The sequence below is a fragment of the Alosa sapidissima genome, chromosome 6 (genome assembly GCF_018492685.1).
Source record: "Alosa sapidissima isolate fAloSap1 chromosome 6, fAloSap1.pri, whole genome shotgun sequence".
In the NCBI taxonomy this organism is placed as follows: Eukaryota; Metazoa; Chordata; class Actinopteri; order Clupeiformes; family Clupeidae; genus Alosa; species Alosa sapidissima.
The window spans coordinates 1,082,630-1,342,216 of NC_055962.1; the positions used below are offsets into that span (position 1 = coordinate 1,082,630).

At 40.0% G+C, this 259,587-nt stretch overlaps 1 protein-coding gene across 6 annotated transcripts; it reads right to left on the minus strand.

Annotated features, from left to right (window-relative positions):
• Positions 1 to 6,062: 6,062 nt before the first annotated feature.
• On the minus strand, positions 6,063 to 231,523 carry enah (ENAH actin regulator). 6 transcript variants are annotated; one of them, XM_042094273.1, is made up of 15 exons: positions 231,381 to 231,523; positions 202,222 to 202,344; positions 155,621 to 155,786; positions 135,894 to 136,071; positions 114,305 to 114,377; positions 94,624 to 94,958; positions 81,271 to 81,378; positions 53,364 to 53,701; positions 51,281 to 51,417; positions 50,975 to 51,023; positions 36,374 to 36,422; positions 36,161 to 36,227; positions 11,250 to 11,334; positions 9,077 to 9,134; positions 6,063 to 7,551 (listed from the first exon to the last, which is right to left on the minus strand). In XM_042094273.1, the coding sequence occupies exons 2-15, from the start codon at positions 202,233 to 202,235 to the stop codon at positions 7,514 to 7,516; spliced, it is 1,695 nt and encodes a 564-aa protein (XP_041950207.1). In that variant the 5' UTR covers positions 202,236 to 202,344; positions 231,381 to 231,523; the 3' UTR covers positions 6,063 to 7,513. The 6 variants fall into 6 exon arrangements, with proteins under 6 accessions (XP_041950207.1, XP_041950208.1, XP_041950209.1 ...); XM_042094274.1 differs by lacking the exon at positions 231,381 to 231,523 and adding an exon at positions 231,121 to 231,139; XM_042094275.1 differs by lacking the exon at positions 202,222 to 202,344 and having other exon boundaries at positions 231,381 to 231,515.
• Positions 231,524 to 259,587: the final 28,064 nt, after the last annotated feature.

Genomic DNA, 259,587 nt, shown 5'->3' on the forward strand with positions numbered 1-259,587 from the left:
ATTGTAATTAAAACTTGACCCTTCTGTAGTTGCAAAGTGTACAAAGATACGACAGAGTATTGGGGCCACACATGAAGAAAAAAAATAATAAATTCCATGACTAGATTTAAACTCGACATGTCGACTTTAAAACTTGACATTTCGAGAATAAAGTTGAAATGTCATGTCAACTTTAATTTCAATGTGTCGACTTTAAACTCGTAATACAGTTTAAACAGCCTACAGTTTAAGCTATGTAGCCTACACTAACACACAATATGTGACAATCATGAATAATAGGCCTACTTCAAATAGCCTAGGTGTTATTTTAGATAGATTGCTGCTAAGTCTTGTCTGTTAAAGGGAAACTTGGCAGGATTTCCCCCTCTGCTGGAGAAATTGTGCATTATGCTATTTCAAACTGTGGAAAAAGGTAATGATAAAGCACATGGATTTGTTTACAAGCTAGCAAAACGGTTAGCATAAGTTCGGTAGACAATGTGGATGTTACAAGGTAAGAAACATGATTTAAAACAAGTTTCTTGTTTCTCACTTCTCTTTCCGGGACGGTAGTCTCAATGTTGCAAGGTTGGTTTTCCGCCTGGGGACGCTAGGGGCAGCGGGAAAAGTCACCATTTTCACCAGAACAGGTCATTTAACCATCCAAATGATTTCTAAACGGGTTTATTACGTTGAAATAGTTGCCAAGTTCCCCTTTAACAACTCATTGCTGTCATCGTGAAGTGCGTATCTCACGGTTATGGAAATACCATGCACTATGCCATTTATATATATATATATATACATGCGTGTTCTTGCAGGCCACCATTTGGGGAACCCTGCTGGAGGGCAATTAAGTTGCTTTTTAGTGTAAGCAATGTAATTTCCAGTAAAACAGCAGGACTATGGTGGAATTGCCTTTTCTTTAATGCCAGTGTTAGATTTAGCATTAAATATACAAAAATACACAATATAAAAATATTTATCCTGCTGCTTTTACATTCTCATAAATTATGAGAAATTATTTGGAAATTATGCCCAAAAAACATTCATTTTAACTCATTTACCTTTTCTTTTATTACCCCCTATGGAAGTCACTCTTTGTCCAGCCATGTAACCCCATGTGGATTGGCTATTGCTATGGTTACTAAGTACAAACCTACAACCCAAAATCCCAGGACACTATTTTGTACAGTGTGAATTGCTCAAGTTACCCACTAGCTCATCTTACCTTGCTCTTCCCTACTTGACAGTCCTTCACAAAGTATTTTGAAAGACAGGTTTGGACACATTGTAATCAAAATAACAGTGAGATGTAGCAAATACTTTTGATGGTGTATTGCGATTTTTATTTTATTTATTCAAACAATTCTAGCATGTATTTAAAAAAATGAACACGGCACATTAAGGAACAGGGCAAAAAATAATAATAGGAAAGTGATCAATGCCATCTAAGGAACATTCAACGGAATTTCTTCCGTTTGATTAAAATCGTTCACTTGTTATATAGTATATGATATGATCTACAAATGAACAATTGACCATATTTTAATCACATTATCCAAATAATTCTCACTGCATTGCGAGAGACTCAAATACTTAAATTAAATTCAAACCACTCTGAAATGTTAAGGAAGACCGAAAGTGTGAAATATTTTCAAACAAGCGACTAAAATAAAATAAAAGTAAAATAAACAAAACAATCCGTCTTTTGTCAATGTGACTGTGCATGGAGGAGCTTGGGTAAGGACAAAATGATCATAAACCATTAAAATATTTTTCTGATATTAAATACAACTTCAGAACAAGGCACAAACCATGAAAATCACAGATTCATGTAATGTGTGAACTTACCTTTTTAAAACCCAAAAGGCCCACTTATTTTTCTATTGATAGTGATTCTGGAAAAGGTTGCTCAGATTGGACATGCATTTCTAGCGAAAAATACTGGCACCCTTGCACAAGTTCAAATAACATGCTGTCTAATGTAATTCTGAAATAAACATGTATTTTGGTATCCACAAACATAAATGACCTAAACCACATAAACTGTACCTTAAAAAAAAAAAAGCCTTCAGATAAAAGAACACTCAACAATAGTCAAATATGGAGGACATACCACTGAGATTTTGGTTGGCTTTACTGCGTTTGTTATTGGGTATTGTGGATATATTTAGAGCATTTGGGCTTATGATGCTACTCACGGTGACAGCAAGATGTCGCTCTCTGAAAGGTGATGGGTCTTACAGGATTGTCACACATTATAAAAAGGACCCAGGAATGGTTCAAATAATGACACAGCTATTCTAAAGTAGCCAGCAATGAGAAAAGCTCTAATCATCATTCTGGGAGAACTACAAAAGTGCAAAACCGCCACTGTAGAAATGTCATGTTGGGTAATGTCACATCTGTTAACGTTCAGACAAAACAGAGTTAGCTTGCTACTCCCTCCCTCGCTAGCAAATGCTGAGGTGCTGTTAGTGACAAAAAATGTATTAGAGTAGAAACCGCGTAACAACGCTTAGACCACCTTTAATGGCTGAACCTCTTGATGTTACAGCTAGTGTCAGAATTTGACAATTGAAGTTGTTTGTTCTATGTTTTAAAATTATGTGTTAAGTTCTAAATTTAACTTTTAGCAGTATTTACTGAACATTAACAGTAAAACTGAAATGCATTATTAGTGCATATGAAGTGTTGGTTGCTGTGAAGGTTGCTAGGTAGTCACCATGGTAATGGTATCTGGCATTTTTGAGTTAAATGGAGAGGGAAAGAGAGGGGGCTTTGAAGACCCACATCAATCAGTAGAACTATTAAGCCCTCATCATGATGTCTTAATGGCCCACTGAAAGTCAATGTGGATTTATATGGATGGATAAATATGGTTTGTAGATAGGTGGATGATGGATGGATACATGAATGAATGATAGATGGATAAATGGATGGATGTATAGATCAATAGATGGATGGATGCAGATCAATGGATAGATAAATGGTTGGATGTGGGTACATGGATGGACAATAGATGGAAGGATGAAAATGAAAGGTGCATGTTGTATTAATATTCCCAGTTGAAGAAAGAGAAAGCGAAAAGGGGAGCCTTTGAGGAGCTGCAGTCAGTGGAACACAGCTGTGAGCCAACTTGATTGCCCTATTGTCATAATGGCCAATAGAAACTCTGACTGCATTTACACACACTTTAGTATCCCAATTATGATCGAGATTTTTAAGTATCCTGATTTGGTATTTACGCATATAAACATCATATCCTGATTTCACAGAACACCAGATAAGCCCTTATCCCAGTTTTCAGTAACCCGGTTATGCTAGGTGGAGTACTGGGACAGTATTCCAGTTTCTTTAGAAGTATTACACCTTATCCCGGTTTCTCATGCAAACCTGTGTGACTGCTAATACACGTTACATTTATATACTGTTTTTCTGGACACTCAAAGCGCTTAACAGCGAAGGGGGAACCTCACTTAACCACCACCAATGTATTGTACCCACCTGGGTGATGCACGGTAGCCATAATGCGCCAGAACGCTCACCAGACAACAGCTTGAGAGTAATAGTAATAGAACATTATTTTTGATAACCGGGATACTAGTAGGCTATTCATTATATATACAGGGACATAACATGTGTGTTCATGTAACACCATATCCTGAATAAGCCTCATAACGGGCATGTAAATGCAGTCAGTAGGAACAATTAGTTTTGTTTTTCGTTAATATCTCAAAGTATAAAGTTCTCAAAAATGAAAAATACATTGCTCAAGTGTCCTTTTCAAAACGTATGAAATAAGTTTGAATGAAAATTGTATGTGTAATGGTTCACATTGAAAAATAATGGTTTGAAGAATAATGGTCCATCATCAATTATAAGAAGCCTGGGAAGAACATTACAGTGCATTTATTATATATTGCCAATATTTTTGTCACGGACTGTAGATCTACAGCAGAAACCTTGGTGGAATCCACTGAGGGTATTGGTTATGATTAGCAGTAACACACTGGATTTCTACTCTTAAAGTGCAATCAATGCTGTAAACAGTCTTTGTACAACTTGCTGGCTCTGCAATACAGGGAAATGTTCAAGAACTGACCACTGGTTATATTTATTGAGCACAACATATGAGGAAGTCCATTTCTGTTCATTCAGCTGCGCCAACAGGAAATCTTATCACTGTAGACCCCCTTACAGAAACAAAAACATAGGCCCTTACCCTCAGGAAAGAGAAACTGCCTAATCAAAGGTAACAATTCATGTTACAGGGAGGATGTGCCCCAATTCTAAGTGACAAATTCACATGCAATACTAAATCAGAACAAACTGGTGGAAAACTGGTCATGATTCATGTAAATATTACATGTGCATTTTTACATAAGCATCTGAATGTAAATATGTAATACCTGAATTGTTTAATATCATGTCAAGTGTCATATTCAATAAATGAGAATGTTTGCTGTGTGCGCCATACATTTTGTATTTTTATTACACAAGAGGGACAAAAATATAGCCTAACCTATTTACAGCCAGGTCATTCCATAAAATAAGAACATTTAAATATAGCTGCAAGCAGCAATGTGGGGGTCTAGCAGTACAATAGCAGGAATGGCATTGCCATGGCATGAACAAGCACTCACAGCAACTTTCATGGCAATTGGATGAAGAATGGCTGAGATATCAGCTCATTTATTGTGTTACAGCACCCCTATAGGTCAAATCACACCAATGTCCTTGTGCATCCTCACAATCACCTACCATGTCCCTGTACTAAGTTGGGACTTCATACATCAAAGCGTTGCTGAGATACGAGCTCACTTCCTGTAGTACAGCACCCCTAGAGGCCAAATGAGACCTCTTTCCTTGCATGTCCTCACAATCAACTACCATGTCCCTATATCAAGTTTGGACTTCATACATCAAAGCATTGCTGAGATATGAGCTCACTTCCTGTATTAAGTGCCCCTAGAGGCCAAATGATGCCACTTTCCTAGTGCGTCCTCACAATCAGGTACCAAGTCCCTGTACCAAGTTTGAACTTCATACATCAAAGCGTTGCTGAGATACGAGCTCACTTCCTGTATTGCAGCGCAGGATTCCAAATATACCTCAATTTTCAAATTATATGGTATATGGTTCAAACGTTAAGTGCATGGATGTAATGCCAACTTTGACACATTGGTGGCGCTAGAGCACTTGAGGTGCAGACATGAAACTTGGTCAAATTAATCATGGGACTGTCCCCAATCAATGTGCTAAATTTCACAACTTTTTACCAGACGGTTCTATGAGCTGCCATAGACTCCCATGACAGAAGAAGGTATAATAATAATAATAATCTGCAGCTTCGCTGCTAGACCCCCAAAAATCCAGTATCTCTGTACATACATACAAACACACATACTATATGTGCATCACTGCTGCATTTTAAACACAGAGATCATGCAATTTCTAGCTGGGCACAGATGAAAGTTTTGAAGCTTCTGAATGTAGTTAACATATGTGTGTGCTTTATAGTTAGACTATCTTTACCTTTTAGCTGATGTTTTAGCTAACATTAAATTAAAACACCTTAACAGCAGCGATGATAGGCTACAATGTAATCCTATCAGGGAAGCATCCACATCAAAGTAAACCACTTTTTCCCCGCAACTGACTGTAAACAAGGACAGGTATTAGATACCTAACCCAAAATTCAAGCAACTTTGAGAGTTTTCCCCCCTGATAAAACATATATAGCTAACAAAATATCATAAAATAGGGCCCAGATAAGAAATCCCTATGAATCACTATGGTCTAGGCTTTGTAAATTAAAAGCTAAAACAACCAGTCGAACCACACAGTACATACACTTTTGATAAGCATTTACTTTGTTGTGCTCCATTTGCATCTAACTCCTTTGTTTTAGTTTTAGTTTACTTTTCCCTGGAAAACCTGGATGTTTTGCCTTAAGCTAGTTCAGGCGAAAACGGAACTTCTGCAATCTGAATTTCAGAGATGTGTATTTATGTATCTGAGTACAATATATCAACATTCACTTCAAAGGTAATGTTAAAAATACAAAATGTATGAAATTCACAGCAAATAAATTCAGATTTATTAAATAAGATATATGATTCAAATATGTCAGATGTCTAGCTCCATACTTTTTTATTTGAATAAAACCAGAGATTCAAACCAAGATTCAAATGTATGCTTGCCTGATTTAGGTGCTATATAAAGGTCAAACTAAACAACAAAATATTAAAGATAAATGAATAACCCATGTTGAAAATTAAAAACACTACAAATGGCACAAAATAAAAACATGCAGCCTGCAACTGACTGTTACCTTGTATTACACTGAGGCAGTCCTTAAAAAAAGAGCGATTTTGGATAACAACGATGAAGGTAGATTGTACAGAGCAATTTGTTTTTTGCCATTGTAAAATCATTATGACTAAATGGGTGGGCTTCCTAAAAAAACAATAAACAGGAAACAAATGTTGGTTGATGAAGGCGAATTGGTTCAGACAAAGAGCAAACAAAACAAATAAATGCTACACTTATTGCTTTTAAACTGACAACATTAATTGTATGGCATACATTGCTCCTTTACAGTACAAAATATGACATGCACTAATAAGTCTGACAGAAGTTAAAAAAACATTTTCAGATAAAAAAATTAGCTCTCAAGAGCCCTATCTACAGATGTGGTCTTGTTGATATTGGCGCAACCCATTTCTCTGATTTTGGTTAAAGAGCTACAATTATTTACGGTAGAAAGGCATTGTTCCTTGCACATATTCCATCGGTCATCCACAAACAAAACAAGAAGAGCTACAATGTCAAATTTCATTAAATCAGCTGTTCAGCATCCATAAATATCTTGTAAAGACACAGCAGCATCCTTAAATGATAGAATTAAGCTACCTCATATGACCATGAAGTACTTTCTGACTTACATGACATGAACAATCTTGTGTTTTAGCAATGTCAAAAGTCAAAATGGTATTTCAGGAAGACAAGCTATACAGTCCAGCAGCAGTCGACTAAAACCAATTCATCATGATTGCAAGACTTTTATTAAAACCAAAAACAGACTTGGTCCAACAATCTTCCTTTTATCCCCGGGAGGGACCCTCTTACATGCTCTCATCAAATTCAAGCCATATCCAGGCATTCATGCCTAAGTCATGATGCTTTATGTTTGAATTACAGCATTGAATGACTTTTTAACTGGTATGTTGTTCAGTTAAGATACAGATATTTCCCCGCTGTCTACAAAATTGAGATCCAGTTTCACATGATAAAAATCCCTTATTGTAAAGACCGTGTCTAGTCCTTGCCACAGGCCAAACTGAGGTTTATATGGGCATCTGAGTCAATCCCTCAATCCATTTGCCTACTCCAGCTGTATGCTTCTACTTGCCCTCAAATAATAACTGTTAATATCCAACTGTTTGTTTCACTTCTTTTATAACGTTTAAGTTATACCATATTAGATTTTAAGTATCAGGAAGGTAAAAGTATGCCTCGGGAACTTCTATGAAGAGTTTGACTTGCCAAGCTCCTCTCGGATTGCTGTGAATAGAGAGACAGGGATACATAAATCACAACACAGACACATAGCAATGTAACTTACCTGCTTGATGTGTTATTGATTTTACATTTTCTTTACTTAATATATCAGTTCAATGTAATTATATTAAATAAAATGACAACAATAAAAACAATAATAAAACACCTGATGACTAGACTAGGAAAAACATAATTTTAAAGCCTGTGTTGCAGGTTACCCATTAATCGACAGTGGTGGTTAAAAAAAGCACTCAAGATATGTATATAATTTTTAAAAAATGTCTCAAAATGGTGTTAAATGCCAGTTTTTGTCGTTTTTGATATTAGCGGGGGTTTTTAACGCAATTCGGTGATGACGTAACATTGGGTGCTACATGATCTGTGGTAGTTTTGGGTCGTTTAAGAGGGGTCTAAAGACATTCCTATTCAACATATACTTAGTTGTTTAAGCGCTTAATGTGTTATGGTTTATAAAATGTTGTTTTATTTTAATTGGGCTGTTAATTAATTTGACATTATTGTTTATTATTGATATTCTCCTTAATGTAGTCTTAGCATGTCATTGTTTTTATATTATTGATTGAATTGACATTATTGTTTTATTATTGCCTTTCCCCTTTTTTACATTGCTTTTTATTAGGCTATTGCTTGAATTGATATTATTGTGTACTACAACTACTATCCTTACTATATTTGACCTACATTTTAATCTGTTCCCTGTTCAATTTTAAATATTATTATGTTGCTTTGTATTTATGTGTCGCTTTGGACAAAGGCGTCTGCTAAATCCATAACCATAACCATAACCATGATCTGCACTTCATTCATTTCAATGCATTCCAATGGACATCGCGGTTACACTTTCAACATAAAGTTTGTATATTTACACTTTAAATTTCGTCACAGCATTTATATCACAGTTACTCTATGATCTACCAAAGGTAATAACGTCTGATTTCAATTTATTTCTGAATTTCGGGAGGTCTCGTTTTGGAGGGTATGTTTTACACTCATTCCTATGGGAAACGGTCACGGTTACACTTTCAACATAAAGTTTGTATATTTACACTTCAAATTTCGTTACAGCATTTATATCACAACTACCCTATGGACTTTTTCATACTATATTTCGTTTTGTGATACCCAACAACATCAAATACAATGGATAACAGTTTAAATGTTTATTACCAACAAGCAAATTGTGCAAATTCGTTGAAAAATGAACCCTGCAACACGGCCTTTAAGTCAGAATACAGGCTACGCTATGGAGTAATAATTGTGTCGCTTCAAAATGAATCTGAATATTTTGTATTTGCAATGCTGAATTGACCAATTGTATTGAAAAACAATACAAATTGAATTAATTTGCTCTGATATATAAATTATCCTGTCTGAAAATCCCACTCTCTATGCCCTTCCACATTCAGTTCTCACAATTCAGTTTCAGACCATGAAATTCAATTTCAGTCTATGGAGATGCAACATCTGTTGGCTAAGCTGAGTTTTACTCCATACTACTCACACTTACCATCAATTAACTCATCCTTCAGTCTGGAAAGTTCCTTTCTCATCTCATCCAAAATGTCCTGTATCAAATAAAAATCAAACAATAAGTAAATTAGCAATTGTTAGTTTGGATTTGGTGCCAAATTATGACACTAGGTCATTCTGTTTCATTCAATTCAATCTAATATAAGATTTGGAGGGCTAGACTATGCTGACTATAGAATATATGCGTTTTGACGATGGCTTAGGCCAAAACGCGTCTGTAGACATGGCATTAATCAATAAATAAGTAATGAGAAAAAACTTCACTTTATAACTCGCACCCGGAATTGCTCTCAGATTGGAAGTTGAGAGCGCCTGTTCTCACTACTATAGAATATATGCAACATAAATATGCTATAGAATAAATTGTAACATCACAAACCATCATTATCAAATCGAGTCATCATTTAACATTCAACATCATTAAAAAAAAAAATCAAATTTACAAATTTTTTGAAAATTAGTAAATGTGCTGGATGACATAACTGACTGACTTTTCATCCAGCACATTTACATAACATTTACAAGTAAAGTAAAAGTGAACAAAGGGCAACATTTTTTTTCTTTGAAAGGTTAGATTGGAACATTTTTGTGTAACTATTCTAAATCTTTCCATTTCAACAGTAACCCTTCATCCAGTGTCCACCAAGAAGAGTCTTCTTCACAGTCTGTCTCTAAGACATAAATCAGCTCTTAAATTGAGATTGCTGAAATATATTTCTCCTAAACTTCCTTTAGGAGAAATAAGGGGTATTTTAAGAGTATTTTAAGATTAAGTTGAACTTAAATGGGACCCCCCAGAGAAAAGTAAAATTCGAGGTGGGCCCTCGTATGTTTCCATATTTCTCCATAATTGAGCTCAGTTTAACATGAATAACGGTATTTGGGTATTTTCTTTATTTTTCTTCATTTCAACTCCTGAGGAATAGCCCTCCTGAATTACTGAAGCTAAGCAGGTGTGGGCCTGGTTAGTACTTGGATGGGAGACCTCCTTGGAAAACTAGGTTGCTGCTGGAAGTGGTGTTGGTGGGTGGCCAGTAGGTGGCACTCTTCCCTCTGGCCAAAAAAAATCGATCCCAATGCCCCAGTGCTGTGACGGGGACACTGCACTGTAGGAGATGCCGTCCTTCGGATGAGACGTTAAACCGAGGTCCTGACTCACTGTGGTTATTAAAGAGCCCATGGCACTTACTGTGGCACTTACTGCCATCCTTCGGATGAGACGTTAAACCGAGGTCCTGACTCACTGTGGTTATTAAAGAGCCCATGGCAAAGAGTAGGGGGTTCCCCGGTGTCCTGGCTAAATTCCCAACCTGGCTCATTCAATCTGGCCCCCTAATCATCCCCCACTGTAATTGGTTCATTCACTCCCTCACTCTCCACCTCAAGCTGGTGTGTGGTGAGCGTTCGGGCGTGTAGCAGGTGGGTGCTACACATTGGTGGTGGTTACTAGTGAGGTCCCGAGTCTCAAGGAAAAAAGCGCTATATAAATGTAATGTGTTTGTTTGTTTGTTTGTCCTGTCTCAGCTCAAGTCTAATTCATCTGAAGATCTCATCTCAATCTATCCTTTTGCTCCTTTACTTCTCCTAAGGGGGGTTAGGAAAAACAGGTCAGAGTCCAATAAAAGCTGATTTATTTCTTGTGAGACAAAGAAATATGCTTTTGAGACAATAAATATTCCTCTCCGTTGGGGTATTTCTTAGGAGATGACCTTAAGATATAGGAGACAATAGTAAAAAATACATTGATAATAAATTGAGCTCAACTGTGTCTTGGAAAAACAACAAAAATAGATCTTTTTTCTCTGTGCTTATTAATGGAGAACTACCTGCGCAGAAAGTTTGACAGCGTTTGAATATTAGTTGAAAACTCAAAGCAAATTATTTGAACACACCTTAGAGGTATTATATTGCTCTTAAAAAAATATTTGTTACTTAAAGGAACACGCTAACATTTTGGGAAATTAGCTTATTCCTCCAGTTACATAAAACATACCTATAATATAGAAATACACCCTTCTGGTCTCTGAGCGTGTAGTAACTCAGTTTGAAGCACCCACCGTTAGCATAGCTTAGCATAGTTTATCTCCCAGAAGTGACAAAGTAACTCAAACATTGTTCTGTTTACATGTTGTGATCTTAAGTCATATTACCTGTTTCAATCTGTCGTAGTCAAGCACTTCTGTTAACACTCCATTAGTACTTAAGGATCCTGTGGGTGTGGGTGTAGATTTGGGCCTGAAGAGAGCAAAAGTATGAAATGGTTAAGTTAATGGTAAGGCTATCCCAGGGAATCTTATTATCTGGATTATTATCTGCGTGTCTAGTAGTATAAGCAAAGCAAATTATACAACCATATTTCAATGCTGCAAAGCCTTTTCCACCCCTTCTGTGGGCAACATAATGACTAAACCTTACTTTAAAGCCCAGGCCCACCCAGCTTGGCAGCTGGCCTGTCCACTCACAGATTTTAAGACTAACAGTCTACCTGCGACGAGTCCACTGAGCAAGGACACAAGCAAGGCAACTCTCAGATAAGTTTCACTCTTGTCTCACCTTGTCTTGTTATCTGATAATCCTTCTAATAATGTGCCTTCAACATACAGTGGGCATCGCTTTCAAATGGCTCTTGACCTGTGGTAGAATGCTAGTAGAAGCATAGTTCCAGGGATCTTCATGTCAAAGACGTCACTGACGCCAGTTATTTGTTTGCAAATTAATAATTATAAATATAATTAGGTTTCTAATTTATATTTACACTTCTAACCACCATACATCCATATTTTAAAATGCCCAAGGCAGAAAATACATAAATTAAAAGTCAATTTGCATGTGCACGTAAGTAAAAGTCACACACCTGCAGATAATAAGGTGGTGCGCACTTTTTGACGAGTCAGCTGAGAATATGTAGCCTTTGATTTTCATGGAGGGGGGGGGGTGTCCTTGTTAGTTTACGCAAACCAAGCCAAGAAGGCGGATTCTGATTTTCTGATTTTGATAATATGATCTGCACAAAAGATAAACTTAGGTAAACAACGATGTCAATATTGTTGTCAAAATCTTCCAGATTCAAACTCTTGGACAGGGGACTGGTAACTGCTGTTCAACGGCGCGCTGTCATCTGCCGGCCTTAACGCAATGCGCCACAGAAGTATGTGCAGGTGCCCGTTCACGTGCTACTAAACGTCATTAACCACCTTAGTCCAGACTACTGAAGTTTGGAAACTATCATGGTCAAAACTTACAGTACTATGTAAGTACGACAGTTTTGGGAAACAGTCGTAACTTACATGTTGGTTAGTTGAACGATGCATCCTGTTAGTAAAAAGCTAACCTCCGTAGTTGTACGGGAAACGCACCCCATGTAGGCCATTAGCAATCTGTTTATTTTATTTTATGAAGCCTACACAGTAGATCACATGCCACATTCTCACTTTCAATAGACAGATGCAATAGCCATTGGTTAAGTATTGAGTATAAAGCAATTAAGATAGTAACCTATACAAAAAGTACTTCATACTATCATAAAAATTTGTTAAAACGAATAGCATTTTGCAACTTGACAAAACACTGGATTAAATATCGTAGGCACAGGAGAAAACTTGTACATCCATTGGCCCGTGGGGAGATCACATGCAGTTGCCTCTCCCTTCAGTGCTATGACTCGTTCGCTTGTGAGTATGTTTCGCCAAAAAAACTCTATTGCAGATATCAATGCGTTTTTGTTCATGGGTTTGGCCTCACAGCAGAGGCTTAGACAACTATGACCCACGTTTTGGTTTCGCAATTTGCCCTACTTATTGACTGCAATGTAGTCAATTGACTGCTTGACAGGTTATTTTTATTTTTCTGTACGATAAACAAATACATCTGAGAATACAAATACATCGCAGAATTACGCACTTGGCCAGCCTATAGAACGGGCACATTTTGGAGAGAATCGAGAATGTACGCACGCAAGAATCTTTAGGCTATTTGTGGCTGGTTACCAGCAAACAATGTTTAATGCATTAACTCAATACGTCAAACCTTTTCTAAACAATACAAACAGAAAGGATGCAACAGGCAGCAAATATAGAAGAGTCATTTCCAGTGGAAGAACAAAATGCTGAATGAAGCCCAAAGATATGAAGGCATATCTGGCAAGTTGTTATTTTTTGAAGACATAAATGGTTGGGCTATAGGCCTAGTTTGCAAGAAGGAGACATAAAGCGTGAGCATGCCACACTATTCACAGCTGTGGTAGCGGGGGATAGGAGGAATACTGGTAGCGCAGGATTTATATAAAATTCTTCAACAGAAGGCCTGCCTCGAATGCAGGCTTGCCCAAAGGCCTGTGGTTTGCGCAGCCTACAGTAAGTAGGTCAGTGAGTTAGGAGTCCTCTAGACTTCTTTTAAGCTGTCTCAGAGGTGGAAAGTTGTGTTCGTTGGGGGCAGGGCCGGATTAACGATTCATAGACCCTTGGCAACAAATGTCTGATGGCCCCCCTCACCAAGTAGCCAACGTGAATCGGGCGATCAGTTAATAGGCCTATCTGTGAGGCCAAGCCTCACCAAGTAGCCCGTTTGTTTACAACTAACATTACATTTAATTAAACATTTTGAATATCAGTGTCGGGTGAATTAGGAAATGCCTTATGGCTGAAAGCTGCTTGGGATCCCCCCTGTCAAGCAATAACCATACAAAAAGTTAAAAACAGATGACATGATGCGCGTCACTGACATAATGCGCAAATAATATAGCCTAGATATTCCAATATATTCGAATACATGTGTTTATTTTAGAGGGGATATTCGAACGTCATTTTTGAGCAATTGAGACAGCCCTAGTCCACTGTAGGCTACGCCAATCGTCTATTAAGACCTTCCACCTAACCCCGGTGAGTGGGGGTCGCTATAATGCGTGTCAAATAGCACCATTGAGTAGCCTATGCGAAACAGCCTTGAAATCGTTCCAGTGTTGTGTGCCTTCTGGTTTCTCCACCTACTGGTTTCCTTGCGCATGCATGCGCTGCAGCAGTTGTCAGACATTCACAAACAAGTTGTTTTAGGCGGTTTGAAGTCGCTCTTCATACGCCATGAGCGCTCGGCTACATTACAGCCACTCGGACAAAAGACATGTAAAAAATATATGTTTTGAAAACTAGCATTAAACTGGATTCGATCCCGCAAAAGCAACACACGCGTGACTCTCTCCATCCTTATTCCCTACTCTTTGAGCCAACTAATATGTTACGTAAATCAATTAACTATTGTAGGCTACCATTAATTTAACTAGAAAAGCATTTCCTGAAGGAAATATAGTGCATGAAAATGCAAAAATATGATGTAAAATATCATACAGAGTAAAAACAAACTATATTGGTTGCTAAGTAGATGTGGTTTAATATAGTTGGAATGACTGAACAGTTAAATAGGTTGATAGTTTAAATGGTTAAATTATTTAGGTAGATAGTTGACAATAACTGACAGTTGGAATGGCTCTAATGTTTGCTAGCAGTTATGCTAACTATGTTAACAAAGATAATAATGCTAACCAAGTTACTATGCTAACTAACATGCTAACAATGTTAAAATGCTAACTATGCTTACCTTGTGACTTAGCTAACCTAGGAAATCATTTTTAGTAGTTACGTTAACTATGCTAACTAGCATGCTAACATGCTAACTATGCTAACCATGTTACTTAGCTAACTCAACTAATCATTTTTAGCAGTTTTGCTAAAAATGCTAACAATGTTAGCAATGCTAACTTAGCTAATACTTTTTTTCAGTTTTGCTAATAATGCTAATAATATTAACAATGCTAACATGCTAACTATGCTAACCATGCTAACTAGCTACAGTGGGTAGGAGTCATAGTTGATGACAAGTAACAGTTACAATGGCTGAACACTTAAAAAGTTCAGTAGTTTAAAGGGTTAAATTGTTTAACAGTAAAACATTGTAGTGAGGACTTTTATTTTGAAACAGTTTTTGGCAGAGGAAGCAGTTGAACAGGATGTGTAGTCTTAATAGGGCCAGTTTGTATGCTTAAAGCCTGAGACTGGCAGTTGAACCAGGTGGCCTGACCACCTGCCATAGGATTCTAATTGCTTAACGGCTCTATTGTGATGTCATCAGCCCATGTGGAAATTTTGATTAGTTTTTAATTAATAGTTTAAAAACTATATAAGTTACAAAGATGAAAAATACAAAGCCCACATAGTTTGAATGAAGTTTCTACGTTAAATAGTTGAAGCTGCATTAACTGCGTTAGAAGGAAGAATAAGAACTAGAAAACGCAATTCCAGGGAATTACCAGTGCATGAAAATGCAAAACATATGGTGTGAAATATATTGTTAAAACAGATGATGTGCTAATTGGCGACCAACATGATGAGGTTTAATATAGTTAGAATGACTGAACTAGGTAGATGAGGTTTAATATAGTTGGAATGACTGAACAGTTAAATAGGTGGATAGTTTAAAAGGTTTAATTATTTTCTAGGTAGATGAGGTTTATTGTAGTTGGAATGACTGGACTAGGTAGATGATGTTTAATATAGTTGGAATGACTGAACAGTTAAATAGGTGGATAGTTTAAAAGGTTAAATTATTTTCTAGGTAGATGAGGTTTAATATAGTTGGAATGACTGAACTAGGTAGATGAGGTTTAATATAGTTGGAATAACTGAACAGTTAAATAGGTGGATAGTTTAAAAGGTTAAATTATTTGCGAGGTAGGCCTAGATGATGTTTATTATAGTTGGAATGACTGAACAGTTAAATAGGTGGATAGTTTAAATGGTTAAATTATGTTGTGGACAGAGGAAACAATTGAACAAGATGTGTAGTCTTAAGGCCCGTACACACCAGATACGATACGAAATAACAGTGCGAAAATGCGAAAAATTTGTGTGCGAAATTTTCGCACTCAAAGTGTACACACCAAGTCCGATGCGATTATTTTAATATTTCGCATTCTATTTCGCACTCACGTCACGCAGATTCACACAGCGACTTTCAGTAAGCAGGGAGAACTCATAAAATCATCAAGATTTGAAACAGATTATAGCCTTGATCATTCATGGAACCGTGTAGGCCTATTGGCTTGAGAGGTGCTGGGGAAATTAAAGCTTACGGCCATCCTTCCCATCCCTTGTCTATTCTACTTGTGCTATTGTGATAATTGTGCAGTCCAACACATAAGTTGGTTGGGCTCATTAGTCCACCCATACATCCACCCCACTACACAACACACACGCAATTCTAACGCTAGGCGGGAAGGGACATGATTAACGTTGGCAGTAGTTTAAGGAGGATACGCTTTTATATAATTAAGCATTCTTCCTTGAGAAAAACTCCGAGTCCGGGTAAATAGACGGACGAGAGGTCAGCAGGGAATGACGAGCTGATTTTGTGCTGAGCTCAACTTTGCTCTCATATTGAGCCCAGCCCCGATCTGCAAGCTGCAGCCAGGGGTGCCCGCATAAATGGACTCGAGGTATGCCATTTGGGCGGACTGGTGTAGCCTAACAAGCTGTAGGGTAGGCAAGGCCTCATTTAAAATGTTACATGCCAAAATGCTATACGCCAACACGCTATAAAACGGCCATAGACTATATCATGTAGGCTAGGCCTACATCTCACGAAACCATTTCACACGCAGGCTACATCAAAATGTATCTGCTAAGGAGCGGAGGCACAGAGACAGCCTGTAGAAATGAGCATGGGATAAAATCGCACTGCTGCAACAAGTGGTAAAAATTGATCAGCTTGTATGACAATCCAACAAACAGCAAAAGCTAATAATGATAGCCTATCAGTCATTAGCTTACCTTTATAAGATCCACAGAAAGTTTTTCAGAGTTCCACATTGGGCTACTTCAGAAGCATAAAGCAAAGTTAACGCACCAGGAAATGTGAGGCAAAATTACGATAGTGGTAACCCTGGACATAATGCTGTTGTCAGCAGCATAGCCTATCATGACCTATTCTTAAAACTTCCATTTCCATGAATGCATGTTGTATTTTTTCATTGCAAATTTGTGCAGTGAGAAGCCCTCTGTCTGTAGTGACATTTAATTCTTTTTGGTTGAGTGAAAATGGGACGGTGGTAAGGAGTGGAGAAAGCTGTCTGTAAGGAGTTTGCACTACGTAAGAAGTTCGTCAGGAGTAGGCCTACTCTTGAACACCTGAGAGAGTCTACTGTAACGTAAACTCTCTGTAACTTTGCCATATAGGCCTATTAAGGAGACTAGTCATCGTGAGCACTGAGCAGTAGGATCACCCAATCTATCAGCTTTTTTTTTGCTCGTCGTTCTATTGTGACATCAATGGAACCCTGCAAAATCATTATTTGATTGGTCAACAGCTCTTTTTCGCATGCGAAATTTCGCATGAAATAAGACCGTTGCGAAAATGTTTTTAATCGCAACGAATTTCGTCCTCGGTGTGTACAGACTAATACGAATGCATGTGTTTAATAGGCTGCGTCATTTCGTGCGAATATTTCGTCCGAAAAATCGGACTCGGTGTGTACGGGCCTTTATTAAGAGAATGAGACTGCATGCTTAAAGCCTGAGAAACTGACAGTTGATGCAGGTGGCCGGAACACCTGGCCTAGGATTCTAATTGCTTAAGTGCTCTATTATGATGTCATCAGCCCATGTTAAGTCTATGGGGACATTTTGAATAGTTATAGTGGATGGAATCCACTATCTTGAAATCTCCTGGCTTCTTCTTCTTATTATTATTATTATAACCATTTTTTCTTTTTACCTTTTCAAGAATTAATGCGACTCTAACCGCTTAACGTACAGACATGTTGAAATAACCATTTTGTAGGTCTGGAGTTGGACAACAGAGTAACTTTTTCAGATTTTCTTAAAAGTTTATACTTTTTGAGAAATAGGGGATTAAAAATTGTAAAAAGCTAATTTTTCCCCCATAGACTTGAATGGCTGTGATGTCATAATGGCCTAAAGCCAGCTGCGCTCGTTAAGCTCCCAGAGTAGTTCCCGGGCTAATTAGAACACTGGAACAGGTGTCACCTGTGAATCAAACTGTCTCAGCTTCTAATGCATACAATCTGGTGCTCTCTAAAACTACACATCCTGTTTAAGTGTTTCCCTTGTGTCAATAAAAGTCACAGCCATATCTCATGCTTTGCGCATTATATCTCCAGAACGGTTTGACGCATATGCTTCAAATTTGGTACAAGTGTTTGTATGGACTCAAAGATGAAGTGAGTTGATGTTGGAGGTCAAAGGTCAAGTCAATGAACACTAAGTGCGATATCTAAGAATGCCTTGACATACATGCACAACATTTGGTATGAGTATTTGTATGGATTCAAAGATGAAGTGAATTGATGTTGGAGGTCAAATGTCAAGGTCAAAAACACCTTGAGTGTTATATCTCAAGAACGCCTTGACACACAAGGTCTTTTGGTACGAGGGTTTGTATGAACTCAAAGATTAACGTAACATAGTTTGAATGAAGTTTCTACGTTAAACGGTTGAAGCTGCATTAAATGCGTTAGCGGAAGAATAAGAATAAGAAGCCTAGGAAGAACAGTGCAGTGCATTTTCATGCACTGTAATAAGAAGCCTTGGAAGAACAGTACAGTGCATTTTCATGCACTGTAATAACGTAGGCAACACCCAGGTAACATGTTGTCCTGGCTATCTGAAACAAGGGGTTGCCTCTCATCTACAACAACTGGTTACCTTGGGCTGCTACAGTCGTCAGTGCACTGTGCACAGTAGGCCTATGCTACTCTTTGTGGTTGATCAACTAAAAATAAAAGATGTATTTGGTGATGACGTTATTGTAGGCCTAGTAGACCTAAATTCTGAGAAATTAATGGTACGAGAAACGATCTACATAGCGCACAGTGTTGTGCGGTCTGCCAGAAATTAAGCGGTCACCCACGGTTATGAGTCATAAACAAAATATTTTAATGATATTCGGGTCATTTGCGGGCGGGTCAGTTAAAATTAATTAAATATATATTTTCTACAAATAGGCCTACTTAAAACATCACGAAAAGGCTAGCATCAATACAGTAAAGTCAACAGTAAAGAAGCTGAAGACGCGAGTTAAAATAATAAAGACACCTCTTCAGGAAAAGCGATATAGGCTATGGGAAATATTGGGAAAAGTTCTTACATGTAAATAAGATGACAGTAGTACAAGTTATGGTCTATGTAGGCCTACTTCTTGCGAAGCCATTTAAAAGTATGACAGCCAAAACGGGCAGCCTGCAGGAATAAATGTTATGGCACAGACTACACAGCCATATCTACCGGTATGTATAGGTTCGCGCATGCATAAAAGTTACCTTAGTTCGTTGTGTTTGTGACTTTAAACAGTGGATGTGCTTTAGTAAATGTGCTTTGTGCTTCATTCGGCATTATAAACCAGTTCTTACGCTAACGTTTTGACCAGCAATGTATCTCTCTTGCCTATACCTTGCCTCACCATTTCTGTTTTCGAAAGAAAGATGTATGTCCATAGCCTTCAAATCTTATCCTAGTGTTCTAATCCTTGGTGGTTGCGTGTGTGCTTGCGCTCTTATTCTCATTCTCTCTCCTGCGCAAACATTATGTCCTGCATGCCTACTGCGTGTAGTTCTACTGCATAAAGTTTCGCAAATAAATTAGTTTGTTTTACAGAAATGGCCTACTGTCACACTGCATGCAGGCTATAACCAAAAGCACACATTTTGTTAATAAGCGGGTCGGATATAATTTTGTCCTAATTAATATTCGCGGTCCGAGTTGAGGTCGGGTTGATTAAAATATCGGGCGACCGCGGACCGCTTATGACCAAACATTACAAACAAACATGCAATGTGAACGTCTGGGATTGGGGAGAGCACTAAATGCTCTTCTGAATAAGCACAAAGTCATGCCTTTAAATGAAAAACACTCTAATAATCAAAAAAATAAACGCTAATGAAGTAAACTTGTGACCATCAAAAATCGTTTATCGCCTGTAACTCCGTGATAACAGGATGTAATAGGAAGGCATTTGGCTTAGCAACGGAGGTTAATATGCTCTATATTTTGTCCAAATGATGTCTGTCTATCATCGTTGCACTCGGAGAAAACCAGAATGTTTAATTTGTCCTGCGTTTCTTCTACGGCTGCAAACGGGATTCACTCGCCGTTAACCAAATATTTCTTTATTAGGGCAGGGCAGGCATATTTCTGGCTATTAAATTATTTCTAAACCAGTCTGCTAAAGTCTGTAGTGAAGTCTGTGTAGGGTTTTCCAGCTCCATTTCTTTTTACGAGACACCCTGCTCACTTGAGACCTCTGCCGGTTGTTGCAGCGTCGTTGCAGCGTCGTTGCAGCGTCACTGGAAAAATGCAAATTAAAGTCGCGTGATGCCGCGTGATCCCGTGCGCGGACCGCGAGGGAAGCTGGCCAAGTCGAAGCACTGCCCACTGTATCCCTGTATCAGGTCAGGTTAATAAGCGCACTGATGTTGAAAGGCAACAATCAGCTCAGCAGGCTCTTCCTACTTTTTCTGTGGGGTTGTGGAATTGCCAATCTGCAGTGAATAAAGCGGACTTCATTCCTGCTCTGGCCTCACAGTTATCGCTTCAATTCCTTGTGCTTACAGAGACGTGGATTAGGCCAGAGAATACTGCCACACCTGCAACGTTGTCGACCAATTACGCTTTTTCGCATACCAGTCATTCGTCTGGTAGAGGAGGCGGGACAGGCTTTCTTGTCTCTGATGATTGGAGGTTTACACTGTTGTTGCCTGCTCAGGTCCACAGCTCGTTTGAATATCATGCCATCATGACCTGAGCCATACAAATTATACTTGGTGGTTATTTATCGCCCTCCAGGACAACTTGGGAACTTTGTGAATGAGTTGGATATTCTACTGTTTCCTATTCCAATGGATGCATGCCCATTATTAATCCTTGGCGATTTTAATATTCATTTGGATAACTCGTCTTCAATTGACTTCTTGTCCTTACTCTCCTCATTTAATATCACACATGTCCACAGTCCTCCTACTCACAAGGCTGGTAAAGATCTTGATTTAATTCTGGTACGTAACTGTAATACAGACAACGTTTTGGTTAATCCATTACATGTATTGGATCATCACTTTATCATATTCTCTGTGCGTCTCCTGGATAACCCAGCAGCTCCTCCTCCGACAATTTCGTTCCGGCGTAACCTCAGAAGCCTCTCAAGCGACCATTTTGCAACATTAGTAACATCTGCTTTACCTACTCCTAGCTCATTCTCGGCACTTGTGGTTAATGACGCTACAGAGACTCTCTGCTCTACACTGGCATTTTGTCTGAATGCAGCATGTCCTCTTTCCTCAAGACCTACTCGTTCTAAACCTCGTCATCCATGGCTGACGAACAGTATAGTCTCAGTACGAAAGGAACTTAGAGCTGCTGAGAGGAAATGGCGTAAATCCAGAGATGGAAACGATCTTAGTAACTTTGCTATCATCCTTTTCATCCACTGTTACAACTGCAAAAAAAGGCATTCTATCAAAGCAAGATTGAGAGTGCCACTGACAGTAGAAAACTTTTTTCCACTTTCAAGTCTCTTCTCAATCCTCCACCATCAACTAGTTCACTGTCACAGCAGATGACTTTGCAGCATTTTTCACTGAAAAAGTTGCTAAAATAAGTGCTCAGTTTGATGAACCTATAAGGAGGGCTTTGCCTTGTGTTAGTATAACAGCATCATTGGACTCTTTCTCTCCTCTTGATGAGGAAGCAGTCTCTCAATTGCTTCAGCGAAGTCGTCCAACAACATGCCCATTGGATCCTGTCCCGTCCACTCTTCTACAGTCTATCTCACCCGCTGTTCTACCAGCAGTCACACATGTATTTAATGCTTCACTCAGTTCTGGAATAGTTCCTTATTCTTTTAAACAGGCTAGGGTTACACCTCTGCTAAAGAAAAGTACACTTAATCCAACTGAGGTGAAGAACTACAGATCTGTCTCCCTTCTTCCTTTCTTGTCAAAGGTTTTGGAGAAAGTGGTCTTCAAGCAAGTATGTGACTTTCTTCATCAGAATAATCTACTAGACCCTATGCCAGAGGTCGTCAAATGGCGGACTGCGGTCCGAGTCCGGACCCTGACGTGATCCTATCCGGACCCGGACCATAATAGCTTAATTTAGATTTTCACGTAAGATTTCAAAGCTGCACTAAATGTTTCATTTACTTCACTAAATGAAGTAAACAGCATTTACTTCAGTAGCTTCAGGAACCATCATTTCGCTTGCTGCTACTCAGCCAGTGAAATCTGTGCATTCTGATAGTCGAGTCAGTGAGTAAACTTTCTATGGTGAAGAGACTCACTGACGGGACGAGAAACAATCAGGTGGATATCTAAGTTAGCGATAAGTAAGTTATTTTCAAATAATGGATTGCTCAAAGAGGAGAAAGCTAGACAGCACCAACAGAGCTTTATATAACAATATGGGGGCAATACCACGCAAAACTGTTACGTCCATAACTCCAACTAAATAGGCTACCATGGCATTTGTTGGCGTTATGGATGTGACAGTTTTGCCCTGGACCGACTCTTCTACATATCCTGAGACAGGCGATTTTTAAAAGCGCCAATTTGAAGCACCTCTACTAGACAAAGCATATATTTTGAGCAAGCATAGGGTAGGCTAGGCCTACTCATTCAACAGTGAACTGAGACCTCAGAATATTCTACGATTTAAAAGGGCAATATGATTGATCCACCACAATCTAGTTACATCCATTCACTGCCCAACAACATGATTTTGCTCGGTTTCCAGGATTTCGGGTCATTAAACATTAGGCCTACAACTATGCTCCATCCATCCATCTATCCATCCAAATATATCTATTATCTATCTATCTATCTATCTATCTATCTATACACACACACACATAGCCTATACACGCACATTAAACATTCCGGACCTTTGCTTCAGGAAAATTTCCGTAATTGGACCTCGCTGAAGGTTAATTGAATACGCCTACCCTATGCAGTCTGGTTTCAAGAGTGGTCATTCTACTGAAACTGCTCTTCTATCTGTGACTGAAGCATTGAGAGTAGCTAAGTCCTCTGCACAGTCATCAGTATTAATTCTACTAGATTTATCTGCAGCCTTTGATATTGTTAACCATGACATTCTTCTTTCTAGACTATCTGAACTGGGAATTTCTGGAAATGTCTTGACTGGTTTGAATCTTGCCTTAAAGGGCGTTCTTTCAACGTGTCTTGGCAGGGACAGGTATCTAAGTCTCATGACCTCACCACAGGTGTGCCTCAGGGATCAGTATTAGGACCCTTGCTTTTCTCTATTTACACCACTTCCTTAGGTGAGACCATTCGCTCCCATGGATTTGACTCTCACTGTTATGCAGACAACACTCAACTTTACCTGTCTTTCCCACCTGATGACTCTAGCGTTTCCCACCGGATTTCTGCGTGCCTTAAGGATATTTCAGCCTGGATGAAAGATCGGCACCTTCAGCTTAATCTCTCAAAAACTGAGTTTTTGGTGTTTCCAGCTAAACAGCGATTCCCCAACAGATTAACATCCATCTTGACTCAACTTCACTTCAGCCCAACTAGATCGGCACATAACTTGGGGCGTTGTAATTGATGACCGACTTAACTTCTCTGAGCATGTAGCTTCTATTGCAAAATCATGTCGGTTCATGCTTTACAACATTAGGAAGATCAGACCTTATCTGACACAAGATTCCACACAACTTCTTGTTCAAACCATGGTCATCTCCAAGCTGGACTTTTGTAATTCACTATTAGCTGGCTTACCCGCTTGTGTAATGAGATTATTACAGCTGATTCGAATGCTGGAGCATGCCTGGGCTTCAATGAGCCAAAGAGGACACACGTAACTCATCTCTTAGTTACTCTCCATTGGCTCCCTATAGTAGCCAGAATTAAATTTAAATGTCTCACTTTGGCCTATAGGACACTAACTGGATCTGCTCCTAGTTATTTTAATTCAATAATCAAGGCATACATCCCCAACCGCCCACTGCGATCTTCTGATGAGCGTCTGTTATGTCGACCAGTCATAAACACTAGGTCTAATTCAAGACTCCTTTCCTCAGTGGTTCCATGTTAGTGGAATGAGTTGCCCAGTGCTCTCCGTTCCTGTGGTAGTTTTGGGTCAATTAAGAGGGGTCTAAAGACATTCCTGTTCAACATGCACTTAGTTCTTTAAGCGCTTCTTATGCGTTATGGTTTGTATAATATTGTTTTATTTCCATTAGGCTGTTGATTCATGTGACATAATTGTTTATTATTGATATTCTCCTTAATATAGTCTTACCATGTCATTGTTTTTTTATATTATTGATTGAACATTATTGTTTATTATTGCTTTTTCCCTCATTTTCATTGCTTATTTTATTAGGCTATTGATTGAATTGACATAGTTGTTTATTATTGCTATTCTGGGGCAGCCGTGGCCTGGTTAGCGCTTCGTACTTGTGACCGGAGGGTTGCCGGTTCGAACCCCGACCAGTAGAAAGTGGCTGAAGTGCCCTTGAGCAAGGCACCTAACCCCTCACTGCTCCCCGAGCGCCGCTGTTGCAGGCAGCTCACTGTGCCGGGATTAGTGTGTGCTTCACCTCACTGTGTGTTCACTGTGTGCTGAGTGTCTTTCATTAATTCACGGATTGGGATAAATGCAGAGACCAAATTTCCCTCACGGGATCAAAGGAGTATATATACTTTATACTATACTTCTCCTTATTATAGTTTGACCAACATTCTAACCTGTTCCCTGTTATATTTTACATATTATTTTGTTTTTGTATTCGTGTGTCGCTTTGAATTTGCAAAATTGAATGTTATAATTTTTTATAGAAAATTAGTAGAATCAAGTATAATTCATAAGATTCACAACCTTCACCCTATACTGTATACTCTGCTCCTTGCGCGGGATTGCAGGTATTGCGCATAAGTTATTAAGTATTGCGCATAATAAAAGTCCCGCAACTTTAGCCATCATAATGCGAGAAATTCCCACACATTTTACCGTGCTATCTGATAACGTTAATCTACGGTAATAATGGAGCGGCCTGAATGCGGGACTATTGACTGGACGGACCAACTCTGACTTCAATTGAACCCCATGCAGAGACACACACACGCAGGACCACTTTGCAGGTGCCTCTCTCTCTCTCAGGACCCCCAAGTCAAATTATAGCCTAGGTGCTTCTACATCAACCGCAATTGACAGGAAAGGAAAACAAACGTTTAGTGATAAGGAACCGTCAGGAATTTTGCAAACACAGAAGCATGACAGCCTATAGCGCGAGAGAACATGGATGTGTTCTCTATTTGAGGAACGTTATAATCGATTGCGGACGTGAACAGACAGCTACAGACACGGAGCACATAGTAGGCCTTTCACTATGCGTATTCATTACGTGAAAGATAATTAGTAGCAAAACAGCCAATCACATCGTGTATAGAGTCGGTGGGCGGGCTTAACATAATGATTGATGGCAGAGTTGCAATGGTTCGGCGTGAATTCCCTGCTACTTGAAAACAAAGATGATGGATGTTGCTGTTAGCGAACAGTATGACACGAGTTAAGCTTTTTTTTAAGTTGGCAAAAGTTTGAACTAGCCAACTAGCTCTGCTGGTGGGAAAACGCAGAGTGAATTTGAAAGACAACTGATTATCCCGCCCCTCAGACTGAGCACTGCGAATGGTGAGTCCCCAGACCCTACATCACGCCTACGTCTGGCTCGTCAGGCTAATTGAGAGTATCCTGACTGGCAACATCACAGCATGGTATGGTAACAGCACTGCCCATGATCGCAAAACTCTGCAAAGGGTGGTCAGGTCAGCGCATTACAAGGACTGAGTACCAACTACTCAGGACCTTTACAGCCAGCGCTGCAGGAGAAAGACCAAGCGGATCCTCGCTGACCCCAGTCATCCCAGCCACAGTCTCTTTACCCTCCTACCATCTGGTAGAAGGTACAAGCTTGTTTTATGTTCGAGGATGATGTTATGTTCAACATCAAGGATGCATATGCATCAATACCCCTACCCCCACTGGGCTGTTCTGATCACAATCTTGTCCATTTGACCCTGGATACATACCCTTAGGGCTCTTACAGAGTCAACGCATCGCTACGCTTCGGCCGCCATTATGCGTCGATGCGTAGCAAAATGTGTCATCCCAGTTTTTGATACGTGACGCACCGACGCATGCAATACTATGCGTTGTCGGTGGGGGCGACACTGCAAATATTGTACATTATGTCAAGTATATGTTATATTTACAGAAGAAGGTTTGAATACAATGGCCAGCGAAGAGGAAAAATTATGCAAGCTTATCTTTCTTTTACGGTCTATGGAGCTCCGCATTGTAGGTTACAGTACATGCTATTCATTGTATATAACATGATTGTCACTTGGAGGAGACTTCAGACTTGTTACGTTAGTATAGTTAGTTAACCGCTGCTAACGTGCTAGCATCGTCATGTCAGAAAACCATGGGGCTGTGCACATGTGTTAGTGTACATTTATTCACCATATGTTAATAAAGTTGAAGTGGTTCTGCAATGTAGGCTATGAACAAAGCTAGATATTACTTTTTATACGTGTCTCCATGTCATACTGGAGTCTTTTTGAGAATTCTAAATTAAATCTGATCCGTGGCTCTCCAAAAGAGCCTCTTGGGATGTAACTTTTACAGAAAGCCTGAATATCACTCAGAATGTCAGTCACCAGTGACTGCTACCCCCGTTGCGTGAGCGATGTATTGCATTGAACCTATCGGCCGCGTTGCTTGCGTCCACCGTGTAGACTATGAAAGGGAGCACGTCGCTTGCGTCACTAGCGTTGCTTGCTCGCGTTGACTCTGTAAGAGCCCTTAGTGAATAAACATCCACCGACTAAGAAGTATGTAAGAAAATGCTCTGATGGGGCCAGCATGGCTCTTAAGGACTGTTTTGATAGTACAGCTTGGGAGTTTCTGTATAGTCCTCATGGGGAGGATTTGGATAGCATAACAACTTGTGTCAAAGATTACATACATTTCTGTGTGAATAACACTGTACCTGTTAAAAGGGTACGTTGTTTTCCAAATAATAAACCCTGGGTGACTCCTGAACTGAAAGGACTGCTTCATCAGAAAAAGAGGGTTTTTAGATCTGGGAATAAAGAGGAGTTGAGTCGAGTGCAAAAGGATGTGAAGAGGGAAATAAAAAGGGGGAAGGACACCTACAGGAAGAAATTGGAGCAGCGCCTTCAGAATAACAATGCCAGAGAGGTCTGGAGGGGTTTAAAAATTATCTCAGGCCATGGTAAAGTAGGAGGTAATGGACCTGAATCCGGTGATAGGGAGAGGGCAAACCATTTAAATCTATTTTTTAACCGATTTGATACGGATGCCCCCGTTACCACTCATGACCCCACCCACCAGAGCCCAGGCCAATCTGTGACACCAGCATGTACTACCAGCATGCACCACTCGGAGGTTACCCACCACTCCCCCCCTGTCCATCTTCAACTTCTGTACTCTGCAGCACTTACCAGCCCTTCCCCACTCACTCAGGGAATGCCTCCCCTGCCTGTGGGAGTATCAGTACATCACCCTCTTTCCCTAGCTTCCTCATAACTGAAGAACAGGTGAGGGATGTGTTCAGGAGGACAAAGGTGAGGAAGGCCACAGGTCCTGATGGGATCAGCCCCAGAGTGCTCAGGGACTATGCGGATGAACTCTGTGGGGTCTTTCTGCACATCTTTAACACCAGCCTCAGTCTGGGGAGAGTCCCAATCTTGTGGAAGACTTCCTGTGTGGTTCCTGTCCCAAAGATAGCACAGCCCAGAGAGCCCAATCACTTCAGGCCAGTGGCTTTGACATCACACCTGATGAAGAGCATGGAGAGGATTGTCCTGAATTACCTCCGTTTCCTGGTGGGCAGCGAGCTGGACCCCCTCCAGTTCGCATATCGACCAGGGGTCTGTGTGGAGGATGAAATAGCTTTCCTCCTCCACCGTTCTCTCTCTCACCTGGAGGGTACTGTTAGAGTCATGTTCTTTGACTTTTCCAGTGCATTCAATACAATACAACCGGCACTACTAAGGGGGAGGCTAGAAGGAGCTGGAGGCAACTGTCATCTTGTTGCTTGGATCATCAACTACCTCACCAACAGACCACAGTACATGAGGCTACGTGGCTGTGAGTCAGATGTGGTGGTCTGTAGCACGGGGGTCCCACAAGGCACAGTGCTCTCCCCCTTTTCTCTTTTCCCTGTATACCTCAGACTTTCAACACGACACAGATAGCTGCCATCTCCAGAAATTTTCTGATGCCCTGTACAAGAAGGGCCAAAGTCGTCTCCACTTGCTGAGAAGACTGAGGTCTTTTGGTGTGTGCAGGTCATTATTAGGGCTGTCACTTTACGTTCGAAAATCTATTGCACAATCGATTGGACCAACCAACACAAGTTTCGAAAACTAAAATAGGGAATCGATTTTAACCAGTTCACTGTACAAGGATAAGCCCTAATAACTTGACGAGTTCGATGTGGAAGCACTTTGGGTTTTGGATAGATCAAATTATGGAGAAGGACAAGCGGTAGGCCTATGCAAACTGTGCAGTCGTGAGTTCCTACGAGGACCTGTACCAGCAGATACAGAGACAGTTTCTATCCATTTCGTTGCTCTGATTGGTTAGGTCTATCGAATTGAGTGCCCCCCCTGTATCGGTTGAAACACGCCCCATAATTATGTCACAATGGAGCAGTATCAGACTCATATTCTGACTAGAATTTGAGTATGACAATGTCAGGGTACACTTTCACATGATACGTATGTGATATATGCATGACAAGCACTATGAGCAATTCACAGAAAAATGGGTGTGAATTTTGATGCAAAAGCCTCATCAAATCCAAATGGTGTTGAGAGTTCTGAAAGGAATCCCCTTTCTTAAACAATTATTTTTTAATAAGGATTTTTGTTTAGCATTGAATAAATGTACTTTAAGTAAAAGATGGATTTCCATTCTTCCAGTGTAAGATGAATCTACAGTGGGCAGTGCTTCGACTTGGCCAGCTTCACTCGCGGTCCGCGCGCGGGATCACGCGACTTTAATTTGTATTTTTTCCAGTGACGCTGCAACAACCCAAACAACCGGTAGATGGCTCAAGTGAGCAGGGTGTCTCATAAAAGAAATTGAGCCTGGAAAACCCTACACAGACTTCACTACAGACTTTAGCAGACTGGTTTAGAAATAATTTAATAGCCAGAAATATGCCTGCCCTGCCCTAATAAAGAAATATTTGGTTAACTGCGAGTGAATCCCGTTTGCAGCCGTACAAGAAACGCGGGACAAATTAAACATTCTGGTTTTCTCCGAGTGCAACGATGATAGACAGACATCATTTGGACAAAATATAGAGCATATTAACCTCCGTTGCTCAGCCAAATGCCATCCTGTTACGTCCTGTTATCGCCGATATCATCAGAATATTGCAACAGATTCTGTGTGTTCTGGACTGCAGGTAACTCGTTAAGCCAGTGGTTCTCAAACTTTTATTTCATTCCCCACTTTGATCAAGGGGCATGACTGATGATAGTGGAGATAACGTGTTATCCTGAGGCCTTTGCAAGTCAGCATCTCCGACGGTAGTCTATCCTATTTAAAAGATTTCGATGTCCCAAACGGAGAGCCATACTTTATTGTTTTTAACTATCTCTATGCTACTCACAAAATTGTAGGCATGGGGACATGATGAAGTAGGCTATCCAACTGTCGTGTGTTAAATTATTGTGATTACGAGCCAGTGGTTTTCAAACATTATGCGTGACTCGGACATCTAACTAAATGCAACAGGCTCGTCCTCGCATTCGCAAAATGAGATCCAGTGTTTTGTCAAATTGCAAATACAGTGGGCATCGCTTTCAAATGACCACTTCATTCGCTCATTCGCGCATTACGCGGCGTGAAGCTGCGTGAAGCTTTAGTACCACTTTCAGCCACTGTGCGTCACTCTACCACTGTACATCGCTCTGCCTGCGGTCCCTTCTGAAAAAGCAGGATCTACCATTAAACATAATTGTTGCCGAGAGTAATCCCAGCCTACGAATTCAATAACAAAATAAATCATGCATAATTAAACATTACCTCGATTTAGGCTACTTGGGTATGGCTTAAGGCTTGATTACACGGTGGAAACGAAAATCGAAATCGAAATTTGCTGTCTACATTATTGTCAGTGTTGGGGTTAACGCAACTACGCAAATCAAAACAGTGGTGTGATAATTGAGCCAGTAGAGAAATAACTGTTCAGAATTAATCTGTAGCCTTGGGTAGGCTTCTGCAGAAAACAATGTTGTTGCCGATTTAATACTATCTGGCGACGTTTTTAACAGGCTACGCAATAGAGGCTTAGACAACTATGACCCACGTTTTGGTTTCGTAAATGAATTTGCCCTACTTCTTGACTGCAATGTAGTCAATTGACTGCTTGACAAGTCATTTTTATTTTTCTGTACAATAAACAAATACATCTGCTTTATGCCGCAGAATTACATTCATATTTGGAACTTACATAGTCCAATGCATCGTTCCACTACGTTAGTGTTTCCCAAAACCATAGTAGCAACGAACGTTCGCAACCACTATCGTAAAGTTGTGTAGTTACAACTACACCTCTCAACCTGTGGTAGAATGCTAGAAGCATAGTTCCAGGGATCTTCATGTCAAAGACGTCACTGACACCAGTTATTTGTTTGCAAATTAATAATTATCACTATATTTAGGTTTCTAATTGATATTTACACTTCTAACCACCATACATCCATATTTTAAAATGCCCAAGGCAGAAAATACATAAATTAAAAGTCAATTTCCAGCCATGTGCACATAAGTAAAAGTCACACACTTGCAGATAATAATAAGGTGGTGCGCACTTTTTGACCAGTCAGCTGAGAATATGTCGCCTTTGATTTTCATGGAGGGGGGGGGGGGGGGTCCTTGTTAGTTTACGCAAACCAAGCCCATGATTCTGATTTTGATAATATGATCTGCACAAAAGATAAACTTAGGTAAACAACGATGTCAATATTGTTGTCAACGTCTTAACCCAGATTCGAACTCTTGGACAGGGGACTGGTAACTGCTGTGCAACGGCGGCTGTCATCTGCTGGCCTTAACGCAATGCGCCACAGAAGTATGTGCAGGTGCCCGTTCACGTGCTACTAAACGTCATTAACCACCTTAGTCCAGACTACTGAAGTTTGGAAACTATCATGGTCAAAACTTACAGTACTATGTAAGTACGACAGTTTTGGGAAACAGTCGTAACTTACATGTTGGTTAGTTGAACGATGCAGGTAGTTGTACGGGAAACGCCCCCCAGAAAAGCTTGTAGGCCATTAGCAATTTGTTTATTTTATTTTATGAAGCCTACACAGTATATCACATGCCACATTCTCACTTTCAATAGACAGATGCAATAGCCAGTGGTCAAGTATTGAGCATAAATCAATTAAGATAGTACCCTATACAAAAAGTACTTCATACTATCATAAAAATTCGTTAAAACGAATAGCATTTTGCAACTTGACAAAACACTGGATTAAATATCATAGGCACAGGAGAAAACTTGTACATCCATTGGCCCGTGGGGAGATCACATGCCAGTTGCCTCTCCCTTCAGTATGACTTGTTCGGCTGTGAGCTTGTTTCGCCAAAAAAAAACTATTGCAGATATCAATGCGTCTTTGTTCATGGGTTTGGCCTCACAGCAGAGGCTTAGACAACTATGACCCACGTTTTGCTTTCATAATTTGCACTACTTATTGACTGCAATGTAGTCAATTGACTGCTTGACAGGTTATTTTTATTTTTCTGTACAATACACAAATACATCTGCTTTATGCCGCAGAATTATGCACTTGGATAGCCTATAGAACGGGCACATTTTGGAGAGAACGCACGCAAGAATCTGTAGGCTATTTGTGGCTGGTTACCAGCAAACAATGTTTAATGCATTAACTCAAGACGTCAAACATTTTCTAAACAATACAAACAGAAAGGATGCAGCAGGCAGCAAATGTAGAAGAGTCATTTCCAGTGGAAGAACAAAATGCTGAATGAAGCCCAAATTTATGAAGGCATATCTGGCAAGTTGTTATTATTTGAAGACGTAAATGGTTGGGCTATAGGCCTAGTTTGCAAGAAGGAGACATAAAGCGTGAGCATGCCACACTATCCACAGCTGTGGTAGCGGGGGTAGGAGGATTACTGTTAGCGCAGGATATATATAATAAAATTCTTCAACAGAAGGCCTGCCTCGAATACAGGCTTGTGGTTTGCGCAGCCTACAGTAAGTCAAAAAGTCAAAGTCAAAGTCAAAGTCAAAGTCAGCTTTATTGTCAATTTCTTCACATGTTCCAGACATACAAAGAGATCGAAATTACGTTTCTCACTATCCCACGGTGAAGACAAGACATATTTTACCAATTTAGGTCCACAGATAAACATAACATTCAAGTAAACAAAAAAGTAAGTAAATAAGTAATCAAAGACCAGTAAGTAGGTCTAGTGAGTTAGGAGTCCTCTAGACTTCTTTTCAGCTATCTCAGAGGTGGAAAGTTGCGTTCGTTGGGGGCAGGGCCGGGTTAACAATTCATAGACCCTTGGGAACAAATGTCTGATGGCCCCCCCTGCCCCCCAGCCAACGTGAATCGGGCGGTCAGTTAATAGGCCTATCGTGAAGATTTGTATTGCCATTTAAGGCACGAGCGCATCTGTGAGGCCAAGCCTCACCAAGTAGCCCGTTTGTTTACAACTAACATTACATTTAAATTAAACTGCTTATAGGCTATGCCGAAATAGTTTCAACATTTTGAAAATCAGTGTCAGGTGAATTAGGAAATGCCTTATGGCTGAAAGCTGCTTGAGATCCCCCGTCAAGCAATAACCATACAAAAAGTTAAAAACAGATGACATGATGCGCATCACTGACATAATGCGCAAATAATATAGCCTAGATATTCGAATACATGTGTTTATTTTAGAGGGGATATTTGAACGTCATTTTTGAGCAATTTTGACAGCCCTAGTCCACTGTAGGCTATGCCAATCGTCTATTAACACCTTCCACTAACCCCGGTGAGTGGGGGTCGCTATAATGCGTGTGAAATAGCACCATTGAGTAGCCTATGCAAAATAGCCTTAAAATCGTTCCGGTGTTGTGTGCCTTCTGATTTCTCCACCTACTGGTTTCCTTGCGCGTGCATGCGCTGCAGCAGTTGTCAGACATTCACATACAAGTTGTTTTAGGCGGTTTGAAGTCGCTTTTCATACGCCATGAGCGCTCGGCTACATTACAGCCACTCATGTAAAGACATGTAAAAAATATATGTTTTGAAAACTAGCATTAAACTGGATTCGATCCCGCAAAAGCAACACACGCGTGACTCTCTCCATCCTGATTCCCTACTCTTTGAGCCAACTAATAAGTTACGCGAATCAATTAACTATTGTAGGCTACCATTAATTAATAATGTAGGCAACACCCAGGTAACATGTTGTCCAGGCTATCTGAAACAAGGGGTTGCCCCTCATCTACAACAACTGGTTACGTTGGGCTGCTACAGTCGTCAGTGCACTGTGCACAGTAGGCCTATGCTACTCTTTGTGGTTGATCAACTAAAAATAAAAGATGTATTTGGGGATGACGTTATTGTAGGCCTAGTAGACCTTAATTCTGAGAAATTAAATGGTACGAGAAACGATCTACATAGCGCACCAGACCGCAATGTCTTCAAGGGTTCAATGAAGGGAGTTTGCAAAAATTAGTGTATTTTTCAAGTCAATAAACATTCTTAATTTTCGAATGTCTTTGTCAGGGAACATCTGACTTTTAAAAACCATAGGCCTGGTAGTCGCTCAGACAAGGAGTTATAAGATAAAGGCAATACCATTTGTGTCACCTAATGCAGTTCAGTGAATTAGCAAGATACCATCAGAAGGCAACAATCATAAAGCACAGTGCGTGCGCGCGCGCGCTCTCTCCCCTGCGCATAAAGCTGTCTGCGTGTTGTAGGCTAGATTTGCGTGAGTTCTTTCTATCTGCTTACTTTTGTGAGTTGCGACCACCTAGGCTATGTTATAGACGTTCTATGAGGTACCAGTGTTTAGCTGTGTAACAAAACAATAAGCTTTGTCAGACTACTTTTAAAATGATATTCAGGGCTATATACATTTTAAACATTCGGGGCTGAAGACCCGACAAAGCCTTGCGTTAATTCTTCAGGTGGGAAGTGTCAGGAATTTTCATACGAGAGAAGCTCTCATTGGTGGTTAGTATATGAAGTAGGGAATTGACAGCAACATATCCAATCACATTATGAGAGATGCTGAATTTAACATAAACTGCGATGTTTGATTTTAAATTAATGTAAATTTAGCCAGGACTGTAAGCTGTCACACGTGATGTTTTCAGTGGGTGCCCGAGAGACGGAGCATCCACGGTATCGGCGCCTATGACAAGCGTATCTCGCGGTTGCATCCATTACAAACAAACATGCAATGTGAACGTCTGGGATTGGGAAGAGCACTAAATGCTCTACTGAATAAGCATGAAGTCAAACCTTTAAATGAAAAACACTCTTTAATAATCAAAAAAATAAACCGCTAATGAAGTAAACTTGTGACCATCAAAAATCGTTTATCGCCTGTAACTCCGTGATAACAGGACGTAACAGGAAGGCATTTGGCTGAGCAACGGAGGTTAATATGCTCTATATTTTGTCCAAATGATGTCTGTCTATCATTGTTGCACTCGGAGAAAACCAGAATGTTTCATTTGTCCTGCGTTTCTTCTACGGCTGCAAACGGGATTCACTCGCAGTTAACCAAATATTTCTTTATTAGGGCAGGGCAGGCATATTTCTGGCTATTAAATTATTTCTAAACCAGTCTGCTAAAGTTTGTAGTGAAGTCTGTGTAGGGTTTTCCATGCTCCATTTCTTTTTACGAGACACCCTGCTCACCTGCTCACCGGTTGTTTGGGTTGTTGCAGCATCACACTGGGAAAATTAAAGTCGCGTGATACCGCGTGATACCGCGTGATCCCACGCGCGGACCGCGAGTGAAGCTGGCCAAGTCGAAGCACTGCCCACTGTAGCTATTCGTTTTAACGAATTTTTATGATAGTAGCCTATACAAAAAGCACTTCATACTATCTTAATCTTGGAATATGGGGAGGGAAGTGGCGCGTCTGCAGAAGTCAGCCAAATATGAATATAATTCTGCGGCATAAAGCAGATGTATTTGTTTATTGTACAGAAAAATAAAAATGACATGTCAAGCAGTCAATTGACTATACATTGCAGTCAAGAAGTAGGGCAAATTAACGTGGGTCATAGTTGTCTAGCCTGTTAAAAACGTCGCTAGATAGTATTAAATCGCCAACAATATTGTTTTGCAGAAGCCTATTAGGCTAATTCTGAACAGTTATTTCTCTACTGTCTCAATTATCACACATGACACTGTTTTGATTAGCGTAGTTGCGTTACCCCCAACACTGACAATAACGTAGGCAGATAGACAGCAAATTAAGATATTTTTTCGTTTTGTGGAGTGGCACCGGTAGGCTATCAAAAGCAGATTTCGATTTTCACTACCACCGTGTAGTCAAGCCTTAAGCCATACCCAAGTAGCCTTAATCGAGGTAATGTTTAATTATGCATGATTTATTTTGTTATTGAATTCGTAGGCTGGGATTCCTCTCGGCAACAATTATGTTTAAAGGTAGCCTCCTGCTTTTTCAGAAGGGGCGGCAGTCACGCTACTGACAGAGCGATGTACAGTGGCAGAGCGACGCAGAGTGGCTGAAAGTGGTACTAAAGCTTCACGCAGCTTCACGCCTCGTAATGCGCGACTGAAGTGGCCATTTGAAAGCGATGCCCACTGTAATGAATTAAAAGGTGGATTTCTTATAGCACTATTTACTCATCTTTACTAGTAGTGCCAATAATTGTGGAGGACGCTGTATATTCATAATGAGAGTATGTTATGTTTACCTTCCGATGACTGGTGATTTGCTACCATTCATAGTGTTTGTCCTCTCCCAAGGTTTTCGTGGCATCTCTAAAATGTTAAATAGTGAGATTAATTCATAATTGAGTTACACTACAGAGCTAAAGAAGCACCTACCTGTTTAGCAAAACAGTTACTAAATGTAGCCTTTGTAATGGAAAACCACTATATGGTTCCTCTACTTAAATACCACTTACCTGGAGTGCTACATGCAGGAAGTTTTGGAGTTGCAGTCTCAGGTTCATCCTGTTGCAAACATGAAGAATTTATTCAAAGGCAATGTTTAAGCAATATAACATGAGTGAGAGTGGGGTTGTTAAATGATGTAGCGTAGTGTAGTGTTAAAAAATGTGGTCATCTCAGAAAAAAAAGTAAGTGAGTAATTAATTAATAAAAATAAAATAGGTTGCACACCATGACTGACATACTATACGCCACTGTAAATTTTCACACTATATGATTGCACAATAGAAAAATAATTAGGTTGCGCTGTGACAATCGCATTTACACACCAAGTCTGAACTGCAACTTTGTCCATCAAAGATGTTTTTAGAATAGGTTTGATTTTCTGTGTTATTTTGCATTTGCATCCACAGAGTGTCAGTGAATGACGTTTCCTACTACATTGAGATGTGCAAGTCAGTCAATATGAATTTATTTCAATTGACAGCAGTCTGATCATGGTTTCACAATATCTAAACAGTGTTTCCCCCCCAAAAAAGAGAAACAATTGAAAAAATGACTCCTTAAATGGTGACTTCTGGTGGATTTTGTGAAAGAAATTGACAGATTGAGTTACAAATTATGACATAACCATCAACACAAGCATTTACAAAGCATGATTATTGCAGTACTTGAACAGGATTATTCATGTTTTTCATTTACATTATTAGTATTAGCCACTGTACAACTGTACACTGTAGGCCACTGTACAAACTATTACTATTTAGAATACACAGTGCTGTGCATAAGTTAAGACATTTATATATAATAACATTTATTTTTTTACGATACATGATACATTAAAAAAATAATTGATGTCCTATTTTTTTTTTAATTAAGGCATTAAGACAAAAGACAAAATATGTTTTTTATTCCTCCCTTTAGACAATTTCAGAATGGGTGTCTTAACTTTTGCACAGCACTGTATAAACTATATAGACTTCTCTTTCATGCCATTACACTGTATTGGTGCTGTGCTGAGTCGAATTGAGTGCCTGTCACTTTAATGCCGTGACGGCCCGTAACGCTGGCTTGATTATCACGGTTTTAAGCTAACTTAGTAGCGTTGTTGTGCATGGTGCATAAGGATATGTGGATGAAATGAATTATGTTTCCCATGTCATTTGGTAAAATAAATGGTCAAAAATTCGAAGAAAATCTATCTTGGATTATAGCAGATAAGTGCCTTGTATCATATCTATAAGCTCTACAGGAATTACAAACTATCTCAGATGTAAATGCTTGCGTATCTCATTACTCAAATTCAATTAAACCCACTAATAGGCTAGCTAGACCTTAGTTACACAGCCTAGGTATGTTAGCAACACAGGGCTTGAAAGCATTGCCTGTATCACAAACAAAAACGAAACAATGCATGGAATTTATCTGGGAATAGGCTACTGAAGGTAGGGGTGAGCTATCTCGCTGGCGTGTTTAATTTGGTTCCTTGGTTAACATAAGGTATGCTACGTTTTTTCCCACAAAATTGCGTCTGCTAATAAACTTAAACATAAACACAAACAAGCGTGATCTCCTGTGGAATCCCTGACTGCGCCTTCAACGTTAGCCTACTATTATTTGTTGACATGAAACCTGAACGAACGGCAGCTGTTCCTGAAGTTTACTTGCGTCAATTTTTTTTTTTTAATTAGGCAACCTTTTTTGCAGTGGCGCTTGAATTCCAGGAGCAGCGCTGCGCCACTGATGAATACATTGTAGGGGAAACACTGCTAAAATCTGATCTGATGAACATGATGGTGTTTTTGACTGGAATCTCACTCCTTCATATTTCAGCATACTAATCAGCTTGTACTATTCAACTACATGACGACATTGAGGTATTTTGCTTTCTGGCTAATAATTACAGTGCATGAAAATGCACTGTACTGTTATTCCAAGGAATTTTATTACAGTGCATGAAAATGCACTGTACTGTTCTTCCTAGTCATCATCTTATTGCATTGCATGTAAATGCAATGGACTATTATCACTGTTCTTCTAATCTGTTTTTATAATAACAGATTAGTTTTATACTGGTAGTTAAATACTAGCCTATAATATTAAATTGCAAACAAAGCAGAATTCTGTGTTTTATTATTTTCAGTTTTAGTATAGGTGATGGCTAATCATATTATTTTTAAATATAAAACGTAAACAGCTTAGAAAACTTTGCAGGCAAAGGGTCTGTTGTTGCTGTTGATAATCATATGAGTAAGGATGGATCATTCTGATACTAAGTATCTTGATAACCAACTGCTATAACTTAAACAGCTTGCTAGGTCTGTCAGCCACATTTTTTCCTACAGATTACAATGTACTACAACTGGAAAGTTTGATTCACGTGCCAGGCTACACTTTAATTTATAGACCAGAACAATGCAGAAATGAGTAGGCCAAGTAAACATTGTAGCCTATGTTGACAACACAAACATTATAGCTCAACTTCTGTTGTGTGTTTTAACAAGACTTTAGTCGTATTGTCCATTTCCTAGCAGTAGCCTATTCATGGCTTTCATACGGTCCCTTTCCACAGGAGTATTAATAAAGCACCAATGCATTCATAATCTAGGTGCTTGAATGTCTGTTGAAAGGGACCTGATGAAACCCATCAATAGACGAACTATAGTATACCGTGATAGTGTTTACTTATTGTAGGCTACGTAAGAATCAGGAGTGTAGAATGAAACGAGCCTGGCCTATTTGATACACAAACAAGCTGTGTACAACGTTAAACATTTGTTAAAATAAAAACAGGAGCATATATTTGTTAACTTTAACTAAAATGTGAATGGTAGAAGCTATAACGTTATGACCATCAACAAGTAACGTTAGCTAACGTTATTCATGCCATGAATGAAACCCATGATTGGTTTCATCAGGTCCCTTCACACAGCCGCCCTAGGCTATAATCAAGCACCACGAAGTCTGCATTCATAATCTATTCTAGGGAAAGTGACCTGATGTTGAATAGAACCAGAGCCTAGTATCTGTAGGCCTACTTCTCTGGTTTACGTTAACGTTCTAGTTAAAACGCTCCTGGTAGGTAGGCCTAATGAACAAATGTAACGTTAGTGCATTACGTTTTTGTTAGCTATCGAAACCTACAGCTAATCGGTCACTGTAAAGTTGACGACATATTAACATTGATTAACAGTGGGTTTCCTTACATAATACATATCAACGTAGCAAGGTGCTAACGTCAACTATTTCACTAACGTTAACGTTACCTAATGTTATAACGTTAATTTAGTTATTTGTGACCCATCATTTCATACACGCTTACATTACATAATGTTTGACGACATAAATGACTCAAATACCAAAAACCTGAACACTTACCTTGTCTGTAATTAGAGAAATGTGCCTCTGAAGAAGAGTTTTATGAGCAAATAAAGTGACCAAGGCACAGCAGGCGAAGACGTTCAGAAGATTCACAGCTCCAGGGCCAGCGGTAGCTCACGTTCAACTGTTGATTGCTTTCAGCTGGAGGTCACGTCATAATGCTAAAAGTTGCCGCCACGGCGGTCAATGTTAAGTCAATGGGAATTTATTGCTCTTTTATCGTAAATATCTCAAAAAGTATAAAGTTCACAAATGTGAAAAATACATTGGACAAATCTCCGTTACAAGACCTTTGTAGGAGTGTTTGAATGACGTAAAACGGTTCAGTGGTTTTAGAGCCTTTGAACGTCAAAGTTGGTCGGAAGAAGAATAATAATAAGAAGAAGAACAGCGATAATAGTCCATTGCATTTACATGCAATGCAATAAAAGTCCTCACTACAATATTTCACTGTTAAACAATTTAACCCTTTAAACTACTGAACTTTTTAATTGTTCAGCCATTGTAATTGTTACTTGTCATCAACTATGACTCCTACCCACTGTAGCTAGTTAGCATGGTTAGCATGGCTAACATTGTTAACATTTTTAACAAAACTGCTAAAAATGATTAGCTAAGTTAGCTAAGTAACATGGTTAGCATGCTAACATGTTAGTTAGCATTTTTAGCAAAACTGCTAAAAATGATTAGCTAAGTTAGCATGCTAGCATGCTAATTAGCATAGTTAGCATAACTGCTAAAAATGATTAGCTAAGTTAGCTAAGTAATATGGTTAGCATAGTTATCATGCTAACATGCTAGTTAGCATTTTTAACAAAACTGCTAAAAATGATTAGCTAAGTTAGCTAAGTAACATGGTTAGCATAGTTAGCATGCTAGTTAGCATAACTGCTAAAAATTATTAGCTAGGTTAGCTAACATAATTAGCATGCCTACTAAAAATGATTAGCTAAGTTAGCTAAGTCACATGGTAAGCATACTTAACATGTTAGCATGCTAGTTAGCATAGTTAGCATACCTACTAAAAATGATTAGCTAGGTTAGCTAAGTCACATGGTTAACATGTTAGCATTGCTAACATGCTAGTTAGCATAACTACTAAAAATGAAAACATTAGCTAAGTTAACTAAGTTAAGTAACTTGGTTAACATTATTATCTGCTAGCAAACATTAGAGCCATTCCAACTGTCAGTTATCGTCAATTATCTACCTAAATAATTTAACCATTTAAATTATCCACCTATTTAACCGTTCAATCATTCCAACTATATTAAACCTTATCTACCAAGCAAATCATTTAACTATATAAACTATCCACCTATTTAACTGTTCAGTCAATCCAACTATATTAAACCTCATCTACCTAGCAACCAATATAGTTTGTTTTTACTCTGTATGATCATTACATCATATTTTTTGCATTTTCATGCACTGTATTTCCTTCAGGAAATGCTTTTCTAGTTATTATTATTATAATGGATGGAATCCACTATCTTGAAATCTCCTGGCTTCTTCTTCTTATTATTGCATTGCATGTAAATGCAATGGACTATTATCACTGTTCTTCTTATTGTCCTTCTTGCATGTAAATGCAATGGACTATTATCACTGTTCTTCTTATAACTGAAACTGCTAAACCGTCTGACCTCATTCAAAGACTCCTACAAAGCTCTTGTAACGGACAATCGTTCTATGTATTTTTCATATTTGTGAACTTTATACTTTTTGAGATATTTAAGATAAAAGAGCAAGAAATTCCCATAGAGTTAACATTGACCGCTGTGGCGGCAACTTTTAGCATTATGACGTGACCGGCAGCTGAAAGCAATCACCACAATCTTTCTCCCACTGGAGCTGTGAATATTCTGAACGTTTTGGACGTTTTCGCCTGCCGTGATACTTTACTTGCTCGTAAAACTCTCCTTCAGAGGCACATTTCTCTAATTACAGACAAGGTAAGTGTTTTGGTTTTTGGTATTGAGTCATTCATGTCGTCAAACGTTATGTTTCCTATTAGACATTCTCTGGCTATAACGTTAGCATGTATGACAGTGGGTCACAGAAACCCACAGACAGTGGGTAACGTTAGAAAACGTTAACGTTAATGTTAGTGAAATAGTTAACGTTAGCACCTTATTACATTGATATTTATTATGTAAGGAAACCCACTGTTAATCAACGTTAATGTCGTCGACTTTACAGTGACCGGTTAGCTAGGTTTTGATAGCTAACGACAGTCAAACGTAACGTAACGTTGGCTCCCAGCTAAGCACTAACATTACATTTCATTAGGCAGCAGCGTTTTAACTAGAACGTAAACGTAAACTCTGGTTCTATTTAACATTAGGTCACTTTCCACAGGTGGATAGAATCAAGCACCTAGAATAGATTATGAATGCAGACTGGTGCTTGATTATACTGTGTGAAGAGACCTGATGAAACCCATCATGGTTTCATTCATGGCATGAATACTCATTGTTGATGGTCGTAACGTTATAGGCCTACTGTAGCTTCTACCATTCACATTTTAGTTAAAGCTAACATATGCTCCTGTTTTTATTTACCAAACGTTGTACACCGCTTGTTTGTGTAAATAGACCAGGCTACGTTTTCATTCTACGCTGTTGATTCTTATGTAGCCTTAGTAAACACTATCACGGTATGCGATCATAGTTCGTTTTTGATGGGTTTCATCAGGTCCCTTTCCACAGTTGTATACAATCAAGCACCTAGATAATGAATGCATGGTGCTTGATTAATACTGTGGAGAGGGACCTTATGAAAGCAATGAATAGGCTACTGTTAGGAAATGAACTATATGAAGTATTGTACAGAAGTTGCGCTATAACGTTTGTGTTGTCTACATAGGCTACAATAGTATGTCTGCTTGGCCTACTCATTTCTGCATTGTTCTGGCCTATAAATTAAAGTGTAGCCTGGCACGTGAATCGAGCTTTCCAGTTGTACATTGTAATTTGTAGGAAAAAATGTGTCTGACAGACCTAGCAAGCTGTTTTTATAGCAGTTGGTGCAAGATGATTAGCTATCAACTATCCTTAAACTGAAAACAATAAAACACAGAATTCTGCTTTGTTTGTAATTTAATATTATAGGCTAGTATTTAAATACCAGTAGCTTGATGGTGCAACAATTGTATTGTACTCTACCTTTTTTAATTGTCCTAGAATTGTTGAGAATTGTTTAAAAATCTTAAACTGTTTACCATGGTATTCATTAGGTTAAACATGTGTCAGTCTAATGTAATGTAACTGTACTTAAATAAATAAGCTGTATTGGACAATTGTACAATTGCAGACATTCCTTGTATTGTTTTGGTATAGCTGTTAAACTTGCTTGCTTTTGTCTTTTAGGTTCCAGACCAGACCAGTGGTGATGACCATTGACATTGTGTGTGTGCCTGTCTGTGCACACCTGTCAACCATACATCTCTGACAATGCTACTAACATACATTCTTACAAACATGTGACCACATCTCAACATATCTGTGCACATACCATTTAACCATACTGAGACGTTTCTGAGATCTACACTGAGACATTCTGAGAACTATATTGTTGGAACCTGTGAATCATATTTGTCAACCATCCATACCTTTGAATCATACCTGTGCTGTAACATCTGTGAAACTTAGTTATGCTGTTAGACCTCTGTTTTTATGCTGTGTGAAAATTAAGATTCTAACTAAGTTCTGTCTAAAACTGATCATCCGAAGGGCTGACTCTTTTATTCTTCAGTATATCACCATTACATTTGACCTATTACCCTCTAGCTGTTGCTGCCAGTTCAAAATACTGATAACTGATTAATATATCTGTTTTAGGATAATATGTTTGGCATCATCAAGTTCTGTAAGAATGCAAATTCAGTGGACATCTGTTTTCTCCCATATCATTATTGGTTAACTTTAAAATTGGTTTCAACAACTTTGATTTTTTTGACTTGAAGCTTGCATTGGTTGTTAAGTGTTCATTAGTGTGTTCTGAGTATCATTCTGCTGTTTCTGCAGTACTGTATTAAAACAAAGAATGTTGATCAATATTGAATTAACCATTTATTTGTACTGACTGCTATATACTCTAAGCTAACATCTAACCAAGAACGTGGTTTTCAAGAATGCTGTAAGTCTACAGTGGGTCCCCGTTAAGTTTGGACGGGTTCCTTCAGGAATCACGATCCCCATTTTCTCAGCAGAAATGGCACAAACGGCAGTTGACACAAACAACCACAAGGTGTCACTTTGGAGTTCTGCCACTACTATTTTTGATGCGACTTGACTTACTGCTTCCATGATGCAGTTTCCAAGTCAGTAGAACAATCAGAGAAAGCTGAGCCATTACCAAACATATATGATAATACAATAGCGTGAGTTTATATATCTTATACCCTATTTGTCACGGTTACTTATAGATTTGATAGTGTAACGATAAGAGCATAAGAGACTTTCAGCGGGGGCACGGAAACTTAATTTGATCACGGTAGTTTAAGCTTACACTTGACAAAACATTCTAATATGAAAATGTAGATGCAATTGTTGTAAGATGGTGCAGCTCCTTTAAGAAAGCACCGTGCAAAAAAGTAGACGTGCTGGAGCGAGTCATATTCAAAATGCAAAAAATAACACCGCAGATAAAACCAATTATCCTCATTCATTGCAACCGCAGCATGCCTGCTTGCCGACGTTTAAACAAAATATATCAAAGCACCTTTTGCGTTTGAATGTAACACGAAAAAATGTTTAAACAGCTGGACAAATGATTTAGCTAATTGATTATAGCCTGTACACCAGCAATTGTTGAACATTTGGAAAAAGATCGCTCAGCTGTTGCCACAGTCATAGGCAATGTAGAAACAACATGAGAGCAGTACACACTTCCCCGAATGTGGATGTTACACTGTCATAATCTACCACCAGCCTTTTGGCAAGTTGAAAAATAGATGACTTCTGTGAAATCTCTGCTTTAAAGCAAGACCTAAATGAGAGGAGTTGTGTTGGGAATGTCGGTGCAATGTCCATGCTATAATGGTCTGACAAACGTACTGCCTTTTCAAGCAGTTCATCATCACCGGCGAGTTGAAGGATCATAGGACGTAAAGACTCAAACACATAACAAGTTTCCCGCATGCTTGCACATCTTTGGGAGAGCTGACTGATTATGATGTCCAGAGTTGCATTAAATACCTGCACTTTTAAGTATCTCTCTGCATCGGTTAAGCGTTTATCTTCCGATAGTTCGTCAAAGTGACGCTTCACTCTTCACATTTTCAAATGTACTCTGAACCCCCATTTATTTGCGAGTGTCTGCGCTGTAGCCTTGGCCTGGTCAGAAAGGACCGGTATAGAATTTTCCAGCAATTGCATTGCGGGGGTAGCGACGGAGGTCATAGGCCCTGGTGCGACTGCACTTGCTGCACCTACTAGGCCTAGTTACGCCACTGCGTGGAGCGCTAATGTGTCTACTGTAAATCATTCATGTGTGAAAGTCATTAGGCTGGAAGCGCTAATGTGTCTAAGCTCATTAGTCTACTTTCAATAGGCCTACTGTACAGCCTGAGAGGGGGAACATAACCTATAGCCTAGGCTACTGTAGAGTAGGCCTACAGTAGGCTACTGTAGGCTAAACAATCAGTTGTGAAAGTCTGCACACTTTGGAGTGGGTAAGACTGTCTTTAGTGGCAGGCTAGCACATACCGTTGACTTGCGCTAGCCTAGCACCTGCAAACTCTGCAATTAGAAGGACTGGATGAAACGTGCTGAAAACGGTCTCCACTGATAAATATCACACTTGCTTACTTGGAAATAAGGTCTTATGTCCAAAATCCTGAACCACCCCTTTAACTTTAAAATTACCTGACTTCACCAGTTTTCAGAATTGTTGTGATGGTTCTCCCTCCACAGTACCCACAATAGGTGACAGTGTGTTTTTTTTTAATGTTTTTCAAGAATCAGAATTACGAGTTTTTACTCTTACTTACTTTGTAATGTAATCATATTTGCATTCTGCACACCCATTACTCTTGATGAAATATCTCACAAACTCTTCACTTAACACATAATCCGGTTTTGAAATTGCAACAAATTTCTACTTGTTTTCCAACATTGGCCCGAAGTTATAATGTATTCTAATGTAAACTATTTAGTTAGTTTGGGTGATTGTGTGAATCGTGCAGATCCAAAGTGTTTTTTTAAAGGGGAGGGGGGTGTCTGATCAGGGATGCTTTACTGCAGGCTACCAGAGGAACCAGAGCAGCGTTTCTCATATGGGCCCGCTGGTTAATGCGGTGCTTCTGTCACTCATCTAATAATATTTGGTCATGTAGCAAAGGAGCGGTAGCCAATCGTTCAGATAGCAGCTAAGAAAATATAGGCTAGATGGCAACTTTCTCAGTTTGTGCTATATTACCTCCGCAGTATAGCCACTTCAGCTGGAAGTTTTAACACGCAACTGTGGACTTGATTAGCTTTCGTTCAGCTGACGCTGGCACTGCCATCTGACGCTGGCACTGCCATCTGACTGTGATCATCCAGAACCGTAGGCCTATAATAATAAAATTATTCCGCCTATCAGTAACAAAGTTCAAACTAGTCATAGACAGTAACCGACAAAAAATGTTTTAATGCAACCTAGGGCTAGTATCTAATGCTATGTGGGAATTGCAAGAAAACAAGTAAAAACAATTGCTTACTTTTAATTATTTTTTTATATTGATGTCAATGGGGCATTTTGCCCATGTTCAGGGTGGAAAATAAAAAAGAAAGATTTGCATAAGACAAGTCAAATTGGTGTTTTCAAAAAGAAGAGATCATGGAGAATAAAGAAAAACCTATTTAAAAAATCTTTGTAAATTCCCACAAGGTGTTTGGGTGCTCTGAAAATGATAACCAAAATGATTTTTCAGACTTGTGAGGTCTGCTGTTCAGACCCTGAAGGGATTTATTTTCTGTTCATTGTTTTTTGTGAGAGTGTTTCTACTTATCTCAGTAAGAAAAATAAATCAAGAGCCTATGTTGAGTAAAAATATGTCTTCTGAAGGCTTAAACAGAGCCCAGCCAAAAACTCCACTAAAATTTGTATCAACTTTGAGGGACAGCTATGACCATGCAGGATTATACAGACCAAACGTGACGATTTTGCTACATACTATTCCTATTTATGTACCAGCATGCACAATTTGAGCCTCCTACATGGTTTAGTTCTTGCGCTGTGGGCTTGTGAACTTTGACAAAAAAAAAGAGGCCGAGCAAAATCGACGCCCCCTCCCCCTATAAAACTGGCTGTAGTAAGTATTGATCTTACATAAGAGTAATTTTACAGTGTGTCTCCTGGGTAACATAGGTACACCTGGTAATTTTTTCAGAATTTTTTGAGACCTAAGTGCATGGGCCCTGGTTGAACTGACGTGGAATGACCCGTAGGAAAACTGAATCAAAGACGGTGTTGTCCATCAACAAAACAGCATGGAGCGAAAATGTCATTTAAAGTCCCAGATATTTAAAGGGACAGCAATCACTCAAGACATAGACAAGACATAGGCCTACACCACAACTGAGTGATGAACGTGAAATGCTTTAAATACCCTACAAAACACTGCAATTAAATGACAACTGTGTATAGAACCACGCTAATCTAGCTAATGGTGAATTAAGTATATAGCATTTGAAGCATTCAATAGCCTAATGAAAACTTGATCAGTCAGTTAAATTGTTCACATAAAAGGAACAGCAGGCCTACAGAATATTCCAAATAGGCTAGTTTCCTTTCGCAGTGACAGAGAACTTCTACTGCAACATATGAGTTTAAACCATGTTAAATTCAAAAGCATCTAGCTAGTGACAGGAGGTTTTAGGGGGGAAAGGATAACAAACTCTGTGTAACCTACCTGATTCCACAGTCAATGTACAGTATTTGGCCTATAATTAAGCCTATAATATTTGCCATTTTTGAACTCTGAAAATTAACCAAAATCTATCATGTCCTATCGACAACAGACCCCAGTAACACATCAAATTGCTACATTGCTATATTTTTGAAATATCGATAATAATCAAAGGGGGGAGGGGCTGCCACTGTGAAAAAAAATCTAGCGGAAACACTGTACACAGATATTATATTTCTACTGTCATGTTTCCTAGTAACATTAATGCAAAAACATGAAAAAAAATCATGAGACGCAAGTTTTTTTTTTATATATATATAGGCTGACATACGACATCAAATATTATTACATAGTATTTTCCCAGATATGGGTAGCCCAGACTGTCCTGCATGTATAGATGGCCATTACAATGACCAATATAACTATCTTGTCTTAGATTGACTAGCTGAACAACACAGGTGACTGCAAATTTTCATGGGGTGCTGAAATGTACACTATTTTGACCATTTCTGAACTGTGAAACTCAGCAAATATGCTTTGTGGTTGTGACCTTCATAATAACTATTCCACCTGAGTGTGCATGTGCACCAGATTGATGTATTTAAATGTTAAAATATGCAATATTTTCTTACGGGGGAGCATGCCCCTGGAACCCCCTAGAAGGCTCTGACACTGCAGTGGTCATTTCAAATTGTGCAATTTGCATATGAATAAGGCAACATTCCCGCTACAACCACATGACAACATGATACAAAATGGACACATTTTTCAGACTTTTACATAGACATAAAGGAAACATGCAGTTTATATCCTGTCAGAATAGGAGGGAGAGGACAGAAAAGCATTTAAAAGATGTCAGGAAAAAGAAGACAGCCTTCCCTAGTGAGGTTTGGTGAAGCCAGATAGCAGGTCCTGATTAATACTCCTCAACTGATTCATTGATAATCAATTAGGTGTGTCATGCTTCTCCAAATCATCGAATTGATTTAATTTTCAATTTTAAGGTAACGATTCAATTCGATTTTCAATATTTTTTAATTCTATTCTAATTCTATTACCAAAGAAAGGATCTCGGATTGCCTTTCAGACATAGCTACATGGATGAAGGCACACCACCTCCAGCTGAACCTCTCAAAGACTGAACTGCTGGTCATCCCAGCTAAACCTACCATACACCACGACATCAACATCAAATTTGACTCCCTGTCTGTTTCACCGACCAGGACTGCAAGAAATCTAGGAGTTGTTCTTGACAACCAACTAAACTTCTCAGATCATGTTGCCTCAGTCGCCCGGTCATGCCGTTTCGCACTCTACAACATACGGAAAATCAGGACTTACTTGACTCAAGATGCTACCCAACTTCTGGTTCAGGCAATAGTCATCTCACGACTCGACTACTGCAATGCCCTCCTGACAGGTCTCCCAGCCTGCGCAGTGAAACCACTTAAGATGATCCAGAACGCGGCGGCGCGCCTGGTCTACAACCAACCCAAAAGGGCACATGTTACCCCGCTGCTCATCCAGCTACACTGGCTACCTATGGCGGCCCGCATCAAATTCAAGTCTCTAACGCTTGCCTACAAAGTAGTCTCCGGTTCTGCTCCCACCTACTTGAATGCCCTCATACAGACTTACACTACCTCCAGACCGCTGCGCTCCTCTGACGAACGACGTCTAGCTCTACCACCGGTACGCTCAAGCCAATCCAAACTTTTCTCATCTGTTGTTCCTCGTTGGTGGAACACACTGCCAGTTCCTACAAGGGCAGGGACATCCTTTTCCACTTTCAAAAAACTCCTGAAGACCCAGCTCTTTAGAGAACATCTACTCTCATAGCAACACTTTCAACAAGTCTTACTGATCCTAGCACTCACCAGCCGTTTTAAACTGACAAGTAACTGTTAAAAACAGCACTCACCGACGCACTTATTCTTACTGTACTCTAATGTTTTTTTTTAAACTGTCCTAAAATTGTGAGAATTGTTCTAAAACTTACTGTTTACCATGTTGTTAGTCGCTTTGGTTAAAAAGCGTCAGCCAAATGTAATGTAATGTAATGTAATGTAATTAATGCAATTCTCATGTTGCATGTACTTTTTTTGGCATATTTGCAATTCTGTTTTGGGGGGGGGGGCTTTTATTTTGAAACCTTTTTTTTAAACCGTTCCTACCGTGAGCTAGGTTACTAAACAGAACAGACAACTAGATGTGAACATAGAGAAATTAAATAACACAAAATGATAATTTAACTGTTATAGCGCCACACCGAAGAGACACAAGGTTAGTGTTCATGGAATATTGCACTGTTAGTGTGCATTCTAGGCCTTAAAGTAATTTTTTACTCTAGGCTATATAGTCCGGTGGCGTAGTGAAAATATTGTCACTGAGGTGCTAATTTTTTTTTTTTCTGTAACATGTCATATTAGAAGTATATAATTATTATCAATGAAATATGCTTAAAAACAGCGATTTTCAAGTTCCTGCACAAGATAAAGTGTTCAAATGAATCCCAAAGTTAACATTTTATATATTTATTTATGTTTATGAACTTTTACATAACTAAAGCTTCAATACATGTCAAAGTATTAGCAATATAATCTTTATTGGCCCTGTAATTGATAATTATGAGTTGTTAGAGTTGCAATTGCAGAGGTGAGCAGTCTAGACTTGCTTTGCCACATTTGCAGGTGGAACAATTCCCCTTTACAGCAACATTTGATAAGTTCTCTGCAGGCTGTGGGGACTGCTGGAAGTGTCATACAAACTGGTTCTCAAGACCCTGATTCCTTGGTCCATCCATAGACCATAGAGATGCGTGGATGGGCTATTATTTCAACCGTAACCGCATAGCAAAACTTATCATCCATCCGCCATCCATCCGCACCAACGTTTTTTGACCAATTTTCAAAACCGCACCCGCCCGCCATCCGCTGGTTGTTTTAATGTATTGATGCGTTTGATTGGTTCAACTGCCACCCGCCCGAATTTAATTAAAATATTATATTTCTTCACGTCATCCGCCCGATCCGCGGTTTAACCGCGGAGTCCGCGGCTGTAACCGCGAACCGCGCATCTCTAATAGACCATGAGCGTGAAAGATGGCACATTTTTGTGTGTACCCAAGCTTTGTACATGAGGCACCTGGAGAGTGCAGAAGAGAATTTCTACAAAAAGTGATATTTTTTAATATCACAGGACTCCAGTGCCCAACCCCAAAATGTTACTGGCCCACTGTGAATACTCCTCATTACTGATCACATCTGAAATTGCCAATAGCTGCTGTGGTCCAAACAGCCTCATATTCACTTGCAGAACTGCATCGCTAGATACTTACTGTTCTCTGCTCTGGCTCAGGTGATGATCCCTTTTCCGCAATTCTTCTTCTGTGTCAGAAAAAAAAGATGTACCTTTCAACGAAGACAACATATTTATAACTTGTACTCATGCATGTTCATTACTTCAAGTAAAGAGTTTTTCCACCATCCAAGAAGGCTTAGAAAAGCCTTTCAAATGGTTCCCTTAAATCAGAAAAAAGGTATAGAAATCCTACTGCAACCTCTACTAAGGCAATATAAATGTTCTAGTGTATTAGACTGACACCTTCCAAAAAAATAAACATTAAAAAAAGTACTGGTTTCACCTCCGAGCTAATAGAGCACTCATTTCCTCCATCAGACCTCCTCCCCCAGGAAGTGGTCCATTGCCTCGGGCAGCCTCTGCTTTAACACCACCCGCACCTACTACAGCTCCTCCACCTGCACCTGAGGCCTCATCACTCTGTAAACACAAGCTCATATTACTCCACAAAATTATATAGACACCCTACTGAAACTATGTAAAGCAGAACACCAATCTAATTCTGTAATTTACTTTGTTGGATCCAATATAAGTGCAGAATACAGTATATTGCATACCGCGCAAACACATTTATTTTCAAGTTTGTTTGGAAGTCTCTATGTAGAGATTGATAAAGAAAATGTATATCTAACATAATGTTGAAGCTTATGGTTAGAGTGCAGCAAACATACAAAACAATGCCACAACTTGGAGATGTAGATCAATCATTTAGTTTGTACTTCAGGACTCAAAAATACATGTGTGTTATGTAAGCTTGAATAACTTCAATACTAGGGATGTAACGACACGCTAAACTCACGATTCGACACGATAGGATATGATTCACAATTTTAAGTTCACAATGCACTTTTCTCATGATTTCTTTAGTTAAATCAGTGCAGTCAGTGTTTCCCGCAGGAAATATGTTATAGCCTAGGTACAGTATATAGCCTAGGTGCTGTTAAGCTACATTAGGCTCCAACAGCTCTTTCTACCTTTTTCTGTGTCTTACTGCTTCAGCAATCAGCAGCACTAGTTGTAGCCTGGAAATATTGTAAACAAAGTACGCCTAACCCAATTGGCTGGTTTATCATATTCTACTGCACTGAAAAAAATGAAATCTAACCAAGTGTTATTGATCTTATATTAAGATTAAAAAATCTATTTGGTATTGTTTTTAGTATGAAAAGACTTACCTAGCGCCCTCTCAAAAGATAATTTTGACTTGATTTAAGAAGACTTTAACTTATTTTAAGGAGTCTTATCAAGACAAATTTGCTCAATGCACTGGCAGACAAATTTGCTTGTTTTTAGGACAATTTGCTTAACGCACTGGCAGACAAATTTGCTTGTTTTCAAGATGAGATGTCTTAAAATAAGTAAATTTTAAAAAAAAAATAAGTCAAATGATTTCACAAGAAAGCGCTAGGTAAGTCTCTTTATACTGAAAACAATACCAACTAGTTTTTTTTTTTTATCTTGATATAAGATTAATAACACTTGGTTAGATTTTGTTAGATAAGCAGTTTTTGCAGTGTGCCTATCATGCACGGCAAAAAATCAAATCTAACCAAGTGTTATTAAACTTATATTAAGATCAAACAATCTATTTGGGATTGTTTTTAGTATGAAAAGATTTACCAAGTACTCTTCTCAAAAGATCATTTTGACTTAATTTAGGAAGACTGACTTATTTTAAGGAGTCTTATTAAGAATTTGCTTAACGCACTGGCAGACAAATTTGCTTGTTTTCAGGATGAGACGTCTTAAAAGGAGTCAAACTCTTCTTACATTAAGTCAAATGATTTTATGAGAAAGAACTAGGTAAGACTCTTTATACTGAAAACAGTATTAACTAGATTTTTTGATCTTAATATAAGATTAATAGCACTTGGCTAGATTTGATTAGATTAGCAGTTTTTGCAGTGTGCTAACCGGATTTAATAGCAATTTAGCAATAACAGTCCTTTCCTGGATTAAATGTGCGTGGGACAGAGAGACAGGGGCAAGGGGAGGCTGTAAGGTAGGCTACCTGCTACTGTTATTCTTTGGTAAAGTTGCACATACTGTAGCTTTACAATGAAAGAGCTATGAAATTATTATTTATTTATTTATTTATTTTTGGGACAACGTCCAGCAGGATTATTTTTTTTTTCTCAATTGGTTGTAATTTTCACGCGTGTATCGATTTTTAGCCGATTCACGGTGCATTGTAACACCCTTTAATACTACTTAATTAACAGTTACCACTATCAATTACTTAATACTACTTAATGATGGGCATCATATGGGATTTCATGATATCTAGATGAAATAAAAGACTATTCCAACAACAACTATATCAAAGTAAAGATAGTGGTAGGGGTGGTACTGCATTGTTTCCTCACCCTTGGCACTTTCCGCAGTTTTGCTCCAGCAATGGCAGCCGCCAAGCCAGACAAGGGCCGGTTGTCTTCCAATGTGGGTGAGATTGTGAACAGACCACTAGGCAGGGGTGGGGCTGGAGGTGGGGGAGGAGTGGGGATAGGTCCATGTCCAGAGGCATGTTGAAAAGAACCAGGAGGAGGTGGGGCCAATGGAGTGAGTATAGGAGGGAGGGGAGGAGGGGGAGGAGCAGGGGGGCCTAATTGAGGTGGAGGTCCAGTGGCGGCAGGGATTACATTGGAACCTGGAGGAAGGGGTGGTGGAGGAGGAGGTGTGGGTAGACCAAGACACTGCACTGCATCTACAGAGAGAGGTGAAAATCATCATCATTAGATCAAAATGATAGAAAGCTAGTGCATTCAGTAGCACATTCAGCTGAACTGGTACTCAGTCCCCTTAGTTCTTCAGACACCCTGGTGCTTTACAAACAGTTCAACTAAAATCTCTAACGCTTAGTGTGTTTCTGAGAGTCTCCATTGTTCCCATTTCATCACAAAGTCACGAAATATAAGGGTATTTCAAATTAGTGCTCATCGAAAATTCCATTTCCGTGTTCTACATCTGTAAACCATGTGAAAACCTATTGGGTAAAATAAGCATGGGGAAGCTAGGGGTGTGACGAGATATCGTGCCACGAGATCTGGTGATACAACAAGATCACGATATTTCTCGTCAAGGCAAAAATCTGTCTCATGGAGAATAGGGATGTGACGAGATCTCATGCCAGGAGATGGCGATATACGGCTCTGGTCCACAATATTTCTCGTCAAGGTAGATGTCTGTCTCGTTCGGTATCGTTTAGAAGTATCCAGCTTTAGCCAGCATGACTGATAGACTAAATACAGCAAGACTGATCTGACTGATATGCTGATTCAGGGCTTAAATTTCACTGCGGGATTGCGGGTATTGCGCATAATTTGTTCAAGTCCCACAACTCCATCATAATGCGTCTGATGACGGCGTGGCGTGGAAGTGGGGTGAAGGCGGTGCTATTGACCGGACGGATCAACTACCGAGTTGAATTGAACATGGCCTCATGCAGACGCAGACACACACACACACGGAGAGAGAGAGAGAGAGAACCACTTTGCGCTTACGCAAATAGGCTACTACGCAACCATGGCAAACTTTTACATCTGGAAAGAGCTCCTTGGTAACTATCCTGCTAGCTCAGGTCACGTCAACACTTGATCCCAGAAAGATTGTCTTCAACTTGTTAGTTTGTTGAACATTAATTTTATCTAATAACATAGAAAACATAATTAATTGCATCCACATATCCTTATGCACTATGCACAACTTTTATTCACTAGCGACTAGCCTAAAACCGTCAGGCTGAAGGGAGGCTAATTACTCACGTATTTTCTTAAAGTGACAGGCACTCAATTACACCTACTCATCACCAATGTGCACTCAATTAGACCTACACGACACATTAAAGATATGCCTACAGTAAGTGTTATAGCTTAAATGTCAATATGAAGCATTCAAATTACTAAATATGTTTAGCTACTAGTAATTACTAGTAAAATGCTATACATTATTCACTAAATACACTCTATATAAATTAACAAATATATGAAATAGAAACATAGCCTATCACATAAGCCATCATTTTCAGTGTGTGTATGTGGAGAGAGTCAAGCAGAATCTAGGATGTCCACTGTTGTGAATGATCCCACTACAGTATATATTACTGATGACGTCAGGGTGTTGGGGGCCCCAAAATCAAACACTTTTAAAAAGTATCGAAGAAGAATCGAAATTGCAATCCCCCCCCCCCCCCCCCCCCCCCAAATTGTGTAAATTCCCCCTACATGAATAACCTAAGGGGGGAATTCCCCCCCATTTTGAAAAATGAAATTGAAATTTAAGCCCTGTGATTTAGTCAGGCTCTTGGAAATATTGTGGACCAGAGCCATATCGCCATCTCGTGGCACGAGATTGCGTCAGTTTTTTCTTTGACGAGAAATATTGTGATATGTTTATATCGTGGGATCTCGTCACATCCCAATGGGGAAGCTAATGGATGTTATGTCTTAATTTAATGATTTGTTCATTTAGTTATTATGAGAGCCACATTTCCTACTCAGCTTTCCATGAAAGTAGGCTAGTAATTCTTGGAAACACCTTACCCACCACTACCAGATACAATTGTAGTTATTCAAGGTCTATGCTGGTAACAGCCTAGGTTTATTCATGTTTAGTTTCTCTGTATTTATCTACTTTTTACATGTAGTAATTACCCAATAATATATGATTTACTGATAATATGAGTTGTTTCTTTTCTTTCTTTATATTTCACATGTAGTTTATCTGCATTTACCTTCATAAATGAGATCCCAATTAGGTAATTGCGGAAATTAGTTTGACCAAACTGTAGATACTTTTTTTATTTGTAGCCTACATATATAATTTATTTCTGCATGCTTGAATTTCCCCTTGGGGATCAATAAAGTATATATCTATCGATCTACCTATCTATCTTATTTATGTATCTTTGGTTGTCCATATTCCATTCAGTAGTGTACAGCTGCAGCTCTCATTTGGAACTTCCATGTTGTTACAGTCATTCATGGTTATGGTATTTAGCAGACACTTTTGCCCAAAGCGACATTCAAACAACAACAATACAACGTTAAATTTAACAGTAAACAATTTAAAACGCTGGTAAGACTACATTAAGGAGAATAGCAATAATAAACAACAAAGTCAATTCAATCAATAGCCTAATGAAATTAAACTAGATGTACCGCATAGCGGTACAAAATATGACCGCCGCTCAGTCCTGTACATCCGTTCCGCGAAAAGAAATCACACTTCAATTTGTTTCCATATTTTACTCCATCCCCCACTCTTGAAACTTTTGTGTATGCTTGTTTGGCATGCCTGAGTGTGTGTGTGCGGCTGCACAGAAAGTAGCCTACTGGTGCTGAAAAGGTGAATAGATTGTAGAATAGCCAAAGAAGATGTAGCATTGTTATAAAACCTTTAAAATCTCTAAACAATCACAAGTAGGGCAGTTCATCACAGTTCATCCATTGCAACTGGATTGATGAAAGGTCACTTACACCTGTAGGCTACATTGTATTTGGGAAAAGCAAAAGGTATCAGCATAATGTTATTTATTTATTTATTTATGTATTTATTTATTTATAAACAAAAACATCTCTGTCAGTTCCATGCCGTTTTCAACAGCTATCAAAAACAAAGGTCATTTTTGGATGGATGGATTTTTTGTGAATGTTTCTTCTTCTACATAAGATTTTAGTCATCTTTAGTTCATGTGATACTTTATTGTCAATGCACAAATTAAGTAACAGTAGTCTGAAACGTTATTGTTAATGCACAAATTAAGTAACAGTAGTCTGAAACGAAATGCTGTATTACATCTAACCAGTGGTGCAAATAACTGACATGTCCAAATGGGCCTTGATGAAATGCGTCGCTAGACTGTTCATACACATTTTAACGGGCCAAAGTTGAAGAGCTGTTGTCCGTTATTGTTCGTGCAAATATAGGCCGATTCATGTTCCCTTGCATTGTGTAACTGAGGTCCATGGCTAGTCTGGCTTTCATCAGACCAAGCTCAATCTTTTAAGAAATCAAAAAATAAATAGCGGGCAGATCAGGCTGGGTTCACCCAGCCTAGTCCATAGGCACCCGATATTGTTTAATTTTCCGATTGAGATATCCACGCTCTGGCTATTCTAAATGCAAAAATGCATCAGGGAGTTATGACAAAACTGTAACTAACAAACTAGATCCTAATAGAAAGCTGTTAGCTTCCCTAAGCTACAGGTAGGCTTATAAGGTAGGCCTATTTACAACATAAATTGTCACTAGGCTATGCTGGCGACACAAATAAAATCTCCTTTGGAAACCAATGGCTCACGCCTTACAGTATCAAGCGGACTTAAACTGCCATATCGTGGCGAAAAGTTGTAATAAAATTCACGCAGCTCCATGAGTCAAGGAAAGCGCGAATGAAGTAGCCACTTCTAAATGGGACCCACTACACAGTAGCTTAAGGTGTGTTGCTAAAGCAGCCATAATGAAATGAAGGTGTCATTGTTTGGATACTTCACACACACATGCTTTTTAATTTCACAGACTAAAACTACCAAGCTGGTCATGTGAACATCGTCCTATCCTTATTAGACGTTCTCTGCGGTAAACTAGTCCTTGTAAGAAGCGTCCATTGTTTTTCCAACCTACTTTTAACTTCCAACAAAATTACGTCTCACTGAAACGATGCGCCATCTAGTGGACAAACGACTACTTATCGCCAATACTGGAAATGCAGCCATGATGATGATGAATATTTATTTTGGCTTTCTTTTAATCCTACTGAATTTGTAATTATGTATCGGCCATTCTAATACCGATAGTATGTGGGTGCCTGTGTGTGTGTGTGTGTGCATGTGTATATGTGTGCACCGCCATCTACAGGCCAATGAGTGTACAGTCACTAAATGTACACATAACCTGATTTTTTTTAGACCCCCCCCATGGATTGGCATACCCCCAGAGAATGCCAGGTCAATCATACACATCAAATTTGGTGCAGTTCTGAACACAACTGAAGATAGGGGCGATTAAAGCAGAATAATATTGCATTTTCATTTTTTACCGGGGGGGGGGGGGGGGGGGGGGGTGCAAATCACAAATGAGTGATTATGGGCCAGGTTGATGTGGGCCCTTGAGACCAACATACCATAAAAGATTCTTCATCCTCAGTGCCACGGTTCAGGTAGTTATTTAGGAAAAACTGCTTTTTTTGCGGTTCGGGGGGCCCAGCACGGGGGGGGAGTGGCCCCCGGGGACAAAACAAAATTTTTCCGTAAAAGTCTAGTGGGGCTACATACCCACCAAATTTCATGTGCCCTGGTGGTTCGGTGTCCCGGGTATCGTTGACCAAAAATTCAGGAAGTAGATGACGGGGGAAAAAAAAAACTTTGACAATCCCTATATGACCGCTTCGCTAGCGGTGGTCATAATAAATACTATAATATACAAACCATAATGCATAAGAAACGCCTAATAAACTAAGTGCATGTTGAACAGATATGCCTTTAGACCCCTCTTGAAAGACCCAAAACTATCAGAGGAAAGGAAAGCACTGTGCAACTCAATCCACCAACAAGGAACCACTGAGGAAAAGAGTCTTGAATTTGACCTAGCGTTTATGGCTAGTAAGTCGACACAACAGACGCTCATCAAGACCGCAGTGAGCGGTTGGGGATATATATATTGATCATTGAATTAAGATAGCAGGGAGAAGATCCTGTCAGTGTCCTATAGGCCAAAGTAAGATATTTAAATTTAATTCTGGCCACTATAGGGAGCCAGTGGAGTGTAATAGGAGAGGAGCTACATGGGTCCTCTTTGGCTGATTGAAGACCAGGCGTGCTGCAGCATTCTGAATCAGTTGTAACAATCTTACTACACAACCAGGTAGGCAAGCTAACAGTGAATTACAATAGTCCAGCTTAGAGATAACTATGGCCTGTACAAGAAGTTAGAATATTGTGTCAGATAAGGTCTGATCTTCCTAATGTTGTAAAGGATAAACAGACATGATTTTGCAGTTGAGGCTACATGCTCAGAGAAGTTAAGTCAATCATCAATTAGGACGCCCAGGTTATAAGTATGAACTCTTTTGATCCCGTGAGGGAAATTTGGTCTCTGCATTTATCCCAATCCGTGAATTAGTGAAGCACACTCAGCACCCAGTGAACACACAGTGAGGTGAAGCACACACTAATCCCGACGCAGTGAGCAGTGAGGGGTTAGCTGCCTTGCTCAAAGCAGAGTCCTGCACGGGTCCATTTTTTTAGACCCGCCGCCGCCCGCACCCAAGAAGTTCAGCACCAGATCCGACCCGTCACCTGTGGTGATATTAAAATTAAATCCGCACCCGCCCGGACCCGTTAATATTTTGCCCGTTACCCGACCCGTGCCCGCGATAAATCACACACAAGCTAAAATCATTCAAATGAATGTGCTTTATTTTTTTTCTCGCACAATTGAAGCACATAAAGGGCGACCTTTTTTTTTTTTTTACATTTTGCGTCAGGGATAAACCTTACAACAACGAAACATAGCCCAAACCTTGCTGCATCAGAACATTATTCTACATAAAATGGACCTGTTAATGAAACAAGGAGAACAAGAAAAAAACAACCTGAGCCTGCCACTAGCCAACTTTACCTTGACTTCATCCATTGTAGCCTACTCTCTTGCGCTCCAACTACGAGACGGTTATATTGTTTAATGTTTTCACACATAGATGCATCAAACAAATAATTCACAGTAAGTCGCAGTAGCCTACTGATGTGATGGGTCAAGTGTCGTATCGTTGACTAAAACACATATTTGCAATGTGGTAATGGTAATTTAGATATACAAATATTTCACATATTTTTCAATGATGTTTTATTTCTATAGTTTTGGTTCTCATCGTATCCACCCGCAAGGAGTTCTTTTCCCGGCCGCATACCCGCCCATAAATTTTAGGGACGTCATAATTTACCCGTTTTAGCAACTTTTCTGCGAGTAACCGTTGAGTACCCGTGGATACCCAACCCGTTGCAGGACTCTGGCTCAAAGGCACTTCAGCCGTTCCTACTGGTCGGGGTTTGAACCAGCAACCCTCCGGTTACAAGTCCGAAGCGCTAACCAGTAGGCCACAGCTGTTACGTGCCGATCTAGTTGGGGTCAGTGAAGAGGAGTCAAGCTGGATGTTAATCTGTTTTAGCTGGAAACACCAAAAGCTCAGTTTTTTTTTCATTCATATTAATATAAACATTGCAATGCTGAATCATCGTTAGTTTGGACATAAGCGTCACGTTTGGTCTCCATGAAAATGGGAAAAGGCATGAGATCGACTTCGGTATGGACTTTAGGCTACAGGAAGCAATGGAGGGAAACAGGCAGGGTGACAACCTAGGCTACAAAAACAGGATTTATACTCTTCCTTCACAATTACTGGGTTGAACACGCACAGTGTTGTCATGTAAGGACACTGTTCATGTTGCACAGCACTTGTCACGACATTTTGAGTCTGTTAGGAGGCACAAAGGTACAGTTTAGAACATGCCCCCATAAGCTAGCTTGTAAGCACTTTGGCTGCTTTAGCCACTAGCCGTCTAGCTCGCATCAGATGGCACCAATTTTTATCACATTTTTTCTGACCGACAGTATTGCGTGAACATGGTCAACTGAGTTCCGTGTTAAAATTGGCCAGATTTCTCCTTTAAAAAAATCTATTCTGTATTGTTTTTAGTATGAACAGATCTACCTAGCGCTCTCTCGAAAGATAATTTTGACTCAATTTAAGAACACTTTGACTTATTTTAAGGAGTCTTATCTATCTATAAAGCAAGAAGTGTCTGTGTGTGTGTCCTAATGTCTGTGGCACGCATATCTCGCTGACCGTTTGTCAGACTGAGATTTCGTATGTGGCTCACGCGTGGCACAAAGGTGTGCAATCACGATTTTGAAGATTTTTGAATGCATATTTCAAAATATGCTTATTTACGTAGGACGTTTATCGCTGCACTGCACTGTTCCCAAGGGGATCAGTTTCAGGGGAGCTCCACCCCATGTCAAAGCATCACTTTGATGATAGCATGCGGATTCGAATAGCCCAGGCTACTTTCGACTTGAGACTGACTAAACAAACGACAATTCCGACTGCAAGGTCCCAAATTGAAACGAGCGATAGGCTAATGCCACATAGCTAGACAACAAGTGGCAGACTGAGCGACGTCACTTATGCTAAAGACATGGCTTATGTCATTCTGATCTGTAGAAATGTCACATGCACGTGCCTAAATTTATTACACATTCATTAGAGGCCACATTAATTATAGGCTAATATAATCTTTAGTATTCATTATTGAATGCTTAGCTGGAATAATGTTTCCCTATCATCCTATTTTTAAAGCAGGCATACCTGTGGGCATGTAATTGGGCTACAGGTTTTCTTCAGGAATGGCATGTTTGAACGGGCACTGCACTAGTCAAGACAAATTTACTCAACGCACTAGCAGACAAATTCCTCCTTGTTGTCCAAGTCGTGGACACCTCAACCGACACAGACAAGGAGGTATCGGGCAGGGGCGGTGGGAGGCTTAGTTGGTTGGTTGTCACCTGGGTGCAGAGCTAGAGTTCAGTGGGGTGCAGAGCTAGAGTTCAGTAGGGTGACAGCCGCAGGAAAGAAGTTTCCTCTGGTTCGGGTGCAGAGAGCCTCCCGGAGGGGAGTGGGGTGAACAGTCTGTGGTTAGGGTGAGAACCACAGACTTACGCAAGCATCGTTTGCCCTGAATGGCATCGATGGAGGGCAGTGAGGAACCGATGATGTGTTTCACCACACTCTGCAGTGCTTTTCGGTCATAAGCTGATTAGGAAGTCCAGAATCCAGTTACAGAGAGAGGTATTGATGCCCAGTTCACTGAGTTTGGTGACCAGTTATAACAACTTAATCTCCTAAAATGCAACCCAAACCGACCTGTGTGTTACTACTACATGGCATAAAAGAAAACAGCTCAGCATAGCTTCCACACGGCAAAAAATAAAATCTAACCAAGTGTTATTAATCTTATATTAAGATAAAAAATCTTTATGGTATTGTTTTTAGTATGAAGCGACTAACCTAGCGGTCTCTCGAAAGATAATTTTGACTTAATTTAACCCATAGAACCTAGACTGTTTTGAGGGCATTTTCAATACCTTTAGTTAGAAGCATTTATCCTGGTCATTGTAAGTGCCATACACACATGCTATATATATAGCAGAGTCTAGGCTACCCAATTTCATGTATTAATACTTGCATTGATTTAATTTATTTAATAATAAAAATATAAAAAGGGTATAAAAATTATTATATTTTGACATGTACAGTGGGCATCGCTTTCGAATGACCACTTCAGTCGCGCATTACGAGGCGTGAAGCTGCGTGAAGCTTTAGTACCACTTTCAGCCACTGTACATCGCTCTGCCTGCCGCCCCTACTGAAAAAGCAGGAGACTTGCCGAGAGTAATCCCAGCCTACGAATTCAATAACAAAATAAATCATGCATAATTAAACATTACCTCGATTTAGGCTACTTGGGTATGTCTTAAGGCTTGACTACACGGTGATAATGAAAATCGAAATCGATATTGGCTGTCTACATTATTGTCAGTGTTGGGGGTAACGCAGCTACGCAAATCAAAACAGTGGTGTGATAATTGAGCCAGTAGAGAAATAACTGTTCAGAATTAATCTGTAGCCTTGGGTAGGCTTCTGCAGAAAACAATTTTGTTGCCGATTTAATACTATCTGGCGACGTTTTTAACAGGCTACGCAATAGAGGCTTAGACAACTATGACCCACGTTTTGGTTTCGTAAATTAATTTGCCCTACTTCTTGACTGCAATGTAGTCAATTGACTGCTTGACATGTCATTTTTATTTTTCTGTACAATAAACAAATACATCTGCTTTATGCCGCAGAATTACATTCATATTTGGCTGACTTCTGCAGACGCGCAAATAAACACTGCCAGGCCATCCTTAAAAATATTTTCGTTTGCCGTAACCCGACCGACCCTGTCAATTTAGAACCGACCCAAATATTTATTTTTTTCCCCTTTTAGTCCGACCGACTTGCCGGTTGTAAACTTGTGTTAAGACCGACCAATTTTTTTTTACTCTAAACAACCAATACAAATAAAATACTATTTATTTTAGTAGGCCTAAGTATTGTGAATATAAATTGCCTACATACAAACGTAGGCTCTCTTAAATAAAACCCTGTGGCGTCATCTCTACACCATTGGTTTACGCATGTCACACTATGGCCTATACGCTTCGTTTCATTCACACAAACATCTCGACTCAACGCATTACTTGGCACAAAGCTCTGGAAGAACTGTGCCCAGAACTGTGCCCAGAGTACACAACTGTTTCACCAGCACATTTAAATGACTTGACTAAAACCGTGCATAACTGGAGGTACACCTGTTATCTGAGCAGTCTGTATGTCCTCATTTTGCGAATGCGAGGACGATATGAGTCTGTTGCATAGATGTCCGAGTCACGCATAATGTTTGAAAACCACTGGCTCGTAATCACAATAATTTAACACACGACAGTTGGATACTTCATCATGTTCCCATGCCTACATTTTGGTGAGTAGCATAGAGATTGTTAAAACAATAAAGTATGGCTCTCCGTTTGGGACATCGAAAACTTATATATATATATATATTTTTTGGGCTTTTTGCCTTTATTTGGACAGGACAGTGGAGAATGAGACAGGAAGCAAGTGGGAGAGAGAGAGATGGGGTTGGATCGGGAAATGACCGCAGGTCGGATTCGAACCTGGGTCCCCGTGGGCACTCGGACCCGTATATGGTATGGCCGCTGTAGCCTGCTGCGCCACAGCACCCCGAAAACTTATATTTTTAATAGGGTAGACTACCGTCGGAGATGCTGACTTGCAAAGGCCTCGGGATAACACGTTATCTCCACTATCATCAGTCAATGCCTCCTTGATCAAAGTGGGGAATGAAAGAAATAAGTTTGAGAACCACTGGCTTAACAAGTTACCTGCAGTCCAGAACACACAGAATATTGCAACAGAAAGTTGCCTTTATAATCAACTACTATTTGTTCCAACAGCATTCAAACAAAGCCTTTATAAAAGTGAAAAAAAATATATTCCATAAGAAGTAAAATAAAATACCGTTACTGTAACTGTATCCCAAGCTTCAGCTCCCCACGTCTGTGACAGGCAGACGTGACACCGCTAAATTCTCAGCTTGTTTATACCCCACACTGAACGCGTAAGATCGCTAGACCCATCACTGTGGGGTGCGGTAGCCTAGCCTACTCTCTGGGATTTAAGTCAAGCAATATAACCATACAAATTTTTCAAAATGAGTAATTTCGGCTTTGTCTGAACTGGCCATTGTAGGCTACGTAAAAAATAAGTAGGCATAGTCCCTATATAGCCTAGTAGCCTAATGAAACATACGGATTGATGTAGTATCTTTGTAACATTATTAAATTAATCTGTTACTAATGCCTATGCCTACGTTTGCAAAAGAGAACATTTTAATTTGATTCACAATAATGTTACATTTAATTTACATGTTGACAATGAGTAGCCTAGTTTTGGTTGTTGTTGGTGGCATTATTGCATGTTGGTTATGCCTACAATGCAAAATTGCTTCCTCACGATTGAAAGCTCTGCATAGGATTTCAAAATGCCAAAAAAACGGTTTGTGAATAGGTCTGTGAGTTAGGAGTCCTCTTGACTTTTAAGCTGTCACAGCTGGTGGAAAGGTGTGATTTGTTGGGGGCAGGGCCGGATTAACTGGACACAAATGTCTGATGGCCCCCCCTGCCCCCCAGTCAACGTGAATCGGGTGGTCAGTTAATAGGCTATGTCGAAATAGTTTTCAACATTTTGAATATTAGTGTCGGGTGAATTAGGAAATGTTCTCAAAGTAGCCTTATGGAAGTAAGCTGCTTGGGATCCCCCTGTCAAGCAATATACAGTGGGCAGTGCTTCGACTTGGCCAGCTTCACTCGCGGTCCGCGCGCAGGATCACGCGGTATCACGCGACTTTAATTTGTATTTTTCCAGTGAGACGCTGCAACAACCCAAACAACCGGTAGATGGCTCAAGTGAGCAGGGTGTCTCGTAAAAAGAAATGGAGCCTGGAAAACCCTACACAGACTTCACTACAGACTTTAGCAGACTGGTTTAGAAATAATGTAATAGCCAGAAATATGCCTGCCCTGCCCTAATAAAGAAATATTTGGTTAACTGCGAGTGAATCCCGTTTGCAGCCGTAGAGACGCAGGACAAATTAAACATTCTGGTTTTCTCCGAGTGCAACGATGATAGACAGACATCATTTGGACAAAATATAGAGTATTAACCTCCGTTGCTCAGCCAAACGCCTTCCTGTTACGTCCTGTTATCACGGAGTTACAGGCGATAAACGATTTTTGATGGTCACAAGTTTACTTCATTAGGGACTGTTTTTTTTTTATTTATTTAAGGGGCTACCGGAGGAGTTTTGGGAGCATTAGTCCAAAAAGACGTGACCCTCCCTCGCCAGCAATACATTTTTCTATGACCCTCCAAAGTGATTATGAAAAAATCACTGTCAACTTTTTCAGGGTTTATCGCCTACTATATTTTATCATTTTCACATATTTGGCCATAAGCCGTTTATCATAGGCTATCACGAAACCAAACTACAAAGGCGAACACTTTAACAGGGGGAATTAATTGGGCATGAATCATGCTGAACGCTATTTCGCTACCTTAGAATAATAAGGTTCTATCTGCGTTTTGAGTAGGCTAGGTAACCGGGACGATTGAAACGGGTACGAATGAAACATTCCGGTTTTCTCCGAGTGCAACGATGATAGACAGTCATCATTTGGACAAAACATGGAGCATATTAACCTCCGTTGCTCAGCCAAATGCCTTCCTGTTACGTCCTGGTATCACGGAGTTACAAGCGATAAACGATTTTTGATGGTCACAAGTTTACTTCATTAGCGGTTTATTTTTTGGATTATTAAAGAGTGTTTTTCATTTAAAGGTTTGACTTCGTGCTTATTCAGTAGAGCATTTAGTGCTCTCCCCAATCCCAGACGTTCACATTGCATGTTTGTTTGTAATGGATGCAACCGCGAGATAGGCTATGCGTTTGACAATGAGTTGTTAACAGAACCAAGACATATAGCCTAGCCCAGCAGCAATCTAGGGACTGATCGTTATTTATTGAAGGGGCCACCGGAGGAATTTTGAGTGCTTCAGTTGGAAGTTGCATGACCCTCTCTTGCCTGCTAGAAATTGTTCAATGACCCTCCGACAGAATTGTTAAAAAATACATGACCCTCCCCTGCCAATTGTCTTCCGCCCGCGCCACAGCCACACACTTTGTGATAACGTTCTTAAATCAATCTTTCCCGTGAGCTTGCATGCTACCAGTCCTTCCTTTTCAAATGTGTTGCGCCTGTTTGCACAATTTCACAAATAATCATATGTGATTAATAGTATGACAAATAATCCCTGTGCACGGAGACCAAAACAATGCATGCCAACTTTTTCCGTGTTTATCACGTATTTTAACTTTCCCCGCTGTCTTGCCGTTTTAATGTTTTCCCGTAGAATATCCCATATTTTAATACTCTCATAACAGCCCTGCCATCGGGCCTGTCTCTGTGTTGCCCTGTTGCTACCCCTTGCCCTTCCAACGAAACAGATGTCTTCAAATCATCGTTTTCCTTGCTTGAAGGCGAACTTAGAGTGATGTTAACCTATTTAAGTTTAACGGCGCGATTGTCGTGAGAGCACGATTCATTGGCGCTTGCATGTTCGGCCTTATGTCTACGTGCGCACCTGAGGCTACTCAGCTGCAAGAGAAATAATTTCCCCTGTTTGTATGTTCACTGCAAGTTGGCCTACCATAACTTACCAACTCTGCACTGTAGACTGGCTATTTATATTTTTCTGTGAAATAAGCAAATGTATTTGTTCAACTTTATGAAGCAGAATTATGCATAGGGTACTTGGAACATAATACATTTGACAAAGGACAGATGAATGTTGCTAGTGACAAAATATTAACTTTCAGTGTTTTACGATGTCTTTGTCATGGGGAAGTGTTTTTCTCCATTCATTTATTCTAGGTTACTGTCAGTGACTGCCGTGAGAGAAGCGGGTTCTGTGTTTCGTTCATGTCAGTGACTGACGCGAGAGAAGCGGGGTCTGTGTTGCGTTGCGTTAATTTATTTTCATTGGGCATACCGTGCCGTGCCGTCCACAGCTCTTCAGTTCTGACAAAGCCAAAATTACTCCTTTTGAAACAATGAGTGCAGGAAGCGCGTTTGTATGGTTATATTGCTTGACGGGGGGGGGTGAGGCTTGGCCTCACAGATGCGCTCGTGCCTTAGATGGCAGGAAAAATCTTCACGATAGGCCTATAAACCTGCGGTTTTGAAATCCTATGCAGCTACAGGAGCTTCCAATCGCGAGGAAGCAATTTTGCATTGTAGGCATAACTAACATGCAATAACGCCGCCAACAACAACCAAAACTAGGCTAATCATTGTCAACATGTAAATTAAATGTAACATTATTGTGAATCAAATTAAAATGTTCTCTTTTGCAAACGTAGGCATAGTAACAGAATAATTTAATAATGTTACAAAGATACTACATCAATCCGTATGTTTCATTGGGCTACTAGGCTATTTGTTTTGCCTTGATTCATTTAGGCTAGGCCTTTTTATTCAGGGGCCGTATTCACAAAGAATTTTAAGGCTAAAAGTAGCTCCTAACTGGCGAATTTAGGAGCAACTCCTAAAAATAATGGGCGTGTCACTCCTAACTTTAGGACTAATTCATGAAGCATTTTAGACCTAAAAGTAGCACCTAAGTCTGGAACAGCTTAAGTCGAGAGGACTCCTAACTCACTAAGACCTATTCATAAACAGCTTTTTTGTGGCATTTTACGTTGCGATGTTTTGAAATGCGTAGCCTATGCGCAACAGGAGCTTCCAATCGTGAGGGAACAATTTTGCATTCATAAAAGGGATGCAATAACGCCACCAACAACAACCAAAACTACTCATTGTTAACATGTAAATGAAATGTAACGTTTCATTGTGAATCAAATTAAAATGTTCTCCTCTTTGCAAACGTAGCCTAGGGATATGGTGACAGATTAATTTAATAATGTTGCAAAGGTAGGCTACTGCATCAATCCATAGGCCTATGTTTCATTAGGCTACTAAGCTATTTGTTTTGCCTTACTCTTTATTCATTTAGGCTAGGCCTTTTTATTCAGTTATTAATCATCTTCCATCCTTCGCACTACTTGTGTAGCGCACGCATTCTCCGACCTGTCACCTGTCAGTCATCATCGGAAGAGAGGTGTTTGGAATTCTCGCGTTACAATCGTCAGCCAATCAAGGTGGTCACTTCAGTCAAGCTCGTGCATGAGTAATGACGTCATCCATAGCCACGAAGACTCACTCCTAGTTTAGGAGTTGTCTGAAAGGCTTTGTGAATAACTTTTAAGAGAAAACTCCAATCTAAAATCTTTAAGTGCGATTTAGGAGTAGCCTACTCCTAGTAGTAAGATAAAAGCCTTTGTGAATAGCCTACGGCCCCAGTTATTCATCATCTTCCGTCCTTGTGTAGCGCACGCATTCTGAGACCTGTCACTCATCATCGTAAGGGAGGTGTTTGGAATCATGCCCGCGTTACAATCATCAGCCAATCAAGGTGGTCACGCTTGCCCATTTACCCAAATTAATGGTCGAATATTACTGATGATCATTGTTATTTAAGAACATGCAGTGTGCGTAGGGTACCAAAAACAACTTGCTCGTAAAAAAGCATCATAACGCACATTCTGGCGGGTCTGTTATTTACTGTAGGCTGCGCAAACCACATGCCTTTATTTTGGGCAAGCCTGCATTCATTAATTCATTCAACCTTTATTTATTCTCGGAGGGTCATTGAGGGAAGCCCTCATTTTCAATGAAGCCGAAATTACAGAAGCGAAGCAAAGCGCTCCACAAACAAGACAACATTCGAGGCCTTCTGTTGAAGAATTTTATATAAAGCCTGCGCTGACAGTAATCCTCCTGCCCCTGATAGGCCTACCACAGCTGTGGATAGTGTGGAATGTTCAAGTAATAACACAATCCAATGTGTGTCTCAATTGTCCCCCGCTGACCACCTCACACATTTCTCTAGATTTTGCAATGAACTTACATGACACAATGCCATAAAATATGCCAGTTTTAGGACACAGAATAATGTTTGTAATGATACCAGGTAGGCATTGTTGAAGGTGCATGGTGAAGTGAAATTCTTACTTTGGAAAACAAACATTTGCCGATATCATCGCCGATCATCAGAATATTGCAACAGATTCTGTGTTCTGGACTGTAGGTAACTTGTTAAGCCAGTGGTTCTCAAACTTTTATTTCATTCCCCACTTTGATCAAGGGGCATGACTGATGATAGTGGAGATAACGTGTTATCCCGAGGCTTTTGCAAGTCAGCATCTTCGACGGTAGTCTATTAAAAATATAAGTTTTCGATGTCCCAAACGGAGAGCCATACTTTATTGTTTTTAACGATCTCTATACTACTTATAAAAATGTAGGCATGGGGACATGATGAAGTAGGTTATCCAACTGTCGTGTGTTAAATTATTGTGATTACGAGCCAGTGGTTTTCAAACATTATGCGTGACTCGGACATCTAACTAAATGCAACAGGCTCATATCGTCCTCGCATTCGCAAAATGAGGACCAGTGTTTTGTCAAATTGCAAATAGCTATTCGTTTTAACTAATTTTTTTATGATAGTAGCCTATACAAAAAGCACTTCATACTATCTTAATCTTGGAATATGGGTCAGCCAAATATGAATGTAATTCTGCGGCATAAAGCAGATGTAATTGTTTATTGTACAGAAAAATAAAAATGACATGTCAAGCAGTCAATTGACTACATTGCAGTCAAGAAGTAGGGCAAATTAATTTACGAAACCAAAACGTGGGTCATAAGCCTCTATTGCGTAGCCTGTTAAAAATGTCGCCAGATAGTATTAAATCGGCAACAACATTGTTTTCTGCAGAAGCCTACCCAAGGCTACAGATTAATTCTGAACAGTTATTTCTCTACTGGCTCAATTATCACACCACTGTTTTGATTTGCGTAGTTGCGTTAACCCCAACACTGACAATAATGTAGACAGCAAATTTCGATTCCGATTTTCGTGTAGTCAAGCCTTAAGCCATACCCAAGTAGCCTAAATCGAGGTAATGTTTAATTATGCATGATTTATTTTGTTATTGAATTCGTAGGCTGGGATTACTCTCGGCAATTATGTAAGGGACGGCAGGCAGAGCGATGTACAGTGGCAGAGCGATGCACAGTGGCTGAAAGTGGTACTAAAGCTTCACGCAGCTTCATGCCGCGTAATGCGCGAATGAAGTGGTCATTTGAAAGCGATGCCCACTGTAACCATACAAACGGGCACACTCAAAAGAAGTAAATTCGGCTTTGTCAGAACTGAGCTGTGGACGACACGGCACGGCACGGCACGCCCAATTGAAAATAAATTAACGCAACGCAACACAGACCCCGCTTCTCTCGCGTCAGTCACTGACATGAACGAAACACAGAACCCGCTTCTCTCACGGCAGTCACTAACAGTAGCCTAGAATAAATGCATGGGGAAAAAAACTTCCCCATGACAAAGACATCGTAAAACACTGAAAGTTAATATTTTGTCACTATAACATACATCTGTCCTTGGTCAAATGTGTTATGTTCCAAGTAGCCTAGTGCGTAATTCTGCTTCATAAAGTTGAACAAATACATTTGCTTATTTCACAGAAAAATATAAATAGCCAGTTAGGGGTACAGTGCAGAGTTGGTAAATTATGGTAGGCCAACTTGGAGTGAACATAAAAACAGGGGAAATTCTTTCTCTAGTAGCTGAGTAGCCTCAGGTGCGCACAGACATAAGGCCGAACATGCAAGCGCCAATGAATCGTGCTCTCACGACAATCACGCCGTTAAACTTAAATAGGTTAACATCACTCTAAGTTCGCTTTCGAGCAAGGAAAACGATGATTTGAAGACATCTGTTCCGTTGGAAGGGCAAGGGGTAGCAACAGGGCAACACAGAGACAGGCCCGATGGCAGGGCTGTTATGAGAGTATTAAAATATGGGATATTCTACGGGAAAACATTAAAACGGCAAGACAGCAGGGGGAAGTTAAAATACGTGAGAAACACGCAAAAAGTTGGCATGCATTGTTTCGGTCCCCGTGCACAGGGATTATTTGTCATATTATTAATCACATATGATTATTAGTGAAATTGTGCAAACAGGCGCAACACATTTGAAAAGGAAGGACTGGTAGCATGCAAGCTCACAGGAAAGATTGATTTAAGAAAGTTATCACAGTGTGTGGATGTGGCGCAAAGCAGCGCGGGCGGAAGACAGCGACAATTGGCAGGGGAGGGTCATGTCTTTTTTAACAATTCTGTCGGAGGGTCATTGAACAATTTCTAGCAGGCAAGGGAGGGTCATGCAACTTTTGACTGAAGCACTCAAAATTCCTCCGGTGGCCCCTTCAATAAATAACGAACAGTCCCTAAATTGCTGCTGGGCTGTCTTGGTTCATGTCTGTTAACAACTGGTCAAACGCGTAGCCTACTGTATCTCGCGGTTGCATCCATTACAAACAAACATGCAATGTGAACGTCTGGGATTGGGAAGAGCACTAAATGCTCTACTGAATAAGCACGAAGTCAAACCTTTAAATGAAAAACACTCTTTAATAATCAAAAAAATAAACCGCTAATGAAGTAAACTTGTGACCATCAAAAATCATTTATCGCCTGTAACTCCGTAATAACAGGACGTAATAGGAAGGCATTTGGCTGAGCAACGGAGGTTAATATGCTTTATATTTTGTCCAAATGATGTCTGTCTATCATCGTTGCACTCAAAGAAAACCAGAATGTTTAATTTGTCCTGCGTTTCTTCTACGGCTGCAAACGGGATTCACTCGCAGTTAACCAAATGTTTCTTTATTAGGGCAGGGCAGGCATATTTCTGGCTATTAAATTATTTCTAAACCAGTCTGCTAAAGTCTGTAGTGAAGTCTGTGTAGGGTTTTCCAGGCTCCATTTCTTTTTACGAGACACCCTGCTCACTTGAGCCATCTACCGGTTGTTTGGGTTGTTGCAGCGTCTCACTGGGAAAATACAAATTAAAGTCGCGTGATACCGCGTGATCCCACGCGCGGACCACGAGTGAAGCTGGCCAAATCGAAGCACTGCCCACTGTATCTCACCACTGCAAGCTGGCAGTTCAACTTGCCTTTCATGTGTGTGTAGGGCAGACGGTCCTGAATCTGGCAATATCATTGCAATGGTGGAGGAATTCTCTGGGGCTGAGCAAATGTGAAAAATATGTGGTGTGTGCCATTTTTTATTTACAGTGGGTCCCAGTTAAGTTTGGACGGGTTCCTTCATGAATCACGCACCCCATTTTCTCAGCAGAAATGGCACAAACTGCAGTTGACTTAGATGCGTGTGGAAAAAGTAGACATGCTGTTGAGACTGGAGCAGTCAGATTCAAAATAATGCAAAAAATAAATCCGCAGATAAAACCAATTATCCTCATTCATTGCAACCGCAGCACGTTCCGACGTTCAAACGAAAAAGATATCAAAGCACCTTTTGCGTTTGAATGTAGCACTAATTATTTTTAAAATAGCTGGACAAATTATTTAGCTAATTGATTATAGCCTGCACACCAGCAATTGTTGAACATTTACCTGTACAAGATGCATGTTGCATGTTGTAGGCCTACTGTAGAAATTTCACTTAAATTGCAACCGCAACATGCCTGCTTGCCGACGTTCAAACGACAACGAAAAAGATATCAAAGCAACAAGAGGGTTGAGTCTGAATGACACAGAGTTCAGATTCATACTGCTCCTCATAACCATCTATAAAAAAAGTGTTTTTTCTTTTCTTTTTGAGCACGTCCGAATCCTAGGACATAACGCACTGGACCTTATAATAGGCTCGAGATATAATTCCAAAGGGGGCAGATAGGGGCCTACTGCACTTAAAACTTAAAAAGATTGAACGAAGCTTCCCGAAATTTGAAATTGCGATCAGTGACTGGCATCGGGTGAAGCTTTTCGAAGTTGAACAGGCTATTAAAAACTATTTGCATTGCCATGAACAAAGCAAAGGCAAAAAAGGTGTTTCTTTGTCAAACAAATTGGGATGCAATGTGCGCCTTGAATTGGATGCCATGCAGGAATTTGATAGGATCTCAAAACCGGATTATGAACATGCTTTGCCATAGAGAAACACATGATAGCATTGGATTATACATGTACATGCTTTGCCACAAAGACACACAAAAACGTGGGGTAAGTCAAGCTATATGAAGTTATTATTTTGCTGTCACTTTGTCTGTTTTATAACCCAGAAGGATGTACTTGGTATATAACTATTGATTGGGTGCTGCTGGAGAATTTGGGCCCCATGACATACAATACTCTTAATGCTCCCCCGATTTGAAAAAGAACCTCTTGATGACTTCTGGTGAAATTGTTTTGTGGAAACTAACTGATAAATTGACTTAAAATATATTACATGCATTGATAGCATATTACAATACAGCCTATAAAAACCTACACAGGTTGTTCTATTCAACTCATTTTAAGCAAGTATAGTACCCTCCAGAATTATTGGCACCTTGGGTAAAGTTGACTAAAACAGGTATATAAAATAATCTTTTGATGATTCATTGTACTCTCACATTGAGAACAATGAGGAAATCCACCCTTGAAGGGAAGAAAATGTATTCTGAGAAAAAGGAAAATCTCATAAAGAAATAAATATTCTTAACTGAAACACATTGCTCACAATTATTTACACCCCTAGAAAAATCTTATATACAAAACCTAACAGAAGCATTTTCCTATCTAATTTCAATTTATTTAAGTTAATCAGAGTGTCTGTGATCTTTCAGAAGTAGTTTGACTTTCTTTTTCTAAGGTATAAAGTGAATCCTCTAGTCATTTTTCAACATCAGAAAGACAAGATAATACACTAAATTTAAATAAAAAGAAAGTGTGTTGACATTTATAAGTCAGGGAATGTCTACAGACTAGGAACTTTGTTGAAAATGTCTATATTTACAGTTAAAACAATGATTAAATGGTTCTAATCAACTGAAAATGTGACAGACATGCTTGGACAAAGACCCAAGGTTATTTTGCCCCCATGTACAGTATGGAGGATGGCAAAAAATTCCATAAGAACCACTATTGGAGAGTTACAGACAAGGTGTCATCTTGGGGTCACCAAGTCCCCCCCCAAAAAATTAAAAAGTGACCTCATTGCTAATAGCTTATTTAGAGGGCATGGTAGGTAACAGCCTGTCCAGTCATTTAATTACCAATGTAAATGGCAGGAGTTACTAAATGGTACAGTGATTTTGTCTGTAAGTGTGGTTTATTGTAAGATGAAATGAAAATTGTGCTCTTTGGCTAGAAACACAATAGGTGTGTTTGGCATATATACTGTAAAAGAATGACTATACTGAAAAGAATCTCATACCTACACTGTAATGAAAATTATGGTGGAGGCGCTGTGCTATTGCGGAGCTGTTTTTATTCCCAAAGGCCTTGGGAATCTAATTAAGGTGCATGGTATCCTGAACAACAAGAAAAACATGAATATTTTCAAAGGAAATCTGTCAATCTCTGACAAGACACTAAAAGTTGGTCATGATTGGATCATTCATCAGGTCAATGAACCAAAACAATCGTCCAGATAAAAACAAATATGGTTTACTGAATACAAAATCAAGCTTCACCCATTGCCATCTCAGTCCCCTGAAGAGGGTGACACGGGAATCAATTGTCGCTCTCATCCCGAACCCACGAAAATACTCCCGTCATATCCCGATCACGTGACTGGCCCCGCCAAAAAATCCTGTCCTGCAAAATCCCAAGAGAAAGACTCCCGAATCCCGTCCCACTCCTGTTTCGTTCCCTATATTGTCTTAGGCTAGCCTACACTATACATGCATTACCTGCAGGCCTAGGCGATTTCATTACGTAATTCCTAACGGAGATCTTCTCAGCATTTAATAATAGTTTACAGATGTTTAATAAATGCTTAACAGTGTGTAGTAGAAGAAAACAGAAACTTTTGCATGGTTGTAGGTGTTTTTATCTGGGTCAAGGTAGTGTGGTAACACTCCATAATAAGGTGCCATAATAAATAGCAAACTAGTAATTACCTAACCCTTTGTTAATATGTGTTAATTGTTACCAATATATCTATTTGGCACAAGTTAATAGTTTTTTTCATCATTAATTAAATATTAGTTGTTTGCATAAAATGTTTTAACAAATCTATGAACTAATATTGTATTAATATTTGTTAATAGTTAACTAAATGTGTTTTTGGCACTAATTAACAGTTATTTCTTACATCATTTGAATGTTAAATGTTTATTTACAAACTATATGCTAATATAAAAGTTAATGACATATTATTTATCTTGCTTTTCTGATTAGCTTTGTGGAGAATTTATGGTTTATGGCTTTATGGTCTTGTGGGGTGTAGCTATAAGGCACCCTACTGCCAGTGGTTGGTTGTGTGAGAGTTTGCGCACCTCTTCTTCCACTTCATCCTCATTAGATACCTTTGTAATGTTGAAATGTAGTTTAGTGTTTGTATGTGATTTTCGCCGGAATTAAGCAGCTTTATTTAGATTGGTGTTTTGGAGCCCCCTTTGGAGAAACGGTATACTGCAGCTCTGCTGCGTTTTGTCCTTGTATTTTTGCCATAGCCGATCAGAAGCGGTATGCTTTGCATTGGGTAGGTTGACTGTATAAAGCACTCCCCACTTTGTTTTAATTGTGTAACAGTAAAATGTTGTTTAAGTTGAAAACTTCGATATACCACCTGTATTATATTACTTTACATGTATTGTTAGGATTTGGGTGCAATTCTAGCAACTTAGAGAATGTTTATTAATGTTTTCATTATGACCAAGAGTTCATACACACTGAGTCTAACGTGACTAGCTGTAAACTCCGCTAGCAACTTTCCATGCATTCAGTGTAGTTTAGCTTAGTGTGCATGGAAAGTGCAATTCAGTCTAGCATGAAATTACATTACATTACATTACATTACATTTAGCAGACACTTTTTGACCAAAGTGACTTACATATGTCAGCTATATTACAAGGGATCACATTGTCCCCAGAGCAACTTGGGGTTAAGTGCCTTGCTCAAGGGCACAACGGTGGAAGCCGGGAATTGAACCGACAACTTTCAGGCTACTGAAATGAATGTACATTTAGTTTAGCATTATGTTTATGCATTACCTTCGTATGGTCTACGTCTGTGAGTGTTTAGTGAGTCTCAGAATATTAATAAACTCGTTCTGTGCACCTGAACATTCCATGTCGCATGTCTCCCTTGCTAGTAGGGCTGACATTGATGGTACAGTATAACTAGATGTACTGCAGAGCGGTACAAAATATGACCGCCGCCCAGTCCAGCACATTTTTTCCACAAAAATAAATCACGCTGAAAGGCCTATATGATTCTAACAGTCTCACTAAATTGCATTATCCACACTCAATTCTCACTGGTATCTGCTAGACAACAAGTACCAAAACATGATTAGTTCATAGATTTCACATATAAAATTAATTTTATACAACCCCACCCCCATCTTGCCTGTTCATAATTCTGAGAAATTCTTGAATTGTGTGCATGTGTGCGTGTACACGTTTATGTTTATGTGTGTGGGGGTGTGTGTGTGTGTGTGTATGTGTGTGTGTGTGTGTGCGTGCTTGTGTGTTTGTGCATGTGCATGCATGCGTACATATGTCTACTGTGTGAGTATGTGTCATACGTATGATTACTGTGAATGTATGTGTGTGCGTATCTGTTTATGCACATGGAATGGGTTAACATGACCCCTGGAGGCAAACGTACGGAAAAAATTGGTCATCCTAGGCCCTACGGTTCTCAAGATATTCACAGAAAACTGTGTCTGCCCTACCCTCCTTTCGGGGGGTCCAGTACAGCGGGGGGGGGGGGGGGGGGGGGGGGCTACAGATCAAAACGAAAAACGATGGTTCCATGCTATCCATGTGGGGTTACATGCCCATCAAGTTTCGTTTACCCCGGTCTTTCAGTGTCCCGGGAATCCTTGTTGGTGTACGGTCACTAAATGTACACATAAATTATTTTATTGTAAGGCCCCCCATGAACGAAAGTTCACAAAACTTGGCATGCATTTGGAGGGTGTCATAATGGTCCTACACTTTCAATTTCGTGCAGTTTTGACCATGTCAGCCAGAGATATTGTGATGAAAACACCTAATTTTTTGCTTTTTAATTTTTAACTAGGTGGCACTATACATGAAATAAGTGGTAATGGGATGGGTTGACATGCCCCCCTAAGACCAACATACAAAAAAAAGGTGGACCTCCTAGGCCATTCGGTTCTCAAGATATTCACAGAAAACTGTGTCTGCCCTACCCTCCTTTCGGGGGGTGCAGTCCAGGGGGGGGGGGGGGGGGGGCTACAGATCAAAACGAAAAACAATGGTTCCATGCTATCTATGTGGGGTTACATGCCCACCAAGTTTCGTCTACCCCGGTCTTTCAGTGTCCTGGGAATCGTTGACGGAAATTTGGACATGCAAAAAAAAAAAAAAGAAAAAAAATCTGACTAAACCTATATGACCGCCGCTTCGCTGCACGGCGGTCATAATGATGCATGTAATATAGCCCATTCAACTACTTCTTATTATTTTGCTTGTGCAGATGCCGTTTTATGTACATGTATGCCAGTGCCTGAAGGCATGTTTTGTTTTAACTTTTCCTAAAGGAATAAATGTGATAAGCCAGTTTTGGTCTCAGTCCCTTCACCGTCTGACTAATAGTTATATATTACTAATATATTAATAAAGCTTAACCAACTTTATTATAAGGGTCCCCCATACTGATAGTTATATATTACTAATATATTAATTAAGCTTAACCAACTTTATTATAAGGGGCCCCACGCTTATAGCTATATACTACCAATATATTAATTAAGCTTAACCAACTTCATTGCAAGCGGTTCCGGCGCCGAAAAGAGTGGCAGCGTGTCAAGGTAGCTCTGTGTTTTTTTCTTGAATTTCCTCTTGGGGATCAATAAAGTATCTATGTATCTATCTATCTATTGTAAGGGTCCTATGGGGAGTGGTTCATATTGGGATAGGCAGAAGCACAGTTTAATAACAATTAGTTAAATAATAATAAGTCATTAACTTTTCTATTAACATATAGTTTGTAAATAAACATTTAACATTTAAATGATGTAAGAAATAACTGTTAATTACTGCCAAAAAGACATTTAGTTAACTACTAACACATATTAATACAATATTAGTTAATAGATTTGCTAAAACATTAACATACAGATGTTATGCAAACAACTAATATTTAATTAATGATGAAAAAACTATTAACTTGTGCCAAATAGATATGTTAGTAACAATTAACAAATATTAACAAAGGGTTAAGTAACTGCTAGTTTGCTATTTTTTATGGCACCTTATTATGGAGTGTTACTGGTAGTGTAGAGCAGCGTTTCTCAAACTATGTGCCGCGGACCGGCACCAGTCCGCAACGTGGAGACTGCTGGTCCGCGGAGCCGTGGAGTGAAATTAGGCCCGGTGCTTCGTGTGATAATTTGCTGCGCAATTGATCAAGGAACCGCTAATTTGATGTCATTAAACATAGAGCCGTACAATTAAGTGGTTCATGAGCGTTCATTCAATGCATGCGTGTGCCCGTGTGGGCGACAGAAACTGAAACTACCCGATAACGTTGGTAGCCAAGCTCTGCTTCAACCTGTTAGAAGGCTATTTAATTATTTAACGGCATTTAATAGAACTACGTGGATTCTTGCAAATTCCATAGAAACAGAGCAGAGACAGTACAATTCACTGTCTAGCATTGAGTAGGCCTCTGAGTATAGTCAAATTTGAATATAACGTGGCCAAAAGCTATTTGTAGCCTTATTGGTCTTTCTATTAAAGATCTCCAGACCATACCATACACAAAAGCTGGTATTATGTTTCCTGAATCCTTACATTTAGGCATTCAAATGAAATTTCTTTAAAAAGCATATACATTTTTCTCCATTTGCCTACCAGTGTATGATGCTTACATGAGGGAAACATTCCAAAACAATAGCACCCATATAGTTGCTGTTGTTTTGAGAAGTATTTCTCATGCAAGCATCATGCAACCATGCAAAAGCAATTAACTATTGTAATTATTATATCTTACATAAGTAAAGCAGACCTCTGATGTGCATGTTTTTTACAAACTTTTTGTGAACAATGTAGTACTTTAAACATTGACTGCTTTGAAGTGAAAGTGCATGGATAACAATATCGCAAAATAATAATTGTGATAATGATAATCATCATGAGAATTTGATGGGGGTGGGGTACGTGTAGGTGGGCCCTATGACCCCAAAGTCTGCCTTGACCGGGCCTCAGGTCAAAGAAGATTGAGAAAGGCTGGTGTAGTGGATAAGGAGCTGGACTAGCATGCAGTAGCCTGAAAAGTTGTTAGTTTGATTCCCGGTTTTCACTGTTGTTTCAATTGCCTTTAATTTAATTGACATGTGTACGTCACTTGTCTGCTAAATTAATGAATGTGAATGTAATCTTTACAACTCACTTGAAAATGTGTTGGAAGGCATATAAAGTCCTTACTTTACATAAACTCACAAAATATCATTAACTAACCACTTGTAACTCCTGAGTTAATCATGAGTTATAGTATTAGGAAGTGGTTTATAAAATATGTATCCTCACACTAACTAATCATTAGTGCATGTGTATGTGACAACTGTTAAATAATGGAAATATTACTTTATCAAATATATTATTGCATAATTTATTAAGTATTAACAATAATTTATAAACATATTTTAGATATAGGCTTATTTATTATGAACAAACCATTTATAACTGTGTGTACAAATACTTTATTTATGAGAATTAACATAGGAGCAATGCTTTATAAATGATGAACAGAATAGTTTGCAACTGGTTTATACTGGGAACATTATTTCATTTATAAGTGGTTGTTTCATGATTTAAGTTGAAATCATGTATTTACAAACATATTTTTTGATAGGCTTATTCACTATGAACAAACCATTTATAACTGTGTGAACAAATGCTTTACTGATGATAAATTATGTATGAGCAATAAATTACTAATAATGAACAAACCATTAACTAATAAGTAACAAAGGCTTAATAAATGATGAATTGTATGTAGTTATTATAAAGTGTCACCGAATATTTTTTCCCAAAGAATTTTATAGTGAAAATGTAAGTTTCTGATAGAATGTCCCAACGATCAACCAAAGTTCAACAAACTATTAATTTGTCTGTTTTAATGATGGTTATGAAGTTACTTTTGGACATCAAGTGAACTGGTCCTTCTAAACTAAAATGATGCATATACACAGAAATTACACATGGGGATACCACACAAAACTTGGATCAGGAAGAGTTGACAGTCCTGCCTGAGGGTAGACTGCAACATTCATAAAAGGTGAAGTAGACATGCAATGGCAAAAATGATGCACACAAAGCAAATGACACCAAGGTAAATTATGCACAGCTAACAAAATATTTTTTGCTGAAATGAATGAGGAAAAGGTGAAGTGAGGAAAAATGAATGAGGAAAAGGTGAAGTGCATAACTTACATAATGTTTTAAAGGAGATTTCTCAGACAATAAAATACTTCCTTAGATTATCATATTAAAATGAAAACCCCTATACACAGCAATTTATTGCAATATATAAAGGCATTCAGGACAAACTTTCAGCTTTTGTAAGAATGACTGGGGTTAGCCAGACCTGATTTTAATATCAAGGCACTGTGAGGTTTTCATGAGGCGAGTAATCTCATGCCAAAGAGGTCAGAGACATTCAATATGCAACTAAAAAACAGCAAAACAGCCCCACAAAAACCAAACATAAAACTAAAGTTTGAAACTAATCTGGGATGACCCAATGAGAATATCCCATGGCTTGCCACAGTGAAGCACATAGCTAGGTTTAGCTCTAGCCTCACATAGAACTTAGCACAAAGAGGCAGCAAATGAAAAGTCGACCACTCCCACCACCTTTAGTGGAGTAATGGAGACAGAGACAGACAGAAGAGGCCCTTACCCGGCTGACAGGGAACATCAGCAGGTGGACAGGCCGGCAGGTCTGGAGGAGTGGAGCAGGAGTCTCCAAGCACAGAGTTTACAGAGAGTTCAGCAGAGGCAGGGGAGGCTGCGGAAGGAGAGGGGACAATAGCAGGCAGGGGTGAGGGAGAGGACACATGAGGTGAGGTGGGTATGGGTGGGGATGGATGGCATGGAGAGAAGGGGAGGGGGGGTGGGGGTGGGGGAGTACAGGCCGATGGTGGGGGTTGCGCTAATATTGGTGAGGGTGCATGGAGCTTAGGTGAGGTTGTGTGGAGTTTAGGTGATGCTGGCTGGCCATTGGGTGGTGTAGGTGATGGAGGCTTCTGCATGAGAGAGCCAGGGGCTGGAATGGCAATGACTGGCCGTGGACCTGTGGCTTTTCCTGGTGGACTACTGATCATGACTGGAGGAGATGGGGGAAGGGGACTAAAGTTAGTAGCTGACCAGACAATGGACTTCTGTGCAGCTGGAGGGGCAGGGACAGAAGCTGGGAGAGAGTGTGTGGCTGGGGAAGCAGCCAGGGTTGGCTGTTTTCGGGGAACCGTGGCATAATGTGGCAGGACTGGGTGGAAAGCAGAACCCAGTGAGGTGGCAAACCGGGAGGCAGAATGACGGAGTGGAGGGGTGGGAGGCGTTGAACAGGAAGTCAAGGATGTGGGGGGAGGGTAGCTAGGAGTGGAAGAAGAGACAGGTGAGGAGGAGGAAGTAGTCTTGGAGTAATCAGGTGGTGGAGGAGTGTAGAGGGTGCTTTCAAATGCTGAGCACAGCAGATGACATGACAGGGGGGAATAAGCAGCCACCGTGCAGAGGTAAAGAAACAGACCAGACAGAAAGAGAGAAAAAGAAAGAAGAGAGAAAGGGGCAATGAAGCAAGACAACTAGCACATCAGGCTACATCACCATTTTGTGTTTTTGGATGTCACATAACACTATCATTAGTACTAAAGGTTAGCTTTTGAAACAAACCACAGACGCACTGTAAAAATGCATTGCCCTATAACTTCACTAATTGGTTTGGTCCAGAAAAAAAAATATTGCTCTGGAGTTATGCAACTAACAAAGGCTATACTATGTGCATCCAAAGCTCCCACACAGTGGAAAGAAAGAAAAAACACATTAAATGTTAAAATACCAACATCTCAACCAAGAAAAGGCCCATGCCATAACAATAACTGTCTTCATACATAAAAGATTAATATTAAACTTTGATGAGTTAATGTCATGATAAGGCATTTAGATAAGCACTTGGACACAATCTAGTTGCAGGGTTTATGCTTGAAAGCCGAGGTGCAATCTTGAATAGTTTTCCAATATGAAAGCTGTTAAGTATAATCAGCAATTTCTGACAAAATATGACCGCCGCTCAGTCCTGTACATCCGTTCCGCGAAAATAAATCACACTTCAATTTGTCTCCATCTTTTACTCCATCCCCCACTCTTGAAACTTTTGTGTATGCTTGTTTGGCATGCCTGAGTGTGTGTGTGCGGCTGCACAGAAAGTAGCCTACTGGTGCTGAAAAGGTGAATAGATTGTAGAATTGTAGAAAGAAGATGTAGCATTGTTATAAAACCTTTAAAATCTCTAAACAATCACAAGTAGGGCAGTTCATCACAGTTCATCCATTGCAACTGGATTGATGAAAGGTCACTTATACCTGTAGGCTACATTGTATTTGGGAAAAGCAAAAGGTATCAGCATAATGTTATTTATTTATTTATTTATAAACAAAAACATCTCTGTGAGTTCCATGCCGTTTTCAACAGCTATCAAAAACAAAGGTCATTTTTGGATGGATGGATTTTTTGTGAATGTTTCTTCTTCTACATAAGATTTTAGTCATCTTTAGTTCATGTGATACTTTATAGTCAATGCACAAATTAAGTAACAGTAGTCTGAAACGTTATTGTTAATGCACAAATTAAGTAACAGTAGTCTGAAACGAAATGCTGTTTTACATCTAACCAGTGGTGCAAATAACTGACATGTCCAAATGGGCCTTGATGAAATGCGATTCATGTTCCCTTGCATTGTGTAACTGAGGTCCATGGCTAGTCTGGCATTTACCAGACCAAGCTCAATCTTTTAAGAAATCCAAAAATAAATAGCGTTCACCCAGCCTAGTCCATAGGCACCCGATACAGAAAAATGCAAAATGCAAAAATGCATCAGGGAGTTATGACAAAACTGTAACTAACAAACTAGATCCTAATAGAAAGCTGTTAGCTTCCCTACAGGTAGGCCTATTTACAACATAAATTGTCAATAGGCTATGCTGGCGACACAAATAAAATCTCCTTTGGAAACCAATGGCTTACGACTTACAGTATCAAGCGGACTTAAACTGCCATATCGTGGTGAAAAGTTGTAATAAAATTCACGCAGCTCCATGAGTCAAGGAAAGCGCGAATGAAGTAGCCACTTCTAAATGGGACCCACTACACAGTAGCTTAAGGTGTGTTGCTAAAGCAGCCATAATGAAATGAAGATGTCATTGTTTGGATACTTCACACACACATGCTTTTTAATTTCACAGACTACAACTACCAAGCTGGAATCAAAGCACATCGATTCCCCTCTCACACCCTGCACGCACTTAAAACAAATCAACAGGCGTCTCAGTCTTACGCATGTATAGGCAAAACTGTATCAGACCGGTGTAACGTTGGTAAATCTTCCATTGCACAGAATGATTTTTGTAGCACGTGCAACAAATGACACTCGAAAGATACAATTACAGTGCTGCTATCAATTTGCTTGGTATAACAGCATTTATAGTTTTCTACAAATGCAATCAATCAAATTGGCCTCCATCACTCAACCAACGCTAACGGTAACATTACCTAGGTCCTTATTGATATTATAAGATGAACGTACCTGCAGTAAAAACCAAGCATGTCCGATAAACATCCTCAGATTTGTTTCGGCTTCAAGAAGAAACGGGAACTAGATGTACCGCAGAGCGGTACAAAATATGACCGCCGCCCAGTCCAGCACATTTTTTCCACAAAAATAAATCACGCTGAAAGGCCTATATGATTCTGTCTCACTAAATTGCATTATCCACACTCAATTCTCACTGGTATCTGCTAGACAACAAGTACCAAAACATGATTAGTTCATAGATTTCACATGTAAAATTAATTTTATACAACCCCACCTCCATCTTGCCTGTTCATAATTCTGAGAAATACTTGATTGTTTGTGTTATGTTTATGTTATGTGTGTGGGTGGGTGGGTGTGTGTGTGTGTGTGTGTGTGTGTGTGTGTGTGTGTGTGTGTGTGTGTGTGTGTGTGCCTGCGTATGTGCCTGTACATGCAAGCGTACATATGTCTACTGTGTGAGTATGTCATACGTATGATTACTGTGAATGTATGTGTGTGTGTGTGTATCTGTTTGTGCACATGTGTGCACATGAAATGGGTTAACATGACCCCTGGAGGCAAACATACGGAAAAAAATGGTCATCCTAGGCCCTACAGTTCTCAAGATATTCACAGAGAACTGTGTCTGCCCTACCCTCCTTTCGGGGGGTCCAGTCCAGCGGGGGGGCTACAGATCAAAACGAAAAATGACGGTTCCATGCTATCCATGTGGGGGTACATGCCCACCAAATTTTGTGTACCCCAGTCTTTCAGTGTCCCGGGAATCCTTGTTGGTGTACGTCACTAAATGTACACATAAATTATTTTATTGTAAGGCCCCCCATGAACGAAAGTACACAAAACTTGGCATGCATTCGGAGGGTGTCATAATGATCCTACACTTTTAATTTCTTGCAGTTTTGACCTTGTCAGCCAGAGATATTGTGATGAAAACACCTAAGGTCACAGATACCTTCAATTACAACACCTCATTTTTGCTTTTTAATTTTTAACTAGGTGGCGCTATACATGAAATAAGTGGTAATGGGATGGGTTGACATGCCCCCTTAAGACCAACATACATAAAAAAGGTGGACCTCCTAGGCCCTACGGTTCTCGAGATATTCACAGAAAACTGTCTCCGGCCACCTACAGGCCAGTTGGTGTATAGTAACATAAATTAATTTATTGTGTGGCCCCCCATGAACGGAATTCCACAAAACTTGGCGTGCATACAGAGGGTGTCATAATGATCCTACACTTCCAATTTCGTGCAGTTTTGACTATGTTAGGTCACAGATACCTTCAATTACAACACCTCATTTTTACTTTTTTGTGTTTAACTAGGTGGCGCTATACATGAAATGAGTGGTTATGGAATGGGTTGACATGGCCCCTTGAGATCAACATACAAAAAAAAACGGTCCTCCTAAACCCTACGGTTTTCGAGATATTCACAGAAAACTGTGTCTGCCCTACCCTCCTTTCGGGGGGTCCAGTCCAGCGGGGGGGGCTACAGATCAAAACGAAAAACGATGGTTCCATGCTATCCATGTGGGGTTACATGCTCACCAAGTTTCGTGTACCCCGGTCTTTCAGTGTCCCGGGAATCATTGACGGAAATTTGGGCATGCGAAAAAAAATAAAAAAAATAAATTAAAATCTGACTGCGCGGCGGTCATAATTACATTTTATCGTCCTATCCTATCGTCCTAGACAGGCCCCATAGGCGTCGTCTGAATGCAACACTGTTTGAGAAGTTAGTTGTGCTTAAAGGCATCAACTGAGGAGACACGACTAGCTAATCTCTGTCACTGTCAGCTACTTCTGCCGCGGTGGGCGTGGTTTTCAGAGGCAGAGATCAACAAATCTGTTGAGCAATACCCTAATTCATCTTCTCCCCTTTTCAACATATCAAAAATCTCTTCACAATATAGAGAATTGGGACACTTATCACTTAATGCACACCAACAATGAAATTAATCTGATGAATGGTCGTCAGATGGTGGCGCTAGACCACACTGCCATTTTGTACGTCAATCAATGCATGGTGAATTTATGACTCATTTCCTGTTTACGTGATGAGATATTTCAATTCATCATATCGCCATTTCCGCATATTACAACATATCAAAAAAAAGGTGTTGCTAGGTAAGTCTATTCATACTAAAAACAATCCCAAATATATTGTTTGATCTTAATATAAGATTAATAACACTTGGTTAAATTTTATTTTTTGCAGTGTAGCCTACGTTTCAAATTATGTTTTATGGTAAGGTAACATTCAAGTTAGATCTGCTGCATGAAGGAGAGTGAGAGGACACCCGTATACTTGTATGTTTGATAAATACTGTAGGTCCATCTCATCTCAAGGTTTTAATGCCCAAAGGGAATATAAACTATAATTGAAGAGTTCAGATGCTAAACCCTCTAAATCTGTCTGACCACTTTTCTTTTAAATGAGCATATAAGTCAAGTCAAGTCAAGTCAATTTTATTTTTCAGCGCATTTAACATGCACAGAGTGACACACAAAGCGCTCCACAAACAAGACACATAACAAAAAGACAAAAGATGCCAGACAGAGCGGCGTATGGTCGCCAGCGTTCCCGCGACATCAAGACAAACAAACAAATTTACAAAATAACAATTGATGCACAAGACAAAAGATGCCTGATGGAGCGGTGTAATCGCCAGTGTACCCGAGACACCTAGCCCTAGACATACAAGACAGACAACAAACAAAAATGAACAAGTAATAAAATAAATAAATAAGAAATTAAAATAAAGAAAAGTCTGTGTTAACTTAGTCCAACTCAGTCCAATGGCAATGACATGGCGCACAGCTGCGTCTCCAGACCAACCCGGAGGATCCAACATTAACATGGGCCTTCTGTAAATTATGTTAGTAGGCCTACTTGTAGACTGCAGTCTAGAGATCAATGGAAGCATAGAAGCTAACCGTCTGAAGTTATGGGCGATCCCGCAGATCAGCAACTCGGTGGACCCCCGACAGAGACAGCCTGATGCTCTGAGAGACTGCAGAGCTCCCCAACGTCAACGGTAGTTTTGAACGTTAGCAGCAGGCTAGTCTGCTCAATAGAGACTCCAGGCAAGGCAGATGGCAGCTCGCAGGTCAGCAGCAGCTCGGCGGTCGCGGCAGATCCCTCGCAGAGTAGGCCCAGGTCCAGCTGTCCCGATAAATCTCCTCGACCAGACAGTAAAGTGCAGCACCGCTCACGGATAGATGGATGAAGGATGTCAGTCCAGGGCAAAAGGTAGTTCTAGCCATAGCAAGCTCCCAATGACAACGACATCAGCCGACTTGGAAGCAGTAAAAGGGACTAAGAATAACACGACAACTATCGAAACTAACATAAATAAAGAGAGAATACATTTAACTAGACAAATCAATATAAAAAATGAACATGACATTACATAAAATTACGAACATTACATAAAAACAAACAAAAACATGATGCCAGACGGAGCGGTGTGTCTCGCCAGTGTCCCCGTAACCTAACAACAATATAAATCAATAATATAGCTGCAAGCAGCAATGTGGGGGCCAAGCAAATAAGCAGAAGTTAGGATTGGACTGGACTAGACTAGACTAGACTAGACTAGACTAGACTAAACTAGGCTAGACTAGACTAGACTAGACTAGACTAGACTGGACTGGATTGCATTAGATTGAATTGGACTGGATTAGATTGGATTGGATTGGATTGGATTGAACTGGACTGGACTGGATAGGATTGGACTTGATTGGATTGGACTGGACTGGACTGGACTGTATTGGGATTGGGATTGCAGAGATATGAGCCTACTTCATGTGATTGTTGATTGGATTGAATTTAATTGGACTGGATTGGATTTGATTGGATTGGATTGTACTGGACTGGATTGGATTGGACTGGACTGGACTGGATTGGATTTGATTGGACTGGATTGGGATTGCTGAGATATGAGCCTACTTCATGTGATTGTTGATTGGATTGGATTGGACTGGACTGGACTGGACTGGATTGAATTGGATTGGGATTGGACTGGACTGAATTGGACAGGACTGGATTGGAATGGACTGGATTGGATTGGGATTGCTGAGATATGAGCCTACTTCAAGTGATTGTTGATTGGATTGTATTGAATTAAACTGGATTGGATTGGGATTGCTAAAATATGAGGCTACTTCTTGTGATTGTTGATTGGATTGGTTTGAATTGGAATGAATTGGATTGGGATTGGGTCTTGAGTCCATGTACAAAGTTTGGTTTCAATCCATGAAAGCATTAGTAAGATATGAGCCTAATTCATGTCATAGTTCTCCCTAGTGGTCAAAAGACACCAAATGTATTGTAGCTATTCAGGATGTGTTCATGAGTCCACGTACCAAGTTTGAGGATGATACGAGAAAGTATTGCTAATTATAGCGCCCCTAGTGGTCAAAGTACACCAAATGTATTGTGTGTCCTCAGGATGGGGTCCCAAGTCCATGTACCAAGTTTGGTTTTGGTACGTGAAAGCGTTGCTGAGATAGGAGCTAACTTCCTGTAACTCTTGCGCCCACCTAGTGGTCAAAGGTCACCAAATTGATTGTGTGTCCTCAGGATGGGGTCCCAAGTCCATATACCAAGTTTGGTTTTGATATGTGAAAATGTTGCTGAGATATGAGCCTACTTCCTGTGATTATAGCGCCCCCATAGTGGTCAAAAGTCACAAAATGTATTGAGCCTTCTCCTAATTGGGTCCTGAGCCCATGTACTGAGTTTGGTTTTGATACGTGAAAGCTTGGCGGAGATAACAGTTCACTTCCTGTTTGGAGGCTTCGCCACCAATTTCGATTGGTCGTCACGGCTGACTTGTTTTGAATAAAGGTCCAAAAAGCAATGCATTTGTGAGGCATGGCCTGAAAATCATCTCTACCAAGTTTCGTGAAAATTGGATGAAATTTGTGACCTGTGAAAACTGTGTTTTTGATGAAATCCAATATGGCGGTCCAATCAATTATTTTAATGTCAAAAGTTGATATGTGTCAGCCTTAGGACTTCCCAAAATATTAACAGAGATCACTAATATGTTTTAATTTCAAACACATCAACCCATAGAAGCCAAAACGTAGTTTTGTTAATTATAGCGCCACCTGTAGGTCAAAAGTCATCAAATTTATTGAGCCTCCTCCTAATTGGATCCTGAGCCCATATACTGAGTTTGGTTTTGATATGTGAAAGCCTTGTCGAGATCTTAGTTCACTTTCTGTTTGGCGGTTTCTCCGCCAATTTTGATTGGTCGTGACTGGCGACTAGTCTTGAGTATGGGTGTCAAAGGCAATGCAATTATGAGACATCCAAGTTTCATGAAAATTGGATGAAGTTTGTGACCTATGAAAACTTTTAAATGTTTTTGATGAAATCCAATATGGCGGAGGTCCAATATGGCGGAAAGTAACGTAATAGGAGTCATTAAACTCAGGTCGGTCCAGGGGTTCCAACTATATATCGATGTTCAAAATTGGACATATGGTTCAAAAGTTAAGTGCATGGATGCAACGCCAACTTTGACACATTGGTGGCGCTAGACTGCCTGGGATTCAGACTTGAAAATTGGTGAAATGGAATAAGGGAATGTATGGAATCAATGTGCCAAATTTCACAACTTTTTACTGTACGGTTCTATGGGCTGCCATAGACTTCAATGGCAGCGGAAAGATGTGTAAATATAGCTGCAAGCAGCAATGTGGGGGCCAAGCAGTTGAGCAGGAGTTGTCATGGCAACCCAATGTTGCTACATTATACACACACCCAATTAACGCCCCCGTCCGACACACACACATATACACAGATAAACTTCCTCCACCACACACCCCAATGGCTCCCCACAGACACGCACACCTCAAACATCACCAAATGTATTGTGCGTCCTCAGGTTGTAGTCACGAGTCCACATATCAAGTTTGGTGTCGATACGAGAAAGTGTCGCAAATTATAGCACCCCTAGTGGTCAAAAGTCACCAAATTTATTGTGCATCCTCAGGTTGTAGTCACGATTCCACATACCAAGTTTGGTGTTGATACGAGAAAGTTTTGCAAATTATAGCACCCCTAGTGGTCAAAGGTCGCTAAAATTATTGTATGTCCTCAGGATGTGCTCCCGAGTCAATGAGCCAAGTTTGGTGCCGATACGTAAAAGCATTGAAGAAATATGAGCCCACTTCCTGTGATTATAGCGCCACATAGTGGTCAAAATTTACCACATTTCTTGAGCGTCCTCCTGATTGAGTCCTGAGCCCATATACCTAGTTTGGTTTTGATATGTGAAAGCATTGCTGAGATATCACTTCACTTCCTGTTTGGCGGCTTCATGGTCTGACGATCATCTGCGTCAAGTTTCGTAAAAATCGGAGAAACATTGTGACCTTTGATGCCTTTTAAGTGTTTTTGATGACATCCAATATGGCGGTCGAATCAATTATGTTGACGTCACATGTTGGCATGTGGCGGCCAAAGGACCTCTAAAGGTATTAACAGATATCACTAATATGCTTTAATTCCAAACACATGACCCGTTACAGGCTAAAACGTAATTTTGGTAATTATAGCGCCACCTATAGGTCAAAAGTCACCAAATTTATTGAGCCTCCTCCTAATTGGGTCCTGAGACCCTATACTGAGTTTGGTGTTGATACGCGAAAGCCTTGCTGAGATCACTTCACTTCCTGTTTGGCGGCTTCGCTGCCAAACTTGATTGGTCGTGACGGGCGACGGGTTTTGAATATGGTCTGAAGATCATCTGCGTCAAGTTTCGTGAAAATCGGACAAACTTTGCCAACTTTGATGCCTTTTAGGTGTTTTTGATTAAATCCAATATGGCAGCCTGATCAATTACGTTTACCTCATAAATTCACATCTGCGTTGAGTTCGGTCTCATCCAAGGATTCCAAACATACCTTAATGTTCAAAATGTGGTGTACCGTTCAAACGTTATGTGCATTGATGTAATAAAAAATGTGAAATGTTGGTGGCGCTAGAGCACTCAAAGTGCAGACTTGAAACTTTGATAAATTAAAGATATGACTGAACCGAATCAATGTGCCGAATATCCCAACTTTTTACTGTATGGTTTAATGGCAAATTAGCGTTTTGTTATAATAATAATAATAATAATAATAACAATAATACGTAGAATCACTATGGGTTGCCTCGCAGCTTCGCTGCTTGGCCCCCAATAATAAGAATACGTAGAATCACTATGGGTTGCCTCGCAGCTTCGCTGCTTGGCCCCCAATAATAATAAGAACAAATAGAATCACTATGGGTTGCCTCGCAGCTTCGCTGCTTGGCCCCCAATAAGAATACGTAGAATCACTATGGGTTGCCTCGCAGCTTCGCTGCTTGGCCCCCAATAATAAGAAGAACAAATAGAATCACTATGGGTTGCCTCGCAGCTTCGCTGTTTGGCCACCAATAAGAACAAATAGAATCACTATGGGTTGCCTCGCAGCTTCGCTGCTTGGCCCCCAATAATAATAAGAAAAGGTAGAATCACTAAGGGTTGCCTTGCCGCTTCGCTGCTTGGCCCCCAATAATAGGAATAGGTAGAATCACTAATGGTGCCTCGCAGCTTCGCTGCTTGGCCCCCAATAAGAACACATAGAATCACTATGGGTTGCCTCGCAGCTTCGCTGCTTGGCCCCCAATAAATATAGCTGCAAGCAGCAATGTGGGGGCCAAGCAGTTGAGCAGGAGTTGTCATGGCAACCCAGTGTTGCTACATTATACACACACCCAATTAACCCCCCCGTCCCACACACAGACATGTACACAGATAAACTTCCTCCCCCACACAACCCAATAGCTCCCCACACATAAGCACACCTCAAACATCACCAAATTTATTGTGCGTCCTCAGGTTGTAGTCACAAGTCCACATATCAAGTTTGGTGTCGATACAAGAAATTGTTGATAATTATAGCGCCCCTAGTGGTCAAAGCTCACTAAATACATTGTGCGTCTTCAGGATGTGTTCCCGAGTCCATGTACCAAGTTTGGTGTCGATGCGAGAAAGTTTTGCTAAAGTTTTGCAAATTTTATGACCTTTGATTCCTTTTAAGTGTTTTTGATTAAATCCAATATGGCGGAAGATCCAACGTGGCAGAAATTGACGTCATGGGGTGCGTTGAGTTTGGTCTCATCCAAGGATTCCAAGTATACCTCAATTTGTATGGTTGAAACTTTAAGCGCATAGATGTAATGCAAAATCTGACACATTGGGGCCGCTAGAGCACTTGACATGAAACTTAGTGAAATTAATCATATGACTATACCGAATCAATGTGCCAAATTTCCCAACTTTTTACTGTATGGTTCAATGGCAAATGAGCGTTTCGTTATAATAATAATAAGAACACATAGAATCACTATGGGTTGCCTCACAGCTTCGCTGCTTGGCCCCCAATAATAAGAAAAGGTACAAACACTATGGGTTGCTGCGCAGCTTCGCTGCTTGGCCCCCAATAATAATAAGAAAAGGTAGAATCAATATGGGTTGCCTCGCAGCTTCGCTGTTTGGCCACCAATAAGAACAAATAGAATCACTATGGGTTGCCTCGCAGCTTCGCTGCTTGGCCCCCAATAATAATAAGAAAAGGTAGAATCACTAAGGGTTGCCTTGCCGCTTCGCTGCTTGGCCCCCAATAATAGGAATAGGTAGAATCACTAATGGTGCCTCGCAGCTTCGCTGCTTGGCCCCCAATAAGAACACATAGAATCACTATGGGTTGCCTCGCAGCTTCGCTGCTTGGCCCCCAATAAATATAGCTGCAAGCAGCAATGTGGGGGCCAAGCAGTTGAGCAGGAGTTGTCATGGCAACCCAGTGTTGCTACATTATACACACACCCAATTAACCCCCCCGTCCCACACACAGACATGTACACAGATAAACTTCCTCCCCCACACAACCCAATAGCTCCCCACACATAAGCACACCTCAAACATCACCAAATTTATTGTGCGTCCTCAGGTTGTAGTCACAAGTCCACATATCAAGTTTGGTGTCGATACAAGAAATTGTTGATAATTATAGCGCCCCTAGTGGTCAAAGCTCACTAAATACATTGTGCGTCTTCAGGATGTGTTCCCGAGTCCATGTACCAAGTTTGGTGTCGATGCGAGAAAGTTTTGCTAAAGTTTTGCAAATTTTATGACCTTTGATTCCTTTTAAGTGTTTTTGATTAAATCCAATATGGCGGAAGATCCAACGTGGCAGAAATTGACGTCATGGGGTGCGTTGAGTTTGGTCTCATCCAAGGATTCCAAGTATACCTCAATTTGTATGGTTGAAACTTTAAGCGCATAGATGTAATGCAAAATCTGACACATTGGGGCCGCTAGAGCACTTGACATGAAACTTAGTGAAATTAATCATATGACTATACCGAATCAATGTGCCAAATTTCCCAACTTTTTACTGTATGGTTCAATGGCAAATGAGCGTTTCGTTATAATAATAATAAGAACACATAGAATCACTATGGGTTGCCTCACAGCTTCGCTGCTTGGCCCCCAATAATAAGAAAAGGTACAAACACTATGGGTTGCTGCGCAGCTTCGCTGCTTGGCCCCCAATAATAATAAGAAAAGGTAGAATCAATATGGGTTGCCGCGCAGCTTGGCCCCCAATAAATCGCTATAAACCTTCAGACCAGGAAGAGAGTGGTATTTAGTGGGTTTTAAATTATTTGATTAACTTATACTATGTGTGGAGAGAATCCACTCAACATCTTTCTCTCATTTTTGACGTAGGTGGCATTTAGAGGCTTTTGCATCTAAACCCTTCAAATAGATTCTGCGTTATTTGCTCTCTCTTCTTTTTTTTAGTAAGTGTTGTGAGAGGGGCTATTGAAAAAACATCCAGGGCTATAGCCCCAAATGCCCATACCTAACGACACCACTGCGTGTGTCAATCTTTGTATGAAGTCAGACCTGTGTTTACAGGGCAGAGCAGTCTGGCTAATGTACTGTAATGTAGTAACTATGGAACTCATGCACACAGGTAAGCAGCTCATGCTACAAAGCAACTAACTTTTTCTAGACCTGGCAGCTGCCCATCTGTCCTGGATAACAGGGCTTTGAGTTAAATGTAGCCATCTTGAGCATCACCCACACAATTAAAATGAAAAATGGATGCATGGGAGCAGATGAGGTACCATGGAGTAGCATCATGCTAACTCACATGCATCAAGCTTACAAGTTATAGTTAAACGCTGTAGCCTAAAATACTGTTGCTACAGAGGTTTAGGCAAAAAAGTGAGAACATCAGTAATCACTACATGAAAAATAGGTACTGCAAATAATGCAAAGGGATAAGGGTAAACTTGTAAACTTGTATGACCCATTCATTTGTTGACAGCTGTTCAGTAGTTCTATTGTACTGTGTAGGGTGTAGATCAAGAAACAAATAGAGACTCACCAGCATTAGACATGCGCCTGCCTCTTTCCCAGTCCATGTGTTCTTTGTCCAACTGCTCCTGCTCCCTGTCTTGCTTCTCCCTTTCCATCCTCTCTTGCTCTATCAATTCTTTCTCCAGCCGCTCACGCTCCAGCTGGTCTTGTTCCTGACGCTCTTGCTCTTGCCGTTCCTGGCGCTGACGCTCTGCACGTTCATGTTGTAACTGCTCCCTATCCACCCTGTCCCGCTCTAAACGTTCTCGTTCTTGCCGTTCTTGCTCCAGACGATCTCGCTCCTGCAACTCACGCTCCTGTTCCCGTTCCTGATCCTTCTGGCGCTGAAGGTCTTGCTGCTGCCTGAGGGAATCAGGTGAGAAAAAAAAACACATGGAAAAAAAGAGAATTGTATTTATGGAGGGGAGCATTGCGATGTTCCCTAAATTGGCAGTTGACGATGTGTACAGTAAAACATCGTGATGGACGATGATATCGTCGGGGGGGGGGGGGGGGGGGCTCTAGTAAACACTAATTAATACCATATGTCTGTACAGAAATACATTTTATAATTTTCTACATAAAAAATAAAAAATGTATTATTGATATACGGCCTGATGAAAGTGGACAGCTAAGAGAGACATACTGACCAGACTACCGAAGTTGTGTGGAAGATCTGCTCCAAGAAAATCGTTATGAAAGACGGATAGACAGTCAATCTGAACACTTATGTGCTGGGCCTAGCAAAAAAGCTACTTAAGACTACTATCGTTGTCACTCATTTAAAATCTTCAGTAGTAGGCCTACGCTATGCAGCATCCCACGTTATCAGGCTACCGTCTATGCTGACTATGAGGGCGGCGGGAAGTTAAAGTAAAGGGCTGCGATTGCGCAGTCCAGGCTATAGGGCTAAGTAAAAAAAACTTTTACAGATAACGAATCCCGATTACTCCGCTACTGTCTGGGTCTTTTGCTAAATGCATGAAATTCAAGCCTTACAGTGAAAGACGGATAGGCTACCTTCTGATCCTGTAATTAACGAAAGAAGTGGTTTATTTTAACACAGAGGAGAAGGACGCATTTGGCGCTCGCTGTAGCCTCGCAAAAAAATTTGAGCACTAGAATGTCCTAGTCATAGCCTAACAATAATAATTCAATAGGACTATTTTCTGCTAAAACATTGCTACATATTTTACGTCAAATGTAAGCTATAGGCCTGCGAGACATGTAGGCTACAAAAAGACAATTACACATTCACGTCACAGTCAGGAATTATTTGAATAAGATGGTAGACTAATAAGTCTTTTATTTTATGAGACGGTAGACTACTACGTGATAACTGTTTGGCTGACAGCCTTTAAAGTAGGCTCAATTTCATTTCCAGGGAAAGGCTTTTTTATGTTTTAGCCTGTTACAGCAGGAATTAGTGACTGGCATGTGGGAGCGTGGCATCACGATGGTTGCTTCCCGGACGATGATATTGTCCATCGGCAAAACCCTAATGTAGGTCTTTCGAGTGGTGTCATGTTGCTTGACAACGGTAAACGAAAAGGCTAGATTAGAACTATTTGTGTGGGCAGACGATGAACGAACAAAAAAATAAATAAACGATAGAAAACACAATTCTGTATCTTAAAACTAAATTAGATGGCAATGGAACTGTTATGAAAGCAATATGACATTCGTGGTCATGAGGATGTGAAAGGATATCGCCACTGCTGTAATTGCCTCTGCCACTCTGACAAACACCATCAACTGTGAGAACTTATATAAAGAGATGTGTGCATCTCCTAATAATGTACAGTGAATTGTGAACAGTGAATGAATGCACAGGTGTCACCTGTGAATCCAACTGTCTCAGCTTCTAATGCATACAATCTGGTGCATAGACTGTATATATAGAACTGGACAGTGTGGCTGCATTCTACAGTGTTCTATGGAATTGAAGCCGCCGAGGCGACGCCATCTTGGAAAATTTGGAGCCAATTTGAAGTGCGGCTGCGCAGCAAAAGTTGAAGCATGCGCAGTGAAGAGGAGTCGCGGTCAGGCACGCCCACTCAGTTGCCACTCAGCGAGTTAAACACGCCCCTTGTCAAGTGAAACCCGCCCCCTTCTCCTTTCCACAACGCAGGTCGACTCGGCGCTGAAGGCTAGCTGGCTGGATGAATTTTACGGCTGTGACTGAGTTAGGTAAACAGTACAAACAACAATCGGTTTGTTCTTGTCTGGTAAGTGTTGCGTATCAACTGAAACGTTTTTTTTGTCTATTGGTGTTCTTAAATACGTCTAAGAGAGCTTATTATGTTGATTATAGACTGTGACAATTTAGTATGGTGAATACTAATGAGCTAACAACAGAAATGCGGACAGCGAATTACATGCTAACGTTAGCAGCTACATTAACGTTACCGGGAGGCTAAGTTAGTCATTGAAGTGAAGATTAGCACACAGCTCCCTTAACAGTCGATGCATGATATAATTGGTTTTATTAGTTGTTGCTGTTTTCAAATATCATGTATGCCATCTCAACATGGAGTTACCATTGACTGTACATGGGGATTAATAACACTAGACAGTCAGTACAGTATATGATGTGATAAAGCAACGGTATGATGTGATAAAGCAACGCAAGTTAACGTTAACGTAATGTGAAGCATGGACCTCATCAACCTCGTGTTAATGTAACTACTAGCCATTTTTTCTAACGTTAACGACACCTCTGTTGGAGCTACTTCTGTGATGGTAGGTCGGTAGCATAGACTGTAAAAAATAGATCGGTAGGTCAGTAGTTGTAGACCGCATAAGTGAATGATCGATAAATGAAACGCCTGCATTAAACACTAGCTGCTACGCCAAGAACCAGTCACTTCCCAGGGATATCGGTGAACATTTGAGAAAGACCTTAGTTTGTCATCTAACGTCCATGATAAGTCATACTGATAACGTTATTTTTCAAGCTGACGCAAGTTAATAACATTCACACCGCATATTTAAATGTGTAGTTAACATTGTAGGTAGGCTGTGAAGTTTATTGCACACATATATTTAATTAATTGGTATTACTAGTGGTGTTGAGTGCCTGATTAGATGCTTTGTAATGTTGTAAAATTGTCTGACTAACTTTATTGTAACTTTCCTTTTTGCAGGTAAGATATGGGTGATGACTGAATGTACTGGAGGTGGCGGCAAGGTGGTCTCCATGGTCTACATTAGTCTGCAAGCAAGGGAATGCCTACGTGAAGATGTTTGGCTGGGGTGGTCTGAGGTGGCATGTCCTCCCCCTTTCTCCAAGTACCCTGACATCCATCTCCCTGACATCATCACCCACCGTCACTGGATCAACCTGAAGCCCCTTATACATGGGACATGGCACAGCACCACTACGTTCTGAAAACACATGACTTTCAATAACTTGCATGGCACCAAGAAAGGTCTGCTTCTGCTCTGAACCTTCTGTTAATGTGACATCATTTATACTTGAGGCTGTACACATCCCTTTGTTTCTATTTTCTTTATTGATGTCACCCAAACTTCAACTTTCTGTATGCCCCTGAACTCACACAAAATGTAAATTGCAATGCGCCATTTAACTAGTGGTGTAGTAGAGTTAGTTAGTTGTAGTGGTGGGTATACTGTGAGCAACCCCAAATGTTATTAAATACATATCCTTGCCTATTTTAAATGGGTTTACTGTGTAGTCCTGTGTATCACGTAGACTATACCACGGTCATTTAACTGCCTTGGTATTTAAGTCAGAGGCCATTGCTTAGTATTTAACTGTAGCCTACACAAAGATGTAGATGTTACAAGAATGTTAATATCAGATTAATTATTGGTTGATACTAAATCAATATTGAATGTTTTTTATTTTTGTGTGATCTATCATTCAGAATGCTGCAACATGCCACAATCAGCCAAAGAGGACACATCGTAACTCCTCTCCTAGTTACTCTCCATTGGCTCCCTACAGTAGACAGAATTAAATTTAAATCTCTCACTTTGGCCTATAGGACATTGACTGGATCTGCTCCTTGTTATTTTAATTCAATGATCAAGATATACATCCCCAACCGCCCACTGTGGTCTTCTGATGAACTTCTGTTGTGTCGACCAGTCTTAAACGCTAGGTCAAATTCAAGACTCTTTTCCTCAGTGGTACCATGTTGGTGGAATGAGTTGCCCAGTGCTCTTCGTTCTTGTGATAGTTTTTGGTCTTTTAAGCACTTCTTATACATTATGGTTTGTATGCAGTAGTACTGTTTTATTTTCATTATAGGCTGTTGATTAATTTGACATTGTTTATTATTGATATTCTCCTTAATGTAGTCTTACCATGTTATTGTTATTATATTATTGATTGAATGGGCATTATTATTTATTATTGCTTTCCCCCCTCATTGTTTATTTCATTAGGCTATTGATTGATCCCTGTTTTAAGTATTATATTGTTTTGTATTTGTTAAGGGTAACCATAACCATCATAATGTGGTATTTTATTATGCACTTGAAACAAAGAATAAAAATGTTTCTTTAAACGTAGTACCACTTTATTTAAATCACACACTGAACAGCAAAGTAGCTTCCTGATTATGTGTAAAATGTTTAGAGTATCCTGTCCTGATGTAGTAGGTCCATGTTCTCATATTTTTACAGCTGACATGAAGGCTGCAGTATTACATTTTTGATTTATAATGGAGCACCCTCTCTGGTGAAAGACTAGCAAGCCTGTGGTAGAGGCATACGATTACAGACATATTGAGAGGGCCTATCAATGAGTTGTCACAGTTTTCAATTTAGACGTATTATTTTGAAATGATGTACGTCTACGGGAGGATTTACCCCGCAAAATGCTACGGGAGGATTTCTCATGCAAAATGCTTCTCCAGCAGTGCAATCGCAGGTAACAACGATACCTTAACGCATTTTCAGATACCGCTGTTCTGAGCATACTAAGCAAATTGGCCATTTGTAACTTTGAATCCCTCCTCACGTTAAGCTATGGTCCAATAATGTGTTCACTAAAACACAAGTAACGTTATTTGTCGGGCTGATTCATAAATGGGCATACCGAGGTTGTCGACCTAGCAGGCTAGGTGGCGTTTTTTGCCATTCGCAAAACTAAGCAAGAGTTAACGTTAATGAAACTTTACATCGCCTTCTCCAGTGACAAAGTATATCCAAATGAAGTTGCAACGATGATGGCGGCAATCACTGGTTACGTTAAACCATTTCAAACAAGTAGGACTGTAAATGATGGTGACTATGGCTAACGTCACTTCGGATCAATATAGCAGAGCCCTTTTACTTTACCTATCAACTGGCTAATGCTAGCATGATGTAGCATGCTATGAGCTAATATATTTAGCATCTACGAAAGAACAGAACATATCTTTTTTCACAAAGAATCTGTCACAACTAACAACGATGTCTCTTACCAGCAACTACACAATGTATGACTATCAATATGTATTTAGTCAGACTGTGATAAGATATAGCCTAATGATAATAACAGCAACACTTATTTAGGTTAGATTATGTGTCGAAATCATAGGGTCGAAATCAGGTGTTAAAATAAGTGAGCGATGACGCGGTAGTGTCTGCAGTCAGCTGTCAATCATAGGTGTAAACACGCCCTTTTAGATTTGTTAATATAACATTAAAAAAAATAATTTCAGCGAGAAAAGAAAAATTGTGTGTATTGAAGCATCTTGAAAACTATTTTTTCGAATAAAAAGTTGTTGATACAAAAATAGTTTTAGATGAGAAAAGTGACACGGAAAGTTGGCTACTTGGCCATTGAAATACATGGGGATGGGCGGAGTTACACATTGTACTGCAGCCAGCCACCAGGGGGCTCTGGACTAACGCTCGCATCACTCTTAACAGACGGCACACTGTCCAGTTCTATATATACAGTCTATGATCTGGTGCTCCCTAAAACTCCACATCCCGTAATTAACTTGTGCGCATGTGCAGTAGCCTTCTCCTTGCATCATTGATTCCTACAGGCACTGCTGTCAAGCATCCTCTTGCAGAAAGTTTACATTCTTGGTGTCTGGTTCGTCCAACCAACGACGACGAAACTGATGTTTTCCTACCACAACCAATGTAAGTTACAATTAATTTGTGTTTTTTATTCGAATGGAGTGTGTGAAGTCTGTTTAAAACGACTCGGCTAATCAAGTAAGCAAGCAAGCTGGCGTTAACTTCAAACTTGTAGCTTAGCAACATACTCGTAGATGCTACGTCTAGAGAGGATGTTAAGTTTACCTCTAGCTAGTTTGATAATATTGGTATTACGCCGAGTAAGTTCATAACTTGATTAAGCGATAACCGAGGATTCAGTAGGCAAGTTATATTACGTTAGCTAGACCTCGGGAATGTTTCTAGGTTCACGGTTGTGTGCAGTGGAGGCGGTAGCTAATAACCTGACCCTAGCCAGATAAATTTTGTTCCGCTTAGCTCCGCCTAGCTTCACTCACATCCATCTGGGACCTCTTCCATTGAGAGTGATTTCTGCAACCGATTTTATGGTACAGCCAATCAGGACGCAGGGCGGGAGTTTCATAGATGTGACATAGCGTAGAAGCGACTGTGAGACTGTTATCAGCGTCAAGGGTTGGCTTCGATGTGAGTGGTTGAAGTAGCACATCCAGGGTGCGATTTGTAGGGGGGGATGGTTAGGATTCCCCCCCCCTCTGGTTTTCCTATCCCTACCTCTGCTAAATTATTTTTATCGTCGGGGGGGGACAACATTTATCCCCCTCTGCCCCTCATATTGATTAATGCTACTTCATATAATAAGTAAAGCGCTGCAACGTGAGAACAGTCTAGTAGGCTAGCCTACATAATAATCTGACATCAGAAACGCACTGTCACCGTCAGCACTAATGCTGCTGACACAGTGGCTGCGTGATAACTTAATTTGGCCTTGATCGTGCAGGACATTTCAGAATGTCGAGTGTGTAATCCATCATAAATGGCTAGGTTCAATGGAAAAGTTAGCTGGACAAATGAAAGAAAACAAGAAGGATTCAGTGAAGCATAATAATGTTTTAGAACCTTCAAAATTAGAAAACTGATGCAACTGAAATGGAGGACAACTGCACGTAGAGTAGAACGTAGGCCTATTGTCCGAAGGAACTTACATTAAATGAGGAAATATTTGCTGAATGTCACAAAAAGTGTTACAGAAATTGCTTGGCATCGCTTATTCAATGGCTCTCTACAGAAACACCTGTAGTTTGCGGAGGACGAACGAGAAAGCACTCGTTTGATAAATCAGCCAGTAGTAGACAAATAACTTTTAGAAATAATCTGTACTGCAAAAACGAATGTTGGTGGGTATTTAAACTATCTAGCGGGTGTTTTAACAGCTGCAAGAAATAGAAGCTTCATGGTCTTTATGTTCTGGTTCGTAAATTATTTTCATAAAACTTCAAGTTGCCCTATAACTTTACTCTCCAAACTCTTCACTGCACTGTAGGCAATTAACTGACAGTATGATAGGCTATTTATTTTCTGTAGGCTACAATAAACACATTTTTTTTCTCAACTTTTGCAATATTACGCACTTGGCTACTGAACGCAAATCAGCAGGAGAGAGAATGCACGTAGCCTACGCAGCGTGTAGCGCAATGTGTAGGCTATTTGGTTACCAACTAACACTGTTAGCCAATTCACTAACTTAAGACTTCAGTGCCATCATATACAACGTTTTTTTACACAACAAATACAGAAAGGATGGAGGCAGCAAAAGTAGAGAAGTCATTTCAGATGGGGCAAGAACAAGGTGAATTTGTATGCTTGTCAAAACGTAGTCCTACCCTGCATTAGAGGAGCTGATCATCATACCAAGCACACTCGCTGTTTAAAGTCATACACCACGGTAAACTAAAATGTTACAAAGGTGGCAAAAACAATATAGGGTATTATTAGCCATGACATTACTAGGCTATGAATCGTTCGTTCATTTTTTTTTTTTTGGGTGGGGGGGTTTACAAACTTATTCAAAATCATCCCCCCCTCTGGTTTTTACACAAATCGCACCCTGAGCACGTCAATAGATGACGGACAAGTGGCTTATTCAATCATATGCAAGCATTTTTTGATTAGGCCCAGCCTTCTGAAGCAACACTTCAATGGATTGGTTCCAGATGGATGAGTGGAGCTAGGCGGAGCGAAATTCATCTGGCTAGGGTCAGGTTAGGTAGCTAAGCACTTCACACTGAAATGGGCGGCCAACCGCTTTTCGTAGCGATAGCTGGCCTGACGAGGGAAATGGCAAACAATAACTGACTGAAACTTAGCCTTCGTTTTGAACTACGTTTGTATGAGTGGTAGGTTGTGCCGTAAAATTACTTGATTGTAGGCTTAGCTGTTAGTTTGTTGTTCAGTTGAACATATTTATCTAACAGCTGTCTCCCCCCCCCTTCTATTTCTGTTAGGTGCTGCTTCACTCTGCTACTGGAGGATCAGGCTGACTGCAACTGCTATGGATGGTAGGAAAACACAGTACACGTGAACTTCTAGATGAAGATTGAACACATGCACTTGCTTAAAGGAATTATCCGGAGTAAAATGCACTTTAGATCAATTTACGGATGATTGGGAGTACATACGTTGAGTTGACATCAAAATCATGTCATTCGAATGTGTTTTGAGAAAGTTCGATTTTACCGTTTTTAGTCAAAACTCGTTAGCCTGGAAGTGACCAGGGCAAGTCATTTCGCCGCTACAAAACGCTATTTTTATACCTCTTCTACAGTTCCAAACAACATTACACTTACGTGGTAGTGAGTAGAGGGTCCCTAAAGCCAAACCGAAGTATCCTGAGGTCTTTATGTGGTCGGATAGAGCCATCAAGCCAGTAGTGGAGTAACACGCTCTGGAAATTCACAATTTCGTCACCGTTTTTTTTTTTTTTTAAAAAAACATAGTTCAGTCCATACAACTTAATTTCAATTTCGAAAGAAATACTGGACTATGTTTTTTTTTTTTTTTTATTTAAAAACGGCGACGAAATTGTGAATTTCCAGAGTGTGTTACTCAACACTCGGCAATCGACTGCTACGGACTTTCCCCTAAAAACGCCAGCTGCAGCAGCAACATTTCCGGAAAGGTACTGGCTTGATGAAATTCATTCTGGACTCTCTATCCGACCACATAAAGACCTCAGGATACTTCGGTTTGGCTTTAGGGACCCTCTACTAAACAAGACATATTCTTGTTTAGCCTAAACAAGACATACCTAGGCCTAGCCAAATTTATCCTGGCTGTAGATAAAGCAGGATATGGATTTCACAATATTTTGCCAGATTAGGCTAATAGTGGTTTACTGAGGTTTAATATCAATTGAAATACCACTGAAATCCCGTTGATCTTTAGTTTGGTTGTAATTTCAACATTGTTTCAATATTCATTTTAGTGGAAATACATGTACCATTAAAAACCTGTTGATCTGTAGTCAGAATTTCAACGTTGCTTCAATATTAATGAAGGGTGCAAAAGTGATGTAGAATAAATGTTGCAGCGCGACGTTGATTCAATGATTTTAACGTTGACAAAGTAATGTTGATTTTAACATAGATTCAATGACTATCATCAACACCAACTGAAAGCCCAGTTTTGCAGGTAGTCTTGCATTGCATACAGTGGGCAGTGCTTCGACTTGGCCAACTTCACTCGCGGTCCGCGCGTGGGATCACATGGTATCACACGACTTTAATTTGTATTTTCCCAGTGTGACGCTGCGACAACCCAAACAACCGGTAGATGGCTCAAGTGAGCAGGGTGTCTCGTAAAAAGAAATGGAGCCTGGAAAACCCTACACAGACTTCACTACAAATTTTAGCAGACTGGTTTAGAAATAATTTAATAGCCAGAAATATGCCTGGCTTGCCCTAATAAAGAAATATTTGGTTAACTGCGAAACTCCCGTTTGCAGCCGTAGAAGAAACGCAGGACAAATGAAACATTCTGGTTTTGTCCGAGTGCAACGATGATAAGACAGACATCATTTGGATAAAAATATAGAGCATATTAACCTCCGTTGCTCAGCCAAATGCCTTCCTGTTACGTCCTGTTATCACGGAGTTACAGGCGATAAACGATTTTTGATGGTCACAAGTTTACTTCATTAGCGGTTTGTGGGGAGTGTTTTTCATTTAAAGGTTTGACTTTGTGCTTATTCAGTAGAGCATTTAGTGCTCTTCCCAATCCCAGACGTTCACATTGCATGTTTGTTTGTAATGGATGCAACCGCGAGATACGCTTGTCATAGGCGCCGATACCGTGGATGCTCCGTCTCTCGGGCACCCACTGAAAACATCGAGCACCCACGTGTGACAGCTTACAGTCCCGGCTAAATTTACATTCATTTAAAATCAAACATCGCAGTTTATGTTAAATTCAGCATCTCTCATAATGTGATTGGATATGTTGCTGTCAATTCCCTACTTCATATACTAACCACCAATGAGAGCGTCTCTCGTATGAAAATTCCTGACACTTCCCACCTGAAGAATTAACGCAAGGCTTGGTCAGATCTTCAGCCCCGAATGTTTAAAATGTATATAGCCCTGAATATCATTTTAAAAGTAGTCTGACAAAGCTTATTGTTTTGTGACACAGCTAAACACTGGTACCTCATAGAACGTCTATAACATAGCCTAGGTGGTCGCAACTCACAAAAGTAAGCAGATAGAAAGAACTCACGCAAATCTAGCCTACAACACGCAGACAGCTTTATGCGCAGGGGAGAGAGTGCGCGCGCGCGCACTGTGCTTTATGGTTGTTGCCTTCTGATGGTATCTTGCTAATTCACTGAACTGCATTAGGTGACACAAATGGTATTGCCTTTATCTTATAACTCCTTGTCTGAGCGACTACCAGGCCTATGGTTTTTAAAAGTCAGATGTTCCCTGACAAAGACATTCGAAAATTAAGAATGTTTATTGACTTGAAAAATACACTAATTTTTGCAAACTCCCTTCATTCAACCCTTGAAGACATCGCGGTCTGGTGCGCTATGTAGATCGTTTCTCGTACCATTTAATTTCTCAGAATTTAGGTCTACTAGGCCTACAATAACGTCATCACCAAATACATCTTTTATTTTTAGTTGATCAACCACAAAGAGTAGCATAGGCCTACTGTGCACAGTGCACTGACGACTGTAGCAGCCCAACGTAACCAGTTGTTGTAGATGAGAGGCAACCCCTTGTTTCAGATAGCCTGGACAACATGTTACCTGGGTGTTGCCTACATTATTAATTAATGGTAGCCTACAATAGTTAATTGATTCGCGTAACATATTAGTTGGCTCAAAGAGTAGGGAATCAGGATGGAGAGAGTCACGCGTGTGTTGCTTTTGCGGGATCGAATCCAGTTTAATGCTAGTTTTCAAAACATATATTTTTTACATTTCTTTTGTCCGAGTGGCTGTAATGTAGCCGAGCGCTCATGGCGTATGAAAAGCGACTTCAAACCGCCTAAAACAACTTGTTTGTGAATGTCTGACAACTGCGGCAGCGCATGCAAGGAAACCAGTAGGTGGAGAAACCAGAAGGCACACAACACCGGAACGATTTTAAGGCTATTTCGCATAGGCTACTCAATGGTGCTATTTCACACGCATTATAGCGACCCCCACTCACCGGGGTTAGTGGAAGGTGTTAATAGACGATTGGCGTAGCCTACAGTGGACTAGGGCTGTCAAAATTGCTCAAAAATGACGTTCGAATATCCCCTCTAAAATAAACACATGTATTCGAATATATTGGAATATCTAGGCTATATTATTTGCGCATTATGTCAGTGATGCGCATCATGTCATCTGTTTTTAACTTTTTGTATGGTTATTGCTTGACAGGGGGGATCCCAAGCAGCTTTCAGCCATAAGGCATTTCCTAATTCACCTGACACTGATATTCAAAATGTTTCGGCATAGCCTATAAGCAGTTTAATTAAATGTAATGTTAGTTGTAAACAAACGGGCTACTTGGTGAGGCTTGGCCTCACAGATGCGCTCGTGCCTTAAATGGCAATACAAATCTTCACGATAGGTCTATTAACTGACCGCCCGATTCACGTTGGCTGGGGGGCAGGGGGGGCCATCAGACATTTGTTTCCAAGGGTCTATGAATTGTTAACCCGGCCCTGCCCCCAATGAACGCAACTTTCCACCTCTGAGATAGCTGAAAAGAAGTCTAGAGGACTCCTAACTCACTAGACCTACTTACTGTAGGCTGCGCAAACCACAAGCCTGCATTCGAGGCAGGCCTTCTGTTGAAGAATTTTATTATATATATCCTGCGCTAACAGTAATCCTCCTACCCCCGCTACCACAGCTGTGGATAGTGTGGCATGCTCACGCTTTATGTCTCCTTCTTGCAAACTAGGCATATAGCCCAACCATTTATGTCTTCAAAAAATAACAACTTGCCAGATATGCCTTCATAAATTTGGGCTTCATTCAGCATTTTGTTCTTCCACTGGAAATGACTCTTCTACATTTGCTGCCTGCTGCATCCTTTCTGTTTGTATTGTTTAGAAAATGTTTGACGTCTTGAGTTAATGCATTAAACATTGTTTGCTGGTAACCAGCCACAAATAGCCTACAGATTCTTGCGTGCGTTCTCTCCAAAATGTGCCCGTTCTATAGGCTATCCAAGTGCATAATTCTGCGGCATAAAGCAGATGTATTTGTGTATTGTACAGAAAAATAAAAATAACCTGTCAAGCAGTCAATTGACTACGTTGCAGTCAATAAGTAGTGCAAATTATGAAACCAAAACGTGGGTCATAGTTGTCTAAGCCTCTGCTGTGAGGCCAAACCCATGAACAAAGACGCATTGATATCTGCAATAGTTTTTTTTTTTGGCGAAACAAGCTCACAGCCGAACAAGTCATACTGAAGGGAGAGGCAACTGGCATGTGATCTCCCCACGGGCCAATGAATGTACACGTTTTCTCCTGTGCCTACGATATTTAATCCAGTGTTTTGTCAAATTGCAAAATGCTATTCGTTTTAACGAATTTTTATGATAGTACCCTATACAAAAAGTACTTCATACTATCTTAATTGCTTTATACTCAATACTTGACCAATGGCTATTGCATCTGTCTATTGAAAGTGAGAATGTGGCATGTGATATACTGTGTAGGCTTCATAAAATAAAATAAACAGATTGCTAATGGCCTACAAGCTGATCTGGGGGGCGTTTCCCGTACAACTATGGAGGTTAGCTTTTTACGAACAGGATGCATCGTTCAACTAACCAACATGTAAGTTACGACTGTTTCCCAAAACTGTCGTACTTACATAGTACTGTAAGTTTGGACCATGATAGTTTCCAAACTTCAGTAGTCTGGACTAAGGTGGTTAATGACGTTTAGTAGCACGTGAACGGGCACCTGCACATACTTCTGTGGCACATTGCGTTAAGGCCGGCAGATGACAGCCGCCGTTGCACAGCAGTTACCAGTCCCCTGTCCAAGAGTTCGAATCTGGGTTAAGACGTTGACAACAATATTGACATATTTACCTAAGTTTATCTTTTGTGCAGATCATATTATCAAAATCAGAATCAGCCTTCTTGGCTTGGTTTGCGTAAACTAACAAGGACCCCCCCCCCATGAAAATCAAAGGCTACATATTCTCAGCTGACTCGTCAAAAAGTGCGCACCACCTTATTATTATCTGCAAGTGTCTGACTTTTACTTACGTGCACATGGCTGCAAATTGACTTTTAATTTATGTATTTTCTGCCTTGGGCATTTTAAAATATGGATGTATGGTGGTTAGAAGTGTAAATATCAATTAGAAACCTAAATATATTTATAATTATTAATTTGCAAACAAATAACTGGCGTCAGTGACGTCTTTGACATGAAGATCCCTGGAACTATGCTTCTAGCAATCTACCACAGGTTGAGAGGTGTAGTTGTAATTACACAACTTTGCGATAGTGGTTGCGAACGTTAGTTGCTACTATGGTTTTGGGAAACACTAACGTAGTGGAACAATGCATTGGACTATGTAAGTTCAAAATATGAATGTAATTCTGCGGCATAAAGCAGATGTATTTGTTTATTGTACAGAAAAATAAAAATGACATGTCAAGCAGTCAATTGACTACATTGCAGTCAAGAAGTAGGGCAAATTAATTTACGAAACCAAAACGTGGGTGATAGTTGGCTAAGCCTCTATTGCGTAGCCTGTTAAAAACGTCGCCAGATAGTATTAAATCGGCAACAACATTGTTTTCTGCAGAAGCCTACCCAAGGCTACAGATTAATTCTGAACAGTTATTTCTCTACTGGCTTAATTATCACACCACTGTTTTGATTTGCGTAGTTGCGTTAACCCCAACACTGACAATAATGTAGACAGCAAATTTCGATTTCGATTTTCGTTACCACCGTCAGGGGCGTCGCTAGCTATTGAAAACATTCGGGGGTACAGCCCAGAAGTTAGAGTCCTTTTTGTCCGGGGATTCGGGGGTTTCTCCCCCGAGAGATTTTGAAAATCGGGCTGATGAACATGACATTTTAACCTACTTTGAGAATGAAAAGGAAGGCCAATCGTAATGACTCACGTCACGGCATTCCGAATATTTTGATGTTTAGTGAGGAGAACGTCTCTTCTGCCAAAGTGCACCACATACAACAACCAAAATATGACATTAAAATAGCCTGTAGAATAAACATCGTCATGCACCTCTGTCAAGTGCACAGGTGTGAGCGTTCGTCTCGGGATAAACATTTGGACGTCATCACCTTCAATTAATGGGCTACAGTATGGGTGCCTTGAAAGCAATGCATTTGGGTTGTGTATCACGAACTTTTGCCCAAAGAAAAAGTTCCATTCTGTCAAAATCAAGCCCAGCATGCATTGCTTGGAAGCCCCCTCAAACGAGGTCAGGTTTACCATATTTTCCCTTCACCAATTCAATTACTGGATTGGTGAAGGGAAATAGCTTGATGTTAGGTAAATAGCCAAAGTCCGTCTGTGAAAACCGCTCGCTCCTCATTCATTCAACTCTGCTCAACTTTTGCCGCTTGCTCCGCTCAACTCGCTGCTGAAGGTCACATTCGACCGTTTCTTGGAATTATACCAACGTCAGTGAATGAATAAGTCTGCACTGCTAACCTGTGGTAAAAAAGATGGCGACAGGCCTACGGTCATGGAAAACAATTTTTTGTTGGTGGTGAAGAATGTGATTCCATTCTACAGAACCAAACGTAAGTTAGTGTCTCTTTCTAGTTATTCAAACAAAGTGTCCTTCAAGTTAGTGAGGTGCAGTGGTAGCCTGCTAGCTAGTAACATCAGACCAGCATTGATCAACGTTGTCTTTGAGGGCTGCGTTTCACGAACCTGAGCTGATCGAAATGTCCTCCCGGGTTGCGGGAGATGATGACGCACTGCGAGTTTCCACTTCTTGTCCCTAATCCGCCCTTTTTTTTCTAAAGAAACTTCTAATATCCATTTGTCCTTCTGTACACTTATTTCGCTAAGGCTAGTAGAAGCACGAAACAGCAATGCGTAATAGCGTAGAGCAGAAGGTACTTGAAATTGTAACATTTTGCAACAAATTATTCTAAACCTGCCCAGATCACGTCAGATTTTCTTGCGCTGCTGTTAATGCACACAATGGACACAAAACACAAAAGTCTCTTCTACGGGGCTATTTATTTCATTCACGATTAGAGTTTTTGTTGTTGTTGTTGACGGCCCATAGATCCGGGGCTATCCCCAGAGAATCCGGGGCTATAGCCCCGAATGCCCAGGTCTAACGACGCGCCTGACCACCGTGTAGTCAAGCCTTAATACCCATACCCAAGTAGCCTAAATCGCGGTAATGTTTAATTATGCATGATTTATTTTGTTATTGAATTCGTAGGCTGGGATTACTCTCGGCAACAATTATGTTTAATGGTAGATCCTGCTTTTTCAGAAGGGACCGCAGGCAGAGCGATGTACAGTGGTAGAGCGACGCACAGTGGCTGAAAGTGGTACTAAAGCTTCACGCAGCTTCACGCCGCGTAATGCGCGAATGAAGTGGTCATTTGAAAGCGATGCCCACTGTACAATTAGGCTTTCTCTGAACTACATTTTCCAAAGGCCAGCTTTCGTACTTGCGTCACAACTTCAGAACGGTTTGACGCACATGCTTCAAATTTGGTGTGAACATTTGTATGGACTCAATGATGAAGTCAAATGTCAAGGTCAAACCCACCTTGAGTGTGATATCTCAAGAATGCCTGACACACAAGGTTTTTTGGTACAAGGGTTTGTATGAACTCAAAGATTAAGTGATTCAATGTTTTTTTGTTTTTTTCAGGAATCTCCCCACCAACATTAACCCAGCAGCTTTCCATCCACTATTGTAATTCATCTGGCATTACATTTCTAGTTTGACATTATTGTTTATTATAGATTTATTGATTAATTCTCCTTAATTTAGTCTTACCATGTCTTTGTTTTTTTATATTATTGATTGAATGGACACTATTGTTTATTATTGCTTTTCCCCTCATTTTCATTGCTTATTTTATTAGGCTATTTATTCAAGTCAAGTCAAGTCAGTTTTATTTGTATTGTTAAATGCGCATTTAATGTGCGCATTTAACGTGAGTGCAACCCAAAGCGCTCCACATATAGGCTAAGACATTGTTAGTCTATGTGTCAATGACAAAGACAATAGCGGACGGAGCGGCGTAGTCGCCAGCGTACCCGTGACACCAAGACATAGAACTACATTTAAGAAATAACAAACGCAAAAGATGCCGGACGGAGAGGCGTAGTAGCCTGCTACCCGTGACACCAAGACATACAAGACAGACAACAAACATATTAATAAATAAAAATAAAAAAAAATCCACAACCGATGCATGCAACGCCAACAAAGTTCTTTACACTCACTGGCAGTCTGGAGATAACGTGAACGTTAGGCCTTGTTATAGTCTGGATATCACTGGAAGCATAACAGTCCGAAGTCATGGGCGATCTTGTAGATCAGCAACTCGGTGGACTTTTAACAGCGACCATTTGTTGAATTGAAGTTCAATTGAAGTTGTTTATTGAATTGACATTGTTGTTTATTATTGCTATTCTCCTTATTATAGTTTGACCAACATTCTAATCTGTTCCCTGTTATATTTTAAATAGTATGTTGTTTTTTGTATTTGTGTGTCGCTTTGGACAAAGGCGTCTACAAAGTCCCATAACCATAAAAAAATGTGGAAAAAGTGAAGTGCTGTGAATACTTTCCGTATGCACTGCTTTATGTTTAGTATAAGCATTATTGAATGGTTAGTTGGATTGAGGTTTTTTCCTATTACAAGTTTGTTTACCATCAAATTGGCTTCGTAATGTGAGAGTGAAGTGTCCAGACTCCTGACATGCAGCCGTCCTACCACATGCTCGCTGGACCCTATACCTACGAGCCTACTTCAGTCCATCAGCCCGACCATCGCTCCAGCTATCACACATGTGATCAATGCCTCGCTAACCTCTGGCACATTTCCAACAGCGTTCAAAATGGCCCGGGTAACACCGTTACTTAAGAAAGCTTCTCTCAACCCTGCTCAAGTCGAGAACTACCGCCCTGTCTCACTACTGCCTTTCCTATCCAAAGGCATTGAACGAGCAGTCTCCAAACAGGTCTCTGACTTCCTTTCACAGAACAACCTTCTGGATCCAAATCAGTCTGGGTTCAAAAGCGGCCACTCTACCGAAACGGCTCTGCTGTCTGTAACAGAAGCCTTAAAAGAAGCCAGGGCGACCGCTCGGTCATCAGTACTCATTCTGCTTGACTTATCGGCTGCCTTTGACACGGTTAATCACCATATCCTTCTCTCTATACTCGCTGACATGGGAATCTCCGGTTCTGCTCTCTCCTGGTTTGAATCCTATCTCACAGGACGCTCGTTTAACGTATCATGGCTTGGTCAGCTATCCGCACCTCACCATCTCACCACAGGGGTCCCCCAGGGCTCAGTGCTGGGCCCCCTCCTCTTTGCTATCTACACCACCTCCTTGGGACAGATTATCCGTTCGCACGGCTTCTCATACCACTGCTATGCAGACGACACACAGCTCTATCTGTCCTTTCCACCTGACGACCCCCTGGTTTCAGCACGGATCTCGGATTGCCTTTCAGACATAGCTACATGGATGAAGGCACACCACCTCCAGCTGAACCTCTCAAAGACTGAACTGCTGGTCATCCCAGCTAAACCTACCATACACCACGACATCAACATCAAATTTGACTCCCTGTCTGTTTCACCGACCAGGACTGAACCAGAAGTTGGGTAGCATCTTGAGTCAAGTAAGTCCTGATTTTCCGTATGTTGTAGAGTGCGAAACGGCATGACCGGGCGACTGAGGCAACATGATCTGAGAAGTTTAGTTGGTTGTCAAGAACAACTCCTAGATTTCTTGCAGTCCAGGCAATAGTCATCTCACGACTCGACTACTGCAATGCCCTCCTGACAGGTCTCCCAGCCTGCGCAGTGAAACCACTTCAGATGATCCAGAACGCGGCGGCGCGCCTGGTCTACAACCAACCCAAAAGGGCACATGTTACCCCGCTGCTCATCCAGCTACACTGGCTACCTATGGCGGCCCGCATCAAATTCAAGTCTCTAACGCTTGCCTACAAAGTAGTCTCCGGTTCTGCTCCCACCTACTTGAATGCCCTCATACAGACTTACACTACCTCCAGACCGCTGCGCTCCTCTGACGAACGACGTCTAGCTCTACCACCGGTACGCTCAAGCCAATCCAAACTTTTCTCATCTGTTGTTCCTCGTTGGTGGAACACACTGCCAGTTCCTACAAGGGCAGGGACATCCTTTTCCACTTTCAAAAAACTCCTGAAGACCCAGCTCTTTAGAGAACATCTACTCTCATAGCAACACTTACAAGTCTTACTGATCCTAGCACTCACCAGCCGTTTTAAACTGACAAGTAACTTTTTAAAAACAGCACTCACCGACGCACTTATTCTTACTGTACTCTAATGTTTTTTTAAACTGTCCTAAAATTGTGAGAATTGTTCTAAAACTTACTGTTTACCATGTTGTTAGTCGCTTTGGTTAAAAAGCGTCAGCCAAATGTAATGTAATGTAATGTAATGTAATGGTTATATTAAGGTGAAAATCTTGCATAGTGTACCTTTTAATACAGATCTTATTGAGCATTCATACATACACATTTATTAGTATTAATGGTTTACCTAAACTAAAATGTTACCAAAAAGGGGGGGGGGGGGGGGGGATACACCGCTCTACAGTAATTTGAAAGTCATTGCAGTACCAGTTTTGGCCACAATCTTACATATGGTTACTTTAACATTGAAGTGTTTATGTACTTGTCTAATCTCATGGGAGAAGTGAGTGACATTTTTAAGTCACTTTAACTGCACACACACATTTATTCAACAGTGATTAAAAGGTACATGCATGTAATCAAAGTATCTAAATTCATCACCTTAAAAAATAATTTGAATTGTGAATTGATTAATTAAAAAATGCATAGGCCCTTTTGTGTTGCCGTTTGTCTTTCATTCTTTCCACTTGCATTCATTTAATTTGAACTGTTTACTTCCTATGACTCATATTAAATATTACTGTGTGTGGGTAATTATTTTAATTAGACATATGAACAGCCATATGAAAACCTCTTTTGGGTGATTCACCTTCTCTGCATCTGTAGGTCCTCTGGTGAAGGGCCATTCTGAACCTGAGGGCTTTGTCGAGGCAATGTTGGACCTGTTGAAAACAGAGATATACAGACTCTAAGTACATATTCAAAAATAACACTGTCATAAACACACACACACACACACACACAGTAGACGCTTGGCAACACAATTCTATATTGCTGCATAAAAAGAAGAATATGACCCAACAGATGTCTGATGAAACAAAAGCTTTCATGAGGCAGTTGGATATGTTATGCTGATTTTATCGAGTGTTGTGTTCATATGCTGTGAGAGTCTTTAGTGTCAGCCATTATGGCTGCTGTTTAAGAGAACAGGATCTTCTAGTTATTTCTTGCTGTTTAATGATCTTGGCTGGGAAAGACTAATTGTCAGACTAATAATCTCATAAAAAACAGTGCCCCCCATTGGTTCCATGGCATAGCCACTATAAAAAATTAAAACAAGCATTTAGGCTTTTAATTTGCTTTATTAAATGTGTTCCTGGTTTCACTTGGTCATTCTCCATGTCTTTGGTGGTCAAACAGTTTTTTTGGAGCTGATCAAATTTCTGAGTCTTGTTGCTACTGTTTTGCTGTTTTCCATCCACAAGAAGGCTGTACACTGCAAAAAATAAAATCTAACCAAGTGTTATTAATCTTATATTAAGATCAAAAAATCTATTTGCTATTGTTTTATTATGAAGACCTCGCTGGGCATCGCTTTCAAATGGCCAATTCAGTCGCGCATTACGAGGCGTGAAGCTGCGTGAAGCTTCAGTACCACTTTCAGCCACTGTGCGTCGCTCTGCCACTGTACATCGCTCTGCCTGCCGCCCCTTCTGAAAAAGCTTGATTTACCTCGATTTAGGCTACTTGGGTATGGCTTAAGGCTTGACTACACGGTGGTAACGAAAATCGAAATCGAAATTTGCTGTCTACATTATTGTCAGTGTTGGATTAACACAACTACGCAAATCAAAACAGTGGTGTGATAATTGAGCCAGTAGAGAAATAACTGTTCAGAATTAAACTGTAGCCTTGGGTAGGCTTCTGCGACGTTTTTAACAGGCTACGCTATAGAGGCTTAGACAACTATGACCCACGTTTTGGTTTCGTAAATTAATTTGCCCTACTTCCTGACTGCAATGTAGTCTGTACAACTTTTCTGTACAATAAACAAATACATCTGCTTTATGCCGCAGAATTACATTCATATTTGGAACTTACATAGTCCAATGCATCGTTACACTATGTTAGTGTTTCCCAAAACCATAGTAGCAACGAACGTTCGCAACCACTATTGTAAAGTTGTGTAGTTACAACTACACCTCTCGACCTGTGGTAGAATGCTAGTAGAAGCATAGTTCCAGGGATCTTCATGTCAAAGACGTCACTGGCACCAGTTATTTGTTTGCAAATTAATAATTATAAATATATTTAGGTTTCTAATTGATATTTACACTTCTAACCACCATACATCCATATTTTAAAATGCCCAAGGCAGAAAATACATAAATTAAGTCAATTTGCAGCCATGTGCACATAAGTAAGTCACACACCAAGGTGGTGCGCACTTTTTGACGAGTCAGCTGAGAATATGTAGCCTTTGATTTTCATGGAAGGGGGGGCGGGTCCTTGTTAGTTTACGCAAACCAAGCCAAGAAGGCTGATTCTGATTTTGATAATATGATCTGCACAAAAGATAAACTATAGCATACTCCCATTTTTCCCGGGTTTCTCCTGTATTTCAAGGTCATCTCCCAGCACCCTCCCGTTTTGTTATTTCTCCCGGAAAACCCCCTGTAATTTGCATGGCCATCAAACTTCATTTTAAAATCATTGATCCATTCAGGTTGCCAGATTGTGTATGAAATACACCCTACACATACACGATCACTTAGTTTCAATTTCAAACGTTTTGTCATAGGCTAAAACCTGGCAACCCAAAACCCAAATAAGGAAGCGGGTGCCGACTGCGCAGCCTGAGTCTCGTCATAAGCAAGCGGGCTCTATATTTTGTCCAAATAATGTCTATCATCGTTGCACTTGGAGAAAACCAGAATGTTTCATTTGTCCTGCGTTTCTTCTACGGCTGCAAACGGGATTCACGCGCCGTTAACCAAATATTTCTTTATTAGGGCAGGGCAGGCATATTTCTGGCTATTAAATTATTTCTAAACCAGTCTGCTAAAGTCTGTAGTGAAGTCTGTGTAGGGTTTTCCAGCTCCATTTCTTTTTACGAGACACCCTGCTCACTTGAGACCTCTGCCGGTTGTTGCAGCGTCGTTGCAGCATCACTGGAAAAATACGAATTAAAGTCGCGTGAAGTCGCGTGATTCCACGCGCGGACCGCGAGGGAAGCTGGCCAAGTCGAAGCACTGCTCCCTGTAGCACCAGAGGTGATTCTAGAGTCTGTGGGGGGCTTAAGCAAAAATTCCTAAGGGGCCCTACCGACCAGGGTTCATCACCAATGTTAGGCTGTAAATAATCTGACATGAAAAACCTTGTTATTTTGAAAATATAAATGTAGCCTAAAGAATAAAAAATAAATACATAAATAAATAAAATAGAATAAAATACAGTAAATTACTTTAAAAAACCCAAAACAAAGTATAGAAGTGAAATAGTTTTATTGGAGTCCTATACCCAAAATTGGTAATTCATTTATCTTGATGAACTCTGTTTTATCTCCCCTTTTAATATTGTGAATAGTAAATGTGGGCACTATACAACACGAGGCACTAGGCTACAATAATTGTGGCATTGATGGACAGTTTAGCAAACACTTATTGTGCGCACATCCCACCTTCTGGCAGGTGCAGGACAAAAGAAAACTATACATATATATTAAATAATTGGGAGTCAAAAGCAGTGTTGCAGACATTATATTTTTTCAATTGATGGACAGTTTAACATGGAGCCTGACTTATTCTAATTACTTCTTTGTATAAAGTCTAGCTTATTCTTAAATAGGCTACTTGGTTGACCCATATCCTGACAATGTTACAATGTTTATTGTTTGCCTACAAGGAATATTAGCATGCAGAGTGAGAAGCAAACTACAGGAGTTGGAAAGAAAATTTTGCATTCATCTTACCCGGTTTCACAAACGCAAAGCCATTGTATCTGATGTGCTGTTTGAAAAGAATATCATACCGCACTATAAAAACGCAGCGGCACCTTCAAGTGGACCTATCTGCTCCAAACAGAAGCACAAAAGCGCAATATCGAAGTGCTGGCCGAGGGCTATGCACAGCTAGCAGGATCCAGTGTGTTCTGGTGTTCTTTCTCATATTTGTTTAAGCAGTCTGATTGGTGAATGTAAATCGATATTGTAAAATAAAAGATTAAAAAAAAAATAACTGCCAGAATAATTTGGCTAGGCCAAATAATTTCAGTGGCGGTCAGCTTTGGCCGCCTGTTGCCGACCCATGTCAGAGATTATAACTTAAATTTGAGGTGTTTCAGTGATATTTTAATTCCATGTCGACGGAAGGCAGACAAGCTACTAAGAAGTGTCTGTGTCAGCTTCAGGACAAGAAACGGTGCATCAAAGGATCAAAATATTGGCAGCCAAAGAGAATTGTTCATAACAGAACAAGTGACGGTGTAAAATTAAAAATCTTTGGCGGCACGCGATTTAAAAAATGAACGTGTTATGCTTGGTCCTTTAGCCAAATCACATCGCGTTATGGTTGACAGCCCTAATACAAGTTGTAACTGTCGCTAGCTAGCTCAAGTTTATTGTCATATAGATGTAGCAAACCATGTCCAATCTTTCTGCCAATTAACATTAGCCTACCATAACTTCATTGAGTCAATGCCAAACTCCGATGTTGATCCGTCACTTCGCACCCTAGATTGACGTTCACCATAATAGCCTACAGTAAATATGTGCAGATTCTTTGAACTCTTTTGAACACAGATCCTCTGTTTATAAAGCCATAGCATCAGTGTTCGAATTATACCGTGAGCTTTGGGGGACTACAGCTATTTTGATTGGTGACGTCACTCTCCATTTTACATAGGCTTATACACATGATTTCACACTTGTGGTTCACAGTCAATTTTCCTTCGAAATATATCGGTAGGTCATATGACCGTGGCTGGCTGGCCGACAAATTAAAAGAAACTAATCATACTAGCAAGCCCAATATACCTTACACGTTATGGGAAGGGTTGGATTCGGGTAAACACTGTTTCAAGGTGCGCACCGTGCATAAAATCGCGCGCCACAGTCAAAAAATAGTCCAATGCAAAAATGGAAATGCATAGACCAATAGCACGGAAAATGGCAGCTTAGATTTAAGACCCAGAGTTGTTTACAGATGGGCCACAGAAAGTCTCCCGTTTAATAGCCAAGTTCACCTAGCCTAATACAAGGCCAGCCTTTGGTTCATTTGATTTGTTTTTCTTGGATAGCTAGCCTACCAAACATTAAGCAAATAAAAAAAATGAATGGTTGGAAAACAAATACCTTCACGTTGTTTAGCGTAGGGCATTTCATATAATGTAGCCTAGTGCATTGTGCGCCTGGTGTTATATCACAAAACGTTTGTGCAGCAATACGCTTTTAAGAAAGGCTGATCTCTAATAATGGCAACGAGGAAAGACATTTCAGGTCCAATTGATTATTATATGATCACGTAGCGTTTCAAACAAACTGCAGGTAACGTTGCAATTATGGGTGTATGGGCATTTGCTTAAAAAAGGTTGAGAACCACTAATCTACATGCGAAATTCCCTGAATATTAGTGTAAATTCCCTCATTTATTTAGACATTAAGAATGAAATTGCACAAAATGATAAATAAATCGCCTCATTAAACCTCTCCCGTGTCAGTATATGGAACTCCTCCTATGGCGTGTGATTGTAGGCCTGATTTTTAAGCTAAACAGCAGCGATGGTCGTGGCCGCTGAGAGGAAGGGAGACCTACGGTTAAACCATAGGGATCTTGCTACTCAATGTTTTTCTAAGGTTGGCTATCACTATGTTACAAAGGCAGTGAAATATTAGACAAATGTATGGCCAGTTGGCCACCGCTTGTTAACCCATATGCATATCAGGCTTTTGCAGCATACACTGTGCATTTGTTTTAATTTGTCAGTATTATGTCATAGCAAAGAACACAGTCTCAATCATTTAATCTCTATGGACGAAATTCTCGCTTGTCCCACCGGCAAAAGTGCTGAGACCAGGTCTCGGGGACCCATAGTGGCTTGGGGCTCCAAGCATTGACAAGGTGTGCCTCTGCCTAGCACTTTCTCGAAAGATCATTTTGACTTTCAGAACACTTTGATTTATTTCTAGCATTTTTAACTGGCAGACAAATTTGCTTGTTTTTAGGATGAGACGTCTTACAAGAAATCAAACTCTTCTTAAATTAAGTCAAATGATTTTACAAGAAAGCGCTAGGTAAGTCTCTTTATACTGAAAACAATACCAAACAGATTTTTTGCTCTTGATATAAGGTTAATAAGACTTGGTAAGATTTGATTAGATAAACAGTTTTTGCAGTGTACCATGAGGTTTTAAAATGTTTTAATTCTGTTAAAGGTGCTCTAAGCGATGCCACGTGTTTTTTAGGCTAAAACATTTTATGTCACTTACTGCAAACATCACCTAACTAAACGCTACCTGTCTGTGTCCTGAATACACTGTAAAAAAAAGCAATCTCTGTGGACAGACCAGGCTCCAAAAACGGCAACAAAAACAACCTGGGCAAACATAAAAACATAACAAACTGTTCCAGCAAATCACAGACGAGATGCGCGTTAAAGGAGAATTCCGGTGTGATATTGACCTAAAGTGTGTTGAAACATGATACCGAGTGTGAACGTATGTCTCATAGCTCACCTCGGCTTGTCCCCTGTACTCAGAAATCTGCAGCTAGTTAGCCAATGCTACCAACAGTGTTTCGTTGTCGTGCCTCGGGCATCGGCCTAGCCATGCAAATAAATCACTGTTTTACACCATTTACGAGGCTCAAAGTATCTCCATACTTCATTGGTAGACTTCCGAGGGCCTCGACATTTAAAACGAGACATGAGGAACTTTGAAACTTGTAAAAATAGTTTATTTACAAGACGATTTATAAAGACAGTACCTTAAGGAATTTTAACGTTCGACGCCATCTTGAATTTAGTCGCGATAAGTCGAGCGACAAGTACGAATGAACAGGTATGATAAGGGATCAGATTCCAAAAATAATTCAGTGGAAATGCATGGATTCAGTTGCTTCCAGTAGCAGCAACTGGAATCCATGCATTTCCACGGAATTATTTTTAGGACAAGCTGAGGTGAGCTATGAGACATACGTTCACACTCGGTATCATGTTTCAAGACACTTTAGGTCAAAATCACACCGGAATTATCCTTACATTACATTACATTAGGAGAGTTTCAATTGCACGGGAGGGAGGGGGAGGAAGTAGCGAGTTACAGTAGCTCTCTGTTTTGTTTGAAAGTCAACAGAAGTAGCAGCCGTGGCCTACTGGTTAGCACTTCGGACTTGTAACCAGAGGGTCGCCGGTTCGAACCCTGACCAGTAGGCACGGCTAAAGTGCCCTTGAGCAAGGCACCTTACCCCTCACTGCTCCCTGTTCACTGTGTGCCGAGTGTGTTTCACTAATTCACGGATTGGGATAAATGCAGACCAAATTTCCCTCACGGAATCAAAAGAGTATATATACTTATACTTAGAAGTGACGTTACCCAGCATCGCTTAGAGCGCCTAGCATTTCAATTACCTCTTTTTTGCTATGTTTGCTTTTTAGAACGTCCGCAGTATATGCTGCAGTATAGTATGCTTTGGCCGTAAGTCCACTGCAATTTCTTTGGTTTTCCCTGCATTGATCTAGAGGCAGTTCCATTAAGACAAACCAATACAGTTCTGGGTTAATATTCTCTGTACTCCCTTCCATCCCCAGACCAATGATTGTGGAGTCATCAGATAACTTTTGTAGGTGTAGAGTTGTGCTTTAAATCTGCAGTATAGAGGGTTAGGCAGCCACAACTGCTCCTGTAGGTCTCACACATTGCAGACAACCATGTCAGACTAACCATGTCACATATTTAGAAAAAATGTCCATGTTTAATGTCTGTTCTGTTTACTAGCTCACGGTAGGAATGGTTTAAAAAAAAAAAACAAATCTTTAAAATAAAAGTCCCCCAAAACAAAAAAAGGCACAAAAGTAAACAACATAAGAAATGCACTAATAGTAATATAATTTAAAATAATTGAAAATTGAATCGAATCGTGATACCCCTAGTGCTGTGATGGCACAGTCTTTGTTTACAATTTGGCCAGCTGGATCATGCTGAAGTGAACATCTTTAAATACCTTAACATATTACTAGCTAATGATTATTGTCTGTGGTCTTTTTTCATTGTGTCTATGTCTGTGTTTTTGTTTTGTGATCTTGCCTGGCTGTTGCTTTAATTTGCAAATTCCAAATGTTTTGAAAACGGAAGTTGAGGTTGACCTTTTTTCAGGGCTGCTGGAAATGGTGTTGAATGCATTGGCCTTGAGTAATTCAGTCATGAGATCATCAACAGGTGTTGGATTGCATGTGGCATGGTGTGTCAGTTTCAGACCCCCTACTCCCAGTATTTTGCCACTTACGGCTGTACTGTCTCTAAGCAGGGTTGCTTTTATTAGACAATGTGTTAAAAATAAAGGAGAGGAAAAATTCCTCACTCCACTAAGTCTGCTAGTTACTAGGCATGGGCGGACTGGCCATCTGGCATACCGGGCATTTTCCCGGTGGGCCGACGCACCTTTTGGGCCGATAGAATAGGCTATATATAATTTAATCATTTTGGCCAACGATCGGCCCAAAGGAAGGACAATCAGCGGCCCATTGGCTACATTTCCATATTGACACTCGACTGATCCAATAACAGCTCACATCAGGCCCCACCCCTCGCATTTTGGCTCAGAGCCAGGATTTTGTGAGCGCATCAAAAGTTAATCGAAGTTGCCCACACAAAATTGAGGCGGGTGCCGGTAGTGACAATAGTGCAAAAGTAACACCAATGTAGAAGCTTCAAAAATACAATATTGCAAGTAGGCTAGCATATGTCAGCAACATGTTGAAGTTCGTTGAGTTTGAACGAGGATGCAAGCATACAGAGCAGAGGGACAGTGAGCAGGTGGTGGAGCCTAGTTGAGGCTACATGATAAGAACTCAGTGGTGGAGCAGGTATGCTATGTGTGACATGCCATGCTGACGATGATGATTATGATGACTTATTAATTGCGATAATGTAAATGATATGGTAATGATAACGTAAGGCCGTGCTGTGATTATAATAACAAATAGCGCAACTTCAATGTTCTAAATGAATGATTTGTAATCCCGGGCAGCAAAAAGTGTCAAATCGATGTTAATTGTTGGTTAGATTGATCAGTTTCCGTCAGACGCCCAAAATTTAACATCGATGGCATGAGTGGTGGTTGGTCTCTCAAAGTAGAGCGTCGAAAGGGTTCTATCTTGGAATGGTTATCATGGTAAAGATGGGCTAAAAGACTGTAGACTGATGGAAATGTAGGCTACAAAACATCAAGTCATATTCATGCACAAGCCAACTAATATACAGTAACCTATACGATAGGCTACTGGAAGACATTAAAGATAATTAGTTAATGTAGCTATAATGTTCCAAAATGTACCAGCAATGTAGTATAGCCTACAGGAATAAAATATTTCCAGCAACAGCCCTGTTTATTTTGTGTTGTTTCAGTTGTCCTACAGTGATTAACGTCTAATTTAGCTCTTTACACATAGGCTTCAGTAACTGTTTGGTGCTGCTGTGAGTTGAGCATTGTATAGTTTAAATGTAGCCTATTGAATAATTTGAAATGATACTTTGAATTCAAGCAGAAACTCTTCTTTAATAATTGCTTGTATAGCCTAGGCTACTTGAATATGGAGATTATGTGCTCCATGGCTACCTCTGATCAGTCAGAGTGATAGCCAATGAGGCCTACATCACCTGAGGTAGCAGAGTGTGTCGTAAAAGCCACCTGTATACTACACAATTTTCTTCGCTGGGATATTTAAGATTGTGATGTTCCCGCATCTACATCAACGGAGTCCCAAGGTGCAGTGCAGAACATCCTCAGGGCTGCTAGCAACAACACTTCCAGAGAAGCAGCTGCAATCAGAAATAACTACACCAGCTATTTCTCTTCTCCAGAGGGGAGGGTGTCATGGCAAGACAAAGTCCTGTGAACCGGACACCACTGAGTAATTTGTCTGAATTAAAATTGTATGATCTATTTAACCCATTTGTCTGCTCTTTTATTTTACACACATTACAAATTATTAGATTCAAATCTCTGCCCCAAGCTCCATCAGAACTTCCTGAAACCAAATGCGGGCTTAAGCCTTCTTCAAGTTGAAGAGGCGTTTTAAAGCAGGTACCAGGGACAGAAAAAAGTATTCATCCTCATCTGTTTTTTTATTGATAGCAGCAATTATTGACTCCTGATAATCAGTCAGTGCTGGTGTGGATGTAGCTTGAGACTGCTCTTCATCACTCTTCAAAATATGTAGAAACATAGTTACAATGTCATAAAATATATCATGCCTTTTCCATTCAGATGATGATAGGCTATTACTACTGCTGATATGTAACCTGAATTAAATAAAATGACAGCCCAATGTTTAAATTGACCTCAATCTGAGGAGACATCATTGGCCTTAGAAGAGCCATCACCTCCTCATCACCCACTTCAGGCTCAGATGAGTTTTGTGCACAGAAGCTGGAAGTAGTTTGTCTCTTTCAAATGGGGTTCAAGGAAGCTGAGCACATGTACTTCCACTTTTTTTTAAAACTACTGGCTGACCCGTTCTTCTTAAACATGTCCTGATGCCTCTCCTTAGCATACCTGTCTTTTAAATACTTACACATTTTTGCAGTCCTCCTCTGCACATATTCAAATAAAACACATTATTAGCTAGACTGCTATAATGTTAGCTTCAGCGGTTTGACTCCATAGTGATATTGAGTAAGTTAACTAGTTACACTGTAACAGCACGTTAGCTATTAGCTATCTTAAACTGTGACTGTTTACAAATACAATACACACCCGGTATCCTGAAAGATGTGGCAACATCCCTCCATGCTCTCTTTCAACAATTTGACATGATATCAATTCAGTGTTTGTTCGGATTGGATTGTCCGTGACAGCGAGGACCAGTTTTTCCTCCACCATTGTTGGTTGTTTTTCTGCTTATGTCCCGTACCCTCCTCAATTTTGATTTGTCGTCATCGAGAGAGAAAAGTGACATTGATGAGCCCAACGCTGTTCTGAAAGTTGAACAGATTTCAACTTTCAGTGTTCTGAGTGCTGCAGAAAGGACTCCAAACCATCACTGGCTTTGAAAGAAAGTGTTGAATGATGAATGTGAGTAAAGCCCCAATCCCAATCTTCCCCCACCTTTCTTATGCAGCCCTTGCCACTTGCCACAGCCCTTGCCCCCCCCCCCCAATAAATACACAAATAGGCTGACACCAGACATAATTTCACTGCATTTCTTACTTCCAGTAACTATATGCATGTGACAATTAAACTTCCTTGTTGTGACACCCCCAGAAACCTTCTGTACAACCTCCATTGGTTTGACAGAATACCAAATATGCATTCCACCATACGCCTGGCATGAGTAAGCCGACAGACTTTTTTCTCTGCTGGTAGATGTCGGCCAGGGTAGGGTCTCATGATGTTTCGCTGAAAACATGTGGCAAGGGTCCAAGATGGTCTGCATGAGGTAATGGCATTTCCATCTCCCAGCTGCTTTCCATCAAGGTTTAAGTTGTGCACCCAAACTCTTTTTTTCGCAGGCTCTGGCATGTCAAAAGCTGCTGCAAATTTCCATTTTTTAGACAATATGTAAATATGTATTATGTATGGAAATAATATTGATAGTGTAAACAAGGAACAAATGCGGAAGTGTATGGAACGAATGTGGAAGTGTCTGGGAACTTTGTAACCTTGCAACAAGCACTGAGAACACTGACCGAAGCGCTGAGAAAATGAAGTTGAGGGCGCTGTCAGCTCAGCGCAAAAACATGATTGGTGGACACAGGGCCTTAAACTTTCATGCCAACATGAAGGTGAACTTAGATCGTTTTAATGCAGAGTATTGTCCCACCTTGAAACGCTACATATATCTGCATGTGTAGGCTAACCAGCAAACTGCCTACAAAATGAACGGATTCTGTCTTCAGTTCAACTTGTATTTCATAATCAAATTGTAGCCTTACTTGTAGCCTTTTGGTATCCTGCACATTAACATTATCTAGGTCTACGACGTTGTTCAATATATTCTTACTCCTGTGTAATTTGTACAAAACAGATAGATAGCTGTTACTCAGCACAGCTGTAAATATATCATTTTTTTGTTTGTTTTGTTTTTTCAAATTGCTGGATGGCCCGATACTGATATCGGGGATCAGGCTGATACTGGGCCCATAAGCTCATACTCGTAAAAAAATTCACCAATACCACCCACAGATACCACTTAATTACACCGTTTCCCCTAAATCAAACGAGTATAAATCATAGTAGCTTAGCTGCTGCTTTCAAGAAACTGTCGCTATGCTTTCATGTATCCTACTCGCGACACTTATTTCAGTGTTGCCTTAAAAAAACATAAAACTAGCTAGATTCATGTATCTGCGTTGAACCTACACAGCTAATACACTGGCAGTCTTTCTCAGTGCTGTTGGCATACCACACAGTGATAGTCTACAATTAGCTCTTTGGTTTTGCTAACATTCAGTTGGAGACAGTTTGCCTGACACCAGTCAATCAGCTTTTTCACCTCTTCCAAGAAGGCAGTCTCATTGTTGTCGGAGATGAGGCCCAGGACTACTGTATCATCAGCAAACTTAATGATGGAAGTGGAGCTGTGAGATGACACACAGTCATAGGTGTAGAGAGAGTAGAGCAGTGGGCTCAAGACACAGCCCTGTGGAGCTCCTGTGTTCAGAATTATGGAATTTGATGTGAACCTACACAGCATTCTCACTACCTGGGGTCTGCCAGAAAGAAAGTTCAAAATCCAGTCACAGAGGGAGGTGTTTAGTTCAAGATCTTTGAGCTTAGAGTCCAGCATGTGAGGAACAGTGGTGTTGAAAGCTGAACTATAATCAATAAACAGCAGCCTCGCACAATTCCCTTTTCCACTGTCAATATGCCTAAGGGTGGTATGAAGGACATGAGTCATGAGAGATGGCATCCTCAGTAGATCTATTAGATTGGTAAGCAAATTGCAGTGGGTCACTAGTGTTGGGGATGGATGAGCAGATTATGTTTTTAATAAGTCTCTTAAACACCTTTATCAATAGTGTTATATGCTCCAAGACTTAAGTCAGCACCCAATTCACTTCAACTGTAGGTCATGAGTAACAGGCAGAAGACATTGTGCAAGAAATCACCGCTTTCCTGGCCAATAGATTAAACAATGCAAATCTCCTTCACCAACTCTGCTTAGGGGCAATTCCATGGAAAATTATGTTTTTTGTAACATCCATCACGGCAATAAAATGTGATGGTATGGTATGATGTGAATGATTACATGAAATTTGAGCATTTGCTATTTTTGGCTGAAGGATGTACATGAAAAAAAATGGACAAAAAATGAATTATCATTTACATCATACAAATGCCAAGGGATTTCACTGGCGTTATGGATGTGAAAAAAGTCCATTTTCCGTGGAATTTCCCTTAGGCAGCAATCAGTAGACGGACTCTGCAGCAGCATCTTCTCTCTTTTCCTCTCTCATTGAGTAGCCACTCATTCCACGCACTTAAAGGAGCCACACCAATTTTACAAAGGTCTCTACGTGGGATCATGTTTTGTTGCCCTTTCAGATTTTAGTGAGAGACAGTGCAAAATAGTCTAGTTAATATTTTGTTTAACCCTTTCGTGCCCGTGCAGAAAATTCCATTTTTATTATTTCTTGAGTATAATACATACCATCAATATGATATACATACCATTGTAATCAGAAGGATCAGTTCTATGAAATGAAGTAAAATACATATGGTAATGTTGATATAGTAATGAACAGTCTTTGAAAATCCCCTCCAAATGTATATCCAAAATTTGTCAAAATTTCATTTCATTCACATAAAAATTAATTTTCATCATATTTCTCTACAAGATAGAGAAAAAAAATAGTGTATGACATGTTCAGCAAGTTGTGGGCTTTTTAACAAAAAGACTGAATTGAAATATCCTTCACCTTCATCCTTAATTTTTTTTCTATTTACAAAAGTGTAAATAAATGCAGGAAACGGGATTTAGAATGTTGACAGAATTCACATTCTCTTTCTCACCAACAACATAAAAGTATGACTACTACTACTAAAACTAATAATAAAGTCTGACACAATGGTTTATTTTTATTTGTTCTATACGAATAAACCATTTATTCGGATATAAGCAAATGTTACAGTCAATAAGAATGACAAAAAAAGTCGGGCTGTGGCTAGTAATGCATCCCGGGGCGTGTTCTGCAGCACTATACCTTGTCATTTTTTTAATGACCTCATCGCCCTTATCTCTTCTCATTATTTTGATGCATGCAGCTCATTTTTTGGGATATTTTTACCTCAATTCTTACACATGGCACCTTTAAGAAACAATGTACTACAAAGAAATCGTGCAACACTAAAAGCTAATATTTATATAGGATTGGCCCTAGATGTAGGGAGGCCAGAGTGAATCCTTGCACAGTTTATGTCCATTATCAACACCGTTTGCTTGCAATTATCAATTCTGTTGAGTGATCAAGTAAGCTGCGTGCGTGAAATCTGCTGCAGCGCTATATGAAATGCCAGGTGGAGTCTTTGACTTGACTTCTGAAAATCTAGGCAACCCTTATAAAAACCAATATTTTTACAGAACTCCATTATAAAAACTAATGAAATCTGATAAAGTAGGCTTAAACCATTGAAAGATTCCTGAACCATTATGTTAAACGAAATCCATTTGTCGCTGTTGAGATTAAGCGGCTGCAAACGGGAATAATCACTCGAAGTTAAACAAATATTTCTTTATTAGGGCAGGACAGGCATATTTCATACAAGTTCACATACATACAAGTTCAACTAAATTAAAGAAAACGACCCACAGAAATGTACAACTTTGCACTGCAAAAAGACAGGGCCATTGGCCTAAAACTGAATTGAAAAAAAAAAGCCTAAACAATCTGCTGCAATATCAGCATTGCATTAAACTCATGACAACTTAGGCTACATATTTCTTCTAGGCCTACACTGTTCACCAAAGGCCATCATCTTTGGTCCCAGCTTGATAAAAAAGTAGGCTCTGATTTAGCCTAGTCTACTGTATGACTTCAATGATGTGATCTTAAGTATCGCTCTGTAGCTTACAATATCAATCACACTGCCGCTTGCAACGCTTTTGAATGCAGCCCGCTGCCCTGTTTATCGGCAATGCTACAGCGGACTTAAGCTGTCACCTCGTGGCGATAAGTCGTAATAAATTTCACGCAGCTGTGTGAATCACGGAAAGCCTGAATGAGGTGGCCACCTGGGACCCACTGTCCACTGTACACTGCGTGACTGTCTCCAAAAAACAGACTGGGAAAGGGTTCAGTCTGCCGGGGATAACATCAATGATTACACTGAAATTGTATCCTAATACATTTGCAAATGCATAGATGAAGTTGTACCGCGAGTGACTGTATAAACTTTTCCTAATCAGAAACCATGGGTGAATGGAGAGGTCTCTTTAGCACCCGGACAGCAGCCTATCATTCTGGTAACCCTAGTGAGTACAAAATAGTCAAATCCATTTTATTGGCCAAGATACAGTGCAGAGAAAAAGTGGAGTCATATTACACAGGATCCAACACCAGGGATATGTGGAGTGGGTTAAGGACCATCACTGACTACAAAGGAAAAAGCCACAGAGCAGATGCAAGCTCTGTCTGTCTTGCAGAGGAGCTGAAATCTTTCTATGACCGGTTTGAGACACCCATCAGGTCAGAGGTACTGTTAGAGCAAGACTGCTGCCCTTTTCAGGTATCTGTGACAGAAGTATGCAAATCCTTCAGAAGAGTGAATGCACATAAACCTCCAGGACCTGACAACATCCCGGGGCGTGTTCTTAAGGCCTGTGCTTCTGAACTGGCAGAGGTATTCACAGACGTCTTCAACCTCTCACTGCTACAGTCTGTCGTCCCCACATGCTTTAAGAGGGCGACCATCATCCCAGTCCCTAAGAAACCATCAAGTCTAAATGATTACCGCCCTGTCGCTCTGACCTCTGTTGTGATGAAGTGCTTTGAGAGCTTAGTCAAAGACCACATTACATCCTGTCTGACTACTGCATTAGACCCACTCCAGTTTGCTTAGGTCTAACAGGTCTACAGATGATGCTGTAGCATTGGCCTTGAATACTGCTCTTTCTCACTTGGATCAGAACAGCACGTACGTACAGATGCTCTTTATCAACTTCAGCTCCGCCTTCAACACCATAGTACCATCTAGGCTCATCATGAATGAGACCTGAACATCAGTTCCTCCATGTGCAACTGTGTGAACAAATGCTTTACTGATGATACATTATATATGAACAAGAAATTACTAATGATGAACAAACCATTAACTAATAATTAACAAAAGCTTAATAATGATGAATTGTGTGTAGTTATTATAAAGTGTTACCCATTACCCTGTATTCTACGCCACCTCAGGTCCCCAAGACATTATTTTTGAGGTGGTCCTTCAAATAATGCAGTTTCCTAAGACAATATTGATTGTTTTCTGTGGTTGGATCTACTACATGCAAAGCAGCCAAAGCCTTAAAACACTTACACAACATAAACAATTTGGCCCGTGATCCCTGTAGAGACTTGGTTCTCCAGTAGCAATGGATATTAGGGAGGGAAGTGAACGCCATGTAAATGATCAATCCCAGAAACCTGTGAAACTCTTCTGGGGTCTCTTTGTCCCATGCCTCTGCACTGTTTGCATATGACGGCCTACTGAGCACAAGCTCCCACCTCTTCTTCTGAAATTTGCTGACGACACAACTCTGGTGGGTCTCATCACCGAATGCGACGAGACTCAATACAGGTTGGAGGTCGACCTTCTGACCACGTGGTACAGGGACAACAACCTCCTGCTGAACGTCAGCAAGACCAAGGAGATTGTTGTTGACTTCCGGAGGTGTCACACCCAACACCTGCCACTGACCATCGACGGTGCTGTGGTGGAGAGAGTGAGCAGCACCAAATTCCTGGGGGTGCACATCAGTGAAGACCTCTCCTGGACCACCAACACTGCATCACTGGCGAAGAAAGCTCAGCGCCGCCTGTACTTCCTGCGGAAACTCAGGCGAGCAAGTGCTCCACCAGCCATCATGACCACATTCTACCGAGACACCATTGAGAGCATCCTCTCCAGCTGTATCGCTGTGTGGGGCGGAAGCTGCACTGAATACAACAGGAAAGCCCTGCAGCGCATAGTGAACACAGCTGAAAGGATTATTGGTGCTTCACTCCCCTCCCTGAAGGACATTTACACCTCCCACCTCACCCGCAAGGCGACCACAATTGTGAGTGATGCAAGTCACCCCACTCACAATTTGTTTGATCTACTGCCCTCTGGGAAGAGGTACAGAAGCCTGCGCTCCCGCACCACCAGACTCACCAACAGCTTCATACACCAGGCTGTTAGGATGCTGAACTCTCTCCCCCCTCTCCCCCCTCCACCCTCAGCTACATAACATCCTAGACTTTGGACCCACAATGGCTGCCTTGCACTACTCCACTTGTACACTTGCACACTTTGCAACTTGTTGTTGTTGTCCTGTTGTCCTGAAAACACTTCTGAACACACTTCTGCTGCTCTTACATAACTTGCACCACTATGCCACTTGCATACTTAGGTCAAACAGAACTAACTCAGCCATTTATTGGCCTGACTTTTGCACTATTATATTGACTGTCTACTGTATGCACAATTGCACAATTTTAACCCAAATTTTGCTGCTCTTATTTCTTCATTGTATGTGCCTTCTTATTTTTACTTTTTATATTGTTTACTTGAATGTTTACTTGAATGTTATGTTTGTCTGTGGACCTAATTGGTAAAATATGTCTCGTCTCCACCGTGGGATAGTGGGAAACATAATTTCGATCTCTTTGTATGTCTTGACATGTGAAGAAATTGACAATAAAGCAGACTTTGACTTCCAGTTGGTAAAACCACACAAGCTTGAGACAATAACGTGAGAAAAAAACACATAAAAAGTCTATTTCACACAGTGTTATAGTGGCAGTCTGCACAACCCTACGCACACCACCTAAATCTATACCTTCTTCCTCCATCCCCTCATGGTCTTCAGCATTGTGAGTGTAAGCTCATCAGCAGTCAGCTACCTCTTCCTCTTCAGGCTTGTGAGAAGTTCTGTATAGGTCTCGTCATCCTCCATCTGAAACAACAGCAAAATCATACAAATGTAATACCTTTATTAATTTAAAAAATAAAATCACAAAACTGCAGATGTGTGCGTGTATGCACATACACACACAAGAGATAGCCTATCTCAATATTTAGAAGTATGAAAAGTCATTTTTATTACACATGGGTTTAGCTACCCTAAATCTGATTGCCTGGCTGGCATCAAGATAAAGACAGATTACAGGTCACCTAGTAACTAACTGCTGAAATGCAATAATGACATTTCTGACAGAATATGTGATCACATAATGTTTTCTTTAACTACATATTGAGCGAAGCAGAATAGCTATCGTCTATTTCAAGTCATGCCATCTTAGAAAATATTCAGACAAGAACATCTGATGTTTGTCATTTACACAGAGGTTGGCAAGCTAAAATAGTTCACTACAGACTGCCTAGTGATGTAACAACCAAAGGAAAGGCAATAAGTTAATTACATTTCTGACAGAATCTGTGATTTCACATCTTGTTTTCAATAACTACATATGGAGAGGAGTAAAAATATCGCCCAATTTATTTCATGTCAGAGAACGTAACACAACTTAGAAACGCAGCGCACATAGAATTTATTCAGCTTTGGTATGCTATACATGACTTGGCAATATGCTTACCTAACAAGCATATTGGTACTAGAAAACAAACTGGTAACGCTTTAGAATAACATGTGCTTATTAGGTATTAACAGTGCATACCATATTTTCCAGACTATAAGTCGCACTTTTTTCATAGTTTGGCTGGTCCTGCGACTTATAGTCAGGTGCGACTTATACATGAAAAAAATTATATAATTGAACATGTTTTTAAATGTTAATTTATATTAACTGACATGAACCCTACATGAAACATTACTATCTCTACAGCCTAGAGAGAGCGCTCTCAAATGCACAAGTCCTGTGCACTTTCAGTCAGAGATTAGTGCTTGTGCTATGCTTACAGTATACTTAAATCCTCAAATGGCCGGGATTCTATTTACAGCCGGGCCTCAGATTCGGACAAATTAAAGCCAGTATAATTTTGTTTCAATTTAACTCATAAAAGAGCTCTTCTTAATAATTTATATTGTTGGTTGGTTTAATATTGTTGCCAATGAAAAGTCATCGTCCCACACCATGAGTCTCCAACACGTTGCTCTCAAGCTACCAGCTGCACGCAGCCCCTTTCTGAGCTAGAGGCTGAAGCAATAACCTACATTTAAACACAATTGTTGCTACCAGGCATCAGCCTACGAATTTTATAAAAAAAAGTAAATGCATAATTTAAAAAAATAACAAAATTTAGGCTATCTTAGACCTCTTTGGCTATACGGAATACGGTTTCCCTTGCAGCACAGCACACGTTCCATGAATGAATGAAAGCGGATGCCTTATCTCGCAATAAGCGGATGGAAATCCCGACACTCTTTCATACATGAAACTTAATAGTGAACCATTAAATACCCCACAGATTTCAGTGGTCATCAGTCCCGATATTTAGCAATATAATCAAACAGTCCAAACGTAAATGAAATCTCAAATTGAACATCTTCTGCTTTTGATAGCCTACCGGTATGCCGCTCCAAACGAAAAGTAGGCCTATGTCTCACAATAAAACGCAAGAAATAAAGGCCTATAGCTGATCGCTGTTTTGCTACCAATTATCTTTCATGTAATGAATATGCACAGAAAGTGAAAGTAGGCTTACTATGCGCTCCATGTCTGTAGTCGTCTGTTCCCGTCCGCAATCGATTATAACGTTCCTCAAATGGAGAACACATCCATGTTTTCTCGCGTTATAGGCTGTCATGCTTCTGTGTTTGCAAAATTCCTGACGGTTCCTGATCGCTAAACGTTTGTCGATAGCGTTTGATGCAGAAGGCGCACCTATTATAATTTAACTTATAATTTGACTTCAGCAGTGATAAATCCTGCTGAGAGAGAGAGAGAGAGCAACGAGAGAAAGAGGCAGCCCCAAAGTGGTCCTGCGCGCGCGCGTGTGTGTCTCTGCATGGGGTTCAATTGAAGTTAGAGTTGGTCTGTCCAGTCAATAGTCCTGCATTCAGGCCGCTCCATTATTAGATTAATGTCCGACAGCGCTGTAAAATCTGTGGGAATTTCTCGCATTATGATGGCTAGAGTTGAGGGACTTTTATTTCTAAATATCACCTGTTTGCTGCAGCTTCGGTCTGCACATCCTTTTAAAACCGCATCTTTTTCTCCCTCAAGGATTTAATCTGCTGCCGGCTTGTCTATCCACATCGTCCAAAATGCTTGATTGCATTGCATTCTCCACATCTTTAGCTAAATTTTCATGTACCACATCAGCATTTTTGTTCAGTGAATCTTTTGTAAATTGCTTTGCAATTACGGTCGGGCCTAGGCCTATCGATTGGCTTGCTTCAGTCACGTCTAAAACTGCATCTTTTTCTCTCTTGTGAGCATTTAATCTGCTGCCAGCTTGCAACTCCACATCGCCCAAAATGCTTGATTGCATTGTATTCTCCACATTTTAGATAGATTTTGGTGTACCACATGGCATTTTCTTTCAGTGAATCTTTTACTTTGCAATTACCTTCCTGCCCGCCTTTTGGCTGCCTTCACTCCTTTGTCTTCATTAACATTAATCTTTTTGGCCTCAATAATGGAATGTAGCACAGGAATGTAGCACAGTAAGTAACAAGTCACTCTATGATGCAGGAGCCCGGGGTTCGATTCCTGCTCACTGCGCAATTTTGAAGGTGCATTTCTCACAGCTAAACCAAGCTAGATGGATAGATACAGTATATATAGAGATAGAAAGTTGGGCTTGTGGAACTATAGGCTACATGGTCCTCGCTTTAGATTGGGGGGCTGCAAAATTTACTACAAATAGGTAAGAAAGGTCTTGTAAGCGTATTAGTTATCCACCTCTTTGTCTTATACACCATTAACAAGCATTAACAAGCTGCTTGTTAACACTTACAACTGTTAACAAATATGTTTGTAAGTAACTTAAAAGGCTGCTTATTAACACTTACAAGCTGCATGTTAACAGTTAGTTAATGTTTTTAAAGGATAACAACAGTTAACTAACTGTTAGTAATTAATTGTTAACTGCTTATTATGCACTGTTAATACCTAATAAGCAGTTATTCTAAAAGTTATTCTAAAGCGCTACCAATAAACTTACTTACAGGTTACTAACAGGTTTTTAAATAAAACTGTCAAATGAAAATAACTGACAGTAGCAATAGCAAATGAGAATATTTCAAGCAGTTCAGAGTAATGCAGCTAGCTAAAGTTCAACGATGCACTAGCCCCCGCTATGCCATAATGTTGACGCTGATAAGAAAGCATATTACTATCAAATAACTGATATAACTAATAACTAATAACAAATAACTAAATGACAACAAATTAAGATAAACCATAACAAGAACTGACGTAAAACATATATTACCTCAGTTTATCCAGCTGTGTGGTTCCCAGTCGAGGTAAACTCCAACGAAGTGCAGGTGGCGTCTGGCTGTCCACTTCAAATGTACCGACTGTAGTGAGAGACTATTTTTTCATGACTCATCTTCAAAAAACATTTCGCGCCATAAACCTCTTAACCAATCATATCAAATTGAAGTTTATGTTGTCAGCATTACGGGGAAGATTTCAGAAATAAAATCAGTGATTGGACAGCTGAGATATTAGACGATTGGTCATTGTTAAAATTTTAACGAAATTAGAACGGTCGGGCACATAAGGGTTCATTTAGACAGTGCCAGGAGGCTTGTTTTAGACATAATTGTTTGTTTATTTTTTGCTTTGAAATAGCCTGCTATTTGATAATTATTATTATTTATATTTATGTTAGGCTTATTGTAACAACCAGAGAAGGAAATTCATTGCAATGTTATGCTAGTTATTTTGTGGTAGAAATATCTGTATCGGTACTCGGTATCTTTAAGTACACAAATGCGAATACTCGTACTGGGTTTGAAAAAAATGGTAACGGGACATCCCTAACATGTAAAGTTAAATGATCTCCACAATATAAAGACAAAGTGCGTGGTGACTAATTAAAGCTAAATTTCATATGTTACCATCATTTAATAAAAACTCTTACCTGCATCCTGAGAGTTCAGCACTTCCAGGGCATGCATCATGGCACTGGCAAATACATTAGCGTCCTCTTTGCTACCAAAGTTAAGGCCATACACCTGCCGGGCATCACGCCATTGGTGGAAGGTCTGTGTGGCCTGGTTGTACTTCAGCCCCTTGGGAATGGCACAGTTTATTACCACCTGCATAGACAGAGAGAGACAGATTAATTGAGATGAACAACAAATAACTTATATATGACAAAGTTATCCACCACTTATTACAGCTGTGCTTTCAATATCATAATATCGACATATTGTGTCGCCACTTGCGGAATATATTGTATCGCCACTGCTGGCAAATATCAATATTTTTTATTAAAGCATTAATAATCTAAAGCATTAGATTATTTTTTGGGGGGCCTAGCAGTGAAGCTGCAGGACCCCATTGTGTTTGTATGTTTTCTTATTATTATTGTTATTGGGGACCAAGCAGCAAAGCTGCAAAGTGCACCCATTGTGTTTCTAAGTTTTCTTCTTATTGGGGGCCTAGCAGCGAAGCTGAGAAGGCACCCATTGTGTTTCTATGTTTTCCCATTATTATTACTAGTGCAGTGCCCGTTCAAACATGCTTTTCCTGTAGCCCAATTACATGCCTGCAGGTAGGCCTGCTTTAAAAATAGGATGATAGGGAAAAACATAATTCCAGGTAAGCATTCAATAATGAATACAGATAATATAATAATATAATAAATGTGAAGTGAGCAGAATTTAAGCACGGCTGCATGTGACATTTTTTACAAATCAAAATAACATAATCCTAACAGCTGTTTTGAGTCAAGGCTATATGTGTGGCATTCTGAGACGTTCTTTAATTCGGCACCATTATCACTCGCTTCAATTTAGGACCTTGCAGTTGGAATTGTTGTTTGCTTATTCAAAGTCTAAAGACAGTCCAAAGTAGCCTGGGCTATTTGAAGTGTCCGTTTTTTGCACATCATTTTTTACGTAATTTTGAAAAGCCACTGCATACCTGTGTGTGTTAGGGTGTTGTTGCAAAATCAGTGGAGTCATTTTATGCAAGCAAACCGCATACAGGGGGTCTTTATTGTTGAGGTCAGACATGTTAACACATCTTGCACTCGCTTAACCTTTTACCCGTGTAACCTACACTGATCCAGTTCTGCCAAAGCCCTGCTTCTATCCTCACTGGTAGCTTAGTGCTGTGTGGGAGGGGGAGTGGCTAGTGGTGAAAGCCAATGTGTGCTTCTTTTACCGATATATTTGGGGCAGCCGTGGCCCACTGGTTAGCACTCTGGACTTGTAACCGGAGGGTTGCCGGTTCGAGCCCCGACCAGTGGGCTGCGGCTGAAGTGCCCTTGAGCAAGGCACCTAACCCCTCACTGCTCCCCGAGCGCCGCCATTGTAGCAGGCAGCTCACTGCGCCGGGATTAGTGTGTGCTTCACCTCACTGTGTGTACACTGTGTGCTGTTTGTGTTTCACTAATTCACCGATTGGGTTAAATGCAGAGACCAAATTTCCCTCACGGGATCAAAAAAGTATATATACTTATACTTTAACGATATCTTTTGCATTTCTTATTAAAAAAAACGTCAAATTTGGCACTGCACTTACTCATGCCCGTAGCAAGACACCTGCCAAGTGAAATCAGTCTGACAAACGGTCAGCGAGATATGCGTGCCACAGACATTAGGACACACAGACGCTTCTTGCTTTATAGATAGATTCCGCCATGGAAGTCTATGGCAGCCCATAGAACCGTCTGGTAAAAAGTTGTAAAATTTGGCACACTAATTACACACAGTCCAATGATTAATTTCACCGAGTTTCAAGTCGGCACCTCGAGCACTATAGCACCACCAATGGGCCAAAGTTGGACGCAAGTTCACACACGTAACTTTTGACCCGTTTCTCCGATTTTCAAAAATTAGGTGCCGTTGGAATCCTTGGACCAAGCCAAGTTCCACACCCTATGATGGATTTTCTGCCATATTGGATTTTAGCAAAAGTGAATCTAAAGCTTCACAGGTCACAAATTTTGTCTGATCATCACCAAACTTGACAAATATGATCTTCTGACCATGCCTCACACAGGTTGTGCTTATACTTGTCTTCAAATCTAAAACCGTACTCAAATGTAGTCAATTAACTGCTTTACATGTCATTTTTATTTTTCTGTACAATAAACAAATACATCTGCTTTATGCCGCAGAATTACATTCATATTTGGCTGACTTCTGCAGACGCGCAAAAAAACACTGCTAGGCCATCCTTAAAAATATTTTCGTTTGCCGTAACCCGACCGACCCTGTCAATTTAGAACCGGCCCAAATATTTATTTTTTCCCCTTTTAGTCCGACCGACTTGCCGGTTGTAAACTTGCGTTAAGACCAACTTGCGTTACTCTAAACAACCAATACAAATAAAATACTATTTATTTTAGTAGGCCTAAGTATTGTGAATATAAATTGCCTACATACAAACGTAGGCTCTTTTAAATAAAACCCTGTGGTGTCATCTCTACACCATTGGTTTACACATGTCACACTATGGCCTATACGCTTCGTTTCATTCACACAAACATCTCGACTCAACGCTTATTACTTGGCACGAAGCTCTGGAAGAACTGTGCCCAGATCTTTTCCCATTCTTTCTCCCCTCTAGTATAACGGTGTCCGTGTTGAAGAATTGAAATTGTTTGTGGTCTATTAAGCATTTCTCAAAATATGGGCTTAACCCAGATTCGAACTCTTGGACAGGTGACTGATAACTGCTGCTAACACCAGAGACATGTGGAGTGGACTAAAGATAATTACAGACTACAGAGGAAGGAGCGTCAGAGCAGAGGTCTCTGCATCTCTTGCAGAGGAGCTGAACTCCTTCTATGCCCGCTTTGAAAATGACATCAAGTCAGAGGCTCTGTTAAAGCAAGATTGCTGCCCATTTCAGTTATCTGAAAGAGATGTGTGCAAATCATTTAGAAGGGTGAATACACATAAAGCTCCAGGACCTGACAACATCCCAGGTCGTGTTCTCAAGGCTTGCGCATCTGAACTGGCTGAGGTCTTTATGGACATCTTTAATCTCTCTCTGCATCAGCACTGTAGCCGCTGTAAACTTTCTGGCAAAAAGAAGGGAGGCGGACTGGTGCTGTACATTAAAAATAGATGGTGCAATCCCGGACATGTAACAGTAAAGGAGACTGTATGCTGTAAGGATGTGGAGTTATTAGCGGTTAGTCTCCGTCCGTACTACATGCCGAGGGAGTTCTCGCACGCAATTGCTGTCTGTTTTTACGTTCCACCTCGAGCTCTCCCGGACACAGCGTGTGACGTCATCCACTCCACAATCGCAAGGCTTAAACCCAACACACTGACGCCTTTTTTGTGATCTCTGGCAACTTCAATCACATAACACTGGATTCCACACTCAAATTTTTACCAGTATGTTGACTGCCCTACAAGGAAAAACAGGACAATAGACCTCATGTATGCAAACTTGAGGGATGCATACAGTGCAAACCCCCTCCCCCCACTGGGAAAGTCAGACCACAACCTCATTCATCTCCAGCCAATGTACAAGCCCAAAGTACAGAGGCTACCAGTTGCCACACGCACCTTCAGGAAGTGGACACCCGAAGTGGATGAGGCTCTGAGAGACTGCTTCGAGTGTACTGACTGGAGTGTGTTACAGATTGGAGAGGACTTAGAGGAGGTCTCACAGTGCACAACTGACTACCTGAACTTCTGCATGGACATTGTTGTTCCCACCAGAACTGTAGGCTGCTTTCCCAACAACAAGCCTTGGATAACCAGCAATGTCAAGACCCTGCTTAACAGGAAAAAGATGGCGTTCAGAGATGGGGACATGGCAGAGCTGAGGCGCGTGCAAGGGGAACTCAAATTCAAGCTTAAGGAAGCTAAGGAGGATTACAGAAAGAAGGTGGAACAGAAACTGCAGGAAAACAACTTGAAGGAGACATGGGACTGCATGAAGGTTATCACTGGCCTGAAGAAGAACAGCAACTCTGTGGAGGGGGACCTGGACAGGGCGAACCAGTTGAACCACTTCTACAACAGGTTTGACTGCCCTGCTCCAGCTCCAATGGCAGTGGTCTGTCCACCATCCCCCATCCCCCACACCCCCTCAATACCAGCGCAACACTCACCTCCATCATCACAGGCTATCGTACCCCCACCATCACTGGATTTTGCACCCCTCCCCCACATGGCGATCACGAACAATGAGGTGACAACGACTTCAGTCAACAGCCATCAGACACACAGATCCCAGATGCACCCCTCCCCCTCCCCCTCCCCTCCCCTTACACCCCTCACCATTACAACAGATCAAGTGACAGTCCAACTTAAGAAATTGCGCAGCAATAAAGCAGCGGGGCCTGACAGACTGTGTCCAAGGCTACTCAAGGCCTGTGCTGCTGAACTGGGGGAGCCACTGAAGCACATCTTGAATTTGAGCCTACGCCTTGGACAAGTTCCAACACTGTGGAAGACATCATGTCTTACCCCTGTCCCTAAGAAGCCACACCCTAGTGAGCTTAATGACTACAGACCTGTCGCTCTTACATCACATGTGATGAAGACAATGGAGCGATTGGTCTTAGGCATGCTCAGACCCCAGGTACGCCATGCACTAGACCTGTTACAGTTTGCATACCAGGAGAAAGTGGGCGTGGACGATGCCATCATCTTCTACACAGGACACATTCCCACCTAGGGGAAAAGTGCTGTGAGAATCATGTTCTTTGATTCCTCAAGACCTGAACACCATCCAGCCCCTCAGATTGGGAGACAAGCTCTTGCAGATGGGTGTGGACGCTCACCTGGTAACCTGGATTACAGATTACCTGACCGAGCGACTACAGTTCGTCAGACTGAAGAACTGTCTCTCTGACACTGTGATCTGCAGCACTGGAGCGCCACAGGGAACTGTGCCATCTCCAGTCCTGTTCACCCTGTACACATCTGACTTCTGCTACAACACCGAGTCATGCCACATGCAGAAGTTTTCTGATGATACTGCAATTGTGGGGTGTATCAGGAACGGGCAGGAGGAGGAGTACAGGAGCCTGGTGGAGGACTTTGTGCAATGGTGCAAACTCAATCATCTTCAACTTAACTTGAAAGACCAAGGAGATGGTGGTGGATTTCCGCAGGTCTAAGCCCACTCTGCTACCAGTCCACATTGATGGGGTCAATGTGGAGGTGGTTAGCACCTACAAGTATCTGGGTCTCCACCTGGACAATAAACTGGACTGGTCAGCCAACACTGATGCACTCTACAAGAAAGGGCAGAGCAGGCTGTACTTCCTGAGGAGGCTGCGGTCCTTCAATGTGTGCAGTAAGCTCCTCAGGATGTTCTACCAGTCTGTTGTTGCCAGCGTCCTCTTCTATGCAGTAGTATGTTGGGGAGGAAGCACAAGGAAGAAGGATGCGGGGCAAATTGACAGGCTGGTAAGGAAAGCTGGCTCTGTAGTGGGAGCTGAACTGGAGTGCATCACTTCACTATCTGACAAAAGGACCCTGAACAATCTGATCAACATCTTGGACAAGGAGTGTCACCCACTCCACTGCACTATTGTTAAGCAGAAGAGCCTGATCAGCTGGAGACTTCGCTCACTGCCTTGCACAACTGACAGACTGAGAAAGTCATTTGTCCCCAGGGCCATTGAACTGTTCAATGCCTCACTTAAGGGAAGAGGAAAGATAGAGTCTGTCCACTAGCCACTTGTACCACTGTCTTTATGCCTCACTGTTTGCGTGCTATATTAGCACATTAGCACATATGCATACCCCCCCCCCCCCCCTCCATGCCACAGCCGAACTGTGGCCACACTTATACATTTTCTTAAATAGTTAAATATATAGATATATAGACTTTACTTTATTTCTGCATTGTTGCACTGTTGGACTTACTCACTTGCACTATCACCATGACCACTATCACCATTGCACTACCACCATGACACTCATTCATTCATTCACACAGAGCACCTTAGAGCACCTTACTATGCACAGAGAATCACAGGCTCAGTCCCTGCCTCAGTCATTGCAAGCGCCTCTGATTGATTAATCACCACTATGTGGATACTGTTTTTAGAATTGATTTAGATTAAGTGTTAGTTAGTATAATTTGTATTTTTGTAATTTGTATTTTAGTATATTGTATTTAAGTTTAGTTAGTATAATTTGTATTTTAGTATATTTAGCATATTCTTTATCTTCTACTGTCCTTATTGCTTAGTTGTGTTTTTATATTATATACTTTAATTACTCTTTCTGCTGTTAAAGAATGTGTTTGTGTTGTCTGTATGCTGCTGAGACCTTGAATTTCCCCTGGGGATCAATAAAGTATATATCTATCTATCTATCTATCTATCTGTTATCCCTGCATGTTTCAAGAGGTCCACCATCATTCCAGTCCCTAAGAAATCAACAGTGAGCTGCCTTAATGATTACCGACCTGTTGCTCTCACCTCTGTTGTTATAAAGTGTTTTGAGTGGTTAGTTAAAGATCATATTACATCCTCTCTGTCTTCTACATTAGATCCACACCAGTTTGCCTATAGGCCAAACAGGTCCACAGACGATGCGATAGCATTTGCTTTGAACACTGCTCTCTGACACCTAGATAAGAAAAACACCTATGTACAGATGCTCTTCATTGACTACAGCTCCGCTTTTAACACCATAGTTCCATCCAAGCTGATCATGAAATTGAGAGACCTGAACATCAGCCCCTCTCTGTGCAGTTGGATCCTTGACTTCCTGACTGACAGGACACAGGCGGTACGGCTGGGTAACATCATCTCATCCACTCTAACACTCAGCACTGGTGCACCGCAGGGATGTGTGTTAAGCCCACTGCTGTACTCGTTGTATACTCATGACTGTATGGCAACTCACACCTCAAACACCATCATTAAGTATGCTGATGACACCACCATAATCGGCTGTATCACGAGTGATGATGAGTCTGCTTACAGAGCAGAGGTGGCAACCCTGACATCCTGGTGCCAAGACAACAACTTGCTGCTCAACATCAGCAAAACCAAGGAGTTGATTGTGGACTACAGGAGACAGCAGGAAGAGCACGCACCCATCTATATTAGAGGCACAGCAGTAGAGAGAGTCAGCTGCTTCAGATTCCTTGGAATTAACATCAGTGAGGATCTGAGCTGGTCACACCATATAGGTATGGTCACAAAGTCAGCAAGACAGCGACTCTTCTTTCTTCGGCGGCTGAGGAAGTTTGGTATGGACGGTGAAATACTGACCAACTTCTACCGCTGTACCATTGAGAGCATCCTGACCGGCAACATTACAGCATGGTATGGAAACAGCACCGCTCATGATCGCAAAGCTCGGCAAAGGGTGGTCAGGTCAGTGCAACGCATCACAAGGACTGAGTTACCAACTATCCAGGAGCTTTACAGCCAGCGCTGCAGGAGGAAGACCAAGCGAATCCTCGCTGATCCCAGTCATCCCAGCCACAGTGTCTTCACCCTCCTACCATCTGGTAGAAGGTACAAGAGTATGCAGACTTCTACGAGCAGATACAGAGATAGCTTCTTTCCACAAGCTATCAGGATGCTGAACTGTAATGCTCTTCCACATAGCTAATCAACCTCAAACCTCAGAACCCCCCACCCAGACACACAACATACCCCCTCCCCACACACACACAAAATACACCTTCCTAATTACTGCTTTTCAATTTTACTCTTTTAAGTTGAGCTGGCTCTTGAGCTTAAGAATTTCATTACTTATAATTAATTTTATAAGTACATGACAATAAAACTACTTGAACTTGAACCCCACACTGAACGCCTAAGACCACTAGGCCCATCACTGTGGGGTGTGGTAGCGGATTTAAGTCAAGCAATATAACCATACAAATGTGTCAAAATGAGTAATTTCGGCTTTGTCTGAACTGGCCATTGTAGGCTACGTAAAAAATAAACAAGTAGGCCTATTCCCTATCCAATGATATCGGCAAATGCTTGTTTTCCAAAGTAAGAATTTCACTTCACCATGTACCTTCGACAATGAATAGCTCATTACACTTATGTTACTGTTGAACGTAGGCCTAACTGGTATCATTACAAACATTATTCTGTGTCCTAAAAACTGGCATTTTATGGCATTGTGTCATGTAAGGTCGTTGCAAAATCTAGAGAAATGTGTGAGGTGGTCAGCGGGAGACAATTGAGACACACATTGGATTGTGTTATTACTTGAACATTCCACACTATCCACAGCTGTGGTATCGGGGGCAGGAGGATTACTGTTAGCGCAGGCTTTATATAAAATTCTTCAACAGGCCTGCCTCAAATGCCTCACCAAGTAGCCCGTTTGTTTACAACTAACATTGCATTAAATTAAATTGCTTATAGGCTATGCCGAAATAGTTTTCAACATTTTGAATATTAGTGTCGGGTGAATTAGGAAATGTTCTCAAAGTAGCCTTATGGCTGAAAGCTGCTTGGGATCCCCCCATGTCAAGCAATATAACCATACAAACGCGCGCACTCATTGTTTCAAAAAGAGGTAATTTTGGCTTTGTCAGAACTGAGCTGTGGACGACACGGCACGGCATGCCCAATTGAAAATAAATTAACGCAACGCAACACAACACAGACCCCGCTTCTCTCGCGTCAGTAACTGACATGAACGAAACACAGAACCCGCTGCTCTCACGGCAGTCACTGATCGTAGCATAGAATAAATGCATGGGGGAAAAAACTTCCCCATGACAAAGACATCGTAAAACACTGAAAGTTAATATTTTGTCACTATAACATACATCTGTCCTTGGTCAAATGTGTTATGTTCCAAGTAGCCTAGTGCGTAATTCTGCTTCATAAAGTTGAACAAATACATTTGCTTATTTCACAGAAAAATATAAATAGCCAGTTAGGGTCTATAGTGCAGAGTTGGTAAGTTATGGTAGGCCAACTTGGAGTGAACATACAAACAGGGGAAATTCTTTCTCTAGTAGCCGAGTAGCCTCAGGTGCGCACGTAGACATAAGGCCGAACATGCAAGCGCCAATGAATCGTGCTCTCACGACAATCACGCCGTTAAACTTAGGTTAACATCACTCTAAGTTCGCCTTCAAGCAAGGAAAACGATGATTTGAAGACATCTGTTTCGTTGGAAGGGCAAGGGGTAGCAACAGGGCAACACAGAGACAGGTCCGATGGCAGGGCTGTTATGAGAGTATTAAAATATGGGATATTCTACGGGAAAACATTAAAACCGCAAAACAGCGGGGGGAAGTTAAAATATGTGAGAAACACGGAAAAAGTTGACATGCATTGTTTCGGTCCCCGTGCACAGGGATTATTTGTCATATTATTAATCACATATGATTATTTGTGAAATTGTGCAAACAGGCGCAACACATTTGAAAAGGAAGGACTGGTAGCATGCAAGCTCACGGGAAAGATTGATTTAAGAACGTTATTATCACAGTGTGTGGCTGTGGCGCAAAGCAGCGCGGGCGGAAGACAGCGACAACTGGCAGGGGAGGGTCATGTCTTTTTTAACAATTCTGTCGGAGGGTCATTGAACAATTTCTAGCAGGCAAGGGAGGGTCATGCAACTTTTGACTGAAGCACTCAAAATTCCTCCGGTGGCCCTTTCAAATAAATAACGAACAGTCCCTAGATTGCTGCTTGGCTATATGTCTTGGTATGTCTGTTAACAACTCATTGCCGTCAAACGCGTAGCCTATCTCGCGGTTGCATCCATTAGGCCCTACAAACAAACATGCAATGTGAACGTCTGGGATTGGGAAGAGCACTAAATGCTCTACTGAATAAGCACGAAGTCAAACCTTTAAATGAAAAACACTCGTTTATAATCAAAAAAATAAACCGCTAATGAAGTAAACTTGTGACCATCAAAAATCGTTTATCGCCTGTAACTCCGTGATAACAGGACGTAACAGGAAGGCATTTGGCTGAGCAACAGAGGTTAATATGCTCTATATTTTGTCCAAATGATGTCTGTCTATCATCGTTGCACTCAGAGAAAACCAGAATGTTTAATTTGTCCTGTGTTTCTTCTACGGCTGCATTCATTCGCAGTTAACCAAATATTTCTTTATTAGGGCAGGGCAGGCATATTTCTATGGAGTTACATTTGTTCCACTTTTATGAGCGAGCAATAGCACAATTTGAGCGCAGAAAAATATTTTGAGCGAGCACACAAATTATATTTTGAGGAAAAATGAAACTCGAGCACAAAAAAAATTATAGTTGAGCAAACAGGAATCTATGTTGTGCTCCACAAATGTCTTTGCCTGTTTGCTAATATCAATATGTATGTGCAACATCAGCCCCCCTTCTTTCAGTTTCACTGTACGTGCTCACATAAACTGTTCCTCCGCTAGCTCAGGAGATCTCTGTCACGTTTGCTCAACTTCGTCTGTGTGCTTGCTCAAAACTGTCGACAACGTTGCGTTTGTTCCACAATTCATCAACCATACAGAAAATTCAGGGGCTGAAGTCCAATTCTCATTGGCTGCTGAAGCCCACAACGCCTAGCGTCATTTACTAGTGTCAGTGGAAATCGGGAAAGGTTGGTCTTAGTTTCAACGCATAAAGTTAAGTAGACATTGTAACCGTGTTGTAAATCCAACAATACCCATATGATAAATACTTACCAAAGATGTATTTTCATGTGGCGTTCTCCAATGTTCCTTCTTTCCCGATACATAGGGTGTGTTCGAAAACGGGTAAATTTGCTGCCTTTTAAGATATCTAACTGGGGGAGCAAGGCAGCAAGTGCGGTTCGAAACCGAAAAAACAAATTCTGCTGCCTTTTAAGATATCTTAGAATTCCCAAATAACGGTCATTTTTGAAGGCAGCATCGATGCACACTTCATGCTGCCTCCTACCCATAATCCCTTGCAGGCAACGTCTGAAACAGCTGTGAAAGGTAAACAAACATGGCGGATGACATCGGTAATGGCTGCTGAATCTGTTTAAAATGTCATTTGTGTGATCTTATTTTGCTTAGATTTGCAGATTACAGATTAGAAACTAGAAATGCAATTCCAAGGAATTACCAGTGCATGAAAATGCTAAAGTTGTGATGTAAAATATCATGTATAGTTAAAACAGATAATACAGAGATGGTTACTACGGTGATGCTAGGATAGACATGGTGGTTTCATAGCTTAATAAAAGTTGGTAGTTTAAAAGTAAACTGTTTAAAAGCTGAATGTAGATAGTTTAAAAGTTGTTGATAGACAGTAGATAGTTTAAAAGTTGTTGATAGACAGCTAGTTTAATAGATAGTTTAATGATAGTTTAAAAGTAGACCGTTTAAAAGTTGAAGGTAAATAGTTTAAAAGTTGTTGACAGACTGGAAGTTGAATGAATGTTGATATTCAAATAGTTTAATGGCTGTGTATAGGTAGATATTTGACGATAACTGAAAGTTGGAATGGCTCTAATGTTTGCTAGCAGTTATGCTAAGATTTTTAACTATGCTAACCATGTTACTTAGCTAATGTTTTATAGCAGTGCTAGCAATGCTAACCTGCTAACCATGCTACTTAGCTAACGTTTTCTAGCAGTTTAATGAATGTTGATATTCAAATAGTTTAATGGTGATAACTGAAAGTTGGAATGGCTCTAATGTTTACTAGCAGTTATGCTAAAAATTTTAATTCTGCTAACCATGCTACTTAGCTAATGTTTTATAGCAGTGCTAGCAATGCTAACATGCTAACCATGTTACTTAGCTAACTTAACTAACATTTTCTAGCAGTTTTGCTAAACATGCTAACTATGCTAGCAATGCTAACATGCTAACTATGTTAACCATGTGACTTAGCTAACCAAACTTATCATTTTAGTAGTTATGCTAACTATGCTAATTAGCATGCTAACAATGCTAGCATGTTAACTATGTTAACCATGTTACTTAGCTAACTTAGCTAATCATTTTTAGCAGTTATGCTAACTAGGCTAACTAGCATGCTAACATGCTAACTATGCTAACCATGTTACTTAGCTAACCGAGCTAATCATTTTTAGCAGTTTTGCTAAAAATGCTAACTAGCATGCTAACTATGCTAACCATGTGACTTAGCTAACCTAGCTAATCATTTTTAGCAGTTTTGTTAAAAATGTTAAGAATGTTAGCAATGCTAACATGCTAACTTTGCTAACCATGCTAACTAGCTACAGTGGGTAGGAGTCATAGTTGATGAAAAGTGTTGACATAGTTAAAAGTTGTTGATAGACAGCTAGTGAATGTATATAGTTTAAAAGTTGAATGTAGATAGTTTAAAAGTTGTTGATAGACAGCTCGTTTAATAGATAGATAGTTTAATGATAGTTTAAAAGTAGACCGTTTAAAAGTTGAATGTAAAAAGTTCAGTAGTTTAATGGGTTACATTGTTTAACAGTGGATTATTGTAGTGAGGACTTTTATTTTGAAACAGTTTTGGGCAGAGGAAACAGTTGAATAGGATGTGTAGTCTTAATTGACCCAGATTGTATGCTTAAAGCCTGAGGCTGCAGGTGGCCTGAACACCTGCCATAGGATTCTAATTGCTTAACGGCCGTATTATGATGTCACTATCGGCAATGTTAAGTCTATGGGGATTTTTAAAAAGTTTTTCTTTAATAGTTTAAAAAGTATAAAAGTTTCAAAGTTGAAAAGTCATACCAACCCGATCTGTTTGACGACCTACGTAACAAAGTTTGAATGAAGTTTCTAAGTTAAACTGTTCAAGAGAAATAGCGTACGGAAAAAGTGGTAGGCGGAATAATAATAAGAAGAAGAAGTTGCCTAGGAAGAACAGTACAGTGCATTTGCATGCACTGTAATAAACAATTTACTATCTGATTATGCCATTGTTGTAACCATTAATAGCGTCTGGTCTGATATATCTGCCGGCCGTAAAACTAATTTATACCGTTAGCCTGCTAGCTTACGTAAGCTAATTTAGTTTAACGTCAGGCCTTTGCTAACGTCATACCGTAGTGTTAACCAAAGATTCTAGAGTGCTACGCTCATTTTTAAAAGATGCATTTAATCCAAAGTCATGTCTAGTGAGACAGCTCTCTATGTAGGGAGGGAGGCAGTAGGCAGCTGTCTCCCGTTTGGAACACACCCATACAGTCGGTTAAGACGTTCGGAAAAGGTTATCGTCCCCCATGAGGGGGAAAGCATGCTAACATCAAACGATAAAAGTCGGCGAACTCACTAGCATTCAGGTGGAGTTCTGCTTGTTTCTGAACACAATAATTTAAAGGAATTGTGTTTACTTAACTGCCCAGTGTATGCCAACAACCTAATTCACCCTCGATTGCCCAATGTTGACGACAAATTTCTATGGAAGCTATATACAATGGTAGCATCATTAGGTTGCTAACTGGTTAATCGTCAGTGTAACATAGGTAGCACCATTAGGTTGCTAACTGTATCGTCAGTGTAACATAACCAACTGGTACACATTACTTGTTAAAACTATTCCCACAGACATTGTAGGGAATGTGCATTCATGTGAGAATAAATTAAGATGCAACTTATGAGTATGTGGTGTTACGGCAAAAGGCTTAGCTTGCTAAACCGAGCTACACAGTCCGGCCATTGAAAGCAGTTCTACAATGAGTACACTCGAGACAGTTCTGGTCATTTAACTGGAATTAGCAAAATGAGGGAACTTAATGTTACCCTTAACCTCGTTGACACACAGATAACTCTCAGTTCAAACGTGTTTGTGCCGTTTATTGATGTTTGCTAAAAGATTTAATATTTTTATAGGTGTTTTCTGTACTCAAGCCGGTGCCCCTTTATTAGATTACATGCAATTGAAACTAATATTTTCCCCCTTGGGGGCATTTCAGCCACGGTAACGACTGACACTAGTAAATGACGCTAGGCGTTGTGGACTTCAGCAGCCAATGAGAATTGGACTTCAGCCCCTGAATTTTCTGATTGGTTGATGAATTGTGGAACAAACGTAACGTTGTCGACAGTTTTGAGCGAGCACACAGACGAAGTTGAGCGAGCGCGACAGAGATCTCCTGAGCTAGTGGAGGAACAGTTTATGTGAGCACGTACAGTGAAACTGAAAGAAAGGGGGCTGATGTTGCACATATTGATATTAGCAAACAGGCAAACATAGATTCCTGTTTGCTCAACTACAAGTTTTTTTGTGCTCGAGTTTCCTTTTTCCTCAAAATATAATTTGTGTGCTCGCTCAAAATATTTTTCTGTGCTCAAATTGTGCTATTGCTCACTCATAAAAGTGGAACAAATGTAACTCCATATATTTCTGGCTATTAAATTATTTCTAAACCAGTCTGCTAAAGTCTGTAGTGAAGTCTGTATAGGGTTTTCCAGGCTCCATTTCTTTTTACGAGACGCCCTGCTTACTTGAGCCATCTACCGGTTGTTTGGGTTGTTGCAGCGTCTCACTGGAAAAATACAAATTAAAGTCGTGTGATACCGCGTGATCCCACGCGCGGACCGCAAGTGAAATTGGCCAAGTCAAAGCACTGCCCACTGTATGAAGTAGATCTGGTAAAAAAGTTGAATCACTGTTCCATGTGAATGCTTATGAATGGTAACTATAACAACCATAGAAGGATGACAGTTGAGCCTGGAAGCACTGTCCACCGCTATCACTGTTCGGGCCAAAGAAAGTTGTACAACAAACTGAACAAGTCGGCTTCTTTTTAAACGGAACCGCTTGTTTTCTTTGCATGCTATAAAGGAAAGATTATTGCCTATAGTGGCAACCGGGTGATAAGCGGGATAAAAGCCTCTGCTGCACATCGGGGAGTTTTTTGTTGCTTTTTCAGGCTATGTTTTGGATTGTAACCCCCTGTCAGTCAATAGTGAAAATAAATTACTACGTGTAAAACAGTTTTGTCTTTGCCTATGAGACCCCGGTGTAGTTAGTTTCAGTTTGGATAACCTATTCAGGATCAGACAGACAAATAAGTTATTTTAGCTTGCCAACATGGTTCTGTACTCTTGGCATGATTTTTCATATGCAAAGAGACACATGGTACATTTTCAACTTTGGGAAGCACTATAGTGACACAGCCTGTTTTTCACTAGTAGGCCTTCACATTAAAGAAAATAGAATAGGTCTACATAAAGTGCATTAGCCAGATCATGTTATTGCAATTATGTTTATACTATGTGCAGACTGGCTATTTCTAGATGCACACAGCCACTCAAACAGGACAAGACATGCATTAGAAACAGAAAGGTCAAAAAGTCCATATATATATATATATATATATATATATATATATCATATATAAAATATGATAAGATATGAGTATACATACTCTTTTGATCCTGTGAGGGAAATTATTTGGTCTCTGCATTTATCCCAATCCGTGAATTAGTGAAACACAAACAGCACACAGTGAACACACAGTGAGGTGAAGCACACACTAACCCGGAGCAGTGAGCTGCCTGCAACAACAGCGGCACTCGGGGAGCAGTGAGGGGTTAGGTGCCTTGCTCAAGGGTACTTCAGCGTGCCTACTGGTCGGGGTTCGAACCGGCAACCCTCCGGTTACAGATCCGAAGTGCTAACCAGTAGGCCACGGCTGCCCCTATTTAATTTGTATTAAATCTGTAATATTACCTTGTCGCCCAGGGTAAGGGAGGAGTGTTTGGGTGTGTGTGTGGCTGCAGGGTGGTGTGAGTGGCTTTAAAGTCATTTTGGAGGGAGCATTGCGCCCCATTTGCAGATGTAACCTAATACTTTTCTTTCATCAGATTTCCGACTTTGAAACAAAAATTGGAAAAAGGAAAATGACTGGAAAACAGGCATCATTATATTTCCACATCCGACCAGAAATGTGTGATGTTTTACATGATCTATTTTTAACAATTTATCAAAAACAAAAAATCTAATCTGCACCCAGATAGCAATCACATTTAGGTCCATCTGTAGCTCACATACGGTATCTAACTGTGGGCCAGATCTACACCTGTCAGAAGTAGTGGATTGCCGTTTGTGTCAGTCCAACTGTTGTGAGACAACCCCATATACCTGCCATAAATCCAGTAAAGTGTCCCTGCTTTCCCATGCCTGCAATCTTGATTGAAAGCACCCTGCTGTTGTGGTTGGGACACAGCCCAAATTCCCATGGTTTGTATCTGCTTTTTTCAGCTTTTTCTCGGTTTGTTAGCTTATTCAGAGACAACAGCAAGCAACCGAGTGATTGATAACATTACTGTTATTCTATCTTTTATTTTGTTACAGCATTACAGCATGCTATTTTAGCTGCCATTTTGCCTAAGCCATCACAACTATTAAACAACTAAAAAAAAAGATGTGATGCGATTAGAGCTGTTTTTGAGCGTTTTGAGTGTCAAACAGAAAGTTGAAGCTTTGTCAACTTAATGGTAATGAGCGGACACAGTTCAGTGGCAACATCCGGCAACCAATTCAAAAGTAAGTGTAAACAGTTGAGAGAGCAAAACCTATGTGAACTTCAGTTCCTAAGAAACAGTTGTTCTGTTTAGTGTTTGCAATAACTTGTGTTTTGTAGTAATAGTTGTTCAAGGTCTGCATGAGTGATATAGAAAATCAATTAAATGAACATGGTGCTGAATAAGAATAACATTACATGATTATGGATAGTAGTGATGGAACCATGTTCACATTCAGGCAAAGCACTGCTACTTTGCTACTTGGGCGGAGTGATTTGCATGCAGCACCTGAAAAGCTCCGGTGTTACTTCTGCAAATCCCAAGTAGCAGTGCTTTGCCTAAATGAGAACATACTTCCAAGTATGTTTATGCTTTGAAAATGGTTTGGATTGTTCAGTTTATAAGGTAATAGTGTGAAAGTAATAAAAAATTAAAAAAAACAGTAACCATCATTGGTACATTAATGTGCAATGTTGGCTTAATTTACACCATACAATTTTCAAGCCATTTCACAGTGGGAGGCCAAGGATTCAAGGTGGTAATCCAAACATTTTAAAATCAGTCCGAGGCAGATCTTTCTATTCCTGATGTGACAATATCAATATCAAAAGTGTTTGTATTAATCACAATAATCATTAATAAAGTCTTTTAGTCTTGGCTCATGCATGCAAGTAGTGACGTGAACAATATAAAAACCAATATATGAGCTCTATTCAGCACCAAACAGGAAAGGAAAAAATGGGTACAGCTGTACAACATTATTTGTGATTTAGTTTCTAATAAATTATTAGTATTCCACCTGACAGACCACCTATATAGCCCAATGACCTGCCCAAAAATACTTATACATCTTAACCTTCACCTGCATGCATATGAAGCATATTGGATACTGGGTCATTTATACAAGGCTAGTCAGGTTCCTGTTGATATCTGGTGCACAATGGGAAACAATTGAAAGGAACCTAGTTGCAGTCTTGTAAATAGTTACCCTCTAAGATTACCAGTCTTTCCAAAAGCATAGTCTGAGATTAGTCTCTGGCTTGTCTTTAGATGTGAGAGGGTGTGAGACTGTAGTCTTTCAAATGTCTTTTCCAAATATTTTCAGTCTTCTGATGTATGGGTAGCATAATTTGCATACTGCTATAGTTATTGATATCAGGGATAATGGACGACACGGTGTTTGATTATCAAAAAAGTAATGCATGTTAGAGGTGGTAATGCAGCCACGTGGTGCAACAGAGTGGCCGTTACACTTCGAATATGCATTATTTTTCCAACTTATACCACTGTTGCCTCTTGCATTGTGTTAATTTGCTGCTATAATTTCCACTTTTTAATCCCAAAAACTGTTTTATTTGTAGAACTATTTCTTTCCGTCACATATCAACTCATTTCTGAACTTGCAGGACAAACTGCTGCTACTAGTTCTAAATGGATGGTTGCTATGGCCGAAGGCCAGTCGTTAGTTCCATCTCTCTCGTTGTCAAGTGGGCATATGCTAGGATTCTGTTGAACCTTAGCTTTGTAAAATTGCTGTTTTACTTATCTTACTGCAGTGCAACTGAGCTAAATGCCACCCCAGTCGTATATTACAATGTTGCCATGCTCTGATGTCTGTCAGATCGCTAATTTGTAGCTTTGTTGCAACATGACCGTTCATTTAAACTTCTCAAGGAGTTCGGCAAATTGATATACAATCGTAATGCGATTGAAACTACTTTGTAGGTGTGCAATTATCTGAAAAATAATTGATGTTGCAAAGAGCGCATCACAATAGGGAAAGCAACCAAGCAGTAGTATAATTATAAGTAAATTCCCCATTTTTTGAGTTAACAGCGATCAGCAGGACCTTGTTGGTAATGGTAGAGGAAAACTCAATCAGCCCAGTCCAATGTGACTAAATATTAGACGACTACTGCAAACCAAACGCAAATTACAAAGCCTAGAGCAGGGGTGTCCAAACTTTTTGACTCAAGGGCCACATTGGGTATATATATTCTGTTTATATAACGTTTTGTATCATTTAAATGACAAAGTAATTTTGTTGTAGAAAATTAACTTCTTAAGAAATACTGTTCATTTGTTGTTCATTCTGTTCATTAGCTGTTTAATTCATTTATAAATGGTGCGGTGCACTGCACTTTAAGACTCTTTAAGACTCTTTGCCAGCTCCACTCAAATATAGACTATGGCTAGTGCTGTGTTTATGGCTGTGCCTTCTCACAGTTTATAAATGGTCAGTAGTGGGAACTGACAGGAACTACTGTTACAATCGCCATTTCCTTTTAAAAGTTTCTTATAAAAAGGAGATATCAATTATCAACAATGACAAGCCAGCTGGAACCTGCCGCGCTCTCACCCTCTTGTGACGCTCAAATGCGTTCCCAATTAATGGAGTAGCATAACGTAGTTAGATCTGCTGCAATAGAGATACTATGCATCTCGATGTAACAAGCTGTTTTCCGGTTGTGAAGGTTTTGGCCCAGAAGTTCGTTCAGCATGATGCGAGCTTCTGGGTACTCAGATTAACTCCAACCTAATCTAATCTAAAGGGGGTATCGTAAAAGCACCAACTACCGCCCCTTTCAGTAGCCATAGGTGTGTATATTTGAAAAAAATCTGGTTTGGTTCTTACCAGGGCTTTTACTGCCTGAAATATCCAATTTTGTTTACCACACTCAGAGTTTAGTGCTGGGCTGGTGGGTGCATATTTCCGCCCTTTCACACAGCACAAGAACAGTTAGACCGAGAATTCTCATTGCAAATCAAAATTCCACTGGAGCTAAAAGCGGCTATCTACACGCAGCCTTGCAACACTGTTTACAGCTCTTCGAGTCACGGTAAAATGTAATTTTTGGTACATAGCTAATTTAGATACACTTATGGTGTGGGTGCTTGCATTTCTTTAGGAATCCGCCGTCTTGGTTTGTATAGAAATTAATATTAAGTGACACATACAGTACACGTAAGAGAGCGGAAATAGGGGACGGGATGTAATAGGTGGCGTTCCTTTATATATTTATAATGGAGGAAAGGACCATAACAAAATGAATCAATGAGGGAAGGACCATAACAGAATTAATGAATGAGGGAATTCAACATAAAAAAACATATATTGTCATATTGTCAGGTTTAGATAACTGATAACACAATGTACTAATAAAAAATAACACAATGTACTAATATGGAATATGTAACATGGATGCTTTTCAAAAAATATATCTGGTGTAGAGATAGTCGGCTGATAATCAATCCTGTCCCAATTCATCTCCTACTCACCTGATGGTCCTGTATTTTGCGGCCTACCACACGGAAGGCATTGTTTCCTGTGTGGTGGTAGATGTGAACTCTGCTGAAGCCTGTGGAACCACCAGCAGGAACCCACTTCTTATTGGCATCGTCATACACCATGACAGCGGCTCTTGCCTGACAGATACTTTGCTCACTGTGAAGGAATATTGGAAGAACCAACATGAGCGGGTAGAACACTGAATTTGAGGGGTTTTTCATCCAGGTTATTTGGAAATACCTCTGTTGTTTCAACTAGAAAACCGGAAAAAATGTATAAGTGGCAGAAAATTATAGATATACATGGAACCAAAGAAATGGCCTTGCGTTTCATTCATTGTTTGCACTTGATTGGATTAAAACTTAGTTGCTAATATCTGCAGAACAAAACAAGATATTGTGTTATTCACTCTGATTAGGCAGTCAGAAGCAGTAAACAATTAACACACAACAACGCTTCCTTGTGAAATATGGCATTTAGAAAAGGCCAGATAGATTGAATCCAAAGGTTTGCTGCTGCTACAGCTACTTCTGCTTCTACTGCTACTACTACTGCCTGTTCAAAACATGCCTATCCCTGTAGAAAACCTGTAGCCCAATTACATGCCTGCAGGAAGGCTTCTTTAAAAATAGAATAATAGTTGGAGACGATATTCAGCATATAATAAACATGCAATAAGCATAATTTAAAGGGACACCAGGCAAGCCTGATGCTTTTTCTCTACGAAACTCCCCCTAGCATCTGTATGTGTCGATACGTGTGCGAGCCCTCGCTCGGTCTGAAGCTCTTTTCCTTTTCTTTGCATCTTCCATCAAGGGTTTTCGCTGCCTCTTTGCCAGCTCTGCCACTATACACACATTTGCAACAATCGCTAGCGTTTTGTTAGCCTGCCTCTGTGCTGTGGATGCAGGATGTAATATGATGATCCTGCTTCTCACGATATCTGAGACTTTGTGAGACTGAAGGTTCAGCATACACTGAACTTGCAAGCGGGATATTCTTCCTACAGGCAGTAGGGGCAGGCGAGAAAGTCTTCATTCCCCCTGTAATGAGTCATTTAACCATATACCGACTTACGAAGATGATTAATTAACACAAAGATGTTGTCTGGTGTCCCTTTAAGCATCATTCCATTTGACATTTTTTTACAGATCAAAATGACATAGGCCTAACAAAAGCTTTGAGTTCAAGCTATGTTTAGCCTAATTTAGGAACTTAATGATAAAGACAAACACCATTTTGTGGAATGATTCATTGCCATATAAATTTTGCAACAGTGTGACTGTTGCCCAAAAACTGTCTCTGATTGAGTGATGTTATGCCTTACAACTCTGTGTCTGTAGTTGAATTGGCCAGAGTAACCTATCTCAGAATGCTTGTCATGTAGGCGGTATTGGACCATTAAACCACACAATGATCCAAAACATACAGCTAAACAAGACAAGAAATGGTTAACAGAGAACAATACCAACATTTTAGAGTGGCCCAGCCATAGTCCAGACCTCAATCCGTCAAAAAAGTGAGCACAAGGCAAAAGGGATGGCAAATAATCGCTCCTGGCTCAAAACCCAGATTGCTGTTAAAAAGGTGCAATCTAGAATCATTGTGGAGACATGGAGAGGTTTGGTAGGTATTATAAGAACCACTTTGAGAGCTGTGAATGCAAATAAAGATGTTTCCATTGATTATTTAAAAAGGGTATGAATAATTTGTTCATAAAAATGTTAAAAAAGATGAAAATGCTTCTTTTTTTGATTCCATGTTTCTACCACATTGTCTTACAACCTTTTGACATGTGGTAGTGTAATTTTCAGTTAGAACAAACATATTGATAAAGAGAAAATCAACATTGAATCAATATTTGCCAGGGGTATGAATAATTTTGTTCTTAACTGTATGTAATCAATTAAGTTTTTACCTTGAAAACAACAACTGGCTTAGTCACACTCAACATGATTTTCATGCCAAGCGATCAACCAAGTCTGCATTGTTACTATTCTCCGAAAAAATATGTGACTCTCTTAACAAAGGTCACATCACTCAAGCTATTTATTGATTTTTGTAAAGCCTTTGACACAGTGCATCATCAGATCCTATCACTACTCTCTTCTTCTGTGCTAAAAAAACTTTCTTCATCCTTAACAAACAGGTCACAAGTAGGGTTGCAAATGTATAGTAATTTTCTTAATCGACTTTCACTTAATGAACAATAATTGATTATGCATTAAACCTGGATGTCACCCATGTTGCTTATGAGCTTGAAAAAGAAATAAACAGGACACAGGAATAGTAATAGTAGTAAGAGTAATGAAAACATGATGTGGTCTTTTACATTCAACTTTTTAAACAGTATTTCATAGTCGCAGCAATTAATTTACTGCCAATTGCATATGGCTTAAGGCTGCGCAACGGAAGATATTGCAGGCTACATTGAAATAGGCTGGATAGGCCTACCTGATGGAACATTTCATTTCACTTTAAACTGTATTGGATAGCAATTTATTCACAGCAAGTTATGTATTGGCAAGTGGTTGGCTATGCAACACGACATGTAACGTCAGCTAGCCTAATTGGAAAAAAAATGGACACCTGTAGGCTAACAAAAAAAGCCCATTAAACCATTAACCAATTGACCATTAAACAACTGCCTGAACCAGTGACTTCCTAAAGTTACAGGTCAGTTAGTCTATGCTCTTATTCAGAAAAATGAACATATCTATATGTTCTGGGGTGAGGTGTGTGCGCAATCAGTTTACTGTCAGTCCGGCCTCTAAAAATGCTTGCTCAGATGGGACTGAGGTTGTGGGTAGTCTACACATAGATTGCGCCGTACCAATGTAGCAAGCCTCGGGAATCTTGTTGTGTTAATTTTCCACCAATCTGCAGGATTTGTATCCAGGGCATTCTGAAGCCCTGTTGTTTTTCTCCCACGCCATTGTGCACCGAGGGAGGGGTGCGCTTTTCTCCCTCGAGATACTTTCTCCTCTGATAATAAACTTGTACTCGTAACAAAAGACAATTGAAAATGTAGCAGAGTAAAGACTAGATTACGTGCTCAAAAATGTACTTGAGTGAAAGTAGAAGTACAGTTTTGAAAAAGGAATATGGAAAGTTGGCGTTCCTCGAAAAAAATACTTTTTAGGCTTTTTCAGCCACCTTTCTGCAGCACCCTTGAGAATGCTGGAGGGCACCCCTAGAAACACTGTTGTAAAAGAATGAACCGACATGAGGATGTGCTTTTTGCTTTTTGGCCATCAGACTAAATTATATGTTTGGCGGACACCAAACACTGCTTATCACCAAAAAACACCATCCCTAATTTGAATCATGGTGGTGGTAGCATCATGCTGTGGGGATACTTCTTGACAGCAGGCCTTGGAAGGCTTGTAAAGGTTAAAGTAAAATTAATTCAGCAAAATATATGGCAATCCTGGAGGACAATCTTTCCAGCAAGACAATGAGCCAAAGCATACAGCAAAAACTACACAGAAATGGTTTAAAGACACCAAGGTGAATGTTCTGGAGTGACCCAGTCAAAGCTCAGACCTCAATCCTGTAATAGAAAATCTATGGCTGGAGTTGAAAATGGCTGTACACGCCCAATCCCCTTCCAACCTGACAGAGCTTGAGCAGTTTTGAAAAAGAAAAATTTAGTAAAATGCTGCATCCAAATGTGAAAGCCTAGGCGAGGATCACATTAGCCAGCAGCAAGCGGCAGGTTTCCTATTGTGGTTAGTGGTGCTCGTTGATTATTAAAATAAAATATATCGGTGCAATGTATCAAATGTATCAAATATATCCACTCAATATTTGAGCCTGAAGCATAGACGGTGGCGCAGTAATATCAACGTGCAATGAGTCTTCCAACAGAAATCAATGGGATTTTACAAAATGGCAAATAAAAGACGACAGAAACTGTATTTCGCTACGCTACTTGTTTTGGAACATCAACGAACCCCACTAACCACTCGGTGAGTTGCACAGTTTTGAAAACGAACATTAAGGGTTGTTTTAGGACATGTTTGAGTAGCCTACTACAGTATGCCCATTGCCAGCCACCCTGAGAAGTCAAAGGCAATTCAAAACGAGTCAGAAAAGTCGAGACAGGACCAATCGTCAAAATTTCGGTGTCCACCACTCTAGTTCATCCAAAACAAACCAGAAAAGGGCCTTAAAGTGCTAAAAACCGGAATCTGTGACATGTCTGTATTGTGATGTCATCTTTGTCCTTCAGGTGCTGCAGAACAGGTTTTAAGGCCTGTTTAATTGTAACTGCATTGCTACTTTTAATCCTTGCCTGTATAATAAATGAAAATTAATGAATTGGTATTGGCACTCCATCACAAGATGAGACCCAAATTATGCGTATTAGCTTGCACTAACAATATATGCAAACTAGAAAATGTAATTTCGAGGAAATTACCAGTGCATGAAAATGCAAAACATATCAACATAAAATGCAAAACAAACTTTTATATGGAAAAAACTTGGAAAATATGGAAGGAAACAGTTGACTGGAGTCATAGTTGATGACAACTGACAGTTGAAATGGCTGAACAGTTAAATAGTTGAGTAGTTTAAATAGATGAATTATTTAATAGTTAATTATTGTAGTGAGGACATTTATTTTGAAACAGTTGTGGGCAGAGGATAGCCTGGAGATTCCAGACCCTGGTAATCTAGAAAGATTAAGGGTCTGGCCACGAATAATGTAATGGCTCAACTCGAGGGGCAGCACTAAGCATGCATTTGAAAATCTCACTGCACACAATTTGATAACACAATACCACTAACGTTTACTGACTGATACTGGACTTCGACGCGATTGGATAAAACTACGATTGCCATCTGTTTAGCTCGCCTCTGGCCCGCCTATATCAGATACACCGATGTTATTGGCTCCCCACGATACAAGTGGCAAAGTTGAGACAGAGTATATAGTTTAAAAGTTGAATGTAGATAGTGTAATGGATGTTGATAGACAGAAAGTTGAATGGATGTTTATAGATAGTTTAATAGGTGGATGAGTGAATGGTTTGAAGAGGATGAAGGGATAGAAAGTTGGATGGAATGTGCCTTATATTCTTGTAGAATGGACAGACACAGAGATTTGGCCTAGTTGAGCAGAAAGCAGTTGATACAGGTGCAAATCAATTTAATTAGCCCATTGTGATGTCATAGTGCCAATGCAAAGTCTATGGGGAAAAATAAGCTTGATTTATGTTAATATCTCAAGTATCGTAACACCCCCAATTATCACCACTTTTGTTCAGAAATTCTAAAACGACGATATTTTTTAACACTTCAAAATAACATTTGCTAAATGAACCTTACATTTTTCAGTAGCCATAGGTGTGTAGATTTGAACAAAATCTGGTTTGGTTCTTAACGGGAGCATTTACTGCCTGAAATATCCGATTTTGTTTACCACGCTCGGAGTTATAATGCTGGCCTGATGGGTCGCCTATTTATGCCGTTTCAACGGCACATGAACGGTTAGACCGAGAATTCTCGTCATGAAATTAAAATTCCACTGGAGCGCCAAGCGGTTGTGTACACGCAGCCTTACAACACTGTTTACAGCTCTTCGAGTCACGGTGAAATGTAATTTTTGGTACATAGATAATTTAGATACACCTATGGTGTGGGTGGTTGCGTTTCTTTAGGAGTCCGCCGTCTTGGTTTGTATAGAAATGGATATACACGCAAGACGGCGGAAATACGGGACCGACGGTAATAGGGGGAGTTCCGATATGAAGTTTACAAAAACAAAAAATACTTTCCTCAAGTGTCATTTAAAAAAGCTATGTTACAAAGTTTGAACAAAGTTTCTACGTTAAATGGTATAAGCTATATTAGACGCAGAAATTTGGTGGGAAGAATAATAACTAGAAATACAATTCCAAGGAGTTACCAGTGCATGAAAATGCAAAACCTATCATGTAAAATGTAGTGTTAAAAAAGATAACTTAGCTAATGTTCGCTAGTAGTTATGCTAACAATGGTAACAAGTAATGTTAAATATGTCAACAGTGTTACCTAGCTAACTTAGTTAATGTTTGCTAACAATGCTAGCAATGTTAACCATGTTACTTATCTAACTTAGCAAATGTTTGCTAGCAATTATGCTACCTATGTTAAATATGTTAATGATGCTAACCATTAGATTAGATTCAACTTTATTGTCATTGTGCAGAGTACAAGAAATGTAGTTTGTGTCTAACCAGAAGTGAAAAAAAGCAGAAAAGTGCAATGTGATATACAAAGTAAGTGGTGCATAGACAGGACAAAAAACATGTTACTTAGCTAACTTAACTAATGTTTAGCAATTATAGCAATTATGCTAATAATGCTACCTATATTAGCAATGCTAACTATGCTAACCATGTTACTAGGCCAACATTGCTAATGTTTTCTAATAGTTATGCTAACAATGTTAACTATGCTAACAATGCTAACATGGTAACAATGTTTACCATGTTACTTAGCTAGGTTACTAGGTTGTTGCTAGGGTAGTTATGGTGGTTGCTATGCTGGTTGCTAGGTAGGTGGTGGTGGTGGTTTAACCCTCTAACCGCCCATGTCGCAATATTGCGACAAGCGTCATTACTGAATAAAACAGACGACAGACCCGAGTACAGTGTAAAATCTCATTTGTACTCTTGACCACTAGTTGGCAGACACCCAGAGCTTCGATTCAAGCTCAACCTTTTTTTTCAAAAGTTTACAGGAAGCACGCATGTTAAAAAAAAAAAATTCACGTGTGATGAAGTCTTGGATCTGTTATTCACCTATTCTGATTCTAAAGGAGAATGTGACCGTTTTCCTGTTCATTTGTTATGTGGGTGAAATGACAAAAAAGAAAGTAAAACTGCTCAAATATGTTCAACATCTAGTATTTACTGAAATGTGCATAATTAACGGTGGTTACCATCCAGTGACGTCATAATATGCAAATTAGATGAGTAAATTAACCCCCTACATAAACTTCTGTTCATACTCAATGATTCACATACAGTAGGACTTTATCTCTGACCACTTGCAAGCCATGGCCTTTTGAAATTTTGATGTAAAAATCCAATTTTTTTTTTTTTAAATCCTGGCGGCTAAAGAGTTAATGTAGTTGGCTGGAGGCATAGTGTATGATAACTGAGAGTTGGAATGGCTAAACAGTTAATAGCCGAGTAGTTTAAATGGTTAATTTATTTAAAAGTGAATTATTGTAGTGAGGAATTTAAACTGTTTTCCACATAGACTGTAAAAAATATAGACAAAGCGTCTGTGACGTCACCCATAGATTTTCTGAAGAACGGTTATGAAGCCGTTTATGGGGGGTATGGGCGGAGCCATCTTGGAAAACGTTGCTGTAACATAATTTGCTGGTAAATTTGATCTGCTAATGTGAAGTTTGTGTATGTTTCTTAATGATATCAGACACTTTTTAATTTTGTATGTTGAAAGGTATTCGGGTGAACGGTTGAAAAGTTGAGAATGAAGAGTTTGCAGATTCTAGCTTCTAGGTAAAATAAACTAACGTTAGCTATCCCTCTCTTGCTGAAGTTACGGTAAAATTATTGCCAGCAGTTTAGCGTTACAGGTTCACCAACTCACGTAGAATAACTTAGCAGTTTGCTAAGTATACTACAGTATAATCACAGATAGTTTTGTCGCGACATGGTGTGTGTGTGTGTGTGTGAGAAAGGACATTTTGCATGTGTGAGTGTGTGTGTGTGAGTGTGAGTGAGAGAGAGAGAGAGAGAGAGAGAGAGAGAAAGAGAGAGGTCAGAGACCCATCAGATAAACAGAGTGGATGTAGTTGCATTACGGTGTGGTCACATAGGCCGAGATAAATGTCCCCTCTCCCCACTGCCTTTCGGCGGCTGGCAGCAGCAAACCGATCAGACGAGCCTGAGATGATGATCAAGTTTATCGTTGCCTACGATGGGCCTAGTGAAACTTTCCTTCACCAAGTTCAGTCCGAAATAATTATTCACCAGAAAAATAGTTTGAACGTAAACCCGACGTACATGAATGCCACTTGCACCAAATTTATAGGAGTCATTGCAGATGAAGAAATGTCTTAAAATTGCGAACAATGCATACAAGGCCTTCCCGAACGACAGAGATACAGATATCGCCGAAAAGGAGTGTGTCATTGACCGCAGTTACATGCAGGGAGTAACCCGGTTTTCAACAGCAATATTCGTTTTGCGCGCGAGTTGTGTAAACTCATTCTGATGGCATCAATCAATTTAATCTGGTTTTTGGCGCAAACCGAATATCGCTGCTACATTTAAAGCCCAAATATTCCCTGCATGTATAACTGTGGTCATTGTGTACGGTGAATTGAATGGACACATTTAGATCAAGCATGGCAAGGCATTGCAATAGCCTATAATAATAGGCCTACCATTTCGTTACTGCATTAACCATAGTGATGTTCTTATTGAAAATGTAAAAATACTAAAATTAAAAAGTAAATTGCATTGTGGGGCTGTCAAATGATTATTGCAATCATTGCAAAATCACATAAAAATCCCCTCATGAAGGATAGTATGTAAGACATTGAGCCATGAGATGTGCAGTTTGATTTACTCACTGTTATTTTTATTTAATTCATCTTGAGATGTAAATTTCAGCTCAGTGAAGCACTTAAAGAACCAACACTTAATTAAGTTACTTTTCTTGTAGAATTGTAAATCATAAGTCATAGGACAACCTATATAGGACAGTAATTAAGGAAAAAAAGTGAACCTGCTGCGGTGTTAAATGCGATGTGGTTGAAAATTTGGGTGCACCTAACTTTTGTGCTGGTGCATCTAAGAAAAAAAAAAAGTTAGGCGCACCATTGCAACCAGTGCAAAAAGTTAGTCTGGAGCCCTGATAAGTATATATACTCTTTTGATCCCGTGAGGGAAATTTGGTCTCTGCATTTATCCCAATCCGTGAATTAGTGAAACACACTCAGCACACAGTGAACACACAGTGAGGTGAAGCACACACTAATCCCGATGCAGTGAGCTGCTACAGCGGCGCTTGGGGAGCAGTGAGGGGTTAGGTGCCTTGCTCAAGGGCACTTTAGCCATTCCTTCTGGTCGGGGTTCGAACCGGCAACCCTCCGGTTACAAGTCCGAATCGCTAACCAGTAGGCCACGGCTGCCCCTATGTACACTATTATACAAGCTGTACACTCACTACTTTACATTGTAGCAAAGTGTGATTTCTTCAGTGTTGTCCCATGAAAAGACATAATAAAATATTTACAAAAATATTAACTCAGTTTTGTCCTCATGAGTTTTACATTTTGTTGATCACCGTCCACCCTCCACATTGGACTCTCTCTCTCTCTCTCCCTCACACACACACACACAAAGAAAGGCAGAAAAGAACAGATCTCAGCTTGTCAAGTTTTGTTTCTGTGTAACACACTGATACTACAGTATAATCACCGATAGTTTTGTCGCGACATGGTGTGTGTGTGTGAGAGAAAGGACATTTTGCATGTGTGAGTGTGTGTGTGAGTGTGAGAGTGAGTGAGAGAGAGAGAGGGAGGGATAGGGGTTGGACATGGGACAATGATACTGGCCTGGCTTTAAAAGCTTTAAAAGCACGCATCAGTGAAGGTGTGAACTTTATTTGTAAGTGTGTGCATACGTGTTTGTGTGGGTGGGTGGTTGTGAATGTGTTTGTGAGCGAGTCAATGTGCATAGATGTGTGAATGTGTTTGTGAGAGAGTCAGTGTGCATAGATGTGTGTGTATGTGTGCGTGTGAATGTGTGAGTGAGAGAGAGAGAGAGAGAGAGAGAGAGAAAGACTGTCCAACGTGGAGGGTGGAGAGTAAGCAACAAAATGTAACTCATGAGGACAACATAACTAGTATCTAGACATAACTAACATAACTAGTAACTAGAAAGTACCTCCGACTACAGGAGCTGCAGCACAGCACTCTCTGCGGGCATATCTGAGATTGGCTACTGCTACAAAGTCCATCACTAGATGTCCTTGATTGTGGATAGAAACAAGGAGAACATGATTATGCACCAGTCTCTACACCAGATCCTATTGCACTGGACTACTTTCTGAAGTTTGTCACAGCTGCAACTGTGCAGGCGACTGTGACACTCTCAGGTGCTGCTGTAAAAAGCAAGGAGTCAAGTGTATTTCTGCTTGTGGGAAGTGTCATGGTAACTCTTGCCAGAACATCAACTAGCCAGATGATAACAGGAGTCAGGGAGTGCAGGGAGTTGAGGGATGAGGTTTGTTAAATTTTAAACTGATTAAGGAAGTTTTGTTTTGTAATTGTTCAATAAAACCACTTGTTGTGGATTTCCTATGGACTTGGAGTCATTTTTACTTAAAACTAATGGTTGGGATAGATTCAGAACCCTTAAAAACCCCTAGTTAGACATCTTAAAAGCTAATATTGGTAAAAAAAAAAAGTTACTAGACACCTATAGGAACACATAGTAAAAAAAACTATTGGTAAGATTTTTTGCAAATTGAAAGAAGAAAACTTTCCCTAACTAATCATGCATGTTTGTGTTATAGACACATATACAGTGGGTCCCAGTTAAGTCTGGACGGGTTCCTTCATGAATCACGCACACCATTTTCTCAGCAGAAATGGCACAAACTGCAGTTGACACAAACAACCACAAGGTGTCACTTGGGAGTTCTGTCACTACTATTTTTGATGCGACTTGACTTAACTGCTTCCATGACGCAGTGAGCCATTACCAAACATATATGATAATACAATAGCGTGAGTTTATATATCTTATACCCTATTTGTCAGGGTTACTTATAGATGTAATAGTGTAACAATAAGCGCATGAGACTTTCAGCGCGGGCACGGGAACTTAAATTGATCATGGTAGTTTAAGCTTACACTTAAACAGACAAAACATTCTAATATGAAAATGTAGATGCAATTGTTGTAAAATAGTGCAGCTCCTTTAAGAAAGCCCTGTGCGCAGGGATGGAAAGAGAGAAAGCGAGAGGGGATGTGTGTTAGAACTTGCTGTTGAGACTGGAGCGAGTCATATTCAAAATAATGCAAAAAATAAATCCGCAGATAAAAACAATTATCCTCATTCATGGCAACCGCAGCATGCCTGCTTGCCGACATTCAAACGAAAAAGATATCAAAGCACCTTTTGCGTTTGAATGTAGCACGATTTTTTTTTTAAACAGCTGGACAAATGATTTAGCTAATTGATTATAGCCTGCACACCAGCAATTGTTGAACATTTACCTGTACAAGACAGTAGCCCAGCATAACAAGCATGTTGCAGGCCTACTGTAGAAATTTCACTTAAATTGCAACCGCAACATGCCTGCTTGCCGACGTTCAAACGACAACGAAAAAGATATCAAAGCAACAAGAGGGTTGAGTCTGAATGACACGGAGTTCAGACTCCTATTGCTCCTCATAACCATCTATAAAAAAGTGTTTTTTCTTTTCTTTTTGAGCACGTCCGAATCCCAGGACATAACGCACTGGACCTTATAATAGGCTTGAGATATAATTCCAAAGGGGGCAGATAGGGGCCTACTGCACTTAAAACTTAAAAAGATTGAACGAAGCTTCCCAAAATTTGAAATTGCGATCAGTGACTGGCATCGGGTGAAGCTTTTCGAAGTTGAACAGGCTATTAAAATATTAAAAATATTTGCACACCTCAATGTCACAGGAGAGACTGGGCTCTCCCTTCTATGAATTGAAAAAGACGTTATGCTACCTGCAAACTGGCCTATGATTTCATTACTGAGTTTGCGGCAAAGCAAGACAATGTTTTTTCAGAGTCAGGATATGGCGAGTCAGTGTCATTTATTTGTCCAATGTTAGCCTACAGACCAGTTTCCATAGTGCACATCTTATCAACAGTTTGAATGCCGTGTGTGTTTCTGCTCATTGACAAATACCGTTCAGCACAATGATTCATGCCCAATTAATTTCCCCTGTTAAAGTGTTCGCCTTTGTTACACTATTTGGTTTTGTGATGTAGCCTATGATAAACACCATATGGCCAAATATGTGACTCAGCTAATGTTATAGGCTATACAATTTCCCCTCTTAAAGACAAGCTGGTGTAGCTTATTAGACTAGGCTACTAAAATGCACCGACGGTAGCCTTCGCTATGTGTAAAGTAAGCTACCGCATGATTTCATGCACGGCCCTGCAGCTCCTCCTAAGACAGCGAGGAGAAGTTAAAATACGCGATAAACCGTAAACTCAAAAAGTTGACAGGTTTTTTTCGGTCCCGGTGATTATTTGTGAAATTGTGCAAACGACAGCCTTCTCAAGGCATTTCAAGGAAGGTGTTGTATGCAAATTCCCAAATTGACCCTGTAGCCTACAGAAGGCATCAGTAAATTGTTGGGACTGGGGAGGGTCATGCGTTTTTTCTCAATCACTTTGGAGGGTCATAGAAAAATTTCTTGCTGGCGAGGGAGGGTCACGTCTTTTTTGACTAACGCTCCCAAAACTCCTCCGGTAGCCCCTTAAATAAATAACGAACAGTCCCTAATTGATTATAGCCTGTAGGCCTACACCAGCAATTGTTGAACATTTACCTGTACAGAACATTGACAGTAGCCCAGCCTAACAAGCAGATGTTGCAAAAGACATCAAAAGACGCAATTAATCAGAAATAAATAATGTAATCTGCATCGCTTTATTTAACAAACTGCAAGCAACAAGAAGGTTGAGTTCGCAAGAGCAGAGCCTATCTGTTAAGGCCTCCTCAATCCTCTTCAAACTATTCACTCATCCACCTATTAAACTATCCATCAACATCCATTAAACAATCTGCCTATCAACATCCATTCAACTTTCTGTCTATCAACATCCATTACACTATCTACATTCAACTTTTAAACTATATACTCTGTCTCAGGCTTTAAGCATACAATCTGGCTCTCTTAAGACTACTATTTCCTCTGCCCGCAACTGTTTCAAAATAAATGTCCTCACTACAATAATTCACTATTAAATAATTTAACTATTTAAACTACTCAACTATTTAACTGTTCAGCCATTTCAACTGTCAGTTGTTATCAACTATGACTCCTGCCAACTGTTTCCAAATAAAAGTTTGTTTGGCATTTTATGTTAATATACAGTATGTTTATATTTTCATGCACTGGTAATTTCCTCGAAATTACATTTTCTAGTTTGTTTTTACTCTGTATGATATTTTACCTCATATTTTTGCATTTTCATGCACTGTATTTCCTTTAGGAAATGCTTTTCTAGTTATTCTTCCCACCAAATTTCTGCGTCTAATTCAGCTTTAACCGTTTAACATAGAAACTTCGTTCAAACTTTGTAATGTAGGTCTTGAAAAGGACACGTGGGGAATGTATTTTTCACTTTTGTAAACTTTATACTTTTTGAGATATTAATAAAAAACTAGAAATGCAATTCCAAGGAATTACCAGTGCATGAAAATGCTAAAGTTGTGATGTAAAATATCATGTATAGTTAACCCTTAGAACCCTAAGCTGTTTTTAGGGCATTTTCACTACCTTTATTCATAAGGATTTATTCTGGTCATTGTAAGTGCCACACACACATATTATATATTGTTTTTTTCAGCAGAGTCTAGGCTATCCAGATCTGCCATCATTTCATGTATTAGTACTAGCATTGATTTTATTTTGATTTTTAAAGAATTAAAATATAAAAATCATATTATAAAAATTCTTATGTCTATATGTATCTCACCACAGCAAGCTCATAGCTCTCTACATGCATTTCATGTGTGTGTAGGGCAGACTGTCCTGAAACGGGCAATATAATTGCCATGTTGGAGGGATACTCTGGGGCTGAGCAATTTACAGAAATATGTGGTGTGTGATTTACGGAAATAAATGCCATTTTTTATTTAGCGATGAAAAATTACCATTCTGCGCTCCATATCGGTGACACTAACTGATCTGACCTGACTTGACCCAAGTTTGCCTGTTAGCATGTGTGACTATGGTGTATGCACTCATGATGATTCTCAACTTTTTACTGCATTGCCATGAACAAAGTAAAGGCAAAAAAGGTGTTTCTCTGTTGAACAAATTGGGATGCAATGTGAGCCTTGAATTGGATGCCATGCAGGAATTTGCTAGGATCTCAAAACCGGATTATGAACATGTTTTGCCATAGAGAAACACACGATAGCGTTGGATTATAAACATGCTTTGCCACAAAAACAGACAAAAACGTGGGGTAAGTTGAGCTATATGAAGTTATTATTTTACTGTCACTTAGTCTGTTTTATAACCCAGAAGGATGTATTTGGTATCAAATGATAGCTCTGTGTTCCTCTTTCATCTAACATACGTGGCATATATATCCGATCACGGGTCCGCGAGTAATTACTCCGAGAGTAATGGGTGTGCAGCGTTGGTTTGTGTACATGATGTTAATATTTTGCAATCACTTCGTCTGTTTTTATAAGGCAGAAAGATCGATATCCATGGTACCAATGGATAGCCCTGTTTCTCCTCTTTCATCTGATATGCTTGCCATATCTATGCGATCACGGGTTCGCGAGTAATTCAAACGAGAGTAATGGGTGCGCAGGTGAACGCCGAGAAGTATAGACTTTAAATATGATGCAATTTTATTTAATTTCATGATTTTTTTAAATTTTCATACTTGATCGTACAGACAAGTGCATAGTCTCTTTGGAAAGCCCCACTTCTTCTCTGTCATAAAATAAAGGTTTTATCTCGTTGTGATGAACAGTCGCGGAGCAATGTAACAGAGAAGAAAGGGTGTGTTTTTTGACGCACTTTGCGTCAATCAGGTTCTAAGGGTTAAAACAGATAATACAGAGATGGTTACTACGGTGATGCTAGGATAGACATGGTGGTTGCATAGCTTAATAAAAGTTGATAGTTTAAAAGTAAACTGTTTAAAAGCTGAATGTAGATAGTTTAAAAGTTGTTGATAGACAGTAGATAGTTTAAAAGTTGTTGATAGACAGCTAGTTTAATAGATAGTTTAAAAGTAGACCGTTTAAAAGTTGAAGGTAAATAGTTTAAAAGTTGTTGACAGACTGGAAGTTGAATGAATGTTGATATTCAAATAGTTTAATGGCTGTGTATAGGTAGATATTTGACGATAACTGAAAGTTGGAATGGCTTTAATGTTTGCTAGCAGTTATGCTAAGATTTTTAACTATGCTAACCATGCTACTTAGCTAATGTTTTATAGCAGTGCTAGCAATGCTAACCATGCTACTTAGCTAACGTTTTCTAGCAGTTTAATGAATGTTGATATTCAAATAGTTTAATGGTGATAACTGAAAGTTGGAATGGCTCTAATGTTTACTAGTAGTTATGCTAAGATTTTTAATTCTGCTAACCATGCTACTTAGCTAATGTTTTATAGCAGTGCTAGCAATGTTAACATGCTAACCATGCTACTTAGCTAACTTAACTAACATTTTCTAGCAGTTTTGCTAAACATGCTAACTATGCTAGCAATGCTAACATGCTAACTATGTTAACCATGTGACTTAGCTAACCAAGCTTATCATTTTAGTAGTTATGCTAACTGTGCTAATTAGCATGCTAACAATGTTAACATGCTAACTATGCTAACCATGTTACTTAGCTAACCTAGCTAATAATTTTTAGCAGTTTTGCTAAAAATGCTAACTAGCATGCTAACATGCTAACTATGCTAACCATGTGACTTAGCTAACCTAGCTAATCATTTTTAGCAGTTTTGTTAAAAAATGTTAAGAATGTTAGCAATGCTAACTAGCTACAGTGGGTAGGAGTCATAGTTGATGAAAAGTGTTGACATAGTTGATGACAAGTTAAAAGTTGTTGATAGACAGTTAGTGAATGTATATAGTTTAAAAGTTGAATGTAGATAGTTTAAAAGTTGTTGATAGACAGCTAGTTTAATAGATAGATAGTTTAATGATAGTTTAAAAGTAGACCGTTTAAAAGTTGAATGTAAAAAGTTCAGTAGTTTAATGGGTTACATTGTTTAACAGTGGATTATTGTAGTGAGGACTTTTATTTTGAAACAGTTTTGGGCAGAGGAAACAGTTGAATAGGATGTGTAGTCTTAATTGACCCAGATTGTATGCTTAAAGCCTGAGGCTGCAGGTGGTCTGAACACCTGCCATAGGATTCTAATTGCTTAATGGACGTATTACAAAGTTTGAATGAAGTTTCTAAGTTAAACTGTTCAAGAGAAATAGCGTACGGAAAAAGTGGTAAGCGGAATAATAATAATAAGAAGAAGTTGCCTAGGAAGAACAGTACAGTGCATTTTCATGCACTGTAACAAGCTTATTTTCCCCATAGACTTTGCATTAGCACTATGACATCACAATGGACTAATTAACTTGATTTGCACCTGTATCAACTTCCAGCTGCTCACTACTAGGACCCATCAAAGGACCAGTTAAACTGATTGCAACTGTATCAACTGCTTTCTGCTTAACTAGGCCAACTCTCTCTGTGTCTCTCCATTCTACAAGGATATAAGGCACATTCCATCCAACTTTCTATCCATTCATCCTCTTCAAACCATTCACTCATCCACCCATTAAACTATACATCAACATCCATTAAACAATCTGCCTATCAACATCCATTCAACTTTCTGTCTATCAACATCCATTACACTATCTACATTCAACTTTTAAACTATATACTCTGTCCCAGGCTTTAAGCATACAATCTGGCTCTCTTAAGACTACTATTTCCTCTGCCCACAACTGTTTCAAAATAAATGTCCTCACTACACTACAATAATTCACAGTCAACTAATCACCAAACGTCTTAAAAACAAGTATTGCCAGGAGCAACACCTTGCAAAAAATGATAACAATAGGCCTAGGCCTTTATATGGCTCTGCTCCTGCCTAGATGATTCGAACTCAGAACTGCCTGAAAGTTGCAGACCTGTTCTGGAAATACGCGCATTAACCCACCCGACCGTCAGACAATGCTATCTGCTTCGAGTAGGCCTATTGGGTAGGACTGTAGCCTACACTGGTTGATGTGGCACAATCTTGAGTGACCAAATTCATTTTCCTTTGTCATATGAATGCTGTCATTTTGTTAACATTACTGTTAAGGAGATGCTGTAGGCAAAGGCTATATTTAACATCGTTAGTGTAGTAAAACAAATCAGAACTATTCACGAGGTTTCTGGGCAGCATATTTATGTTCTGTTAGCAAGCGAACTTCTCATGACTGCCGACAAGTAGCCTACTGCCAGCTGACGAAGCTCTCATTTTAAAACATTACTGAGAGACAGGCACTGTACAATCAAGACATCTTGCCACTGAATCCAAAACTATGTTTAACATTATGTACAAAGCTTATAGGCTACAGTGGACTAGCATGTTGCAGGGGCTGCTAAAAACACAGAGAAATGCACTGAAAACTCGGCCAATCACAGCCCTTGCTGTCGAATGCTCCGTCCGGTTCAACCGTGGAACGCCACAGCGGACTATGCTGCCCCCAAGCGGCTGCAGTTGTACTTACATTTCACCCAGCTGCGTGAATCACCTTGATGGTGAATGAAGTGTCAATTCTTAACTGGGACCCACTGTAGCTATCAGAAAATAACCATAAAGTGTGGTACCCTCAGTTGGCACCGATCGGCCCAAAATGGGCCTCTGGCTCATGGACAATCCAGGCTTCTTACATGCTTGGTTAAAACTCAACTAAACAATCTCATTTCCACGACTTACAACATTGTGATAAGCAGGCTACTAATTTTACAGAGTTAACTTGAATGCACCAATTTTGAACATATTTGTGTAGGCTACACCGCGCCAGCTATATTTTGCAATTTATCTAAGCTAATCTATATTTCAAATAGGCAATCCGTGCATGCTGCTATGGAAACAATAAGTCAATTTATTAGAGAGACTAACGCAGGTTTCAGTTATTCAGTAACTATAACTTTTATTACTGAAATTTGAACTGTAATGTGTTACCTTACTTTGTTACCAAATAAAGTAATTAATTACAGTAACCTGTTACTTTGTAACTCCTTACCCCCCAAACTGTTTACACTGGACTCACTTCATTATCAGCTGTTTACACTGGACTCACTTCATTATCAGCTGTTTGTTTAGCTGTCAGCTGTACATTTACCATTTGAAGTAGAAAAGTGGTGTGAAATTAAAAAAGTGTCACTGAGTCTGTTTCTCTTGCAATGTCACTTTACTACTGAAAATGAATTTGCATTTCATACTCACTGAAAATGAATTTGCATTTCATACTCACACACACAAATTACAAACTCTCATCACACCAACACAAAGCAAACAGTGATATATAAAAAAAAAAACTGATGATGATGATGATTATGATGATGATGATGATGATATCAGTCTCAGCACAGTACAGCAGTGGCACAACTATGGCCATCACTGTCGGCAAAAAAAAACAACACACAAAAAAACCATGGTCTATTCTGTTTTTAAAACCTTTCCTAAAAGGGACTATGGAGGGTTAAGCAAGTAAGACTTACTCTCCGCTACAGTCCTTGTAGAAGCCCTAATTCAAACTGTGGAATAACAAGAGACAATGAACAGAAACACCCCTATCTCCATGCTACAAAAGAGTGGACTGCATGTAAAACAGTTATCCTGGGGTTTACACGGTACACGTGTTAGCTTATCGTTTCAGATCAAACCATACATTATTCATGACACAACACCACTACTACACAAAACAACTGCTGTATGGTAGCTGTAAGGGACCACTTATGCTGTAAAACATGCATTTTGTACACACAAGAATACTATTCCCTCATCATTGTGCCTTTTTGCAATCAAACCAAACACAAGACCCTCCATTACACAAACCACAGCAGTTCACATGCAAACATGTGTGAGACTTCAGTAAATATATTTCAGTTTGTGTTGTTCATGTTATAAAATACACCCTTCCCATCCTCTTGATAGAGCTACAGCTTTGATGTTTCACAAAACACCTTAATAGATCATGCAACAGTTGCTTTGATAAGGGCACATCTCTCGGTCAGCACACCATCCCTTTCCTACAACAATCTCACCAGGACTGCAGCAGCAGCAGAAAAGTCCCAGCATACATACCGGTGGATTTCCATCTTAGCTGTCCAGGTGCATCTCTCACTCAGAATGAAACCTGAAACCTTGCAGTTGGAGGCAGACTGAAGCTGCATGGCTCCTTTGACGGTGTAATAGCACTCCAGTGCTGGTGTAGTATGGCTACAGCCTTACTATCTGCGGCTAGCAGTCCGCCCCACAGAATTATGTTTGTCGATTCATTCTCTTTGCTCTGACGGAACACATCACTGCTTCATTATTTAAAGAGTGCCGCAGATCAATGGTGCTGCTCCAAGCTGGTAGAGTGCTGAAACCCCCACAACATCCCCCTCCAACGCTCACAGTGATGAAGGGTAACCTGGCAACAAGCGCTGAAGCAGACTCTAGCAGCTGTTGGGGGAGAATCATCCTTGAGGAAGATGAATTCACTGCACAGTATTATTACTGTTCAACAGAGCATCGTCCTCTCTCTTTTCCACCTCTTCGCCGCAAAATTGTGCTCTGCTTCCGCTCTAAATCAACTCTGCCAGTGACCCGCTGTTACAAAATTCATACCAACAGGTTTGTTTTGAGGACTGGAATACAAGACTAACATGTAATGTACTGTATAAGTGAGGACAATCCGTTTATTTATCATCTTAAGATACGATGATAAATAAGCTGAAAGGAAAGCAGCTCTAGTTCCTTTGGATCATTACAACATTACTCACTAAGGGCAGGAAATCAGTTCAGCTTTGGAAAAAACGCAAATTCAAATTGTCCTTGTCCTTGCTCTTTTGAAAGGTACATATTCTCTAAATAAACACTTTAATTCACTTCAGCATCCTTACAAACATTATTGCACACAACACACCGCAACCCTCACTATTATTCAATAAGCCAGCCGGCAAGTATAAACACACTATTCAAACCAGGATCTCAGTCAGTCATTCTTGAAAAGAGAGACAAAACATATCCAACAAAGTGTAATGCTATTAGACTTTAGACATTTATTCTCTTGAATTTCAATTAGCAATATTTATATCACATACTGACTTCACATAACTGAAACAGTGTATCCACAAAAGAGAGTTCAATCATTTATAAATAACAAAATGTATTTAAGTCAAGAGAATCTTTCCATGTAAAGAAACATTATAAAATATTTTATGTCAGCAATATTGTTTTTCAAATGACACATTAATGTTTTTATACAGTTTCACAGTTGTGTCAACACTTTTTTTAAATCAGGTATAAGTTAGTTGTGTATTTTTTCTTTCAACTACTTGACCTTAGTCCACTCTCTTCTGTTCAATACAGTAAGTGCTTAATTTGGAAAATATTAGATGCATGAGGAGTAGATCAGACCATGCAAGCGTGCAGGAGAGGACACAAAAAGTATCACTTCACTTATTCTAAAACATAGGCTACAACACCCAAAAAAATAGATAACATCAATTCCCAACCATGACCTGCCCACAGATAGTATAGCCTAGTATTTCAATGCATGGCAAACTCATATGACACAAGGTGGACAAACCAATATTTCTATGCATCATAACTTGCAGTCTGGTCAGTTAATTCATTCAGCTCATTCATCTCTTTTTACATTTCTTTCCAACTATTACCAACGCAGAATGAGAATAGAATATCTCCAACACACATATTGCACACTGCCCTCTCCCCACATACACAGCACACTATCCCATCTCCCCTGTCATCCCCCCAACACACACCAAGACCCCTGGCAGTTGGGTTAGCCCCTTGAGCCGTGGATCTGCCCAAGGTTTCTTCCTTGGTGGTTTCTTCCTTGTTGGTGCCCTCCCCCCCCCCCCCCAATTCCAATCCTCCCCCACCTTTCTTATGCAGACCTTGCCACTTAATCTACTAAACCCCTCTTCTACTGCACTTTTTACCCCACAATAAATGCACAAATAGGCTGACACCAGACATAATTTCACTGCATTTCTTACTTCCAGTAACTATATGCATGTGACAATACACTTCCTTGTATCCTTGTATCCTTGAATATTACAATAGTATGCCTATCATAGATTATCAGAGATGAACTCCTAAGCCTAAGGTAATTGCTTTGCATCATCATAGAGTACCCCCTCGGGATGCCATTGGAATTACTTCAATTACATAGAAAATAGAGCTGCCCCTGTCTGCCGATTTTTTTTATATATATTTAATATTTCAGGATAGATTAAGGCCTACATGTACTATTTTTCCATAGACTGCCATGCTCTGATGTTGCAAATGCGTTTCCATTAAACGTGACTCATATAATTGAACATAATCTTATTGCTACAAAATCTTATTGCTACATAAATTAACAAAACTAGATGTACCGCATAGGGGTACAAAATATGACCGCCGCTCAGTCCTGTACATCCGTTCCGCGAAAATAAATCACACTGCAATTTGTCTCCATATTTTACTCCATCCCTCACTCTTGAAACTTTTGTGTATGCTTGTTTGGCATGCCTGAGTGTGTGTGTGCGCGGCTGCACATAAAGTAGCCTACTGGTGCTGAAAAGGTGAACAGATTGTAGAATAGCCAAAGAAGATATAGCATTGTTATAAAACCTTTAAAATCTCTAAACAATCACAAGTAGGGCAGTTCATCAGAGTTCATCCATTGCAACTGGATTGATGAAATGTCACTTACACCTGTAGGCTACATTGTATTTGGGAAAAGCAAAAGGTATCAGCATAATGTTTTATTTATTTATTTATTTATTTATAAACAAAAACATCTCTGTCAGTTCCATGCCGTTTTCAACAGCTATCAAAAACAAAGGTCATTTTTGGATGGATGGATTTTTTGTGAATGTTTCTTCTTCTACATAAGATTTTAGTCATCTTTAGTTCATGTAATACTTTATTGTCAATGCACAAATTAAGTAACAGTAGTCTGAAACGTTATTGTTAATGCACAAATTAAGTAACAGTAGTCTGAAACGAAATGCTGTTTTACATCTAACCAGTGGTGCAAATAACTGACATGTCCAAATGGGCCTTGATGAAATGCGTCGCTAGACTGTTCATACACATTTTAACGGGCCAAAGTTGAAGAGCTGTTGTCCGTTATTGTTCGTGCAAATATAGGCTGATTCATGTTCCCTTGCATTGTGTAACTGAGGTCCATGGCTAGTCTGGCTTTCACCAGACCAAGCTCAATCTTTTAAAGGAACCGTATGTAAGAAATGTATTTTAATTAATCATAAAATGGCCCTGGTATGTCACTAGACATTAAGAAATCATGTTCATTTCAAATACTTATATCACTGACAACAGTAGTCCGGCCAGGATATTGTCATTTTAAAAAGTGAAGTTGCAGCCCTCAACTGATGTTGATGTTGTGTTTTGTCATGTCATGTTGTGTGTCATGTCATGTTGTGGCCTGAAGCGCCACCTTCCTAACCTGGCAATAGCCAGATGAATTTCGCTCCGCCTAGCTCCACTCATCCATCTGGAACCGATCCATTGAAGTGTTGCTTCAGAAGGCTGGGCCTAATCAAAAAATGCTTGCATATGATTGAATAAGCCACTTGTCCGTCATCTATTGACGTGCTACTTCAACCACTCACATCGAAGCCAACCCGTGACACTAATAACAGACTCACGGTCGCTTCTACGCTATGTCACATCTATGAAACTCCCGCCCTGCGTCCTGATTGGCTAAACCATAAAGTTGGTTGGAGAAATCACTCTCAATGGAAGAGGTCCCAGATGGATGTGAGTGAAGCTAGGCGGAGCTAAGCGGAACGACATTCAACTGGCTTGGGTCAGGTTACCACCTTCCACCTATGTACTAATCACGTTGGTAGTGTTTCGGCATCCGGGTTGGCAACCTCGAATCAGGGGGGAGGGGGAGGGGATACAGTAATTTGAAAGTGATTGCAGTACCAGTTTTGGCCACAATCTTACATATGGTTCCTTTAAGAAATCAAAAAAATAAATAGCGGGCAGATCAGGCTGGGTTCACCCAGCCTAGTCCATAGGCACCCGATATAGTTTAATTTTCCGATTGAGATATCCACGCTCTGGCTATTCTAAATGCAAAAATGCATCAGGGAGTTATGACAAAACTGTAACTAACAAACTAGCTCCTAATAGAAAGCTGTTAGCTTCCCTAAGCTACAGGTAGGCTTATAAGGTAGGCCTATTTACAACATAAATTGTCAATAGGCTATTTTCGACAATAGGCTGGCGACACAAATAAAATCTCCTTTGGAAACCAATGGCTTACGCCTTACAGTAGGCTATCAAGTGGACTTAAACTGCCATATCGTGGCGAAAAGTTGTAATAAAATTCACGCAGCTCCATGAGTCAAGGAAAGCACGAATGAAGTAGCCACTTCTAAATGGGACCCACTACATAGTAGCTAAAGGTGTGTTGCTAAAGCAGCCATAATGAAATTAAGGTGTCATTGTTTGGATACTTCACACACACAAGCTTTTTAATTTCACAGACTACAACTACCAAGATGGAATCAAAGCACATCGATTCCCCTCTCACACCCTGCACGCACTTAAAACAAAATAAACAGGCGTCTCAGTCTCACGCATGTAGGCAAAACTGTATCAGACCGGTGTAACGTTGGTAAATCTTCCATTGCACAGAATGATTTTTGTAGCACGTGCAACAAATGACAGTCGAAAGATACAATTACAGTGCTGTATCAATTTGCTTGGTATAACCGCATTTATAGTTTTCTACAAATGCAATCAATCAAATTGGCCTCCATCACTCAACCAACGCTAACGGTAACATTACCTAGGTCCTTATTGATATTATAAGATTAACGTACCTGCAGTAAAAACCAAGCATGTCCGATAAACATCCTCAGATTTATTTCGGCTTCAAGAAGAAATGGGAATTACATTTCATGTGAACATCATCCTATCCTAATTAGACGTTCTCTGCGGTAAACTACAGTCCTTGTAAGAAGCGTCCATTGTTTTTCCAACCCACTTTTAACTTCCAACAAAATTACGTCTCACTGCGATGCGCCATCTAGTGGACAAACGACTACTTATCGCCAATACTGGAAATGCAGCCATGATGATGATAATGAATATTTATTTTGGCTTTCTTTTAATGCTACTGAATTTGTAATTATGTATCGGCCGTTCTAATACCGATAGTATGTGGGTGCCTGTGTGTGTGTGTGCATGTGTATATGTGTGCACCGCCATCTACAGGCCAATGAGTGTACAGTCACTAAATGCTAAAACTGCTTTTTTTGCGGTTCAGGGGCCCCCGGGGACGAAACAAAATTTTTCTGTAAAAGTCTAGTGGGGCTACATACCCACCAAATTTCATGTGCCCCGGTGGTTCGGTGTCCCGGGTATCGGTGACCAAAAATTCAGGAAGTAGATGACGGGGGGGGGGGGTGTTAGTGGCAAATGTGAGGTTGTGATGGTGTTGGTGGCATATGTGAACGAGTATGTAGGCCGCCTAGCCAGACACATTTATAGCAGCAGTATGTACTATGTAGCATTTTAACTGGCAATGTTGTGCAATAAAGCTGTTCTGACATTCTTAGGGGGGGGGTCTGACCTAAGGAGCTAGGCTAGCATGCAGCAGCCAGAAGTTGTGGGTTCAATTCTTGGCTTTCACCATTGTGCATTTGAGCAAGGCACTTAACCCCAAACTCCTCCAGGGACAATAGACTTTGTAATATAATTTAAATATATAAGTCACTTTGGATAATAGTGCTAAATTAATAAATGTAAATAAATGTAAATTTAGGTCTGGGAAGTCAGGGAAGATATGTAGGTCTAGTTATGAAATACTGTTTTCCAGATGTGCAAAAATATGGAAAGTCTGGAGGTTTTGCTCAATGTAATACATATGCAAAAAAGTCTATAATACTAAAAATAGACACTTGTTTTATAAAACCATGTAACTATTTACCATTAAAAATAGACCTTAAATATATGGTTATTACAGTGCATGAAAATGCACTGTACTGTTCTTCCTAGGCAACTTCAAAAACTTCTTCTTATTATTATTCCGCTTACCACTTTTTCCGTACGCAATTTCTCTTCAACAGTTTAACTTAGAAACTTCATTCAAACTTTGTAACGTTGGTCTTCAAACAGATCGGGTTGGTATGACTTTTCAACTTTGAAACTTTTATACTTTTTAAACTATTAAAGAAAAACTTTTTAAAAATCCCCATAGACTTAACATTGCCGATTATGACATCATAATACGGCCATTAAGCAATTAGAATCCTATGGCAGGTGTTCAGACCACCTGCAGCCTCAGGCTTTAAGCATACAATCTGGGTCAATTAAGACTACACATCCTATTCAACCGTTTCCTCTGCCCAAAACTGTTTCAAAATAAAAGTCCTCACTACAATAATCCACTGTTAAACAATGTAACCCATTAAACTTCTGAACTTTTTACATTCAACTTTTAAACGGTCTACTTTTAAACTATCATTAAACTATCTATCTATTAAACTAGCTGTCTATCAACAACTTTTAAACTATCTACTGTCTATCAACAACTTTTAAACTATCTACTTTCAGCTTTTAAACAGTCTACTTTTAAACTATCAACTTTTATTAAGCTATGCAACCACCATATCTATCCTAGCATCACCGTAGTAACCATCTCTGTATTATCTGTTTTAACTATACATGATATTTTACATCACAACTTTAGCATTTTCATGCACTGGTAATTCCTTGGAATTGCATTTCTAGTTTGTAACATGTTATTGTTTTTAAAGCCAAATTGCTATAATTTAAAGACAGGTTGCAAATGTTATTGAAGACGTCATTAAAGGAATGCATCATGGTCTGAAACATTCATTAACAATGTAACCATCCAAAGATACAGTTAGAACGGTGAAAACAAGAACATATTAACAACAAGAATATTTTTTAACAATTGTTTAGTTGAGGTATAACTTGGATGATTATAACAACGCATAACTATCCGAAAATGTTTTATCACCAAAACCCTGAACTGTCCACGTTTGTGACAGACCAGTGCTAACGTTACCAGTTAGTCATGGGTAGGCTATTTGTCATACTACGTAGCATTGAGTAGCTTTCACTAGCCTTACCATCCTTCATTTTTGGAACTGGTCTTCCTGCTTTGATCCTAACCTTTGCACTGTATTTGAATGTATAAAAGATGGACATTGTCCTCTGATTCCATTGTACTGTTTATTTCAGGAGCAAGTTGTATGACTGCAGATAACGTTCTTGCTTGCAGAGCAGCTAGCTGCTCATTAGTTCAGCGTTGCCGCTAAAAAGAGCACCCCCTATCGCAATTGAAAATTACTGTACGGAGGAGCTACCTCCCTTGGCCATTGAAAACGGCGTGATTCACGAGCCGCTGGGGTCAGAGGCGTTTACAATGAGCTGCTGGAGGAAGCTTCTCCATACAGTAATTTTCAATTGCGATAGGGGGTGCTGTTGGCATTTTGACCTAGGGGAACGATTTTGTTCATTCAAATGTGTCAGAAGTGTTCAAATAGTAATATTAACAGTAATTTATCAGATTAGTAATTCACTTTATATATTTTTTATTTTTCTCTGCCTCCTCTGATATATATATATATATATATATATATATATATATATATATATATATATATATATATATACACACACACACACACATACTATATTCATTACCACAATCAATAGATTTTTTGTAGTTCATAGACCTCTGAAATTCACCTACAAAAAAGCTGTCATCTTTGAGATCCGGTATCTTAGGATTTTTCGAATGGGAGAATAACATATATACACACACGTGACCTCACGTGTTGATCACGCGTCTTTTGTTTATATTTCCCCAGTAAAGCTACAATGACCCAAACAACCACCAGGTGGCACTTGTGAGCAGGGTTAGGAACGTCGGCTTTTGCCGCTTTGAGTCTATGCGCACTACAGTATGGGCCATATATTTAGCCTACCCAACAATTTTTCAGTTGTTTCCACAATATTCCCCCGATGAGCTTTCATTTCGATGGCTGATAGGCCTACAGTACGTCTCCTGCGACAGTCCCAACATTTAGCACTATAATCAAATAATTCAAAAGTGAATTAGGCTAGGCCTAAATCCCGAAGCAAACTGAAAATCGTTTGCTTTTAATATAACCTACCGATACACTGCTCCAAACGACACGCAGTCTCGCGATAAAACTTGTTATTGTTAATGAAGGTGTCTTATTGATTTTATGAAGAAGCAACTGGCTGCTTTGTTTATGTTTGTTTTGCTTTCATTAATGGTTTAGCTCATGAGGTCACGATAGGGACGTTGGAAGTATTTTCTGAGAGGGGGTGCGGATGATGTGATGTCCAGGGGTTTCTCCCCAGGAAAAAATAAATAAATTGACTGCTAAAAACACCATTTTAACACAGAAAGCAGTGCCCGTCTTCTGTCTGAACATTGCCGACCTGCAGTAGGACATTACTTCACTGCTTGACACTACCCCACATGGAGAAATGTTGCACGTTAACAATGGAGAGAACCTTTCAGAAATTATTTATTGCGCGGATGGGTTAGCAAGACCATAGGTTTTGGTGAACGGAGAAGCAGATCACCCTAATTCATTTGTTTGCACAACAGCCCGTTCTCCAGCGAGAGTGAAATAAATGTTTTAAAGCTGCGTCATTACCATAGGCTATTTGCTACGATATTTGCTACTATAGGCCTACATTTCGCGTGTCAATTCAAAGACCTGTTATTTCCATTTTTGGATTAGACTAGCCAGTCTCTATGCTGTTTTCATGGACAGCAAGGATCCGCTTTGCTCGTTCTTTTAAATAACGTTGTTTGTTGCTTCTACACACTTCATCTCCAGTGGTTTAGTTTTACTTGCGCATACGTGCACATACATTGAATGAGCGCTGACACCACTACCCCTAATTGCATGTCTCTTTATTTGATAACACTAAATTAAGAAATATTTTCTAATCAGGGCCCATCATCTAGCCTATTCGTCTAGGGCTTTCTATAGTTTCAGCACTTTCTATAGTTTCAGACAAACAGCAAGAACAGAATAGGTTGATCTATTTCACTTTACCCGCTGCACGCAGATACCTACATTTCATTTGTTGCCTACATCTTTTTTTTTGTCTTATTCGAAACAATTCTTGTAGGTATCCATTACTCTGCTGCCACCAGAAATAATCGTCACTTAGGCTATGCATGCACTCTCTATCTCCTTCTCTCCTAGCAAAGAAATGTACATTTTTGTCGGAAGATCCTGCTTGAGTTCGAGTTGGAGGGGGGGGTCGTCTCACCTGGCAAAAATGCGTGTATTTCTTTTCCATTTTTTCTATTTTTCTATTCCAATTGCTATTTGTTTTACGAATATTTGGGTCATTCCGTGTCAAATCACCCAGTGGCTGGCAGGTCACCCTCTCCCAAAAAATCTGAAAAAAAAAAAAATCACAGGTGTTTGTAGACCAAAACCTATGCATAAATCTTAAATAGTATATCTGTATCACTAATGGTTCCAAAATGACAGCCCTTTGAAGTTTTAAGTCATTTTAAGCATTGTGGTGAACAATCCTTTTTGTTCAACTTCCAACATAATTGGCTCTTTTGGTATTTCACACACATTATTGAAACTATGTGAATAGAAGTACATTTTCCTGTTGAATTAAACAATTCAATCAAGTCAGGTGTATCTTGTGTAATTCCCCCTCTGCAAAGCTCTGAAAATGGCTATAAATTCAATATGTGAAAAAAACATCACCACCATTGAGGGCTTCTCATTCAAAAAGTATGTGACACCAATTCATCAGATTTTTTTCCCACTCATGTACGGATTATAAGGTCATGTCCATGCATTAACTTTGGTTGTTAACATTATCATGTCAGAGCATTTTTATTAAATTGGGCTTGATTTTAAAAAAGCCCGTTTTCATCTTCTCATTTCACCACGTGGACAGTTAACAGGGTTTTTTTAATTTTACCATATATCATTCTGTATGAGAGGATCATCTGCCCAAAATTTGGGCTTGTTGCTGAGTTTCTTCATTGAGATAAGATTTTTTACAAATATTGTCTATAAATCCAATGAATTTGTACTTTATCTGCAGTACCACTTTGCACCAGTGGCGTCATGCCCATTGAAGTTAAGGGGGCACGGGCACCCTCGGATTTTTCGTCCCTGATATTTTTTTGATCATAACTTTGTTCCTATTATGCTCCATAATAAGCCAGAGCCTATAACGACTCAAATGTATTCTTCTAAATGTGTAATAAACCGTAGCAAAATAGCTGAAGACCAGTCAACAGCCCTTTTCCTAAAATTGGTGTCTGTGTATGTTCCCGTAACAACTCACAAGTGCATTGAGCTCGCAATGTTTTGCTTGTGTTGAACTGTTACAGTTAACTTTAGGCTACAGTTTGAACAGTTGAACTGTTACAGTTACAGTTTAAACAGATACAGTCAATGGTATTGAAGTGGTAAGTAGTCTAGCTAAGCAATAAAAAGTAGTGGAATTATTTGTAGTTGACCAGGAAATTTTGACTTGATGATCAAATAGTTAGAACTATGGATTTGATGTTGGCCGCGAATTCAGAGCATTACGTTAACGTTAGCCTACATGGTGTCAGTATAACGTAGCCTAGGCTACTCTTACAAATATTACAAATATTTGGCAAAGTCTCCTGGTTCAATTGTTTCCAGTTTCATAAACGAGGGTGTTAGATTTGCAGTTACTACAAAATCCAACTTAATAACATTAGGCCTACCAAGGTTGGATGTTTCTCCACTTGTTCTCTTCACGTATCTGGCTGCTAATTCATGTAATGAAAAGGGATAGGCTACCCGTTCAAAAGGAGGCTTAAAGTTGTTTTATTTAGGATCGCTATGACCGTGATGTAGAGGGCAAGAAAGTATAATAGTCTCTCTCGTGCTCATAACTTAGGTTATTAGGTCACTTGCTCATGATTTGCGGATAGCAACTTACAAATGAGGTAGCCTAGCCTATTGCTTGCCATAATGGACATGAAAAATATATTACTAGTAAAATATTCAAATACTTAGGGTTAACCTTACTCAGCACTGAAACCTGTCAAACTTCTTTCAAAGTCCTTCATCACATGTATTAAGATTAAAATAATTTAATTTCTGAGCACCACAAAGTCAGACCTCAGCAACTTTTTTAAAGTAAGATTGTTCTTAGGTCACATATCAATCAAATCATAACAACTGCAATGATGCTGTTTTTAAAATCATGTGTAGTAGGCCTAAGTGTAAATGTGTGTGTCTAAACATGCTTTAATGAGCTGAATTTAAGCTTATAGTTCTTTCACCAACCTATGTGTTTTACATTAACTTACAAAATAGATACTTTAGCTTAGTCCTCAGATAGAGGATGGTTGCTGCTTGCTCTGTTAAGGTATTTCTGTCCCTCCCAAACTGCATTGAAATGGTATGTTTAGCAGCCAGAATTTCAAAATCTCCTGGGGGAGAAATCACCAGGGAACCCCCCCCGAAAAAAATTGCCTGATTGTGCCCCCCTCTGAATTTTGCCTTGCATGCCGCCCCTGCTTTGCACCAATTGCTCTTTTAATACAATGGAAATCAATGGAAGAGTAAGAGAGTCACTTGTTTGCTGCACATATCCAATCTAAACACACAGTTTATGGTTCATAGTTGAATTTCTACAAATAATTATTACAACATACTACTCATACATAAACTGATCAAGTAAATTATACACACATAAGACTGACTGGACATCATACATGCAGCAAGAGGATTTAGCATAATTACCATCTTTGTAATGAGTTTTCTACACTAGCTTCAACCTATCAGTGCCTATGTGAGCACTTTAATAATTTCTAGCCAGCTGGTTAGGCAAAGTCTATGACCATTGTCATTTGCTTGGGATGCAGTCCTCTGTGATACATAGACAAAGAGCATCAAGATGGAGATCAGTGCTTTGTCTCCATGTGATCTGGGAAAGAAGTTGGAAAATGAATGTAATAAAGGAACATATTCAAGTAAAAAGGGGTTTCTAAAATTAAGTGCATTGTCAGATGCAGAAAAATCAATACTAACGATTATTTATCATCTTTTTACAAATGCCTCTTGGACCCACGAGTCCTCAAACCTTGTTATGAATACTTGTGATGGAAACACACATGGTCATCTTCATCAAGTGAAATACCTTGATGAACTGAATTTTAGAAACCCATTGTTTCTTGAATATGTTCTTTTATGACATTCATTTTCCAACTTCTTTCCCAGATCACATGGAGACAAAGCACTGATCTCCATCTTAAGTAAGTATAAGTATATATACTTTTTTTGATCCCGTGAGGGAAATTTGGTCTCTGCATTTAACCCAATCGGTGAATTAGTGAAACACAATCAGTGAACACACAGTGAGGTGAAGCACACACTAATCCCGGCGCAGTGAGCTGCCTGCTACAACGGCGGCGCTCGGGGAGCAGTGAGGGGTTAGGTGCCTTGCTCAAGGGCACTTCAGCCACGGCCCACTGGTCGGGGCTCAAACCGGCAACCCTCCGGTTACAAGTCCAGAGTGCTAACCAGTGGGCCACGGCCACTTGATGCTCGTTGTCTATGTATCACAGAGGACTGCATCCCATGCATATGACGGTGGATATAGACTTTGCCTAACCAGCTGGCTAGTAATTATTAAAGTACTCACATAGGCACTGATGGTTGAAGACTGGTTTAAGCTGGTGTAGAAAACTCATTACAAAGATGGTAATTATGTTAAATCCTCTTGCTGCATGTATGATGACCAGTCAGTCTTATGTGTGTATAATTTACTTGATCAGTTTATTTTCTCTAAATAAGATTTATGTATGACAAATTCAACTATGAACCATAAACTGTGTGTTTAGATTGGATATGTGCAGCAAACAAGTGACTCTCTTACTCTTACATTGACTTCCATTGTATTAAAAGAGCACCAGATCCAGTACAAATTCAGTGGATTTATAGACAATATTTAAAAAAAATCTTATCTCAATGAAGAAACTCCGCAACAAGCCCAAATTTTGGGCAGATTATCCTCACATACAGAATGATATATGGTAAAATTTTTAAAAAAATCTGACCACGTGGTGAAATGAGAAGATGAAAACAGGCTTTTTGAAAATCAAGCCCAATTTAATAAAAATGCTCTGAAAATATGAAAATGATAACAACCAAAGTTAATGCATGGACAGGACCTTATAATACATATATGTGATGGGGAAAGTACACAAGATACGTCTGTTCCGATTGGATTTTTTAATTCAACAGGAAAATGTACTTCTATTCACATAGTTTCACTGTGTGTGAAATACCAAAAGAGCCAATAATGTTGGAAGTTGAACAAAAAGGATTGTTCACCACAATGCTTAAAATGACTTGAAGTTTCAAAGGGCTGTAGTTTTGCAACAATTACTTATACAGTTATACTATTTAAGATATATGCATGGATTTGGTCTACAAACACCTGTGATTTATTTTGTCACTAGCAATTTACATCTGCCCTCTGTCAAACACAATTGCATTTTCAGCTCTGAACAAAACCGTTCACGTTCAAACGAGCATTTTGTTTCATTCGTCCTTTCTGGCTGACCGGGACATATAAAGCAGGAAAGGGGGACGAGAGACTGAAACGTTCATAGCCATTATGCCGGAATTGTTTCAAGGCAAACACTGAAGTGTAGAGTTCGAGTTATAGCACACCAATTCAAAAGTAGCCTATGTGTTTTCTGTCGGCTACGTGTCCAGCTGCTATAGTCCTATAAATGAACAGAATATCAAACCGTTTTCAGTAGCCTACCACTGTTGCAGATATCACATAGGTATACCTTACATACATGTTTGTACAATGTTGCATATTCCAACATAAGGAAGCAGTTAAGAAACTTCTAACTCCCTGTCTTAAACCAACGTGATATCAGCTTCAAGATTGTTTTTTGTTTTTAAAACCCGGCTTCTTCAACAGGGTGCGCTATTGTCATCGTGTAAAGCCCGCCTCAAGGGTTCTGATTGGTGCCTCGATCTAGGAAAATTGGAAATGGGCTAGAATGGGTTCTTGGCCAGACGGACTTTCAGAGCGAATCTCGAATTTGCCGGAAGTACGTCAGGGTTTTTCCCAGACTAGCTCTTGGCCTGTCTCAGTGGCTACTGTCATGGAAATAAGCTTTCATTGATTCAGTCGATTATGGTGTTATTAGCATGCCCTTTAAAGAAGCCCCTGAAAGTAATTTATGATGAAATTGTTTCCATGTTTAAATCCAAGCCCCGCCAAACACCCGTCAAAACACAGCCAGCGCACATTATGGACGAGCCATCGAAGACCCCGAAATCACTGTTTGCATAGCAAATTAGGAGTAAAGTAAGTGCTGGTAACTCCTGTTCCTCACTGATCGTGAATGTTGATGTCTGTTCAAAGGATATTTTCCCAAGTATTAATAGCTTACTTCGGCCAATCGGTTACACAGTCTTTGCTAATCAACAAAGAAAGCCTAGTTAAAGACCTAGGCCTACAATAAAAACCCATCTCTAAAAATGGCACTGCATGAGTTTTTCATTCTAACTTAAAATAGCTTATGGCTTTTTTTCTAATTAGATCTACATTGATGTTCTAAAATGAAATATAGCCGCAAGCGGCCATGACGGGCCCGAGCACGTGTGGCTCTGCGACCCTTGCCATTTCGGAAACCAACAATGCACTCACATGTTTGTTTTTGCAATTTGTTTTTGCAAGTTTTATACATTGGAAACACTTACTCACATACCCACTAGGTGACACTTCACCAAATATGTAGGTTGCAATGATGTGCCTCTTTGTGTCTGTGTGTGTTTTGACTAGTGACATCAATTAGAACGTTTTTTGTGTCAGCCTGTGTTTCTCTTTCTCTCTGTGTGTGTGTGTGTGCATGCATAGTGTGTGTGTGCAGATCTTTCCTATGTTTGCAATGTACAGGCAGGTCAGTGTTATTGTGTGTGTGTGTGTGTGTGTGTGTGTGTGTGTGTGTGACACAAAGAGAGAATGTGTGTGTGTGGTGTGTAGTGAGACTCGTGTGTTTTTTGACTGGTCATGTTAATAATAATCTTGTTGCAATGGCGCTGCCGCGTTCGGACGCCTTTTTGGTTGATCCACTTAAACTGTGCATTTTTCTACTACTTTATCTAGTTTTAATTTCTCATTGTATCCAAATAAGTGATGCTTTAATTACTTATGACAGCATTACACTTCGGGACATCGGATATGAGTACATTAATTTATTTCGTAAAGTTTTAACCACTGAACCAACCTGGCCGCCTGAGATACTTTGAGGCGCATCGGAATTCCATGGAAACGGGGATGCACCTCCGAGGCCCAGAAAGAAAAAACTCCGAGGGAAAAGATCAGGTGGGGAGACGAGAGGAGAGAACACACTTGACCACTGTTACACGCAGTTCAAGGAGGGTCACAAAGCAACATCTTTACCAGCTTTTGGCAAGTCGGACCATGCCGCTGTTTTCCTCCTCCCCAAGTATAAACAGAGAAGTCAGAGGGAGCCCCCTATGACAAAGGAGGTCAAGTGCTGGATTGACCAATCCGAAGCCCTGCTGCAGGATACCCTTAAGCAACGTAGACTGGTACCTGTTTTGCTCGTCGAACCAGAAACCATGGGTCGATAGACAAGTCCGCACAGAATTAACAACGCGTACCAACACATACAATGCAGGACTTATCACGGGTGAAATGACTACAAGGCAGCATCATACAACCTACGAAAGACCATTAAAGAGGCCAAGCGGCGCTATACAGTGGGCAGTGCTTCGACTTGGCCAGCTTCCCTCGCGGGAAGTGACACTGCAATGACGCTGGAACAACCGGCAAAGGTCTCAAGTGAGCAGGGTGTCTCGTAAAAATAATAATAATAATACGTTTATTTTATATAGCGCCTTTCTCAAACCCAAGGTTGCTTTACAGAGTAGGAAGGCAGGGAAACACAATAACAAACAAACAAACAATACAACAGAGACAAAGGCAGGGAAATACAATAACAAACAAACAAAACAATACAACAAAGACAAGTTATATGTAGGAACTATGTGTTGGTTGTGGAGGAGAAGTGATCATTAAACAGAAAGGTCTTGAGATGTGCTTTGAAGAAAGGGAGAGAAGGACAGGCACGAAGGGGTTGGGGGAGGGAGTTCCAGAGTTTGGGGGCCAAGGCACTGAAGGACCTGCCACCCAGGGTGGAGAGTCTGGAGCGGGGGATAGCCAAGAGGTTTTGGTCAGAGGATCTGAGCGAGCGGGAAGGCGTGTAAGGGGTCAGGAGGTCACAGATGTAGGGGGGAGCAAGGTTGTGGAGGGCTTTGAAGGTGAGTAGTAGTATTTTGTATTTGATCCGGGACGGAACTGATAGCCAATGGAGTTGATGGAGAATGGGGGTGATGTGTGCTGATCGTCTGGTATGGGTGAGGAGCCTAGCTGCAGAGTTTTGAATATATTGTAGTCTTTGAAGGGTTTTAGTGGGGAGACCAAGGAAAAGTGAGTTGCAGTAATCTAAACGGGACATTATGAAAGAGTGAACCAAAGTCTGTGCATCACTAGCAGAGAGGAAGGGTCGGAGGCGTGCAATGTTACGGAGGTGAAAAAAAGCAATCTTAGTGAGTGATTTGATATGAGGATCAAAGCTAAGGGTGGAGTCAAGCTGAATGCCAAGGTTTTTAACAACAAGGGTGGAGTGGACAGATGAGCCATCAATTTTGAGAGTGAGATGGGGATATTTGGTGAGGATGCTTTTAGGGCCAATCAGCAGAATTTCGGTTTTGTCTGTGTTGAGCTTGAGAAAATTGTTTTGCATCCATAATTTTAAGTCAGAGAGGCATTCAGTGAGGGAGCGTGGTGGGGGTCAGAGGGAGAGGGAGTGGTAAGATAGAGTTGTTTAAAATGTATATAGCCCTGAATATCATTTTAAAAGTAGTCTGACAAAGCTTATTGTTTTGTGACACAGCTAAACACTGGTACCTCATAGAACGTCTATAACATAGCCTAGGTGGTCGCAACTCACAAAAGTAAAGCAGATAGAAAGAACTCACGCAAATCTAGCCTACAACACGCAGACAGCTTCATGCGCAGGGAAGAGAGCGCGCACGCGCACTGTGGTTTATGATTGTTGGCTTCTGATGGTATCTTGCTAATTCACTGAACTGCATTAGGTGACACAAATGGTATTGCCTTTATCTTATAACTCCTTGTCTGAGCGACTACCAGGCCTATGTTTTTTAAAAGTCAGATGTTCCCTGACAAAGACATTCGAAAATTAAGAATGTTTATTGACTTGAAAAATACACTAAATTTTGGAAATTCCCTTTATTCAACCCTTGAAGACATTGCGGTCTGGTGCGCTATGTAGATCGTTTCTCGTACCATTCAATTTCTCAGAATGTAGGTCTACTAGGCCTACAATAATGTCATCACCAAATACGATCTTTTATTTTTAGTTGATCAACCACAAAGAGTAGCATAGGCCTACTGTGCACAGTGCACTGACGACTGTAGCAGCCCAATGTAACCAGTTGTTGTAGATGAGAGGCAACCACTTGTTTCAGATAGCCTGGACAACATGTTACCTGGGTGTTGCTTACGTTATTAATTAATGGTAGCCTACAATAGTTAATTGATTCGCGTAACATATTAGTTGGCTCAAAGAGTAGGGGAATCAGGATGGAGAGAGTCACGCGTGTGTTGCTTTTGCGTGATCGAATCCAGTTTAATGCTAGTTTTCAAAACATATTTTTTACATGTCTTTTGTCCGAGTGGCTGTAATGTAGCCGAGCACTCATGGCATATAAAAAGCGACTTCAAACCGCCTAAAACAACTTGTTTGTGAATGTCTGACAACTGCTGCAGCGCATGCACACGCAAGGAAACCAGTAGGTGGAGAAACCAGAAGGCACACAACACCGGAGGCTATTTCGCATAGGCTACTCAATGGTGCTATTTCACACGCAATATAGCGACCCCCACTCACCGGGGTTAGGTGGAAGGTTTTAATAGACGATTGGCGTAGCCCACAGTGGACTAGGGCTGTCAAAATTGCTCAAAAATGACGTTTGAATATCCCCTCTAAAATAAACACATGTATTCGAATATATTGGAATATCTAGGCTATATTATTTGCGCATTATGTCAGTGACGCCTGTCATGCGCGATGTCATTTTTACTTTTTCTTTAAGTATGGTTATTGCTTGACAAGGGGGATCCCAAGCAGCTTTCAGCCATAAGGCATTTCCTAATTCACCCGACACTGATATTCAAAATGTTGAAACTATTTCAGCATAGCCTATAAGCAGTTAAATTAAATGTAATGTTAGTTGTAAACAAACGGGCTACTTGGTGAGGCTTGGCCTCACAGATGCGCTCGTGCCTTAAATGGGCCTATTAACTGACCGCCCGATTCACGTTGGCTGGGGGGCAGGGGGGCCATCAGACATTTGTTCCCAACCACAGGCCTTTTTTTTGGGCAAGCCTGCATTCAAGGCAGGCCTTCTGTTGAAGAATTTTATATAAATCCTAACAGTAATCCTCCTACCCCCCGCTACCACAGCTGTGGATAGTGTGGCATGCTCATGCTTTATGTCTCCTTGCAAACTAGGTCTATAGCCCAACCATTTACGTATTCAAAAAATAACAACTTGCCAGATATGCCTTCATATCTTTGGGCTTCATTCAGCACTTCCACTGGAAATGACTCTTCTACATTTGCTGCCTGCTGCATCCTTTCTGTTTGTATTGTTTAGAAAATGTTTGACGTCTTGAGTTAATGCATTAAACATTGTTTGCTGGTAACCAGCCACAAATAGCCTACAGATTCTTGCGTGCGTACATTCTCTATTCCAGACATGTCAAAGTCAAGGCCCGAATGAATTATCTACGGCCACCGGGATAATATTTGATTAGTATTAGAACCGGCCCGCAGGCCACAGCCGCCGGCTGCTGTTTTGCACGCACCAATACTCTATTCCCCACAATGCAACGGTAGCCCACGAACTCACTGCAGCGCCGCAAGTGGGCCTCGACTTCATTATTCATCAGTATTCAGTCAGGGCAAATGTCAACTTTCAGCTACCCCCCTCCCCAGTGTTGTGCCTGAGCACGTTCATTGAACGAAAGTTCATGAACTCGTTCATATTTTGAGCGAACGTGAACTGAACGTACTGTATAACTACTGCCTGAAGAACGTTACTGTGAACTCGTTCATTCTGGTGTCTGTGAACGGCACGCTCTTTCAGTTTAACTTCGTTGAATAGGGTGCTAGATTTCTACAGAGCCTTCCACGCGAAAACCCGGCTAAAACACACCGTAAAAAAGCCTTAATATGGCAGCATGCAGGTCACCATTTGTCAAACTATGGGCCGCGATGTCCGCAATGTGGACAATGGTCTGCAGAGTGAAATTATTCCCGGGCCATCCTCAGATAATTTGCTGCGCAATTGGTCAAGGAGCCCGCGGACAGAAAAAGAAAACAAACATTTCTGCAATTAGTAGGAAATACTTGTTAATTTGGTGTCATCAAACATAAAGGCATAGAATTAAGTCGTGGTATGAGCGTTTATTCAATGCATGCGTGTGCACTTTGGTAGCAAAGCTAAGCTTCAACCTATTGGAAGACTATTTAATTATGAAACAACATTTAATAGAACGACGTGGATTTATGCAACTTCCATAAAAAACAGAGCACAGACTATACAAAACACTGTTTGGCATTAAGTATCAAAGTCAGCCAAAAGCTATTAATTAGTCTTAGTTAAAGATCTCCAGATCAGTGATTTACGCATGATCTGATCCGCCATTTACCATTCACAAAAGCTGGTATTGTGTTTCCTGAATCCTTACATTCAGGCATTCAAATTAAATGTAATTAAATAGCATATAAATATTCTATCAGTGTATGATGCTTGCATGAGGGAAACATCCCAAAACAACGGCACCCATATAACTGCTGTTGTTTTGAGAAGTATTTCTCATACAAGCATCATGCAACAATGCAAAAACAATTAAACTATTGTAGGCCTAATTATATTTTACATTAGTAAAGCAGTACTCTGATGTGCATGTTTTCACAAACTTTTGTGAACAATCTTAGCACTTTAAACATTGACTGTTTTGAAGTGCATATATAGCAATATAGTATAAAAATAATAATAAGTGTGATATCATTATGATAATTTGATGGGGGGTGGGTTCATGTAGGTGGGCCCTATCACCCCAAAGTATGCCTTGACTGGGCCTCTGGTCAAAGAAGTTTGAGAAAGGCTGATGTAGACGACAAAGCAGCAAGGGGGCATCATATGATCATTTAAACAAATTTTATGACTACGTCGGTGAGGATGGGAAAAATCGTACATTTCCGCACTTCGTCGTTAATCATTTAATCATTAAAAAAATACAGTACAAGTCTTGGTTCAATAGGTTACGTGCAGTCATTTTAATATGTTTTAATAAACATTGAACTAGTCCGGCCCTCGGCTTGTAGCAAGGTTTTTTGGCCCTCTAATGTATTTGACTTTGACATCCCTGCTCTATTCTCTCCAAAATGTGCCCGTTCTATAGGCTGGCCGAGTGCGTAATTCTGCGGCATAAAGCAGATGTATTTGTTTATTGTACAGAAAAATAAAAATAACCTGTCAAGCAGTCAATTGTCTACACTGCAGTAGGGCAAATTACGAAACCAAAACGTGGGTCATAGTTGTCTAAGCCTCTGCTGTGAGGCCAAACCCATGAACAAAGACGCATTGATATCTGCAATAGTTTTTTTTGGCGAAACAAGCTCACAGCCGAACGAGTCAGCACTGAAGGGAGAGGCAACTGGCATGTGATCTCCCCATGGGCCAATGGATGTACAAGTTTTCCCCTGTGCCTACAATATTTAATCCAGTGTTTTGTCAAGTTGCAAAATGCTATTCGTTTTAACGAATTTTTATGATAGTACCCTATTCAAAGAGTACTTCATACTATCTTAATTGCTTTATACTCAATACTTGACCAATGGCTATTGCATCTGTCTATTGAAAGTGAGAATGTGGCATGTGATCTACTGTGTAGGCTTCATAAAATAAAATAAAGATTGCTAATGGCCTACAAGCTGATCTGGGGTGCGTTTCCCGTACAACTACGGAGGTTAGCTTTTTACTAACAGGATGCATCATTCAACTAACCAACATGTAAGTTACGACTGTTTCCCAAAACTGTCGTACTACTTACATAGTACTGTAAGTTTGGACCATGATAGTTTCCAAACTTCAGTAGTCTGGACTAAGGTGGTTAATGACGTTTAGTAGCACGTGAACGGGCACCTGCACATACTTCTGTGGCGCATTGCGTTAAGGCTGGCAGATGACAGCCGCCGTTGCACAGCAGTTACCAGTCCCCTGTCCATGAGTTCGAATCTGGGTTAAGATTTTGACAACAGTATTGACATCGTTGTTTACCTAAGTTTATCTTTTGTGCAGATCATATTATCAAAATCAGAATCAGCCTTCTTGGCTTGGTTTGCGTAAACTAACAAGGACCCCCCCCCCCCCCCCCCCATGAAAATCAAAGGCTACATATTCTCAGCTGACTCATCAAGTGCGCACCACCTTATTATTATCTGCAGGTGTGTGACTTTTACTTACGTGCATATGGCTGCAAATTGACTTTTAATTTATGTATTTTCTGCCTTGGGCATTTTAAAATATGGATGTATGGTGGTTAGAAGTGTAAATATCAATTAGAAACCTAAATATATTTATGATTATTAATTTGCAAACAAATAACTGGCGTCAGTGACGTCTTTGACATGAAGATCCCTGGAACTATGCTTCTACTAGCATTCTACCACAGGTCGAGAGGTGTAGTTGTAACTACACAACTTTACGATAGTGGTTGTGAACGTTCGTTGCTACTATGGTTTTGGGAAACACTAACGTAGTGTAACGATGCACTGGACTATGTAAGTTCCAAATATGAATGTAATTCTGCGGCATAAAGCAGATGTACCTATTTGTTTATTGTACAGAAAAATAAAAATGACATGTCAAGCAGTCAATTGACTACATTGCAGTCAAGTAGGGCAAATTAATTTACGAAACCAAAACGTGGGTCATAGTTGTCTAAGCCTCTATAGCGTAGCCTGTTAAAAACGTCGCAGAAGCCTACCTAAGGCTACAGATTAATTCTGAACAGTTATTTCTCTACTGGCTCAATTATCACACCACTGTTTTGATTTGCGTAGTTGCGTTAACCCAACACTGACAATAATGTAGACAGCAAATTTCGATTTTCGTTACCACCGTGTAGTCAAGCCTTAAGCCATACCCAAGTAGCCTAAATCGAGGTAAATCGAGCTTTTTCAGAAAGGGCGGCAGGCAGAGCGATGTACAGTGGCAGAGCGACGCACAGTGGCTGAAAGTGGTACTAAAGCTTTACGCCTCGTAATGCGCGACTGAAGTGGCCATTTGAAAGCGATGCCCACTGTAGGGACAGAGTGGAAGCCGACTTCAGTGAGGGTGGTCCAGCTAGTGTATGGAAAGGACTGAGAACTATCACGGGCTATGAAAGCAAGTCTCCTTCAGTGATGAGTGAGTAACTCCCTTGCCAATGAGTTAAATGTTTTTTATGCACAATTTGAAGACTCATGCACCCATAGAAGCGGATGAGAACGATAGTGTGGAAACTCCATTCACTGTCACCGAGTGGTCAGGGGTGTTCGCTGATATGCTCACACAAAAATCACTGCAAAAGATTCTTTCCAACAGGTTTTAACGTAGTTTTTATCCAACTCCATTGACTTGTATTGGATGTGCTGTGAGGTACGGTATTACTCCGCTGCCGGAAACGGATATGGGGTTGTTTGTATTCTTTCTGTAGTCTTATGCAGTCGCGGTATCGTATGCTACTACGCTATCCAAATTACTGTCACGTCCAACCATGGCTAATGCCAAAATGTCTTCCCATACAAAAATGTCAAATAACAGGGACTTATAATTTGATTGAATGGACATATATGCGATTCAAATATTTATGTCAAACATATATTCAAAGCTATATGTCCATACATGCATACAAAATATTTTAATTTCCCATATGCTATATATATTCATATACTAGATCCAATTATTTGTTTTCCAAATATATGGAGAAGTTTATGTGTGAATATGTGACAGACTTATATGTAGTCTCCATATATGGTGGCATACATATCCATACACTAGATTCCACTACTTATTTTCTAAATATATGGAGAACTTTATGTGTGAATATGTGGCAGACATATTTGTAGTCTCCATATATGGTGGCATACATATCCATACACTAGATTCCATTAGCCTACTTATTTTCCAAATGGAGAACTTAGTGTGAATATATTTGTTTATGTCTTGGCGTCACAGGTATGGTGTCGACTATGCTGCTCAGCATCTTTTGCCTTATGTGTCAATGTTTTGTGTGGAGCGTTTGGGTTGTACCATGTGCATACAAAAATGTATGAGGCCAAAGCTACTTTAAATATAACGGATGCTTATCGTATCTTGATATGCGCATGCGCACACAGCAATACCCATCCCCCACCCTTGACTGACTTTTGAACACCAACCACGGTGACTTCAACAGTCACTTTTCTGTCCTGTCATGCATCTGACTTTGTAAGCTGTACAAACTCTGCTGTCATCATATCCAAGGTAAGAAGGCCTTTAGTAAACGGGAATTAGTTAGAAAAATATTGTTTTTATAATGTAATGTTAACCAAATCCGTTTGTTAACAGTCTAACCATCATGTTAGAATTAGCTAACGTTAATGTTATCAATTAGCTATCATAACGTTATCGAGCTAATATTGCTAACGTTAGCTATTAAATGTTAACTTTTCCATTAACTAACTTTACCATTATGTGGAATATCTAGAATGATATTTCTGAAATATACATATATTGTGACATATTTCTATAAATGTGACATAGCAGAATATTACATATATTTTGCAATATATTTACCTAATATGAGTGCAAATATATGTCCATAGACATATATTTGCAATATATTGGTATCCCTAGTATGCGTACAAATACATAACTTATCATATATTAACATATATGCAACTGACATATATTTGTAATATATTTGTATATCTGGGAAAATATATGTGACATACATAAAAACGGCCAATTTTGCTATATTTTGAAATATATTTGACGTGTATGTGTATATATGTGACTTATATGTGTGAGGCATACATTGACATACATAATATATGTGATTGCCATATATTGCCATATATCACATTTTTGTATGGGTTGGAACTTGCACGATGTGAATGATAGCCTACGTGAATCATTACGTTTTCATCATGAAAGTTCCAAAGCCAAAAAAATAGTAAACGTACAAAATCATGTAGCCAAATTATTCATGTAGGCTAGGGTTAGTGTTGATGTGAACATGACAGGTTATGGACATAACAAATAAGTTCATTTTCCGCCTGTTACAAACGTTACGTTACAAAATGTCAACCTTACCCCAAGTTCTTCCAACTCTGTCGTCCCAGGAGGTAATGTGGGAACCGCTGTATTTCTCAGGCGAAAGAGCTTTTTGGGCGATTTCTTTCAACCTCCAGCGAAGTTCAGTAAAATGCAGACCGCCGAGACAGACACGGTGATCAGCTTTCTGCAGATTCTCAACATGTGTGCTCACATCCAACCCCAGAAATTCCAGCCACAACTTTAGCCTTTCTGGATCGTTGAAAGGAAGTCTGTGACAACTTTTTTTGCGTTGAATTTTCCCGCAATTCGGAACTGCACAAAAATCGCCTCATTTTTAGCGGTCTGCTGCAAAATACTCCAAGACAGCAATCTTCTGCTTCTTCTGTGTATTCAATGAAATGCCAGTGGTTTGCTTGTAATTGGCAAGACGGTGTAAGGTGCATTATCGCCACAAACTGGGCTGGAGTGTCTATTATTCAAGGTCTCAACAGAAGAATGTACGGGTGTGAGGCGTTTGGAAAAATAGCTCCACAGTTTTACAACGCATGGTAAAACACCTGTTGGAAAGCATCTTTTGTAGCGATTTTTGTGTGAGCATATCAGCGAACACCCCTGACCACTCGGTGAGTTTCACGTCTTTGTAAACAAAAGTTTAATGCGTTTTAGGAAGGATTGATTGATCTGCTACCACAGAAACCGAAAATTCTCAGGACAGCAGCATGTGTCCAAATTTCAATCTTAAACGTTCTATTTAATCATAAACTATCTGAAAACAGGGCTTTAAGTGTAAAATACCGAACTTGTCCTTTAAGGAGTCATTTTTTTTCAAAATGTTCTTTCAGGCCGGGAGTTTATAAATGCAGTCTACATGGTGCTTGATTTTATACACCTGTGGCAATGGACCTGATGAAACCCATGAATAGCAGGTTTCACTTCTGAAACGTGGGGGGGGGGGGGTTCTTTGTAGGACCATATGACAAACTATTCATGTGGAACCACTGTTGTAACGTAGCCTAAAGCCTCAACTTAAATCATCAAATGGAGAGAGGAGCCTAAGCCTACATGATAGACAGACTACAGTACGTTAGAAGATTATGTTATAACAAAGGTAGACCTACAGAGATGCAACTTTTGAATGAAAACACAAAACAAAAATGTGTTGCCAATTATACATAGGTGGGCTTTGATTTACCTGGGTGGCCCGACCAAGTAAAATATATTACATATTATATAAAACATGTTAGATATATTATTATTCCTAATGTTACTTTAACAATACTCTGTTTAAAAGACACACTTCTGGCCCTCTTGTGGATATATACATACAGTACTTTTCACAGAGTCAACCACAACAAACCACATCATCACACTTACAAACAACAGTTCACATTTACTACTAATATAAATAGATCTTATAAAATCATAACCACCTGTATCATTTCGACACAACTAGAAGACCATGTTGGAAATTATCTTTTGGGATGACCATCCCCTTACTTTCACTAAGCCTGCTCAGTTTGCTTACAGAATACCATGACTGGCGGAAAATAATGCAGACCTAACTACACCGCATGGAAACGTATAATGGCTTCAAATAGCAAAATAGTGCCTTTTTAAATAAAGAGACAAAGGCATTTCCGATGGTCATTAATGAGCAATTGAGCATGGACAGGAAGTTTATATTCTTAACAAAGGAATAGTTGTAGTGGTTTTGTACTGTACACCAGCAATAGTAAGCCAACATATGCGTTGTAATCACTTGAATATTTAGACAGTTATTATGATGCATGATTATGAACATGAAGCATCACGCCAATGATGTCAACAGCCTGACCTTGAGGACCCCACAAAGCCTTACAGGCCCTGCAGGAATGCATGACCAGCTACTATTGCTGGTTCCCAGATATGTGTTGAAAGTGTTCATGTGCTTATCAGAGAGTAGATAACTTGAGCAGTCAAATTGAATAGCCATTTATGCAACATATCCATAAACCAACAAATATTTCAGTCACATAATGTCAGACTGAATGGACCTCTGGGTGATGGAAATGAGATAATTTGTGATGGATTCCAACAAAAAAAAAAAATCAATCCACATTTCAAACTACACATTTCAGTTTTCCACAAGGATTCATACTAAGTGCATTTTGCTCATGCTTCTTTTCCTTACTGCTTGTACATTTTACAGATGAATGAGCAAAAAACTTTTTGTTATGGGGACTACCCACATTCTACACAGTTGTCATCAGATACAACTGCAAAACAGGTGACTGTGGAAAACATGGTGATTAAAGGAAACAGGTGGCCAAAGACACACTGTCTCAGCACAAACTATATCTTCATACTCTCAATGTGACTGAACCACAACAAGAATATAGTTACCAGCATTTAACCAGAAACTCCCAAAGACACCTGAAGTCTACCAATACCAAGTGCAGAAGACAACAAAACGACAAACTTAAGTATGGATGACAACACAATGTATTCTGCATCTTCAAATTCAACTAATACATATAGACAAGCTCTAACACCACAAGACAGGATTTCTAGGATGAGCTGCATTTACCAGCAGTTAGACTATGAAACAATGCACACTAATTCAATTATAAAATCCATTTAATTCTTCTGGAAAAAGAGGATACAACAAACAGACTAGTAATCTGAAAAAGCTGGCAAGTTTAAACATAATAATAAATAAATAAATAAATAAATAAATAAATAAATAAAGGGTCAATATAAGGTTGACTCTGATAGTAGTAGAAGTTGCTGCTGAACATCACAGTGATTGTTGGAGGCAGCCTACAGATGCAGTAATATTGAAAATTACATCAACAACTACAATTATATTTAATCATTCAATTTAAACGAATATGAAACCTGGTACATTTCACACATTTTAAAACCAAAACCTAGGTAGGCTTGGTTCTTCTAAGGGTACAACACAGATCGGCGAAAAAATCTTGCTAAACATTCTAACAAAAAATAATAATTGTTATGAGTTCTTGATAAATAAAAAGATGTGATAGTCACATACAGAAGCAGACTTACACATCAAGTGTCATCTTGGCAGTATATCCACCAACTCCACCCGCAAGGAGTCAAACTGCCTTAAGAAATCTCCCAAAAAGATTTTTCTTGAGTCCTAGGTTTCCAAGGTGTCCTCTGAGCTGCCTGATGAAAGTGGAAGGATCCTGTTAGTACTTTGACCACTCTGCTGCTGAATCCCCTCCCTCCTTGCTAAAAGAGGCAACTGGGCAGCCCAGGAAGAATGTTGCCTAACCCCAAAATAAACCTGCTGACTGACAGGCATAGAGGCTTCATGAGCTCATATGGAGGGGGTGGGATAGAGGGAGTTTCTAACTCTTAAATTACTGGAAGTCTGTCTCTATAATACAAAGAAAATCAGAATCACAGACGCCAGCGGGTACATAAGACACAAGAGCGACAGGTGCTAACAAAAGCAAAAATAAAACAGGCTTTTTGCATGAGGGCTGATTGTCCTGATGACTATTAGTGAAATCTGTAGTGCAGAAAACTGGTGGATAGGTGGATACCCAATCCAAATGAATCATCATGTGAGTCAGAACATATAGTATACATAAAATATATTAAAAATTATGATCTATGTAGCTTTCAAGACTTAAAGTATAGTCACCTCAACTTTCAAATGTTCCAAGTTGCAAGAGAGCACAAGGGCTATTTTAAGAATGAAGTAACTTCATCAGTAAGGACTGTGATTATGCAACACTAAGAGAGAAAATCCATGTGCTTGACACAGGAGGCTTATAGGGGCAAGGAAGGGGGGGGATCTCTGACAATTATAAATCTAAGAATCATAGTATTCCAACATGATCCAACATAGGTTACGAGCACTGCACAATTTTTTGTTAAATGTTCAGATAATATGCCGAGTAGGGCTGTGCAATTATTTTTTTTATTTTGATCGCAACTTCAGCTCCCAACAATCACAAAAACAATGTAATTGAGAAAAAAATATTATTTTGCCAAATTTCAGTTAGCAATAATGTTTTGGAAGTAGATCAATATTTCATGTACAGCTATGTAAAGCACACTGATTCACAAAACCACTTTGCTCCACACTAGGGCTGGGACAATGCGTCGACGTAATCAATGACGTCGACGCAAAATATGAGCGGCGATTTGTCAAGCATAACGCGTGCTGCTAAATATTTTGAATCTTACACCTTCAGTGTTTTCCATACGTTTACTAATCTGTGGCTGGGCACCACGAAATCAAAACCGGCCACCACACTTTGATGTTCTATGTTGTAGGCCTACTATTTAAATTAAAGATAAAATAATTTCAATTTGCACTTTTTACTCACACAGCCTTTCCTCGCCCCGCCCGCTCTCTCTCGTAACGAGCCCGCTGCTCCTCCTCTGCATATGCATTTAACAAAATATTCACGTTTGTTGAAGGATTGTTGTTGCCACATAGAAGCACTGCATATAACACAGTGGGCTAAATTGCTATTAAATCCGCTTAGCATCGTGACCATGCTGCAAATTTGTACAAAACTGCTGCATTAAAGTTAAAGTAAACTCTGCTAAGGTCTTATCACAACAGAGTACATTGAGGAGACTAAACTAAGTTAAGTTGCAGTATGCAATCAAGCAGTATCTTAAAGCAAAGTTAGAATACTGTTTGGATGTCAAGTTTAGCATGCTTACTTGCAGCTGCTCGTATTCGTTATTCATGCAGGGCTCATTTTATTGACTGTTTGCGAAATCCCGATGGAAAATGGAAAAGTGTTTTCCAAGACTCAAAAGTGCTTGTCCAAAGGAGAAGTACGAACCGTTATTTGAACTAACTACGTTATGAATTGCATCCACACATCAGCAGCCTTTTAACTGTGTTAATGTTAATTGCAAGGATTCCCACAGGAACGTCTTAAAATGACAGGCACTCAATACACTACTGAACTTTATTGAATGCTACCTCTGACTAAGAATGCATTACTTTGCACTTGTATAGTCTTTTATTTTGTAATCTTAAAAGCAATAAACATTGCAATGTTAAAGAATTCATGTTTTTTCATTCAGATATGTAAATAAACATGTATAAGTTGCTATTAGTGAATTAATGGGGAGATAATCGATAATCGAATCGAAATCGAATCGGACTGAAAAAATGAATCGTTAGATTAATCGATGCATCGAAAAAATAATCGCTAGATTAATCGTTTAAAAAAATAATCGTTTATCCCAGCCCTACTCCACACTCTATCCCAAATGACAGCAGACCCGCCCCTCCCCTCCATGCACATTTGGCTACTCAGTCCATGGGCCCTATCTTGGCAATTTGAAACGCATGGTCAGTGGCGAAAAGCTTAAATACATTTAGACGTGTGTCCAGCCATTCATTATGTTATTTTGTTATCAAACGTCAGGCACATTGTTCAAAAGGGTTATTCTTTTGTTTCTTAATCAGTCATGGGTGTGTTTTGGGCGCAACATCCTTTAAACCAATGAGACTGACATCTGTCATTCCCTTTAACAAGCAGCGCAACTTCAAACAGCGTATTAGTATTTCGCCTCTGCTTGCATGCAAGACTGTGTATGGAACACAGGGATTCCACTAAACCTTGATTTTATTGAAACCTGTTTGTGACTACATGCATTGTGCACTCGCCTATTATTTTAATTCAAAACTAACTTCACCGTGGACAAGTACTGGAATTTCACAGTGGCCACGGCCGTCGTTGCCCCTTGTGTTGGCCGTGATGCCCCCTTTGAAAATCGGAGGTTCACGGGACACCGTGGCCTTTTTTCAATATTCTGCTTTGTATCCGACTAATAGCTATTTTAATTTGTAGCCTATGGCCTATCAAAATAATCTTAGCTTTCACAGCGCAAATTAATTTAGTCTTTGATTCGGTAGAGATCCGGCCGTATACTACTACCATTTTAATCCGCCATGATATCTTTACAGAACACTATGATGCTGCTATTTAGCCCTATAGGGCAGATAGTAAAAGTGCGTCCAAATTCACCCATTCTTCTATATTGAACTACTCACGAATTAGCTTACTCATCACACAGACATTACATATATCACATCACATGAAAAAGCTTTTTCTCAGCTTTTAAACGATGTAAGCCACTAGTTGCTGTGGTAAAGAAAAGTAACCTTAATGCTTAATCATAAGCAGGGTCATTCCACGTCAGTTCAACCAGGGCCCACGCACTTAGGTAAAATTACCAGGTGTACCTATGTTACCCAGGAGACACACTGTAAAATTACTCTTATGTAAGATCAATACTTTCCAAGATACAGCCAGTTTTACAGGGGGAGGGGGGTGTCGATTTTGTCCAGCCTCTCACAGCGCAAGAACTAAACCATGTAAGAGGCTCAAATTGTGCATGCTGGTACATAAATAGGAATAGTATGTAGCAAAATCGTCACGTTTGGTCTGTATAATCCTGCATGGTCATTGCTGTCCCTCAAAGTTGATACAAATTTTATTGGAGTTTTTGGCTGGGCTCTGTTTAAGCCTTCAGAAGACATATTTTTACTCAACATAGGCTCTTGATTTATTTTTTTTACTGAGATAAGTAGAAACACTCTCACAAAAAACAATGAACAGAAAATAAATCCCTTCAGGGTCTGAACAGCAGACCTCACAAGTCTGAAAAATCATTTTGGTTATCATTTTCAGAGCACCCAAACACCTTGTGGGAATATACAAAGATTTTTAAAATAGGTTTTTCTTTATTCTCTATGATCCCTTCTTTTTGAAAACACCAATTTGACTTGTCTTATGCAAATCTTTCTTTTTTATTTTCCACCCTGAACATGGGCAAAATGCCCCATTGACATCAATATGTTTTATATAGAGTCACCACACTGCCACCTGTGGTTGTATAGAGTAACCTGTGGTAGCTCTAGATCCATGTTTGTGTGGCAAAAAGAAAAACAAATAGCCGAACTGCGATTCAAAGGTTAGCATCACACAAACCACTGCTCAATTGAAGCTGGTGGTTAACTCTGCTAAATTCAAAGTCGAAGCAACCAAACTGCTCTAAAAAGCTATGGCAAGATAAGCTTAATCAAAAATTTGAACAAACCTGATTGTGAAGTCAGCACGCTAAAACTAACGTTACAGCTTGTCAATATCCTCTGTTTGCGCAAGAAGACTGTGGACTATTAAATCATTAATAGTTTGCTCTTTCGGTCCCAATGAATTTTGAAAAAGCATTTGCCAATACTCAGAGAAGAATTACAGTTACAAACAAGGTAAGTGTCCAGGGTGATTAACTATATTATTAGCTATCCAGTATCTCGAGGTTTCAACCAGTGAAAAAATAACCGTAAACAAAAATGTTGTACCCAGGGCATGGAAGGAAACTACCATCATACCTGATCCCAAATGACCCATCACCCCAAACTCATCACCATGGTGCGAGATCTTGGACCCACTACAGTTTTCTTATAAATCAAAGCAAGGTGTGGAGGATGCCAGCCTGACTCTTCTGGACACTTTAACAAGACACCTTGACTCTCTCAACTCCTTTGTCAGGGTCTTATTTATGGATTTCTCATCTGCATTCAATACAGTGAACATCAACACTCTTCTGCACCACCTCCAACAGCTGCAAGTTAGCCCAACTCTGAGACTCTGGATTAAGGAGTTTTTAAAGGACAGACCACAGCATGTGAGGGTAAAGGGGTTTAAGTCCACCACCACACTATTTTAAACACCGGAGTGCCTCAGGGGCTGTGTTGTCGTCACCTGGGCTATTCTCCATCTATACAAATGAGATCACCTGCAGCAGCAAATTTCCCTCACAGGATCAAATTTCCCTCACGGGATCAAAAGGGTATACATACTTATACAATGGACTCTATTTAAGTATGCAGATGACATGGCCTTGGTGGACAACCTCACTGATGACGACTCCCTGTCCACTTACAAGCAGTATGTCAACACAATGGCACTTTGGTTCAAGAGAAGCTCACTGGAGCTTAGATTAGATTCAACTTTATTGTCATTGTGCAGAGTACAAGTACAAAGACAACAAAATGCAATTTGCGTCTAACCAGAAGTGCTAAAAAAGTGATATACAAAGTATAGACAGGTGGTGCATAGACAGGACAATAAATATAGTGCAGTGTAGACAGTGGTATACAATTTTTTTACAAAATTTACACAAGGTGGTTTAGAGTAGTATAAATTAAGGCAGACATTATTTGCACCCGGGTGTAGATAGCGATGATGATATTTACACCCTGGATAATAGGCAATGTGGCTTTTTACACCAGTTTATACACGACATGATACAGACACTGATGATCGTCACTGACATCAAAACATGCTGGATATACATCAATACTATCTCATCTAATGAGAACAGACGCGGACGCTTCTTAGAAGCCATAACTCCAGTGGCACCGCAACTCCTCAGCTAGTCAGTCAACAGCATGTGTAGGCTAAACTCAATAGCAACCTAGCAACCTGTCAATAGCAACCTAGCCATTTAAGTGTGTCAAAATAAAAGTCTAGTGTTCATGTATCCATTAACGCTGTATTATTTAATGTATGAAGGTTATACTGTAGCCGTTACAGAAGAATATAGAACGGCCATCAAAGGCCACTATGGGGTATAGAGGGTTAATTAGCCATAATTACTGATAATGTAAATGAAAAAGGTGAAAGAAAAACATGAAATAGAAAATGTCATTATGAGGAATTATCAGTGCTTGAAAATGCAAAACATATGATGTAAAATATATTGTGTTAAAACAGATAATGTAGAGATTACAATGGTTTAAATGTAGACATGATTGTTGCAATGCTAAATGAAGCTGTTTCTATTATGGTTGCTAGGGTAATCATGTTGGTTGCTATGGAAACTGACATAGATGCTTTAGTTCAATGGTTGCTATGTTGGTTGCTAGGTAGGTGGTGGTTTAATATAATTGGCTGGAGGCATATTTGATGATAACTGACAGTTGGAATGGTTGAACAGTTAAATAGTAGGATAGTTTAAATAGTTAAATTATTTAATTGTGAATTATTGTAGTGAGTTTTATTTTGAAACAATTGTGGGCAGAGGAAACAGTTGGCGTAAGTCATAGTTGATGACAACCGACAGTTGGAATGGCTGAACAGTTAAATAGTTGAATAGTTAAAATAGTTAAAGGATAATTCCGGTATTTAGCACTTTGAGTCCCTTTTCTGGTTTGTTTTGGATAAACTAGAGTGGTGGAAACAGAAATGTTGACGATGGGTCTGTCTCGACTTTTTGACTCGTTTAGAATAGCCTTTGACTGCTTCAGATTGGCTGGCTACAGGCATGCACAAACATGTCCTTAAAACAACCCTTAACGTTTGTTTTCAAAACTGTGCAACTCACCGAGTGGTTAGTTATCTAATAGTGAATTATTGTAGTGAGGACTTTTATTTTGAAACAGTTGTATGCAGAAGAAACAGTTGAAAATGATCTGTAGTCTTAACTCATTGAGTGCCAAAAATGTAATATTAAGTTTTTAGCTTTTTTTTTTTAATTACGAAACTAGACACTCTAACACACCTTATATGTGATTTTGGGAACTCTGTGATGAATGGAAATGAAATATATGACGAAAACTCATGAAAACGCACAATCTGGACATTTTATCATAACTCGGTTGCCGCTTTGGGTCGAATCAGTGACGCATGCACGTCAGGTCAAAACCAGGCCATTTTCGTGGGTCTATCACTAGGTGGCAGTCTCGCCAGGTCTCGCTGATCACTTCCCGGAAAGTTTACACAAGTAAGTAACAGGCAACACTTCATATTTCATGAAAGACGTTATATCTCCATTTCTAGAAAAAAACAGCGATTTGATGAAAACTAGCCACTGTTTAGCTTGGGATTTCTCAGGAACAGAGGCGTGTAGAAATACACGGTTTGCACACACCGAGAGCTTAAAGTCTCACCTTTTAATCGAGCCATTGTATGTGTTCATAGCTATAACACAGAATATGCTGTGGCCTTACAAAAATCATCAACAAATGGTCTAGATTGCTGGCACTCTAGGACAAAGCTCCCGAAAACAGCTTGGCATTCAATGAGTTAAGAGAGCCAGATTGTATGCTTAAAGCCTGAGACAGAATAGATAGTTTAAAAGTTGAATGTAGAGTGTAATGGTTGTTGACAGGCAGATTGTTTAATGGATGTTGATAGATAGTTTAATGGGTGGATGAGTGAATGGCTTGAAGAAGATGGATGGTTAGAAAGTCGGATGGAATGTGCCTTATATCCTTGTAGAATGAAGAGACACAGAGGGGTTTTCTCAAACCTCTATTTGCATACGGCCTCTCTCCACGGTCCTCCAGCTCGTGCCCCGGAAATTGTTCAAAGCCCGACGTCATCGAGGACATCTCATTCATCTAATTGCAACCAGAGGAGGCAAGACCAAGGAGAGAGGAGGGAGGTGGATGGCCCGATATGCGATGAAACACAAGAGTACCCTACGCGGAAGCATTTTCAGTCGGAATTGTACGATCATTGGTCCAAGCTGCCAAGGTAAAAGGTTCCCTCCCACGTCTCAACTTTCGGTTTCAAACAAGTTCATAAGGATTTATTTGTGTCAATACTAGTAGCTAGGCCAAAAAAAGGACTTTTATATGCAGGAATTATCACAAACTACCATGCAAACTTTTTTTTTTTTTAAAGTTCATGCCTGTTTTGTTCACATATTGTATAATAAGTATTCATTCATGTCTCAAGAACTATCAAACACCACCTCATTATCTGGGTCAATAAGTGGGAAGAGTCCATGTTCAAATGACATTTTTAGGCTTTGGTATAAGCTCATATTCTCTGCAATTTGCGAGACTGTTTATTCTACTGTAGCTTAAGAGGTGATGCGCCACACCATCAGTAATTGACGTCTCTTAAAAGTGATGCGTGAGTGAGCAGGACATCCCAACTCTCATAGTGGTCTCTCCTTCATTCCTTCATCCTCCCATCATTTTATCGTAGTATTGTTTGGAATAAAACATCCATTTTTTTATATAGATATAGATTTTTGTTTTGTTTTCTGTGTGTTTCGGGAGTATTTCAACCACGATTGCACTGTTATGTCGTCAGTCTCGTCAAGGTTGCTATAGACTCTGACCGATCAAGTGTTTTTCATTCTTTAACCCATTTAGGCCTAAAACGCCTGCTATAAAAGGGACTTTTTATGCCTAAATACTTTTCTGTAAACCCCCTCTCAAAACCTGAGGGTTTTCAGAACAATATATAAAAATATGTCAACGCTTACTAAAACCTTAATTTCTCAGGCTCTGTAGCAGATAAAAACATGAGATAAAAAGCATTTGAGAGCTTACTTCCTTGGCTTGACCTGACTGACTTGCTTGGGCATAATCTTCAGCTGCATTTTTTTTTAAATCAAGAAACATCAAAAACATCAAGAAATATTGAAAGTTTTATTAAATCATTAACAATCTGTTTTTATTTCATACTTTTGAGGTACCAAAGTGACACATGAACATCACTGAAACAAAGATATAGAAAAGAACCAAAAACAAAACAGAGTATTTACCTAAGAATTTGTTGTTTGTTGTATTATTTGGATGTCGCTTTAGATAAAAGCATCTTGAGAAACCATATAATCATAACTTGGTGGTGAGTGTACAAATTAACAGAACAGTACAGTCTCAAGTCTCAACACAACTCATCATTTACTGTCGAGTGCTGCGGTAATGCTTTCCAATACACTGTTGTACCAGGACGGGCCTCAGTGGCACTCTTCGACAGTAAACATTCCCTGCAGATCTTCCTCTTCTCGAAGATTTTTTCACAGTCGTGCTCGGCTGAGGCTGTCACAGGTGCTGCGGCGCACTGAGGAGCACTCTTTGCTGTCACAGGGGTGACAAGTTCCTGTGCAAGGTCCTCCTGCCACTCTTTGTAGCCACCCTTGTAGGATCCAGCACTCCTTGCAGCAATGTAAGAGTTGTAGCAGCTCAGACAGGAAAAAGAAAAAAGAGCCTCCGCCACCATTTTTTGGACCGATGCTGGAACTGATAGTAGCTTACCATCTGATCCAGTAGATCGACACCTTTCATGTTCTTCTGGTAGTCAGAAAGGCACGCTGGCACTGTGGCCTCTGTCTGGATGTCTCACTGTCTTCTCCTGACAGTTCCTTCTGCCATTAGCTCATGGTAATTTGACAGTACCAAAACAACCTTTGTATCCTGCCAAGCACAGAAGGTTAGGTCATCCTTCTGAGACACTTGGTACTGATGCTTATCCATGACAGGCGGTTTTGGGGGGATTCCCTTTCTGTTTGATCTAACGGTGCCACACGCATACATACCATGAGCTTTCAAATCTTCAAAAAGCGGCACCCCAGAATAAGAGAAGAAAAGTTATCCATAAAAATGGAGAGATGGAACCCAAAGTATGGTCTAGCCAGATCCATCACAACACGGTGTGCAAGGCCCTTCTCACTACTCCCTCCCTCACGTCCGGTGTAGACTTGGAAGTTTGATACATACCCAGTGGAGCTCTCAGCCATGACCCACACCTTGATGCCCCACTTGGTGGGTTTGAGAGGAAGATATTGGCAGAAAGTGAGTCTCCCCTTGAATTTCACCATACTTTCATCGACACTCACAAACCCATCCACGTCATACAGTTCCTGGAATCGATCTTTCAGGTAGTCGAGGTACAATCCAGAGCTTGTCAGGACGGTTCACATCATTGCTGTGGTTGTCTTGCAAGTGAAGATACCTGAAAATGCAACAAGTTGGACAGTAAATTACACATTATTGTTGTTGTTGTTATTATCATGAGCTTTCATTGTCATGTGTTTGAATAATTACACTTTATCAGTCATCATAATTATTACGGTCATCCATCATGAGCTACCATTTTCATTTGTACTTATGTATGTTTTATGTATTATTATCAATCATCAGACACCATAATTATCATCATCCATCATAAGCTAGCAGTGTCTATAGCATCATATTTATTTATATATTTAATATTTATTGTTGTTATCCATAATCATGAATTATTATCAATCATCATCTTTAGACATTTAGGCTATTTATAGTCATTAGTATTACAGTAGCATCAAATCATTATTACCATTGTCATCGTTGTATTTCATATCATGTGACATCTACATGATCATCATTACAAAAAGCTAGTTAGCTAGCTATCTCCACAATCAGTATAAAAAATATTATTACAGTGCATGAAAATGCACTGTACTGTTCTTCCTAGGCTTCTTCTTATTCTTATTAGTCGTCGTCTTCTACATTACATTTACATTTAGCAGACACTTCTTGACCAAAGTGACTTACATATGTCAGCTTTATTACAAGGGATCACATTGTCCCCGGAGCAACTTGGGGTTAAGTGCCTTGCTCAAGGGCACAACGGTGGAAGCCTGGAATTGAACCGACAACTTTCAGGCTACTGCACGCTAGCTAGCCCAGCTCCTTAACCACTACACTACAGTACCACCTTCTAACGCAGTTAATGCAGCTTCAACCGTTTAACGTAGAAACTTCATTCAAACTATGTTGCGTAGGTCTTACTTAGGACATGGGGGCTTTGTATTTTTCATCTTTGGGGATTTTATACAAGTTAATAATTAATAGTTTAAAAAGTATAAAAGTTACATAGACTTAACATTAGGCTGATGACATCACATTGGACTAATTAACTTGATTTGCACCTGTATCAACTTCCAGCTGCTCATCTAGGCCCCATCAAAGAATCAGTTCAACTGATTGCACCTGTATCAACTGCTTTATGTTGAACTAGGCCAACTCTCTCCATTCTACAAGGATATAAGACACATTTCATCCAACTTTCTATCCATTCATCCACTTCAAACCATTCACTCATCCACCAATTAAACTATCCATCAACATCCATTCAACTTTCTGTCTAACATCCATTACACTATCTACATTTTTTTAAACTATATACTCTGTCTCAGGCTTTAAGCATACAATATGGCTCTATTAAGACTGCCGTTAAGCAATTAGAATCCTAGGCCAGGTGGCCAGGCTATATTAAACCTCATCTACCTAGTTCAGTCATTCCAACTATATTAAACCTCATCTACGTAGTTCAGTCATTCCAACTATATTAAATCTCATCTACCTAGCAAATAATTTAACCATTTAAACTATCCACCTATTTAACTGTCCAGTCAATCCAACTATATTAAACCTCGTCTACCTAGCAAATAATTTAACCTTTTAAACTATCCACCTATCTGTTCAGTCATTCCAACTATATTAAACCTCATCTACCTAGTTCAGTCATTTCAACTATATTAAACCTCATCATGTTGGTTGCCAATTAGCACATCATCTGTTTTAACAATATACTTCACACCCACACCATATGTTTTGCATTTTCATGCACTAGTAATTCCCTGGAATTGCGTTTTCTAGTTGCCATTGGTATTATTAGAGTGCATGAAAAAGCACTCTATTGTTATCAGATTTATTACAGTGCATGAAAATGCACTGTACTGTTCTTCCTAGGCATTTTATTAGAGTGCATGAAAATGCACTCTACTGTTATCCGATTTATTACAGTGCATGAAAATGCACTGTACTGTTATTCCAAGGCTTTTTCTTCTTCTGACTTCTTCTTCTAACGCTGTTAATGCAGCTTCAACCGTTTAACGTAGAAACTTCATTCAAACTATGTTCCGTAGGTCTTACTTAGGACATGTGGGCTATGCATTTTTCAGCTTTGTAACTTTTATACTTTTTAAACTATTAATTAAAAACTACTCAAAATTTCCCCATAGACTTAACATGGGCTGATGACACCACAATAGAGCCGTTAAGCAATTACAATCCTATGCCAGGTGTTCCGGCCACCTGGATCAACTGCCAGTCTCAAGCTTTAAGCATACAAACTGGCCCTATTAAGACTACACATCCTGTTCAACTGCTTCCTCTGCCAAAAACTGTTTTAAAATAAAAGTCCTCACTACAATATTTCACTGTTAAACAATTTAACCCTTTAAACTACTGAACTTTTTAACTGTTCAGCCATTGTAACTGTTACCAGTCATCAACTATGACTCCTACCCACTGTAGCTAGTTAGCATGTTAGCATTTTTAGCAAAACTGCTAAAAATGATTAGCTAAGTTAACTGAGTAACATGGTTAGCATGGTAGCATTGTTAGCATGCTAGTTAGCATAGTTATTAATCATTTTTAGCAGTTATGTTAACTAAGTCACATGGTTAACATAGTTAGCATGCTAGTTAGCATACCTACTAAAAATGATAAGCTCAACACGCATTAAACTTTCAGTCTGTCAACAACTTTTAAACTATCTACATTTAACTTTTAAACTTTCAACATTCATTAAACTATCTGTCTATTAAACTATCTGTCTATTAACAACTGTTAAACTATCTACATTCAACTTTTAAACTATCAACTTTTATTAAGGTATGCTATGTCTGTCATAGCTTCATTTTCATGTACTCGTAATTCCCTGGAATTACATTCTCTAGTTTATTATTATTAGCCTACCTCCAAATGATGGCTTGGGGGATGGTCGTTCGAAAAAGCCACTTTTTCTGACGCCAGAAATCTCTACGTGATGGCAGTTCAAGAATGCCCATGGTCCAACGAAGGTCTTCATTTCTACAACTGTGATGGGTACCCACTTGCTGTTTGATGGAGTTGCGCTCCGTGTTTGTTCAGCATACAGATTTGTTTCTGTTACAAGTCACATCCACAACTCTTCCGTGAAAATATGAGAGAATACCTGTATTGGTGTAACAACATCTGGAAGTTCTATTTTGACACCTGGTTCGCGATTGTACGGGATCTTCTCACGTGAGTGAAAGTTGTCAGTCTTCCATTCTTCTTGAAAGCCAACAAAATCGTGCATATCCTCCTCTCCCTCTTGAAACATCGCCAATATCCACTGCTCTTTAACTACGCCATCGGCTGGTACATCGACATCTAAATCTGGAATATCATTTAAATCTGGTCCTGTCATCCTCCATAATTCAATTAAAATTCGAATCTACTACTTCGTCAATATCACTTCCTTCCCTTGAGTCAGCCATGACGGATCGCTACGGTGTTTAAAATTTTCACCAAAACATACTCCACGTGTAGGCTTATTTCGACCAATCACAAAGCATGTTATTATTTTTTTTTTTAAATCCCGAAGCATCTCCGTCACTCACCTCAAGGATATTTTAGCCAATCACAGTACATATAATTGGCCATGTGCCTCGAAAAAGACGACAAAATGACACAGACGCGTTTGCCGGCCTTAATGGTAACTACGCATAGATGCGTGATACGGTCTTAAAGGTAAACACGCACAGATGCGTGTTTTTACGCACAGACTTATTGTTCTTAAGTTTTATTATTCCCGTCTCCCTAATTTTTTGTCAGCTCTAGCGCCTAGGCCCTTTGAGACAGAGACACCGTTCCAACTTTAAAACGTCTGGTCAGTACCGGTGTAAGTTGCTCGCGAAGATGATGTCAGGTGGGCATGTCGTCCGCCATATTGGATTGAACACAAACGTGGTCCGAACGTCACGAAACTTGACGTACATTATCCTTGGACCAAGCCTCACAAAAGTTATTAGAAGGATTTTTGATTTTCGAAAGCGTTTGCCCGTCACAGCCAAACGAAATCGGTAGCGAAGCTCTGAAACAGGAAGTTGTCCATATCTCAGGAACACTGTCACATATCGATACCAAATTTTGTATTTGAACTCGGGACTCCAATGTGAGGGTGCATAAGCTAAAAAGAAAACATACCAAAAAGTTCCAGCATTTAGCAAACCACCCACCCGTATTTGGTAACTATCACCTTTCATTGCTGTTGTACTTCTATCACAATGCCTTCCAAGTACGGGAGCCGTGGATAGTTAAGCTTAACTTTCTTAACTTTTCCCATTCATTCTCTATGGTAGTTCTTAACACTACCATAGCTGCAGACCTGACGATCACTGGAAATACCTTAAAAACGTGATCAGACACCCTAGCTCATTTCTTAAGACCATAGAGATGGTGTTACAACAGTTTGGAGTTGGAATTTGAGGTGTAAATATGCTTTTGAAGTGTAAACATGCCAACCGGGAATTCCATGCTAAAAACAGTGATGAATGGACTTTTTTTGTTTACTACTTTTACGAGGGCTGGTGGTCTCTGTAAATGTATTTAAGCACTCATCAGATAATCTGGCTAGCATGTTTAGACCCTCTAGATGTTTTTACTACATTGTGAAATCGAAATTCTAAGTATGCTTTAGATATGTAAACAGAACACCTGATTTTTTTATGCGTGTTAATGAGTACACCACTATCAAACTAATAGTGATAGGCTATTACAACTCCAGGGATCTGTGTGTGTCTTCAAAATGGATTCTGTATGGTGTGATTTAAATTGTTTGTCTTTTCCTCGTAGAAAGTTGCATCTGTGTCCCCCTTTAGGTTTGAGCCCTCGTCCTCCCAACTGACCCTGTGGCTCTCCGCTGCAGCAGAACTGGCCCTTGAGTACCGCCAGAAGGTGACCACTACCTAGAAGATCAAGAGGGTGGACAGGGTGTGCATGGAGGCAAGGGACACAGTGGCACTGAAAGGAGGCGACCCCAGAGCGTGATGTGCGCAGGCTGATGGGTCGGGCGCCGATACAGCTGTGTGAGCTAAATCAAAGGGCACTCTCCCAATGGTAGGTCAAATGTTTTAGCACAACGCTGTGGTGATCGCTGTGGTGATATTCAGTTACCCGCTTTAAGGACTGTACATAAATGGTGACATTTAATTATTTGTACAGGTCCGTCAGAACACAGAGGGAAACAGAGAGGACTGTGGTGGCACCTTGACCAGGCACTGCAGACGGGCTCAGCAGGGTCGACCCAGAACCCAGCAGCATCGGCAACGTATCGTCCAGCAGCAGTGGACCCACAGCCCAGCAGCAATGGCGGTGTATCGTCTGACAGCAGCAGCCGGTTCAGCAGTGGCGGTGTATCGTCTGACAGCAGCCGACCCAGGGCCCAGCAGCATCGGCAGTGTATCGTCCAACATTAGCTGACCCAGGGCCCAGCAGCATCAGCAGACAGCAGCGCACCCAGGATCCCGCAGCAATGGCGCTGTATCAGCAGCGGACCCAGGGCCACCAGCAGTGTCTAACAGGCTTGTGCAAAATTCCAGAATGGAATTGAAACTAATTCTTGAATTTCACTTGCATTTCAAATGAGGTAGCAAACAGGAAGCAGAATTGCAATTCGAATTGTGCACAACCCTGGTGTCTAAGTGTATCGTCCAGAAGCAGCCGACCCACACACACGCACACACACACACACACTCTTCGCCTTCTTCAGCTGGTGTTCATTTAGTCATAGTATGCTGTTCTCCAATGTTCTGTAATTTTTTGTATCACTTAATATAATCCTTAATATAGTCTTACCATGTCATTGTTTTTTTTATATTATTGATGGAATGGACATTATTGTTTATTTTCGCTTTTTCCCTCATTTTCATTACTTATTTTATTAGGCTATTCATTGAATTGTCATTGTTGTTTAGTATTGTTATTCTCCTTATTATAGTTTGACCAACATTCTAATCTGTTCCCTGTTCAATTTTAAATATTATGTTGTTTATGTATGTGTGTGTCACTTTGGACAAAGGCGTCTGCAAAATCCCATAACCATATCCATAACTTAAACCTTTAATTTACCAACTTGTATTACTTTTTAGAGATGATTTTATCACACACACACGCCGTCACGTACACAGGCGCACGCACACCTTCACACGCACACACACACACACAGGATTAGACACACATGCACACACTGCCTCTCTCACACACACACACACACTTTGCCTTCTTCAGCTGGTGTTCATTTAGTCATAGTATGCTGTTCTCCAATGTTCTGTAATTTTTGTATCACTTAATATAATCCTTAATATAGTCTTACCATGTCATTGTTTTTTTTATATTATTGATGGAATGGACATTATTGTTTATTTTCGCTTTTTCCCTCATTTTCATTACTTATTTTATTAGGCTATTGATTGAATTGTCATTGTTGTTTAGTATTGTTATTCTCCTTATTATAGTTTGACCAACATTCTAATCTGTTCCCTGTTAAATTTTAAATATTATGTTGTTTATGTATGCGTGTGTCGCTTTGGACAAAAGCGTCTGCAAAATCCCATAACCATAACTTAAATCTTTAATTTACCAACTTTAATTATTTTTTAGAGATGATTTTATCACACACACACACACACGCTGTCACGCACACAGACGCACGCACACCTTCACACGCACACACACACACAGGATTAGACACACACATGCACACACACTGCCTCTCACGCACACACACACAGAATGCTGTTTTTTTTTTTTTTCAATGTTGTTCATAACTGTTTACTATCTGTAATTTATAACTTGTTCACAAATAAAATGGAACCTTGCTTCTGAAATACTACACATTGCCTTTCTTTTTTCTCCTTGAAGATATTAATGATAATTAAACAAAAAATAAGAGAATAACTGGAAAAGTACTCTCCTCTGCAATGTTGCATTATATTATTATTATTATTATTATTATTATTATTATTATTATTGCAGTATTTTACTGTGCTGAAGGAGCAGCATTTCTTCCATCAAAAACAAATTATATAAAATAAGTTATATTTTACATTTACAGTTGCGAATTTCTTTAAAGAATGATTATTTTCAATGCTTTCTACTCATTTTTTTCATACTTCATAATGTTCCTGACGGGATTTGAACCTGTACCTTTCAAGTAAATAATTAAATAATAAAATAGATAATGATATGCACAGGGCAGAACAAAGCTTCAATCTGATTGGCTGTTTCTCCGTTACACCTATACGCGGCTGGCCCCCGCGTGCACAATGTCTATGGGCAGCCTTACCCAATCATGAAATCCTTGCTCTGCCATGGGATAGTATGGACTTACGAACTGAAATAGCAAGGAGAACAGTAGTTATATATAGCTTACATAATACAGTTGTTTTCACATTGACGGTTTTCAAATTAAATTTTTCCTTATTGTTAAATGTCATGATGGGAGAGTATTATTAAAAATGTTACAAGTACACAAATTCATATGTTTACGGGAAATTAGGTTTTACTGGGTTGTTTTGTTGTAAAGACATGCAAGGCATTCTGGGCCATGTAATAGACAAACAGTGGTCGGCAGCGTTAACTTGATTTCCATACGTCTTAATATAAATAGGTGTTTCTGTAAACCTAGGGACAATAAACAGCCATCTCTGTTACAAAAACGACCTGGTAATCACTCACTGAAGAGGAAACTATGATAAAAAGATTGTTTTCCTCAAAGCATGGATTTGACGACAGTACAAGCAGAAAATGTCACGTTAATGTTAAATACATCTGAACGCTAGGTGGCAACGTTGTATTACATTTCACATACATACGGTGACATCATTAGAATTATGTGAGCTTCACAAGTAAGGAAGGTGCAAATATTATGTAATTTATAATGGGAAATTATTGGAAATGTTATTTCTTGTTTATTCTAATTGCAAACCACACACATCCATTCATAATCACACATACACATTTAATACTGAAAGACTCTCATTTCGTTTATTTGATGTTGCCCCTAGCAACCCTCCTGGGTGCAGCCTACAGTAGTCCAGTTTCAGAGTGCCCAAAATATCGGTTTCCATGTGTATGTGCTGAATGGTGTGCGTCCTTTATGAAAGTAAGTGTTTTATAGAGTTACAGACATGAGTCATGTTGTAGTGGTCAACATAAATATGCCCCTTCTGTTATTAGAATGCTAAGCGGAGAAGCATGCTAAGCAGAGATTAAGTATCATTAATTTCTTGAGTGGCTGGCTAGCTATAGGGAGGAGATGTATGTTGCTAATTGGGATTTATGTTGTTTAGCGTAATGCCATGGTCATTTCTTTTGATATGAGATGCTTGCACACGTAACTTAGTCTCTTGTAACTTTAGGACTGCTATTTTTTACTAACAGTAATTCACAAAGCACTTTAGCTCTAAAAGTAGCACCTGAATCTGTGACAGCTTAAAAGAAGTCGCGAGGACTCCTAGCTCCTAACGCGATGTTTTGAAATGCGTCTACTATGGTCTACAGGAGCTTCCAATCGCGAGGGAACAATTTTGCATTGTAGGCATAACTAAGGGATGCAATAATACCACCAACAACCAAAACTAGCCTACTCATTGTCAACATTTACATTAAATGTAACGTTTCATTGTGAATCAAATTAAAATGTTTTCTTTGCAAACGTAGGCATAGGCATATGGTGACAGATTAATTTAATAATGTTGCTGTGTGAATAACCGTAAGCGCGAATGAAGTGGCCACTTCTTAATGGGACCCACTGTATGGAAGTGGGCTAAGTAAAATAGAGGTGTTTCAAATAAGATAAGCTTAATCAGAATTCTATGATATGCCCGCTTGACAACGGCAGAGATAGAACTGGCCTTTGGCCATAGCAACCATCCATTTAGAACGACTGGCCTTCATAGCAACCAAAGATCTGAGCTGTGATGCATACATGCAATGTGAGGCAAAGTACAGAAAGGTGATTAAATATACAGACAGGTCGAGAAATATAGTGCAATGTAGACAGTAGTATACAGTTGATTTACAGACGGGGGTTTAGAGTAATATGAAGTATTCCTTTATTCTGAGATACATCTGAGATAGGCTACACTTACATCAATAGGCTCTCAAAACAACCCCAGGCTCACAAATAAATCCCAAACAAACATAAGGTCTTTATAGACCAAATCTATATAGATTATTTTTTGTCAAATAAACCAGTAAAACATAATTTGTGGGATGGAATATATAACATTCACACTCTTAACTCATATTTTTTTAAATAAATCAGTGAAAAACTATCCTGACAAACAAGCAGCTTTTAATGCCTTGGTCATATTTCATAATTTCAATTCCTCTGTAGGTTACCTGATAACCCAGTTTGAGAGGCGCAAGACGCGTGACATTATTTATTTTTGCAGCTAATCACTGCTGTCGTTTTATTTTATTAATTTGATCTTAGTCATAGAAGCTAAATTCGAAGGCAGGCCACAGGTTAAATCCAACGAACCGCATTCAACCCGCAAGCCAATAGTTGAATAGCCCTCTCCTAGAGCTTTTGAGATATTGCCACTGCTCCAACACTGAAAGGCACTGTTACAATGCTTGGATCACGCCAGGTTCAGCATAGCGTATGCCACTGTCTGCTCACATTGGTGACCGGACCAGGGCAAGCACACTTTCGCAGTTCGTTTATGTTCGGAAATGCAGTCTAGTCTGTATTTACTCTGTATGATATATCATACTTTCATAAAATCATGCAACATACTCTACCTTGTCTGTACATCGTTATTTCCAAAGCTAGTGCTGGATAAATAAATAGCGTGTGTGCGACAGAGGAAAAGTGCTTTGGTTTTGCTTTAAATAAAGGTCACTTCTTTTTGGTCTATTTTCCTTTTACCAACATGAACCTGCCCTCTCCATCTCTTATCTCAGATATTAATTCAAATGCAATTGAATTTGAGATTCATAGCCACTCCCCTCTTTTTACCATTTTTATATAATGAAAAAATATGCCTAAAGCCTAGTTCTTTTAACTTTTCATGTTCAACTTCCGATAAATGAGTCTCCTGCCAAAATGCTATGTTGATCTTTTCCCTTTTAATCTTAGCTATTATTTTACTGTATTTAATTGGATTGGCCCTTTCACATTCAGAGAGAGTACGTTATAGTATTGATAATGCATTGAGTTTACCTTTGTAATTTTGTACTTGTAACCCCCCCTGACCTCAAACAATCACAAAAAGAAAAGAAATGGGAAAACTCCATGAAATATAATACAAAGCACTGAACAGAGCTTCCAAAAAAAAGGCGACATATAGCCTTTAGCAGATAAGGGGTGCCACTGAGTGGGGGGGAAGCGCTTGCAGTTAGTTCTATCCCCACGTCACTGCCCCAGTTGGGTTGAGGTCATCTCCCAGTTTCGTCTTTATCATATTAGCGATGAACACAGCCGTGAAGGTGGCCTCCGCATCCTCCGGATTGCCATAAATTCGAACATTGTTGCGCCTGGAATGTTCTTCCAACTCGGTCACCTTCTCTTGCAATGCTCTCTGACTAGAAAGCAGTTAAGCGAGACCCTTGACTCCAATGTCCCACTGTTCTGCATCAGCCATGTTCCTCGCCAGTTCTGTGACACTCTTCTCCACTCCTATCTAGCCAGTCAAATCTTGCATTTTTCTGTTCGTTTCTGTCATGAATTTGTTTTTTTTATATCCTCTCTTAAGCACTTGTGAAATTCGGACAGTTCACTTTTCAGTTCAGCTCATAGCATTGCCGTCCTTGTAGTAGAGACCGACCGATCGATCGGCCAGCCGATTTAACCGGCCGATTTTTGCTATTATTTAATCAATCGGCATCGGCCGATTTTCTTATTTGGCCGCGCCTATTGATGACCACCCCTGATGACCAGCGATGTTTCGATCTAAACTATAGTAACGGACAATCTAAATGAAAAACAAAAAGAGGACGCAAATCTAACATGTGAACGCTTTATAACACTGTCATCCCATGTCCATTCGTTTTCAACTGCATCTGAGTTGAAGAAGAAATGAAAGTTGTTTAGCGTTGTGGCTACGAGTGCGTTGGGAATGCGCCGAATATGCAAGCCCCCGCCCTCAACGCTGGTGACTGCTATGTTACGATCTAAACTTAAGTAACGGACAATCTAAGTGAAATGTTACCAAAAAGAAGACACATAAATAACAAGTGAACGTTTTAAAACATTGTCATCTCGTGTCAATTTGTTTTAGCGAAGTATATGTTTGATTAATTTGAGAAGTATCAAACGGATGTTCTCTAGTTCCTATTTCCGGTTTCCTGCACAGAATGCTGGGAGACGGAGTTTTATATTGTTGAAACCTAGGTCTGTGGTAAGGCATAGAAGTTCCACAGTGAAACTGTATAACCTGAACATGTGTGTTGCCGTTTTGAAGTAACTATCTGAAGTTGTCACATCATGGAAGTCTTCTTGCACTCTGTTAAACATATTAAAATGAATAATTAATAGACTAACAGACTGCAAGAAGTCACTAGTATGATTTTTAGCATTAGCCTGACGGGCCATCCTGTATCATTGAAATGTATAGTCTGGAATCGAACCATTCACCTCGCTTAATCCAAGGGGCGGGCAGAGAATTGTCTTTCAAACTGCCTAGGCATGCAATAGGCCAGCGCTACGACCATATCCGTATCCGGTCGGCAAAACGGCAAATACATGCTTCTTCGAAAGTAATGACTTAAGTGCATTGTGTTGCTCAACTTTCAAAGAAAAGCAAAAGTCCAACTCATCCAAAGTTGACGCCAACGCCGATTCAAACAACCGCTCTTCGTTCGCCATAGCCACCTTTCTTGTTGTTCACAGTCGCAGGACTGTCGTTATCCTGTTAAGCCCGCCTTAAGACTCTCTAACAAAATAGAGCGCTGTGATTGGATGAAGTCCACGGCGTCAGCCAATAGAAATCCCTATGGTTTGATACTAGACGTACAGGCTGAGCAAATTAATTTGCCGCCGCTAGGGTGCGTCTAGATTTCTAGGCTATTTTAGCATGCCAATTAAGGATAATACGATAGCATATCGGCCCTAAAAATCGGCAGGTCACATCGGCCATTGGCTGACTCCGACCGCTAAAAATCGGTATCGGCATCGGCTTTAGAAAAACCCAAATCGGTCGGTCTCTACCTTGTAGACTCAACCTCGCTCACGGCTTCACAAATTGATACCAAATTTTCGTTGCCTTCATAGTCTCCATCTTGTAGGGTATAGCTGGCTCTGGCCTCCTTCTCCATTTCTCTTCCCACGTTACTTTGTGTCCTTACTCCCCTCTTGGATTTGTCTCCCCTCATTATTGTATATATTAATCTATTTGAGTGAATAGAATACTGAATTAACCCTCTATACCACATTCTCCGGTATTTTTGAGTTTAGCCTACACACGACTGACCGGCTGAGGAGTTGTGGTGCCTCTAGAGTTATGGCTTCTAACAAGCGTCCGCGTCTGTTCTCTTTAGGTGAGATAGTATTGATGTGCATCCACCATCCCCATGTTTTGATGTCAGTGACAATCATATTGATGTAAGAAAATGACAAAATACAATTATGTTTAGCTAATTATTAGTTTAGCTAGCACCAGCAAAGTATAGACATAATTCAGTGATGGGTCATAACCTAATTAACCATAAAGTTTATGATAAGCCCATGCCAGGTTTATTTGCAGATATCACATAACGTTAACATTACTCCTTTCTGGCATGTTCAGTAAAGTTAACACAGGGTTCCCACACCTTGGTTAAGATCAAATTCAATGACCTTTCAAGGACTTTCCAGGCCCAATATCCTTAAATTCTAGGACCTACTGTAATGTGTTGATAAATTTCAAGCGCGTGGTTAAATCATGTTACCTCAACAGACCAAGGATACCTTGTCACAGTTTTCTTTTAATTTTGGTCATATGACAGGCCTATTCTATTTTTCCATGTTTGTATTTTGCATAAAACTGAACTGAAATAAACTTGTCCTAAACAAGTTAAACTCGTTACCATGAACATGTTGGTTTATTCATCAGAATGTTAAATTAAATATTTGGGCAACAAACACTACAGGCGGGAAACACGCAGAAATCACGATGGCCGTGTACATGTTAATAAGCGGAATTGTACGTAATTGTATGGATTTTTTTTCCTCAAAAAGAAAATCAAGGACTTTCAAGGACCTCCATTTATTTATGTCTCTTTTCAAAAACTTTCAAGGGCCTTGAATTATTTTTTTCAGATTCACAAACTTTCAAGGATTTCAAGGACCCGTGGGAACCCTTAGAACCCTGCTAACATTATCGATATCCCACTTACAGATGTATCTGTACTTATGTATCTGTTAGTTATTGTTATTATGGCTGTAACGATACAAACCGAATCGTGAGGTTGGTGTATCATAGTTGGCTAGTTTATCATAGTATACTGACTGGACCGTTGGTCAGTTACCCCATGTGTGTTTAAGTTTCAAGGTAATACTTGTTCTCCTTGGGACAGGTCCTTTTGGGAAACATTGGTATTGGGTCATTCAATGTTAGTTCAACCAGGGCCCACGCACTTAGGTCTCAAAAAATTCTGAAAAAATTACCAGGTGTACCAAGGTGTTCAGGTGCTCTGAAAATGATTTTTTAGACTTCTAAGGTCTGCTGTTCAGACCCTGAAGGAATTTATTTTTTGTTCATTGTTTTTTGTGAGAGTGTTCTCTACTTATCTCAGTAAGGAAAATAAATCAAGAGCCTATGTTGAGTACAAATATGTCTTCTGAAGGCTTAAACAGAGCCCAGCCAAAAACTCCAATAAAATTTGTATCAACTTTGAGGGACAGCTATGACCATGCAGGATTATCCAGACCAAACGTGACGATTTTGCTACATACTATTCCTATTTATGTACCAGCATGCAAAATGTGAGCCTCCTACATGGTTTAGTTCTTGCGCTGTGGGCTTGTGAACTTTGACAAAAAAAAAGAGCCCGAACAAAATCGACATCGACACCCCCCTCCCCCTGTAAAACTGGCTGTATCTTGTAAAGTATTGATCTTACATAAGAGTAATTTTACAGTGTGTCTCCTGGGTAACATAGGTACTAGGGCTGGGCGATAAAACGATAGCCATATGTACATGTAATATGTACATGCACATGTAATCCAAACATTCACAATCGTGCAAGACGACTGTAAATTGCTATTAAATCCGGTTAGCATCATTAGGCATAAAAAAAAAAAGGTTTGGTTCTTGTTGGTTGTCAGTTGAGGCCATGGGTCGGTAGGGAATTTTTTTTTTCCCCCAGTGGCAGTAAGGGATAGGTAGAAAATCAGTCCCTCCAGGATTTCACGAGGTTTTTTGAGACTGTTACGACCTAAAATGCCTGGATGGAAGTTGCTGTGTTTTTAGCTGTTTCTTGTGGAGAAATTGAAATTGCAGGAGGAAGTGAAAATTGCAAAAATAGTTGCGATTTTTTTTTTTTTTTAAATTTAGGGCAATTAAGGTTAGGAAGACCAAAATCACACTGATAATCTTGATGCTTATTAAAAAAGGATAATCAAAGGTAAACAGTAAGGATTACAGAAAATCAAAGTAGGCCTACTTTATTTGTGAGAATGCTTTGACTGAGGTAATTCACAAAGCAGTATAACCTTTCGTAGAACTGTCCAAAAAAGACAGTCACCTAAATAGATTGCATCATGTCATATGTTTCAATACATTCATATATTTTGTAATTCATATTAAGTTCATATCTTTTTAATAATTCATAGTCTGTGGCCTGCATAATTACTAATAGCCAAGTAAGTATCTAGTAATTTCATATTGATTTAAACTATTTGACTACACTTCTGTTTAATGTCATTACATTGGTGATGTACATCTAATTGACTGCCTGCCCCTTTAAGGACGTGAGAGTAGCCTAATTACATTTCTGAGTGGATTGGAAGGCTTGCATCTCACTGTGTTCGGCTACGAGTGTAAATCACTTTTTGCATAGTGCATTACGATATGTGGATGCAATTGGGAATGTCTTCTATGTCATTAGTTAAAATACATGTAAAAAAAAAAAAAAAACTCGAATGAAATCATTCTTGGATCATAGAAGAGGTAAATGTCTTGCAATTTTATTAATTTCTATGATTTTGGTAGCACTACTCAAACTAAGCCCACAAGCTAGCAAACATGACATAAGCTAAAAGGACATATCCAGGTAAACGTTTGCCAATGGATTGCATAGCCTACTCAAATGTCAGTAAACCAAGTAGGCCTTAATTAACTTACTTTCATAGCCTAGGTAGGTTAGCAACACCAGGTTGACAGATGCAAGTAAGCAGATCATTAATGTTAGCCTTCTATTTATTGTCATCAAAACTGTAGAGGAGCGAACACGTTAGGGCAGTCTTTGGTGTCATATGCAGAAGGTGCAGAAGTAAGTGTGCCATCTGGCTCAATATTCTGCGCGAGGGACTGTTGTGGTAGGTGATATTTCACGGTGAAACTACGATGATTGGTCAAAATTGCAAAAAATTTGCGGTGTTTGGACAAAATTGCGAGTGCCTTGGTAAGTCACGAAAACAATCGTCTTCGTGAACAGCTGTGCATAGGCTACTTTGTAAAAGAGAGAATACGCTCATCCCTATACATAACGCAAGGGGTAATTAATGTAATAATAGTTTGCCTTTTATTTGTGGATTTATTTAATGTATTTAGTGTTATTTCTTCCCCAAGCTCATAAAATAAATTTGGGTCGCACATAAATTGACAGGGTCGGTCGGAAACCGGAACCCAAGAATTTTTTTTTTTTTATGCCTTAGCACGCTGCACGAATTTGTTCAAAACTGTTGCATTCAAATTGACTGCTAAGTTCTAATCATCTCAATCCTGATGCAAATGGAAAAGTATTTTCCAAGACTCAAACGGGCCTGTCCCAAGGAGAAAAAGTATTCATTTGAAACTTAAACACACGTGGGGAAACTGAACAGTCTAACCAGACTATGATAAACTAGCGAATTACGCTCATTTGTTTACAATATTTCCAGGCTTCAACCAGTGCTGCTTTTCATTCAGACTTATGTGCACATTTATTTATTTGAGTGTTTTTCATGATTGTGTTGCTATTTCTTTTCCCTGTTTGCTTTGATTGATAGCTGAGGTAATTAAAATCAGAGGAGGGTTAAGTTTAAAATAAAACTGTTTAATTTGAACTTTTTTTTCCCTTCTGGTCCTCATCTGAAATAGATTTAAAAAAAAACAAAATCAATAATTATCGATATCGACTGATATGAAATACTTGTATCGTGATACAGTTTTCAGTCATATCGCCCAGCCCTAATAGGTACACCTGGTAATTTTTTCAGAATATTTTGAGACCTAAGTGCGTGGGCCCTGGTTGAATTGACGTGGAATGACACTATTGAGATGATCAGTCAATTTGAATGCAAGAGTTTTAAATGGGGAATTTTAATGCTGATACCAGAGCTGTGAAATTACGCAGCCATGCCAACTAGCTCACCCGCTGTGTGCTTGTTTTAATTGTACTGTAAGTGTTCTGAGACAATGGCACTGTACTTTTAAATAACAATACATTGAGTTGAATTAAAGATCCACACACAATAAGATCCTGAGGATCAAAAGTTGTCCTTTTAAGACAGTCTTCTCTTTTTAACGAAGGCATGTTAAAACGTGCACGTCTGTTTGGCACATCTTTTTCAATACAAGTGGTAGCCTAGACCTATATGAATGGGCTAACTTAGCACTTTGTTCACATGTGATTTTCTATCAATAGCTTAACTTAGCTTGCTGCAGTGCTAGCATAAGGACTTTCTGCAAGCGACATAAGAGAAAGTTTTTCCCCATGTCTGTTTATTTCAGTTTCATTCGTATTTTCACCAGTCATTGATCCTTATCCTGGCTCATGAAAACAGAGTTTGGCTTGCATAACACACAGGTAGAAAAGTACAATGGTTGTCCATGGGAACTTCCCATATTTGCCAATAGAGTACCAAAGTGTGACACATACGGTAAAGACAAGGGAACACAATACATTTTGCACAAAACATCACCACCACAACCCCTCACTAGGTATGAATCTACTAGGGCTGCAGCTATCGATTCTTTTTGTAATCGATTAATCTAGCACTTTATAGATACTGTAATCTAGCTCTGACATAAAAGTAAATATCCGTTTTATGGACGTAATAATAATAATAATAATAATAAAGCTTTATTTGTATAGCACCTTTCATACACAGAATGCAGCTCAAAGTGCTTTACATTTGAAGCATGTAACACAATAGTACTTTAGTACGTATATTTTCTACACCTGCAGCATTTAAAAATAGCCTACCATTAGGCTACTAACAAATATTTTTACCATTAGGCTACTAAAAAATTATTTCTGGGGTGAGCCTATTTGCTATGGTAACCTAGAGTAGCAACCTGTGTGTGTGCACGCGTTCGGTGCGTGAGGGAGAGTGAGCGAGACAAGATTGCAATTGAACGTGAATAAGTTTACTACATAAAAACATCAAAGCTAAACATCATATCTAGTCAAACCGCATTACGGTATCACTACAAATACAGCATGCGATTAAAATCAGCGAACATCAATGTTTTAGATAGATAGATAGATAGATACTATATTGATCTTTTATTGATTGTTTCAGCGACGCTTGGTGAAACAGCATGGAGTGGATGTTTTTAGTTCAGATGCTTGTTCCCTTCCTTTTTGAGTATATAATGATCCCAAAACTTAAGACATTCTCTGCCATTTATGGCCATCCTGACTGTCATCGCGCCAACTAAATTCTGAATGTATCACGCACTAGTGGTGTGCATCCTGAACAACGGTCCGTGTGGAACAATCAGATCCCTTGCGTGTCATAGGAATTTAGTGAGGCTGAGGCAGAGTTTTTGCCTCGAGCAATTTGTGTAATCAAGTTAATCGAGTAACTCAATGAATCGTTTCAGCCCAGGAATCTACCCATGCTTTAACCTTTTGTGTTCAGACATTCGCTCACCCTAGTGACGTCCAGACTTAGTACTAGGGACTGGTAGTGTCAGACCGGGTGATTTTGAAGTAAAATAATCCGGACATTGTTCACATACAGTATACAGCCCACCTGTTTGAAGCCCAGATTATGTCAGGAGTCCAGTGCAATTCTGGGCTTAAGAGTGTTAATGCTTATAGCTTACCCAAGTATGAGACCTTCGAGTTATCACCTCAAGAGGCCAAAAAAGTAAGTCCCTGTGATTCGGCTGTTCAATGGGTTTCTATGCAGACTCACTTTCCTCGAAAATCACCCCAATCATCAAGGAGGCCTAATTCTCCAGGCCTTTAAGATCAAGTTACTAATGACAATTCCTGTATTTTTACCTATTGCAATATTGCAGATTTAAATACCAGAACACTGATGCAATGTTGTTGTTTTTTCATAGAATGCAGCCCTAAGTCACATATTTCACACACAAGCATAAACAAAAAACATGTGAAAACTATCTTCACAATATTCAAAAAATCTAAAAACGTATGCCTACTGAAATGTAGAAAATATTCAAAATGCATCCAAAGTAGAAATATCATGGAACAGCGGTCTGTCTCGTTCTAGTCACATAACGTTACATGTTATGTAGGCTACCATGAAGACTAACTAGGCTACATGGTTTACTCTCGCCTAATACCTTTAAAAACTCCCGTCATCTTTGTCTGATGAAGACCTAACCTAAATGTGGGCAGAGCCATCAATGCTGAGTGGACACGTTGATATCCTGGTCATTCATTCTGGACATTAATCCATCTTTATGAATAACAAACATTGCAAAATCCTAACTAATGGAGTAATTTTACTCGCATTTCACTGGTCAGAAATCCAAAGGGTTGCATTGCAAATACTAACTAGCCAATGTTAACGTAAATTGTAGCAATGCATGATGACCATGCAAGACACATGGGCAAACTAAGACACAAACAAACATTTCACAAATGTACATGAACAACATGGACCTTAATAATCTACGGACACCAACCATCACTGATCTAAGTTAGGCTATAATGTATACATGTATAATGTGTAGCACTACCACGGTCATAAGGCTAACGTTGACGATGTAACTTTGATTCAGGTTAACGTCACGGTACCATTCACCAAACATAAAAAAAAACCATATCGATATTATTGGCCGTCTCGAAAGTCTTCACTAATCCTTAGCTCAAAAACAATAGAAACAAAAACGTGATTAAAGACTGGGTTTTGAAGATAGCGTTTCCTAACGAGGATTTTCTGCAACGTGTGGGAATTTAAAACTCCTTACCTCATTATGGTTAGCCAAAAGTCTTCAACCAAGTAAGACTACTGGCTGATTCTCCATCGGGAATAACAAGAATCTGATGTTTTTGCAGTAAATTATATTAGCATGCTAACGATAGCTAGTTTTTGGAAAGTTCACACTTTTGCCATCAAAAACAGCCTAACGCCGTTTCTCGAGGATAATGACTGGAACGTTACATCCATTAAACAACGAAATCACATGATGAAATAAAATGATTTCAGCAACCATTCTAAACGACTTACCACATCCCGGCAGATTTGACTGGAAACTAGATATAACGTTAATCCCCAAACAGAATTTGCCCCCCTCCCCAAAAAAAAAAACAAACAAAAAACTGCAGTCTCTCTATGTAGGAGTACCGCCAACAACACGTTCTATCCCCAGACAGACGCAGAGCCTTTGCTACGTGAGTCACGCAAGGGACGTACAGAGAACATGGTGTCACGCCCCCTCCAAGGTTTTGCGTTTAAGTGATCCTTATTAGGCTAGTGACAATGGCCCCACATTTTTGAGATACCCCTACCGGAGGTAGAACTAAACCCAACAATGTTTTCCTCATCTCTAAGGTCTCCCATATATGGAATGGATTCTTGGCTAAAAATATTTTACTGCTAAGATTGTTAAATTAACAGATATTGTTATACACCCCAAAACCAAAAAAGGACTAAAATATAGCCTGTCCGTATGGGAGTTATTGCATATAAACTAGTGCAGATCAATCACACAAGCTCTGAGAACTTTGAAACTTGGCATGTGTATAGTCAGGAAGTTGCTTTACCTACTGGATGTGAATATCTTGATGTATGGAATGAATAGAGACATGTAAACATACACCTAAAATAAGCGGACATACAAAAAATGAATATCTATGCAGAATGTTTTCATTTACTTTAGCTGCTTTACCAGGGATTATCAAAGAAACACATATGATGGCTTGTTGAAAGGTGGGGTTGTACTGAATCCAACAATACCAAATATGTACATATAGTATGACAAGTTAGGGTGTTCTGTCACTCAATGTATGAGGTGTCCAAAATGAAACACTGGCAAAATACAGTCTCAAGTTCAAATCACATTATCAGTGGTGAGAAGAATGTTGACAAATTCATTGTTACTGCAAGGTAAGTGCTGCTCTATATTTATATTTAATAATGATACATTTCATATGAAACACAGATCCAATTGAATCAGGTTAAAATTGGAATGGAACATCTTTATTAAAATATTTACATTCACTTGCACTTTGTTTTGGTCAAGTCATTACTGAATAATACAAAATAATATTGTTAGCTTTTGTCAGTCCAGACCAGCAGTGGACATTAGAGCCCACACTGCTTACTTCACCCCTAAGTAGCTAAACAGTTAGTTGTAGAAACTACTTTCCCTAGCTAAGAAAGTACTTAGCCCTCTGACCAATGGTGCATGTGTAATTCAACTTAATTTGCATTTCAATGAAAATTCTGAAATTTTTCTTTTTCACTAGTCTCTTGAATTGTAGAGAATGTCTTACAGACATTGGATCCAAAGCTTGTGGGAAACATTTTGAAAAGGGCAAGAAAAAAGATCCCTGTATCCCTTTGGATGTATGTCCAAAACCCCACAGTAGAAGGCCTCCAACGCATACTTACCCTTGCTCAGCAGAGAGAGAGATGGAGATGTCCATAAAACTCTGGCTCTATATACAGATGATATTTCCTCCAAAATCAAAGTTTCATATCATGTATCATGTATAGCGAACTACTGCAGTAAGACAAAAATCAGTGAGCAGCAGCAAGTTGCAAATGTTGAGAGTGAGAGCACATCTGCACCAAGAAGGCTGAGTAGGGCTGATACAACATAATTTCCAATACAGAGAGATTGTTTCATCTGTGGGAAGGCCAGCTCTAAACCAGAACCTCTGACAGCAATTTCAACTGGAACAGTCGCAAGTACCAGAGACAAGGTCATTCGGGCAGCTTCTGAAAGGCTTGATGAAGATGTACATCTTCAAATTCTTTCATGCCCAGATCTCTTGCATGATACCAAATACCATAAAATGCCTTGCACACTACATCTCTAAATGAAATTTAGCAGAAGCCATAGAAAAGAATAAAGAAGCAGACCAATGTCTATAACAAAGCCTTTATTAAGCTCACTGAAGACATTGATAAAACAGTATTGTCCAAAGGTAGGAAAGTGAGGACTCTCAACTCTCAAATCTTTGACTGATAGCTATGAGAACATACTGACAGACCATTGCTGAGCATGAAGGTGTGTCAACACAAGAATATAGATCAAGGACAGTGGTGTCTACATCCCAACTGTTCTAACTTGAGTTGCTGAACATGGAATTGTTGATGCAGCCATCGACAACTTTTACCAAAATGAAGACACCCTGGATGGGAAGGGTACAACTCATGCTATGATGTCTGTTGTGTTCCGAAGAGGCCAAGTCTCCACAGCAGATAAATGCCTAGCACAGGTTTAGAGGTCCCTCACCACCTTAAACATGATTGATATGAATGGATGGAGATAAACTTGTATACAGGTACATTTTGTCCATTCTTTTACGCTTCACATCCAGGGTGTCTTCATTTTGGTCAAAGTTGCTGATGGCTGCATCACAAATTCCATATTCAGCAACTCCAGTGGGGCCAGTTGGGATGTAGACACCACCCTCTGTCCTTGATATCTGGTCTGCTGCAAAAGATGTGAGAAGTGCCTAACATCTGTATAGGAAACACAGTGTCCCATTGCACTGAGCTCATTGATGACTGTCTTACTACCAAACTTATGATGTATCAAAATGGGAAGTCCCAGTGTGATTGGCGTATGGATGTGACAGCTCTGTTCAATGAGATCATGACAAATTGCGATAACACACAGATTCTCCTTTGAAGCTGGGTCATCATCACATGTTAGGTAATTTCTGTGGGCATGTTAATCAACACAACAGTTCATACAGGATGTCATACAGGATGTTGGGTACATACTTGCTGCATTGGAAACATAATAGACAGTCACTGCTGACATGTTACTCACTGTCATGCTCTACCTGATCCATGCTTTTCCTCAATATGTCTGCAGCCCTGTGTAATATTTGGATTTCAGAAAGACTCTTGTCTGTGGAAGTGTAGTCTCAGTCTACTGTTATTTCTGTGAGTTTAGCAGCTTTCCTCAGTGCACAATATGGTCATACTATCTGAGCAGATCAGATCTGACTGTCTAGGACCTTTCTTGTGTTGAACTATAGACACACCTTCTTGCTCAGCAATGGTCTTTAGTATGTTGTCATAGCTATCAGTCAAAGAATTGAGTCTTCACTTTTATATCTTTGGACAATACTGTTTTATCAATGTCTTCAGTGATCTTAATAAAGGCTTTGTTATAGACATTGGTCTGCTTTTTTGATTATTTTCTATGGCTGCTGTTATATTTTGTTTAGAGATGTAGTGTGCAAGGCACATTTTATGGTATTTGCCATCATATGCAAAGAGATCATGGGCATGAAAGAATTTGAATGTACATTCAGAAGCTGCCCGAAGGACCTTGTCTCTGGTACTGGGGAAAGCCGTGGCCTACTGGTTAGGGGTTCGGGCTAACCGAAGAGTTACCGGTTCGATCCCCGACCCAGAAGGGAAAAAAGGCGGGGGAAGTGGTTGAGCACTGCTCTCCCATGCCCACATCCACGGTGCCCTTGAGCAAGGCACCTAACCCCTCACTGCTCCCCGAGCGCCGCTGTAATAAGGCAGCTCACTGCTCCAGGTTAGTGTGTGCTTCACCTCATTGTGTCCACTGTGTGCTGTGTGTTCACTAATTCACGGATGGGATAAATGCAGAGACCAAATTCCTTGTATACGCAAGTATACTTGGCCTATAATTTACATTGCCCCTGTACCAGTCGAATTGGCTGTCAGAGATTCTGATCTAGAGCTGGCCTTCCCACAAATGAAACAATCTCTCAGTATTTGAAATGATGTTGTATCAGCCCTACTCAGCCTTCTTGGTGCAGATGTGCTCTCACTCTCAACATTTCCAACTTGCTGCTGCTCAATGATTTTTGTCTTACTGCAGTAGCACTCTACATGATATGAAACTTTGATTTTGGAAGAAAATATCATCTGTATATGGAGCCAGAGTTTTATGGACATCACCATCTCTCTCTCTGCTGAGCAAGGGTAAGTATGCGTTGGAGGCCTTCTACTGTAGGGTTTTGGACATAGGGATCTTTTTTCTTGCCCTTTTCAAAATGTTTCCCACAAATGATACAAATCTTTGGATCCAATGCCTGTAAGACATTCTCCATAATTCAAAAGACTAGTGAAAAGGAAAAATGATATACATTTCAGAATTTTCATTGAAATGCAAATCAAGTTGAATTACACGTGCAACATTGGTCAGAGGGCTAAGTACTTTCTTAGCTAGGGAAAGTAGTTTCTACAACTAACTATTTAGCTACTTAGGGGTGAAGTAAGCAGTGTAGGCCACTGTCCACTGCTGGTCTGGACAGACAAAAGCTAACAATATTATTTTCCATTATTCAGTAATGACTTGACCAAAACAAAATTCAAGTGAATATAAATATTTTAATAAAGGTGTTCCATTCCAATGTTAACCTTAACCTCAGTTGGATGCTGTGTTTCATATGAATTGTTTAATACTGGGACATATGAAATGTATCATTATTAAATGTAAATATAGAGCAGCACTTACCTTGCAGTAATATATATATATGATATACATATTTAATATACATAATTATATACATATTTAATATTTATATTTATATATTTGGTATTGTTGGATTCAGAACAACTCCACCTTTCCAACAAGCCATCATATGTGTTTCTATGATAATCCCTGGTAAAGCAACTACAAAGTAAATGAAAACATTCTGCATAGATATTCATTTTTTTGCATGTCCGCTTATTTTAGGTGTATATTTACATGTCTCTATTCATTCCATACATCAAGATATTCACATCCAGTCTTTTCTAGTAGGTAAAGCAACTTCCTGACTATGAACATGCCAAGTTTCAAAGCTCTCAGAGCTTGTGTGATTAATCTGCACTAATTTATATGCCTTAACTCCAATACGGACAGGCTATATTTTAGTCCTTTTTTGGTTTTGGGGTGTGTAACCATAGACTGTATATATAGAACTGGACAGTGTGCCGTCTGTTAAGAGTGATGCGAGCGTTAGTCCAGAGCCCCCTGGTGGCTGGCTGCAGTACAATGTGTAACTCCGCCCATCCCCATGTATTTCAATGGCCAAGTAGCCAACTTTCCGTGTCACTTTTCTCATCTAAAACTATTTTTGTATCAACAACTTTTTATTCGAAAAAATAGTTTTCAAGATGCTTCAATACACATAATTTTTCTTTTCTCGCTGAAATTATTTTTTTTAATGTTATATTAACAAATCTAAAAGGGCGTGTTTACACCTATGATTGACAGCTGGCTGCAGACACTACCGCGTCATCGCTCACTTATTTTAACACCTGATTTCGACCCTATGATTTCGACACATAATCTAACCTAAATAAGTGTTGCTGTTATTATCATTAGGCTATATCTTATCACAGTCTGACTGAATACATATTGATAGTCATACATTGTGTAGTTGCTGGTAAGAGACATCGTTGTTAGTTGTGACAGATTCTTTGTGAAAAAAGATATGTTCTGTTCTTTCGTAGATGCTAAGTATATTAGCTCATAGCATGCTACATCATGCTAGCATTAGCCAGTTGATAGGTAAAGTAAAAGGACTCTGCTATATTGATCCGAAGTGACGTTAGCCATAGTCACCATCATTTACAGTCCTACTTGTTTCAAATGGTTTAACGTAACCAGTGATTGCCGCCATCATCGTTGCAACTTCATTTGAATATACTTTGTCACTGGAGAAGGCGATGTAAAGTTTCATTAACGTTAACTCTTGCTTAGTTTTGCGAATGGCAAAAAACGCCACCTAGCCTGCTAGGTCGACAACCTCGGTATGCCCATTTATGAATCAGCCCGACAAATAACGTTACTTGTGTTTTAGTGAACACATTATTGGACCATAGCTTAACGTGAGGAGGGATTCAAAGTCACAAATGGCCAATTTGCTTAGTATGCTCAGAACAGCGGTATCTGAAAATGCGTTAAGGTATCGTTGTTACCTGCGATTGCACTGCTGGAGAAGCATTTTGCATTAGAAATCCTCCCGTAGCATTTTGCGGGGTAAATCCTCCCGTAGACGTACATCATTTCAAAATAATACGTCTAAATTGAAAACTGTGACAACTCATTGATAGGCCCTCTCAATATGTCTGTAATCGTATGCCTCTACCACAGGCTTGGTAGTCTTTCACCAGAGAGGGTGCTCCATTATAAATCAAAAATGTAATACTGCAGCCTTCATGTCAGCTGTAAAAATATGAGAACATGGACCTACTACATCAGGACAGGATACTCTAAACATTTTACACATAATCAGGAAGCTACTTTGCTGTTCAGTGTGTGATGTGTTTAAAGTGGTACTACGTTTAAAGAAACATTTTTATTCTTTGTTTCAAGTGCATAAGAAAATACCACATTATGATGGTTATGGTTACCCTTAACAAATACAAAACAATATAATACTTAAAACAGGGATCAATCAATAGCCTAATGAAATAAACAATGAGGGGGGAAAGCAATAATAAATAATAATGCCCATCCAATCAATAATATAATAACAATAACATGGTAAGACTACATTAAGGAGAATATCAATAATAAACAATGTCAAATTAATCAACAGCCTATAATGAAAATAAAACAGTACTACTGCATACAAACCATAATGTATAAGAAGTGCTTAAAAGACCAAAAATTATCACAAGAACGAAGAGCACTGGGCAACTCATTCCACCAACATGGTACCACTGAGGAAAAGAGTCTTGAATTTGACCTAGCGTTTAAGACTGGTCGACACAACAGAAGTTCATCAGAAGACCACAGTGGGCGGTTGGGGATGTATATCTTGATCATTGAATTAAAATAACAAGGAGCAGATCCAGTCTATGTCCTATAGGCCAAAGTGAGAGATTTAAATTTAATTCTGTCTACTGTAGGGAGCCAATGGAGAGTAACTAGGAGAGGAGTTACGATGTGTCCTCTTTGGCTGATTGTGGCATGTTGCAGCATTCTGAATGATAGATCACACAAAAGAAATAAAAAACATTCAATATTGATTTAGTATCAACCAATAATTATTCTGATATTAACATTCTTGTAACATCTACATCTTTGTGTAGGCTACAGTTAAATACTAAGCAATGGCCTCTGACTTAAATACCAAGGCAGTTAAATGACCGTGGTATAGTCTATGTGATACACAGGACTACACAGTAAACCCATTTAAAATAGGCAAGGATATGTATTTAATAACATTTGGGGTTGCTCACAGTATACCCACCACTACAACTAACTAACTCGACTACACCACTAGTTAAATGGCGCATTGCAATTTACAATTTGTGTGAGTTCAGGGGCATACAGAAAGTTGAAGTTTGGGTGACATCAATAAAGAAAATAGAAACAAAGGGATGTGTACAGCCTCAAGTATAAATGATGTCACATTAACAGAAGGTTCAGAGCAGAGGCAGACCTTTCTTGGTGCCATGCAAGTTATTGAAAGTCATGTGTTTTCAGAACGTAGTGGTGCTGTGCCATGTCCCATGTATAAGGGGCTTCAGGTTGATCCAGTGACGGTGGGTGATGATGTCAGGGAGATGGATGTCAGGGTACTTGGAGAAAGGGGGAGGACATGCCACCTCAGACCACCCCAGCCAAACATCTTCACGTAGGCATTCCCTTGCTTGCAGACTAATGTAGACCATGGAGACCACCTTGCCGCCACCTCCAGTACATTCAGTCATCACCCATATCTTACCTGCAAAAAGGAAAGTTACAATAAAGTTAGTCAGACAATTTTACAACATTACAAAGCATCTAATCAGGCACTCAACACCACTAGTAATACCAATTAATTAAATATATGTGTGCAATAAACTTCACAGCCTACCTATAATGTTAACTACACATTTAAATATGCGGTGTGAATGTTATTAACTTGCGTCAGCTTGAAAAATAACGTTATCAGTATGACTGATCATGGACGTTAGATGACAAACTAAGGTATTTCTCAAATGTTCACCGATATCCCTGGGAAGTGACTGGTTCTTGGCGTAGCAGCTAGTGTTTAATGCAGGCGTTTCATTTATCGATCATTCACTTATGCGGTCTACAACTACTGACCTACCGATCTATTTTTTTACAGTCTATGCTACCGACCTACCATCACAGAAGTAGCTCTAACAGAGGTGTCGTTAACGTTAAAAAAAATGGCTAGTAGTTACATTAACACGAGGTTGATGAGGTCCATGCTTCACATTACGTTAACTTGCGTTGCTTTATCACATCATACCGTTGCTTTATCACATCATATACTGTACTGACTGTCTAGTGTTATTAATCCCCATGTACAGTCAATGGTTACTCCATGTTGAGATGGCATACATGATATTTGAAAACAGCAACAACTAATAAAACCAAGTATATCATGCATCGACTGTTAAGGGAGCTGTGTGCTAATCTAAACTTCAATGACTAACTTAGCCTCCCGGTAACGTTAATGTAGCTGCTAACGTTAGCATGTAATTCGCTGTCCGCATTTCTGTTGTTAGCTCATTAGTATTCACCATACTAAATTGTCACAGTCTATAATCAACATAATAAGCTCTCTTAGACGTATTTAAGAACACCAATAGACAAAAAAAACGTTTCAGTTGATACGCAACACTTACCAGACAAGAACAAACCGATTGTTGTTTGTACTGTTTAGCTAACTCAGTCACAGCCGTAAAATTCATCCAGCCAGCTAGCCTTCGGCGCCGAGTCGACCTGCGTTGTGGAAAGGAGAAGGGGGCGGGTTTCACTTGACAAGGGGCGTGTTTAACTCGCTGAGTGGCAACTGAGTGGGCGTGCCTGACCGCGACTCCTCTTCACTGCGCATGCTTCAACTTTTGCTGCGCAGCCGCACTTCAAATTGACTCCAAATTTTCCAAGATGGCGTCGCCTCGGCGGCTTCAATTCCATAGAACCAGAGAGGGTTAAAGCGGAGCGAGGGCGCAAACGTTCGACAATTTCCGCGTTCGATTATTGCAAGGGGGAGGGGGGGGAATCCCCCTTTATGCAGACCAGAGTAAACCCTCGCTGCACTAATGTCAATGGAGACTTGTGGAATTTTACCAATAAATTGGTCATTATGTCTTTCTGGATTTGTTGAGGTTTCTTTGGAAAATGTTGTCATAATCTGTAAGTGTTTGGGATCATTTCAAGCCTAAAAGTGTAATTTTTAGTGATTCGGATTTGTAATAAAATAACTTAATATCAGACCATGCTGCTGCCAGTTACTGTCCGGTTGTTAGCATGCTAGCTAGCCTCTTAGCTAAGGTAACATTTTAAACGGAGAAGTGTAATTTCTTTGAAATGACAACTAGCTGAATAACATTACTGACATTAGTTAAAGTGGATAGTTTATACTCAAGTGAATTTGCAACAGTATATTAAGTTTAAGCGAAGTCCTTCAACTACTAGTCACTTGTTAGCGCATAGCTGTATTGCCATAGCTACTCCCATCCACTTGTATAGCATTTTACGCTAGCGTTAGCTAGCTAGCTAGCTCGGTTCACATGACTAATTAAATTATTCATATCATGTCCTAAAGAATGATTCATTGGTATCATACATGATTATAGACAATAATACTGTGAACACAATTATGTTTATCTGTTCTTATTGCTTATTAAGAGAGAAGGTTTATTTAGTGACGTAAGGTGACACTCCCACTTATGCAGACCGGAACTGTCCTGTTTTGCTCCCATAGTAACGAATTACGTTGCTCTATCTTGCTAGTAATCAAGGATCTTTGATAGAACACTGTAGAATGCAGCCACACTGTCCAGTTCTATATATACAGTCTATTTGTGTAACAATATCTGTTAATTTAACAATCTTAGCAGTAAAATATTTTTAGCCAAGAATCCATTTCATATATGGGAGACCAGAGATGAGGAAAAACATTGTTGGGTTTAGTTCTACCTCCGGTAAGGGTATCTCAAAAACTAAAGCCCTTTCTGACCATTTGTCACTAGCCTATATGGATAGAATGATTCCCTAATCAGTGCTTTTCTTGGGTTGGCACAGATTTCCTTCATTCGAATAATAATGTTATAGCCTGCATGTAATTTATACTGCAAAGAATGAGCATAACCTATTTAAATTCATTTCAGTTTCTGGGTGCCACAGTGTGTAGGCACACACATTTTCACATTATTCATGCAACATAAGTGGTAAAATGACATTTTCATTGCTCCTCATGATTTGACAAACACATGCAAGTGACACAATAAACGTTTGCCTAACTCATGAATAAGCACTTTGACATGGTGAAAACCCTAGACCACAAAATCAGTATTAGATCAATCAGAATTTGTCGAATCAATGCCATTGTGTTAAATTGCTAATGGCCTCCTTACACCAAACAACTTTGACAAGATTTGGGAAAGATTCTTCAAAGATTGGAGTCTTTTGAGTAAAGCTTGAATGGGGGGCATTAGTTAAAATATACTACAATCTTTAAAGAATCTTTCCGAAATCTTGTCGAACTTATTTGGTGTAAGGTGGCCATAAGACACAAAAGCTGGTATGTTTGTGGCACAGTTAGCCTACAGAAACGTCGTCACCTATCTATTGAACAGGTAGGCTACACTAAACCAGGGATAACAAACAGGAACAAAAACGAAAATATAATTTTGGGATGAGCATAATTGAAAATGGGAACAAAACCATTTCTGTTTTTCCAGAGTGAAAATGATAGGCCTAGGCCTTCTTGCAGTTGTAACATTATTTGAAATGGTATTTAAAAGTCCATTCTACAAAGGTGTTCCCCAGACTCCTTATAGGATTAATTCAGTTAGCTGTTAGTTTCACCACATTTTGTAAATTAGTCATACTGAAGTGTGCAATACCCTTCCAGAGACATTAAAAAATATGTTCAAAATAAAAGTCCTCGCTACTATAATTCACTATTAAATAATTTAACTATTTAAACTACTCAACTATTTAACTGTTCAGCCATTCCAACTGTCAGTTGTCATCAACTATGACTCCCGTCAACTGTTTCCTCTGCCCACAACTGTTTCCAAATAAAAGTTTGTTTTGCATTTTATGTTAATATATGTTTTGCATTTTCATTGTTACGACCTTGCCGGTCTCTGTCTGCCTGCCTGTCTCTGTCGTTCTGTGTGCAGGGTGGAGTCAGGGATGGATTACTGCACGGGCCTACCGGGCCCAGGCCTTTGCATGGAATCATTGCCTCAATATCATCAAATCAGGATGTAGGCTATGAATCTGATTGAATTTAGTATTGGCCATCCCCAAAATGCACCAGAATACAGGAAATTACATCAAACAAATGAAAAATGTTCTGGGGGAGGACCCCCAAACCCCCCCTCCCACATATATACGACAATAAGTGGGGGGCCCTTAATACATCTGGGCCCAGGGGCCCAAAAGTTCATAATCCGCCCATGGGTGGAGTCGAGGCACAGGTGCTGCTGATCACCTGATTGGGGCATCTGCACTATAAAAGAGGCTACCTGGCTGAAGTTCGGGGTTCGGAGAGGGGATGCTGCATACGGCGCGGGTTCTCGAGCACGTTCGGCACACTGTCCTGTGAAAGTTTGCGTTTAATCACGTTCATTGCCCCTTTTTTGTTTTTCTTTTGATTTTGTTTGTTCTTTGATTTGATTAGAGTAGGGTTAGGCTGTGAGTGGAGAGTTTTGTGAGGGTGTTGGCCGACGGCCTGTATAGGTCCGGTATACGATACTCTTCTTAGTTCTCTGCCATGGCGGGGAGGCAGGGAGAGGATAGTGATATGGAGGGTATAGAGGTGGATAGTCAAGAATGGCGGTTGAGGAGATTGAAGAGGTCTAGAGAAGAGGGCAGTGAAAGTGACAGGGAGAAATGTTCCTTTGTGGTTGTGAGGTTTGAAAATGGTGGCGTTAAAAATATGGATCCGATGAAATTGACGAATGTGCTCAAGAGTCAGATTGGGATAATACAAAATGCTAGAGTGTTGGAGGATGGTAATTTGTTGATTGGATGTGTGTCTGAGGAGCAGGTTGTGAAGGCTGGCAGGTTGCAATGTGTTGGGAAGGCGAAAGTTGTGAAAGTGGTGAGAGTTGGTAGTGAAGGGAGTAAAGGAGTGATATACGGAATTCCTCTGACAATGCAGATGGGTGAGTTGGTTAAGAATCTGAAAGAGAAATGTAGGGCTGTTGAGAGTGCAACACGATTGACTAGGGGAGTTGAGAAAAAGGAGACAGAGTCGATTTTGATTCATTTCAGTACTAGAGAATTTCCCACTGAGCTCTACTTGGGTTACATGAGATATCGAGTGAGGGAGTTCATACATAAACCTTTGAGATGTTTTAAATGTCAGAAATTTGGTCATGCTGCTAAGGTGTGTAAAGGAGTGCAAACATGTGCAAAATGTGGGGGAGCTCATGAGTATGGACAATATGGTGAGGGAACGAGCCCAAAGTGTTGTAATTGTGGAGGGGCACACAGTGCAGCGTACTGGGGCTGCGCGATTATGAAAAGAGAAACTGAAATTCATAATGTGAAGCGGAAAAATAAAGTGTCCTATGCAGAGGCGGTGAGAAGAGTTGACCAAGCCGGACCTGCTGGTAGGGATTTGCCAGTGGTTAGAGGTGGGGCAGGGAGCACTGTGGCTCGACCTGTTTAGGAGTTGAAGGCTGGGGGGAGAAAATGGACCTGGTAACGTTTATTGCAGGGGTGATCAATGCGACAGCAGAGGTAAAGTCGAAAACTGAAAGGATCCAAATTATTACAAAGGCAGCGGTTCAGCATCTGGGTATGGTGGGACTAAAGTGGGAGGAAGTGAGGGCCAGGTGGGAGGGCTGGGAGGTGGGTTTTTGAAAAGGCAGATTGGGAAAGATTTAGGGACTTAAGTGACCTGTTTCTTAGGGCTGTTACAAGCACGGATAATGTGGAGGGGCATGAGGGTGAGGTGTGCAGGAGGATTTATATGGCTGCCATGGAGTCAATCCCAAAAAGTTCAGGGAAGATGGCTAGAAATGCAGTTCCTTGGTGGAATAAGGAATGTGAGAATGCTGTGGGAGCCAGGAAAAGGGCTTTTAGACAGCTGAGACAGACACATAACTTTCAACGTCTGATTGAATATAAGCAGGCACAGGCTGTAGTTAGGAGGGTCATCAGGCAAAGTAAGAGGTCTTACTGGAGGGATTACTGCAGTACAATAGGTAATAGTGTGGATATTATTGAGGTGTGGGGTATGATTAAGAAAATGGAGGGTAATAGGAGGGGGTGGGACTATCCAATTCTTTCAGATGGTGACCTGCTGGCTGTATCTGATGCTGAGAAGGCAGAAATGATGGTGAGGACTTTGAGCAAGGTCCATAGCTCTGATAATCTCTCAGATCAGGAAAGGAGAGGTAGAGAGGAGACAATGGCACTTTTTGGTGAGGTTATTCAAAAGAAGGAGAAATTGCAGGACAAATATAATGTTCCTTTTATGTTGTTGGAACTTAAGAATGTGTTGGTGAGGTGCAGGAATTCAGCCTCTGGACAGGATGAAATTTGTTATAAAATGTTATCACATTTGAGTGATGAGGGATTGATGGCAATCTTGAATTAATAGGGTGTGGGAGGAGGGATGCATTCCTCCAGGATGGAAAGAGGCGGTCATTGTACCATTGTATCAGAAAACCTGGCAAAGATCCTTCTAACCCTGTAAACTACCGACCAATAGCGTTAACCTCACAGTTAGGTAAGCTGATGGAAAGACTGGTCAATGAAGGATTAATGTACTTTGTTGAAGAAAAGGGGTTGTTGTCTAGATATCAGAGTGGGTTCAGAAAGGGTCGGAATACAATCGACTCTGTTTTGGGTCTCGAGAATGAAATTAGAAAAGCTCATACATAAAGAAATTGTTGTGGCTATTTTTGGACGTTGAAAAAGCGTACGATATGCTTTGGGTGGGGGGCCTCTTGATCAAGTTGCATATGCTAGGTATTGGGGGGGAACCTTTTCAACTGGGTAATGGACTTTTTCAATAACCGCAGCATCCAGGTTAAGATAGGGAAGGATATATCAAGGCGTTGCTTAGTTGAAAATGGAACTCCGCAGGGGAGTGTGGTCAGTCCCCTCCTATTCAATATAATGATTAATGATATTTTTTCTGAAGTACAGCCCGATATTGGTCGGTCCCTCTTTGCTGATGACGGTAGTTTGTGGAAAAGAGGGAGAAATGTGAAACACACTTTGAAGAGGGTTCAGGAAGCTCTTAACAACTGTGGAGGACTGGGGTAGGAAGTGGGGCTTTAGATTTTCAGTGGAGAAGACGAAGGCAATGTTTTTTTACGAGGAAGAAAGTATGCGATAGTCTGAAACTGCAACTGTACAACTGTCCTGTGGAGAGGGTGCCTTGTGTTAAATTCCTGGGTGTGTTTTTTGACACTAGACTTACGTGGAGAATTCATATCTCCAGGGTAGTAGACAAGTGTAAAACTGTTCTGAATTTAATGAGATGTCTTGTTGGGAAAGAGTGGGGTGCTGATTTGGCCTCTTTGAAATTGATCTATATATACTTTATCAGGACTAGGATCGACTATGGATGTTTGGTGTATGCCTCTGCGGCAGCATCTGTGCTGGCCAAGCTGGATGTAGTTCAGGCTACTGCATTGAGAATATGTACTGGAGCTGTGCAGTCCTCTCCTGTGTGCGCCTTGCAAGTGATTACTGGGGAAATGCCTCTGGGGGTGAGGAGAAGACAGTTGCAGGCCAACTATTGGGTGAATCTGATGGGTCAGCGACCCGATCATCCTGTGAGAACTGTTATTGAGCCAAGCTGGGAGAGTGTGGTGGCAGATTTGCCGAGTTTTGGGTGGACTGGAGAATCTGTGGCGCAAGAAATTAATGTTCTACATTGTTCCTTTTGCTCAACAGTAATATGGCCTGTGATTCCTGTGTGGCAGCTACATGTTCCAGAAATTGACCTGACACTACTTGAAATTAAGGAAAATGATCCTGAAGTGGAGTTAGTGTATAGTTTTCACTGTCATATAGAAGAAAGATACCTTGACTGTGTTTTAATATTCACTGATGGGTCGAAGGATCAGGAGTCAGGGGTTACTGGAGCAGCCTTTTTTGTACCGAAAATGAAGGTTCATGGCTCAAAGAGAACGTCTGATTCATTACATGTGTTCACAGTTGAGTTATATGCCATCTTGATGGCTGTGCAGTGGTCGGATCAACTACGAGATAGGAAGGTGTTAATATGCAGTGACTCTGTGTCTGCAGTCAAAAGCCTGGGAAAGGGAATGTCAAAGGGGCGGCAGGATATTGTTTATGAGATGCTATTGGCACTCAATAATGTAGGCAAAAAAGGGAGTGAAGGTGTCATTTTTATGGGTGCCTGCACATGTGGGAATCAGATGGAATGAGAAGGTGGATGCGTTGGCCAAGGAGGCGACTCGAAAAGAAGCCATAGATGTTCCTCTGACACTGTCTAAGTCTGAAGGAGAGTATTGTGTGGCAGAATTCTCTTATTAAATGGCAACAGCTTTGGGATCAAGACACAAAGGGCAGACATCTCTATTCCATTATTGGTAGTGTTTCTGACTCAGTTACGGCCTGCGCTAGTGGTAAGCGTAAGGAGGATGTTATCATTACAAGACTGAGAATAGGCCATACATGTCTGAATAGCACACTGTATATTTTAGGAAAGCATCAGGACGGACTGTGTTCTTGCCAGCAGAGGGAGACTGTTGAACACGTATTGCTATTTTGCAGGAAGTATGAATCACATAGGCAAGACTTGTTCAGGTGCCTAAAGCGGTGTGGGCTGAAGGAAGTGTCACTAAAAAGTGTGCTTGATGTGGGCACAAGTGTAAAGGGAAAGCGCCACTTCTTTAAGTTTTTATCGGATACTGGGCTGTATGGGAGAATTTAATTTTGTAGAGCATTAGTCCAGCAGGAGGCAGCAATGCAACATTGTGGATGCCAGCTGCCGTAAAACCTAATAGAAGAAGAAGAAGAAGAAGAAGAAGAAGAAGTTCGGGGTTCCCTCGCACAATGGAGAAGTTTGCCTCGAACGTCGACTACTAGGCTGCAGCCTTCCATGCCGCGGTCCATCCCTCCAATGAGCGTCGTCAAACAGTAAACGTCATTGACAGCGCCACAGTTTGTCTGAAAGAGCGACAAGATACTTGAGGTTGGACGCTGTAAAAGCCGGCGTCTTTGGAGCTAACAGTGCTAAAATCAAGGATTTGACAATAAAAGACTTACACATGTACACCGATGTTTGGTATTAATGTATCTTACAACCTATTAGCCTACTAGATCAATGGAAATGGGCCTGTGTTGCGCTGTATCAATGTTACGTTATATCCTCAGAAACAGACGATAAAAAAAACGTAATTTCATGGATGTTTATGTGTCTGATTGGTGGGCAGTTGTTTATTCGATGCTAATTGGATTGGCTAATTTAAGTAACTTGCCCAACACTGCTTACTGTATCTCCAATAAAGTTTGTTCATTTTGGACCATCTGATCTTTTTTCTGTGAGTGAAAGTGCTTAGTGTAATATCTTTAAGAAATGTGAAGAATAGCTAATAAGTGTCTTGCTGTGCACATAAACACTTACACAGCATTACATAATGTAGACCATTACTTCATAACCTAGTCTAGCCATTGTCCACTAGCTTGTGCTGCATTTCAAAGAAGAATTTCCATTAGGAATAGACAAACAATCAAGTTTCTTCGCCAATCCCAGTTCCACAGTTATTTATTTAGCCTTAATATTGATCAAAGATGAACCTATGGGCCACACAATATCAACACATAGGTAAGTAACATACAGGTAACGTCTGCACTTGTTCAGGCTACATTGACAAGTCAATTACCTTTTGAATGATGGTCAAATTAATCACTGCATTGATCTGGGTGTTCCGTTCCTGCGATTTACCTCAGAGTGACAATTTCACAGATTGAGTGACAAGAAAGATACGACATCATTATCACATCCAATTAGCATCGAATAAACAACTGCCCACCAATCAGACACATAAACATCCATGAAATTACGTTTTTTTTATCGTCTGTTTCTGAGGATATAACGTAACATCGATACAGCGCAACACAGGCCCATTTCCATTGATCTAGTAGGCTAATAGGTTGTAAGATACATTAATACCAAACATCGGTGTACATGTGTAACTCTTTTATTGTCAAATCCTTGATTTTAGCACTGTTAGCTCCAAAGACGCCGGCTTTTACAGCGTCCAACCTCAAGTATCTTGTCGCTCTTTCAGACAAACTGTGGCGCTGTCAATGACGTTTACTGTTTGACGACGCTCATTGGAGGGATGGACCGCGGCATGGAAGGCTGCAGCCTAGTAGTCGACGTTCGAGGCAAACTTCTCCATTGTGCGGTTCCCTCTCTCCACTGCAACATGCGTCGCCTTTGTCTTTTGTTTGGGTTTAGCACATTACTCTGATTTACACCACACCTTTGTTTTCTTACCATCTCATTAATACTGACTTCACATTTTGCATACATGATTACTTTAATAAATACATATTTTTTGTTAACTCTTTACCCACGTGTGGTCTCCCTATGTTAAATCAGCGGAGTAGGTAAATTCCGCCGGTTTTGGGTAAGTGAACGTATCACTTAAATTTGTGAATAGGTAGGCGGTCTAGAAGACGCGACCTGTTTGAATTGGGCATTTGCGCATTTAATTGGCTACTCCTTGTTCTTGAGTGCACCCTAGGCCAGTAGGCAGGGTAGGAATTTCACGACGGCTATGGCCTCTTGCGTTGGCCGTGAGGCCCCTTTGAATTTTAGAGGTTTACAGGCCACAGTGGCCTTGGTGCCCCCTTCTTTCAATATTCTGCTTTGCGTCCTACTAATAGCGATTTTTATTTAGCCTGTGGCCAGTCAAAATAATCTTAGCATTCACAGCGCAAATTAATTTAGTCCTTTACGCAGTGGTGAAAGTGACAGCGCAAGAAATAAAGTGCGTCCAAATTCACCCATTCATCTTGAACTACTCGCGAAGTAGCCTATTCATCACACAGACATCACAAGTATCACATGAAAGAGCTTTTTCTCAGCTTTTAAACGATGTTATCCGATAATTGCTGAGTTGAACGGTTCGCGAGAAAAGTAAATAATATAATTCAATTTAATCATACATTCTACTGAAGGTTTTGCGTCCCATGATCTCCCAACCCATTCATCTCGGTGGAATACTTCACGAACCCTTCTTTTAACACACGACAAACCATATATCAGAATAAACATATTTTTTATTCTTACCGAATATCTTACCTTACCGAACACAAAGGTGTAAAGTACAGTTCAGGTACAGGTCCCCTGTACAGTTAGCCGTTCCAGAGTAATCCAGTTTTGAATTTGCAGTAAGTTTCGACATGCATGGATGTCTCCAAATTTGGGCTTTAAGTTTTACAATGTGTTTAAATTGTTCCACATGATTTCATAACGGGCCAAATACAAAATAAATGTTACAAATATCGCCTAGATATTGGTAAATCAGAGGACAGCTGACTGAGTTTGTGAAAGTAGCCTTAGCCTAATGATCACAAAATGCTAAGTATGCATCTAGGCTATTTGAGTTTCTTAAAGCTGAGCTGTGGTTAAATTGTTCAATACATGATTTTATAACAGGCCAAATATAAAATAAATGTTATATATAGCCTAGATCTGTAAATATTAGATGATCAGATGATTTACAGTTCTATGTAATATGTCATGTTTCATGTTTTTGTAATGTTTCAGTCAGTGATGCAGGTCTACTGCAGTGAATAGGCTAAATAAAACTTTGATCATTTTTATAGCCTACTACTGTATTAACTGTGTTAACTTTGGCCTGGATGCCCTGACATGTGGCCTTTGTGCCCCCCACCAAATATGCCCAACTGAAGGCCAAGTGGCCATGCCCCCAGAATGGTGAAATTCCAAGCCTGCCAGTAGGTGAATTTTTTTGGGAGATTTGCGTGGATATCGTTAGGATGGTAAGAGTTTCTTTTGATACTTCAGTTTTGTATAGTTCCGTTAGATACGCGGAGAGAGGGAAACCAGTTTGGTTTTGCCAGGCTGTTCGTAAGCAACTTTAATAAAATAGTTAAGTGCTGTCTTGGCATTGTTTGCAGGAACATTGTTTTTTCGTTTTTTCATTGGAGCAAAGTACTAACCCTGCGTTAGATTTCAGACCGTTCTGCGCTTTTTTGTCTGGCTTTTGGGGGATTGGCGTGCTTTGCCCTGGACTGAGGACACAGCCGTGGACTGTTGGCCTGAGGGGATTAGCCCGGATGGTCGCTCCATCGGTATGGTGAGTAAAAATCTCGGTTCTTGGGGAGAAGCGAGAAGACGCAGGTGGGTAGTTTATTCAGGGGACTTGACAAGTTAGATGCGGGGAGCTCCTGATCGCTCTTTTGTTTTGTTTCGTAGACGATGCCAATTAATGTACAACGCCAAGGAAATTGTATGGTTGTTTGAATTTCAGGCACTTAACGCCGTGGTAAATTGTTGGTCAGATTTATTTTAGGTTACGTGGCTTAGTTTGTTGGTTACTATGGATACTGTTGATCGGTTTGTGGTCTCCCCTACAGCGTATGGTTTGGGGAGATTAAATAAAGCGGAGCTGCAGGAGGTAGCTGAAAAATTTGACTTGGAACTTGGGGCTGGCATCGAATCTATGCTTTTTCCGAGAGTGTGCATAGGTGATGGTTACACTGTCGAACAGTATAAAGAGCTAGTGTGTTTGCTTTTGCCTTTTGTGTTGCGGGAAAGAGAAAGGGAGCTAGCACATAAAGCCCAAATGAAAGAAATTGAACAGGCTTAGGGACCGTTCGTTATTTATAAACGGGATCACCGGAGGGATTTTGAGTGCTTCGATCAAGAGTTGCATGACCCTCCCCTGCCTGAGCTATAATTTTCAACGACCCTCCAGCAGCATTTTCAAAACTGACATGACCCTCCCCGGCCAATTGTCGAGGTCTTCCGGCCACGCTCTTTACGCGCTATGAAAAAACATCTACATATGCTACCGCCCTATAACCAACCTCTGCTTTCTGATCTTACACATCACACTTCACCAAGATGGTGGCCATTTCAGTAGATTACTAACATTGTTGTGGAAACACAATAAGCATGGAAACTAAATGCACACTTCCTGCAACTGCATTAGCCTACTTGAAAAGTTACTCCTCTAGTAAGTATTCACATGAAATAAAACAATAAAGCATTGAGACCATTCAACAAAGCACACTGGGTAATAACAAATTCAACACATGAACTTGTTGCTATGGACTCGTCTCTAGGCTTCCTCAGTCATTGTAAAGCTGCCGAAGCTGAACATTATCCAAAACTCAATTTTTAGACGAGCGTCAATTTGGGAGCTTGCTACACTCCTTCCTTCTCAAATGGCTTTAAAAGGCCGTTTGCACAATTTCACAAATAATCACAGGGACCGAAGAATAACTAACATGCCAATTTTTTCCGGGTTTATAATTTTAACGTTTCCCCGCTGTCTTGCCGTTTTAATATTTTCCCGTAGAATATCCCATATTACTGTAACACTCTCATAACATTAGTCCTGCATTCTGGCCTGTCTCTGTGTTGTCCTGTTACCCCTAGCCCTTCCAGTGAAACAGATGTATTCAAATCCTATTCTAGGCCTATTTAAGTTAACGTGGTTGTCGTGAGAGCACGATTCATTAGCGCTTGCAGTGTTCGGCCGTAGGCTATGCCTACGTGCGCACCTGCCAGGCTACTCAGCTAGACAAAGAATTCCCCCTGTATATTCACTCCAAGTTGGCCTACCACAATTTACCAACTACACTGTAGACCATAAACTGGCTATTTATATGACCAAATGTATTTGTTCAACTTTATGAAGCAGAATTACGCACTGCTATTTGGAACGTTACACATTTTTGTTGGCAGGAGAGAGAATGACAGCGATTAACAAATTGCACTTGTTGCTGGTTACCAATAAATACTATATATTTTTTTTGCAAACAACAAAAACAGAAAGGATGGAGATAGCAAAGCTAGAGATGGGCAGGAACGAGGTCAATTGGTAGAAATGCTTGTCAAAACGTTAGGAGCTGGATGTGTGGATGAATGAAGCACAAGTGTGCTTTATGTTAAGCATGCACACTGTTTAAAGTTAGGCTACACGGTAAACTACAAGTAAACCAAAGTTAAATTTAAGTTAATGGAAACGAATGTTGACATTTTCCGTATTTTGCGTGAGAAACCCGGGAAATCTCCCTTATTTTCATTGTTCAATGTTGACAGAGCTATGGAACGAAAGAGAACGTTATATGGCGACAGAAATCAACAATCAAACAAGCCACTTTGACTTTTTGCTGTTTTCATTAATACAAAAGATGGGTGACCCTGCCTCCTAGACAAAAAAAAGTTAGGTGACCCTCCCCTCAACAAAGAATAAAAAGACATGACCCTCCCCTATTTTCCTCTGGTGGCCCCGTTTATAAATAACGAACGGTCCCTTATGAGACTAAGCGGTTTTCATTAATTTCACAGGGGACTTTGGTTGATGCAGTTCTTACTAACAGTACAGCTAGCTGTACGAGTAAGTGGTTGCCAGATTTTCCTGCCTTGCTGTCTGGCAATGAATTTGAGGAGATGGGCTTAGTTGACTTGTTTGCTTTGGACGTATCTGCTGAGCAGATTGGTAGGCCTTGTGTGTCTGACCAGGAGAATATAGTTTCCTCTCTGGATCGGCAACCGTCCACTCAGCTCTGCAGCATTGATTTGGTGTCTTGTGTTGGTCAGTTTTCTGAGGAGGAGAGTATAGTAGCGGTAAAGCGGGGGGACGGTCTTCAGCAGGGGAAATGGTTCACTCATTCACTCCTAGCATGGTGGCAGCATGCACTCAGGAGGAGGTGAATGAGTCTGATGACCATGTATTCCAGCCTCAGTCTGTTGACCATGTGTTCCAGCCTCAGCTTGAACATGATTGGGAGTTCTCTTCCTGCCACTCTGAGGAGAGACATGTGCAGGGGAGATGTTTGTTATCTGGTCCTGTGCAGTTGGCAGGTGCTTTCACACCCACAGAGTTGATTGACCTTGAGGTTTTGGCTGAGGCTTCCCCAATACTTCAGCACTCCCTTCCTGTGTCTCTGGACAAGGAAAAGGCAAAGGATGTGGACTTGGTGTTAGAGCATCAGTCAGTTTTGGCGAGGCCTTATGTTTTCATTTGCCCACCTTTAGATCATTCACACGGATGTAAAGTTCAGGTTTTGAACTTGTTTTTACCACTTACCACCATACAAAAAGAGATTTTGTCTCCGTGTTGTGCTCTTCCATTGGTGGACTGGGGTGTGGGCACTGTGTTCACTTGGACCCAGAGGCAAAATGATCCAGGTTGATCAGTTGTAACTTTGGCTGTGTTTTTTGTCTGTCTCTCTCTTGTCCTTAAAATGCTTTTCTTAGTGGCAAAGAATTGCTGGATGGTGAGATTCAGACATGGGAGACTGTTATCCTGCAGCTGGGGCTTCATGCTCTATTTTCTCACACACATCTCTGGACCCCCGTAAGATAAGTGACTGATTGACATTTCTATGTATCACTGTTTAGATTTGTTTATTAATTTATTTTTGATTGCTGTATTTTTGATTTGGCTGTCTTGTGATTTAACAGAGGTCCTCTTCGAGGGTCCTCTGTCTTTTAGGGGGGGAGTGTTACGACCTTGCCGGTCTCTGTCTGCCTGCCTGTCTCTGTCGTTCTGTGTGCAGGGTGGAGTCGAGGCACAGGTGCTGCTGATCACCTGATTGGGGCATCTGCACTATAAAAGAGGCTACCTGGCTGAAGTTCGGGGTTCCCTCTCTCCACTGCAACATGCGTCGCCTTTGTCTTTTGTTTGGGTTTAGCACATTACTCTGATTTACACCACACCTTTGTTTTCTTACCATCTCATTAATACTGACTTCTTCACATTTTGCATACATGAAATACATATTTTTTGTTAACTCTCACGTGTGGTCTCCCTATGTTAAATCACCCAGAACGAGCCGGGTGGTTGTAACATCATGCACTGGTAATTTCCCCGAAATTACATTTTCTAGTTTATTATTCCTATCTGATGTGCTTTTTTCTACATCGTTTGGACTATTCAATTCAATTCAAAAAACTTTATTTATCCCCGAGGGGCAATTTTCTCTATGCCAGCATAGTGACATAACACAACATATAAGACAGGACAAAAGAAAGAACAGGACAGACAAAGAAAGAACAGGACAGACAGGAGTGTAAGGGGGGAGGGGTGGGGGTTAGTCCCAGGAGAAGATGGAGGAGGGGGCTTGGAGCATATTCAAGTTCAAAAGGCGAATAGCCTCAAAAGTAAAGGTGGCCTTCCTCCTGTTAGTCCTAGCCAGAGCAGCCATTCAAAAACTTTGTGTAGGACATGGGTAGTCTTCTAGGATGCAGTTGGCTTTCCTTAATGTCCGTAATGTTGTCTGGTCAATGATTTTAGAACATGTGTTCACAATGCTCTGGAGGTGTTTCTTATTTTTGACTGAGAGGGAGTGAAACCAGCACATGTATGAAAAGGTCAGTATACTTTCAATAAAGGAGGTGTAAAAAATGCTGAGAATCTTCCTGTTCACTCTAGATAGATAGATACTTTATTGATCCCCAGGGGAAATTCAAGTAAAGTAAAGCTTCCTCAAGAAATACTGCCTCTGTTGACATTTTTTAATGATCACCTCTGTATTAGAGTCAAAACGCAGTTTGTCATCAATGACAGTGCCCAGGTATTTGTATTCTTGTACAACTTCCACTGGTTCCCCATGGATTGTAGTTGTAGTCCTGCTTCCTCCATGCTTAGTGAAGTCAATGAACATCTCCTTGGTCTTTGTAACATTTAGCTCCAAAAAGGAGCTATCACACCATTCCACAAACTCACTGAGGACAGGCCCGTGATCTTGGACAAAACCATGTAGCAGGGAAAGGAGAACAGTATCGTCAGCCAACTTCACTAGATGACGATCAGCATGGCGGCTTCTACAGTCATCTGTGTACAAGATGAAAAGTAGTGGTATGAGGACACAACCCTGGGGTGAGCCAGTGGACGTGTATCTGATGTCAGAGAACCTCTTGTTGACTAGCACCGTCTGTGTTCTTTGGGTCAGAAAGTCTGTAATCCACAGAATTAGCTGATGATCCAGATTGAAACAGTCCATACATTTTTTTAGCCAGCATGTGAGGTTGAATGGTGTTAAAGGCAGACGAGAAATCCGCAAATAGGAGCCGGGCAAAATAATTTGGGCTTTCTACATGTTCATGGATGGCATTCAACATGTAGATTTTGGCATCATCCACCCCTCTTTTGGCACAATATGCAAACTGAAGAGGATCCATCTTTGAAGCTGTGGCGCTGATAATGTGAGCTTTCACAATCCTCTCAAAGGCCTTCATAACAAGGGAGGTGAGGGCTATGGGTCTTAGGTCATTCAGGACTTTAAGGCTGCTCTTCTTGGGAATGGGAATGATTGTGGAGTGTTTCCATGACTGTGGGACATTGGCAGTAGATAGAGAGCTCTTGAATATCTGCTGGAAAACTCCTCCAAGTTGCTCAGCACAGTATTTCAGTGTGTAACCGCAGATGTGATCTGGACCAGGAGCTTTCTTGATCCGTGTCCTCTTCAGACATTCCACCACAGACTCAACAGTGATGGTGATGGGGTCACTCGGGGTCAAGCTACTGATGATATCCGCCAACTGAGACTGGTGATCATTCTCAAACCTGGTGTAAAAAGAGTTAAGCTCATTGGGGAGGGATTCATCACTATTGCCAGCCACACACACAGGTCTGAAGTCAGGCACAGTGTTGACTGCTGCCATTGTCTTAATACCCTGCCAGGCCTCCTGGAGATTACCTTGCATGGGCGAGAGATGTATGGAACTGGAAAATAACTGCAGGCCAAAACTGGGACCTATGGACATCCGGACCAGAGCATAGTATGGACACTGTCGTCCGTGCCACAGCTCCCCATATCTGATGTGCTTTGTATAAGGCTTTCATGCCACCATAAATCATTTTTAAAGGCAATGTCATTTTAAAAAGAGCATCATTAACAATTTTCCTATTATGTTCTAACCAGTTACTAATTAGAGGAAAGGCCTTGGAACACGTATTGATGATCGGGAGAGTGGTACAGGGGAATGGCATAGTAGTTGGGTTGGCCACATAATGTAAATTACCATGCTAGTTATTTGCAGAAAGGGTGTTTTAGAATTTAAAACTTGTGAAGCAGATACTGTATGTGATATTGTTTAGTGCAGGGGTTTGGTTCATTATAATAATAATAATAATAATAATACATTTTATTTAGAGCGCCTTTCATGTCACCCAAGGTCACTTCACAAATAAACAAAAACAAAAAGGTTGTAAAATTATAGTCATCTCAAAAAAATAAATTAAAAGTAAAAATAAAAAGGTAAAAATCAGTCAGTCAGTCAGTCCATAAGCCATCTTGAAGAGATATGTTTTAAGTGTGCTTTTAAAGTCAGTAATTGAGTCACAATGTCTCATGTAGTCTGGCAGTGAATTCCACAGCTTGGGGGCTATGTAGCTGAAAGCCCTCTCTCCCTGGGTGCTGAGGTTCACATTAGGGACATGCAGTAGGCCTGCTGAGGGGGATCTCAGTGAGCGGGCAGGAGTGTAGACTTAGGAGGTCAGTGAGGTAGGTGGGGGTATAATTGTGTAGGGCCTTGTATGCCAGGAGTAGGACTTTGAAATGTATTCTGTAACTGGAATTCAACTTCAACTGGAAGCCAGTGCAGTTGCATCAGTAATGGTGTTACATGACTAGTGGATTTGGAGCCTATAATAATCCTTGCTGCAGAATTCTGAATTAGTTGGAGCCGATGGAGTAGCTTGTTAGGGATTCCGGACAAGATGGAATTACAGTAGTCAAGGCGCGATGTCACATACGCATTTACAAGGACTTCTGCACTCTGCTGGGTGAGCGCTGGGCGAAGCCGTGCAATGTTCCTTAGATGGAAAAAAGCACTTTGAGACATACTGTTTATGTGCGCACTAAATAAAAGTGTGTTGTCCAGTATGACACCAAGGCTCTTGACCTGGTTGGAGCAAGGGATGGTGCTGCCATCTATACAAAGGGTGAAAGGTTCCATCTTAGCAAGAGCTGATTTGGAGCCAACCACTAAGAGCTCAGTCTTACTGCTATTCAGCTTCAGGTAGTTTTGTGTCATCCACAAGTTTATGTCATGCAGGCAGGCAGTAATTGCAGCTGGAGGAAGAGTGGCAGTAGGTTTTGTAGATAAGTAGAGCTGGGTGTCGTCAGCATAGCAGTGAAATTGAACACCATGTTGCCTGAGGATAGTGCCAAGTGGGAGGAGGTAGATAATAAACAACAGAGGGCCCAACACAGACCCCTGGGGTACCCCTCTTGTCACAACACTGCTCTCAGACTTGCAACTCTGTATTTGTACAAACTGTGTCCTTCCAGAGAGATGAGGTGAACCACTGGTGAACGCTGCCCCGCACTCCGATATTGGCTAAACGTTCCAGGAGAAGATGGTGTAGTATAGAAACATATTTTTTTCATTCCAGCCCCAGTCCCACTATTCCAATCAGAAAGAATCTAGAAAAGCTCAGGTGATAAGACTTCCAGTGGTCTTTCCATCTAGAATGCATCTGGGCAATGGTGTGTGGAGGATAACTGGGAAAACTGTGGGAGCAACTCGCTCTGGGGGCAATTCAGTTTCAAGAAAGGGAAAGGGCCAAGGCCATTTCAAAGACTAGCAATAAATGAGACCGCAATGACAATATTTTTCAAGTAATTTCCACTAAAACATATCTGTACTTATAGAAATACCTTTATGCCAAGGTTATATCACAAATAACACAGGCACAGGGCATTCTCTGCCCTTTATTAATACATTTGCAAAGGTATTCTACGGACACAGGATGGCAAACTGGCACTGGCATTTATGGTAGGCACAGAACATAGGGCAAAGGGCATTGGGACATGGAGGAATACCACAAGAATTAGAAAAGCAATTCCGAGGACTTTTAGTCCAGGCAAAGTAACCCATTTTGGAGCCAAAAATAGAACTAATTGTAAAAAAAAAAAAAATCAGCATAGACCATTTCCATACTTCTACATAGATACATACATTTAGATACATACATTTCCAATCTACATAGAACAAAGTCAGTGGTACTACCCCTTGTTGAGTAACTGTGAACCCCATTTACCCCTTGTTGAGTAACTGTGAACAGCATTTACCCCTTGTTGAGTAACTGTGAACAGCATTTAGGGTCATTCCACGTCAGTTCAACCAGGGCCCACGCACTTAGGGCTCAAAAAATTCTGAAATTACCAGGTGTACCTATGTTACACAGGAGACACACTGTAAAATTACTCTTATGTAAGATCAATACTTTCCAAGATACAGCCAGTTTTACAGGGGGAGGGGGGTGTCGATTTTGTCCAGCCTCTTTTTTTTGTCAAAGTTCACAAGCCCACAGCACAAGAACTAAACCATGTAGGAGGCTCAAATTTTGCTTGGTGGTACATACATAGGAATAGTATGTAGCAAAATGGTCACGTTTGGTCTGGATAATCCTGCATGGTCAAAGCTGTCCCTCAAAGTTGATACAAATTTTATTGGAGTTTTTGGCTGGGCTCTGTTTAAGCCTTCAGAAGACATATTTGTACTCAACATAGGCTCTTGATTTATTTTCCTTACTGAGATAAGTAGAAACACTCTCACAAAAAGCAATGAACAGAAAATAAATCCCTTCAGGGTCTGAACAGCAGACCTCACAAGTCTGAAAAATCATTTTGGTTATCATTTTCAGAGCACCCAAACACCTTGTGGGTAGCCTGGGTGCCATTCCGAACTTAGTCCCGCCCACAACGTTTGAGGTCGGGAAGTTCGGTCTGGCATTGATCCATAGTGGGCTGGCGGGCCAATGAAATTGTCAGGGCGGGCTTTATACGATGATGGACAGATGCTCAACAGTAACGTAATCAACCACGTCCCCAAAGAGCGCTCGTAATGGGTAGTTCATCTAACTTACAAATGGTAAGAGAATCTAACTGTCTGACTTAGTAAATAACTCCCAATGTCGTGATATGAATCCCATGTTGTAAACATAGTATCGTTGTACGTTCGCTAACTCAGACTTGGTACAATCATAACGTTAGTGTGATTGTAGCGAACTAGCTGTTAAAACATTCTAATGTAGGTTACTGTTTTATTTCTATCAGTGGTCAGGCTGCAAAAGGGCAGACGCCATTTCG

What these genes read in the sequence shown, in the direction of transcription:
- enah (XM_042094271.1), bottom strand. Translation starts at nt 174,819, where the DNA reads ATGCAGCTTCAGTCTGCCTCCAACTGCAAGGTTTCAGGTTTCATTCTG. An exon ending in GACCTACAGATGCAGAGAAG is followed by an intron (nt 94,959 to 114,304) that starts GTGAATCACCCA and finishes TGATTCCCTCAG; the next exon opens with GCAGCAGCAAGACCTTCAGC. An exon ending in ACTACGACAGATTGAAACAG is followed by an intron (nt 9,135 to 11,249) that starts GTAATATGACTT and finishes TATTTGATACAG; the next exon opens with GACATTTTGGATGAGATGAG.